The sequence below is a fragment of the Phasianus colchicus genome, chromosome 29, assembly GCF_987193195.1.
Source record: "Phasianus colchicus chromosome 29, bPhaCol1.hap1.1, whole genome shotgun sequence".
Lineage (NCBI taxonomy): Eukaryota > Metazoa > Chordata > Aves > Galliformes > Phasianidae > Phasianus > Phasianus colchicus.
Window position 1 is genome coordinate 45417 of NC_143464.1, and position 281584 is coordinate 327000.

Genomic DNA, 281584 nt, shown 5'->3' on the forward strand with positions numbered 1-281584 from the left:
AACCCTAACCCTAACCCTAACCCTAACCCTAACCCTAACCCTAACCCTAACCCTAACCCTAACCCTAACCCTAACCCTAACCCTAACCCTAACCCTAACCCTAACCCTAACCCTAACCCTAACCCTAACCCTAACCCTAACCCTAACCCTAACCCTAACCCTAACCCTAACCCTAACCCTAACCCTAACCCTAACCCTAACCCTAACCCTAACCCTAACCCTAACCCTAACCCTAACCCTAACCCTAACCCTAACCCTAACCCTAACCCTAACCCTAACCCTAACCCTAACCCTAACCCTAACCCTAACCCTAACCCTAACCCTAACCCTAACCCTAACCCTAACCCTAACCCTAACCCTAACCCTAACCCTAACCCTAACCCTAACCCTAACCCTAACCCTAACCCTAACCCTAACCCTAACCCTAACCCTAACCCTAACCCTAACCCTAACCCTAACCCTAACCCTAACCCTAACCCTAACCCTAACCCTAACCCTAACCCTAACCCTAACCCTAACCCTAACCCTAACCCTAACCCTAACCCTAACCCTAACCCTAACCCTAACCCTAACCCTAACCCTAACCCTAACCCTAACCCTAACCCTAACCCTAACCCTAACCCTAACCCTAACCCTAACCCTAACCCTAACCCTAACCCTAACCCTAACCCTAACCCTAACCCTAACCCTAACCCTAACCCTAACCCTAACCCTAACCCTAACCCTAACCCTAACCCTAACCCTAACCCTAACCCTAACCCTAACCCTAACCCTAACCCTAACCCTAACCCTAACCCTAACCCTAACCCTAACCCTAACCCTAACCCTAACCCTAACCCTAACCCTAACCCTAACCCTAACCCTAACCCTAACCCTAACCCTAACCCTAACCCTAACCCTAACCCTAACCCTAACCCTAACCCTAACCCTAACCCTAACCCTAACCCTAACCCTAACCCTAACCCTAACCCTAACCCTAACCCTAACCCTAACCCTAACCCTAACCCTAACCCTAACCCTAACCCTAACCCTAACCCTAACCCTAACCCTAACCCTAACCCTAACCCTAACCCTAACCCTAACCCTAACCCTAACCCTAACCCTAACCCTAACCCTAACCCTAACCCTAACCCTAACCCTAACCCTAACCCTAACCCTAACCCTAACCCTAACCCTAACCCTAACCCTAACCCTAACCCTAACCCTAACCCTAACCCTAACCCTAACCCTAACCCTAACCCTAACCCTAACCCTAACCCTAACCCTAACCCTAACCCTAACCCTAACCCTAACCCTAACCCTAACCCTAACCCTAACCCTAACCCTAACCCTAACCCTAACCCTAACCCTAACCCTAACCCTAACCCTAACCCTAACCCTAACCCTAACCCTAACCCTAACCCTAACCCTAACCCTAACCCTAACCCTAACCCTAACCCTAACCCTAACCCTAACCCTAACCCTAACCCTAACCCTAACCCTAACCCTAACCCTAACCCTAACCCTAACCCTAACCCTAACCCTAACCCTAACCCTAACCCTAACCCTAACCCTAACCCTAACCCTAACCCTAACCCTAACCCTAACCCTAACCCTAACCCTAACCCTAACCCTAACCCTAACCCTAACCCTAACCCTAACCCTAACCCTAACCCTAACCCTAACCCTAACCCTAACCCTAACCCTAACCCTAACCCTAACCCTAACCCTAACCCTAACCCTAACCCTAACCCTAACCCTAACCCTAACCCTAACCCTAACCCTAACCCTAACCCTAACCCTAACCCTAACCCTAACCCTAACCCTAACCCTAACCCTAACCCTAACCCTAACCCTAACCCTAACCCTAACCCTAACCCTAACCCTAACCCTAACCCTAACCCTAACCCTAACCCTAACCCTAACCCTAACCCTAACCCTAACCCTAACCCTAACCCTAACCCTAACCCTAACCCTAACCCTAACCCTAACCCTAACCCTAACCCTAACCCTAACCCTAACCCTAACCCTAACCCTAACCCTAACCCTAACCCTAACCCTAACCCTAACCCTAACCCTAACCCTAACCCTAACCCTAACCCTAACCCTAACCCTAACCCTAACCCTAACCCTAACCCTAACCCTAACCCTAACCCTAACCCTAACCCTAACCCTAACCCTAACCCTAACCCTAACCCTAACCCTAACCCTAACCCTAACCCTAACCCTAACCCTAACCCTAACCCTAACCCTAACCCTAACCCTAACCCTAACCCTAACCCTAACCCTAACCCTAACCCTAACCCTAACCCTAACCCTAACCCTAACCCTAACCCTAACCCTAACCCTAACCCTAACCCTAACCCTAACCCTAACCCTAACCCTAACCCTAACCCTAACCCTAACCCTAACCCTAACCCTAACCCTAACCCTAACCCTAACCCTAACCCTAACCCTAACCCTAACCCTAACCCTAACCCTAACCCTAACCCTAACCCTAACCCTAACCCTAACCCTAACCCTAACCCTAACCCTAACCCTAACCCTAACCCTAACCCTAACCCTAACCCTAACCCTAACCCTAACCCTAACCCTAACCCTAACCCTAACCCTAACCCTAACCCTAACCCTAACCCTAACCCTAACCCTAACCCTAACCCTAACCCTAACCCTAACCCTAACCCTAACCCTAACCCTAACCCTAACCCTAACCCTAACCCTAACCCTAACCCTAACCCTAACCCTAACCCTAACCCTAACCCTAACCCTAACCCTAACCCTAACCCTAACCCTAACCCTAACCCTAACCCTAACCCTAACCCTAACCCTAACCCTAACCCTAACCCTAACCCTAACCCTAACCCTAACCCTAACCCTAACCCTAACCCTAACCCTAACCCTAACCCTAACCCTAACCCTAACCCTAACCCTAACCCTAACCCTAACCCTAACCCTAACCCTAACCCTAACCCTAACCCTAACCCTAACCCTAACCCTAACCCTAACCCTAACCCTAACCCTAACCCTAACCCTAACCCTAACCCTAACCCTAACCCTAACCCTAACCCTAACCCTAACCCTAACCCTAACCCTAACCCTAACCCTAACCCTAACCCTAACCCTAACCCTAACCCTAACCCTAACCCTAACCCTAACCCTAACCCTAACCCTAACCCTAACCCTAACCCTAACCCTAACCCTAACCCTAACCCTAACCCTAACCCTAACCCTAACCCTAACCCTAACCCTAACCCTAACCCTAACCCTAACCCTAACCCTAACCCTAACCCTAACCCTAACCCTAACCCTAACCCTAACCCTAACCCTAACCCTAACCCTAACCCTAACCCTAACCCTAACCCTAACCCTAACCCTAACCCTAACCCTAACCCTAACCCTAACCCTAACCCTAACCCTAACCCTAACCCTAACCCTAACCCTAACCCTAACCCTAACCCTAACCCTAACCCTAACCCTAACCCTAACCCTAACCCTAACCCTAACCCTAACCCTAACCCTAACCCTAACCCTAACCCTAACCCTAACCCTAACCCTAACCCTAACCCTAACCCTAACCCTAACCCTAACCCTAACCCTAACCCTAACCCTAACCCTAACCCTAACCCTAACCCTAACCCTAACCCTAACCCTAACCCTAACCCTAACCCTAACCCTAACCCTAACCCTAACCCTAACCCTAACCCTAACCCTAACCCTAACCCTAACCCTAACCCTAACCCTAACCCTAACCCTAACCCTAACCCTAACCCTAACCCTAACCCTAACCCTAACCCTAACCCTAACCCTAACCCTAACCCTAACCCTAACCCTAACCCTAACCCTAACCCTAACCCTAACCCTAACCCTAACCCTAACCCTAACCCTAACCCTAACCCTAACCCTAACCCTAACCCTAACCCTAACCCTAACCCTAACCCTAACCCTAACCCTAACCCTAACCCTAACCCTAACCCTAACCCTAACCCTAACCCTAACCCTAACCCTAACCCTAACCCTAACCCTAACCCTAACCCTAACCCTAACCCTAACCCTAACCCTAACCCTAACCCTAACCCTAACCCTAACCCTAACCCTAACCCTAACCCTAACCCTAACCCTAACCCTAACCCTAACCCTAACCCTAACCCTAACCCTAACCCTAACCCTAACCCTAACCCTAACCCTAACCCTAACCCTAACCCTAACCCTAACCCTAACCCTAACCCTAACCCTAACCCTAACCCTAACCCTAACCCTAACCCTAACCCTAACCCTAACCCTAACCCTAACCCTAACCCTAACCCTAACCCTAACCCTAACCCTAACCCTAACCCTAACCCTAACCCTAACCCTAACCCTAACCCTAACCCTAACCCTAACCCTAACCCTAACCCTAACCCTAACCCTAACCCTAACCCTAACCCTAACCCTAACCCTAACCCTAACCCTAACCCTAACCCTAACCCTAACCCTAACCCTAACCCTAACCCTAACCCTAACCCTAACCCTAACCCTAACCCTAACCCTAACCCTAACCCTAACCCTAACCCTAACCCTAACCCTAACCCTAACCCTAACCCTAACCCTAACCCTAACCCTAACCCTAACCCTAACCCTAACCCTAACCCTAACCCTAACCCTAACCCTAACCCTAACCCTAACCCTAACCCTAACCCTAACCCTAACCCTAACCCTAACCCTAACCCTAACCCTAACCCTAACCCTAACCCTAACCCTAACCCTAACCCTAACCCTAACCCTAACCCTAACCCTAACCCTAACCCTAACCCTAACCCTAACCCTAACCCTAACCCTAACCCTAACCCTAACCCTAACCCTAACCCTAACCCTAACCCTAACCCTAACCCTAACCCTAACCCTAACCCTAACCCTAACCCTAACCCTAACCCTAACCCTAACCCTAACCCTAACCCTAACCCTAACCCTAACCCTAACCCTAACCCTAACCCTAACCCTAACCCTAACCCTAACCCTAACCCTAACCCTAACCCTAACCCTAACCCTAACCCTAACCCTAACCCTAACCCTAACCCTAACCCTAACCCTAACCCTAACCCTAACCCTAACCCTAACCCTAACCCTAACCCTAACCCTAACCCTAACCCTAACCCTAACCCTAACCCTAACCCTAACCCTAACCCTAACCCTAACCCTAACCCTAACCCTAACCCTAACCCTAACCCTAACCCTAACCCTAACCCTAACCCTAACCCTAACCCTAACCCTAACCCTAACCCTAACCCTAACCCTAACCCTAACCCTAACCCTAACCCTAACCCTAACCCTAACCCTAACCCTAACCCTAACCCTAACCCTAACCCTAACCCTAACCCTAACCCTAACCCTAACCCTAACCCTAACCCTAACCCTAACCCTAACCCTAACCCTAACCCTAACCCTAACCCTAACCCTAACCCTAACCCTAACCCTAACCCTAACCCTAACCCTAACCCTAACCCTAACCCTAACCCTAACCCTAACCCTAACCCTAACCCTAACCCTAACCCTAACCCTAACCCTAACCCTAACCCTAACCCTAACCCTAACCCTAACCCTAACCCTAACCCTAACCCTAACCCTAACCCTAACCCTAACCCTAACCCTAACCCTAACCCTAACCCTAACCCTAACCCTAACCCTAACCCTAACCCTAACCCTAACCCTAACCCTAACCCTAACCCTAACCCTAACCCTAACCCTAACCCTAACCCTAACCCTAACCCTAACCCTAACCCTAACCCTAACCCTAACCCTAACCCTAACCCTAACCCTAACCCTAACCCTAACCCTAACCCTAACCCTAACCCTAACCCTAACCCTAACCCTAACCCTAACCCTAACCCTAACCCTAACCCTAACCCTAACCCTAACCCTAACCCTAACCCTAACCCTAACCCTAACCCTAACCCTAACCCTAACCCTAACCCTAACCCTAACCCTAACCCTAACCCTAACCCTAACCCTAACCCTAACCCTAACCCTAACCCTAACCCTAACCCTAACCCTAACCCTAACCCTAACCCTAACCCTAACCCTAACCCTAACCCTAACCCTAACCCTAACCCTAACCCTAACCCTAACCCTAACCCTAACCCTAACCCTAACCCTAACCCTAACCCTAACCCTAACCCTAACCCTAACCCTAACCCTAACCCTAACCCTAACCCTAACCCTAACCCTAACCCTAACCCTAACCCTAACCCTAACCCTAACCCTAACCCTAACCCTAACCCTAACCCTAACCCTAACCCTAACCCTAACCCTAACCCTAACCCTAACCCTAACCCTAACCCTAACCCTAACCCTAACCCTAACCCTAACCCTAACCCTAACCCTAACCCTAACCCTAACCCTAACCCTAACCCTAACCCTAACCCTAACCCTAACCCTAACCCTAACCCTAACCCTAACCCTAACCCTAACCCTAACCCTAACCCTAACCCTAACCCTAACCCTAACCCTAACCCTAACCCTAACCCTAACCCTAACCCTAACCCTAACCCTAACCCTAACCCTAACCCTAACCCTAACCCTAACCCTAACCCTAACCCTAACCCTAACCCTAACCCTAACCCTAACCCTAACCCTAACCCTAACCCTAACCCTAACCCTAACCCTAACCCTAACCCTAACCCTAACCCTAACCCTAACCCTAACCCTAACCCTAACCCTAACCCTAACCCTAACCCTAACCCTAACCCTAACCCTAACCCTAACCCTAACCCTAACCCTAACCCTAACCCTAACCCTAACCCTAACCCTAACCCTAACCCTAACCCTAACCCTAACCCTAACCCTAACCCTAACCCTAACCCTAACCCTAACCCTAACCCTAACCCTAACCCTAACCCTAACCCTAACCCTAACCCTAACCCTAACCCTAACCCTAACCCTAACCCTAACCCTAACCCTAACCCTAACCCTAACCCTAACCCTAACCCTAACCCTAACCCTAACCCTAACCCTAACCCTAACCCTAACCCTAACCCTAACCCTAACCCTAACCCTAACCCTAACCCTAACCCTAACCCTAACCCTAACCCTAACCCTAACCCTAACCCTAACCCTAACCCTAACCCTAACCCTAACCCTAACCCTAACCCTAACCCTAACCCTAACCCTAACCCTAACCCTAACCCTAACCCTAACCCTAACCCTAACCCTAACCCTAACCCTAACCCTAACCCTAACCCTAACCCTAACCCTAACCCTAACCCTAACCCTAACCCTAACCCTAACCCTAACCCTAACCCTAACCCTAACCCTAACCCTAACCCTAACCCTAACCCTAACCCTAACCCTAACCCTAACCCTAACCCTAACCCTAACCCTAACCCTAACCCTAACCCTAACCCTAACCCTAACCCTAACCCTAACCCTAACCCTAACCCTAACCCTAACCCTAACCCTAACCCTAACCCTAACCCTAACCCTAACCCTAACCCTAACCCTAACCCTAACCCTAACCCTAACCCTAACCCTAACCCTAACCCTAACCCTAACCCTAACCCTAACCCTAACCCTAACCCTAACCCTAACCCTAACCCTAACCCTAACCCTAACCCTAACCCTAACCCTAACCCTAACCCTAACCCTAACCCTAACCCTAACCCTAACCCTAACCCTAACCCTAACCCTAACCCTAACCCTAACCCTAACCCTAACCCTAACCCTAACCCTAACCCTAACCCTAACCCTAACCCTAACCCTAACCCTAACCCTAACCCTAACCCTAACCCTAACCCTAACCCTAACCCTAACCCTAACCCTAACCCTAACCCTAACCCTAACCCTAACCCTAACCCTAACCCTAACCCTAACCCTAACCCTAACCCTAACCCTAACCCTAACCCTAACCCTAACCCTAACCCTAACCCTAACCCTAACCCTAACCCTAACCCTAACCCTAACCCTAACCCTAACCCTAACCCTAACCCTAACCCTAACCCTAACCCTAACCCTAACCCTAACCCTAACCCTAACCCTAACCCTAACCCTAACCCTAACCCTAACCCTAACCCTAACCCTAACCCTAACCCTAACCCTAACCCTAACCCTAACCCTAACCCTAACCCTAACCCTAACCCTAACCCTAACCCTAACCCTAACCCTAACCCTAACCCTAACCCTAACCCTAACCCTAACCCTAACCCTAACCCTAACCCTAACCCTAACCCTAACCCTAACCCTAACCCTAACCCTAACCCTAACCCTAACCCTAACCCTAACCCTAACCCTAACCCTAACCCTAACCCTAACCCTAACCCTAACCCTAACCCTAACCCTAACCCTAACCCTAACCCTAACCCTAACCCTAACCCTAACCCTAACCCTAACCCTAACCCTAACCCTAACCCTAACCCTAACCCTAACCCTAACCCTAACCCTAACCCTAACCCTAACCCTAACCCTAACCCTAACCCTAACCCTAACCCTAACCCTAACCCTAACCCTAACCCTAACCCTAACCCTAACCCTAACCCTAACCCTAACCCTAACCCTAACCCTAACCCTAACCCTAACCCTAACCCTAACCCTAACCCTAACCCTAACCCTAACCCTAACCCTAACCCTAACCCTAACCCTAACCCTAACCCTAACCCTAACCCTAACCCTAACCCTAACCCTAACCCTAACCCTAACCCTAACCCTAACCCTAACCCTAACCCTAACCCTAACCCTAACCCTAACCCTAACCCTAACCCTAACCCTAACCCTAACCCTAACCCTAACCCTAACCCTAACCCTAACCCTAACCCTAACCCTAACCCTAACCCTAACCCTAACCCTAACCCTAACCCTAACCCTAACCCTAACCCTAACCCTAACCCTAACCCTAACCCTAACCCTAACCCTAACCCTAACCCTAACCCTAACCCTAACCCTAACCCTAACCCTAACCCTAACCCTAACCCTAACCCTAACCCTAACCCTAACCCTAACCCTAACCCTAACCCTAACCCTAACCCTAACCCTAACCCTAACCCTAACCCTAACCCTAACCCTAACCCTAACCCTAACCCTAACCCTAACCCTAACCCTAACCCTAACCCTAACCCTAACCCTAACCCTAACCCTAACCCTAACCCTAACCCTAACCCTAACCCTAACCCTAACCCTAACCCTAACCCTAACCCTAACCCTAACCCTAACCCTAACCCTAACCCTAACCCTAACCCTAACCCTAACCCTAACCCTAACCCTAACCCTAACCCTAACCCTAACCCTAACCCTAACCCTAACCCTAACCCTAACCCTAACCCTAACCCTAACCCTAACCCTAACCCTAACCCTAACCCTAACCCTAACCCTAACCCTAACCCTAACCCTAACCCTAACCCTAACCCTAACCCTAACCCTAACCCTAACCCTAACCCTAACCCTAACCCTAACCCTAACCCTAACCCTAACCCTAACCCTAACCCTAACCCTAACCCTAACCCTAACCCTAACCCTAACCCTAACCCTAACCCTAACCCTAACCCTAACCCTAACCCTAACCCTAACCCTAACCCTAACCCTAACCCTAACCCTAACCCTAACCCTAACCCTAACCCTAACCCTAACCCTAACCCTAACCCTAACCCTAACCCTAACCCTAACCCTAACCCTAACCCTAACCCTAACCCTAACCCTAACCCTAACCCTAACCCTAACCCTAACCCTAACCCTAACCCTAACCCTAACCCTAACCCTAACCCTAACCCTAACCCTAACCCTAACCCTAACCCTAACCCTAACCCTAACCCTAACCCTAACCCTAACCCTAACCCTAACCCTAACCCTAACCCTAACCCTAACCCTAACCCTAACCCTAACCCTAACCCTAACCCTAACCCTAACCCTAACCCTAACCCTAACCCTAACCCTAACCCTAACCCTAACCCTAACCCTAACCCTAACCCTAACCCTAACCCTAACCCTAACCCTAACCCTAACCCTAACCCTAACCCTAACCCTAACCCTAACCCTAACCCTAACCCTAACCCTAACCCTAACCCTAACCCTAACCCTAACCCTAACCCTAACCCTAACCCTAACCCTAACCCTAACCCTAACCCTAACCCTAACCCTAACCCTAACCCTAACCCTAACCCTAACCCTAACCCTAACCCTAACCCTAACCCTAACCCTAACCCTAACCCTAACCCTAACCCTAACCCTAACCCTAACCCTAACCCTAACCCTAACCCTAACCCTAACCCTAACCCTAACCCTAACCCTAACCCTAACCCTAACCCTAACCCTAACCCTAACCCTAACCCTAACCCTAACCCTAACCCTAACCCTAACCCTAACCCTAACCCTAACCCTAACCCTAACCCTAACCCTAACCCTAACCCTAACCCTAACCCTAACCCTAACCCTAACCCTAACCCTAACCCTAACCCTAACCCTAACCCTAACCCTAACCCTAACCCTAACCCTAACCCTAACCCTAACCCTAACCCTAACCCTAACCCTAACCCTAACCCTAACCCTAACCCTAACCCTAACCCTAACCCTAACCCTAACCCTAACCCTAACCCTAACCCTAACCCTAACCCTAACCCTAACCCTAACCCTAACCCTAACCCTAACCCTAACCCTAACCCTAACCCTAACCCTAACCCTAACCCTAACCCTAACCCTAACCCTAACCCTAACCCTAACCCTAACCCTAACCCTAACCCTAACCCTAACCCTAACCCTAACCCTAACCCTAACCCTAACCCTAACCCTAACCCTAACCCTAACCCTAACCCTAACCCTAACCCTAACCCTAACCCTAACCCTAACCCTAACCCTAACCCTAACCCTAACCCTAACCCTAACCCTAACCCTAACCCTAACCCTAACCCTAACCCTAACCCTAACCCTAACCCTAACCCTAACCCTAACCCTAACCCTAACCCTAACCCTAACCCTAACCCTAACCCTAACCCTAACCCTAACCCTAACCCTAACCCTAACCCTAACCCTAACCCTAACCCTAACCCTAACCCTAACCCTAACCCTAACCCTAACCCTAACCCTAACCCTAACCCTAACCCTAACCCTAACCCTAACCCTAACCCTAACCCTAACCCTAACCCTAACCCTAACCCTAACCCTAACCCTAACCCTAACCCTAACCCTAACCCTAACCCTAACCCTAACCCTAACCCTAACCCTAACCCTAACCCTAACCCTAACCCTAACCCTAACCCTAACCCTAACCCTAACCCTAACCCTAACCCTAACCCTAACCCTAACCCTAACCCTAACCCTAACCCTAACCCTAACCCTAACCCTAACCCTAACCCTAACCCTAACCCTAACCCTAACCCTAACCCTAACCCTAACCCTAACCCTAACCCTAACCCTAACCCTAACCCTAACCCTAACCCTAACCCTAACCCTAACCCTAACCCTAACCCTAACCCTAACCCTAACCCTAACCCTAACCCTAACCCTAACCCTAACCCTAACCCTAACCCTAACCCTAACCCTAACCCTAACCCTAACCCTAACCCTAACCCTAACCCTAACCCTAACCCTAACCCTAACCCTAACCCTAACCCTAACCCTAACCCTAACCCTAACCCTAACCCTAACCCTAACCCTAACCCTAACCCTAACCCTAACCCTAACCCTAACCCTAACCCTAACCCTAACCCTAACCCTAACCCTAACCCTAACCCTAACCCTAACCCTAACCCTAACCCTAACCCTAACCCTAACCCTAACCCTAACCCTAACCCTAACCCTAACCCTAACCCTAACCCTAACCCTAACCCTAACCCTAACCCTAACCCTAACCCTAACCCTAACCCTAACCCTAACCCTAACCCTAACCCTAACCCTAACCCTAACCCTAACCCTAACCCTAACCCTAACCCTAACCCTAACCCTAACCCTAACCCTAACCCTAACCCTAACCCTAACCCTAACCCTAACCCTAACCCTAACCCTAACCCTAACCCTAACCCTAACCCTAACCCTAACCCTAACCCTAACCCTAACCCTAACCCTAACCCTAACCCTAACCCTAACCCTAACCCTAACCCTAACCCTAACCCTAACCCTAACCCTAACCCTAACCCTAACCCTAACCCTAACCCTAACCCTAACCCTAACCCTAACCCTAACCCTAACCCTAACCCTAACCCTAACCCTAACCCTAACCCTAACCCTAACCCTAACCCTAACCCTAACCCTAACCCTAACCCTAACCCTAACCCTAACCCTAACCCTAACCCTAACCCTAACCCTAACCCTAACCCTAACCCTAACCCTAACCCTAACCCTAACCCTAACCCTAACCCTAACCCTAACCCTAACCCTAACCCTAACCCTAACCCTAACCCTAACCCTAACCCTAACCCTAACCCTAACCCTAACCCTAACCCTAACCCTAACCCTAACCCTAACCCTAACCCTAACCCTAACCCTAACCCTAACCCTAACCCTAACCCTAACCCTAACCCTAACCCTAACCCTAACCCTAACCCTAACCCTAACCCTAACCCTAACCCTAACCCTAACCCTAACCCTAACCCTAACCCTAACCCTAACCCTAACCCTAACCCTAACCCTAACCCTAACCCTAACCCTAACCCTAACCCTAACCCTAACCCTAACCCTAACCCTAACCCTAACCCTAACCCTAACCCTAACCCTAACCCTAACCCTAACCCTAACCCTAACCCTAACCCTAACCCTAACCCTAACCCTAACCCTAACCCTAACCCTAACCCTAACCCTAACCCTAACCCTAACCCTAACCCTAACCCTAACCCTAACCCTAACCCTAACCCTAACCCTAACCCTAACCCTAACCCTAACCCTAACCCTAACCCTAACCCTAACCCTAACCCTAACCCTAACCCTAACCCTAACCCTAACCCTAACCCTAACCCTAACCCTAACCCTAACCCTAACCCTAACCCTAACCCTAACCCTAACCCTAACCCTAACCCTAACCCTAACCCTAACCCTAACCCTAACCCTAACCCTAACCCTAACCCTAACCCTAACCCTAACCCTAACCCTAACCCTAACCCTAACCCTAACCCTAACCCTAACCCTAACCCTAACCCTAACCCTAACCCTAACCCTAACCCTAACCCTAACCCTAACCCTAACCCTAACCCTAACCCTAACCCTAACCCTAACCCTAACCCTAACCCTAACCCTAACCCTAACCCTAACCCTAACCCTAACCCTAACCCTAACCCTAACCCTAACCCTAACCCTAACCCTAACCCTAACCCTAACCCTAACCCTAACCCTAACCCTAACCCTAACCCTAACCCTAACCCTAACCCTAACCCTAACCCTAACCCTAACCCTAACCCTAACCCTAACCCTAACCCTAACCCTAACCCTAACCCTAACCCTAACCCTAACCCTAACCCTAACCCTAACCCTAACCCTAACCCTAACCCTAACCCTAACCCTAACCCTAACCCTAACCCTAACCCTAACCCTAACCCTAACCCTAACCCTAACCCTAACCCTAACCCTAACCCTAACCCTAACCCTAACCCTAACCCTAACCCTAACCCTAACCCTAACCCTAACCCTAACCCTAACCCTAACCCTAACCCTAACCCTAACCCTAACCCTAACCCTAACCCTAACCCTAACCCTAACCCTAACCCTAACCCTAACCCTAACCCTAACCCTAACCCTAACCCTAACCCTAACCCTAACCCTAACCCTAACCCTAACCCTAACCCTAACCCTAACCCTAACCCTAACCCTAACCCTAACCCTAACCCTAACCCTAACCCTAACCCTAACCCTAACCCTAACCCTAACCCTAACCCTAACCCTAACCCTAACCCTAACCCTAACCCTAACCCTAACCCTAACCCTAACCCTAACCCTAACCCTAACCCTAACCCTAACCCTAACCCTAACCCTAACCCTAACCCTAACCCTAACCCTAACCCTAACCCTAACCCTAACCCTAACCCTAACCCTAACCCTAACCCTAACCCTAACCCTAACCCTAACCCTAACCCTAACCCTAACCCTAACCCTAACCCTAACCCTAACCCTAACCCTAACCCTAACCCTAACCCTAACCCTAACCCTAACCCTAACCCTAACCCTAACCCTAACCCTAACCCTAACCCTAACCCTAACCCTAACCCTAACCCTAACCCTAACCCTAACCCTAACCCTAACCCTAACCCTAACCCTAACCCTAACCCTAACCCTAACCCTAACCCTAACCCTAACCCTAACCCTAACCCTAACCCTAACCCTAACCCTAACCCTAACCCTAACCCTAACCCTAACCCTAACCCTAACCCTAACCCTAACCCTAACCCTAACCCTAACCCTAACCCTAACCCTAACCCTAACCCTAACCCTAACCCTAACCCTAACCCTAACCCTAACCCTAACCCTAACCCTAACCCTAACCCTAACCCTAACCCTAACCCTAACCCTAACCCTAACCCTAACCCTAACCCTAACCCTAACCCTAACCCTAACCCTAACCCTAACCCTAACCCTAACCCTAACCCTAACCCTAACCCTAACCCTAACCCTAACCCTAACCCTAACCCTAACCCTAACCCTAACCCTAACCCTAACCCTAACCCTAACCCTAACCCTAACCCTAACCCTAACCCTAACCCTAACCCTAACCCTAACCCTAACCCTAACCCTAACCCTAACCCTAACCCTAACCCTAACCCTAACCCTAACCCTAACCCTAACCCTAACCCTAACCCTAACCCTAACCCTAACCCTAACCCTAACCCTAACCCTAACCCTAACCCTAACCCTAACCCTAACCCTAACCCTAACCCTAACCCTAACCCTAACCCTAACCCTAACCCTAACCCTAACCCTAACCCTAACCCTAACCCTAACCCTAACCCTAACCCTAACCCTAACCCTAACCCTAACCCTAACCCTAACCCTAACCCTAACCCTAACCCTAACCCTAACCCTAACCCTAACCCTAACCCTAACCCTAACCCTAACCCTAACCCTAACCCTAACCCTAACCCTAACCCTAACCCTAACCCTAACCCTAACCCTAACCCTAACCCTAACCCTAACCCTAACCCTAACCCTAACCCTAACCCTAACCCTAACCCTAACCCTAACCCTAACCCTAACCCTAACCCTAACCCTAACCCTAACCCTAACCCTAACCCTAACCCTAACCCTAACCCTAACCCTAACCCTAACCCTAACCCTAACCCTAACCCTAACCCTAACCCTAACCCTAACCCTAACCCTAACCCTAACCCTAACCCTAACCCTAACCCTAACCCTAACCCTAACCCTAACCCTAACCCTAACCCTAACCCTAACCCTAACCCTAACCCTAACCCTAACCCTAACCCTAACCCTAACCCTAACCCTAACCCTAACCCTAACCCTAACCCTAACCCTAACCCTAACCCTAACCCTAACCCTAACCCTAACCCTAACCCTAACCCTAACCCTAACCCTAACCCTAACCCTAACCCTAACCCTAACCCTAACCCTAACCCTAACCCTAACCCTAACCCTAACCCTAACCCTAACCCTAACCCTAACCCTAACCCTAACCCTAACCCTAACCCTAACCCTAACCCTAACCCTAACCCTAACCCTAACCCTAACCCTAACCCTAACCCTAACCCTAACCCTAACCCTAACCCTAACCCTAACCCTAACCCTAACCCTAACCCTAACCCTAACCCTAACCCTAACCCTAACCCTAACCCTAACCCTAACCCTAACCCTAACCCTAACCCTAACCCTAACCCTAACCCTAACCCTAACCCTAACCCTAACCCTAACCCTAACCCTAACCCTAACCCTAACCCTAACCCTAACCCTAACCCTAACCCTAACCCTAACCCTAACCCTAACCCTAACCCTAACCCTAACCCTAACCCTAACCCTAACCCTAACCCTAACCCTAACCCTAACCCTAACCCTAACCCTAACCCTAACCCTAACCCTAACCCTAACCCTAACCCTAACCCTAACCCTAACCCTAACCCTAACCCTAACCCTAACCCTAACCCTAACCCTAACCCTAACCCTAACCCTAACCCTAACCCTAACCCTAACCCTAACCCTAACCCTAACCCTAACCCTAACCCTAACCCTAACCCTAACCCTAACCCTAACCCTAACCCTAACCCTAACCCTAACCCTAACCCTAACCCTAACCCTAACCCTAACCCTAACCCTAACCCTAACCCTAACCCTAACCCTAACCCTAACCCTAACCCTAACCCTAACCCTAACCCTAACCCTAACCCTAACCCTAACCCTAACCCTAACCCTAACCCTAACCCTAACCCTAACCCTAACCCTAACCCTAACCCTAACCCTAACCCTAACCCTAACCCTAACCCTAACCCTAACCCTAACCCTAACCCTAACCCTAACCCTAACCCTAACCCTAACCCTAACCCTAACCCTAACCCTAACCCTAACCCTAACCCTAACCCTAACCCTAACCCTAACCCTAACCCTAACCCTAACCCTAACCCTAACCCTAACCCTAACCCTAACCCTAACCCTAACCCTAACCCTAACCCTAACCCTAACCCTAACCCTAACCCTAACCCTAACCCTAACCCTAACCCTAACCCTAACCCTAACCCTAACCCTAACCCTAACCCTAACCCTAACCCTAACCCTAACCCTAACCCTAACCCTAACCCTAACCCTAACCCTAACCCTAACCCTAACCCTAACCCTAACCCTAACCCTAACCCTAACCCTAACCCTAACCCTAACCCTAACCCTAACCCTAACCCTAACCCTAACCCTAACCCTAACCCTAACCCTAACCCTAACCCTAACCCTAACCCTAACCCTAACCCTAACCCTAACCCTAACCCTAACCCTAACCCTAACCCTAACCCTAACCCTAACCCTAACCCTAACCCTAACCCTAACCCTAACCCTAACCCTAACCCTAACCCTAACCCTAACCCTAACCCTAACCCTAACCCTAACCCTAACCCTAACCCTAACCCTAACCCTAACCCTAACCCTAACCCTAACCCTAACCCTAACCCTAACCCTAACCCTAACCCTAACCCTAACCCTAACCCTAACCCTAACCCTAACCCTAACCCTAACCCTAACCCTAACCCTAACCCTAACCCTAACCCTAACCCTAACCCTAACCCTAACCCTAACCCTAACCCTAACCCTAACCCTAACCCTAACCCTAACCCTAACCCTAACCCTAACCCTAACCCTAACCCTAACCCTAACCCTAACCCTAACCCTAACCCTAACCCTAACCCTAACCCTAACCCTAACCCTAACCCTAACCCTAACCCTAACCCTAACCCTAACCCTAACCCTAACCCTAACCCTAACCCTAACCCTAACCCTAACCCTAACCCTAACCCTAACCCTAACCCTAACCCTAACCCTAACCCTAACCCTAACCCTAACCCTAACCCTAACCCTAACCCTAACCCTAACCCTAACCCTAACCCTAACCCTAACCCTAACCCTAACCCTAACCCTAACCCTAACCCTAACCCTAACCCTAACCCTAACCCTAACCCTAACCCTAACCCTAACCCTAACCCTAACCCTAACCCTAACCCTAACCCTAACCCTAACCCTAACCCTAACCCTAACCCTAACCCTAACCCTAACCCTAACCCTAACCCTAACCCTAACCCTAACCCTAACCCTAACCCTAACCCTAACCCTAACCCTAACCCTAACCCTAACCCTAACCCTAACCCTAACCCTAACCCTAACCCTAACCCTAACCCTAACCCTAACCCTAACCCTAACCCTAACCCTAACCCTAACCCTAACCCTAACCCTAACCCTAACCCTAACCCTAACCCTAACCCTAACCCTAACCCTAACCCTAACCCTAACCCTAACCCTAACCCTAACCCTAACCCTAACCCTAACCCTAACCCTAACCCTAACCCTAACCCTAACCCTAACCCTAACCCTAACCCTAACCCTAACCCTAACCCTAACCCTAACCCTAACCCTAACCCTAACCCTAACCCTAACCCTAACCCTAACCCTAACCCTAACCCTAACCCTAACCCTAACCCTAACCCTAACCCTAACCCTAACCCTAACCCTAACCCTAACCCTAACCCTAACCCTAACCCTAACCCTAACCCTAACCCTAACCCTAACCCTAACCCTAACCCTAACCCTAACCCTAACCCTAACCCTAACCCTAACCCTAACCCTAACCCTAACCCTAACCCTAACCCTAACCCTAACCCTAACCCTAACCCTAACCCTAACCCTAACCCTAACCCTAACCCTAACCCTAACCCTAACCCTAACCCTAACCCTAACCCTAACCCTAACCCTAACCCTAACCCTAACCCTAACCCTAACCCTAACCCTAACCCTAACCCTAACCCTAACCCTAACCCTAACCCTAACCCTAACCCTAACCCTAACCCTAACCCTAACCCTAACCCTAACCCTAACCCTAACCCTAACCCTAACCCTAACCCTAACCCTAACCCTAACCCTAACCCTAACCCTAACCCTAACCCTAACCCTAACCCTAACCCTAACCCTAACCCTAACCCTAACCCTAACCCTAACCCTAACCCTAACCCTAACCCTAACCCTAACCCTAACCCTAACCCTAACCCTAACCCTAACCCTAACCCTAACCCTAACCCTAACCCTAACCCTAACCCTAACCCTAACCCTAACCCTAACCCTAACCCTAACCCTAACCCTAACCCTAACCCTAACCCTAACCCTAACCCTAACCCTAACCCTAACCCTAACCCTAACCCTAACCCTAACCCTAACCCTAACCCTAACCCTAACCCTAACCCTAACCCTAACCCTAACCCTAACCCTAACCCAACCCCAACCCTAACCCTAACCCTAACCCCAACCCCAACCCTAACCCCAACCCCAACCCTAACCCCAACCCCAACCCTAACCCCAACCCCAACCCTAACCCCAACCCCAACCCTACCTCCAAGTGTGATCCAAGTCGTGATTGTGACAAAGCAAGACACTCCACAGCATTAAATGACTCAGCAATAATACTTATTAAAGCACTATTTTCACAGAATCATACGCACAGAAACTATACCACCAATTATACCTTGGGAAGTACATCAGGGTTACCCATATTCATTACAATTCCCAAACTTAGTTTATAGCCACAGCATTCATATATTCTGTACATGGCACAACACAGTTTACAGGTGCAGCATGACACAGATTGAATATGTGGCACAATGCAGTTTAGAATTGCAATACACGCTTCCTCCATACAGCTTAACACACGTGGTTTACATACGCCAGATTAACCAGAGAAAGGTCTCAGAGCCTCCATACCCCATTAGTGACATTACATTTTCAAAAACATTATGTATTGCAATCCACCTCAAAAGCAGTTTAGATCTCAGCCCATCCAAAACAGAATGCAAGTCACAGACTGGCCGGAAAGGAAGGCAAATGACCTCCAACGGCCCTTGGGTGTTGCTTAAGGGGTTGGGTTAGCCCTGCGGTACAAACAAACAAAGCAAAGCTAACCCAACCCCATAAGCAAAGCAAAGCTAAAGCCAATTTGGTTGATGCAAAATGACTGCAAAGCTACAGCCAGTTTGATTGAGATTAATTGACTGTACATGCTGAAATCAGCACAACTCTCAAAATGGCCACAATGGGGCACGAGTCTCAGACTGGCCGGGAAGGAACACGGATTGCCTCCAACAGGCCTTGAGCATTGGTTATGGGGTTGGGTTAGCCCTGCGCTAGAAACGAACAAAGCAAAGCTAACCCAACCCCATAAGCAAGGCAAAGCTGAAGCCAATTTGGTTTACATTAATTGAATGCAAAACTAAAGCCAATTTCGTTGATGCAAAATAACTGCAAAGCTAACACCAATTTGGTTGAGATAAATTGATTGCACACGCTCAAGTCAGCGCAACTCTCAAAATGGCCACAAAGGGGCACGAGTCTCAGACTGGCCGGGAAGGAACACGGATTGCCTCCAACAGGCCTTGAGCATTGGTTATGGGGTTGGGTTAGCCCTGCGCTAGAAACGAACAAAGCAAAGCTAACCCAACCCCATAAGCAAGGCAAAGCTGAAGCCAATTTGGTTTATATTAATTGAATGCAAAACTAAAGCCAATTTCGTTGATGCAAAATAACTGCAAAGCTAACACCAATTTGGTTGAGATAAATTGATTGCACACGCTCAAGTCAGCGCAACTCTCAAAATGGCCACAAAGGGGCACGAGTCTCAGACTGGCCGGGAAGGAACACGGATTGCCTCCAACAGGCCTTGAGCATTGGTTATGGGGTTGGGTTAGCCCTGCGCTAGAAACGAACAAAGCAAAGCTAACCCAACCCCATAAGCAAGGCAAAGCTGAAGCCAATTTGGTTTACATTAATTGAATGCAAAACTAAAGCCAATTTCGTTGATGCAAAATGACTGCAAAGCTAACACCAATTTGGTTGAGATAAATTGATTGCACACGCTCAAGTCAGCGCAACTCTCAAAATGGCCACAAAGGGGCACGAGTCTCAGACTGGCCGGGAAGGAACACGGATTGCCTCCAACAGGCCTTGAGCATTGGTTATGGGGTTGGGTTAGCCCTGCGCTAGAAACGAACAAAGCAAAGCTAACCCAACCCCATAAGCAAGGCAAAGCTGAAGCCAATTTGGTTTACATTAATTGAATGCAAAACTAAAGCCAATTTGGTTGAATTAAATTGAATGCAAAGCCAATTTTTGGTTGATGCAAAATGACTGCAAAGCTAACACCAATTTGGTTGAGATAAATTGATTGCACACGCTCAAGTCAGCGCAACTCTCAAAATGGCCACAAAGGGGCACGAGTCTCACAGTGGCTGGGAAGGAACACAAATCGCATCGGAAGGAAGCGTTGGTTGGCCTGGGAGTAGAAGGGGGCTAAGGAAGGGTGTGTTGGATCGCTGTGCTGAGGCCAATGGGATGAACTATAATGAGACTGAGTGCCGCGTCCCCACATTGCCTGCGATGATCTTGGGCGGTGGTAGGGGCTTGTGGCAGAGCGAAAGGAAGACTATGGAAAGGGAACGGACCGGGGGATGTGGGTAATGGCTCGACCGAACCGAGCTGGCGGTCAGTGTGGAAAGCCTGGAAAGTGCGGCAAGTCATCGACTGGGAGTACCGAAGGATCTTCACCTGTAATACAGAGAGACACGCTTTAGAAAGAGGAAGGCCGAGACGCAAACGACGCTCACCGTAAGCCCGCCCCCACAAAACATGGGAGCCAAACACTACTCTGACAAATTGAGTAATATTAGGGTTAGGAGTGTTTAACAGGGAAGCTGCAAGTGTTTTTGTTAGTATTACACAGAAGGTTACAGATGGGTTTAGTGCCCAATTCAAGGGTAGGTTCAGGGTTAGTTTGGACAGTTACTGCAGTTATCTACACAGTCATGGTTACAATTAGCACTGCATTTGGGGTTCAGAGCTCATTAGGATCAGGGTGAAGGTATTAGGGTTAGGTATATTGGGATTATGCTCAGAGTGACCGTTAGGGAAGGCCAAGGCAAAACCGAAAGGCAAGGAGAACACCCGAGAGAACACCAAAACAGAGGAGAAAGGCAAAGATGAAACACAATGGAAGGCAACAGCAAAGGCAAAGGGACGGCAAAGGCGTGGTAACGCCAAAGAGAAGGCCTCGGCAGAGGTCAGGCCCGAAGAGAAGGCTGCAGAGAACGCCAAAACAGAGAGCAAAGAGAACAACGCAGAGAAGGCCAAAATGGAGGGCGAGGTCCATGAGAACATTGCATGGAAGGCCAATGCAGAAGGTCAAGGGCGATGGCCAAAGAGAACACGGCAAGAAGGCCAAAACTGAAGGCCAAAGAGAACGCCGTAAGGGATGCCAAAACAAGAGGCCAAAGGGAACGTGGCAAAGAAGGCCAGGAGCAACGGCCAAAGAGAACGCAGCCAGGAACGCCAAAAATGAAGCCAATGAGAACGTCGCACGGAATGCCAGAGCAAGGGGCCAAAGAGGACGCTGTAGGGAATGCAAAAACAAGAGGCCAAAGAGAACGTGGCAAAGAAGGCCAAGGGCAATGGCCAAAGAGAACGCAGACGGGAACGCCAAAACTGAAGACCGAAGAGAACGTCGCAGGGAACGCCAGAACAGGAGGCCAAAGGGAACGTGGCAAAGAAGGCCGAGGACAATGGCCAAGAGAATGCCAGGGGGAACAACAAAATGGAAGGGCAAGAGAACACAACGGGGAAAGCCAGGACAAAGGGAAGGAGAACACCGCAGTGAAAGGCCAGAGGCAAGGAGAATGCGGGAAGAATAAGACAGGCAGCATTCGGGGCACCGTGAAATGTAGAAATGAGCTCTGGAAACCCTACCTTGGTCTCGCTAAGTAATGGGTGAACGCTGGTGGGCGTGCATTGCCCTTACCTGCTGGGCAGACGATTACCAGACGGCAAAGTAAAGTTCCGGGGCATCCCAGGAAATGCAGATTCTGGTCCCTTGCTGTTCCCATAAAGACCCGCTCATCTCTCCGTGCAGTTGTTACGGCACTCGGGAGGACCGCGGCTCTGCTGCCACCTGCTGAACACAATACAGTAATGAAGGCGCTGCCCCACATATATAGGGCTGCACCCGCCGCATGTTGCTCTAATGATGACACAAGGGAGCGTTAGGGATATAATTAATGCTATTTATACGTTTGAAGTTACAGTTAGTTTAACAACAGTATTCTGCTCTACAATTACAGTTAAGGTTACTTTGACAGAAAATATGGGGCATTATTTTTATGTCAGCATTTAGGGTAAGGGACGTTTTTAACTTTGGGTTAAGGGTTTGGTTTACAGATACACTGCAGGTTAACATAATTATTGTGAGAACTCCCATTCAGCTGTGGGTTCGGGTCAAGGTTAACATGAACGCTGCCTCCCAGCCATTCCCAGAGTGCCAAAGGCAAAGGGAAGCAGAACTCCCATGGAAAGCCAAGGTAAATGCAAAGCAAACAGCCAAGGTTAAGGCAAGGGCAAAAAGCCAAGAGAGCACCCAATGGAATGCCAAGGTGAGGGCAAGGAGAACGCAACAGGAATGGCCAAAATATACAGCCAAAGAGACCACAGCAGGAAAGGCCAAGGGCAAAGAGAACAAAGCAAGAAATACCGAAACGGAAGGCCAAGGGAACATGGCATGGAATGCCCAGGCGAGGGCTAAGAGAAAATGTGGCAGAAAGTGCCAAAATTGGAGGCCAAAGAGAACACGACAAAGAAGGCCAATGCAGAATGCGGCTGGAACGCCAAAACAGGAGGTCAAAGAGAATGCCGCAGGGAATGCCCAGGCGAGGGCCAAGAGAACATGGCAGGAAATGCCAAAACAGGAGGGCAAGAGAATGCTGTTGGGAACGCCAAAACCAAATGCTGAAGAGAATGTGGCATGGAACACAAAAACAGAAGGGCGAGGAAATGCCGAGGATGATGGCCACGAGAACACGGAAGGAAATGCCAAAACAGGAGGGCGAGAGAATGTGGCAGGGAATGCCAAAACTGAATGCTGAAGTGAATGCAGCAAAGAAAGCCAAGGGCAATAGCCAAGAGAATGTGGCATGGAACACAAAAACAGGAGGGCAAGAGAATGTAATAGGAACAGCCAAGGCAAAGGGAAGGAGAACAACGCAGTGAAAGGCCAGAGACAAGGAGAACACAGAAAGAAAAGGACAGGCAGCCTTTTGAGCACCATTAAGTGCAATAAGAGCTCTGGGAGCACCATGTTGTGCCATGCTATGGAATGGGTGAACACTGGTGGGTGTGCATTGCCCTTACCTGTTCAGCAGACAATTACCAGTCAGCAAAGTGAGGTCCCGAGGCATCCCAGGAAACGCAGACTTCAGTTCCTGGCTGTTCTCATGAAGACCCACGCACCTCCATGCAGTCGTTACAGCGCTCTGGAGCAGCTGCCACTCAGCTCTCCGCTGCCACTGTTGGATGCAACACAGTAATGAAGGCACTGCCCTGCATATGCGCCTCTTTCACAAACATGCGCTGTAGTGCTCCTTTCTCAGAGCAACGTGGCTACGCTCTCTGCACAGTGCTGCTTACCAGCAGCACTGCAGCTGGGAACAACAGACAAGGAGAAGGCTCAGGTACCCAACGTTTTTGCATTCGTCTTCACAGCCCTCACCTTTGGTTTTGTAGGTGGAGATTGAGGAAGCAATTCCAGTCCCACCAACCCCCCTCCCCATTCCACACTGTGATGGAAGATCAGGCTCTAAATCACCTGAGGACCCAAACATCCAGGAGTCCCTGCGTCCCGACGAGGTGGGTCCCAGAGTTCTGAGGGAATTTACCCCTGCAGTCACCGAGCCACTCTCAATGGTATTTGAGAAGTCATGGCAGTCAGGTGAAGTCCTTGGTGAGTAGAAAAAAGGCAACAGCGCACCTGTTATTACGGGTGTAATAGACAGATAGAAAGGATGACCCTAGGAACTACTAATATGTCAGTCTTGCCTCTTGCTGGGAACAAATCGCAGAACAGATCCTCCTGGAAGTCACTCTAAAGCACATGTTCCAGTGCATCACCACCTTCTGTGTGAAAAGCTTCCTCTTCATATCCAACCTAAACCTCCCCGTCTCAGTTTAAAACCATTTCCCCTTGTCCTATCACTATCCACCCTCACAAACAGCCGTTCCCCATCCTGCTTATGCCCTCCCTTTCAGTATTGGAAGGTTGTGATGAGGTCTCTCTGGAGCTCTCTCCTCCAACCTAAACAATCCCGGTTCCCTCAACTTTTCTTCATAGGAGAGGTGCTCCAGCCTTCTGATCATCTCAGTGCCCTCCTCTGGACCCCCTCCAAAAGCTCCACGTCCTTCCTGCACCGGGGGGCCCCAGGCCTGGACGCAGTGCTGTAGATGGGGCCTCACAAGAGCTGAGCAGAGGCGGACGATCACCTCCCTCTCCCTGCTGGCCACCCCTCTTTTAATGCATCCCAGGATACAGTTGGTCTTCTGAGCTGCAAGCATGCTCTGCTGGCTCATGTCCAGCTTCTCATCTACCAGGATCTCCATGTCCTCCACAGGGCTGCTCTCAAGGGGTTCTATGCCCGGTTTGTACAAACATCTGGGATTGCCCCTTCATCAGTGACATAAACAGTGGGGTTAAGTGCACCCTAATGATGCTGAGCTATGGGGTGCAGTGACACACCAGAGGGACAGGATGCCATCCAGAGGGACCTCAACAGGCTGAGTAGTGAGCACAAATCCAAGTGCAGGGTCAGCATCTGGAATGAAGGAACACCCACCACCAAAATGTGCTGGGGGATGAAAGGACTGAGCGTAGTCCTGCCCCATAAGGCCTGGGGTACTGGTGGGTGGGAGCTGGACACAAACCAGCAATGGGCCCTTCCAGCCCAGAAAGCCAACCGCATCCTGGGCTGCATCCAAAGATGTGCGGCCAGCGGGTGAAGGGAGGTGATCCCTGTTCCTCTGCTCTGCGCTGGTGAGGCCTCACCTGGAGAGCTGCGTCCAGATGCAGAGTCCTCAGTGCAGGGAGACATGGAGCTGTGGGAGCACATCCAGAGCACAGCCACAAATATGAACCGAGGGATGGAACAGCTCTCCTATAAGGAGAGAGAGCTGGGGCTGTTCAACCTGGAGAAGTGAAGGCTCCAAGGTAACCTGGTAACAGCCTTTCAATACCTAAAGGAAAGAAAAGGAAAATTGAGGTTAGATATAAGGAAAATGTCTTCCACAGTGAGGGTGGTGAGGCAGTGGAACAGGTTGCCAGAGACATGGTGGATGCACTGTCCCTTTCAAGGCAAGGCTGGGTCAGGCTCTGAGCAACCTGCTCCAGCTGTGGACATTCATTGTGGGGGAGTTAGACCACATGGCAAACCTACCTGCACACAAGCAGTGCACCAACATGGGGCTCATGATTTTCCATTACCTGCTGCACAGATCTCACACCACTGATAAGAAAAGCCCAGGAAATCCTTAAACTCCACCGAGCTGAGAAATGAAATCAGAAGAGACGCAGACCGTAATTTAATACACCATAATGATGCATAGAATGCCCTTAAACTCTGCATGGGTGAAATTAACACATAGCACTGTGAATTACAGCCATAAAGTGGGACAATGTGGGAGCAGGCAAACTATGTTTAGAGCCTCAGATTAGAGATTACAAGGTGAGAAGCGTTGAAGAGAAAGCAACGCACATAGCAGATACAGCTGCTCTAATCCAGCTTGAGATTCCCCCAGAACAGCAGAGCTCACAGCTCTGAAATAAAGCAGGAATCCCACACCCCAAAGGAAGCAGTCTCCAGGTTCAGATGCTGTCCTTACAGCTACCACCCTTAAATGACATTAGGATCCCCCAAAGAGGGGATCACAGCCCTGAAATAAAAACAGAGCCACTCACCCCATTCCAAGGACCAACACTCACCCACACACTAAAGGAAGCAGTTTCCATGTACAGATGGCTGCCAGCCCTCCAACGTAGTCAGGAGACCCTAGAAAAGGGAGAGATCACAGCCCTAAAATAGGGAAGGGATCACCCACCCCACTGAGTAAGACTCACCCCACACTCTAAAGGAAGCACTCTCCAGGTTCAGATGCTGCCCCTGTGCTTCCCAGCCCTTAAATGGAGTCAGGGAGGGGTGGAGACTGGTTCTGCCCCACCCCACAGCCAAACTGCCCCCAGCTGTGCTTGCAGGGCTGCACCCCTCCCCAGGCGCTCTATCACAGCTTCAGGCTGTGCTCTTAAAGTGCTGATACAGCCACAGAGCAAAGGAAATGAATAACGTGAATGTCTACCAAGGGAGGCTGATGGATGACCTGTGATAGTCCTCACACTTTGATCCCAGGCTGTCCTCGGTGCTGGTTGGTGACTCTTCTAACAGACTGGGGAGCACGGATCTCAGTGCTGACACAGCAGATGCTGAGATCTGTGTGAGCAGCCCGGACAGCGAAGGCTGAAATCACAGCTGGGTATGCAGAGTGCTGTTTGCACACCTACAACTCCCAGTGACACACATCTGTCATTTAATGGCCCTGTGAATGGGAACTGTTGAGTCATAGCTTGAACTGTTTATGCCACTTCTTCATATCTTCTCCATGGTCATGTAGGTAATGCCACAAGGCAAAATGTGACATAGTCTTACTGTTGTCACTTGCTCAAGCAGGAGGACGTCTTCTTTTGATAGAAGAGACATTGGATGACACCAGCTGGGAGGAAACCAAGTTGATCAGGCCCTCCAGTAGGCTGTTTTGGGAATTCTGGTTCCCATTCGATGCATCTGTTACCACCTTGGATCCATCAGCATTAGGCACAGTTGACAGTTTGTCTATTATATCTTCTTGTTTGCTTTCCATTCTGTTCAGCTTTTCAGCTACTTCTGCAATGGCTGAAACACAAACTTGTAGAGGGTGTAAATGTAACTCAAAGTCTTGAAGTTTATTAATCAGTTCACTTATAAGGGGTCTTCTTTCTCCTCTGCCATACATTGCTGCAAATGTACTGGCATACCTTTCTGGTGCAGTCTTTGTGAATGTACACCACATCTGGTGTACACCTGACTCTCTCAGGATCATGCTCTTGGTCTGGCTCATCAGGAATGAAATCGGGACTATGTAGCATTTCCACCACAGCATATTCTCTCAAATAACGGACGCCTTTTTCTATATCAGCCCATTTCTTTTTCTCAGGTATCAGATCGTCTTTGAAGGGGTATCTTTCTTTTACAGCTAACAGCATCCTCTTCCAGAGGGTGAAGGCCTGGTTCTGGCATGTACTAATGCCTCTATCAATGGCTGATTCCCTAGCAATGCCACCCAGTTGGCGAGCTTCTCTCTATCTTATCTAGCCACACACTGTTGGCCCCACTGTCCCAGCATTGAAGTAACCAGGTGGCAATAGGCTCATTTGGGTGACATGAAAAGTCTTTTCTCAGACTTCGAATTTCATTCATTTTCAGAGATCGATCAACAATGGTAACAATATCTTGCTACCTCTTACTCTTTCAGGACTTCTTGTTGCCCTCATAGGCGTTGATGACCGTGGTCTTACTGAGGGCCCCTCCCCTGGACTCAGGGGTGCTTCCCCTGGATCTCAGAGCCACTCCTCTGGACCTCTTTGCTCCTCTTTCTTCTCTTCTAACTGAGTTGAGATTCATCTTGTTTTCCGTCCTCTCACAGGGGCAACTGACATCAGTTGTGGTGCCTCCTGTGGTTGATCAGGTTGGTCAGTTCCAATGCTCTCACCCTCCAGCTCGGCTCGGAGTCTGTCTTGTTTAATTATGAGAGCATTTAGTTCAGATTGGAGGGTGTCTCGGTTAGGATTGGATGGTGTCCCGTTCAGACGGGAGGGTGTTGAGTTTGGATTGCAGGGAGTCTCTTTCGATTCGGAGGGCATCTCATTGAGATTGGAGACTCCTTCTCTCAGCTTGGAGATCTTCCCCTTCGGCTTGGAGACTTTCTTTCTCAGTGTGGAGACACTCTTGCCAGGTTTTGAGATTCTCTCTCCTGGCTAGGAGACTCTCTTTCTCAACCTGGAGATTCTCTCTTTGAGATTGCAGGGAGTCTCTCTCGATTCAGAGGGCATCCTGTTCAGACTTGAGAATATCCCTCTCAGACCGGAGGGCATCTCTCTCAGATTGGAGATTCTCCCTCTCTGCTCAGAGTGTCTCCTGGAAACTCTCCATTTCAGTTTGGAGACTCTCTTGCTCATTTTCTACTGTCTCCCTGAGACTGTCCCTTTCAGCTCTCAGACACTCATGCTGAGCTATCAGAAATAGAAGTAAACATCACAAGAAGCTAGTAGTAGAGACAATGGCAAGACTGAAATGTTCACCACTGCATGGAACTTCTGATAGCAACAGAAAACCAAGCCTTACAAATGTGCAGTTCCTGTGCCACTCTTAAATGGTGATATTTGAAAAGTTCTACCTTACTTTAAGATGTTCTGGGTATCATTAAGTGTATGGGAACTGCTGAATCATGGCCTGAACCTCTGATTGACCACCTGAGACAAGCAATGTGTCAGCCACGGGAGCACAGGTGAAGGTAATTCACCTGTACTACTGGAAGGGGTGGAGTCTGTCTGCACCTCTCCTAGATCCCATTTAAGTGCTGACTGCCACTGAGGAAGGATCTTTTCCTGGAGATCGTTCCTTGTGGAAAATAGTGTGAGCCTACAACATTGGTAAGCATTTTCCATTTATTATCCTCTTGTAGCAATGATCTTACTTAGCCTAACTTTCCTGGATATTTCTTAATTATAACATCTGTGTATTCATTGATAGTCTTTCCTAACGCTGGAAGTGAGGCACAGATCTTATGTTTCTCAGGGAGAATAAGGAGTTACAGCTGTATCCAAACCTACAATTGACTTTGGCTAATATAGGAAATATCCAAATAATTTTCTAGGACAGAATCTCTGATAAAGCAGGTTTTATTTGCAATTGCAATGGCAGGCCTCCTGCAAGCAGGAGAGCACATAGAAAACAGAGTTACATCTTTAATTCCCTATTCCCTGGCTTATCTCCTTCTCCCTAGTTCCTTATTGGCTGAGGTCTTTAGGTTCGCAATCTTCTTGATGCTTCACTAAACATTGGAAATACTAAACAAACATAAATTTTTGCTGCGTGAGTGTGAATCTGTAGTTAATTATTTCACACCTGATCATTATTCTGCAGATATCTGCTTGTCCTTCTTTCTACAAAGATAAGCTTGAAAGAAAGACAGGGGAGTATCTTGATGCCTGCCTGTCACATCCCAACTTCTCACAGAGTGAGACAGTCCGGCCTTGTGTAGAGGCCCTGGCTTCTTTGGTGTTTGCTAAATCTGTTTTTCTCTTGCTGGGAGTTTCTTATCCTAACAAAACAACTCTACAATATGTTTTCTAATCTCTAACACGCTCTAAGTCTCATTGTTTAGAACATTTAACAACTATTCCAGTTTTGCAAGAAAGAATTAATCACATAATTCAGTAAAAAATGTTTCTAAAACGTGCTGCTAACATACATAATATTTTACTTCTAATTTTACTTCTTCTTATTTCTAAGGATAAGTTACAGAATACAACATTCCATTCCCACAGCTAGTAAAATTCCTCCTACAATGTATGTATGAATTAATTCATTTCAGAGAGAGATTTCAAAGAAAAACAGTATATTTTATGGAATGATATTACTTCAAAGCTACATCAGTTACTTTAGTCACCTGTTGTGTAACACCGTAAATAAAAACAATACCCCATCTGCAGGGCAAAATTGGGATTAGGTGAAAATTGGACAGGTTTTGGAGCCGTTTCAACATTTTTTCCTTGATTTTTTCCAGCTCCGGGAATGAGAAGAAGCTCTAAAGGAGCTAGAAGCCTCTCTGGATAAACTAAAAGAGGTGCAGTAATTTAAGGATGCTTATTTCCTTAAGTGCCATTTAACTTCGTGTTTGTTAACTGAAGCCATCATATGTTTGCCAGCTTTAATGCTTTTTTCTTTGAAGTACTTGAAATATGGAATTGGAAGTTTATCAGATTGCTTTAATACTGAAGCTGACAGGAGCTGTCAGTGCTTCTGGAGCCCAGTTCTATGTAGCTGTCTGTGATGGGTGCACCGAGCAGCTGTTCAGACAGACACACAGCCATAACCTAGCCTTCTGCCTTGCTTCCTCAGGTTTTCTGTGTTATTTCATCTAGAATCCTGCTAGTTTTCTTTTGTTGTTTTTCTTTCATCTATTGCTTTGCTTTGCTATGCTGTATAAGAAGTGTTGAATCCCAGCCTGAACCACTGATTGAGCACCTGAGGAAAGGACCCGGTCAGCCCTGGGAGCACAGGTGAACGCAATGCAGCTCCGTGGCTGGAAGGGGTGGAGCCTGGCTGCCCCTCTCAGAGCTCGTTTAAGGGCTGATTGCCACGGGGGAAGGGTTTCTTTCTGGAAGTTTCTCCACTCCGGAGTCAGTTCTGTGGGTGTAAATCCTTGGAGATGGTGAGCAGTCCTTTTCTTACCTTTGTAATATACTCCCATTCCACTGGTGTTTCTGCCGTTACTTATGTTATGGCTTTCTTTCTTATTTGCTTTTTTGTGTGTGTGTGCGTTCTGTCACACACGGCCGGACCGGGCCGTGCTGCGCCGCTCCGGGGGGGGTGGGGGGGGCGCCGCGGCCGGGCGGCTCCGGGGGGGTGGGGGGGGCGCCGCGGCCGGGCTGGGCTTCTTTATGTACATTTCTTTATGTACTGATACGTTGCTGCAGCTGCCCTTCCGTATTGTCGTTGCTTTTTTTGTTAAAGAATATTAACACGTTATGGAGACGATAAGGGTCTGGAGCAGCTCCCCTACAAAGACAGGCTGAGGGAGTTGGGCTTGTTCAGCCTGGAGAAAAGAAGGCTGCGGGGTGAGCTCATTGCAGCCTTTCAGTACCTAAAGGGAGCCTACAAACAGGAGGGGAATCAACTCTTTGAAAGGGTAGATAACAGCAGCACAAGGGGAAATGGTTTGAAGTTGAGGGAGAGAAGATTCAGGTTGGATGTCAGGGGGAAGTTCTTTACAGAGAGAGCAGTGAGGTGCTGGAACAGCTGCCCAGAGAGGTTGTGGATGGCCGTCCATCCCTGGAGGTGTTGAAGGTCAGGTTGGATAGGGCCCTTGGCAACCTGGTCTGGTATTAAATGTGGAGGTTGGTGGCTCTGTATGTGACAGGGGGGTTGGAGCTCCATGATCCTTGAGGTCCCTTTCAACCCTGGCCATTCTGTGATTCTGTTATCTCTGTGTTTGTTGCCATCCCGTTTTCTTTTCTCTGTTTTGCAGGTCAGCTTGTGCTAGAAGTTGGTGTCACTGTATGAATGAAGGTCAATTTAGGAGTAGCTGCTGATGGAAAGAATGAAGTCCACGTTAGTAAACTGAAGCATCTCATGGTAAGGTGTCAGAGCCAGCAGTAGTGATGTCTGTCACTGAAAAACCCAGAGGGCTGGCTCCTCCAAGTGCTTGCTGGTTGATGTGTGAGAGCATCTGCCCTCTCCAACTGAATGATAAGAAAGCTAAATATGCTGAATCATTACAGCTTATGCAGAAGTTGTGAATATGCTCTCAAATGTTTCCTTTAGTGATAAATTGTGTTTTGGCACTGTGGTGGTCCTATCTCTGGCATGATCTGGAACACTTGCAGGCCTTGTGTGCCTGTTTCCATGAGCCTTCCTTTCTTTCTCTCTTCAGAATAAGTGCAGGGTGCTTTTGGGAGAATCATCCAGGAGACTGTCAGAAAGCCAACTGTGATTTTCATAACATGAAAGGACACATCAGCTTTCTACCTCACTCAGCAGTTTCTACCTGAGCAGAGGTTTGGTCACTTTCCAGTTCCTCTGTAGCACCCCCCTATGCCGTTAGTTCTCTTTTTCTATGTTGGTATCCTGTCTAATTGTCAGTTTGCCCCAGGATGCCAGGCCAGTTGAAAAGACTGTCATTACCATCAAGCAGAATTGAGCTTCTTATGTCATGAAAGATATAATTTTGATTGTTAATTATGAGCAGTTGCAGTGCAATAGGGCATCTCAAGTAACCATTTATTTGGGAGTTCAGGGAAGACTCATGAGAAGTGAAATGCTGGTTTCTGTTTTGGCTGTCAAAATGGTGGAGCTTTATTGGAAGTGAAAGGTGTGGGCTTTCTGTAGGTAGGCCCCAGGTTTACTTCTGTAAGCAGGCCCCCTCTCAGAGATTGGTCTTTGCTGCTTTGCTGTGCCTACCTGCCTGCTCCCTGTGCTTGCTGCATCTGATACCAGTGGTTGTGGAGCAGGCTCCCCAGGGCTGTGGGCCTGGTCCTGAGCTGCTGCAGCTTAAAGACCGTTTGTGTTTGGGTGGTCCTTCATGGAGCACGAGGTTGGACTTGATGATCCTTGTGGATGCCGTACAACTTGGGACATTCTGTGATTCTATGATCTTGGTGTTTGCCTGGAAAATACCAGATTTTTTTTTTTTCCCTCATTTTTTCCTGGCATTTAAAGTTGTAGTTTCACTTCTAAATGTGAGAGAGGAGTTGGATAAGGGGAGGGTAAATTGCTTCTTTATTTTCTATTCTCCCAGGTGGGTCTGTATATTTTCTGCCCAAGTTGTGGTAGCTCTGTAACTGGGAATGTTCCTAATGGTCATAAGAAAAGTCTGCTGCCAGCACAAAATTTGGTCACAGGACTGCCTGCTGGATTAAATTCTGTAGATTGATTATATGTTATTTGAGATGGCGTGTTCTGTTTATTTTTTCCAAGACAATCAGGTTTTGAGGTTGCTGAGATTTATTGATTAATCAGTCACTTGCAGCTTGTTTGAGCTTGAAGCAGTTGAATCGTCCCACACAACAGCATTGTTAAATAAAACCTTATAATCACTTTGGAATTGTAGCTCTGTGTTAGGCTATGCCACGTTGTGAATGTCTGTGCTGCAGATATCATCCATCCTCATCCTCCCACTGTGCTCCTCATTGGCAGAAGGTATCACCATCAGCTTTCTGCCTTACACAGCAGTTTCTATCTGAGCAAAGATTTGGTCACTTTCCGGTTTCTCTGTGGCACCCCCCTATGCTGTTGGTTCTCTTTCTCTGTACTGGTGTCCTGTCTAGTCTTCAGTTTGTCCCAGGATGCCAGGTCAGTTGAAAAGAATTTTCAAATTATATCCATCCTGATTTTTTTTAATGTATTATCTTTTTTCTTGATGAGGAACACACTAGAGTCTTCAGAAGAAATCACCATTTCAGGCGTGCGTACTGTTTATCTGTGTAACCAACTAGTCCTCTCAAGGCTCTTGTTGTCTAATGTGTTTGGTTCAGGATCAGTCCATGTCCTTCGTCCTCCTTGCTTTGCTGTCCTCTATGGATTTACCTGAGGTTTTTTCTTCAGCCTGCTTTGCTTTCAGTGCTGACAATCATGAGGAACTCTATGTTGTATGCTGCTGTGTTCATTTTCCTCAGCACGTTCCTTCTTGATGTATAGCAGGTACTGGTGATAGCAGAGCCACTGTTCTGTGTGAGTGACTTGTGCCAAGCCAATGTTTATTGAGCTCTGATCTGCAAGATTAAACATAGCTTCAGGCTACCTGTGTGGAATTGTGGTTTGCGCTGCTTTGAATTTAGTCCTGCTGGCCAGAGATGGACAAGGCAGGGATGTTGGGATACTGAGGAAAGTGTTGGCACTTGATATTCTCGCTGGATTTTATTTTTTTAAGCAAGCATTGGGAACCACTGAAGTTTAGCAAAGGAGCCTTAGTGGTGTGGTTGTATCAGGTGTACCTGATTTCATGATGATATGTGGCCTTTTAGTAGAGTTTAGGCTCTGACCCCTCAAAGCAGTGAATGGAATGAGTTCCGGGTGATACCAAGGCTAATACAATAAGGTTCCGATGAAGCTGTCACAGAAGAGTTACCTATCTTTACCAGCCTGGCTGGTGTGTGATGTATGTTACTGAGATGCTCCTTCCTCTGTGTTTGATGAAGTAGATGCTGTTACATAAGGGCATTAAGGCATTGGATCTTAGCTTCAAAGCACAGTGAAGGCAGTTGGAAAGCAGGAAGGTGACAAGTTGGAATCATATTGTGAGCCCAAATTCAGCAAGCCGTTACTGCTAAACAGGGGCCTCAGGCATACGTTTTAAGTCGTTCTGATTCCTATAAGACTTAAACATCTGTTTATAGGTTTGCAGTGTAGATGCCTAGGAGCCATGTTTTTCCTAGGGAGAACGGTGTGCTTGCGTATCTTGTGTGCTCTTCAGCAAGGACATGGTAAAAACCAGTCCTGGATGTTTGGTGAGGGAGCAGAGTGAGAGAGGTGAGCCCAGTTAGTGATGGGAGTCCTGATCCAACGGGTTTCTGTGCCTCTCTCTAGAGCGAAGACGTTTGGAAATTTTCAGATTAGCTTTGGATAAGCCTCTGAGTTTCGGGATGCTTTTCATGACCAGTTCAGACCTCTCAAAAGCTTGAGGTTTGTCCATTACTAATTTCCAAAGGAATTGCATGGAAAAAATATATATGTTTCTTATTTTAAAAATAGAAGCAATAATGAATATGCTAGTAGTGTCACAGTCATGGAGGAGCACAAAGTAGTAGTGAAGTGATAGGAGAAAGGAGGAAGAACGTCCTTTGTTTTTTTTCTCTAGGATCTCCAAGAAATCTTGATAAATGTGAAAATATGTAATGTGCACATAAAAAAAAAAAAAGGTAGTTCTAACAATTGGGTACCTCACATTTTTTTTTCCTAGTTTTACTCTGGGTCAGAAAGCTTTGGAACGCTCCCAGAGTAGAGAACAGTTTCTCTGATTTTTTTTTTTTTTTTTTTTTAAATTTTGCTGAGCAGTTGAAAGCATCTGTCATGGTTTTATGATTTTTGGTTATCTGTATTCCACATCATAACATCATGTAATGCACTGGAGGTTTGACTGTGGATGCTCAAGTTCCGGGTGCCTGTCTGGAGGAGAACAACAACTACATTCCCCAGGGGGCTTTGCGGTCAGTAAGGAGATGTAACTCCCGGCAAGGTCACTTGATGTTCTCTTCTTCGCCTGCACTTCTCCGTCTGCTCTTCTGTCTGCTTTTCTTCATCAGCTCAACTGGACTGCACTTCTCACCTCAGCGTTGTGGTGAGACCAATCCACCTTTCACACACACTCCCTCTCTCTCATTATATTTTGCTGATACTGTATTTAGTACATTAGTTTGTTTCTCCTGAGATCGTTGCTGCTGTTTTCAATTATTTTGGGTCCCCTGTTTCCCTTTTCCAAAGGTGCAGATCTGTGGATCCCTCCGCCCCGCTAGTCACAGAACCAGGCTGAACCAGCCCATAAACCGTTGACAGCATCCAAGAGGACTTGCTGGCCTCTGGATGAAGAGAGAGTATTGAGAGGAAGTGGAAACCAAGTTGTTAAGATCTGTGAAGAAGGAAGGAATTTATTACTGTTTGCATTGATATTTCATAGAATCATAGAATCGCAAGATTGGAAACGACCTACAAGATCATCTAGTCCAACCATCCTCCCATCACCATTGTCACCACAAGCACTAAATCTCATCTTGTAGCTCCTCATGCAGATGCCCCTTGAACACTGCCAGGGACGGCGACTCTACCACCTCCTTGGGCAGCCATTCCAGTGCCTGACCACTCTGAGAGAAAAACCTCAGAGAGGTCTAACCTAAACCTCCTCCAGTACAACTTGTGGCTGTTTCCTTAGGTCCTGTTTGTCACCTGGGAGAAGAGGCCAAACCCCTCCTCTTCATTACAACCTCCCTTCAGGAAATTGTAGAGTGCAGTAAGGTCTCCTCTGAGCCGCCTCTTCTCCAGACTAAACAATCCCAGCTCCCTGAGCCGCTCCACATAAGATTTGTGCTTCAGACCCCTCATCAGTTCTGTTGCCCTTCTTTGGACATTGGGGCCTCAGTGCCTTTTTTGTAGTGAAGAGCCCAAAACTGGACACAGTACTTGAGGTGTGGCCAGAGCTGAGTACAGGGGGATGATTCCCTCCCTGCTGCTGCTGGCCACACTATTTCTAATGCAGGCCAGGATGCTGTTGGCCCTCTTGGCCACCTGGGCACACTGTTGGTTCCTGTTCAGCCGAACATCAACCAGTACTCCCAGGTCCCTTCCTCTTCACAGTCATCCAGCTGCTCAGCCCCAAGCCTATAGCACTGCATGGGGTTGTTGTGGCCAAAGTGCAGGACCTGGCACTTGGCCTTGTTGAACCTCAGCCCAGCGATCCAGCTTTTCTAGATCCCTCTGAAGTGCCTCTCTGCCTTCAGGCAGGTCAGCACCACCTCCCAACTTGGAGTCATCTGCAAACATACTGAGAGTACACTCAATCCCTTCATCTAGGTCATCAGTAAAGATATCAAACAAGATGGGCCCCAGTACCGACCCCTGGGGTTGCCAGCTGGATTTAGCTCCATTAACCACTACCTGTTGGGTGCAGCCCTCTAGCAGTTCCTTAGCCAAAGAAGGCTATACCTGTCCAGGCCATGGGCAGCCAGTTTCCCCAGGAGAATACTGTGGGAGACCATGGAAAAGGCTTTGCTGAAGTCTAGGCAGATTACATCAATAAATAGCCTTTCCCTCATCTACCAGGCTGATCACCCAGTCATAGAAGGAGATGAGGTTTGACAAGTATGACCTGCCTTTCAGCCCGGTCCCTTGGGCTTGTGACAGTCCAGATGGAGGAGGAGCTCTCTGTCTCCACCTGAATCACCAGGGGTGTATTCTGTGTAGCATCCCAGACTTACAGATTGGGACACAAAGTGCCCTGATGATAACTGATCTGCCTTTTAAAGGCAGATGTAAAGAAGGCATTGAGGACCTCAGCCTTCTGCTTATCCTCAGTGGTTGCACTCCCCGCTGCATCAAGTAAAGGATGGAAATTCTCCTTGGTCCTTCTCTTACCATTGATATATTTATAAGAGGATTTCTTACTCTCTTACTGCGGTGGCCAGTCTGAGTTCAAGTTGGACTTTTGCCTTCCTAACTTCCTCCCTGCATACCTTAGCAACTTCTTTGTAATCTCCCCAAGTAGCCTATCCCTTCAATTTTGTCACCTTACTGCCCTTCTTGTCTCCCTAGAGCCCATCTGACTTGCTGGGATTGCTGAATAGCTGTGTTTTGCTACCTCCTGCTTGTAACATCCAAAACCAGTGGTATAAAAATCAATGGGAATTTGTTGGAGTAAGTTTTTGAGTATTCTTTATTTTAGTAAAATGCACTGAATGTCTTTGGATGAAAGTCCAAATACCTACCCAAGTGTATTACAGTAATCATGGAATTTCTATTTCAAAGAGTTTTTCAAAGCCCTTCAAATGGAAAGACAAAAGGAAATGCAACTTCGGAGAAGTAAATGGTGCATATTAAGCAAACAAGCATCTAGGAATTTTAAAGAGGACTAACTTATGAAAACTGACTCCAGTAATGTTAGCATATAGCTTTCTTTATGAGGGTACTCAGGAATTCTTTTGGTAGTGAATGATACAATCCCAACTCCAGGTACACACTCAGCTTGGAAATGCGTGCACATTGTGTTTGGTTGGCCAGCTGCTTTGACTCCATCACATTGCATCATCTTGTCTTGATTTCTTTGCTCCCTCTGTTGAAAGCTTTGCTCAATCTAGACTCATTGCAGGTGCTGAATCTGTTATTTTGATCCACGTGAGATTGATACAGAGATTAAACAGAAAATAAGGTAGGGTTCTGCCACACTAATTTGAGTGTCTTAGGAGCACAATCTTGCTTAGGATAGGGTATCTGCCACAGTGCCAATTGTCATCGCCCCACAGCCTTTGTGGGAATCAGACTTGTAGAATTAGCTCCTTGAAGAGAGGGGCTCACAAGGTGTTAATCCATGTAAACTTCAGAGTGCCAGGTTGTGTGATGGCATTTATAGGGCAGAACCCATAGAGAATATGCCTCTGTCGCCACTCTGTCTTGTGATGACACAGCACCTGCTGTAGCATGGGGTTAGCGGGACTGCAGGCACAGCGGGATGGGAGCTGAGCCAGCCACAGCCTGGCAGATGCCATGCAGGGTGCCCTGCCTGGTGCTGGGCTTAGGCTGCCCTGTGCTGGTGAGGCTGCTTGGGGTGGGTGTAGGGCAGCTTCCTGCCAAGCAGGACCACAACCAGCAGCAGGTTACTTGTGTGAGCAGGGGCGTGGGGGGAGAGCGTACTGCACTTGCTGTTACTGCCTCAGAGGAATGTTGTTATCTTTAAAATGTTTTTAACTGCTGTAGGACTCATGTCATTCTTACCTCCACTCTAGAGTACTCTGTCACTACATTTGAGAGTACAGGCTAAGAGCACAAGCTGTTGTTGGATTTCATTTTATTTTTACTATCCACAGGAAACAGTGGGTTGTTTCAAAAATAGAATCGTCTTTGCTAAGATGAAGTTTCACTCCATGTAACACAGAACCCTGAACTCTTGGTATTTTATAGCTGATACAACCAGTCTTTCCAATCTACTGAAGAAGTAGGCTTAGGAACACAGAGAATAAGTCCCAGCTGCAGTAGATGATTGTGTAGCTTGAGAAAGGCTGACCCTGGGGGCTCAGGTAGTTCAGATCTAACCTTTTGGTATTCTAAAGCGTGAATAATTCAGCTGATGTACTTTTCCTTGTATTGTTGCCTCTTCATTGTTGATGGATAATTTCAGTAGTTTTTGCTGGGCTGGTTGCTGGTTAGCAGATAGGCTTTTGTACTTACCTTCATAAGGCAGTGATTTTAGAAATCGTGAATGTTCTGCTTCCGAGTGATTTTCTCCCATTTTTTGATTCAAACAAGAACAACTTATGATTATTTTTATTTTTTTTTAATGCCAGGCATTGTGTTCAAGTTAAAAAATTAACACATCTGTATAATCAATGACAATTATATAAAGGAATATTATATAATCAAATAATATTAAGATGTTATAATAGCAAAATAAGCAAGAGAGTTAGGCACAGCGAGACAAAGAGAGTAAATAGGATGCTTACCCGTGTTGTGGGCTCGCTCAGGAAACTCCAGTGGAGTGGATCTTCAGAGCATGTTGGTAACTGCTGAGGCTTTGGCTGACAACAGCTTTCAGCTATGTCTGAACTATACTGGATTTGTCTCATGCTTTTAGTATGTCAGTATTTCTCTTCCAGACCTCTGAATCAATTATTCCTCTGCTATTTATCTTTTTTGGTTGCTAGAGAGAAGAGTTACTATGTTACATCCTGATTTGTAAAATCAAGCGTGGTGATTTTCAGTAATTTAGGATTATCTTGCTTTTCTTTATGTGAAATAAATGGTAACCTATCCTTTTCCTTTGTGTAATGCAGAGGGATGGGGTTGGAGGTCTGGCTGGTTCATGTGGCATCCCAGATTTTCCTACGCAGCTTAAGTTAATTCCTACATAACCTACATAACCAGAAATTCTCAAATATGGTAAAACTTGATTTCTAGTTTTTTGGTATGTATGTTAAAGTCACTTGTTTCCAGTTCAGACAGCATTGCCTCACATATGTTTGTTGTCTCATAGTAAAAAATTCTTTTAATAATTTGGCTACATACATACTCCACCCATAGTTTGCATATTGTCTTCTTATGATGAGGTTTGCCTGTTAAGTAGAAAGACAGTGAGCTTAGATTACAGAAGCAGAGGAGCAAAGACAGCTTAGAGGCTCAACACAGTATAGATGAGTTAGACTTTTACTTTAAAGTTGTAATGTTCTGGGTCTTATGTGGGATGAGATACAGGTGTGAGTGTTACAGACAAGTGTTTTTCCTGGGTACATTGTTTACCTGCTGCCATGCAAGCCAGCTCTTTTTTTCTCTGCCTCCGCTTTTATTGCCCGTATCTATCTGCATCACAAAATCTCTAACAGATTTCGTTTCTAAAATTGTATGTCCAGAAGAAGGGCTTATCGCAGTCTTTATATCATCCTTGGATGGAAATTGGTAGTGTATGGGGGAGTTTGCATAAATTATTAGCATCTTACCAAAACCAAGGAACAGGAAAAAAAAAAAACCCAAAGAAATGATTATAGCTGAGCCAGGAGGAAACATTATCTTCAGTTTGTGGAGTCTACCCTTTGTCCCCATTCTGCTCAGCACTGACTGGATGGGGTTAACATTGACCACTAACAAAAGCGCTCTGCTACCTGTCTCACAGTGCTCCGGTCTTTGTTGCTGCATTATGAGTGTACTGCTCCTACTGACATGTTTTCTCACACCCTCGCTTGTTATCTGAGCAGTGTTATCCCTCACAAGCTGTACAGTACCTGCTTGCTCCAGGTGCTACATAAGCACAGCAGAAGGATGCCAGGGGGCTTGCAGTAGTGTCTGCACACTGTTGTTCTTTCAAAGAAGCCCCTATTCTGGCTAACTAGAAGAAACCATTTTTTTCCTTCATAAGATCCTTGCAAACACAGTCAAAGTGAATGGAAGTTTGTGTCTAAATGTCTTTTTGCAGTAGGGGCAATGAGGTTATCTATTTTTCAGGAAGATAAGTGAGACAGTAAGGAAAACTGCTGGCTCAGGCTTCACCTCCGTTGTTGTGTTACCCACTCACAGGTATCATGTCTTTGGTAACGGGGTATAACACAATGAATCCTGTACCAAGACTGCTGTCATAGGTCAACAAGGGCCTGTGATGCCAGGGTGAAGGCTGATATTGCAGATTACTTCCAGTCACTGGAATACATGGAGTTTACACAGTCTTGGACATGGGGCTGTGCTCCTTTATTTTTTTTGTTTGTTTGTTTGTTTCCTTCTTGTTGCAGGGAGACAGCTGTTCGTTCTGCCCCTGTGAGGTCACTATGTGGAATGAAAGGGTCTGCAGCTGTGGAAGGAGGATCACTGCGTCGGGGTGGCTGCACGTTCAGACACATGGAAATTGGTGTGTTTGCCTAAAGATGTGTTCTCAAACTCAATCCCCAAAACCACTGCATTGCTGTAGGAGGCTAAATGTGCTTTTACAGGCTAGATTCACTTGCTTTGAAATACCGGTTTTGATGACAGGGAAGACAATTGAATGCTGCCAAAGATCTGTGTTGATGAGACAGGAAATAGTGGGCGTTGGCCTCCTGTGAGATGGGCTTGATACTGATCCACCAGGACTCTTCTGTCCTGGATTTCTACAGAGAACGTTGTTCTAGCTGCTTGTAGTTTTGAAGTGTGGGGAAGGAAAGAATGGTAAGGAACTAAGAACCTGCAAGATAATTTTGGATAGATTTAACTGAGGCAGCTGAAGACAGTGTTTCCCTCTGAAGAATCCAACTGTTTTGCACTGTGTATTAGTTCAACAGGCATCTGGATTGGATGCAGGGCTTTTCTGTTCAGGTTTCTGTTTGTTCTTTCATGGGACTGTTCTCTATGCATGTTGATTCAGGTCGAAAACCCTGGGATTTACAGTTACAGTAAAAGATAGTTGTATTATTGCATTTCTACTATTTTACCACTAAGTAAAGCAAGTGTTTTGCCTTCCTGCAGAGAGATGCTTTGTTCTAACTGGCAGCCACAGACTCCTTCTGGGCTGGCGACCCTGAAGGCTCATCTCTGGTGGAGGTAGCAGCATGCCCAGCAGCTACCCCTTCCTCCTCCCAGGCATGGATGCAAAGATTTTGGCCTCCTGCAGACTCGGTGGTCATCTCTGCTTTGCCATGACCATGTATTCATTTCCTTTGCTTTTTCGTGTTGCTGCTGCTGCTTCTGGATGGGTTGATGTTGGTTTACTCTGTTTGTTTTCCTGGTTGTTCTTCTGTTGTTTCTGCCTTGGTGTCCTGCTCCTTCTGCACTGCAGTGCATTGGTTTCTTTTCAGTTTTGTTGATTTTCGTTCCCCGTCTGTTTCTGTTCTTTGAACTAACTTTTTCTGTCCTAAGCGTATTCCCCTGTGTTTGTGAGGGTTTCAAGGGATTTAGCTTTGCTTTCCTTGGCTTCCCAGTCCTTCGTCTTTCTTTTATTTTTCCTGGTTTTGCTTGGCTTTGGTTTGCTCTTTGTTTTTTTGTTAGTATCGTGGCCCTGCATTGCTTTTCAGTTTTCATTCTTTCTTTCCATGGCTAAGCATTGGTGAGCTTTTTTATCTGTTTCCTTTGTTTGGATTGTTTGCTTCATCTTGGTTTGCTTTGGTTTGTTTTCCTTCTTTGTTTTGATTTGCCTTTTGCTTTTTCTGCGGTGAGCCTTTTTGCTTTTTCTGCAGTGAGCCTTTTTGCTGTGCTTTCCATTGTCTTTGTTTCATATCTGATGGTCCTTTGTCTTTCCTGCTCATTTCTTTGCATGATGTTGTTTTTTGCTGAAAGCATTCCTTTCCTTCTCAGAGTATGTTTCTTGGCTTTGCTTTGTTTGTTATTGTTATTCATTTTCTTAATTCTTTTCTTTCCTGTTCTTTTCTTTGGTTTATTTTCCTTTTTCCCAAGAGGATGGCTTGCCTCTAAACCAAATGTTGAGCCCTTTGGTCTTAACACTATCCCCTATGTGAAGCTCTTAACCCCAAACTTAAAGAAGAAAGGCTTAGCGTGTAATCGTGTCTAATAATGTTAACACTTTGCCCTCCTGCTTAATGGGTTTTCTTTAAGCCTGCTAGGAAAATGTAACCCTTAACCAGCAGGTTAACTGTCTGCCTGTTAACTGTCTTATGCCTACCACTTACTCTGTAGTGTAACTCATATCACTAACTCAAATGCATAAACCTGAAATCTTTCACTCTAAAGCAAACAGGTAATATGTAACCCTCACCAAATGGATAGCACGTAACCGTTTACTGTTAATGCAACTGGGAAAGCCTTAACCCGAATCAAAAAAGGGCAGCCCTTAATACTAACACAAGAGGGTAGCCCTTAACCATACCCCCATGTGGGAATCCTTTACTCTAATCCAATATCAGAAGCGTTAAACCACAAAAGGGAAGCCTTTCATCCTAATTTAATATGGTACCTCTTCATCCTAAACACTGGCCCCGAACACTCACCTGTAACCTAAAGGGTTTTCCTTAAACCTTAGCACTAGAAGAAATTGGTAACATTTCACCTTTAAACGTAATCCAAAATAGTGACCCTAAAACCTAATGCAGAAGGGTAACCCTTCACAATTAGCAGTAATGCTGAATAGTAGCACTTCAGCATAATCCAGAGCGGGATGAGGCTGAGTTTGTCTGCTTCCAGGGCTGCTGTGAGGCGCAGGGCTGGTGAGCGGCTGCGGGGCCCGTCGTCATCATGGAAACGCACTGTGACAGCACACAGGTTGTGGGAGCCCGGGTGATGGCTGCTGTGACATCCTGTGGCAGGCCTGGAGCTGCAGCCTCCAAGCTTTTTTGGCCTTGCACCCTAAGGAGTTAAGCCTGCTGTCCTGCACATGGTCCCACTGCAGAAGCTCTTTGGACGTAAGAAGTTTCTGGGGAGAGGGTAGATGCCTGAAGGCATTATTTTCTTCCTTCCAGAGAGTTTTCTTTTTCTTTGTTCTTTCCAATTGGATTTTCTTTGCTTTTCCTTTTGCTATTTAATATTTTTTTCTTTCTTTCATGCTTATTTCTCTGTTGCTTTGCAATGCTTTTTCTTACTTTTTTTTTTCTTTTCCTTTTTTCCTTTTCTTCCTTTCAGGCAGAGCCCTGGGGGCTGCTTGGTCAATGCCCTTACTTGGAGCAGGAGGCTGGGTTTTCCTTCTGAGGGCTTCATGCACAAATAGCAAGGAGAACTGGGACACAGAGCAGTCCTCAGGAAAAGCACTACTTTCCTGAGACGCTGTCTCAAGCTGCCTGTGCTCACCCTCCTCTCTTTTCTTGGAAGGTAACTCCCCTGCTTTTTCCATCTCTTTGTCTGATTGCTTGCATTTTTGTACAGCTAGGGCTTAGGAGATGTGTCCCAGGAAGGAACAAAGAGAAAACCTAGGTAGAAAGACAGTGCATCAAGTCCAGGTGGCTGTTGTGTATCTGTACCTCTCGTCGGTGCCTTCTAAAGCTCTGTCTTCTTCCGCTGCCCTTCCGCATGGCTGAGCTTCAGGGGAAGGCCACTTGCATCAGCTGGTGTCAGAAACAAAGCAGTACTTGAGGAGCGCAAGCTTCCTATGTTCGATCATAGTTCCTTACGTTTGCCACTCCAGTTCTACATGGTGTCCCGTTTCTACAGCTGACTCAGCTGTAGATGTCTCTCCTACATCAAACACATCCTTTCATTCAAAATGTGGGTTCTTACCCACAGAAACTTTCCATTTCCCACTTTCTCAAAAAGATTGAATCGACTCCTAAGGCTGCTTCCCTAAAACAAAGTGTAATTTTTCTATTTCGCTGAAACCAGTCACCAATAGAAGTTGTCCTCTCCTTTATTACTGTCTCGTCTGTGTGTGCTCTTCCCCTGTTCTGCTCTTCTAGTGCTCTTGTCAGCATCCAATCTCTGCGCCGCAGCTCTATGTCGGACTTTCTTTTGGGGTGGAGGAAGGTACGTAGGGCCTAGATTTGTACAAGAAAAGCTATTGTGCTGTGCCCAGAAGGTGATGAAGAAGAGCCCTGGGGAACCAGGAGCACAAAGGCAGCGTGTTTCTCCGAAGGCCACAGCGTGAGCACGTGTTCCCTTTGGCGGACTCCTTTGTACCTCTGCAGGAAGTGCTTTGGAATGGAGAATTTTCTGGAGTTGTTTCCAGTTGTTGCTTGGATGAGCTGAGGCTTTTCTCCTTGTATCTTGGCAGGAAAGCAGAGCGGAGGGAACGTCTGTGGTGAGATGCTCAGGTGAAGTTGCCTTCCCTGCACCAACAGCCTGTTTGTGTCCACGTGATGCACGGTGAAGGGAAGCCTGCTGTTCTGTCAGTAAGCCTGCCTAGTGGAATGATGTTTTTGGCCTTTTTGGCAAGTGTGTGAGGAGAGGTCCTTGGACAGGCTTTTCTTTTCTGGTTTTATTTTTGGTTGCTTTTTTTTGTTGTTGTTTGTTTGTTTTTTTCCAGGGGACCAGGGCTGTTCAATTGTTAGTTACAATGGTTGATTGGTGCTTGTTTGAAAAATATTTGTCATCTCGAGAAACAGTGTTCTCGCACCAGAGAAGGAGAAAGTCTCCCCCGATGGAAAAAAGTGGTGCCCATCACACCCCAACAGTGGCCGGAGCGGGAGTGTGCCAAGAAACCAGCCTGAGTGCTCCTGCTGGCCGCCGTGCTGCCACAGCCAGCTTTGCCTAGCGCCGATGTTTGTGGCCTGGAACATCCTGGCAGCGCGGCAGCTTCCTCTTTGCGGCTGGGATGCTGCCAGCGTGCTGCTTGTGCCCGGTGCTCTTGCGTTTGGTGGTGGTGCAGGCGGGCGTTGGGCACCTGGGTGGCTCGGTGCTGTCCCCGCGGTGCTTGTCTGCCAGCCGGCAGGAGATGCATCCGGGTGGCAGTGCGAGGCGCGTGAGAACCACGCGGGGCTGTTCCTGCTGCGCCTCTTCCAGGAGCTGTCCAGTTTGCGGCAAAGGAGGCACGGGGCGCTTGGCTGTCTCAATGCTGTCCCCCTGGTGTTTGTCTGCCACCTGGCAGGAGATGCATCCGGGTGGCAGTGCCAGGCGGGTGAGAATCACCCGGGGCTGCCTCCGCTGCACCTCTGCCATCAGGTGTGCAGTGAGGGGCGCCGGAGGTGCTGGGGCAGCCAGTGGGTTTGGCAGTGCCAGGCGGGTGAGAATCACCCGGGGCTCCCTCCGCTGCACCTCTGCCATCAGGTGTGCAGTGAGGGGCGCCAGAGGTGCTGGGGCAGCCAGGGGGGTCGGCACAGGCAACTCCGGGGATGCTGTCTTCTGCGGGAGCGAGTTGGTGCGGAGCCCAGATTCAGCATCTGTCTCGTTGCTGAGCTCCCTGCTGGCCCTGGGGGAGTCAGGCAGCTCTGCGATGGAAGAGCAGGAGTCGAAGCTGCTGGAGACATCTGGGCTCAGTCGCTCCGTGGCAGTGATGCACTGCATCAGGTCTTTGCTTTTGCAGCTGTCCGGAGCGCTGGCTGCTTCTGGAAAAGCGGAACATCCCCAGAACAATGATGGCAGCCTTCCCACGCCAGCTCGGTGTGGACACGGACCCGCCATCTCTGCAGACCACAAACTCACCATCAATCCAGTTGAGGAAATGGTCAATTTCCGCATCGTCAGCAAGAGTGTTGGTGCTGGGTCTCTCTTCTGGAAAAGGGAAGAAATCCCCAGTGGGGCAATGCCAGCTTTCCCACGGCCACTCGGCGCAGACAGCCGCCCAGCAGCTGTGCTGCTCCCAGACTCACCGTTGTTGATCCACGTGAGCAGGTCATCCATGTCTGCGGTGTCGTCCAGGATGCCTGTGTTGGCCGTCACTTCTGGAAAAGGAAAAAATCCCCAGTGGGGCAATGCCAGCTTTCCCGCGCCCACTCGGTGCGAACACCCCCCCGCCAGCTGTGCTGCCCCCAAACTCACCCTCGTTGATCCACATGAGGAGCTCCTCGATGTCGTCCGCGATGTCCTCCGGGGTGTCTGCGCTCGTTGTCACTGCTGGAAAAGCAAGAACATCCCCGGTGGAGCAATGCCAGCTTTCCCACAGCCAGCCGGTGCGGAGAGCGTGCCGCCCGCTCCGCAGCCCCTGAACTCACCGCCTGGTTCCAGCGTGGCAGCGCTGCAGGTGAGCGGAGCCGTGGCGGGATGGGGGCACACGTCGGTGGGCGCAGGGTGCCCCCGGTCCTCCGAGAGCACCACGGCGTCTTGGAAGGGCTCCATCGGCGCCTCCCAGGTGTCAGGCAGGGTGCAGGGCACGGGGAGCACCTGCTGCTGCAGGGAGGGTACCTGCAAAAGAACGGGTGGGGGGCCGGGGCGGGCGGGGGCCTGCGGCAGGCAGGTGCCTGCGGGCTGCGGGGGCTCCCCGTGGAGGAGCACGGCCCCAGGCCACAGCCCCATGGGCTGCTGGGGCAGCAGCGTCCCTGCCAGCAGGGGATATCCCGAGCAGGGAGCAGGGGCGGTGGGGGAAGCCATAGCTGGGTGCAGCCCCCCAGGTAGGAGCAGCAGCACCAGTAAGTGCAGCCCCGCAGCTGGGGTCAGGCCCCCAGGTGGCAGCTGAGCCGGGGTTGGGGGCAGCCCCCCAGGTGGGAGCTGCGCTGCCTGTCCCCAGACACCTGGTCCCCCAGGCCAGACAGAGGCCTGAGGTGCCAGGTAGGTGGCAGTGGGGACAGGGGAGGGTTGGGGTGGTACCGGCATCGGTCCGCGGACGGTGGGCTGCATCCAGGCGGGGTCCGGTGGCGGCACAGTCGCTTCAACGAAAATGGCGTCGGGTGTCAGAGGCACCGTCAGCGCTCGTCGAGGGAATCTCTCTGTGGGGAAATGCCAGAAGGGGCGCTGGGCTGAGAGCCGGGGCACTGGGGTGAGATCCGGGTGAGAGGAGAGGGATCTGGGGCGCTGGGGTGCGATCTGTGGTCACAGGGATGAGATCAGGTGTGCTGGGGTGAGATCTGGGGCCCTGGGCTGAGATCTGGTGCGCTGGGCTGAGATCTGGGGTCACAGGGATGAGATCTGGGGCCCTGGGCTGAGATCTGGAGTCACAGGGGTGAGAGAGATCTGGTGCACTGGGCTGAGATCTGGAGTCACAGGGGTGAGATCTGGGGCCCTGGGCTGAGATCTGGAGTCACAGGGGTGAGAGAGAGCTGGTGCGCTGGGGTGAGATCTGGAGTCACAGGGGTGAGATCTGGGGCCCTGGGCTGAGATCTGGGGTCACAGGGGTGAGGTCTGGGGTGCTGGGGTGCGATCGAGGGTCACAGGGATGAGATCAGGTGTGCTGGGGTGAGATCTGGGGCCCTGGGCTGAGATCTGGTGCACTGGGCTGAGATCTGGGGTCACAGGGATGAGATCTGGGGCCCTGGGCTGAGATCTGGAGTCACAGGGGTGAGAGAGACCTGGTGCGCTGGGGTGAGATCGAGGGTCACAGGGGTGAGAGAGATCTGGTGTGCTGGGGTGAGATCTGGGGTCACAGGGGTGAGAGAGATCTGGTGTGCTGGGGTGAGATCTGGGGTCACAGGGGTGAGAGAGATCTGGGGCCCTGGGCTGAGATCTGGAGTCACAGGGGTGAGAGAGATCTGGGGCCCTGGGCTGAGATCTGGAGTCACAGGGGTGAGAGAGATCTGGGGCCCTGGGCTGAGATCTGGAGTCACAGGGGTGAGAGAGATCTGGGGCCCTGGGCTGAGATCTGGAGTCACAGGGGTGAGGTCTGGGGCGCTGGGGTGCGATCGAGGGTCACAGGGGTGAGATCTGGTGCGCTGGGGTGAGATCTGGGGCACTGGGGTCAGCTGGAGCATCAGAGCAGGGGGAGCCCGCTGCCTTACCTGCCATGACAGCTGGAGAGTGGCAGTTGGGGGAGCCCCTCCCCCCAGGGGGGTTCCGTGACCGTTGGGGTCAGCCCCTTTCCCCCAGGCTTGCGATGATTTGACTTTTCGTACCCAAACATCCTTCCCATGCCAGTTGTTTCCCATCCCGATGATCAGTGACCATCCCGATGGGCATTTGGCAGCCCAGTGCTCTTCCTTGCCAAGGGTCTGCCCGTCCCAGTGGGGATTTGCCATCCCTGCAGTGAGTTCTCACCCCAGGGATGGTTTCCCCTCCCGTCCAAGCGATTTCCAGTCGTCACCGCCCAAAATTGTGTTTATCCAGGCCATGGCTAAGAACTTAAAGTGCCAGCATTAGTTACGAGTTCTTGAAAGTGGTAGCGGCCGTGGTAGGCCAGTTAGACCTATGGTAACAAGGGACAGTAACAACATGTGGGACAGCCCTGGTTTAGCTGAGAACAGTGCAGGAATGAGTCAGTGCCCGTGCAGCGTATGCCGAGCTTGTTACTGTGAACTGGTCCTTTGTGCCTCGGAGAACATCACTAACTTTAAACCGTGGACTTTTTCTCCTGGCTTTGGCTGTCTCTTGGGGGCATTGCTAGCGAGGACAGAAGAGACAGCATTGTCTTTTCTGCTCTTCCCTCTTCCGTGCTTCCCCTTTCTGCTCTCTTCCTCATCTACTCTTCAGCTCTTCTCCCTGAGTGTTATCCTCTTTTTTTCTGCTCATCTGCTGTTCTTTCTTCCTTGTATCCTGAGTCCTCTCCTGCATCTGTACTCCTCTTCTGCTTTTCTTTTTTCTTACCCGTATCCTCTCTTCTCCTCTTGTTCTCCTCATCCGCTCTTCTGACTTAACTGTATCCTCTTTGCACATCTTGCGCTCTACGGTTCTTCTGTTCTGGCCACTCTCTGCTCTTCTACTTCACAGCTCTTTTCCTTCTCTGCTCTTCTGTGCTCTCTTCCTCCCTTCTGTTCTTTTTCGTTTCTGCGCTTCTCACGGACCCGTGTCCTGTCTTCCCATCTTCTGTACTTCTGCCATACCCGTATTCTCTCTTCTTCTCTTCAGCTCCTCTCCACTTCTGCTTTTCTGCCTTAGCTGTCTTGGCTCATCTCCCTTTCTGCTCTTCTCCCCGTCTGCACGTCTTTCTTACCTTCATCCTCTCTTTTATTCTCCTGCTCTCCTCCTCTTCTGCTCATCTCCTCATTGCTCTGCTGTCTTGCCTGGATCCAACCGTTTTCTCTCTTGCGCTTTTCATCTTCTGCACTTCTTTCTTACCTGCATCCTTTCTTCTTTTTCTTCTCTGCTGCTCTTCTTTATTTCTGCCTTGTCTGTATGTGCTCTTTCCCTGTTCTGCTCTTCTAGTGCTCTTGTCAGCATCCAATCTCTGCGCCGCAGCTCTATGTCGGACTTTATTTTGGGGTGGAGGAAGATACGTAGGGCCTAGATTTGTACAAGAAAAGCTATTGTGCTGTGCCCAGAAGGTGATGAAGAAGAGCCCTGGGGAACCAGGAGCACAAAGGCAGTGTGTTTCTCCGAAGGCCACAGCGTGAGCACGTGTTCCCTTTGGCGGACTCCTTTGTACCTCTGCAGGAAGTGCTTTGGAATGGAGAATTTTCTGGAGTTGTTTCCAGTTGTTGCTTGGATGAGCTGAGGCTTTTCTCCTTGTATCTTGGCAGGAAAGCAGAGCGGAGGGAACGTCTGTGGTGAGATGCTCAGGTGAAGTTGCCTTCCCTGCACCAACAGCCTGTTTGTGTCCACGTGATGCACGGTGAAGGGAAGCCTGCTGTTCTGTCAGTAAGCCTGCCTAGTGGAACGATGTTTTTGGCCTTTTTGGCAAGTGTGTGAGGAGAGGTCCTTGGACAGGCTTTTTTTTTTTTTTTTTTTTTTTTTCAGGGGAAATGCTATTTCAGTTGTTAGTTACAATGGTTGATTGGTGCTTGTTTGAAAAATATTTCTCATCTCGAGAAGCAGTGTTCTCGCACCAGAGAAGTGAGAAATCTCCTGTACATCCTGTCTTCTCCGTGAGACCTTTGCACAATGTCTCTAGATGCCTGTAGAAATGGTGGGGGGATAAATGGGGAAGAGCTGAGGTGCAGTTTCTGTGCGTGCTCTGTACACGGAGCAGGCGTCGCCTAGTGAGAGCTAGGAGCCCTTTGCAGCGTGGTGGATTTGTTTTCCTTGCTTGTTGGAGCGTGATGCTTTTGTAGGTGCAGTGTGCATTGTAAGTAACTGTGAACTGTGCTGAGACAACAGGTGTGCTGGAGAGAGCCCCGCTGCAGCCTTTTTGTTTGGGCAGTTTTATTCCCTCTGGGGATTAAAGGGGTCTTGAAAAACTCACAAGTGCAACGTGCTACTGCTCCAGCCTGTCAAGTGGAGATGATGCCTTTCCTCCCATTGGGGCAGGGAGGAAAGTAGGTGAGAAATTCATCTGCCAGTGTGAAGTGGCAGGTTCGGAAGATGGTAACAGGCACGGTAGGCCAGGTAGCAAGATCTCAGAATCCTAGTATCGCCAAGGTTGGAAGAGACCTACGAGATCAGCAGTCCAACCATCCACCTATCATCAATAGTTCTCACTCATCCATGTCCCTCGACACAGCGTCTAACCGTTCCTCGAACACCTCCAGGGTCAGTGACTCCACCAACTCCCTGGGCAGCCCTTTGCAGCGCCCAGCCACTCTTTTGGAAAAGCAGTATTTCCTACCATCCAGCCTGAATCTCCCCCGGCTCAAATGGAGGCCGTTCCCTCCAGTCCTATTGCTAGTTAACAATGTGAGTTAACAGTGAGAGAGTGTTAACAGTGAAAGTGAATGTGTGTGGGGCATCCCTGACTTGGCTGACAGGAGTGGAACAGTGTTCACGTGGACGGCGGGGGGCTTGTTCCTGTGAAACGGTCCCTTGTGCTCCAGGAATCTCTGTGACTTTCTATCATGGCCTCTTCCTCCTGGTTTTCAGTGTGTACAGAGGCACTGGTAATGAAGAGAGAACAGACCTCTTCCTGGGCCACAGAATGGAATGTGCTTGAGAAGCAAAGGCAGGCAGGTGTGTGCAAAGCAAAGGCGTGTGTGTGCTTGCAGAGGGAAGCAGAGGGAAGCATGTGCACGCATCGAAAGCAAAGGCGGGCAGGTGCTTGTGAGGCAAAGGCAGGTAGGGGTGTGCTTGCTTGCTTAGCAAAGGCATGCAGGTGCATGCTTGCATAGCAAAGGCAGGCAGGTGCATATGAAGGAACGGCAGGTAGATGGATGCATGCTTGCTTCGAAAAGGCAGGCAGGTGCATGGCTGTGAAGCAAAGGCAGGGAGACGTGTGCTTGCTTAGCAAAGGCAGGCAGATGGGTTCTTGCAAAGCAGTGGCAGGCAGGCAGGTGATTGCTTGTGAAGCGAAGGCCGGGAGGTGGTTGCTTGGTTAGCAGTGGCAGGCAGGTGTGTGCTTGCAAAGCAATCTCTAGCCAACTGAGGGGATGATGTTCTCAGGTTTTGTTGCTCTTTAATGACTTTCCTTTTTTTTTTTTTTTTTTTTCCTTTTCTTCTTTACTGCCTTCAGTGTCCCCGTCTCTTCCAGAAGCTGCTCTTTTGGCAGCCGCCGCGTGGGCTCGTTAGATGCCCTGAGTGTTTGGAAGAGAGCAGTTTTGTTGAGGGCTGTTGGTGGAATTTCTGTTGCCAGGAGCGCGCGGACAGAGAAAGAAGCGTTGTGCAGGCGGGGCAAAAGGAGTGCTGGGGGTCCTGGGAGCAGCAGTGAGGGAAGGTGTTTGAGCTAGTGCCATTCCACTGGAACATCCCTTTGGTTTTCTACTTCTGAGAGTACTGGAACTGGTTGAAAAAGATGTGACTTTAAGCGAGGGTGCAGAGCAGATTTAAGCTTTACAGGCGGCTGTGCCAGAGTGTGAAGCATCATCAGCAGGCATGGGTAGCACCAGCTTGAAACATCAGGGGAAGCAGTTAGCTTCCTCAGAGCCCCAGAGTGGAGTGCCAAGGTGATGAGATGAAGCAGCACTGAGGGTGGTTTTCCAGGATCTGTGTCTTCTAGGGCTCGGGACCAGGGCTGTCACTGGGGTCGCTTTCACTGGACACCCGCCACCCCTCCTCAGGACCCATGGTGAGCGTGTGGGTGACAAACATGTCACTGAGTGAGAGCATCAGGGTGGGAATGCATGGAACATAGCGGCCAGGGGAGAGACAGGCAGCACGGGGGGGGTGCGTGGGGGGGGAAGGTCAGCCCCAAGGAGAAAGTCTCCCCGCATGGAAAGAAGGGCTTGTTGAATGCCTTGGGTGAGATGTTGCAGAAGAGGAAATGAGTGAGGTTAGTTAAAATGTGCCACCTGGGTTCTGTTTGAGCCCCCTCCAACCCCACAAGTGCCGTCCAAAGCTCTCCGGTGCCCCCTGGTGCTCTTTGCAGTTCCCCACTAAGGTCCCATTGCCTCTCGGCGTTGTCTGGACTCTCCTTGTGCAAACTCAGTGCCCCCCAGTGCTGCCTGGAGCCACCCCAGTGCTGTGTGCGGCCCTCGCTAGCCTCCCAGTGCCCCGCAGTGGACCTCCCAGTGCCACCAGTACTGCCCAGTGCCCCCAGTTCAACACCCCCATTGCTCAGTACGTGACCATCTCCTTCCCCAGGAACAAAACAAGGCAGCAGAGATGATGACAGCAGCGATTGTGCTAGAGATGTTCAGTGTGGAGGAGCTGCAGCTCTTGGCTCCCTGCAGCCACCCCAACATCCCCAGAGGTGGGCACGGAGGCCTGGGGGGGCTTTGGTGCTGCATGAACGACTGCAGGCAGAGGTGTAGCAAAGCGAACGCAAACCATTTAATAGTTAAACGTACAAAAGAGTAAATAAATGACAATATTCCCAACCATTTCCCACCCTAACAATAGTTGCTGATCCCACCCCCTAAAATTCCCACCCTCTAATCAGTTTCCCACCCCCCGATCAAGTTCTCACCCCCCCGCTCCCTCCCACCAACAGTTTCCTCCCCGTCCAAAAAACTTCCCAGCCCCCAACATTCCCACCCCAGTAATTCTTTCCTCCCAGTTCCAACGATTTTGGAGTATAACATTGTATCAGAGTACAATTTCTCACTCAGAATTGCCACCCCACAAAAGTCCCTCCCCCTCCCCACATCCCCAGTGCCAGCAGTTACGGAGTACAAGAATTTTTGATGCCAGCCATCTGCCACCGCAGCCAGTTCTCACCCCAGTCATTTCCCACCCCAACAATATCACAGTACAGCCATTTCATTTCCCACTCCAAAAAGATCCCACCGCCCCAAAATGCCCACCCACAGCCATTCCCCACCCCAAGAATTCCCACCCGCAATTCCCACCCGCAGCCATTCCCTCCCCCCAGCCATTCCCACCCGCAATTCCCACCCGCAATCATCCCTCCCCCCACCCCCATTCCCACTCGCGATTCCCACCCCCAACCCTTCCCCACCCCAGCCATTCCCACCCCCCAACCATTTCCCACCCCCCAAGCAACATTTCCCAGCCCAAAGCTTTGACAGTCCAAGACTTTTGCAGTCCATCAGCTTCAGAGTCCCACATTGCCCCAGTCCAAGACGCCGCTTGTGGACAGCGCAGTTTTGGAAGGGTAGGGCTGGGGCCGGTGCTGGTGCCCCTGGAACGCTGCCGCTGCTCTCTGGGTGTCGTGGGGGCTAGCGAGGAGCCCAGGGCTACAGGGAGCCATATTCATCGGCTACGGCCACGTCTCCTGCTGCACCAAGTGGTGCCCATCACACCCCAACAGTGGCCGGAGCGGGAGTGTGCCAAGAAACCAGCCTGAGTGCTCCTGCTGGCCGCCGTGCTGCCACAGCCAGCTTTGCCTAGCGCCGATGTTTGTGGCCTGGAACATCCTGGCAGCGCGGCAGCTTCCTCTTTGCGGCTGGGATGCTGCCAGCGTGCTGCTTGTGCCCGGTGCTCTTGCGTTTGGTGGTGGTGCAGGCGGGCGTTGGGCACCTGGGTGGCTCGGTGCTGTCCCCGTGGTGCTTGTCTGCCAGCCGGCAGGAGATGCATCCGGGTGGCAGTGCGAGGCGCGTGAGAACCACGCGGGGCTGTTCCTGCTGCGCCTCTTCCAGGAGCTGTCCAGTTTGCGGCAAAGGAGGCACGGGGCGCTTGGCTGTCTCAATGCTGTCCCCCTGGTGTTTGTCTGCCACCCGGCAGGAGATGCATCCGGGTGGCAGTGCCAGGCGGGTGAGAATCACCCGGGGCTGCCTCCGCTGCACCTCTGCCATCAGGTGTGCCGCGGTGGGCGACGGTGGTGCGGAGGCAGCCAGTGCGTTTGGCAGTGGCAGACGGGTGAGAATCACCCGGGGCTGCCTCCGCTGCACCTCTGCCATCAGGTGTGCAGTGAGGGGCGCCGGAGGTGCTGGGGCAGCCAGTGGGTTTGGCAGTGCCAGGCGGGTGAGAATCACCCGGGGCTGCCTCCGCTGCACCTCTGCCATCAGGTGTGCAGTGAGGGGCGCCAGAGGTGCTGGGGCAGCCAGGGGGGTCGGCACAGGCAACTCCGGGGATGCTGTCTTCTGCGGGAGCGAGTTGGTGCGGAGCCCAGATTCAGCATCTGTCTCGTTGCTGAGCTCCCTGCTGGCCCTGGGGGAGTCAGGCAGCTCTGCGATGGAAGAGCAGGAGTCGAAGCTGCTGGAGACATCTGGGCTCAGTTGCTCCGTGGCAGTGATGCACTGCATCAGGTCTTTGCTTTTGCAGCTGTCCGGAGCGCTGGCTGCTTCTGGAAAAGCGGAACATCCCCAGAACAATGATGGCAGCCTTCCCACGCCAGCTCGGTGTGGACACGGACCCGTCATCTCTGCAGACCACAAACTCACCATCAATCCAGTTGAGGAAATGGTCAATTTCCGCATCGTCAGCAAGAGTGTTGGTGCTGGGTCTCTCTTCTGGAAAAGGGAAGAAATCCCCAGTGGGGCAATGCCAGCTTTCCCACGGCCACTCGGCGCAGACAGCCGCCCAGCAGCTGTGCTGCTCCCAGACTCACCGTTGTTGATCCACGTGAGCAGGTCATCCATGTCTGCGGTGTCGTCCAGGATGCCTGTGTTGGCCGTCACTTCTGGAAAAGGAAAAAATCCCCAGTGGGGCAATGCCAGCTTTCCCGCGCCCACTCGGTGCGAACACCCCCCCGCCAGCTGTGCTGCCCCCAAACTCACCCTCGTTGATCCACATGAGGAGCTCCTCGATGTCGTCCGCGATGTCCTCCGGGGTGTCTGCGCTCGTTGTCACTGCTGGAAAAGCAAGAACATCCCCGGTGGAGCAATGCCAGCTTTCCCACAGCCAGCCGGTGCGGAGAGCGTGCCGCCCGCTCCGCAGCCCCTGAACTCACCGCCTGGTTCCAGCGTGGCAGCGCTGCAGGTGAGCGGAGCCGTGGCGGGATGGGGGCACACGTCGGTGGGCGCAGGGTGCCCCCGGTCCTCCGAGAGCACCACGGCGTCTTGGAAGGGCTCCATCGGCGCCTCCCAGGTGTCAGGCAGGGTGCAGGGCACGGGGAGCACCTGCTGCTGCAGGGAGGGTACCTGCAAAAGAACGGGTGGGGGGCCGGGGCGGGCGGGGGCCTGCGGCAGGCAGGTGCCTGCGGGCTGCGGGGGCTCCCCGTGGAGGAGCACGGCCCCAGGCCACAGCCCCATGGGCTGCTGGGGCAGCAGCGTCCCTGCCAGCAGGGGATATCCCGAGCAAGGAGCAGGGGCGGTGGGGGAAGCCATAGCTGGGTGCAGCCCCCCAGGTAGGAGCAGCAGCACCGGTAAGTGCAGCCCCGCAGCTGGGGTCAGGCCCCCAGGTTGCAGCTGAGCCGGGGTTGGGGGCAGCCCCCCAGGTGGGAGCTGCGCTGCCTGTCCCCAGACACCTGGTCCCCCAGGCCAGACAGAGGCCTGAGGTGCCAGGTAGGTGGCAGTGGGGACAGGGGAGGGTTGGGGTGGTACCGGCATCGGTCCGCGGACGGTGGGCTGCATCCAGGCGGGGTCCGGTGGCGGCACAGTCGCTTCAACGAAAATGGCGTCGGGTGTCAGAGGCACCGTCAGCGCTCGTCGAGGGAATCTCTCTGTGGGGAAATGCCAGAAGGGGCGCTGGGCTGAGAGCCGGGGCACTGGGGTGAGATCCGGGTGAGAGGAGAGGGATCTGGGGCGCTGGGGTGCGATCTGTGGTCACAGGGGTGAGATCAGGTGTGCTGGGGTGAGATCTGGGGCCCTGGGCTGAGATCTGGTGCGCTGGGCTGAGATCTGGGGTCACAGGGATGAGATCTGGGGCCCTGGGCTGAGATCTGGAGTCACAGGGGTGAGAGAGATCTGGGCCCTGGGCTGAGATCTGGAGTCACAGGGGTGAGAGAGATCTGGGCCCTGGGCTGAGATCTGGAGTCACAGGGGTGAGAGAGATCTGGGCCCTGGGCTGAGATCTGGGGTCACAGGGGTGAGAGAGATCTGGGGCCCTGGGCTGAGATCTGGAGTCACAGGGGTGAGAGAGATCTGGGGCCCTGGGCTGAGATCTGGAGTCACAGGGGTGAGAGAGATCTGGGGCCCTGGGCTGAGATCTGGAGTCACAGGGGTGAGGTCTGGGGTGCTGGGGTGCGATCGAGGGTCACAGGGATGAGATCAGGTGTGCTGGGGTGCGATCTGGGGCCCTGGGCTGAGATCTGGTGCACTGGGCTGAGATCTGGGGTCACAGGGATGAGATCTGGGGCCCTGGGCTGAGATCTGGAGTCACAGGGGTGAGAGAGACCTGGTGCGCTGGGGTGCGATCGAGGGTCACAGGGGTGAGAGAGATCTGGTGTGCTGGGGTGAGATCTGGGGTCACAGGGGTGAGAGAGATCTGGGGCCCTGGGCTGAGATCTGGGGTCACAGGGGTGAGAGAGATCTGGGGCCCTGGGCTGAGATCTGGAGTCACAGGGGTGAGAGAGATCTGGGGCCCTGGGCTGAGATCTGGAGTCACAGGGGTGAGAGAGATCTGGGGCCCTGGGCTGAGATCTGGAGTCACAGGGGTGAGGTCTGGGGCGCTGGGGTGCGATCGAGGGTCACAGGGGTGAGATCTGGTGCGCTGGGGTGAGATCTGGGGCACTGGGGTCAGCTGGAGCATCAGAGCAGGGGGAGCCCGCTGCCTTACCTGCCATGACAGCTGGAGAGTGGCAGTTGGGGGAGCCCCTCCCCCCAGGGGGGTTCCGTGACCGTTGGGGTCAGCCCCTTTCCCCCAGGCTTGCGATGATTTGACTTTTCGTACCCAAACATCCTTCCCATGCCAGTTGTTTCCCATCCCGATGATCAGTGACCATCCCGATGGGCATTTGGCAGCCCAGTGCTCTTCCTTGCCAAGGGTCTGCCCGTCCCAGTGGGGATTTGCCATCCCTGCAGTGAGTTCTCACCCCAGGGATGGTTTCCCCTCCCGTCCAAGCGATTTCCAGTCGTCACCGCCCAAAATTGTGTTTATCCAGGCCATGGCTAAGAACTTAAAGTGCCAGCATTAGTTACGAGTTCTTGAAAGTGGTAGCGGCCGTGGTAGGCCAGTTAGACCTATGGTAACAAGGGACAGTAACAACATGTGGGACAGCCCTGGTTTAGCTGAGAACAGTGCAGGAATGAGTCAGTGCCCGTGCAGCGTATGCCGAGCTTGTTACTGTGAACTGGTCCTTTGTGCCTCGGAGAACATCACTAACTTTAAACCGTGGACTTTTTCTCCTGGCTTTGGCTGTCTCTTGGGGGCATTGCTAGCGAGGACAGAAGAGACAGCATTGTCTTTTCTGCTCTTCCCTCTTCCGTGCTTCCCCTTTCTGCTCTCTTCCTCATCTACTCTTCAGCTCTTCTCCCTGAGTGTTATCCTCTTTTTTTCTGCTCATCTGCTGTTCTTTCTTCCTTGTATCCTGAGTCCTCTCCTGCATCTGTACTCCTCTTCTGCTTTTCTTTTTTCTTACCCGTATCCTCTCTTCTCCTCTTGTTCTCCTCATCCGCTCTTCTGACTTAACTGTATCCTCTTTGCACATCTTGCGCTCTACGGTTCTTCTGTTCTGACCACTCTCTGCTCTTCTACTTCACAGCTCTTTTCCTTCTCTGCTCTTCTGTGCTCTCTTCCTCCCTTCTGTTCTTTTTCGTTTCTGCGCTTCTCACGGACCCGTGTCCTGTCTTCCCATCTTCTGTACTTCTGCCATACCCGTATTCTCTCTTCTTCTCTTCAGCTCCTCTCCACTTCTGCTTTTCTGCCTTAGCTGTCTTGGCTCATCTCCCTTTCTGCTCTTCTCCCCGTCTGCACGTCTTTCTTACCTTCATCCTCTCTTTTATTCTCCTGCTCTCCTCCTCTTCTGCTCATCTCCTCATTGCTCTGCTGTCTTGCCTGGATCCAACCGTTTTCTCTCTTGCGCTTTTCATCTTCTGCACTTCTTTCTTACCTGCATCCTTTCTTCTTTTTCTTCTCTGCTGCTCTTCTTTATTTCTGCCTTGTCTGTGTGTGCTCTTCCCCTGTTCTGCTCTTCTAGTGCTCTTGTCAGCATCCAATCTCTGCGCCGCAGCTCTATGTCGGACTTTATTTTGGGGTGGAGGAAGATACGTAGGGCCTAGATTTGTACAAGAAAAGCTATTGTGCTGTGCCCAGAAGGTGATGAAGAAGAGCCCTGGGGAACCAGGAGCACAAAGGCAGCGTGTTTCTCCGAAGGCCACAGCGTGAGCACGTGTTCCCTTTGGCGGATTCCTTTGTACCTCTGCAGGAAGTGCTTTGGAATGGAGAATTTTCTGGAGTTGTTTCCAGTTGTTGCTTGGATGAGCTGAGGCTTTTCTCCTTGTATCTTGGCAGGAAAGCAGAGCGGAGGGACCGTCTGTGGTGAGATGCTCAGGTGAAGTTGCCTTCCATGCACCAACAGCCTGTTTGTGTCCACGTGATGCACGGTGAAGGGAAGCCTGCTGTTCTGTCAGTAAGCCTGCCTAGTGAAATGATGTTTTTGGCCTTTTTGGCAAGTGTGTGAGGAGAGGTCCTTGGACAGGCTTTTCTTTTGTTGTTTTTTTTTTTTTCAGGGGAAATGCTATTTCAGTTGTTAGTTACAATGGTTGATTGGTGCTTGTTTGAAAAATATTTCTCATCTCGAGAAGCAGTGTTCTCGCACCAGAGAAGTGAGAAATCTCCTGTACATCCTGTCTTCTCCGTGAGACCTTTGCACAATGTCTCTAGATGCCTGTAGAAATGGTGGGGGGATAAATGGGGAAGAGCTGAGGTGCAGTTTCTGTGCGTGCTCTGTACACGGAGCAGGCGTCGCCTAGTGAGAGCTAGGAGCCCTTTGCAGCGTGGTGGATTTGTTTTCCTTGCTTGTTGGAGCGTGATGCTTTTGTAGGTGCTGTGTGCATTGTAAGTAACTGTGAACTGTGCTGAGACAACAGGTGTGCTGGAGAGAGCCCCGCTGCAGCCTTTTTGTTTGGGCAGTTTTATTCCCTCTGGGGATTAAAGGGGTCTTGAAAAACTCACAAGTGCAACGTGCTACTGCTCCAGCCTGTCAAGTGGAGATGATGCCTTTCCTCCCATTGGGGCAGGGAGGAAAGTAGGTGAGAAATTCATCTGCCAGTGTGAAGTGGCAGGTTCGGAAGATGGTAACAGGCACGGTAGGCCAGGTAGCAAGATCTCAGAATCCTAGTATCGCCAAGGTTGGAAGAGACCTACGAGATCAGCAGTCCAACCATCCACCTATCATCAATAGTTCTCACTCATCCATGTCCCTCGACACAGCGTCTAACCGTTCCTCGAACACCTCCAGGGTCAGTGACTCCACCAACTCCCTGGGCAGCCCTTTGCAGCGCCCAGCCACTCTTTTGGAAAAGCAGTATTTCCTACCATCCAGCCTGAATCTCCCCCGGCTCAAATGGAGGCCGTTCCCTCCAGTCCTATTGCTAGTTAACAATGTGAGTTAACAGTGAGAGAGTGTTAACAGTGAAAGTGAATGTGTGTGGGGCATCCCTGACTTGGCTGACAGGAGTGGAACAGTGTTCACGTGGACGGCGGGGGGCTTGTTCCTGTGAAACGGTCCCTTGTGCTCCAGGAATCTCTCTGACTTTCTATCATGGCCTCTTCCTCCTGGTTTTCAGTGTGTACAGAGGCACTGGTAATGAAGAGAGAACAGACCTCTTCCTGGGCCACAGAATGGAATGTGCTTGAGAAGCAAAGGCAGGCAGGTGTGTGCAAAGCAAAGGCGTGTGTGTGCTTGCAGAGGGAAGCAGAGGGAAGCATGTGCACGCATCGAAAGCAAAGGCGGGCAGGTGCTTGTGAGGCAAAGGCAGGTAGGGGTACGTTTGTGAGGCAAAGGCAGGTATGGGTGTGCTTGCTTGCTTAGCAAAGGCATGCAGGTGCATGCTTGCATAGCAAAGGCAGGCAGGTGCATATGAAGGAACGGCAGGTAGATGGATGCATGCTTGCTTCGAAAAGGCAGGCAGGTGCATGGCTGTGAAGCAAAGGCAGGGAGACGTGTGCTTGCTTAGCAAAGGCAGGCAGATGGGTTCTTGCAAAGCAGTGGCAGGCAGGCAGGTGATTGCTTGTGAAGCGAAGGCCGGGAGGTGGTTGCTTGGTTAGCAGTGGCAGGCAGGTGTGTGCTTGCAAAGCAATCTCTAGCCAACTGAGGGGATGATGTTCTCAGGTTTTGTTGCTCTTTAATGACTTTCCTTTTTTTTTTTTTTTTTTCCTTTTCTTCTTTACTGCCTTCAGTGTCCCCGTCTCTTCCAGAAGCTGCTCTTTTGGCAGCCGCCGCGTGGGCTCGTTAGATGCCCTGAGTGTTTGGAAGAGAGCAGTTTTGTTGAGGGCTGTTGGTGGAATTTCTGTTGCCAGGAGCGCGCGGACAGAGAAAGAAGCGTTGTGCAGGCGGGGCAAAAGGAGTGCTGGGGGTCCTGGGAGCAGCAGCGAGGGAAGGTGTTTGAGCTAGTGCCGTTCCACTGGAACATCCCTTTGGTTTTCTACTTCTGAGAGTACTGGAACTGGTTGAAAAAGATGTGACTTTAAGCGAGGGTGCAGAGCAGATTTAAGCTTTACAGGCGGCTGTGCCAGAGCGTGAAGCATCATCAGCAGGCATGGGTAGCACCAGCTTGAAACATCAGGGGAAGCAGAAGAAGAAGAAGTAGAAGAGCTGAGGTGCAGTTTCTGTGCATGCTCTGTACACGGAGCGGGCGTCACCTAGTGAGAGCTAGGAGCCCTTTGCAGCATGGTGGATTTGTTTTCCTTGCTTGTTGGAGCGTGATGCTTTTGTAGGTGCTGTGTGCATTGTAAGTAACTGTGAACTGTGCTGAGATAACAGGTGTGCTAGAGGGAGCCCCAAAGTCCTTAGTTGAGTGAGGGCCTTTTTTCTCCCTCTCTCAGTTTTTTTTCTTCTTCTTTTCTTTCTGTTAGTGTGATATAGCTGGCCCATCAGATAATTCACTGGGAGTTGTGCCTTCTTGCGAAGCTGTGGCAGGTGGGTGCATGCACTTCACTGCTAGTATGACCAAGCTGAAGATGCCTGAGCTGTGTGAGAGCTTTGAGAATTGGATGGATAGTTCTTGACCAAGGAAGAGCCCTGTGGTCCTAGCCCCCTGGGGAGAGGCTGGGATTGCTGAAGGGAGCGAGGATTCTTTGAGTGATCTGAATGGTCTAGGAAGGGAGGTGACAGGTTTAGGGTTCCTTTGCAGTGCTCTGCCCAGGCTGTGACACTGCCGGGGTTTGATTTTGAGTCACTCTGAATACAAAAGGAGACAAATGGTATTTTGTGCAGCCTGAAACCCTGCAACTCTGCTGTAGGGGCTCCAGCCCAGAGTAGGTGCCCTGTCTCCATGACTGCTGACCACGCTCTTCCCTTCTCCACAGTGACCACGGCCAGCCCCTGAAGCCCCAGTCATGAAGACCCTGTACGTCATGCCCAATGGCCATCTGTCTGTGCTGCCCATGTCTGTGATGGGTGATGGAAAGAGGTTGGGAAAATTGTCATTTTTCTTTTTCAATGCTCTCTACGTTAAATGATGAAATGTTTAGTGTTCACTTTGCTACACCTCTGCCTGCAGTCATTCATGCAGCACCAATGCCCCTGTACAGTGCATTCCTTAAACCCAGAGTAGAAAATGTGTTATTTGTGGGCAAATTGTATGATGTACATTTTTTATTGCTAAATCTGTCTATGATGTACTTAAAAAATGATTATTTTTTTGATAGAATTGGCTTCAGTTTTTAATTTATTTTTCCAGTCGATCCTTTCTTTTGTGTCCTGACTTGATCTGTCTGGTAGCTGCTGTGATAGTCTTACCATTGCCCTTTGGACTAAGGGTCTGTGTCTGCTGTGGAATTGCCTAGCAGGGATAATGGTAACCTAGTTGCAACTGGAAAACTCCACCAAAGGTGTTTTTCAGTGACACTGTTTGTTTGTTACTGGTGGTGTTCTTGTTACAGAGGTAGACAGGGGCAGAGCAAATGAAGTGCTGAGTAGGCAAGTGAATGAATGTGAACTTCTCAGACAAAATTCCTTCGATCAGGCTTTGGGCAGGGGGAGGATGTGTTGAAAAATCCTGTTGCCAACAGAGTGAAGCGCTCTTGCCCTTGATGACATCTTTTTTCCCATAAGTCTCCATATTGAGTTAGACAAGTAGTCATAGTCCAGCTGCCTACATATAGCAGTAAGCAGCCGTAGGGGAAGAGGATCTGATTTTGGCATTCTTTCTTTTACTCTCTTCTGAATTCCAGCAGTTATCTGAGTGCTATAATCTAGTGGTGGCCTTTTCACAGTGAATTCAAAAAGTATTTACTGAGAGTTGTAGTTGGAATATCTGGGTCTGTTGAATGGCCATCATTTTCTTTCCTGTTTTATATGGATTGCAAGATCAAGTTACCAGTAGTATACAATTATAATACAAGTTACCAGTAACCTTTTTTTGTCTTGCTTGTGCATGGGGAAAACTAGTGTTCTGTGGATCTGAACCTAGTATAGAAAGATCTGGTGCTGAAGATTGTGGAGCTATTCTGCAATAAAGACATCAGTGATGGAAGAGCAAAATACTGGGTTGAGAAAGCTGCCAGGCTGCTCCCTGGGAATGCTGCTGCTCTCTTGAAGGTTGAAGGTAAATTCCAGCTTCTCATGTCATCTAGTCATCTCAATATTTCCTTGGCTAGATTATTTTAGAATCAGGAATCTTAAATCAATTACATATTAATTTCTTTGCTGCCTGCTGTTTTTTTCTAGCTTGCATGAAAATTACAGCTCTGGACTTTCACATGCATTTTAAGGTTTATCTGTTCAAAAATGTGGGGAAATTGTTAGTAATAATATCTAAGAAGTTGAGCTTAGATAGGCAATACCTGATGTGTCTCTTGTGACTAAACTCCTTTTTAGTTTTTTGAGTTTAAAAATGAAGTGTGTGGGAAGTGCTGTCATTCTCAACTACTGTGTAAATGCTTTCAGTTATACAGTGTCACTTTGGCACTTAGTTTTATGTAGCACAGCAGCAATGACATTGAGGTTCTTAGGGGCTTCTGTTGGTTTTCTTTTGTTTTACTTGGACTAGTGTATGGTCAATAAGTATACAGATGCTATGTAGTATATAGAAAAGTTAGGCTGGTAAGGTTATCACGTTGAGAAAGATAATCAGAGATAAATGAAAAAATGCTCACTGATGTTGTGGGCTCACAAGAAACTCCATGAGGAGCGATCTCCAGAGAGAGATCCTTCCTCAGTGGCAGTCAGCCCTTAAATGGGGTCTAGGAGAGGTGCAGCCGGGCTCCATCCCTTGTGGTCACACAACTGAATTGCCTTCACCTGCAGTCCCAGGGCTGACTCAGTGCTCACCTGCGGTGATCAATCAGAGGTTCAAACTGTGATTCAATAGTTCTCATACGGACTAGCTATTCTGTAACAAGGTGTGCTGTCTCTGAATCAAACTGTCTGACAGTCTTAACTTAGCATCTACAAGAGGCACCCTCTGAAGTTTTTTCCCCTGTTATCTTGTTTCTAAGATGTTGGAGTAATTTCATCAAGTCTGTAGTCCGTGTAGTGGAGGTGAGCAAACAGTGGTGATGTGGTTGTTGAAAAGACTGATGCAGAAAAAAAATTAATTATGTTGCCTTCATGTTTCATAGGAGAAGTTACAAGAATATAAAGTTGAAGATGGCTGAAATGAGCTCTTTTATGTGACTCAAGCTGAATTCCATGCAAGACCTGATGACGTCTCTCTTAACATCAAACTTGGTTGCACTGTACCACTCATGCAGTAAATTACGAGATGCTGTGCTCCATGTTCAGGAGGCAGAGAAGAAAATACCTCTGGAGACGAGCTTGGAATATGGTGTTTCTGTGTCGTAAAGACACTTGAGGTATTTAATCATCTTTTGATTCTGTCATAATCTTCCATATCCTCAAAACTGGTCACAGTCTCTTAGTTTCGTTCCACTGACAGCTATTGCTCAAATAATGTAACTCCTCCAAATGAAAGTCAACTGAAGCCAATTGTTTAATGGGGATTTTCTTCCTAAAGTTAAACCTTGTATATTTTCTAACTTCAAGTCTAAGCTAGATATAGTAGCTTCATCAAGGAGAGAACTGTTTGAAGAGTTCCTGGAACTTCACTGCTGAAAGATACATTAATGCCTCACCTGTGAAAGTGAGTTAGGTAGCAGTGTGTCCTGGAGAAGTAATATCCTTGCCTTCACAGAAAGATGGTTATTCCTCTTCCTCTGATGAACTTTATTCTTTAGGAATACCTTCAATCAGCCCAGGACTTGGAATCTAATACAAAGAATTGGAGAGCTATCAAAAGCAGTCATCTACTGGCTCATTCTAGCTTTATTAAAATGAAATTTGCTTTGGGAGATGTCTGTCAGTGCAGAGAGGTGCTTGAAAGGTATTGTTTTATCATTTTTGTATTTAAAAGTCCAGAACGGAATACTTTTTTCTTAGTCAGAGAACATCTAGCAGGTGTCAATTTCCCTGCGTAACCAGTTTGTGGACAGGAGAGGAGTTTCTCTGTACTAAGGTTCTTAGTAGGCTTGAAGCCCAAGCTATGTATTTGTCCAGGCTACAAGCCTTGGAGAAGACTTGGTGATATCCTGGGTCGGTTGCCTTCTGTCTCTTCAGTAAGAGAACGTTGTTCTATACTTCAGCATCTAATTCAGATTTCACAGATATTTGTGGACCAGTTTTGTCCTGGTCAGCTTAACACAACCCGCATATGATATGATATGATGAAGAATTGTAGATATAAATGGGAAGCAGAAGGCCACCCCCAGTAAGAGCATTCTTCTTCAGGGAAAACTGGTCAGGCCAGCTAAGCCAACTGACTTCAAGGTATATCACCTGCGGCACGGCCAGAATAGTGCAAAACAATGTTTGTAGCCCATTTCTTGGTGAAGTTCTGTGTTCCATTCTTCCTGTTATGTTTTCTTTCATACTGACTTCTACTGACTTCAGTTGATTTCACTTCCATAAGTGAAGGTCAGTGCTTTGGGAACTTGAGGCTGTTGTCCTGCTTTCTTGTGCAACTCAGGTTTAAACAACTGAGGTGGTAGTAGCAGTTGAATCACCGAGTTGCTCGGTCCACAGTTAAATAACACGGCCCCAAAGCATGCGATGGCTTTCACCAGGACTTTGTTGAAAATGAGTCTTTTCTGCCTTCTAGCTTTGATCGTCTCCTTCACTCTGTGAAACAGTATGTGAGAGAAGCTGAGGAGCTGTCTCACACCGTCCTGGAAATGAAAGGACAGCTATACATGCATGCTGGGATGTTTCTGCTCAAACTGGCCCAGAACAGTGAGGTGCAGTGGAGCGATGCGTGTCAACTGGCAGCACTGTGTTATTTGAAAAGTTTCAACATAAGTCACTTTTCACTTTCTGCCTGTAGTTAATGCAGTTCTTGACCACTCTTGCTGTACATGTGCGGAACACCCATATTCCAAAGATTAATTAGTGTTTGTAAGGCTCTCCCCTCACTAAGTCTTACTCTTCCACATGCCTTTAAAGGACGTGGACAGGAGCTAACTGAGTATCTCCCACATTCTTGTTCACAGACAGTCAGTAGAGCTTAGTCAGTCTTAATTCTTTGCCTTATGAAATACTACTAATTTTCCATTTTGTGCAACTGCTGGTGTTCAGAACTTTACTTTCTCTTGTGTGTGCTTACAGCTATTGGCAGTAGCTAAAATTACTCACTGTGTCTTCTTCATTGATATGTTGCAGAGTGCCTTCAGAATGAGTGTATATTTCTAAAGTTCTCTTGTGCTAGAAATAAGAATATGTTTCCTAATGTTCAAGACTAAACTAAGTGATCTGCTTTTTGTTGTAAAGAAGCTGTGACAAATCCTCTCCTTTCTTCTCCAGGTTCTTAAACCAAAGTCAAAACTAATAAAAGGGGATCCTGCTGGAGAAGACAAGCTGGAAATGTTGGCTTGTGATCGCAAAAGCCAGTCTGGTAATAAGAATTAATCCTTAAGAAAGTTCCATAGATCTCTTTTAATTTTATGAATAGTTACTTGAAGAGTTAAGTGGCTCGATTCCCAACCTTAAGTAGCAAGAGCAGCCCACTGTTGGGGTTGTCCTTCAGTGTTTTTATGTGAAATCCCATTTTTGTTTTCTAGGTCATATGTTGCTGCGCTTAAGCCGTGGCAAGGACAATTTCTTGAAAAAGACTGGAATCTTTTGCCAACACAAGGGGTTTACTGACGTTATTTGAAAGCCTCTTTGGGAGGGGGGCTTCTCTTTCCTTGGCATAGATGAGACAAGCAATGTCAGTACACGAGCACCAATGTAAGAAGAACTTAATAAATATGATAATGGTAAGAGGTGTTTCTTAAATTCAACTGAAGCACGACTGTTTCAGAGGAGCTTTTTTAGCTCCTTCCTTTTGCAACAAAAGAGGTGGGGCTGTGACAGCTGTTCAGTGTATCAATGCAAGGGGGTGATGTGCACGAAGCTTCCATTGATGCTTGTTGCTGAGAGGTGGTACTGTCACGCCTGCTTCTGAAGAATTTCTCATGCACTTCCTGCTTCCACGGTGCTGTCTTCTTGTCTGCTTTGATTCATTTTCACTTCAGCTGTCTGCTTAGCCTTTTGTGTCTGAACACTAGGAAGTGTTAATAGGAAGGCACATCTTGTAATGCAAGAATGCAGTTTCCAAGCATAAAAATGAAGTAACTCTAGGATGAATTGCTGAGACTTGATGATGAAGTCTGGCTTTGAAATTGAGTGAGAGAAGATTAGAATACTGGTAGTTTTCTACCTAGCTGTTAGTTTTCAGAAATGTTTAGATTATTAAATCTAAAATGATCTAGCAGGATACAAAACAATAACTACAGCAACAACTATGGCCTTTTTTCTTGATAGATATAGCTAAAGAGAGATACGTGTAGGTATAAAGGAAAAAAGTTTATAGTTTTACAGTCTCTCCTAAGAGGTTTGTTTCTTTATATTATTTTGTAATGTGTATTTAAAAACAAACTAACAAAAATGAAAACAAAAAAAAAAAAAAAAAAAAAACCAAAACAACAGCACTCAAAGGCTTGTGCTTATTATACATGGGATAAAGATTTCCCCTATTAGAGGAAAAGCCGTGTAAGCATATTTGCAGGAGTAAAAAACAAAACTGAATTCAAAACAGAAATTAAGCATTCAGGTTGTTTTCTTTGCTGAAAATGGTAGATCTCTTGAGCTTTACAGACTTAGAAAAACGGGAAGGATGTCTGTATAATACATCAGCTTAACCTGATACCTCAAAATGGAGAGGTTAATGTTTAAATTTTTTATGTGCTTCCTTGGAGATGTTCTCTCCATTTTTCGCCTTGACAGAAAGAGCAAATGTACCAATATGTTTGCCTTGTGCACTTCTGTGAAGTTGGTATTTCTCCTTTAAAAGTTACTTGTGTAATCAAAACAGATGGAGAAATCACTTGAAGAGTGTTACATCTGCTTTTCAAAATGCTTAGTTCCAGCTTGTTAGACAAAGGCAGACAGGTGGGAAGAGGTTGCTAGGAAGCTCCTAGGATGGGAGAAATCTTCAGAGCTCCTTACTTCTCTTGGAATGAAACCCAGCTTTGATCAGACGCTAGCCTTCCTCCCTAGGACGTAGATACTAACTTGCTACTGCTTTGTTTTTGCACAGGTGCTGTTCAAATGCACAATGTAGTGTGCTGGTAGTCTCCAGCACCCTGTGTGGCTTGGTTTGCAGTGGTGCTACCCCCAATGTGACAATTTTAAAAACAACTTTTTCACTTGCTGCAAGAAACATCAAGACTTGAGACAGATACTCCTGAATCCATTTGCCTGTTGGACCTTGAAGTCAGTGCACTTTCGTACATCTTAAATGCATTTAAGTGCTATTTTATCTTTTCTTATTTATTTTCTTCTCCTTTATTTTCCTTTATTTCTTTTGGTATCTAATTTTTTGGTTGTTGTTGTTTATTTATTTTCACAAAAACAGGTATTTCTACTCGGGATGGTATTCACTAGCAACTTAGAATTGCAAGAGAAATTTAATATTCGTAATGAAACACATCAGCCTCCTTTCTTACTGTTGCTGCTGTGCAAACAGTGCTGTACTGAGAAGCAAACATCCTGGTGGGATGCTGTTCATATTCTTATGCAGAAAAAAAACAATGTAAGAATTCTTCAGTTCAGAAATATTTGAAACAAGCCTTTAGACAGCTTCTGAATTGATTCCCATAGTTTGTGTAAAACTAGTTTGCTTTGTTGGGCTGTTTTGGACATGAATGTTTTGTTGCAGTAGGGGTTTGAGACCTACTGCATACGAGCTTTCTGTAAATGGGCTTAATGTTTCATGTACAGCATTTCTAAACTAGAGCTAGTTTAGAACCTACTAGCTATTTGTTTTCGTCAAACAAGTCACGTGAATAGAAGAAAAAGAGAAAATACTAACTGAGGACTGTTTCCTTTGATACTCAGACCAGAATCAGAGACAAAACTGAAGTTGCTTGCACAGCATGGATTAAGTACTCTGCAAACACTGGAGAAGCATGGCCTTCGGCCTGCCTTAGTTATACACTGGGCAAGAAGCCTGCAAAATATAGCAAGCTAAGATTATTTTTAAAGGTGTACAATCCGTTTTTTCTCTCCTTGTGTAAACTGAACACACAAAGTAAACAAAATCAGATGAGAAGGTACTATTGAGAACTGCTGTTAACTTTGTCGGGTAAGTTACTCTATCTAGTCAACCTATCAGGTACACTCTCCCTCACTACCTCTTCACATTACAGTGAACTGTAGTGTTGTTTTCTGTCTTTATGTTACTTCAGATAACTCTAGAGAGAGACCTCCTGAAATTTATCACAAGTGTCAGAGAACAATTCTTGAATTTTTCAAGAAAACAACTACACCAGGAAAGAATAAGTGTTAGTAAGACTTGATTTGAATTTGTTGAGGTAGTTTCTATTTCTTTTCAACAGGGCACCAGCCTGAAAATTTTCTGTGATCAGAAGGAATACATTGGAAGAAGTGTCTACTACTGGAAGAAAATCCTGATTAGTTTGGAAACAATAAAAAGAACAAAAATATTCCTGAACCAACTGATCCTCTCTTCAAATGTTTCCATAATGTGGACATTCAGGTGCAGATTGACCAATCTAAGATTGGAGTAAGGTTATATGTCTTTATACAAGCTTATGGTTGTGATTTAACCTGGAAGATGGCTAAACATGATGTCATCCTGCACGGAACACCCCTTTGGCCAGTTTAAGTCAGCTGTCCTAATTCTGTTCCCTCCCAGCTGCTTGGATTATTTGCTGAGAATGGCTTGGTTCTGTACAACATGCTTAGCAGGAACTATAAGCATTGGTGTGTTCTCAACATTGCTTTTCTCCTAGAACCAAAACATCGCATCATACCAGACACGCTGAAGGAAACAGTTCCATCCCAGCTGCAAATAAGACACTTACATTTACATTGGAGCTTTTTTGTTTGTTTGTTATGTACTCGTTGTTGGTGGGTTTTTTTTGTTTTTTTTTTTTTGCATTGTGCTAACGATGAGATTTGGTAGTATCAGAATGTATCTGATGAAGGGGGAAAAATATTTTCTGAGAACTTTTCTTAGATGTGAACCTGTATCTGCTTGGACGACACTGAACTCCCTTAGCACCAACTTTGTTGAAAAAGTATTTTCTTGTCTTAGAGGAAGATGAGTAATACCTGATTACTTCCTGGATGTTGGCATGCACTAGCTGTTCCAAGTATTCACGCATATGTTAGGTATGACTTGTCTTTGGCTTTGGTTGTAGGTCTTTCAGGTTGCAGCCTATGAAGAAGAGGCACGAATAGCATTTGCAGTGCTGGATGCGGTTGAAGGCAAAACTGATGATGCCTTCCTAGCATTTGAAGCTATCAAGAATGTGATTTCATACTGGAATCTTGCCAAGGTTGGTCCCTAACCTGCATTACCCCAAATGCTCTTTCGTTACTTGCATTCCAACTGATTCTTATTAATCCAAATGCTGTTGCTTAGCTTTGCCAAAGAAAGGCAGAGGAGATTGTGAATGGTGATGTTTTGCCAGAAGAACAAGGAGAACACAAAACCTATCTTCTTAAAAGAAAGCACTACCTAACGAAGATCATTGATGAGTTCTCCTCAGATCTGTCAGTAGCTGACAAAGTAAGTAATTCTTGCCCAACATCTTGTTTGGAGAGATGCAGTGGTGTCGCTTACAGTTTCAAATTGAAACCATTTGCAGCCTTTGCTTTAAGGCAAGTGAAAACTTACTTGTTCCCCCAGACAAATAACTTGCCTTACTCCAGTGGGTTGATATATTCTGGGAAACTTCTCTAACAACACGAGAACATGCAATGTTTTGACTCCTGCAAATGGCAGTTTTTATGTAAACAAACAGCTTTTTCCCACTATCTTCTCAGTGTGGTTGATAGTTTCCAAGTAGAATTCAGGCTTGTGTGAATTGTCCTCTTACATTAATTTTAACAGAGGTTGGGCTTTGCTGGGAAGGAAAAACAAAACAAAACAATACAAAACCAAGGAACAAAACTTAACAACATTTCTGTCTTTTTGTAATGAAAGCCTTGTGAGCTGTTCTACCAGAGTTCAGAATGTAGCCTCTTGCTCTGAGGAAGGATTGCAATCATGACTTGCATTTCAATTAATTTTCCAGCTGCCAGTGTCTATTGAAACTGTAACAGAAATGCTGAACGCAGTGATCCAGGAGCTTGGAGAATTTGAAGAGAAGGAAGTGGGGAATCTTTCCTCCAGAAAGATCTCTCAAGCTGCAGGTTCAGGAGTAAAACATTCAATTTCCTAAGAAGTTATTGTTCTCACCAACTGACAGCTACAAGGTACATGAGACATATGATTTCAGGGAAGCGTTACGTTTGAATAACAACTCAAAGTTCAGTACATTCTTTTTTTTTTTCCAGTTTTCTCCTAAAACTCTCCCTCAGTGGGCAGAAGATGCCCAGTCTTTACTTCAGATGCTCTGTCAGCAAGTGGAGGCTTTAAAGGTAAATAACTTTGTCACTATATTCAATGCAGAACAGTTGATCTTTTTGTTACGGTAGGTACTTGGTGATCCAAGCATTGGACAGACATTCTTTCTGGACTAGTGCATGACTCATGAAAACATCTGCTCTGAACATCTGCTGAAATTGAGTGCGAGAGTAAAACTTGTTGCCTATAAACTCTGACTGGGGACTCAGAGATGCGGAGGGAGCCTTTCTAAGGACTGTGTGAACAAGAAAGAGTCCTGCTTTCATCAGCTTGGCTATCGTCCTCTTGGTTCTGGGCTTTTTCTAGCTTTGGAGAACAGTCTCAGAGTTCTGTACAGGACGGGCAGATCTTGAATTATTCCAGCAGTTAACTCTTGATTTTTTTCTCAGACCTTAAACATGCTTTTAAACAGCAAGAGAGTAGGGATTATTCCTTAGGTTTTCTTCAAATACCGATGGAATACCTTTACATTCTCTTAATTGAAACACTGTCTTTAACAGAATGAAATTCAGGAAATGAAATGTAATAACTCCAGTGTGAGTGTATCATCTCATTGGTGGTCTGCTAAAAGCTATGGAACAGATGCTATGTCAGATAGTTCTCAGCACAAAATCTTCGTGAAGCTCCCTTAACAGGTAAGTTGTTGCTCTTCCAAAGAAAACAACTGCAAAGAATTATGTTTCATGCCAGAGCCCAAATCCAGCTATGTGGGAAACACGTGGCTCCCCATTCACTGAATGTACTGCAAGTTTCAAAGCCAAACATAATACTGCACGAGGGAAATTTGGATCTGGCTTTGCTAAAAAGGAAGGTCAGTGGGACTGTAACATCTGTTCGGTGAGAAACGAACCCACTGCCTCCTAGCATGTTGCCTTTCAGAATCCAAGCAAAACTAATACAAAAGCATCTCTTCAACGATTTTCCTTTAAACTTGAAGAAGCGGATGCTCCAAGCGTCAGAATTACTTGAGAACTGCTTTTTCTTTAGCTGTTCTGTATGCCAAAACGAAGGAAGTGATGAAAACTGTTGTTCCTGTAAGAATCCTAACTCGCAAAGTCAACCTAGTGTGCTACTATCTGTTGTTCAGGATTATTATATACATAATAAATATATAATATTTATAATATTTATATAACTGTCTGTTAAATTTCAAAGACTGAGAGCAGTATTCCGGTGATCTCAGGAGCATGGAACTAAAAGATGACTTCTTGAACAGAAGTTGTTTCAGTAACAGCTACCATGGTAATAGGTTGAGATTAGTTAGTAAAAAGCACAGATCTCCCATGACTGACTTGAAACAAGTCCTCTTCAGTTGCTATTCAACGTCTTCTGTAATTTCAAACACTCAAAGTTATTCAGTAGTACGCGTTGCTGCAAACAGCTTTTTTTTTCTCAGTCCTGCCTGAATTTTACTTCTCCGCTTCTGTAGACGACACCTCTTTGGCTCTTCTCCGTAATCCTGTATTGTTTGATGTGAGGATATAGCTGACCCTTGTGACAGTATGAAGATGCAGGCTTGTTCCTGATCTGAGCCTTGAATTTCAAAGGCAATAGTATAAGACGTAACTGTGCATGGAGATTGGAGCTTGTTACATTGCAACACAGTCTATAATTTCTGCCCCGCCATTCTGTAACTTGGACTATTTTTTTTTCTGTGGGCAAGGAGAAAGTGCGTAGACTCCAAATCTATTTCTAACTACCTGGGAATTAATTAGCTCAGTAATAAGGGCATTGTGGGGTTAATGTTGCTGTTGTTCTCGAGTAATTCAGTCTTCATGTTTTGCTCAATTTCTGTCCAAAGCTGTGACTGCGCCATCAGACGATCCACCATCTGATGATGTTATTATTGCTGATGAGCTAACAGCTATCCCAAAGCCTTTCTGGGTCTTCCAGAGGGCTTTCTGTAGGTAGGCCCCAGGTTTACTTCTGTAAGCAGGCCCCCTCTCAGAGATTGGTCTTTGCTGCTTTGCTGTGCCTACCTGCCTGCTCCCTGTGCTTGCTGCATCTGATACCAGTGGTTGTGGAGCAGGCTCCCCAGGGCTGTGGGCCTGGTCCTGAGCTGCTGCAGCTTAAAGACCGTTTGCGTTTGGGTGGTCCTTCTTGGAACATGAGGTTGGACTTGATGATCCTTGTGGATGCCGTACAACTTGGGACATTCTGTGATTCTATGATCTTGGTGTTTGCCTGGAAAATACCGGATGATTTTTTTTTTCCCTCATTTTTTCCTGGCATTTAAAGTTGTAGTTTCACTTCTAAATGTGAGAGTGGAGTTGGATAAGGGGAGGGTAAGTTGCTTCTTTATTTTCTATTCTCCCAGGTGGGTCTGTATATTTTCTGCCCAAGTTATGGTAGCTCTGTAACTGGGAATGTTCCTAATGGTCATAAGAAGAGTCTGCTGCCAGCACAAAATTTGGCCACAGGACTGCCTGCTGGATTAAATTCTGTAGATTGATTATATGTTATTTGAGATGGCATGTTCTGTTTATTTTTTCCAAGACAATCAGGTTTTGAGGTCACTGAGATGCATTGATTAATCAGTCACTTGCAGCTTGTTTGAGCTCATCCCACACAACAGCATTGTTAAATAAAACCTTACAATCACTTTGAAATTGTAGCTCTGCGCTACGCTATGCCACTGGTGTGAATGTCTGTGCTACAGATGGCATCCTTCCTCATCCTCATCCTCCCACTGTGCTCCTCATTGGCAAAAGCTGTCTACTTCACACAATGGTTTCTACCTGAGCAGAGATTTGGTCACTTTCCAGTTTCTCTGTGGCACCCCCCTATGCTGTTAGTTCTTTTTTTTTCTGTATTGGTGTCCTGTCTTGTCTTCAGTTTGCCCCAGGATGCCAGGTCAGTTGAAAAAAAATTTCAAATTATATCCATCCTGATTTTTTTAATGTATTATCTTTTTTCTTGATGAGGAACACACTAGAGTCTTCAGAAGAAATCACCATTTCAGGTGTGCGTACTGTTTATCTGTGTAACCAACTAGTCCTCTCAAGGCTCTTGTTGTCTAATGTGTTTGGTTCAGGATCAGTCCATGTCCTTCGTCCTCCTTGCTTTGCTGTCCTCTATGGATTTACCTGAGGTTTTTTCTTCAGCCTGCTTTGCTTTCAGTGCTGACAATCATGAGGAACTCTATGTTGTATGCTGCTGTGTTCATTTTCCTCAGCACGTTCCTTCTTGATGTATAGCAGGTACTGGTGATAGCAGAGCCACTGTTCTGTGTGAGTGACTTGTGCCAAGCCAATGTTTATTGAGCTCTGATCTGCAAGATTAAACATAGCTTCAGGCTACCTGTGTGGAATTGTGGTTTGCGCTGCTTTGAATTTAGTCCTGCTGGCCAGAGATGGACAAGGCAGGGATGTTGGGATACTGAGGAAAGTGTTGGCGCTTGATATTCTCGCTGGATTTTATTTTTTAAGCAAGCATTGGGAACCACTGAAGTTTAGCAAAGGAGCCTTAGTGGTGTGGTCGTATCAGGTGTACCTGATTTCATGATGATATGTGGCCTTTTAGTAGAGTTTAGGCTCTGACCCCTCAAAGCAGTGAATGGAATGAGTTCCGGGTGATACCAAGGCTAATACAATAAGGTTTCGATGAAGCTGTCACAGAAGAGTTACCTATCTTTACCAGCCTGGCTGGTGTGTGATGTATGTTACTGAGACGCTCCTTCCTCTGTGTTTGATGAAGTAGATGCTGTTACATAAGGGCATTAAGGCATTGGATCTTAGCTTCAAAGCACAGTGAAGGCAGTTGGAAGGCAGGAAGGTGACAAGTTGGAATCATATTGTGAGCCCAAATTCAGCAAGCCATTACTGCTAGACAGGGGCCTCAGGCATACATTTTAAGTTGTTCTGATTCCTATAAGATTTAAACATCTGTTTATAGGTTTGCAGTGTAGATGCCTAGGAGCCATGTTTTTCCTAGGGAGAACGGTGTGCTTGCGTATCTTGTGTGCTCTTCAGCAAGGACATGGTAAAAACCAGTCCTGGATGTTTGGTGAGGGAGCAGAGTGAGAGAGGTGAGCCCAGTTAGTGATGGGAGTCCTGATCCAACGGGTTTCTGTGCCTCTCTCTAGAGCGAAGACGTTTGGAAATTTTCAGATTAGCTTTGGATAAGCCTCTGAGCTTCTGGATGCTTTTCATGACCAGTTCAGACCTCTCAAAAGCTTGAGGTTTGTCCGTTACTAATTTTCAAGGAATTGCATGGGAAAAAAAATGCATATTCCTTATTTTAAAAATAGAAGCAATAATGAATAAGCTAGTAGTGTCACTGTCATGGAGGAACACAAAGTAGTAGCCAAGCAATAGGAGAAATAAGGAAGAATGTCCTTTGGTTTTTTTCTCTAGGATCTCCAAGAACTGTTGATAAATGTGAAAATATGTAATGTGCACATAAAAAAAGATAGTTCCTACAGTTAGAAAAAAATAATGTGAGGTACTCAAGTTTTACCCCTGGTCAAAAAGCTTTGGAACTCTCCCAGAGTAGAGAACAATTTCCCTGATTTTTCATTTTGCTGAGCAGTTGAAAGCATCCAAGAGGACTTGCTAGGATCTGGATGAAGAAAGAGTGTTGAGAGGAAGAGGAAACCAAGTTGTTAAGATCTGTGAAGAAGGAAGGAATTAATTATTGTTTGAATTGGTAGATGCATAGAATTATAGATCACAAGGTTGGAAATGACCTACAAGGTCATCTAGTCCAACCATCCTCCCATCACCATTGCCAGCACAAGCACTAAATCTCATCTTGTAGCTCCTCATGCAGATGCCCCTTGAACACTGCCAGGGACGGCGACTCCACCACCTCCCTGGGCAGCCATTCCAGTGCCTGACCACTCTGAGAGAAAAACCTCAGAGAGGTCTAACCTAAACCTCCTCCAGTACAACTTGTGGCCGTTTCCTTGGGTCCTGTTTGTTACCTGGGAGAAGAGGCCAAACCCCTCCTCATCATCACAACCTCCCTTCAGGAAATTGTAGAGTGCAGTAAGGTCTCCTCTGAGCCGCCTCTTCTCCAGACTAAACAATCCCAGCTCCCTGAGCCGCTCCACATAAGATTTGTGCTCCAGACCCCTCATCAGTTCTGTTGCCCTTCTTTGGACATTGAGGCCTCAGTGCCTTTTTTGTAGTGAAGGGCCCAAAACTGGACACAGTACTTGAGGTGCAGCCTCACCAGAGCTGAGTACAGGGGGATGATTCCCTCCCTGCTGCTGCTGGCCACACTATTTCTAATGCAGGCCAGGATGCTGTTGGCCCTCTTGGCCACCTGGGCACACTGTTGGCTCCTGTTCAGCCGAACATCAACCAGTACTCCCAGGTCCCTTCCTCTTCACAGTCATCCAGCTGCTCAGCCCCAAGCCTATAGCACTGCATGGGGTTGTTGTGGCCAAAGTGCAGGACCTGGCACTTGGCCTTGTTGAACCTCAGCCCAGCGATCCAGCTTTTCTAGATCCCTCTGAAGTGCCTCTCTGCCTTCAGGCAGGTCAGCACCACCTCCCAACTTGGAGTCATCTGCAAACATACTGAGAGTACACTCAATCCCTTCATCTAGGTCATCAGTAAAGATATCAAACAAGATGGGCCCCAGTACCGACCCCTGGGGTTGCCAGCTGGATTTAGCTCCATTAACCACTACCTGTTGGGTGCAGCCCTCTAGCAGTTCCTTAGCCAAAGAAGGCTATACCTGTCCAGGCCATGGGCAGCCAGTTTCCCCAGGAGAATACTGTGGGAGACCATGGAAAAGGCTTTGCTGAAGTCTAGGCAGACTACATCAATAAATAGCCTTTCCCTCATCTACCAGGCTGATCACCCAGTCATAGAAGGAGATGAGGTTTGACAAGGACGACCTGCCTTTCATGAGCCTGTGCTGGTTGGGCCTGATCCCATGGATGCCACGCACATACCATGAGATCTCACCCAAGATGATTTGCTCCATAACTTTCCCCTGACTGGGGACTGGCTTGTAGTTCCCCAGATCCTCCTTACAGCCCTTCTTGTAGATGGGAATCACAAGTAGTACTGGTACCTCTCCAGTTAACCAGGTGCGCTGGTAGATAGTGGAGAGTGGCTCAGCAATCACCCTCACCAGCTCCCTCAGCGCCCTAGGATGGAGCCCATCCGGTCCCATGGGCTTGTGACAGTCCAGATGGAGGAGGAGCTCTCTGACTGTCTCCACCTGAATCACCAGGGGTGTATTCTGCGTAGCATCCCAGACTTCGGGATCGGGGCACAAAGTGCCCTGATGATAACTGATCTGCCTTTTAAAGGCAGGTGTAAAGAAGGCGTTGAGGACCTCAGCCTTCTGCTTATCCTCAGTGGTCACATTCCCCGCTGCATCAAGTAAAGGATGGAAATTCTCCTTGGTCCTTCTCTTACCATTGATATATTTATAAGAGGATTTCTTACTCTCTTACTGCGGTGGCCAGTCTGAGTTCAAGTTGGACTTTTGCCGTCCTAACTTCCTCCCTGCATACCTTAGCAACTTCCTTGCAATCTCCCCAAGTAGCCTGTCCCTTCAACTTTGTCACCTTACTGCCCTTCTTGTCTCCCTAGAGCCCATCTGACAGAAAAACATTATTTGAAGACTCATTTCAACAGGTATTGTACTAAAACATATTAGTAGTGGGCATGAGAAGTTGAATTGAAGAAATCTGTTATCTGTATGTCATTCTTAATGCCCTGACACCTTAATAATGTTATTTGAACAGAGACTAACAAAAACTAACAGTTAGCACACAGGCATGCTTGTATATCTAAAGATCATGCAAAAATGTGAAATTCTGTCTCCAAGTGTCACTGTGTCCATGAAACAAATATAAATATATATATATACGTTTGGGGTTTTTTTGCACAAAGACGAGAACTGTGTTGGAAACATCATAAAAATACTACTTAGAAATAATTTTAAACAGCATCTAGTTTTAAAGCATTGTAGTTCGGTACTAATTTTGTAAGAGCAAGTTTCCAGGGTTGTTATGCACCATTTGTTCTAATAACAGTGGTGATTTTTTTTTTTTTTTCCTGACACTTAAAAGCAGGAATTGGAGGCTGAGGAATAGAAGGGATAAATAGTTAAAACTTCTACTGCTATAATGATAAATAATAATTCTTTAAAAATCTGAAAACTTAGGCTGGTTTAAGGGTCTAGAGAGGTAAAACGTATTTCACTCAAGAATGATCAAGCATTTTTTAAAAAGCTTAGGAGATGAATGCATTTTTAAGAAGCAGAAATGTGAAAGACGAAAAGTAGTGCATCTCTGGTGATGAATCTTGGGATTGTTATTGTAAGCAAGGAAGAAAGGGTGAAAGAGCTTTTGAGATATTTACAAGTTGAAATAGGAGTTTTGGATCAGTTTTGAAAAGGTAGCATGTTCTGAGCTGGGTAATGTGCTGCTAGAAGGTGCAGTAAGAGAACATTTCATTAGGAAACTTCAGTAGTGGGCATTTGAGTAAAGATGACGTGAAATTGAGACCTGAAAGGGAAAAAAAGATCGAAGGCTTGATTCTTGAGATTAAAGAATCTCAAGCAGGTGTGTATTTTTTTCTTTATCCTTGTTATCCTGTGACTTACTGGATTTTAGAAATCAAGCAAATACAACAGTGAGAGAAAGCTACAGGAAAGAAATTTACACTAATTGGTCTTTAATCGAGGGGCAAGGAATTTGTGAATAAATTCTAATAAGTACCATCTGTAACAAAATTTACCTTAAGAACAATGTCACTCCATTAACGTTCTGTGGAGAGTCTAAGAGTGAAAGAGCAGTATAACCTTTTGTAAACATAGTCACCTCTTTGCATTTGTCTATTAGTAAAGGTGAGCTGGACACTTGTTCAGCACTATCATTTGCACATTTCAAAACAGTGTTTTGGTTTTTTTAAATAACATCTGATAACCTGAAGGTCTTTTGGTGCAGAAGTGTGTTGTATTTATTCTCTGTATAGTTCTTTTGATGCATGTGTTGCTAAAATGGATCAAAAGAGAGCACAGAGCCTTCTGAATACCAGTACTAAGCTGCTTGTTAGTGGCATGGAAGAGAACTTGTAGACATTACAGATTACTTTTTCTTCCTCCTCACCTTTACTTCAAAGTGTGCAGCATTGCCAGACAGCATTCAGGTGATAGTTTGTGAGCTTTCCAAGTACAAAAAGTTTGAGTAGGTTTCCAAGTAGGACCAGCAGTCCTACCAGGAGAAGCTTACATAGGAAGTAGGGAAATAAAAAACTCAGAACTTGTCAAAAACAACTTTTGCATTTCACTCTAAGTGTTATTTTCAAATTTCTCCACTCTGCTGGCTACCTATGCTTTTATTAATTTACACTTAGTATTTTGAGGGGGTTTTTTTTTGGCTAGTTTGGCTGTTCGAAGTTTTTTTTTAATTTCTAGCTTATTGCCTCAGAAAAAAAAGCAATGAGGAAACTTAGGGCTGTAGCAAGAACTTTTCTGAAAGCTGTCTCTAGAGAAAATACGAACTACATGTCAATTACAGTATCTGTACTGATACAGAAGTCTTCTAATCTGGAGTCCATGAAAGGCTTTGCCCCTTTTGAGTAAACACGGAAGTACCTGAGCATTTCAGAGAAGAACCTTCAGACCTCTAAGCAGTGTGCACTGAGCTCTAAATGCAGAGGTCAGTAGCTGGACCTGCTTACCAGCACTGCTGAAGGAAATCACTGTAAATGTGCGGTAAAAAAATCACACCTGGCAGGGAGGATACCTTTTTATTAATCACCAAAAAAGCAAATGATGCAAATTCCCAGGAAGCTTTGCAATAAACACTTTCTGGTCCCACTTTTTCAGAAAATCTGCAGAATTACTTTGTTTGGAAAGACCTGGAGAGTTCGTCTAGTGAGGCCCCTCTGCTCAAGCTGAGTCAGTTAGAGCAGGTGTCTCATTTGAAAGGAAGAAGTAATTTTATTTTGCCATCCATCAGCTCTCCTGAGGTTTTGTATTGTATTTTGGAGAGATCAAATTGAGAAGCACTGTTGCATCACAGCACTAAATACATCACGGTGATGTTTTCAGTAATGATGTTTCTATGTTTATAGTTAAGGGCATTTACATTTTATGTTGGGGAAATGTTCATCAAGTGGTGGTTTCACACCAGTTATCAACAGAACACCACCACACCATGCTGTTACTGCCCCTCAAAGGAAGAGGGGGGAGAGAAAATGTGGTTGGAAAATAAATGAACGAAATGCTCATAGGTTGAGATAAGGACAATTTAAAGGAAAAGGAGGAAAAAGAAAAACACCAAGCAAAGGCCATACAAGGAGAGAAAACAATTATCCTCTGCTCATCATAGAGTGGCCTGGGTTGGAAGGGACCTCAGAGTCCACCTGGTTCCAGCTCCACTGCTGCCAGCAGGGTTGCCAGCCACTAGATCAGCTTGCCCAGGGTGCCATCCAGCCTGGCCTTGGAGACCCCCAGGGATGGGAAATCCGCAGCTTCTCTCAGTAGTAAGCAGTGTTTGGCCACCCCTTGGAAAGCAAGGCCTCAGTACATGTTGTAGCCCTTCCCCAGCTCCTCATGCTGTGTGTGGCATCGTATGGTATGCGATATCCCTTCAATCAGTTTAGATCAGTGCCCTGCTGATGTCCTTCCCCCTCCTCTTGCCCACGCCCAGCCTGCTGGCTCAGGGGCTGCAGAGTTGATGCTGTGCCAGCACTGCTTGGCAGGAGCCAAAACATGGCTGTGATACCAGTGCTGCTCTGGCAGCAAGTGCAAAGCACAGCACCGTGTGGCTGCCGTAGGAACAGCAACCTTGTCCCTGCCTGCCCCAGTACAGCACCCCTGCATATGTGCATCACTGCTATAGAGAAGCACATACCAACATAGAAATTGCAATGTTGCACCTGTTATTCTGGCTATTAAACCACATAAACAGAACAGAGATCTGAGCAATGTTTGTTGAATTAAGGTTCTTCTTATTTTGAAGTTTCTAATGAGAAAATTCCTCTTTCTCAGGAACATATTATTTTGTTAACTTAGGAGCTTGGAATATTTTGATTTACAAGATAGTCCCATAAATATACTGGAGTTGAAGATAATTCATTAAGCATTCTAAATCTTTTCCTTCTTATCTGCTATTACTTCACAAGGCAGCAGGTAATGAAACATACAACAATGTCATTACTTCAAAGGTTTTTGTATTCCATAGGCATTCCACTTAGAGGCGGTGGGTAATTTGTCAGCCCAGTGACAGATGAATTTAAGGATACAACTGTACCTAGTGCACAGTTTGCTTATGCACATCAGTGAGGTGTAGTCTGTAAATCTTACAAAACCACAGTTATTGTGTAACGTTTCCTTAACTTGATTCGTGAGCTCTAAAGAGTTAAGAAAAGTCCTTATATTCTTCGTACCCATCTCTTCTACTGCGTGCACAGTCTGGACCTGGTTATTAATAATTACATTTTCATCCTTGCAGAGAGAATGATATTTAAGAATGTTGCTTGGAAGTGTTTTTCTCAGTTGCTAAAGAAATTCTAGGTGAAATCCAAAGCCATGATTTGAAGCCAAATGGTAGCAACATTCTTGTGACGGAAGAAAACAAAGAAGAATATATTAAGTAAGATTAAATGAAGATTTTAAAATACTTTTATCTCTCCCATTTCTTTTAGCTCAATCAAGAAAATACTGTCACACTATGTAATCTGAAGCATTATTGAAATTCTGTCTATAAATAAGTACTGATGGCAAAATGTGGCAAAATGTGGCAATTGTTCAGATTCCGTATTTGAAAGGAAAATATTGATGGAAATATTTAAAATAGATATATATTACATTTCCAAAAGGTAATATATATATATATTACTTTTCCCAAAAGATTCAGTTTAGTAGAAGCTCCACTTGTTGTGTTTTTTTCCCAGAGATAATTAAGTTTAGCAGAACATCGTGACGACAAATGTGAACGTCAGGTACTTCACCGTACCATTGCACACATTTATTATTCACATTTTGGCTTTGTAGACTGCTGATATTCTATCCAGCCATTTATGGTGTTGCTTGTTTTTAACCAAAGAACAGTTTTGGATGCTTTTGTGGTAAACTTGAGTTTTTAAAAATGCATAGTTTTGATACTAGTTTCCATGTGAACTGCCCTGATAGAGCTGTTATGTCTAGGCATTTGTAACAAGGCAGCATTATGAACAGTGTAATGTGTTGTACTGTTGTAAATGAGGAATTATGATATAGCAGTAGCAGAATGTTTTAAAGCAAGGACAGGAGCCTATGAGTGATTACAGAAGAAAAACATGAGCGATGAGGTGCTTTGTCTCAAAATATCCCCTTCTTGTCTTGTAATATCCCCAGCGAGCAGCAGTATATAAGCTCTGCTTTAAGGTGTGAACTTCAACATCATCTTACATAGAGGATTTGCTCAGAACAAAAAGAAACAAATAGGAAACCACTACACACGTGGCAGGCATGAGATAAATTGAATGAGTAGAATTTTCCTCTTATGATATATTCTGTGAAGGCTTTTTTGTGGGAAAGGTTTGAGGGATGAGGGAGTAGGAATTGCTTTCATCATGAGTCGTCCAAAAACATTTCACAGAAATTGTAACATTTGCAGAAGGAACATATTGGCATTTTGCAGTTGTGCAAGATATTAATTGGGATGAAGAGTAAGGAGTATCTGCAGAAGACCATTCTCCTCTAGTTTTGAGGAACCCAGGCAGAGCTCAGATTGCAGCCTAAGTAATATTCTTTTGCCATAATAGGTCCTGTGTTATGCTCCCCAGAGTTTCATCTCTTCTTTAGATTCCAGTTCTCCTGACAGGTTAGGTTTGAATTCAGCATATCTGCTTCTCCCTGGGTTCAGGTTCTTTGGGTCTCCTGCCTGCTTTTCACCTTTTTATTAATGGAGAGTGGAGTTTCTACCACAAAGCAAAGTTTCATGATTAACAGAAACAAACATGGAACTTTCCAAATGGACATAATCGTTTCTTGATAAGCTAGCAGTCCTACTTATCTTCACTAGTACCACCTGACCTAGATTTTACCTTGTTGTGGATAATGACTGAGATTTCTGGGGACAACATTAGATGAATCTAGCTCTGCCTTTTTTTTCCTTTTCCAAATACTTAGGGATTGCTGTGCTCTCATTAATATCATCAGCTGCCTCCTGTTTGAGCCTAAAATGCTTTCCATAGCGGAGTGGTTGGAAACATAGGGTTTTAACTTAAAACTGTTTGCACAGACTGAAGATTGAGTTATCTAGCCATAATTATTACATTCTCCTTTCTTTTATAAAACTTGTTGTCATCCATACACTCTTAGTATAGTTCTCCTTTCTGTCTTTTCCTACAAAGGAATCACTCAGATGGCCTTGAAAGCTCTGAAGATGCCGCTTCAAATAAAAACAAGACTGTTAATGGCAGTGATTCCCCACTACTCACCAATGGAAGCTGCAAACCTTCTCGACCTCCCAGGCCTTTTTGACCACCTCCACCCACACCCCGCAGACCCACATCAGTAGCTGGTGCATATTCTAGGGCCAGACATCCACTTCAAAGCTGTGGATTCTCTGTACAGTCTTAAAATGAACGTAACGTTTTCCAATGCGTGTTTTTAACTACAGTTTTTTTCAGGGTAAATTCTTGGATATATAACTTCTATTTTAACAGCTTGCATTCAGCATCGTTGTTCCTCTTATAAGTAATTTCTGTTTCCACGACAGGTAAGTGATGATTGCAGCGATACTGCTAAATATGTTGGAGCTGGTGCCAAAAGAACATGAGTGAGTGCTACTGTTGCATTCAGTTAACTTTAATGAGACCCGTGAACAAATCTGCTGAAGGACTTACAGAACTGCCTCAAGTAGATAATACTGGAGCTTGAAAGACTAGTGATTTGTTTCTACAGTCCTGGTTAAATTATTTGAAACAGCAGCACTTCAAACACTGATTGCGTGAAAATAAATATGTTTTTTAGTACATCTTATAATTTAGAAACTACAAAGCTTTAAGACAGTGGTAGGTGTTTTCAGGTTAACTCCTCCACATGCATACACTACCATGTGTTTTGGTGATCTTATTGTCACAATTGATAAATACTGAGGCTGGACGGAAAACTGGGCTGCAGTAATTATTTTAAAAGATAAAGGCAGTGTAGTTTAGTAATAAGACTTGTGTATAGTTCTTAACACTGCCTACCAAATGGCCTGCATGGGAAAAAAAATCTGAAAGCGTTTAAAGAATGCATGTATTCTCCCTTCCACAGCCTTAATTTTTCTCTTCTTGAAAATGTTATGCACGCTGCCTCTTAAATTGTTGCAAATATTAAATGGGAAATCCATCAACGCAAGCAAGTAGCTTTTTCTTTATAATCATCTAATGTTTAGAAAATGCAGACAAGTTGCTTTAGTGAATAACTTTTCTTTGTCATATCAAAGCTGTGCAGCTGAATAGCTGATAGTTCTTGGATTGAAGCATTTTTACAGAGTGCAGCTAAAGTTGCCTTTTGTGTGTGTCTGTGTGTGTGTGTGAAATAGAAAATGTGGCTATATGTGCATACTACTTCAAACCACCACCTTTTGCACATCTACTTTTGTGACTTACAAATTCTGAAATAGATTACCAATACAGAGAGAAATGCAATGACATGTCTGGCGTCGTAGGAAGTGTAAATGGTTCTCCATCCACATCCACAGAGAATGATGGGGCCAGTGCAGGTTCACTGGCAGGTGCAGCTGCAAATACATCTTCAGAACCAAGCCCTGAGGGGGGAACAGAAGCAACTACAGCTCCTGCAACTGCTGCACTCACCACACCTCCAGTATCAAGACAAGTCCAGCCAGTAACTCCTGCAACTCAGGCACTAACTACAGTCAGTCAAGGTCCTCTTCCACCTGGGTATGAGTTTAGTGAATTTTTCTGCTGCCTTTTCTGTTTTCTTATTTTAAGCATACCAAAATACACATAACATCTGTCTTTTGCTGCATAACAAAAATTCCCATAATCTGCTATATGGCTTTAAATTTCATAGTTCATACATTGCACCTCCTGAGAGCAATGTGGGCGCAGCGAGATACTTCATACCCATGTGGAATTTGTCAGATGATTGGTCTCTTGTCTCAGAGATATTATTTAGATTCTTAACTTTTTCTTAAAAAAATAGAAATGTTTCTGTACTCTGAGTAAGAAAGGGAAAGCAAAAGCTTCTTAATGCGAGTGGTATAATAGATAAGAGTGCTGGGCAGGTGGCAGCCATGTCCAGCATGAAGAGAGCGAGAGAAGAGGATAGCGTGGTTTTAAATGGGAAGAGGGAGCTGGGGGCCCCAGAACCAAAGAGGAGGAGGGGGCCCGCCGTGACCATCAAGTGGAGGAGGGAGAGGAGGAAGAGAGCCCGGTTCCATTGCGCCCGGACCTCCGCTGTGACTGATCATGGGGAGCCCATGGAGGTGGATCCACCTGCAGAGGAGCCCATGGAGGTGGATCCACCTCCAGAGGAGGCCATGGAAGTGGATCCGCCTGCGGCACAGCTGGCCTGGCACCACACCACCGTGCCAGGCCCCGCATCGGCGCGGTCACAGCTCCGCCATCGCTGGTCCGGGCGCTGGGCTCCTTACCCGCCGCGCGGCCCCACCCCCAGCATTAGCTGGGTGGCATTGTTTAACATCTGCTCCTCCTCCACCTTGTTGCTCCTCCGCGGTTCTGCAGGCCTCCAGTTCCATCTTCCCCTTTTAGGAGTTAGGTCCCCCTTCTGGGTTTTGTTGTTGATGTTAGTGTTAGCGTAGTTTTAGTGTTAAGTTTAGTTTTAGTGTTAGGCATAGGTTACTGTTAGTAGTTTAGAGTTAGGCATAGATTGCTGCTAGCAATTGGCAGTAAATGCCGCTCACTCAGTAAGCACTCCCCTGATTTACCATGCAGAGAAATGAGTGCGAGTGCACTGAGACGGGAGGTTTGATGACGTCTGCGATGAATTGAATTTCTGTCTTGTGACTTTTCTTCTGTTGCAGAACATTGAGGAAGGAGAGCGTGAGTGGCTGAGAAATGGAGTTGGGACTCAGGGGAGCAATAGGTGCCTGTGTGACCCTTGCCAGGTAGGTGTGCCTTACTGTAAGCGTGCGCTAAGGCAGTGCTGTTCAAACACAGCTTGTGGCACTGTCTGCAACAGATCTGCTTGCTGTTAAGCTTTTCCCTTATTTCATGTCCACCTATCCTCTTCAGCTCCTGCTCCCCTCACCTGCAAGTGGAGCAATGCTCAAGTTGGAGGAATCTTTTCCTCGGCAGGTGGTAAAAGATGATGCAACTGCGTTTCATGCCCTTCTTTGTTATTGGGTCAGTAGGCCAAGGATATCTTCAGAACAGCTAAGTCAGTCTGTAACACCAATGTGCATGAGAGAATGATGACTCTTTTTCCCCTCTTGTAGAAAGCAGCCTCCTTGAGAGCAGGAGAGCAGCAGGCTGTCTGCTCTGTGGCTCCTGAAGGGCATTTCTCCCCAGCTGAGATCCCTGAGCCCACACTGGCGGAGAATGTGCTGCACCACGATCTCTTCTGCGGAGCCACTTTGCAGCTCACAGAGAGTGCGTCAGTTGTAATCGTGCCAGTTTCCATGTGCCATAAGCCAGTAAGTCATGCTCTCTGAGGCTGATAGAAAGGCACAGACAATAGGCAGGGAGGGAACAATTTGTAGCTGTTGCCTACGGTAGTGTGTCCCAGCACTGCTGAAAGAGGCGTAGTTTGTTCTGTCTGTCCTTCGGTGTGTGTGCTGTACCTGATGCACGCAAGAAGCCTTGAGGTGCAGACTCATCTTACTGCTGTGCTCTGTGCACTGCCAGGCAGAGTGTCCAACCCTGTGCAGGCGCTGCCTTGCAGGAGATGGCTTTGGATTCTAGTTTGTGTGGGTCTTTTGGGATTAAGATAGAGGTGGAGTTTCTAGCGTGCCCTAATGTCGGAAAGGTGGTTTCTAGTACTGGCAGCCAAAGCTGCCCAGGAGGGTGACTTGAGCTCCCAAAGCGAGCTGTCAGCCAGTTGTTAGCTGTGAAGGTTCCCTGACCGTTTCTGAATTGATTCTTGTAGGACTCACACAGTCCTGGAACTAAGACTTGGGAGACAGTGAAGAAACCCAAGGCAAGTGCTGCTCAGCTGAGGAAGAAAGCCAAGAAGGAAAGCAAAAAGAACCAATAAGGGCTTGACCAAGAAGGCCCACAGGACACTAGAGTCATCTGGAATGGTTCCTCAGAGGTGGCACCAAAGGCAGCTGACTGAGTCGTCCGGTTTTCTGGCATGGCCGTGCTTTCCCTGTCACGGACAGTGCAGAGGAACTAAGGCAACTGGGAGGGAAGGGCTTGTGCTGCGTTCCAAGCAAAGAGGACTTGCCAGAGGCAGGACTTCATCTATGGCAAGAGATGGAGACACTGTCTTCCTTCAGGATGCATCTCTTCAGGGCCAGAGCCGGTCTAGTATGAGATTGAAATACAGCTAGCCGGGCCTGGAGAGAGAGAAGGTGACGTAGCCACAGGGTCAGGCTTCTCCTTGTGTCTGACGGGAGGCTGAATGACTCACTGCTAAGCAGAGATCCTGGACACTGGGGTTTCATTTTGGGCTGTGTTGATAAATACAACCCAAATCCTTTTGTATTGAATAAAAGCGAAATCAACTTTTTAAAAACGGTGCTGCCTGTTTCTGTAGCTGGTCAAAAGGTCCCTTGCTTGGGCTGGCAATTGCGGGGCGATGAACTGGTCGGCTCTCCCCTGAAATTCTGCTGGTTTTCCCTCATTTCCTTGTTGGTGTTCCCAATGGGTGGCTTTTCAGCCCAACTGTAACTGCTAGCAATAGGCTGTGAGCATCCCCTTGCTCTCCATGGACTGCTAACAAAAGCACAAAGGAGGGGAAGCAGCCCAGGAGGAAGAAAGGTGTCCCTGCACTCAGCCCCTTGAGCTCGCCTCTCTTTCCTGATGGCTTTTTCAGCCTTGGGCTGTACTGAGGGTTGCTGTTTGCCCTGGGAAACCCAGCTGCACGCAGGCAGCGATGGCCTGCACATCAGCCTCCCGTTTAGGCACGAAGAGTTGAGGTGTGGGTGGGATGGTGTGAAGAGCAGAGCTGGGAGTGGGGAGGAGGAGAGGGCAGCAGGAGAACGTGCCTCGGGCCCAGAGCTCAGCCCCGAGGAAAGGAGATGGTTGTAAAGAGAAAACCAGCTTCCACTATTTTTAAGTGGTCATTGCATCTTAGGTCTGGGTCTGGATCCAGCAGGGGGGCCCACGTGCAGCCGTTCGGGAGGAAAGTCCGAGAACAATTCCACAGCAAAGAAGGCAGTTTCAGTGCTAAGGCCTGTCTTCCAGCTGGACATCGGGGTGCTGTGGCTGCAGGACCTCCAGTCTCCCAACGACATCATCCCTGGTGAGAAGGCAGCAGCCACCTTCCCCTTCCCACCACACGTCCGGCCAGGTGTGTTATCCCTGCTCTTTGGAAATGGCAGAGAGCAGCAGAGAATTGTTTGCAAAGCTTGGGGTACAGCGTGAGTTCCTCCAAGAGGAACCACAGACCAAGAGCTGTTTCTCTGAAGGACCTTTCCTATGGGATTTGGTCACGATCATGTTGCATGGGAATGTGGCTTGCTGTGGCAGTGAGGCTGTGCCTTCTCCTGGCAGACGATGTCAAGACTGAGTCGCTGAACTACCATCAGCTCTTGCGAGCCTCTGGCATCCCACTGCACATGGTACAGTGCTGCATGCAAGAGTGCATGCTCCTGTACTGTCATCTCCTGAGGAACAAGGAGCCCGTCTCAGCATTATGACGTGCCAAGATGACTTCCTCCTCACGAGGTTCTTCTAAAGCTGCATTGCAGCACTGGAGGGCAATACCAGAGTCATTGCACTGTCCCACACTAAGTTGAGGTTTTGAGGGTGTGCAATCAAATCACCACTGGCCAGCCTGGATGTGGCAGGCTAGCCAAATGTCTTTCCCCGTGCTTGCCTCCCGGAGTGATGGGGAGCCGAATGCTGATCCCTATTCATGGCAGAAATTCTTCTCTTCACCCTTCAGGAGTCTCTCCACACTGCACCGGAGCCCGTCATTACATCTGTGGGAGCACAAGGGGAGACCGAGGTGCACGGGGTCCTGCAGACTCCACGTGTCTGTTTGCAGCACGCTCCCAGCATGAGCAGGCAGCTCCCGCAGGACGAAGAAAGCGGGACAGAAGAAAGCACCTACTTCTGCTCAGACCAGCACAGCACTCCATGCAACAGAGGAACGTGAGTGCTGCAGGTAACGGCGCCGCACGGTGCGACAGCAGAGGCTCGATCAAAGCTGCCAGTCGTTCCGCGGCTCAGAGTCCCGTGCGGAGGAAGTCGTCTTGGCCCGGTGGTTCCGCCGCAGGCGCCGGCTCTCGCCGCGGCTCGCTCTCCCTCGCCTTCTCCCACGCGACAGCGGAGGCTCGCTCAGAGCTGCTCGCTCTCCACGCCGCTGCGGAGCGGCCGAGCCGCTCGGAGCCGGACAGACCGTGCGCAGTACGGCCGCTGCCACGGCGCGACCGTGTGGGCCGGTGCCCGCCGGGGCCGGGCCGTCCTTCCGTCCTACCCGAGCCGCCGCCGCCGCCGTGGAGCGACCGAGTCGGTCGGTGCTGGGCGGACCCGGCCCGTTCCGGGCGTACTCGGGCTGCGTGGATCGGCGGCAGGCGCGGCTGACTGCCCCCGCTGTGAGGGGTGTCCGGCCTCTGTGGGTGCCTGTGCCAGTGCTGCAGCACTTACAGTGCGGGAGTGCTCCTGATGTTTGGTGGCAACCTCTGGTCCTGGCACTGGGCTCCACTGGATGCAGCCTGGCTCCGTCCTCTCTGCCCCTCCCTGCAGGGATTGATGGCCGTGGGTGGGATCCCCCTGAGCTGCCCTTCTCCAGGCTGGGCAGCCCCCTCTCTCTCAGCCTCTTGTCATAGAAGAGGTGTTCCAGTCCTTTCACCATCCTGGTAGCCCTCCATTGGACTCTTTCCAGCATGTCCATCTGTCTCTTGTACTGGGAGCCCAGACCTGGACACTGTTCTCCAGGTGCAGCCTCACCAGTGCCGAGCAGAGCAAAGGTAATGGTGCAGAATAATGGTCCTTACTGCTACAGGTCAGGACTAGGGCTATGATGGGAGCACGCTGCTTTATGATTGACATGGAGAACTGCTAGGAAGAAGGCCTGGTGGGCCTGAACACAGGTGCCAGGTGGCCCAGCTTTTATTTCACTGGAAACCAGAGACTCCATGGGCAGCAATGTGGAGATATGTTCTCCATGTAGTTGTGCCCCTGTGGCTTCTTTCTGATATGCTTGGGAAGTCCCACTAGAGCAGACTGCTGCGTGAGACAGAAGCCTGATACAACATCACTCGTGTGATGTTGGAGTGGAGTTTTACTATCTCTGTGTTCACCTCTTTTATGTTTGTTTGTTTCTTTGTTTGTTTGTTTTCAGTTCAACTCTTATGTGTGCAAGTCTGCCTTTACTAAATCCTTTCCTTGTGACCTTAGGCAACAATCAAGCGGGCCTCAGTTTTCAGCGCTGAGCAAGAAGCGCAGGCGCTCAGGAAGGTCATGAAGGGCTTTGGTAAGTTGATCTCCCTCCACAGGTCAACTTTTATTTTTTCCCCAGTGCTGGGAATGGCTGCTCTGATGGTTTGTTAGAGGGAAGCATAGCTGCTTGCATTGCTCCACTGTCCTAAACACACTGCACAACTGTCCTAAAAATCGTTGAAAGGTGGAAACAGAACTGCCCTTCATGTCCCAAAATGCAGCTGCTCTGGTGGTGTGGGTCCTGGCAGCTTTGTGCGCATAGCTGTAGTCCTGGGGCTGTTGAGAACCGGCTGTGTAGGGGACTGGAGGTGGCACAAGAGCAGAGGTCTCTTCTGATTCTTGTGCAAGCAGCCTGACTGGCTTCCATTTGTTGGTTTCAGGCACAGATGAAGACCAAACAGGGACACGAGAACCCTTTGAAACATGGAAGATGTGTCAGATGCCATCCTCAAGGGAGCAGCCAGATTCTAGCAAGAACACACACACAGCATCCTGTGTCTTGACCAAACTAAACGTTTCCCAATGTCAGCAAGTTCTGAGCACTATTGGCAGGGTAGGTGGTCTTCAGAGATGTGTGAACGTGGTTGTGTCACTTGGGTGAAAAGTGAGAAACGACCTAATCTCCGTAAGAGAAAGGTCAGCAGAGACTTTACCTGACCAGGGTTGTTTTGTTCTTGTTCAGTTCAGAGCAGTTGTTGATGCAAGGAGGGTTGGAGCCTGAAGAGAAGTGGTGAACAGCTCAGTTCCTTCTGTTCTCTTGGCCTTCTAGGGTTTGATTGATGACTTGAAGACGGAGCTGAGTGGGAATTTTGAGAGGGTGATCATTGGGATGACTCCCACCACCATGTATGATGTGCACAAACTAAGGAGTGCTGTGAGGGTTTGGAAATCTTCCTTCTGTATTGCTTAAGTTCTGTCCAAGGACTTACTGCTTTGTTATGTATGTTTTCTTATTTATTACTAACTCTTAAAGAAACCTGGTTGCACGTCACAAGCAGTTGCTGGTATCTTAAATCTTGCTGTGGCAATTCCCTAGGGAGCAGGAAAGATGAAGGTTGCCTGATTGAAATTCTGGCTTCTCGCACCAATGAAGAGATTCATCACATTAATGAGAACTACAAGCTTCATAAGTAGTGTGAAAGGCCAGGCCTTGTCCTGCTAATGATGATGGCTGGAGTGCTGCAGTGATGCTGAGAGCCGTGGGCATGGTTCTGTACTTAGCTACGTTATGGCTAGAAAATGTGGGCAGCACCCAGGTGGTGGCCCTGCTCCTAACGGATGCTGTGTGTGTGTTCTTGCTAGAATCTGGCTGCTCCCTTGAGGATGGCATCTGACACATCTTCCATGTTTCAAAGGGTCCTTGTGTCCCTGGCAGAGTGAAGTGTGACTGCCACTGGGGCAGGAGGGAGAGGAGCTAAGAAATTTGATTGGCAGCACAAAGTAGCAGGTCTTGAAAATGGTAATAGCTGTGGTAGGCCAATTAGAAGACTGCTAGCAATGAAAATGAAATATTTCTGAGGGACGGTCCGGATTTAGCTGAGAGTGCTGCAGGAATGATAGAACGTTCGTGCAGCATATAAGGAGCTTGTTGTTGCAAAGCAGTCTTTTGAATCTGTCATGGTTTTATGTTTTTTGGTTTTCAGTATTCTGCATCGAAACATCATGTAGTGTACTGGAATTAAAGTGTTAATGCTCCAATTCCAGGTACCTGTCCCTATACATTACGGAAGTCGTGGATCTGACCCTTCCGGGTGGGGCGGGCTCTTATTGCCTGGCAGTGGGTGCTGGAGGTGCTTTCCCAGCCGTTCCAAGCTTTCCAGGTTTGATTCGGTCTCAGGAACTCTCTCTCATATCTTATTTGATTTATTAGTCTCAGTTTCAATTAGATTGTGTTATATTGTGTTATCTTGCATTCCGATATCATAGTTAGTAAAATAAGTTTTCCTCCTTGCCGCTGTTTTTTTCAATCTCCCTTCCTTCCTTCGCATTTTGTGGGGCCGGGGGGGTGTGGGGGGGCAGGGGCCTACTGCCCCCTGTCACAGGCATAGATTGATCTAGTAAACTCCGTGTTAACTCTCTGACTTTCTGCCATGGACTCTTCCCCTTAGTTTTTGATGGTAGTGAGGCATTGCTGACAAGGACATAACAGACAGCATTAAATCTGCGGTGTCAGGAGACCTGGAAGATGCGTTGCTGGTGGTGGGTGAGTGCTCTGCTTTAAAACGTTGTCTACAAAGTGATGTAATGATGAAAGGTGCTGTGTCTTCCCTCGAGTGGCTGTTAACGTAGTTTCAGGAGGCAGACATGGTTTGTCTTTGTTTATGGGCACAAAGCCAGGCTGGGTGGGACTTGGAGCACTCTGGTGTAGAGGGAGGTGTCCCTGCCTATTGCAGGGGGTTGGAACTAGATGATGTTAGGGGTCCCCTCCAACCCAAACCATTCTATGATTCTATGCTTTACAGACCCAGTCAGGCGAGAAAGCTATCTTGTGCTTTATGGTACAGTGTGCTTGGTCATGGGGTGCTTTGGCAGCAGAGGTTTGCTGCCAGGAGGCATGAAGACCTTCATGCAAATACTGCTGTGCGCCAGGCACAGAGATGTCAGCTCACAGCTCATCACTGACTGGATGCCTGCACTGCAGCTGCTGTTTGTTAACCTGGAGGTGCATCTTGACAGAAGAAACACCTGCACCAAGAAAGTGCTGCAGCATTGTGGAAAACCTCCTGCTTTTACTGACTTTAATTCTCTTGTTCTTGTCTCTCCTTAGTGTAAAGTGCATGTGAAATAAGCCTGCGTGCTTTTCTGAAATACTGTGTGATTCCATGAAGGTAAACAGATCATGGAGTAAGATTGCTTGCTTCCTTCTTGCATTTTCATGCTCAAGTCAGCAGCATCATGGCAATCGTGAGATGGAAGCTGCAGCCAGTCAGGAAACTGGCTTTTCTAGGAAACATCAGGCTTTTCTGCACATCAGGGTAGTAGTCTTACTCAGGAGCAAGCTGCTGCTAATGGATCGCTCCATTAATGCAAAATTGCTGTAATTAAGAGCAGCTCCTGCACAAGACTGGGCACTGAGACCTTTGTGTCTGTCGGTGATTCTCCAGCAAGTTCTGTATTAGCTGCATGGGGCTGCTTTCCTTTCTAGGGCCTGGGAACAGCCAACAGCACTCTGATCAGAGTGATGGTGTCCAGCTCCGAAAAAGGATCTTTTTAGATCTGCTCTTCTTACCTGTATCCTCTCTTCTGTTCTGCCCTCTTTCTTCTCCCCTCTTGTTCATCACATTTCTCCCCCTTACAAGCTCCTCTCTTCCCTTTTTCCTTTGTTCTGCTCAATCTTTTCTCTCCTCTCCTTCTCTTCTCTCCTCTCCTCTCCTCTTTGTTGGCAAGAGGGCTCCGAGCTCCCTTGCTGGTGCGGAGAGAGAGGCTCAGACTCCCTTGCTGGTGCAGAAGGAACGATGAAGGACCTTTACTGAAGATGCTTACAACCTTTTATACCCGTGCAACAGCAACTTACATGTAGGAAGCAGGAGCCTCGTGTGTGTTTACGTCTGGCACAAGTTACTGCTAAGCTTCTTTACTCATTAGCAAGATAATGACTTTATCCCACATCTCCCCCTTCTCTATTAAGAAAAAAAGAAGCACGGTTCAAAAACAATCCTAAAAGTAGCTAAACTAAAATTAATACACTGAACAAGGATGGGTTCTGTAGAGTACAAACAGCAGTCCATATTAACCAGTCCCAACGATTCCAATTCTTATGATTCCTTGGTGACACAGTTGACAAAGTGCGTCTTGTCGCTGTGAGTCCAAACCACTGATGAAAGTGCTGTGGTCATGTTACAGCAGATGATGAGACGGATGGCCAGACCCCCCAGATTCGCATGAGCACCCACTGGACACCCCAGGACTCCTCTGGGATATCCCCAGACCCTTCTGGATGACTCCAGGACCACTCAGACCCACATGAGAACTCCCTGGACCCTACCAGACCCTGCTGGGACATTTTCAGATCAGCCCAGGGACTCCTCAGAGCTCTTGGGCCCATAGTGGGAACTTCCAGATCCTTCCATGGTGCCACAGGACCAACATGGGGACTCCCTGGACACCCCAAGGTCCCGCTGGGATATCTCCAGACTCTTCTGGTTGAGTCCAGAAGAGCCCCCTGGAGCCCCCAAACCTCTCTAGGATGTCTCATGCAGATCCTTCTGCATGATTTCAAGGGGGGATAAGGGGGGATAAAGGAGGGTGTGGGTGGGGCGAGAAAGGGGTCAGTGGGGCTTTTTTGGGCTGGAAAGGGGGGTTGTGTGGAATCTAAGGGGGGAAGGGACTGTGAGTGAGTGGGACTGCTGTGGGGTGGAAAGAGGATCTGGTGATGGAGGGAGGGGTGGAAGGGGAAAACTGGGGAGTTGTGGAGAGCTTCTATAGGGTGTAAAAGAAATAATTTTAAAAAATAAAATATAAAAAAAATAGGAGGACCCTGGGAACTACAGGCCAGTGATTCTCACCTTTGTGCTTGGGAAGATCATGGAACAGATCATCCTGGATGACATGCTTGATCAAATGAGGAATGAGCGTGTGATCCGTGACAGCCAGCACAGCTTCACCAGAGGAAGGTCATGCTTGACCAATCTGGTGGCCTTTTATGATGGAGTGACGGCATCGTTGGACAGGGGAAAGGCAAACAATGTCATTTACCTGGACTTGAGCAAGGCCTTTGACATGGTCCCCCACCACATCCTTATCTCCAAGTTGGAGGGATGTGGATTTGATGGGTGGACCACTTGATGGATAAGAAACTGGTTCAAAGGCCACAGACAGAAGGTGGTCATCAATGGCTCCAAGTCCAGGTGAGACTGGTAATGAGTGGCATCCCCCAGGGGTCTGTCTTGGCACCGGTGCTCTTTAACATCTTTATCAATGACATCGATGATGGAATTGAGAGCACCCTCAGCAAGTTTGCTGACGACACCAAGCTGAGTGGTGCGGTTGACACGGTTGAAGGAAGGGATGCCATTCAGAGGGACCTCGAGAGGCTAGAAAGGTGGGCCCGGGTGAACCTGATGAGGTTCAACACGGCAAAGTGCAGAGTTTTGCACTTGGGCCGGAGGAATCCCAGGCATCCATACAGACTGGAAGGAGCGGTCCTTGAGAGCAGCCCTGTGGAGAAGGACCTGGGGGTCTTGATGGATGAAAAACTTAACATGAGCCAGCAGTGTGCTCTTGTGGCTCGGAAGGCAAATGGTATCCTGGGCTCCATCAAAAGAGGGGTGGCCAGTAGGGACAGGGAGGTGATTGTTCTTGGTTGTTCCCCTCTTGTGAGGCCCCATCTGGAATACTGCGTCCAAGTGTGGAGCCCCCAGTACAAAAAAGACAGGGAGCTGTTGGAGAGGGTCCAGAGGAGAGCCACGAAGATGATCAGGGGCTGGAGCACCTCCCCTGTGAAGATAGGCTGAGGGAGTTGGGCTTGTTCAACCTGGAGAGAAAAGAAGGCTGTGGAGTGACCTCATTGCAGCCTTTCAGTACCTAAAGGGAGCCTACAAACAGGAGGGGAATCAAGTCTTTGAAAGGGTTGATGACTGCAGGATGAGGGGAAATAGTTTGAAGTTGAGGGAGGGGAGATTTAGGTTGGACGTTGGGGAAATTCTTTACGGAGAGAGTGGTGAGGTGCTGGAACAGCTGCCCAGAGAGGTTGTGGATGCCCCGTCCATCCCTGGAGGTGTTCAAGGCCAGATTGGATGGGGCCCAGGGCAGCCTGGCCTAGCATTAAACAGGGAGATTGGTGGCCCTGCATGTGGCAGGGGGGTTGGAGATTCGTGATCCTTGAAGTCCCTTCCAACCCTGGCCATTCTGTGATTCTGTGATTCTGTAAAGGGGGTCTGGGGCAGAGAGTGGGGATTGTGGGGGGACGACTGGGGGGAGGAGAATGAAGCTTCCATGAGTGGAAAGGGGGCCTCGGGGAAGGAGGGAGGGGAGAGCTGGTGGTTGTGGGGGGCTACTATGGGACATAAGGGGGGTCCTGTTAGGGAATATTGGGGCTCAAAATGGGGGAATGGACTCCAGAGGTCAGGAAGGAGGGCATGGGGGGTACAGGGGACTCTATGGATCAGAAAATGGGGTCAGGAAGGAGGGGGGCAAACTGAGGGGACTGGGGGATGGTAGGAGACTACGGTTCAGAATAGGGGAATTAGAGTGGGGGTACTTGGGAGGACAGGGAATTCTGGAGGTCAGATAGAGGGGACTGGGGGGGTATGAATCTGCGGGACAAAATGGGAAGACGTACGGGGGGGCGGGAAAGGGGACACAAGGGATCAGAGTGGGGGACCGAGGAAGGAACAGGATGGGAGGGGGCCAGGCATGGGACCCTGGGGGTCAGAATGGGGAACAGGGGCAGACACTGGTGGAAGAACAACTGGGAAGGGGTGGATGAGGACTCCATCGATGAGAATGGGGGAATTGGAGGTGGGGACAGGGGAGAGAGTGGAACCCCAGGGGTCAGACTGAGGGACTCCAGGGGTTGTAGGCAACCAGTGGTGGAGGTGGGGGGAAGGCAGTGAAATACCCTGGGTGGGGGACGGGTGGCACGGGGCCTGAAGCCTGAGTGGGGCTCGAAGGGCAGTGGGGGGCGAAGAAGACCGGGTGAGTGGGGGGACGGAGAGCCCTCAGGGATCTCCTGGGGAGGTGGGAGAGCGACTCAGGGGAGGGCAGAGCTCCAAGGATGGGATGCAACAGGCAGGCATCAAGATACTCCCCTCAATTCTCCTTCCAAGCTTCTCTCTATGCAATTATCTGGATATTTCCAACCATACAAACACCATAATCCTCAAAGGAAGAGGAGGGATTGATGTGGGGTGCTCTGTTCAGCAGCAGGGATTAGCACATCAGTTTAAGAACCAACGTGTGAGTTTAGCAAAAGGAACCCATGAGCGATAGTTCCGAAACTCCGTTTCAGCTTCAGGGGGAGAACAGCCTCGTTTCTCCTCCGGAACTTCGCACGGGGACACAAATGAACGCTTCTCCCTTCTGCCTCGATGACTGTGCCTCGCAAGAAGCCTCGATCGCCGAGGTTCGCTGCTTCGGAGCTGTTCCAGCCAGAACCGCAGCGACCGACCGCGAGGTACGGGGGTTTTCGCTCGGTCCCCTCACCCAGGGATCCCCGAGACAACAGAGCGGCCGGGCAGCTCTGGCGAGAGCGGCTGACGCGGCGGGGACGTCGCCAGGGCAACGGCTCTGCATCCGCGCCCCCGCCGAGAAGAAGCCTCTGGGAGGGCAGCCTCGCGTCGCTGCCCACCACAGACGGAGAGGAGGAGTCGGGCTGTGAGGATCAGGCGGGCTGTTTCAGCGAGGAGAAACCGTAAGCCGCCCGTACGCGGGACTACACCGCAAGGAGGGTTGCGATCGCTGTCGGTGAGCGGTAAGTGCGGGGGCTCCCGTTAACGAGCCGGCAACGGGGCGAGGGCAGAGCCAGCAGTACCGGCAGCGGGGCGGGGCTGATCAGTCACACCCCATTAGGCTATCGAGTAGTGTTAGTGTGCCCCCAGATGGACCCCTGGGGGACAGCGCTGGTGACCGGCCTCCGCCGGGATGTGGAGCCACTGACAACAACCCTCTGGCTTCCACCATCCAGCCAATTCTCTATCCACTCGAGAGGCTGCTCCTCAAATCCATCTCTCTCCAATTAGAGATAAGGATATGGGGCGGGACCATGTCAAAGGCATCACACAAGCCCAGGTGCATGACATCAGTTGCCCCTCCTTGGACCACCAGTGCCGGCACTCCCAATGTAGAAGGCCACCAGATGGCTCAGGCACGATCTGCCCTTGGTGAAGCTGTGCTGGCTGTCTTGGATCGCGTCCTCATCTCGCATGTGTCTGAGCATCTCTTCCAGGAGCATCCACTCCAAGATCTCCTTGTGCTCAGAGCTCTGCCTGGCAACCATCTGCCTTCCTTTCCCCTGTTCTGGATTTCCCTTCCAGCTGTGTTCCCCGTGAAAAGGCAAATGGTTTCTCACTGTACAGCTGTTCCAGTCAAGCTTAATGTGGCCTTCAGACTGCCAGCTCAAATCTTTGTCTCAGTGCTGTCAGAGAGAGAATGTAAATGTTCCCCTTGTGGACGGCAGTGTTGGTTTGAAACTCCCTGCCTACAGTTACAAGCAAATCCACCTTTGCAGAGCTCCTGGCAATACAGTTCCCAGCTGCAGGCAGGAGTGCTCACAAGCCCTCTGGGGAAAGGAGAGGCCTTTCAGAAGCCCTCATGTTCCCTGTGCCCCTGCCTGCTCCTCGTCCCCACAGAGCTCCCCTGCGGTTCTCCCACGGAATTTCTGTTGCTGGGAGGGAGCTATGGGGATACGAGGGGACACATCAATTCTTCTGCACAGGAAGTGTGCACGGCCAGCAGAGATGGCTGCCGTCCTGGGAATCCGCTCTTGGAGAGCATGGGCCTACCGGGCCTTGGGAGCAGCTCTTGTTGCCACCCAAACTCCTCTCTCAAAGCACGGCTCCATCACATTAGTTGATGGCAACAGACACGACACCAGCAGAAAGACTGGAAATAAGGCCAATTTATTTTTTTGGGGAGTACTGCGTCCAGGGCTGGGGCCCCAGTACAAGAAAGACGCAGAGCTTTGGATCGAATCCAGAGGAGGGCCACTAAGATGATCAGAGGGCTGGAGCACCTCTCCTATTGAGAAAGGTGGAGGGAACTGGGCTTGCTTAGTTTGGTGAGGAGAAGGCTCCGGGGAGACCTCATTGTGGCCAATTCTTGAAGGGAGGATATAAAGTGGAGGGGGAACGGCCGTTGACGAGGCTGGATAGTGACAGGACAAGGGGGAATGGTTTTAAACTGTGGAAGGGGGGGCAGAATTTGGTTAGATGTTAGCAGTTCTTCCCGCGGAGGGTGGTGACGTGCTGGAACAGCTTGCCGAGAGGTGGGGGATGCCCCATCCCTGGAGGCGTTCAAGGCCAGGCTGGATATGGCTCTGGGCAGCCCGGTCTGGTGGTCGGCGACCCCGCACATAGCAGGTGGGTTGAAACTAGACGACCTTCAATGCCCTTTTCAACCTAGGCCATTCAATGAGTCTTTGATTCTAAGATCTTCCATTCACAGGTGGAAATCTGGACAGCTTCCCAGCCCCCTTGCCGAGAGCTCCACCGCGGTCACCACCGTTGGCTGCACCTTCCCCTCTGGAGCGACGCGAGCATCGAGCACTACGGAGGTGAAAAGAACAGCGCATGGAGCGTTACGGGCTGAGCGCAGGCAAGTAGTGCAGGCTGGGCTCCAGCCCGGCTCTCAGGATCTGCTGCCTATGGAGCTCACCAGGGGAGCTGCCGCTTCAGCTCCAGCTTCTGCCGGTTTCTTTCCGCTGTGCTGGCAAAAGCCTCTTGCTGATGGAGGTGCGGCTCCAACCTTTGGAGCACCTGAGCCACTCGTGGGGAAAGGAGGCTGCAGCAGGAGGAGAAAGTCATCCCTTGGGCTCTGCTGAGCCCCCCTGCCTCTCCCCTCACCCAGCCCAGCATCCCCATGCTGCCGCGTGTCCCCACCCTTGCACCCCGCCAGAGTTTTTGGCCGGGCCGTGCCTGTCCCCGAGCTGCAGGGTCACAGCTGCCCGAGTGCCTCAGGCAGCCAGCAGAGCCCGCACACACTTACTCAGCATGCAGTGCCAGCTTGGTCGCTGTTCCCATTTTACTTCCCGGCAGAGGATCCACATCCTTCCTCCACCTCCTCTCCACTTGCTGTCCCCTGGGCTGGGCTGGAGGATGCGGAGCACGCATGCTCTGCCTGGCCATCAGCTGCCAAAGAGGAGACGCTGTCAGCAAAGTGGCTGGGAGCACGGGGCTGTTTCTCAGAAGCCCTCTGTCAAGGGCCCTGCAGCTTGCCCCGGCAAGCAGGAGACTTGGCCCTGCCAGCCCACGGCTGCCCGCCGCCCTTCCCTTCTCCCTGCAGGGCTCTCCCTGCGAGGTGCCAAGCTCTCCTCCCCAGGAGGAGCAGGCCAGCCCCTGCCATGCTGCACGGCGCCTGTCCCACTCCCCACCCCCTCAGTCCTGCTGAGCTCGCAGCCTGGCTCTGAGGATGGCGGCTGTTGCCAGCAGGCTCGATCCCTGACAGTACCTGGGGTGGACGCTGGTCCGCCCCTATGCTCCAGCCTTCCCACGCCGCCCTTTCTGCCCGTGCTTGCTCTACTTGCTGCTGGTGCATGGGCCACGTGCGGTCTACTTCTTTCCACAATGCGGACACTTCCCGGAGCTCCTGCAGAGACACAGCAGCATACAGGATCAGCCTCAGCCCCTGGGACTTTCCTTCAGCTCCACGCTCCTGCTCCTCGCCTCTGGCAGCCGGTCAGCACTGTTTTGTCCCTGAAAGACCAGGGGCCCTAAAGGCAGGACGGGATCCGCAACTTGTAGCAAACGTGGCTCAGAGGTCGTATTCCACTCTCATGGCCCCTGCTCAAAATCAGAGTGCTGTGGCAGGTGGCAGGCCAGGAGGCGAGAAAAGATAGGGAAGGTGTGCAGCACCCTCCATCTACTGAAGAGGAGCTGAAGGAGCGGGTAGAAATGTGAAATGATGGCACCCCAAGGGCTGTGCTCCAGGTCACTGCACACACAGAGGCTTTTGCTTCCCTCCCTGTGGAAGCACTCAAGGCCAGGCTGGGTCAGGCTTAGAGCAACCTGGTCTAGAGACAGGTGTCCCTGCCTACAGCAGGGGATTGGAACTAGGTGGTCTGAGTGGCCCCTTCCAACCCAAACTTCTCTATGATTCTACCATTCTGTCATTTGTGCAGTCTCAAGCAGCACAGTCCCCGTAGCAAGGCAGGGCCGGTACCTGCAGCACCCTCTTAGACTCCTCTGTGGCAGGGGGTGCAGTGCTGGTCTGGGCAGGAGTAGATGCTTCCTTCTGTCCCGCTTTCTTTGTCCCGCGGGAGCTGCCTGCACATGGCGGGAGCGCGCTGCAAACAGACACAAGAGGAGTCTGCAGGAGCCCAGGGCACCTCGGTCTCCCCCCGTGCTCCCACAGCCGTAAAGATGGGCTCCGGTGCAGTGCGGAGAGACCCCTGAAGGGAGAAGAGCTTCTGCCATCAATGGGGATCAGCATTCAGCTCCCCCAGGGATCGGGGGCCAGGGTGGAACATGAAGCTGGTGTGTCTGCCTCGAGCAATTGTGCTGCGTGCTTGCCATCCCTGGAGAGAACGGCTCACACTGGGACACGTGTGTCAGGAGCCTCTCTGGGTGCTGAGAGCTGGCAGCTCCAAAGGGGAGGCTACTCCTACACGAGCACACGCATCTCCTTCTTCTTTTCGCCCAAGGCTCTCACCTGGCAGAAGGCTCCTTCGCCACGTCTTTCTGCCTTGAGCTTGGCTTGCGCTGCAGCAGCATGGAGGGGGGAAGTGTCTTCCGCCTCTGCAGCAGCCTGCTGGCAGAGCCCCCTGAAACCAAGACAGAAAGAAGTTCTTCAGAGCAGCCCCACGGACACAGCACGTGAACCTGGATCCGGTCACCCGGCACGGGACAGGGCCCACCTCCCTACAGCTGGGACCCGTTCCCTCACCTGTACTCATCTTCCGCTCTACTGCAGCTTTCTTTTCCGCAGCAACCTCTGCTCTGCTCTTTTCCACAGTGAGCTGAAACCTGGAAACAAAGAGTGACAACCCTTGAAGAAGGATGACCTCCTACCCATGCAGCTGTTGGCGGTATTTATCTATGTGCTATGCAAAGCGTGGCATCCTTTTCCTTCCTGGCCATGCCAAACCAGCACACGTAGCCCAAATTCCTCTGCACGTGCAGTCCATTCTCTCTGATGAGAATCGGGACAGCTTGGGCACCAGTAACACAACCATGATTCCCAGGAGCCAGACTTTCCAGGATTTCTACCCGACTGGATGCCGAGCACGGAGACCCAGCAGGGCACGTCTCAGAGGAGGAGGTGGGAAATAAGCCTGTCTCCTGGCCAGCTAAGTGCTGCAGAGGAAATGCGCTCACCTCGGGAACACCCGGATCCCATGGGCGGTGGTCTCTGGCCCGAAGTCAGCAGAATCTTCTGTCCAAAATCTCTGCAAAGGGACACAGACCTGCTGGAGGCTTGCCAAGGCCATTTTTTCATGGCTCTTCTTGACAGGAAGCAAGCCTGGCTCCCATGCCAAGAGAAAGCTGCTCTCCACCAAAGCCTCTTCCGTGAACATCAGAGCTTTGTTCTGCTCTGAAGGAGCAGGATGGCCAAATAGAGAGGCTGTGCAAGAGCACTGCCAGGCTTTCTGCAGGGGCAGAGATCCAGGAAATCTCTTTGCCAGTGGAGAAAGCCGTGGGGACAAGCATTGGACTGGCCTGCCACATCCAGGCTGGCCAGCAGTGATCTGATGGCGCACCCTCAAAACCTCCTCAACTTACAGTGCGGAACAGAGAAAGGACGGTGGCATTGCTTTCCAGCGTTGCAATGCAGCTGCAGAAGAACCTCATGAGGAGGAAGTCGTCTTGGCACGTCATAACGCCGATGTTCTTAAAGACAAATGAGACGGGCTCCCTGTTCCTCAGGAGGTGACAGTATAAGAGCACGCTCTCTCGCACGCAGCGCAGCACCACGTTCAGCGGGACGCCGGAGGCTCGCGAGAGCTGCCGGTAGTTGAGCGACTCAATCTTGACATCGTCTGCAAGGAGAAGGCACAGCCTCACTGCCACAGCAAGCCACATTCCCATGCAACATGATCGTGACCAAATCCCATAGAAAAGGTCATTCGGAGAAACAGCTCTTGAGCTGTGGTTCCTTCGGGACGAACTCACGCTGTACCCCGAGCTTTGCAGACAATTCTCTGCTGCTCCCGGCCATTTCCAGAGAGCAGGGATAACACACCCAGCCAGACGTGGGACAGGAAGGGGAAGGTGGCTGCTGCCTTCTCACCAGGGATGATGTCGTTGGGAGACTGGAGGTCCTGCAGCCACAGCACCCCGATGTCCAGCTGGAAGACAGGCCTTAGCACCGAAACTGCCTCTACTTTGCTGTGGAATTGCTCTCGGACCCCAGCAAAGACCCCGAGCCCCGGAACCAGGACTCCCTGCACGGGGAAAAGACAGAAAGGCTGACGAGTGTGTACTTTAGGGGCGGCAAAAGCCACAAACATCAAGAGCATGGGGTCACTGCTCTCCGCCCTCCCCACTCCTGATGGACAGCAGGGTGAGATGGGGCTCTCCGGAAAGCTTTGGAAAAATCTGTGATCCCTGCAAGACAGTCACCTTCGCATAGTATTTCCCAACATCCTTTGGCTAGAGAAGAGCCCGGGCATTTACAGCACAGGGCTTAAGCCTGGGACTTATTCCCAAGGACATCCTTGGCATAGGGCCAGAAAAAATCCCCCACCCATTTCTCCCTTGGCTCTCCCCGTTCTGATCACAGGGCAGAGCAAAGCCCCTGCGTGTGCCGAACGTTTGCTCAGAGCAGCTCTGGCCTTGGGTTTCCCTCCCAGTTGGCCAACAGGCTGCTCTGGGCACCCGGCTTGGGCTCAGCGTGCTGCTCAGTGTGGTGCTCAGGGAGGGACTGCTCTGTGAGGCCCACACTCTTGGCGGGACTGAACCTCTCTCCAGGGCGAGGGCCACCAGCATACCAGCCCACCTTGTCCAGCTTCATCTGTTCCAGGATGTAATCAGACACGGCATCCCAGACCGCCACAATCTCTGCAAAGGAAAGAAAAGACATGTCATGCTCCAGGACAGCCTCTTCACAACTGCTTGGCAAGCTCCTCACACAGACAGTGATCGATACAGGCACACGCACACACCCCAGAAAAGCACCGCCATGGCTAGCGGAGCTGGCCTTTGCTCTGATTTCAGCCTTATTCAGGGCCCCGAGGGGAAACGGGGACATAGGAAGCCTGTGGGACACAGGATGCCTTTCCTCCCAGAGCTGGAACCTACGGAAACATCTGTAGGTGTGTTCTCCCAGGGAAACCTGGTCTTGGACTGCCCTATCACAGGGGACTGAGCATGCCTAAAGGAACCTGGGGGCTCTGGGCAGCTCTACTATTGGGACCTGGCTGCCACGTGGTCCCCAGAAGAGCTGGACCCTTGGGCAGGGCTCTTGCAGCAGCCCCCAGCCATGCCCAGCCAAGCACAGAGAGCAGGAGCTGAGGCTTTGGACAGCTAACAGCCCCGTGCGATGCCTTGGGAAGGGAGTCCGGAAAGCCTTACCTTTGGTAGAGAGTTCCAGCAGTGTTGGGAACGTGTAGACCAGCTCGGAGCTGAGGCTCACAGTCCAGCAGCCTTCCATGTCGCTGGCCGACAGCCCTCAGCTCAGAACTAAGGATGCCCTCCACCAACAAGGCTCCTCAACCAACCAACAATTCTCCACAAAGTGCCCCTGCTCCTCCACGTGTCAACAAAGGTCACCCAGTGCAGCCTTGCTGCCCCTGAGCCGACTCCTGACCGCAGAAGGACAGAGCCCCTGAGCAGTGCTGCAGCAGCGCCCAGGCCTTGCAGGGAAGTGCTGGCACTGATGCTGCCCTGTGGAAGATCTCCTTGTGATGCAGCGCATCGCACTGTGACATCAGCCCGGGTCACCTGGAGCTCTGTTGGGTCACTGGCATGGAGAGGAGATCTCCTCTTCCAGGAGGAGTTCCAGTTAACTTACTGAATTCTGTTATGAAAGAACGCAAGCCTAACTTTAATGGCTTAGTAAGAGAAGTTGTTTCACGTCTGCTTAATAAACAAAAACCTGTGCGTTCACAGGCACACACACACCTCACGAGGTTGAAATATCATTATTGACAGTCACCGTGGTTTACTCGGCAAATGGCACGAGAACTTGCCACGTGTCATACAGGCTGAAGCTGGTGAGCTGCTGGCGACGCACAACGATGATGACACTGCATCACGGCTGTGCCACGCTGATGTCACATGTGGTCTCCTCTGGTGGTGGCACAGAGTTCACCACCGTGTGTGTCCCCGTCCTCGTGGCAGACAATGATGGGCACCAGAGGGCTCCAGTGTCACTGAGTCCGGCTGTAGGCAGGCCTGGAGGGGTGACAAAGGACAGCAAGAGGCTCAGAGACAGCACGGTGACAACGCGGGGCCACCAGTGCCTACCTCTGTGTGGTGATCACAGCACAGGGAATAATGTCATCCAAGGGATGGTGACACACGAGCGATGGCGACACCGGATGATGGTAACAACAGTGACAGCCAGGGATGGGGACACTGCATCACGGCTGTTCCACATCGAGGTCACCCTGTGTCACGGTGTTACCTGAAGACAGTGACACTCGATGACACCCAATGGCATTCAGTGAAGGTGATACCCAACGATGGTGACACCACCAACCCCATGTCACACCCCACGTGTCCCCCAACTGCCCCCAGCCCCCCTCCCTGTACCCCTCCTCGTCACCTCTTCAATGAGGATGGCACCGCGCTGCAGTTGTGCCACCATGGCAGGGGGGACAGCTTGGGACAGTCATGGACAGCCAGGGTGACAGCGTCCAGGAGCTGTAGGACGCTGATGGGGCTCTCGAGGTAGACGGGTTGGTACGGCCCCAGATTCCATGGTTACAGTGACAGTGTGGACTTCGGGACAGGCGGTTGTCCCGGTGCTGGCATCCGGTGCTGGGATCGGGGGGGGGGGGGGCAGACAGGTGGACCCTGGGGGTCAAAACGGGGGAGGCACAGAGGGGAGGGGTGGGCACCTTCGGCCCACGGAGCCGAGCGCGTTCCACCGCCGCCTCCTCCTCTCCCTCCCTCCCTCCGCCGCTCGGGCGCGTAGCGCTTCCCCACGCCGCTCTTCCTTCCCTCCACCCCCTGCCGCTCCTCCCTTTTCTCCCCCCGGCCCCCTCCGGGCCCCGTCCTCCCTCCCCACCGGCTCCGCTCCCTCCCCCGGCTCCCGGGGGTCTAGCCGAGCTGCCCTCCCCCTTCACCGCCCCTACTCGGCACCGCGCCCCTTTCCCCGGGCCGTGCCGGGGATTACGCGCAAATCGCCTCGGCCTTAACCCTGTTTGCGGCCGCTCGGGCTGTCGGGGAGCTCCCGGGGTGTGCGGACGGCCCTTCTCCGTTGCCCCGGACCGGACCGGACCGGCGACCCCCGGCCCTCATCGAGCGACCTTCGAGCTCGGCGCCCCCTAGACTCGCAGGAGGGGCCCGAGGGGGTGAGAGCATAAAGGGCAGCCCTACTGAGCAGCCCCTTGCCCCCGCTGTGGCATCTGGGCTCAGCAGCTGGTCCCGCGTATAGGGCGAGCACTGCGATGCAGTCCTTCGAGGCATGGGTCGGGACGCGATCCGTGGCTGGGACGTGGGCTGGGACATGGGCCCTGCGTTAAATGCAGAGCAGAGATGGACACCGTGTGCATCCGTTCATGGGGGCACCACGCCTTAAGGAGCAGCACATTTCTCTGCCCTCCACCAAGGCTTTTATTGACACACTGAGTGTTTACTTGGAGGCTTCTCAGTTTACGAGTTACCAGCATACCCTTGAACCAGCATACCAGCCAACGTCTCATGGCTCTTCAAGTGGAGCTCATGTCTCCTACAAACTCAACCCTTTCACTGATTGTTTTTTTCCTCTTGCTGTACAACAGCAGGGTATGTGAAAGAGCAGAATTTCAGAGGAGATAGGAAACAAAGCTCCATCACCACGTGAAGCCACGCTGTTCTCTTCTCCAGCATTTCTGTGTTGCTTTCGTTCCAGCCTGCCCTTTTGAGTTCACAGCTGCCAGGTTTGATCACAGAAAGTAATCACTGGGTTGTCTACTTGGTAAGTGCAAACATCAGGAAAGCAGTTGGAATTCACAAGAATAGAAGAAAGGAAATTGCATTGCTAATATTTAAAGATATAGTCATTTTCTTTGTGGTTTTAGGCTTTCATACAGAGCATTGGGATACTGCAAACTGAGGGTAGTTTGCAAGAAGTAGCAATTTTTGCCTCTCCTGCCCTCCCTCTCAGTAAAAAGGTGAAGTACCTTCTGTATTTTACTAAGCCTACTAAGTTAAAGTGGTGCACCACTAACTCAAGCCCAAAGAAGTGCTGCAGTGGTATAGCTCATCGGGAGACTGAAACTGCTGCAGCTCTTCCAGCAATAGAAAAAAAGAACTATTTTTGTTGACCGTGAGTTTATGAGTGGTCTGTTGTTGAATTGCTTTTGTTGAAGGGTTGTAACCTCAGAAGGGAGCAAGCCAGATGACTGACAGCAGGTTACTTTTTTGATGATGGTGAGAAATTGCATGTGGTTGTCCGAGGATGTTTGGTCTCCCTCCCTTTACCCCCAGGTGAAAGATACTGCTAATGAATACCATCCTACAAAAGCCTGTAGACTAAGAATTGGTGTCAGAGTCATATTAGCTCCCCTACTTACCACGTGATGCACTGGATAATCACACGACTGCTGTTCTGTATCCTTTGACATCATCCAGCCTCTGTAGCCATGGCCATGCTTTGTGGCAGAAGTGGTCTGCTATTAAATATTTGTCATCCTTGCACCCTGCTGAACCACAAAAGCCAAAAACAAGAAACAAGACTCTTATTTAAGCTACTTCTTCAGCTCCAGCTCTATACATATTCTACTACCTTAAAGTTCAAACTGGTTCTTGGTGTCCCTTTTGCCCCATTTTTTATTTCATATGCCTTAAATCTTACAGCTGTGACTAGATAGATAGACAATTTTGTTCACCTCATTTCATCCCCTGGAGTTCAAAACTTAGTTTCCATTAGTGGAAAGCTAGTATAGGCCCCTGAAGACTACAACAACCTACTTAAGCTTAAGGTATGTTTCAAGGTCGTGTTGGATAAGGAGGAAAGAAATCAGCTCCTACTAGCTAATGAAAACTGCAATGTCATTTCAGATCAGGCCTGCCAGTTTGGGCTCCAAGATGCCAAATTTGTTTTTTCACTTCTTTTTGTTCAGGGGATAGATTCAAACCTGCTGACAAGCCTGCCCTTAGTGATTTCCCCTCATGTGAGCTTTGCTCACCCTATCTGAGAGCCCCATTTTACAGAGACCAAGGTCTGTGCACTGCTTGACAGAACTAACTGAAAATCACAGGCCAAGTACTCCTCTAAAAAAATGTAATTCCGTCAAAGCAGACATGGAATTTGAGGACAGGTGTCAAAACCACAGGATTATTTATTTATTTGTTTGTTTGTTTGTTTGTTTGTTTTTAGGGGCATGCTGCTGTGTTTGCAGAGGGGCAAGAGAACTGAAGGCAAGGGAACTTAAGTTGAGGAGGTGCTGCCCACTAAAATAAACCATGGCACCTGTCCCCTGAAGGAAGAGGGTGGTGGTTTGGGAGGAAACCTTCTAGAGGTCTACGGTTGAACCAGATGATATTAATGGCCTTTTCCTACCTTAACGATTCTGTGAGTCCATAATTCAGAGAGCAATCTTCACAGCTGGCCTGGGAGCAGGAAGTGAGCATATAGCTGGTCTGCCAAACTGCATCAAAACATCTCCAACACAGCCTGGGGGTTTGTTTCATTTCATCCTGTTTTTTTGACTTCGTTCCAAGTTGTGTTTTTGTGTGTTGTTTTTATTTTCTTTTCCTTCAAGTTTTTCCACTTAGTCTAGACGTTTGGGTTTGAATTTCTCAGTAGTCCGCTGTATACGCTGCGTTCAAAGATGTCTCATATCCTTCTGTCTCTTCTGTTCCCTGCCCTTAATGACTCAGTGAGAACTGGATCAACAGAGTGAATGCTTCATTATTGACTTTTTTTTTTTTTTTTTTTAAACATGAAACGCATTGAAAATAGTAACACATGCCTGCCTTCTCTAAGCAAAATATTTTGGCTGTGTTGGACACGCTGAAACATACAGATTTTGAATTCAATGCAAATGTTTTGTTTAGACATTGACAACAAAACCCCCATCTCTTGAAGTACTTCCATTCTTCATGGAAAACAAACAAACAAACAAAACAACAACAAAAAAGCCTTCCATTGAAGAACTTGCCATTTTCTTTCCCTAAATTGAGGCAGGAAGACCTTAAAACAATGATTTTTCTTAATATTTTTTTTTCCAGCATTGCCTTCAGCATGTACCATATAAAGAATATATGCTAATGTTCATCAACTGATGCTAGCATCAAATTTCCTTCTTTTCTTGGCACATAATACGCACGCCTACTTTGAGTAAATTCTTCAAGGAAATGTTGCTCATTCTCCTCATAGTAGATATGCCAGTTGGATTCTTTTCTGTTAAGTAATTTTGGATGACATCCAAAGGTAAGGTTTGATCAACGGGGTAACTGGGTAGTTCCTGCCAGACAGATAGGTGGTAACAACCCACAGGAAATGGATTACAAGCAGATAAAAAAGCACTTAGTTTTCAACCCTTCAGATAGAGCCAAAGTAACACAATGGGTTAAGGAACACATTTAAAACTAAAGGTATGTTTTATAATTGGCCAAATCCTGATACCTGTCTTGAAGCCCACTCCTTTCTCTTTTTGAGGGCATTCAGACAAAATGCTGTAGAAGTTCTGGATTTCTCCCACTTCACAGTGTCTGTTGCTTGGGAATATTTCGTGCAAGGAACCTGAAAAAATGCTTTTACCCACACTTTCTTCATAGACTTTTTCCACCTTGTGCTTTTTCTTGTCGTTATTATTCCTCTTGTTACTGTAATTCCTGCTTCTGTATGTATCTGTACAAGACAGGACGCTTTTAAACAGTTCCCCAGTGTTTTCAGTGTCACAAGGTGGAAGTTATTAATGCAGCTGGCAGGAATGTGTCTGTTGCCTTAGGGAAGGGCTGCAGGAAGCAAGAAATTGCAGTGAGAAGAAAGCCCTGCCCTCAGAAAAGAATTTTAGTGAAGGACCAGCAGAGGTATGGAGGGACAACCCACCTGCCACTTCATTGCCTTCTTCTTGTTTTACTTCCCCTTCTCAGTATTTTTTCTCAGATGTTAGCATCTCCTACTTTCTTTGTTGTTCTACTGACTTGATTCGGAGATATCTAGCAGGAGGTTGATGTGTTTCTCATTCAGTATTGTCAGGGCATTAGGAAAAGTATTAACAGCAGGTTGTGTGTTTATGGCCTCAACTTGTGCCAGGAAGATTCAGATTGGACATTAGGAAAAATTTCTTCTTCAAAGGTGTGGTTAGATGCTGAAATGGGCTGCCCAAAGAGATGGTGGAGTCACCTTCCCAGGAGGTGTTCAGAAAACATTTAGATGTCATACTGAGGGACATGGTTTAGTGGGGAAATATTGGTGGTAGGTGGATGGTTGGACTGGATGATCTTGAAGGTCTTTTCCAACCTTGGTGATTTAATGATTTGATGATGATGAAGAGGACTACAGTGATCAGAATGGGGGAACTGGAAGGGGGAAAAGGGGGAGGGGAGGCGCAACCCCGGGGGTCACACAGAGCGACGGGGGAGATTGTGGGCGACCAGTGGCGGGGGGAGGGGAGGAGGGCAGTGAAATACACGGGGCGGGGGAGGCGGGGAGACACAGGGCAGCTGCCCCCGCCGAGCGGAAGCCCCGAGCGCCACAGAGACCCCGCGGGGCCAACGCAGAGCGGCACGCGGCCCCCAGCCCCCTTAACCCCGGCCCCGCCCCGGTGCCCCCCCCCCGAACACCCACCTGTAGAAGCTGAGGGGGCGTTCTGAGCCCCGGGGTGCGCCGCCCAACTTCCGCACGGCCACCTCCTCCTCGGGTCGCGGGGCTGGTGACGTCACCCAGGGGGGACGGCGCGGCGCCACAGCGACGGAGCGGCGCAGGGGCGCTGAGGCGCTGTCGCCATGGCGACGACATCACGCATGCGCTGTCGCCGGGGGGGCAGCTTCACGCGCTGCAATGAGGGAGGGCGCGCCGTCGCTACGGCATCAGATGGAAAACGGCGCTTGGAGACTGCAGCTGCGGGGCAGCAGCTCAGCACAGCGCTGCCGATGACTGGAGCCGAGCGAGAAGCGGACTCCGCTGGGCCGGACTCCGTGCCGGGCTCGAACGCGCCTCGATCCGCGCGATCGCTCCCTCTCTTCCGGGGCTGCCCGGCTCAGCCAGGAGCCGCTCCCGGACACCGGGCGGGTCCCGCCTCTCGCGGTCAGCCGCCGCTTCTCGCAGCCCGGCAGCGCCTCGCCGCAACGACGGAGGACGGCTCGGTTCCCCCTCCGAGGACAGCCGGATTCTGACGGGGGACGGACGGGGCCGGCGGCGGTGCCCCCGCGCCGCCTTCCCCCGACCGCGCGGCGTCCCCGAGGGCGGCGGCGGGGCGGCGGAGCGCCGCTTTCCCCGCACGGAGCCCCGCGGCTCCTCCATCCCGCCGGCGCCATCGGCATCACCATGGCGGCGGCCCCCCGTCCGCAGCCGCCAGTGGCGGAGAGCCCGCGCTCGGCCCCGCCTCCTCCGCTCTGCCATTGGTCGGTGCGCCGAACGGGGCGGGCGCTCCGCGCGGGGTCCTTTCTGTCCGCGGGCGCGCCGTCATTGCGACATCACCGCGCGCGTTCCCATGGCCCCGGCCCGGCTGCCCTCGGCGATGCCTGCCGTTGTGCGCCCGCTCCGCTTCCGGGGCCCCGGCTGCGGCTGCGGGAGGAGGGCGGGGACGTGGGGGGCCTCAGCGAGGCCGGGCCCGCACCGCCCCGCCCCGCTCCGCTCCGTGCGGGCCTTGCTGGAGAGCGGCGAGCGCGGGCTGGCGGCCGCCGGCAGGTGGGGGAGCGGGGCGTCCGGGCGGGCGGCGCGGCCCGGCGGTGGCGCTGGGGAACCCGCTGGAGACGAGCGGCTCCGCGGGCACCTTGACGTTCCGCTCCAGGCGGTCGCGGTGCCGGCCCGAGGCCGGCGCTGTGCGGGGTGGGGCTGAGCGCGGGGCGATCAGCTGCTGCTGCAGCTCGGCCGGCTTCTCGGCCGCCTGCGCAAGGCGCTGCTGGCTCGCGTTCAGCCGAGCGTCGGCCCGTAGCTCCAGAGCCTTTTCCTTCACGCGGCCTTCCGGCCGCTCTGCCCCAAGCCCGCAGCGATGCCTGGGGTCGTTGTGACCAAAGTGTGGGACCCGGCGTGTGGTGGTGTCGAACCTCGTGCCGTTGGCATCAGCCGTCGATCGGCCTGACCGGAGCCCCCTGCAGGGTCTTTAGGCAGATTATAGGCGGATGCCGTAGCTGAGGGGCGATGGGAGACAGGGAGGGGAGCATCCTGCCGTGCCACCGGCAGCCCGGGGACCACGTGCTGTGGGTGCCGGCATGAAGCTCCTCCATCCGTCAGCACGGGAGCTGCGGTTCTGGCTGCAGCGGCAGGAACTCAGCGCAGCCCTGCAGAGAGCGGTCCGGCAGCACGAGAAGAAGATGACGGCCGTGGAGTGCGAGAGCCTCAGCAGCGTCTGCAGCCCGCAAGGAGCTGAGCGGGGCTGGGAAGAGGAAGCTGTGGGAGTCCTGGGGAGGGACTCCCAGAATAGCAGCGTGAGTGGCAGGATCAGCTGCTTCCTCCTGACACCGTTTCCTTTGAGAAGCCAGTGCAGAAGCCAGACCCCATTGTCACATCTGTGGGGTTGCACAGAACGCACAGGCATGGGGTAAGTTTAGGTTGGATATAAGGACAAATTTCTATACAGTAAGGGTTGTTGAGCACTGGAATGGGCTCCCTGGGGAGGTGGTTGAGTCACCATCACCGAACATGTTTAAAAACTGTTTGGATGTGGTGCTCCAGTACATGATTTAGAGGAGGGTTGTTAGAGTTGGGGTACTTTGGTCAGGTCGTGGTTGGACTCGATGCTCTTGAAGTTCTTTTCCAACGTGAGCGATTCTGTGATTCTGCAGGGACACAGTGTGTTGGACTGCTGTTTGTTGCAGAGCACCAGCACAGGGCAGGACTGGGGACTGGGAAGATCACAGAAGATCACAGAAACACCAAGGTTAGAGAAGACCTGTAAGATCATCCAGTCCAACCGTCCACCTATCACCAGTAGTTCTCATTAAACCATATCCCTCAACATGAAATCCAAACGTTCCTTGAACACCTCCAGGGTTGGTGACTCCACCACCTCCGTAGGCAGCCCATTCCACTGCCTGACCACTCTTTGAGAGAAGTAGTATTTCCTAACGTCCAGCGTAAATCTCCCCTGCTGCAGCTTGAAGCCATTCCCTCTAGTTCTGTCACCAGTTACATGAGAGAAGAGGCTAACCCCCAGCTCACTACAACCTCACTTCAGGTAGTTATAGAGAGCAATAAGGTCTGCCCTGGGCCTCCTCTTCTCCACACTAGCTGCTAATGGATCGCTCCATTAATGCAAAATTGCTGTAATTAAGAGCAGGTAAATGCTCCTGCACAAGACTGGGCACTGAGACCTTTGTGTCTGTCAGTGATTCTCCAGCACGTTCTGTGCACGTGGCTGCTTTGCTTTCTAGGGCCTGGGAACAGCCAACAGCACTCTGATCAGAGTGATGGTGTCCTGCTCCGAAAAAGGATCTTTTTAGATCTGCTCTTCTTACCTGTATCCTCTCTTCTGTTCTGCCCTCTTTCTTCTCCCCTCTTGTTCATCACTCTTCTCCCCCTTACAAGCTCCTCTCTTCCCTTTTTCCTTTGTTCTGCTCAATCTTTTCTCTCCTCTCCTTCTCTCCTCTCCTCTCCTCTTTGTTGGCAAGAGGGCTTCGAGCTCCCTTGCTGGTGCGGAGAGAGAGGCTCAGACTCCCTTGCTGGTGCAGAAGGAAGGATGAAGGACTTTTACTGAAGATGCTTACAACCTTTTATACCCGTGAAACAGCAACTTACATGTAGGAAGCAGGAGCCTCGTGTGTGTTTACGTCTGGCTCAAGTTACTGCTAAGCTTTTTTACTCATTAGCGTAGGGTAATAGGTGGGGTTGAGGGTGGAACAAGGGGTGGTACAAGGAGAGTGGGGATTGGTTCATGGGTTTCCTGGGTGGGTTCGTGGGTTTCCTGGGCGGTCGCGTGTCACGGTATATAAGTGCTTGTTACGCAGCAATAAATTGGCTTTCGGCATAGGAACGCTGGTCGTTCGGTCCGTCCGACTGTCCCCTCGCCAGAGGTCGATGTTGCGCAGCAACAATTAGCAAGATAATGACTTTATCCCACATCTCCCCCTTTTCTATTAAGAGAAAAAGAAGCACGGTTCAAAAACAATCCTAAAAGTAGCTAAACTAAAATTAATACACTGAACAAGGATGGGTTCTGTAGAGTACAAACAGCAGTCCATATTAACCAGTCCCAACGATTCCAATTCTTATGATTCCTTGGTGACACAGTTGACAAAGTGCGTCTTGTCGCTGTGAGTCCAAACCACTGATGAAAGTGCTGTGGTCACGTTACAGCAGATGATGAGACGGATGGCCAGACCCCCCAGATTTGCATGAGCACCCCCTGGGCACCCCAGGACTCCTCTGGGACATCCCCAGACCCTTCTGGATGACTCCAGGACCACTCAGACCCACATGAGAACTCCCTGGACCCTACCAGACCCTACTGGGCCATTTCCAGATCAGCCCAGGGACTCCTCAGAGCTCTTGGGCCCATAGTGGGAACTTCCAGATCCTTCCATGGTGCCACAGGACCAACCCGGGGACTCCCTGGACACCCCAAGGTCCCTCTGGGATATCTCCAGACTCTTCTGGTTGAGTCCAGAAGAGCCCCCTGGAGCCCCCAAACCTCTCTAGGATGTCTCATGCAGATCCTTCTGCATGATTCCAAGGGGGGATAAGGGGAGATAAAGGGGGGTGTGGGTGAGGAGAGAAAGGGGTCAGTGGGGCTTTTTTGGGCTGGAAAGGGGGGTTGTGTGGAATCTAGGGGGGGAAGGTGTGAGCGAGTGGAACTGCTGTGGGGTGTAAAGAGGATCTGGTGATGGAGGGAGAGGTGGAATGGGGAAACTGGGGAGTTGTGGGGAGCTTCTATAGTAAAGGAAGTCTAGGGGCAGAGTGTGGGGGATGGGGGGGAAAGCAGAGGTTCTGACACAGTGCCTGTTCAACAGCTCCCCTTTGTGTCCCTTCCCAGGGAGAATCCACACTGCCTGAATGACACTGGGCACACAGCTTCCTTCTTAGCTGGACGTCAAGACACCTTGCTGACACAGATCTTCTGTAAGAGACGCAAGGTTAGTTTGGAAATCCATGAGCTTCTCTAAGGTCATGCGTTACATCGAAGATCTAAAGGTAATCACAGAATCATAGCATAGCGTGGGTTGAAAAGGACCACAATGACCATCTAGTTTCAACCCCCTGCCATGTGCAGGGACACCGTCCACCAGACCAGGCTGCCCTGAGCCACGTCCAGCCTGGCCTCGAATGTCCCAAAGGATGGGGCATCCACGTCCTCTATGGGCTACCTTTTAAAATGCCTCACCACCGTCTGAATGCAAAACGTCCCCCTGATATCTAAACTAAATCTCCCCTGTCTCAATTTAAAACCATTCCCCATTATCCTGTCATTATCCACCCTCGTAAACATCTGTTCCCCCTCCAGTTTAAACGTTTCCTTCAAGTCCTGGGAGGTCTCCCGGAGCCTTCTCTTCTCCAAGCTGAACAAGCCCCGGTCCCTCGTTGCACCAAGAATGCCTCGGCGGCTGCATTTCCCTCGTCCCCCACCAGGGGGCGCTGCTCCCCATCCAGCTCAGCACGCACCCTGCGCTCACTTCCAGGGGGCGTTCTCAGCAGCGTGCGCCCTTTGCACCGGGCAGCCCGGGCTGCGCTTTACTGACGTGCTGCTCGGCCGCGTTCACAACGTGTGCTCCAGTCAGCCCGCAGGCTGTCGGCTTTTCAGCGTCTATTACAGAGCCCAGTGCCGGAGCTGGTGTGCGCTAAAGGCACCTGCAGCTGCCGGGACAGCCTGAAGAAAAGCCTCGGGAGGGGTTTGCACGACCCCAGGTGAGCCGTCAGCCCGGCGCTAAGCGCACAGAAGGGAACGCTGGAAGGGCCGCTAGAGGCAGATGTTGCCTGCTGGGTCCCCGAAGGGAAACTGCGGGCTGCCGGGGAGAGAGAGGGGAGTGGAAATTCCCCCGTTGGAGGCTTCACATTCAGACACTCCAAAGGAGGAGTTGAAAGCTGCCATCAATCCATGCGTGCAGAGCTGTGGAGCGGGATCATCTCGTGTCTGCCGTGGCCCAGAGGGAGAAACGCACTCCCGGCTGGGCTGCGTTACACAGAGCCAACCGGGCAGCAGAGCACGCTGAGCTCCTCTGCTCACTTCCTCACTGTCCCAGCTCCAACCCCTTCCTGTGCCTCTCGGAGCCCAAGCCGGGCTGCAACACGCCTGGGAACCGCTGCTCCCCTCGTTGCAGCCCGTCTGGCCCAGCAAACCTGCCGTGCTGGGCAGGAGCTGGAGCCGGGACCGGGCTCCCGCCTGGGCTACAGCAGCGCCGGTTCCGCCCCGCCCGGTGCCGCTCCCCGCTGCCCTCCCACCGCTGCTGGCAGGGGGCAGGAAGCGTGCGCTCCTCTGCACGAGGCACGAAGGGCTCCTACCTTGGGTGCGGAGCAGGCTGCTCCCACCTCTGGTGCAGGCAACCGGGCTCCTGGGAGTCGCTCCTGGGAGAGCAGGGGATGCCGAGTGCCCGCAGCCCGGAGCTGGCCGCAGGACGGCCTTGCTGCACCTCCTGCCGCCGCGGTGCTGCCCGGATGGCTTCCAGCCAGGCTCTGGCCGCTTCGGCACAGCCTCAGGTGCCGGGCAGCAATTCCCACAGCGAGCACGCCCCGAGCCGGCTGCCAGGCCGTGGGCAGTTTCACAGCTCGTTCTCGTGGCACATCTGCACCCGTGGGAGAGAGGGGAGGATGGGGGCTGTGTTTTGTCACGCTAATGAAGCGTCGCTCTCTGCTCCGTCCCTTTGCTTCCTTTGCTGGGGACATTCGCACATCCTTGCGGTCGCACATCCCCACGTTGCTGTCCTGGCGCTCCTTTAACTCCTCTCACCCGTGAGCAGGTCCCAGAAGAGGCAATCTCCGGCTGCCCTGCTCTCGAGGGCAGCATCTCCCTGCAGCTGGCGCACTTCCTCACTGAGCGCTGCCCATGGCACTCATGGCACGTTTCTCCTCACTGAGCGAGTGACTTCTATTGCTAATAACTTCCTATCCTGCTTTCTCAATTCGGTCTTCTCTGCAAGGCATGAGCATGGTTAAGCTCTCTGTTGTATGAGGGCTGGCTATGCTATAACTCTCGAGGCCCACACATCTACTGTGGGGCAGAGAAAGAGCCCTGGTATGGACCAGGTACATTACAGGTACAGGGACCCGTATGTCTTAAGGAGATGTCCTCCATTTGGGTGAAGGAGCGAGGGTGCTCCCCCAGAGGGTGGATCCACAGCTATAGGCTGTGTGATGCAGATCGGTGTGGGAGCACAACCCTTGAGAGCAGGGTCCCACTTGGGGAGGTATCTCTGAGGTGAAATCTTGCAAGGCACCCTGAGATTGAGGCTATAATGCGCTCGGGAATGTAAGCTTTGTAATACTTTGGAGAAATCATTGCAACAAAAATGCGCTGGGGGGCATTTGCAGTTAGCTGCCAGGAAGGGGCCTGGTAGGATCATGTAACGAGTAAATGTCCAAACTGGTTTTTCATTGTTGTTATCTTTGTGATTGTTAAGTGTTTCTGTTATAAAATTATTGCTTGTGGAATTCCATTTACAATACAAGTGCTCTTGTTGCTGGGAGACATTGGTTATAGCTCGTGCCCAGGGAATTTGGTGTTCCTGTGCCCTGGGGAAGTAGGCAGACTCCATTACCCAGCAACGAGACTTTATAAGCGGCTGCTATCTAGTGTGAATGCTAACCTTTGGATCCAAGGTGTGAGTGGTGTGAACGTGGGAATCGAGTTTAATTGGATATTTGTTTAACCCTGTATTTGTTATCAGAGCCTTGACCTGTAGTACTGCCCAGGAATTACAGTGGAATAGAGGAAACTGGCATTTTGGTTGGCGTTGTGGACTGGGGTTTAAAGAGGAGTATGTATTTGGTCACAGTAACTTACTAGCTATAAGGTGTGGACTTTGGGGAACAATAAAGAATCAATGAAATTTAGTATGGAGGAACACAGGGAAAGGAAGTTCCCAGGCAAATTCCACCTGAGATATTGCTGGAGAGCCTGGGGGCCCCGTGAGCAAGAAAACTTTAATTAAAAATTGTAATCAGTGGTGGTTGGAAGGCGATGACCATTTAGCAGTTAATATTGTTTTTGCGAAGGCAGGAGATGAGATGCTGGGAGCGAATAGCCTTCATCTGCAGAGACCTGGGAAACTTGATATCCCAGTGTTAGCACGGGAAGCCTTAGGAAGGGAGGAGCTGAGAGCAGGGCTCTAGGACCCAGAGATCTCCTCAGGAAGAGCTGAAGGGGGAGAGCTGGAAGGGCCCAAGAGGGTTCTGCCCCCGTTGAACGGGAAAGCAGTTGGTGCAAAAAGAGGCGCTGGATTTGGTAACAGATGCAGTAACAGTCAAGGGTAGAGAAGATTAAGCTGAGGAAGGAATTGCAGCAAAGTGTGGAATTTGTAGTAACTGGAGCATCTAATTGGGTGTTAAATACTCCAGTGAGTGGTGAATTTGTAATTTGTGATTTGAATTTGTAACCGTAAGGGAAGACACTGGCAAAAGTGAGCCTTAACTTAGTGTAGGTAAACAGGTAGGGATACACAAATGTTTGTAGGTGCCAAATTCACCAAAGCCTTTTCTAGGGCAAGATTTATTAGAACAACTGGAATCTTGAAATCAAGTTGAAAGGAAAATTGGAATGTAAGGTACAAGAAGAACAGTTAATGGAGGTGCTTAGTTTAGCATTGATCACTACCCCTGCTGGGACCAGGATCCCAGACAAAGGAAGTGATCAAGTCTATCCTGGGGTGTGGGTAGTAGAGACCCCAGGAAGAGCTAAGAATGCAGCACCACTAGCAATCGGAATAAAGCAGGGAGCTCGGCCGGTTCGGATTAAACTGTACCCCCTCAGATTCGGAGATGGGAAAGGAATCCAGCCAATAATTGACAGTTTTCAGAAATTCGGGTTGTTACTGGAGTGTGAGCACAAGATTTAAGGGCCATCAATAGAATAGTGTAGGATTTATACCCATTGGTAGCATACCCATACACGCTGCTTCCAAAATTATCAGGTGAATTGGCATGGTTTACCGTTCTGGACCTAGAAGATGCCATTTTTTGTCCACCATTGAGTCCAGAGAATCAGCTCATGTTTACCTTTGAGTGGGAGAATCCTGATTCAGGAAGAACAACACAACTTACATGCACAGCACTTTTCCAGAGGTTAAAACAAACAAACAAACAAAAGTCCCACTCTTTTCAGGAGCCAACTTGCCAAAGACTGGAGCAATGGGTACGGCCCCAGGACAAGGAACCCTGTCACAGCACATGGATGACCTTCTGATAGCTACCACAACAAAGGAGATATGCATAGCAAGGACAATTAGTCTACTAAACTTTCTCGGACTTGATGGCTATTGAGTTTCTCCACAGAAAGCCCAGATGGCGTGGCCACAAGTAACCTATTTGGGTTACGAAATTGCTGCTGGATTCCAAACCCTAGAGAACTACAAGGAAGGAAGCGATTTGCCAGACTGTGGAACCTCAAGCAGCAAAGGCGCTCCTGACTTTCCTAGGGATGACAAGGTGGTGTTGCATATGGATATACAACTATGGAATACTGGTAAAAACTCTCTATGCCCTTTTTAAATCCTATCCAGAGGTCCTCATTCAGGTTGAGGAGGGCAAAGCAGACTAAGGTTTACCTGTGGCAATTAGACACAGACTCTGTTGTTTGTGCAGAACAAAAACTTTTATTGTGTACAGTGAACTTGAACAATATGCTCTTGGTCAAGTGTCTTATGAATTGTGACCCTTTTGCTGCATGCGGCAGTGCTGGATCTTCCATCCTGCCCTGAAGGAGATGGCACTAGAGCTGGGCTCGTCCCTCTTGTGCCATCCCGTGGCACACAGGCCACTCACCTCTGTCAGCCACCTCAGGTTTGCCACTGGTCAGCTTGACCTTGATAGCATCTGCTCACTCCCGTGCCAGGTGCACAAGCTGGACGCCTCGTGATCACGTCGAGAGGTTCGGTCTGGCACAGATAGTTACAATCTTTCGGTTTTCTCCCTTCATTCTGCTGAACTTGTTTACATCTCCCAAGGTCTTTTGCTAATCAGAGCAAGAATGTCCTTCTTTTCTCCCGGCGATACACAGAGTAAAGGAAGCAAAATACAGGACCTGGATAAACTAATCGAGGGGGCTTGGAGAGCATTCAGAAACAGAGGACACAGAGGTGCAGGCTTCAAAACAAGATAATAGTTCCCACCTCCCTATTATGGGCCATAATCATGGCTGAGCACAGGAAAACTCACTGGGGAACTGAGACCCTGTATAAACACTTGAGCCAACGGGTTGTGGCTTGGAATTTATACACCACCACTAAGCAGGTAACACAGCAATGTGAGATCTGTTTACAGAGTAATCCTAGAACAGGCCCCAGGGTGCCCTGGGACAAATAGGGAAGGGAATTTATCCTGGGCAACAATGGTGAATTGATTTCCCTGAACTCCCAAGAAAAGGGGGGTATAGGTATATGCTGGTATTAACAGACACCTCTTCAGGTTGGCCAGAGGCTTTTCCCTTGCAGGACCAACAGGGTGCAGGGAGTAACTAAAGTACTGTTACAAGAGATAATTCCAGGATTTGGGGTTCCAGAACATATCATATCATATCATATCATATACAGCGATCAATGTGAAAGAGCAAGCTTGTGGAGCTACACGTGAGTTAAGAAGACATCTCAACCCCAGTGGAATATTAAGAAGACTGGACCATTGGAGCTAAGGATTAAGAGACAGTAAGTTTAGAATGTGTTTATAGATTGCACTTGCTTTAGCCTGGCGTGAAATCACCTATTCAAATATCACTAGTGGTTAGCCTAAAGCTCACTGATTGTTGGATATGTACAGCCTTACCAAGAGATGGAGGAATGGAAATCCTTCAGTGTGGGATTCCCTCCACCAATTGGACACTATGGGTGGCGCAGGAAGTAGGCGTAGGTGTGCAAATAAAATCACGACAATAGGAAAAAGGACCTAAATTCAGTATACAACTATAGACAGGCCTCAATGTGAGACCCTTCCTGAGAACTAGAAAGGACATTATGAGGAGGATACTTAGTGCTTCAATGGAACAGCGCCTCCTCCAGGGATACTGAGAACCTCTTGGAAAAGGGTGAAGCAGGTAATAACCCCCATATAGACAGGCCCTCTGGGTTCCGTAGTTTTATTGGATGGTTTATTCCTAGACTAGGAGTAAGTGAATCAGAAAAGGCAATTATCAGTATAGCAGCAACATTAGGGAAATCAAGAACTCAACTATGGATGCTATTCTTGGATTGCAGACAGAGGCATCCTCTCTTAGTCAAGTAGTATTGCAGAAAGGAATGGCTCTTGATCTCCTGACGGCCAAAGAAGGAGGGGTGTACGCTATAATCAATCAAAACTGACGAAACTCAAAGAAAAGAAACAGATGTGCACACTAAACTATGGGAATAAATTCAGGTGATCCACCTTTTTTGGATAACACCTCATTTGGATTTACAGAACTGTGGAGCAGATTAACCAGTTGGTTACCAGGCTTTGCCTGGCTAAAGCAACTCTTCAAGGCTTGTGTAATCTTACTCTTTCTTGGAATATTCGTATGTGTTGTTACATTGTTTCTTGAGTATGTTTAATGGAAACAGCATAAGATACACTAAAAGATGGAAAGCGGGGCGTTCTTCATAAATCCTGAGGTGAGAATGGTGTCATCTAGCGACGTGACAATTGCTAGATTGTAGAAAAGGGGGGAATTGATGTGGGACTATTTCTTTAGAATTGTTTCGGAATTATGTACTAGGTAAGGAGGTGTAGAGCAGAAAAAGGTGACGCAGACGCTTTGGGGGGGACGTCAGAGGGGGGTTGACTCACCCTTCCTAGCAGCAGCCTGGAGAAGGGGGAGGTGAGCCGAGGAATGCATCTCTCGCACCGCTCCAGGCACTCGTGCTCACTTACTGGTTCCTTGCTGTGCCACTACAGCAAGGAATAAGAGCTGCAAGCCACAGTAACTCAGCAGTTGGGGTGGAGAATATTATAACTTCTTGGAACCAGTGAATATCTCCTCCTATACTAAGGGTAATATCAGAATAATCTACTCCTCCTTCCTTAGAATCAATCGTAATATCCTCTCCTATTCTTGCATATGTGTAACTTGTCTCTATAAATATCCTTAAACTGTCCTTTTACGGTATGCATGTTAGGAGAGGCTACTCCCTCAGTACCCAGCGTGTGTGTGCAGTGCTGTAACTCAAAATATACCTGCTTTATAACCACTTTGTGGTTATGGAGTTTGATTTTCCACAAGTCATCCTGTTCAGGCCATGATCTGTGTTCTTCCACGCATATGGAAGTTCTGTTTAGCCTTGAGTGAGACAGAAGTGAGAACACTTGGAAGAATCTGGTGAACCATGTCCCAGACTAGACTAGGGTGGGCTTCTTTGTTAGCTTCCTTGTTTGTTTTCTTTTTCTTTTTCTTTTTTTTTTTTTCTTCTCAAGAGCAGAGTCAGAAGAGGATGTGTTAACCTCCTCTACCATAGGGATACTGGACCTTTTGTTACAAAACCATTGCTTTCTAGAAGACTTTGATGTGAGCGGAGGAAATAATTTTGCTCATGTGTGCAGCTGGGTTACCAGCACAAAGGAAAGAGATGCGGCTGTGATCATGGCAAAGTTCAGAGGAACATCCCCTGCAGAAAGATGTGTAGAGTTTAAACATTGCCAAGTGAAACTTGGAGCCCACTTTTGCCCCACAGAAAATGCAATAGAAAAGGAAGCAGTCTTCTCCGGACACAAACCCCCGGTTACCTCGAGGGCGGTTCCTTCTGGATGATCTTAAAGTCAGTAGATCTACATAAGTGAACAGCAGAGCTGGCCCTCGTAAAGTAGAGAGCTTAACCATGCTCATGCCTTGCAGAGAAGACCGAATTGAGAAAGCAGGATAGGAAGTTATTAGCAATAGAAGTCACTCGCTCAGTGAGGAGAAACGTGCCATGAGTGCCATGGGCAGCGCTCAGTGAGGAAGTGCGCCAGCTGCAGGGAGATGCTGCCCTCGAGAGCAGGGCAGCCGGAGATTGCCTCTTCTGGGACCTGCTCACGGGTGAGAGGAGTTAAAGGAGCGCCAGGACAGCAACGTGGGGATGTGCGACCGCAAGGATGTGCGAATGTCCCCAGCAAAGGAAGCAAAGGGACGGAGCAGAGAGCGACGCTTCATAGCGTGACAAAACACAGCCCCCATCCTCCCCTCTCTCCCACGGGTGCAGATGTGCCACGAGAACGAGCTGTGAAACTGCCCACGGCCTGGCAGCCGGCTCGGGGCGTGCTCGCTGTGGGAATTGCTGCCCGGCACCTGAGGCTGTGCCGAAGCGGCCAGAGCCTGGCTGGAAGCCATCCGGGCAGCACCGCGGCGGCAGGAGGTGCAGCAAGGCCGTCCTGCGGCCAGCTCCGGGCTGCGGGCACTCGGCATCCCCTGCTCTCCCAGGAGCGACTCCCAGGAGCCCGGTTGCCTGCACCAGAGGTGGGAGCAGCCTGCTCCGCACCCAAGGTAGGAGCCCTTCGTGCCTCGTGCAGAGGAGCGCACGCTTCCTGCCCCCTGCCAGCAGCGGTGGGAGGGCAGCGGGGAGCGGCACCGGGCGGGGCGGAACCGGCGCTGCTGTAGCCCAGGCGGGAGCCCGGTCCCGGCTCCAGCTCCTGCCCAGCACGGCAGGTTTGCTGGGCCAGACGGGCTGCAACGAGGGGAGCAGCGGTTCCCAGGCGTGTTGCAGCCCGGCTTGGGCTCCGAGAGGCACAGGAAGGGGTTGCAGCTGGGACAGTGAGGAAGTGAGCAGAGGAGCTCAGCGTGCTCTGCTGCCCGGTTGGCTCTGTGTAACGCAGCCCAGCCGGGAGTGCGTTTCTCCCTCTGGGCCACGGCAGACACGAGATGATCCCGCTCCACAGCTCTGCACGCATGGATTGATGGCAGCTTTCAACTCCTCCTTTGGAGTGTCTGAATGTGAAGCCTCCAGCGGGGGAATTTCCACTCCCCTCTCTCTCCCCGGCAGCCCGCAGTTTCCCTTCGGGGACCCAGCAGGCAACATCTGCCTCTAGCGGCCCTTCCAGCGTTCCCTTCTGTGCGCTTAGCGCCGGGCTGACGGCTCACCTGGGGTCGTGCAAACCCCTCCCGAGGCTTTTCTTCAGGCTGTCCCGGCAGCTGCAGGTGCCTTTAGCGCACACCAGCTCCGGCACTGGGCTGTGTAATAGACGCTGAAAAGCCGACAGCCTGCGGGCTGACTGGAGCACACGTTGTGAACGCGGCCGAGCAGCACGTCAGTAAAGCGCAGCCCGGGCTGCCCGGTGCAAAGGGCGCACGCTGCTGAGAACGCCCCCTGGAAGTGAGCGCAGGGTGCGTGCTGAGCTGGATGGGGAGCAGCGCGCCCTGGTGGGGGACGAGGGAAATGCAGCCGCCGAGGTCCAGCCCAGTCCCCAAGTGTGGCGAAAGCGCATTTCTGGAACGTAGGTCTCACCCTATATGACTACATGACCCACATGACTATGAGCTACTTTATGGCTCCTTTTGTATACCAGAGGCTTCCTCCCGCTTTGAGAATGGATTTGGCCTAGGTGAGGCTAAGATGTGTATTACAGTGTTAGGTGAGGGAGCTGTAGAGCTAGGGACAAAATAATGTGGCATGATGCACGTGAAATGATTTGCCTTAGGGCATTTCATCATTGATGATAGTCCAAAAAGTCCACCAAACAATCTCTCCTCCTCAAAATTAAGACACTTGCACTTATGCCTTTGCAGGACAGATCTTTCCAGGTACAATCCCTTCCTGGTTTTGTGCAATTATCACCAGCCTCTGTTTTCAAAAGACAGGTGCCTGTGACAGATAGGTGAATATCTCCAGGAACCAAACTGAAACAATAGAAGCTAGGCACTTAATAAAAAATAATCCCTCACAAAGCCCACCTAAATTGTTCAGTATCTAAATATTTTACAAATCTGGGTCATGGATCCCTAAGTTCATTTGGGGAGATGCCTATGTGGTCACCCTCACAGCGGTATGTGTCCCTTTTTAAAGCCGGTGGGGCAGGAAGCCTCCTCTGCATCTCCCAGCATCCCTGGCCTTTGGTTATTACTAAAAGGTTTCTCTTTAGCTCCTGTTTGATCTTCCATCATCACAAAACAGCTGCTGTAAGGTCTTCTTCCCATTTGGCCTCTGACTAATCACATCTATCCTGATGTCTGATAGAGAGAATGCCTCTTTGCGGTCTAATGGGAGCAGTGAGGGATTCAACAAAGGACCTTCCTTCCACTTTTAGAAAGAACTTTCATCAAAACGTAACTAAGCTAAGAAAACGGCTAGAGAACTGCTTACCATCTCCTTCAATCACATGACTGCAGTGGAAACAAAACAGCTGAAGAGGAAGGAGAAACAACAAAGTTTTCAAGCAATGATTTTATTGACGGTAATTTCTCAAATGTATCTCAATAGCTTTCCTGTTTTATTTAAACTGAAATAAAAGGAGAAGGATGGCAAGTCTGATTTGGGTTTCCAATTGAATCTTGCGTCATCTAATTACAAATGTCTTCATGATATTAAAAATGAGAATATTTCTTTACATCTGCTCCACGCTCTACAAATATGGTTTTGTTTTGCTGCTTCCCTAATCCTGAACATCTGAGCATTTGAAATCCAGCAATGAAGAGTCACATACCCATTTTTAGTAAACATCCAGCTGAACATCTGTACATCCACTCAACACACAACTCTTGCCTGGTGTATGTTCTTGCTCTATCCTGACTGCAATACTGTTGCTAATCATGTCATGGCATTTATTGTCTGCAGGGATGCCAGCATATTTCAATCACCTGCCCTTCATCGCTGACAAATTTAGGATCCACCTGCAAATTTGCAGAACTCCCAAATGTAATCCTCCTTTATTTATCCAAGCAGAGATGTGTACACAACACCTTGCACCTGGCTTCCAAAGAATAAAGGTCTATCCATTATGGTGCTGGACTGCACAGTCAAGGGAGTCTGGAGGGAAACGGTACAACTACATATACCTCTTCTTTAAATGCTAGGTGCTGTCCTCTGACAAATTTAGTCTTTGTTAGTCTTCAGCAACCGGATGAAAGAGCTGCTTGATGCAGCTTATCTTAACACACAGTCATCTTAGAATTGCAGCTGTAAGGAAGACCACGCCATTCAAAAGCTGTGTGTTAAACCACTACTCCTGAGTGGCAAGTCGTCTTTATGTTCTTGGGGAAAACTGGGTGTCATTAGCTGCTCTCATTTAAACATCTGTAAAAGCTTGAAACAGCTCAACATAAGTAACACTAAGCTTGAAGAGCAACTAGATTCTGATTAGCCCAGCTATCCTGAAAATAAGAATTACAACTATTGTTTTGTACTTTTAGATCACTAAAATAACATTCCTTTTACTGTCTTTAACCCAAAAGTTACAAAAAAAAAAAAGCACTGAAGTGATTCTGATACGTTATTAATGACAAAGATTACATTTTCAGCACCACTGCATCTTGTGAAGGAAGTACATGCTACAGGATATTTTCACAACAAAAGGACTAGACTGCTTATCTTTATAACTTAAATGGAAGATAAAGAAGTAAATCTTGTACAGAGACTTGAAATATGAACTGTCACCTAAACTGCTTTAGAGATACTTACGTGGCAAGTAACTGGAAGCCATAGAAATGTTATAATGCCCACTAGCACTACGTTTGTCACAGAACTTTACTGCCTTTCCATATATCCTGCTTCTCACTTGGTGACATTTTCTTCTGCAAGGACCTCGCAATGCTTCCTGGGACATCTCCTGATTTTAGCTCCGCAGGCAGAGGTCTTTTCTCAGTGGAAGATCAGGCACATCAAGGTTGAAAATGGGATTAGGAGATGCATTTGCTGATCACTGCTGCACACTTTTCTAACCCTTTCTTGGAAGCTGATCAGCAATATTCCAGGTAAGTACGTTAACCTTTACACTTGTGAAAGACAACGTGTCAGCTGATGCTTACCTCCACGTGCCACTGTTTGCCCATAGCGTTCACCACATGTCCTTCAACTGGTCTTCTGTGTGCTCCACAGATGGGGACGCCCATTTCGTTACGGCAGGTAAACCATATAATTATTCTCCTTTCAGTTCATGAGCATCAGCAGTGAGTTCCTTCCTGTTCAAAAATTCATTAATTGAGAGCATGAATAGAACAATTTCAACTTCAGAGCTTCCGTAGAGATCATTTAATTTTTAGCACTTGCTTCAGTAACAGGATTTATACTATAATAATGTCTTTAGCAGCATCAAATACGACAGTTCAATATGATTATTTTTTTAAACAAGCTTGATTGATTCTGAGAAAAGCCTGCTAAGTAGGATGCATCAAATCTCTATGAAAATAGCTACGGAGCTTGTCTCAAACAGGTTAGAAAGCTGTAGTCATGCCTGGCTTACATTCTGGCTCTCTTAGCACAGGTTTCTTTTAGATTTACTTAAATGTAATTGAAGGAAAGAAAAATGCACTCCTCTGCATTTTCCCCGTGATATCAAACATCAGAGAAAGAAAAATATAAGCTGACACAACACTACAGGTTGTTCTTCAAATCGGCCTCTGCCATGATAATGAAATGATAGCTTCCTTTGTACTAAAAAGCAAACAACTAGTAACGTGTGTTGTATCCTACAATGCCCCCTCATCCATGCATCACTGGGGGATGTAAAAACATGCAGCTATGTATTCTGCAGCTGCAGAAGCTGATGAAATGAGATGAAGGAAATCTGAAAAGAAAAACACACTTTGTGCAACTCAACTAAAAGCAAAGAACATAGGCAAGATAATGACTGAAGCAGCCGAAGACAACCAATTTTCTGCCCTTTGTATTAGAAAAATAATGTCAATCATTTTGCTGCTATAAGCAAGTTTGCACCCAGATTTCCTATTCCCTATGGTACCACCCTGTGCTGCAAATTGCAGTCTTTCATCCCGCCCCACTCCCATGTTTACCCTCAGACTCTTCAGAAATTTAGATTGGAAGCTGGATGGCAAAACGGGCCCTAACTCTCTACATAACCACGTGTATTGCATTAAAAGCATGAAATCAATGGCTACACAGTTTACTTAAAAAAAAAAAAAACCATGAAGGATCCCACTGAAATGAGCGCATTTATTAGTGAAAAAGGTGATAAACTGGACTCAAATTGGGGAACCCCTGTTGGGAAAACAAAAACCTATTTAAAAATGACAAAACTTCTGCATCTGATTTGTTTTTAAGTGTCTGCCACAGTGTATCCTACTGATCTTGAAACATCACCAGGTACAAAACACACTTGACAGGAAATCCGGTGTCGAAGTAGACAAGTAGTTAATATTTTATGCACACATTTTAAGATATCCACTCTCAGTTTTGTGATGCATTCTTAGACCTTTTTCTCATAAAAGACACTTTGGTTACTCCATCTCAGCAGGAAAGCCTTAGGAACCATAACCTCTACATCCCTCCCAACTGTCATTCCATTTTCATCATTATCAGTGATAGAAGGAAGGGTGAAGACCCACCTGCCGTTATTCTTGACAAATCCAACTCCTGCCAATACTTGTTGGCAGATATCACAGCAGAAGCACTTCCAGTGGTTGTTCACAGCTTTAGTAATGCAACCAATAATGAACTCACCTGTAGGAAACATAGTAACAGGATGTAAAATGCCATGCTACACAAAGTTAAAAGAAGCCTGCAACTGAATCGCTAGAATTACATCACCATTTTTGCCTTGCTCCTCTTCTAGAAAAGGACACTTTTCAACTGTTGTTCACACAGTGTTGGCTTCTACTCCACTAGGCCTAGAATCAAGGCTTGAAAGAGCTCCATACTCAAAGCACAACAGAACTGAGTTTGGATGGCCCTGACCCTCCTGCGAGAAAACTCCTGCAGTCAAAGTACAGCAGAATACAAAGACACACAAAGATACAGCAGGAGAATGCACTTGCTAAACAGCAAATCCAACACGCACAGCAATTTCTGATCTACCACAGAGTCCTGTGCTGGGAGGCACTGAGGAAGTGAGAAAACTACCATTTCATATTCTCTGCTGCACAGCCATGCCAAACACTCACGCTGTTCTCTGCACGCACGCTGCAGCCAAGGCCCTGAGCAGCGCAAACGCTGCCTGCAATACGTCGGGAGCTCCGCCTCCTGCTGCTGCCAAAGGCTGACACCCGGCTCTGAAGAGCCTACAGATCAAACAGCTGCCAAAGAGAAGTGATCAGGCAGATAACAGGTATGAACGAAACAAAGTCTAACATGCAAGTCTGTGGCATTCCCCTGAAGTCATAGCTTTCCAAGAATAAAATGCGATGGTCTCTAGAAGTGTCAGGAAAGCTTGAGGCATCGCTGCTGACTGCAGCCCTGCTGATTTCGGCTACTCTCACCACATTCAAGAACTGGAAAAGCCCACTTTCAGGCAGGATTCATGGAGTGCTGCAGCCCAGATGGGTTTTTCTCTCAATGAAAAGCCTTCACATTAAGCTTACCTGACATCGAAGTCACTAACTATTCTGTGAAATGTGGTATTCTTGAACCCACAAGCCTTTCTCCCCTGTGCACAGGGCCCTGAAATTTTCAGCTGTTCGAGGGACAATATTTGAAAGCAGCTCCGTGGTTGTGTGTCCTACAGGTTCGTCACTGGCAGAAACAAAACACACAACAACAGGGTTGGTGTCCTTTGACAGCTCTGCTGCCAGAGAGAGGTGGCCCTTCTGCAGCTCTGACAAGCTTTGCTGGCATTCTTCAAATCTCCTCTCAAAAGAATTAGCCAGTTCTTGAACTTTAGCTCTGACCCCAAATTGCTCTACTTTCACTTCACCATCTGAAGACAAATCCAAGAAGAGATTTCCTTAGCTCTAGTCACTGCAGCCAGAGATCAGCAGCTTTTGTTCTGTATAATCTCCAGGGTAAAACAAAGCCAAACAAACTACAGAAGATACTGAAAAGAACTGTAAAAACCACTCAACCGACTAACCAGCATCACCTGTAGCTGTCCAAATTAAAACACTGTTTGATGTTTCAGAGGGCACTAAGTTCATTTCTTTAGCGATGACATGCTTTGCACACACCTCAAGAACTTGGTCCCTTCTCATAAGGATCCTGTAACACTTCTTCTGTGTATGGAAGAGGACCCTGAGCTCTCCAACACCGCGCTCCTTCCACTGAGCAGCATCTCTGGCCCAACTGTAAAATTTCGCCCTCTCTTTGAAGGGAATTCCTTCATCTTCTTCTCCAGACTACCTCCACCTAAAACACAGCACAGTAATGTGTGATTCCCCCAGAAGTTGTTGTCACCAACAACACTGTTACAATTCTGACATCATAATCCAAAATTATTCGATGTTTTCCTTTCTTCAGTGGCTTTGTACCCACAGCTCTATACTCATCATGCACTGAAGTGACCGAACAGCCCTGCCTTCTCAAAAGGAGAGAGCCCAACAGATTTCAGCCTTTGAAATTCATTTTTAAGCTATCAAGTGTGCCGGCATATTTCCCAGTGAAATTTCAGGTCTGCTGAATGATGTGCTGAGTGATAACCCAGCACTGTTAGCATTCCAGGTGTTCCCCTTATGAAGGCTGCTAAGTAACTTAATACTGGCATTTGATCAGAATAAGAATCAACTGAAAATAATAAATGGAGGCCTCACAGCTGCGTATCCTCCTCACTTTATATGTGCACATTACTGCCTTTTAACATCCTTCAATTAACACATCTTCCACAGTTAAAGAAAAGCTTGAAAGAACTGGAGAAACATGTGACAGACAAGCATTTCTGAAGGAGAAAAAGAGCAGGCAAGGCAAGAAAGAAAACAACAGACGTCGTAATATGATTAATGGATGAGGAAAGGCAGACAAGATATTGCAGAAAGAGGAAGACAACATTTTGCAGACTTCATCAGATTAACTGTTCCAATTAAAGGACACTACATACTGTTTTTTTGTGCTCTATCAGTCTTGCTTAGTCATTATACTAACCTGCAATTAAGTTCTATTCTTTACAGGAAGCCAAACTAGAAGACTACAGTCATTGCAAGCTTCTCCTCTTATTAGGCATACTAAGGTTAAACACGAAATCCAGACATGAACAACTGAGTTAAGCCTTACAAAGCTACATCAGGCTTCTTCAAGCAAGTTGTTCTACTTCCTAAAAAGCTGTATCACCACCTCCTGGTAAATTCTCTGACACGCGAGCAGTTTCTGTGGATTCTGCTTCTCTGCTGCTGGCAGCTGACTGCACAAATACTGTTGCTGTTGCTTCACTGGTTGATGGAGTATGTAATTCTTCCTTACTTGTAGAGACTAAGTCAGTACGATTAATAAAACAGTAAGCAAATAAGCCATAAGAGCCTAAAATACAAACTTCAAACTACATTAAGTCTGGACACTAAGAATAACGACTCCCTCCAAAAAAGCCACATTTTCTCTCTCCCCTCCCTCCCTTCCAGAAATTGATAAATTTCTTCATTTAATTACAACAGCAGTACAGTAAAAACATGATAGTAAGTTCTCAGTCTCCAACTTTCCTATAGTGCTACTAATGTTTCAGAACAGCTAACTAACAGGGATTAAGGGAAGTGAACAACTGGGGAAAAACAAAAAAACAAACAAGAATTGTTGTTGGAAGCTTTCAGACATTCTTCATCACACTTAAAACACACGCAGCTTTGACTCAACAAGAGACTGAAGTACCTTTGAAGCAGTACAATTCCAAAACAAGCACCATTTCCCTTGGAAACTGCTCTGAAATCACTTAACTCTTACATACCTGCTAGGAGGAATTCTACTACCCAAAGCTGTTTCTACTTTAGGAGGCAAAGCTGTTTCCTTTCTCTCCCGGAGAAACTTAAGTTCTTAGTAGTACCATAGTTCCAGTGCCAGAACAGACTTGAGACACAGTCAAACAAGTCAAGTAGTTTCTAATCTGCCGGACGCTTTATTTCTCACTAAGTGAAAATAGTCTAAGAATAATACTGCAAATTTATTGCCTAAACTTTCGTAAAGACTTGACTCATACTTTTTCTTTGAGTTTTTACTTCTTTCTGAGAGCCTTCTGGACTGGCATCCTCCACACTGTGGTAGTGAGGGTCTGGCGCCCGGAAGATATCGCGTTGTACGGGAAGACAGGGTCCCCCCCCGATAGCCAATAGCGTTCAGTGCCCAGGTTATATAAGGCTGTTTCTCCCGCTAATAAACGCCATTTGCCGTCCACCACATTGGTGTCAGCGAGCCGATGGACCGAGCGGCCTGGGATTGGTCGCCGTGCCGTTCCCGAACCAGGTCACCACGCCTACGATAGGCAACAGCACTGCTACTAAAGCCACAGACAGACGTAGAAGGGACCTGTGGAGTTTCTCCGTTAGCCTTCTGCTCAGAAGATTTAGTTTCCCAAGCAGTAACACATTCACGTTTGACTAGGGGGCTTGCTGCGAAGCACAAAAATTAGTGGAAAACAGCTGATAAGACAGCTAAATACCGTGATCATTTTTGGCACATACATTATAAAGTAACCTAACGATACTCAGAACATCTTAAATGTAGAGCTTTTGAAATAACATCATTATGTAAAAAGACACTCATTCAGGATAACCAAGGAACTGTAAATCCATCACACTTGGGTTTTCTGCTGCTATCAAAGAACCTCCATGCAGTAATGAAGACTTCAATCTTGCAACTGCCACTACAAATACTAGCTTCCTTTGACATTTACTTATATTTCTGGAAGCTCAATACGTGCCACCTTTTATTAGTACACAGACACTCACAGCCTCAGAAAGAGTGACTGGCCAAATGGAAGATGACAGTTTTTCTCAATTTAAATATTGTAAACATATTGTAAATGTTGTCTGTTTGTTCTAGTAGCACTATACACTTTCCTTTTGAAATTCAAGTCTCAGACCAAGAACAGGTCAGCATTTTCATATTGTTACAAGAATTATTGATGGCCATACGCCAAACAAAATACAGCTACAGAGAAGAGCCATATGGGTATCATCTACAGAGGAAAAGCAAAACCAAGGACTGAAAAAGAAAGTAAGAAACAGAAAGCAGTCAGCAGCAGCGTGTGCTACCGATGAACTTTGAGCATTTGGAACTCCAGATGATATTAACCAGAGACTGAATAGAGCTTATTTCACAACACTTCTGGGAAGTACAAGAAGAAAATCCACGACAAACAAAGGCTCAAGCGACAGATGTGAAGTTACTGGAAAGGAATGGAAGCAGACAAGGAGGATGCCTCCTAGTTGAAGGGATAATTCGAGTTGAAGCTTAAGCACAACTGCTGTTCTTGTAGGTTACCAGTCAGAGCGAGGCCTTGAACACAATAACTGCCAGCTCAACACAAAAAATGCACTGTCAGCACTTCACCCTGACATTTTAAACAACGCCTCATTGTTTAAACAATATTAGCATCTCCTGGTTCTAGCAGTACCAAACTCCTTCCCTACAAAAAAAAGCAACACTAAGATCAACTCTGACGCCTTGGACAGATTCAAAAATCCTACCTGCAACTCCCTTTCTCACTACAGAGTTGCACTGAGTCCTGCATAAGGCACGCTTCTGTTCTTACGTGCAAAGAACTACAACTTCATATTTACTCAAGTTGAAAGTCTAGGATTTGAAGATTCACAGACGTGCATTAGAACTGAAAGAAACGACATACTATTAAGACAGAAGAAGTAATACACAATGACCAGCATTAACAAGTGACTGACTAATGAGCTGCACACTTGAATAAATTACTGGTTCAATTAACACTCACCTTTCTCCAGGATTTTAAACGAGAAGTTGGAGGGCCCACCCTGTGCCGAAGGAGCCGGCTGGGATGCCTCGCTCTCCCAAGGTTTCTGAGCAGCACTACAGCTTTTGGGGGGTTCAGCTACTCCCGCTTTTTCCTGCTCTGCTTTCCGAGATGCTGAAGTTCCTTCATCGCTCTTTCTTGGACGATTCAAGCTGAATCCAAAGAGGGAGCCGGGGGCTGAAGTATTCCCAAATGGGAATGTCCCTTTGTTACTGAAAACGCTCCTGACAGATTCAGATCTAAATACAAACTTTGGAGCAGAAACCTCCATTTTTGCTGGCATTTCAGAGGTGCTTGATACCTCTAAAGCTTCTACGGTGGCATCAGAAGCATCACCACCATGGCAGAGGTCGCTTCTCTCCCTGGTAGCTTCCTCCAGCACAGCCACAGCGTTGTTACCACAAGGAGATGCTTTGGCTGCATTCGTACGAGAAACATGAGATGTTACCAACGTGCCTTTCTCACGGGTGTGCTCACTCTTGTCCCTGTCTGCTGTTTCTTCAGACTGGAGTGTAACTCCACTACTTGAAGGCAGTTCATTTTTCTCTTTTTCATCCATGTTTGTCAAGTCAGTTGTACACTCTTTGGATGGATCATCTTTCTTAGTGGTATTTTTACTGGACTCCTGTATACCAAATTTAAATCCACCAAGAGGCATCCACATTGAAAAATTACATCCTTCCTCTGCAGGCTTTGCTTCACCATCTGCAAGATTCTGAGAGGTACATGCTGATGTTTTCCCTTCAAATTTCAAGGAAAATTCTTGTAGAGATACTTCTGAATTAGTTTTGCTTGTATTCTGGCAAGTAACACATTTTGGGGCAGTGGGTTCATTTCTTACTAAACAGATGTCACAGTTCCACTGGCCTCCCTTTTTAGCAAAGGCAGATCCCAATTTGTCCTGTGCGGCACTAACACTGGATTCTAGAGGTTTTAAAACCACACGTTTTGTGAAATAGCCTGGTTCAGGCAGTGGTGGATTTGTGGTTGCCTGTGGAAGGCTGTAGTTGTAGCGATCATCACCACCACGAGGTGAAATGATTCCAGCAGATGGAGCATCAAAATGCAAAGGTGCGCCATACGTGTCTTGAGGAAACACGGCAGCACAAGTGTTTCGCAGAGGTGGCGTGCGGATTGCTTGTTGATGAGCGTATCTACGCTGCTGAGGTGCAAGTCCGTGCATGCCACAGACAGGTGCCTAAAGAAAAAGCGCCGTTACTTCCTTGTGGAAAAGGAGGAAAAGGGATTAGGGTGCTAAAGCCCACGCAACATGTACTCTTAATAGCAAGGCGTACCGTAAAATTACATTTCAACTCTAATCAGTTTAAACTAAAATCATACGTTCAAAACTTGAGTGGTATCTGAAAACACAGACTGGGGAGAAGCGTAAGCTGAATAGATTCATTTTTCTTTAGTATTAAAAAAAAAAAAAAAAAAATCAAGCCCCCATACTATTTTGGGGAAAAGAACATTGCAGACAACGAGCAGAGGACATATGTTAGCAGGTTAAAAACATGCTTTGCTGGCTGTTTCTCCCAAACCCAATATCCCAAAGCTTAGCTGATTACGGAACTTTCTGCCTGTCTCCAGCAGACCTCAAGTTTAGTAAACGCTCTCTAGGGAACCGCAGTTATATCCTGCTACACACAGAATCAAAACCAGTTCAACACCTCAGTAGAAATGGCTTGAGCGGATTCATACGCCCTCACCTTTGTTGGTGTTACACTGGTTGCAGCAGTTCTTTGAAGAGACTGTGAGTTACAAGCAGGTGACTGGCTACAGTGAACAGATGGGCCAGAGGTAGCAACTGAAAAGGAACACCAAGAAAAGAGTTTATATCCAGTTTTTGTGATTACTGACTTGAGTGAACTTTCCCAGCGGACCAGTTTTACTCATTCATCTCCGAACACTGCAGAAACATTTTAAGAAGTCTTACTCCGTTTAGCTAAGTGTTCAATTAAAAATTCAGCATCAACTTACCCCTTAAAGGAGCTTCATGAAGATTTTGTGCTCTCTGATAACCATCTGACACTGTATCTGTTTCATAGCTTCCAGCAGGCCAGCAGTGAGATGATACATTTACACTGGAACTATTACGTTTCATTTCCCGTATTTCATTCTATTAAAGACAGTGTTTCAATTAAGAGCATGTAAACGTATTACATCGGTATTTGGAGGAAACCTAAGGAACGATCCCTACGCTCCTCTGCTATTTAAAAGCATGTTCAAGGTCTGAGACACACACACAAAAAAGATGAGTTAAGTGCTGCAATAACCTATGATCTTCCTATGCTTTACGAAACTGAGACTGTTCCCTGAGGCTAGAAATAAACCCAGAACAAAGACGACAGTAGCTAAGCTGAAGAAAGCACAACTTTCTTCACACACAATCCTCTGGATTACTTCCCATACCTGAGTACCAAATCAGAGTTTGTAGGCAACAAAGTTTTACTCTTGAACTCACTTTAAGCAGATGTTTATAGCAGTTCTCTTCACTGAGTTTTAAGAGGTAGCCTGGTAAGGGAAGTTCAATGCTTGGGTCACAAAGTACTTACCAGAACAAAAAGATCAACTGTTCTGCATCGAATATAGTGACTCAAGTTGCTTACCGTTAAAGCTTCCACTTGCTGACACAGCTTTTGAAGTAAGGACTTGTGATCTTCTGCCCACTGAGAGTCAGTCTTAGGAGAAAACTGGAAAGAAAAGAAAAAAACTAATTGAACTTGGATTTTTTTATACAAACGTAACACTTCCCTAGAAGAGTAACCAGCTAATATACCTGGTAGGTATTTGTTGGCAAGAAAGATAACTTCTTGGGTGATGGAATTGAATATTTTACTTCCACATGTGCAGCTGGTGAGATATTTCCGGAGGCAAGACTTCCCTCTTCACCATTCTCTCCAAGCTCCTGGATCACTGCATTCAGCATTTCCATTACAGCTTTAACAGATACCGGCAGCTAGAAATGTATTTGAAATGCAAGTCATGATCGCAATTCTTCCTCAGAGCAAGAGGCTGTGCTCTGATCTACAGCTGAACAGTTTGCAAGGCTTTCTGCACAGAAATTCTGGGTGTTTTTTGTTGTTTTTGTTCCCCCAGGAAAGCCCTACATCTGTTAACATTAACGTAAGACGACAACTCACACAAGCATTAATTCTTTTACTTACTTTGTCAGCTACTGACGGGTCAGAGGAGCTTTCATCAATGATCTTCATCAGGTAATGCTTTCTTTTAACAAGATAGGCTTTGCGTTCTTCTGGTAACGTATCATCACTCTCAACCTCTTCTGCCTTTCTTTGATAAAGCTAAGTAACAGCATATGGATTAGGAATAATCAGTCAGAATGTAAGTAATAGAAAAGCATTTTGAGGTAATGCAATTTACAAACTTACAAAGGCAAGATTCCAGTACGAAACCACATTCTTAATAGCTTCAAACGCTAGTAAAGCATCATCCATTTTGCCTTCAGCTGCATCCAGCATTGCAAAAACTACACGTGCCTCTTCTTCATAGGCTGCAACCTGGAAGACCTACAACCAAAGCAAAAGACACGTCACACATGACACAGTGTGGACACTTGGAACAGTCAGTGACTGTAAGCATCTAGTAAGTAGTTGTATAATCAATGAAAATTATATAAAGGAATATTATATAATCAAATAATATTAAGATGTTATAACAATGAAATAAGCAAGAGAGTTAGACACAGCGAGACAAAGAGAATAAATAGGAGGCTTACCCATATCGTGGGCTCACTCAGGAAACTCCAGTGGAGTGGATCTTCCGAAGAGAGAGAGAGAGATCCTTCCCCCCTGGTAGTCAGCTCTTAAATGGGTCTAGGAGAGGTGGAGCCAGGCTCCACCCCTTCCTGCAGCACAGCTGAATTGCTTTCACCTGTGCTCCCAGGGCTGACTCATTGCTCACCTCAGGTGATTAATCAGAGGTTCAGGCCGTGACTCAGCAGTTCCCATACAGTAGTCAAATAGGAGGAGGTACTAAGGCAGTTCAGTATCTTCCAATCAGAGTTTTAAAACTCAGAAGTTCAACAGAAAGATACTACCAAATCTCAGTAGTAGCAGTACAATGACAAAAACAAACAAAAAAAAAAAAACCAACCACAACCCATCAACACACAAAGCCAACTGAAACAAAAAACAAACCAACCAGCTAACAATTCATATGTAAGCCTCTGACATACAACCCCTCTTACTCTCATCTTTGAATAATCCATCAGTACCTGGATGTCCACACTATGGAAATGTCTGAAGAGAGGATACGCAGGTTCGGGAATACTTCTGTGCTTTTTGATAGTTCTCAAGCTAAGCAAAGTTGTCTTCCAGTAGTAGACGCTTCTTCCAGTATATTCTTTCTGGTCGTGGGAGTTAAGGCTAACGCCCTGTTGAAGAAGAGAAATTCAAACTATCGCAGAATATTTAAGTAGAGTGTTATTCATACTTATTCTTCTCTGATGCAGTTGAGAGTAGTGAGGTAAGAGTATTTGACTAGAGCAACTGCCTTGCATGACATCCCATCAAAATTAGTAGCAGCAGTTCTCAATACTACATTCTCATCTGATTTTATTTAGTCTATTAAGTTTGCAAAATTAGAGAAAAACAGATGATACTTATTTACAGATAATCTTAACGTACTGTTTTCTGCAGACTTCTTGCCCAACGTATAATTAAGGCAGGCTGAAGGCCGTGTTTCTCCAGGGCTCACACAGTACTTACTCCGTGCTGTACAAGAAGCTTCAGTTTGGTTGCCGAGTCTGGTCTGAATATCAAAAGAAATATTCCTCAATTAGTATTCCCTCTTTTTCATCTGTTCACACGTCATTTGTTTGATGAACATAACAAGCAGCTTCAGTCCTAAGCTAGCTCTTCTTTACAAATGCACTGTCAGAAATGTAAAGCCCATTTTTATAAAGTTCTTCAGCATCTCACACCCCTACAGCAAAAAACATTTAACATTTAAAGGACGTCAAACAAAAGGAACTAGTTTTACGCAACCTATGGGAATCAATTCAGAAGCCATCCAGAAGGTTGGTTCCAATATTTCCAAACTGAAGAAGCCTTACATTGTTTTTTTCTGCATAAGAGCACAAACAGCATCCCACCAGGATCTTTGCTTCTCAGTACAGAACTGTTTGCACAGCAGCAACGGTAAGAACAGAGGTTGATGTGTGCCACGCTGAGTATTAAACTTCTCTTGCAGTTCTAAGTTGCTAGTGAACACCATCCCGAGTAAAAAAACCTGTTTTGGTGAAAATAAACAAACAGAAGGTATTAGGTAACAAAAAACAGGCATTTAAATGCATTTAAGAACTTAGGAAGCTTGCTTACTTCAAGGTCCAACAGGCAAATAGACTCAGGAGCATCTGTTTCCAGTCTTGATGTCTCTTGGGGCAAGTGAAAGAGTTGTTGTAATGATCTGCGCAGTGGGAATAACACTGACATGGAATTCCACTGCAAGCCAAGCCATGCAAGGTGCTGGAGACTACCACTGTGCATCCAAACAGCACCTATGCAAAAACAAGGGTTGTAAGAAGCTAGGATCTGCATCCTAGTTAGGAAAGGTATCATTCTATTCCTGTTATGCTCAAATTCAAAGCCTAAAAAATGGGAAGATATCATTAGTTCACAATTCATCCTGGAATTATTTCATTTTTATGCCTGTCACCTGTGTTCATAGATTACACATAAATAATGTGGGCCTTCCTATCAGCACTCACCAGCGTACAAGCACTTTCCAGCTTCAATTGGAAATGAGTCAGAGCAGACCAGAAGACAACAGTGTGGAAGCAGGAAGTATGTGAGAAATTCTTCAGAACCTGGCATGATGATACTGCCCCTCAGCTACAGCTGAAAGTGAAACTTCTTGCAAAGCACCCTCTGAGTAGGGCAACCACGAGCAGCTATTACAGATACTTGTCTTTTGTTGCAGATGAAGCACTTGTAGAAGAACCTCTAATACAGAGTCATGCTTACGTTGAGTTTAAGTAGCATCTCTTATCAATATCGTATTTACTCAGTTCTCCCTGCTCTGGTGCTTGGGGACTGACATCTCCCATATCATCTGTGCTGAGAAAAGACCTCTCTTTAGAAGCTCCACTCCCAAACAGGCTTTCAAACAATGTAAATAAACCACTTCTGTTTGCAAAAGGTTCCACAATCTCTCAAGAAGTCTTCCTTGCCGTGGCTTAAGTTCAGCAACATATGACCTAGAAAAACGTAATGTCACATAAGAACACTCAACTTAAACAAGGACAACAATATTTAATGCAGTGGGCTGTTCCTGCTGCTTTAGGCTGGGAATCTAGATTTCCCCTTATGATATTTACAAATCAAATTTACAAATACAAATTTCTAACTTACACTCTCCCTATAATTAAGTCACCCTTTTAGCATATGGGCTGACAGCAGTCCCAAGGCATTTTCAAATCCAGTTCTCCAGAATTACTGTGTATTTTTATTATAATGACACTGCAATTGTCTTCAAAATAAGTAGCTGTCAGTCTCATCTATTCAGGAACAATTCAGCCTGATGCCAGGTGTTTTCTTTGTTTTCATCTAGAGCCCACAGGATAGTGAAGACTGAAAACAACTACCTCGGCTTCACCAAAAAAATTTTTAAAAAAATGCACCAAACCAAACCTGTTGGAACAAAGAAGGGAACAAAAGTGACAGGAAAGGAGCAATATTTTCTTTTATACTTGGGACTAGCAATGCTTACAAATAGTATATTAGTAGGCAGAAACCAGCAGACTAGGAGACACTGAAAGTTAAATTCTATCTTAATGTCCTGGAAATAAAAAGAAAAAGCCCATTACGTGTCAGGATCAAACCGCTCTTTTGTATTTCATATGTAGCCAAAATACAGAACGTTTGATAGCATGTTCTAAGACGCCAAGTGTGCTCTTTAACAAGCCATTAACTCTGACATTAACTGCTCATAAAATGGAACTACGGAACATTTATAATTCTTAGTTTTTATTACCAGACTGGCTTTTTCGGTCACAGGCCAACATTTCCAGCGCATCTTGCCCAGCACGATCTCCTCTTATTAGTTTTGACTTTGGTTTAGGAATCTGGCAAAGAAAGAAAAGAACTGCTACAGCTTCTTCTCAACAAAAAACAACTCACCCTCATTTAGTCTTAAAAGTTAGGAAACAAGCTTGTTTCTTTCCTGAAAAGGACACAAGGTGAGTAACTGAACAATTGCAAATAGCTGTAAGAGCGCACAAGAGAAAGCGATGTTTTGAATGCAAGCACTTGTGCAAAAGGGAAAACTGATTTTATTCCATAAAGCAAAGAATTAAGCTTGATCAAGCTCTGCTGCTTACGCAATTAGTATGTGAGAGCTACTCAGGTCATTCCCCTCCCCCCCATACCACTAACCTTAATATTAGTTATTTTAGCTGCACTACAGAGAAGGGAATAGCCTATAGGAAACACACTCATTAGCCCTTAGTCACTTTACTTCTGACAAGTGAAACAGATGAGATTTTCTTCACACTACTTGAAATCTTTTAAACAAGTATGGAAGGGTAAGATTTGGCCAGGAGACAGCCTCAAAAACAGTAGTTAGTTTTTGGAATGCAGGCGTTCAGTGCGCGTACAGTGAGAGCATTCAAGAACTGCAACAATTACAGGCACAAACTGAAGAGTGACTTACGTGGAAACTTTTCAGATAACACAATGCTGCGAGTTCACATGCATCTCTCCATTGTGCCTCGTTGTTCTGGGCCGTTTTCAGCAGGAAAGTTCCAGCGTGCATGTAGAAGTGTCCTTTCATTTCAAGGAAGGTACGAGACAGCTCATCAGGTCCATTCGCACACGGCTTCACAGAGTGAAGCACACGATCAAAACTGGAACATAGAAAAGATTCATTTTCAACCAAGTCCTGGTCTCCCAGGATTTATACTAGACCCCTATCGCTGAGTCTTCTCTGAGGCCTTTAGCTCAGACACAGCTTGCGGATCAAGCCTAGCAACATTTGCCCTTTGCAGTTAGTACAGAGGAACTCCTCTTCCATCCATAAAGCAGCTACTCACTGAAAATGACGCTTGCTAGAAGTTCGGTGACCCAGAAAAAATATTCAATTTTTTTCTTTTTTTTTTTTCTTTTTTTAAATAAGCAGAACAGTTAAAAGAGTACCTTTCAAGGGCCCCTCTGCTTTCTCAAACATCTCTAGAAGCAAGCGTCATTTTAACCAAGCTAGAATAGGCCAGCAGATGATCCTTCTTGACAGCTCTCCAATTATTTTTATCAGCCTCCAAGTCTCGTACTGATTCAAGATATTCCTAAAGAATAAAGTTCATCACAGAATGAGGAACCGACATCCTTCTATGAAGGCAAGAGTTTCTCCAGAACATCTTGCTACATAATCCAGTTTCCCAGGTGAGATGTTAACGTATTCTTCAGCAGCAAAATTCCAGGAACTATTTGCCTCAGCAATTCCCTCCCTGATGGAGCTGCTGTATCTAACTTAGTACCTCAGCTAGAAACTAAACAACTCTTTAAGGCTTAAGAAAATCCTAAATAAATCATTGTTTCCGCAGACATTACATTTAAAGGAGTTAAGCCACTTGAGAATTAGCTGCCATCGTAACGATACTAAGAGAATAACACCGGTTTCAAGGACATGGGAGATTATGACAGGATCAAAACATGATTAAATACCTCAAATGTCTTTACGACGCACAAACACCACTCCAAGCTGGAGTCTACAGGTATTTTCTTCTCCGCCTCCTGACAATGAAGCACAGCATCTCTTAATCTATTATTTGAACGGTAGAGAGCAACCAGTCTGACGTTAAGGTAGGGATCGTCTGGTCTCGCATAGAGCTCGGTTTGAGTCATATCAAAGAGCTGATTCCAGCCATCTTCGCCTTTACGCTCCAGTAACTGCTCCTATCACATACGAAGGCAACACGTTAAAATTTCATTCTCTACGAGAGCCTCTTCAGCAACTATGTTACCTGACTGTTTTCTCATTGCCATTACAGACTACATTACTCAAACTGCTCTGGAAAGCTGGTAGGTGCTACAGAGAGTTTGACAAACATTTTAGAAGTGAGGGAAAAAAAAAAAAAAACCAAAACCCATAGCTTTAGAGTTTGCATCTTGTAGATGCTAAGTTAGATGCTAAGTTAAGACTGTCAAACCATCTGGTTCAAAGATGCCACATGTCAATACAGAACAGCTTGTCTAAAAAAATAAAATAAAATAACATAACCACACAAAAAATCCCAAAGCACAAGCCTCTCAAGACTTCAATTTCATTGCAGTTGCGCTCCAGAAAACTAACACCTGTACAAAAGTGAGATTGTATGACTGAAAGCATTTATACAGTATTAGGGAATAACAGCATCTCCTACACTTGACAGTTTTCAACTCAAATTAAAAAAAACTAGAAAGCAGTGTAGTCATGTAATAGAGACAATACTTAACCTATCTAATCTTGACCTCTTGGATAATATTACTACCATGGTTTTCCCATCGCTTGACGCAACTAAGGTTTCTTCTAGGCACAGAACAGAGATCAGAAGCTGGAATTTACCTTCAATCTGTAAGCAGCAGGATTCCCAGGGAAGAGCCTGGCAGCTTTCTCAACCCAGTACTCTGCTCTTCCATCAGCGATGTTGTTACTGCATAGTAACTCTGCAATCTTCAGTACAAGATCTTTCTGCATTGGATTCAGCTCCACAGAACGCTGGTTTTCCCCATGCATACACATAAGAAAAAAGGTTACTAGTAACTTGATCTTGCAGTCAACATAGAACAAGAAATAAAACATGTCAAACATGTCCCCCATTAAACAGACCCAGCAAGTCAAATTAGAACTATCAATAAATACTTTCTCACTGCTTTAAGAAAAGCCTCCCTTTTGAAAGGCCACCATTGGTTTGTAACACCCAGACAACTGCTGGAATTCAGAACACCGTAAGAGAAACAATGTCAAAAACAGCTCCTCTACCACCCGCTGCTGCTCTACTCAGACAGCCAGACCAGGGGTATCTCTAGCCTAACCTAATACGGAGGCTTCCGGAAAACAGAATTAAGTCACAAAGGCTGATGGCACTCAGTCACTGTGCTGGCAACAAGACTTTTGTGTGTATCCTCTCCCTCCCCGGTGCCCGAATAATGAAACACAGACTGTGAAGTTCACATTTATATGCTTACCTAATCGGAACTGTATTTGCCCCGTTCCCTCTACCTCTGAGGAAACAAACAAACAAAAAGCCCACCGCTAACAAGAAAACAAACAATGCAACTGAAAAACACTCTCAGTCCAGTCTTTCAGTAGCAGGTGGATTACTGCTGTCACCATAATCCCTACTGCAGAATTCTACAGGGCTCACATATTCTTAGTCCAAAGGGCAGCAGGAAGAAGACTATCAGAGCAGGAAGCACAAAGATCAAGTCCATTTACAAAGGAATAAAGCAGGACATCAGGGAGGTGAGTGAGGTGCTTACCTTGTAACACCCAAAAGCTTTTTCCGTGTTATCCTGAGCCTCACAGATCTGTGAGCTTTGGGATCTCTCTCTCAGACACTGAGATAAATAGATGTATATCTACAGAGTAAATAAATAAAGAAAGAAAAACCAGAAGGATCAGTATTCCTCAGTATTACAAGTCCCCCCACACCTTGCAGCTAACGTGGGACTTTAATCTGTCATACAGGACAGTTAGCCGTATTTAGTTCAAGGGGCTTGATCTAGATCTTCAAGTAAGGCACAACATTATTGCTACACGTACAGATGTTGCATATTTGCCTGCAAGCACTGGCCTTCATTAAATAAAGCAGTAGCTCACAGAAACTGTAGGAAGGACGTAACACGATGGCATAAAAGACATTTCTACCGGATGGGTTTTTACAGCACCACGTAACTACCCATGCTTTAAGTTGCTGTTTTAGGAAGATTTAAATGGCACCACATTCTGCCATTTGCTGCTACCTTAAAACAGCATGACAACGGTCTTCATTTCTCCACTCTACTTCATTTAGCTTTCCCATCACACTTTAAAGAACAGAACAACATACGTAACGTTTATTACCTCTTAGCAAGTTCGTATTCTTTTATCTCAAAGTACAGCTTAGCAAAAAAGAATCCTTTTAACGATCTCTGGAGAAAAAAAAAACCAAAAGGTACATTTTAAATATACAGTACTTTTGAAGTAATTGAGTAGGGAGACCCTTCTTTCCAGGGGTGCATAATACTTCCTAAAGTGTCTTCACAGTTATCAGTTCCAGTTCACTCCTTGTACTCTGGGCTTTGTTTTTGAAAGACACAGGAGTAAGAAAATAACATTTCTTCCCAGTAACTGGCAAAGGCTACCAAAGCGAAACTGAGGTTAGTAGCAAAGCAAGTCCTCACACTTGTTACTTTTCACAAGCACACTTCCGACTAAAGAGAGGAGAATGGGGTCAGCTACATACAAGCTGTTTCTCTTGCAACCTATCTACGTTGCAGAAGAAAACAAATGCCACAAATCAAGCTCCTCCTGTCCATGCTTCTGTCACCTTCCTCTCTCGCCTGCCCCGCCTCCTCGTAAACGGGGCTGGAAAGGAATTTCAAAAGAAACGCCGGCAGCCTCGCACAACCCTCCTCTCCAAAATCAACGCAACAGGAAGACCAGCAGCTACTTCCATCACCGACCGCGCTCCACAGCCAGTCGTTCCAGAGAGCAGGGGATCACCCGGCTGCCCAGCCACCAACGCAGGCAGCAGAGCTATTTCCCCCCGCCTCTCCCTCTCTTCCTGCCGGCGTTTCACAACGCCGTCGCACCCACGGCAACAGCAGCCGCACAGCGGCCAAACGAGCCCAAAGCCGAACGGCACGCGTTCCCTATGCCGGCTCCTCGAGAGAGGGAAGGCCGGAAGCCCGGGGACCGTGCGCACGGAACGGGAGGGAGCCGAACTCCGCCCCGCCGCCGGGCTCCTTCCGAAGCCGCCGAGGGCTCAGCGGCTTTCCGAGGCGCGCAGCTGCGGCGAACCGCGTTTCCGAGGAGGCGACTCCGCGCCCGCCCGCCGGCAGCCTCCCTCGGCTTCGACTCCCCGCCGGAGGAGCCCGCCCTCGGGCCCGGCACCCGCGGGAGGGGCGGAGGGACGGGGCGGGCGGGGAGCGGCCCCCACCGCGGCCCGGGGAAGGCCGAGGGAGCGCCGCCGGCGGCGCCGGCCGGGCCGCAGCACTCACCGCTCTGGGAGAGGAGGCGGCGGCCTGCACGGAGGCGACGTACCGCTCCACCTCGGGCTTCGTGCGCCGTGCCATGGCCGGGAGAGGGAGGGAGCGAGAGGGAGCGGCGGAAGGCTGGCGCTCGCGCGCCGCTAAGGGAGCTCCCCGCCGCACGCGGCGGAACGCCCTCCCTGCCGACCGCGGCGACGCGCGACGTCGCGGGGCGGGGCGGCGCATGCGCGGCGCCGAGCGGCCGGTTCGCGCTTCGCGCGGCGGCGCTTTGAGCCGCGGGACGTCGGGCCGCTCGGCGCGGGCTGCCGGGCGCCGCGAGGGGCTGCGCGCGCCGCCGGTCCCGTCCTCGGTCCCGTCCTCGGTCCCGTCCTCGGCCGGCCTGCCCTCGCGCGTCTTACGGAGCTCGGCGCGGTGAGGCGTACCGAGCCGCTCTGCTCACCCGTAGCGACGCGCCGCGGAGAGCGGAAGCGTCGTTTCTGCGTCGGGTATTGGAAAGGGCGGTTGATCTGAAGAAGCGCGCTGTGGCGCATCCTTAGAAACAGCTGATGTGAAAAGTGGAAGTTCCGTGCGCACATTAGTAACGTGTTTTAGAAACGCAGTTACCGAATTACGTGAGAAATCCTTTCTCACAAAGCTGCGGTAGGCTCTAGATGTCCTAAGCGATGTGGGTGTAGTGTTCTGAGCTGGGAAACCCGCTGTGAGGTGGTTCGTTAGGCCAGCAGAAGTGAAACACATTGAACACGCTTTCAAGGATCCAGGGCCTTTGCACGAAGCAGAGCTGTCCCACTCTGTGGGAACCTCAGGGTGCCGCAGGCGGGCTCCAAGACACTCCCCTCTGTCCTCCTTCCCAGCTTATCTCTGTGCGAGGACAGAGGGATGACCAGAACAGTGACCAGTGTAAAGGGCACAAATGCTAGGGGTAATTAAACAACTAAGAGCTTATGTTTCTGTGCTATCTTGGTGCCTGCCTGTCACGTCCCAACTTCTCACGGAGTGAGACAGTCCGGCCTTGTGTAGAGGCCCTGGCTTCTCTGATGTTTGCTACATCTGTTTTTCTCTTGCTGGCAGTTTCTTATCTAACAGAACAACTCTACAGTATGTTTTCTAATCCCTAACACACTATACTCGCATTGTTTGGACCATTTAACAACTATTCCAGTTTTGCAAGAAAGAATTAATCACATAATTCAGTAATAATGTTTTAAAACATACCGCTAACATATACAGAATTTTACTTCTTAGATCACTATTTCTAAGGATAAGTTACAGAATACAAATGCATGATGTTCTACTTCTTCAAACCAGTTGCTCTTTGTAATGTCAAATGCAGAAACAACATTCCATTCCTACACAAGCGTCAGTTATTTTATGCAAAATCTTGTTCAGGAGCAATAAGGAGATGTTCGAATTGCTTCAACTCCACGAACCGATCCGAGCACAACAGAAGAACACGGACCCGGTTCTTCCATCCGTACAGACGGCACTCGTGCCGCCCTGCAGACGCGGGTCAGTGCAGCACGTGTCAGCGCGACAGCTGCTGTGCATCACTGCCCGAATCGCCGCAGCGCTGCTGGCAGTTACCGGCAGACACAAGCCGTTCCACTCCTCAGTACCAGCACAGACTTTATCGTAACGTGACCGTGCACATAACAGACGGCGGTGAGAGCCAATGAGAGGGCCGGATGGGGCAGGGCTGGCCAATAGGAGAGCCGGAGGGGTGGGGTGTGCGGGCCGCGATGCCGGGTTGGAGCCGGGGCCCGCCTGGTACCGCGGTGCCGCCCGGTGAGCGCAGCTCCCCGAGGCCCGTGCACTCGCACGCATCCCTGTGTGCGTGTAAATGTGAGCAGTACCACGCGGCCGCATGCAAAGACCTCAGTGCACACGGCCGTGTTCAGGGCTACCCGTGTAAAGCTCACAGAGTGACGTCAGGCTGCAGCTCAGCAGCTGTCACCTACATCAATGCTCTCAGCTCCCTGGGGTCACCCGAGCTGAGATCTGACACTGCCCTGATGGTGCAGACTCCCAAAACCCTGGATTGCAACCGCTCTTCCTCTCCTAACCCCAGAGCTGTGCAGTCACCACCGTCTGTGACACCAAAATGCATCCTCAGACACACTGTGGATCTTGCCCCTCAGTCCCCAGCCCTCAGAATGCCTTGCATGCTGACCTCTACCTCTGTGTGCTCCAGCACCCAATAGAAGAGACTCCAGGACTAAACACTGCTCACCTCTGCATGTCTCCAGGTCAGGACAACCCTATTGAGCCAGCTTTTCAATTAACTTGGCCCTTCGCACATCCTTCTGCCACCAACCACCCCAAGGCTATCCCTCTCCTTGCCCTTGTTGGAAATATACGAATAATTTATCAGGACAGTATCTCTGATAAAGCAGATTTTATTTGCAATTGCAATGGCGGGCTTCTTGCAAGCAGGAGAGTGCCCAGAAAAACAGCGTTACATCCTTTATGCCCTATTATTCAATGCTTATCTCTTTCTCCCCTCGTTCCTCATTGGCTGAGTACTTCAGGTTCACAATTTTCCTAATGCTCAACTAAACATATGGATACTGGATAAACATAAATTGCTGCTAGCTAAGCATATATCGCTAATTAGTTAACTTCTCACACTTGCTCACTCAACACTTGGTCACTGTTTCTGCACATCTGCTCGTCCTTGCATAGAGATAAGCTTGGAAGGAGGACAGGGGGGAGTATCTTGATGCCTGCCTGTTGCATCCCAACCTACCCACAGAGCAAGGCAAGCCAGTCTTGTGTGGAGGCCCTGCCTGCTTTGATGTTTGTTAAGTTTGTTTTTCTTTTGCTGAGGGTCTCTTATCCAAACAGAACAGCCCTACAATATGCTTTCTAGTCCATAATACTATATCTATACTATTTGGAACATTTAAAAACTATTGCAGTTTTGCAAGCAAAAATTAATCACACAATTCAGCAATTATATTTCCAAAGCATGTTACTAACAATACGGTATTTCTACTTTTTTACATCAGCTATTTCTAAGGACAAGTTGCAAAATACAAATACATTGTGCTCTACTTCTTCAGATCAATTCCCCCTTTTTCACATCTAATGCAGAAACAACATTCCATTCCTACACACCCACAAACACACAGCTACCCCAGCTCTGTACCCTGTTCCTGCAGCAGGACAAGTCTTCAAACCCCGCAGCTGCTCCGAGGCTTCAGGAGCTCGGCATGTGCCCGGTGCCCAGAGACACCGCCCAGCTCCGAGGAGCTGCAGCCCCGCACCCCTGCAGTGAGCCGAGTAACCACGGCTCCGAGAGCTGCTGCCACCTACAGCTGCTGCCACGGCACGGCCACGGTGTCTCGAAGCTGGGCCGCCACCTGCTCCATGCTCCCTGCTCCCTGCCCGGTGGGTGTGCTTCCTTCGTGCGACTGAAGCAAACCGCAGCGAGTCCAATCTGTTTAACTCCAAAAAGAGCAATTCCAATATCCCTCCAAAGCCACAGGAGAGCTTTGATCCCGCTGGGGGACAGGGCAAGGGCTTTTGCCCTGGGCCAGCTGCTAAATCATAGGTATTATTTCACATCGTTATTACTGTTTCGCGTTGAGGACCAGCGGAGCTCCCAGCGCCAGCATCCATACATGCATCCACCCATCCCTTTATAAAAAGAAAACGAATCACAGCACTCACCGGGCACCTCCGGAGGCTGGGACCAGGACGGGAGTGTCGGTGCCGGGGCCGCTCTCCCGGGACACCCAGGGACAGCCGGAGCCCAGCGTCAGACACGGCCCCTCGCAGGGAGAGAGCAGCGCGGCGGCAGCGAGGACCGGGGCTGCAGCTCCGCGCTTTCCGTGCCTTCGCGGAGGCTCCCAGAGCTCAGCCTAATATTACACAGTGGGCAGACATCGCGGCGGACGGGCCGGAGAAGTGCAAGCGGGGCGCGGCGGGGGGGAGCGCTGCCATCCCCGGCACCGACCGAAGACGAGCGGGGGCACAAAGTCAACCCCGCACACGTCGTGCGGAGCGGGATCCTCGCTACGAGGAGAGGGGAGAAACAAAACGGCACACTGCCAACATACGCGAAGAGCGGATCGGCTGCGGGATGCGAAAGCCCTGGGAAAGGAGAGAAGCGGGAGAAAGGGGAGAACGCAGGGAGCGATGGGGAAAGGGGCGACCGGGGCAGGGGCGCGCAGCACCCCTCCCGCCGGGGCTGCCCCGCTCGGCGCAGTGGGGAAGGGAACCCGGGGGGACGGCGGAGCGGAGCGGCTCTTCGTCTGCCGCTGCCGGGGACGGGAAGAAGCGCGGCGCGCAGCGCGGGACGGGCTGAGCCGCTCCGCCGCTCCCGGCTCCGCCGCCGTTACGTAAAGCCCCGAGAGGCGCCCGGCGACGGGCACGGCGCGCCGTCGCTCTCCCGAACGCCGCCAAATCTCCGCACCGCGGCACCCCGCAACTTCCTCGCGGCTCCCCGCAGCTCCGGAGCCGCCCTCCCCTCGCGCCACCGCGGCTCCCGCTCCAACTTCCCGGCCCGCCCAGCCGCGCACCCACCCGCCGCATCGCGCTGCCGCCGCGCGGCCCAATGGGGCGGCCGCAGGGAGCGGAGCGCAGCGCCGAGCTCCAGCGGCGTCGGCCGGAGGAGCGGCGGGAGGTGGGCCCACCCCCCCGTCCTACCTCTGCTGAGAGGGGGAGGGAAAAAGCACAGCAGAAGGGGCCGCGCCGGCTTCGGAAAGTCCGCGTGGGACCGCGCGTGCGTCCGCCGTGCTGGCAGGAAGCGGCTCGTCGGGGGCGGGCGTGTGGGGCGCGCGTGGCTGCGTGCCGAGAGCAAACTTTCCCCGCACGGACGCCTCCGAGTGCTGGAGGGGCGCCTCCTGGGGGTGAGGGCGGCGCAAAGGCACCGACGTCGCCTCACGCGGTGCGAGGCCCCGAAGTCAGAGCGGAAAGCGGCGGAGCGCCGCGGGGCTGCGGCGCGCTGAGAGCCCGGCGCGGCGGGAGGGCCCGCGCAGCGCATCTCGCTGGGAGCGGAGCGCTGCGGGGATCTGCCCGGCACCGCTGCCCTCCCGGCCCCCCAGCGCTCGCGGTGCGATGTGACACTGAGCAACGGTGACAGCCGGCGGCTGGTGGGTGCGTGTCGAGCACCGCTCCTGCGCTTTTAGGACCTTGCCGTCCCCCAGACTCGCACGTTCCTGCCTGGAACATCTCTCTCCCCCCGCCTCCCTCCCTAAATACATCCCCCTTATGGCACAGCTGTCGCTTTTACTAATTGTTTGTGGGATTCAATTTTTTCCCGAAGTCTTATTTCCCCTGAGAAGATGAATTAGAAAGAGGCCATAAACGATTTCCAAGACGAATTAATAAAAACAGAAGCGCTAATTGGGCAATACATTTCAATACATGTGCCTGTCCAGCCCCGTATTTCTCTGAGAGCAGCCAGCTTCTCTATTCCCCAGAAAAGCAGCAGGGTGGTAGGCAAAGAACGGGATGGGGAAACTTCAGCACGTGCACAAAGGTGTGGTGGGAGGGCAGAGCTCACTGCTGCCCACGCTGTTCTCAGCTCTGGGGGCAGGCGGGCACCTCGCTCCTTCATGCCCACAGAACACCCTTGAGCCCTAACCCAATTAGTGCCCAGCTAATTGCCTCTGTGTCAGGCAGCTGTTGAGGGACAAAGCACGGCTTTCCCTCGCTCCTGCCCCAGTGCTTTGCCGGTGAGCACTCACGCAGGATGCTGCCTTTAGACAGTATTGTATTTTCTACCTATTATTTTTGAAATTTCACGTGTATAGCCTAATTTTAAGCAGTTATTAAATAACTGTATTAAAGGCCGCAGTATTAAATAAGCAGTTATTGCTTGGGGGGGGAAGAAAAATTCCCCTAGAACATGAAGTGTGTTATGGGAACCTGAATGAGTCCAGCCTCTTAGGCTGTTTTAAAAATTAGGCTATACATGTGAAATTTCAGAAATAATAGGTAGAAAATACAATAACCGTATAAATTCATAACCGAATAAATTCATAACCGTATTTTCTGGAACTAAGGGCTCAGCTCAGGAAAGCCTTTTAGGCCATGCTTGATTTTCAGTGCGGTTTGTGTCTCACTCATAACAAAAACATTGAAGTGCTCTCACCTTAAGAAGACCCGGCGTGGGGCTGTGAGGTCCTCTCCAATTTAGGCACCTTTAGTGCCCCTGCATTTACTGACCCCTCGGGCACCCTGCCTTTCCAAGGGCCTCACCCACATCCCACAGCTCTCTCCTGGGTCTCCCTGCTCCTCACCTCCATATAAGATGCAGCAATATTTTTCCTTGTCTTAGTACAGAAAGGCAGGTGTGTAGGTGTTTCTTTGCACCAGAGTCTAATGCAGCATCCACACACAATGTCTGCTCAGCCAGACCTCTCACTTATCCTTCTCTCCCTCCTCAACCCTTCCGTGTTTGTTATCTTGATGGTGGGTCTCTGTGCTCCTCTCATGCCTGCGGGCTCCTTGCTGCTCAAGCACTTCCTGCCATATTTCATGTCTTCCCCGAGCCTCTTCCCAACTGGCATTGAATAGAGTGCAGCAAAGACAATACAGAGGTCACCTGCTTGACACAGAAGTGTTCCTTCTCCCTCACAAGTTGGACTGTACTTCAGTCTAGTCTCAATATGTCACTTTTCAAGAGATGCATCCCAAACACATCAACATACCAGCACATCGTATTTGATCAAAGGCAGCTGAATTTTGCAAGACAACTGAAGTCAACACAAGCTGTGGTTCAGTGTTTTACAATCCTGCTGCTGTCCATAACAGCTGAGATTTCTCCCCAGGGTCAAAGCACCATTGTTTTCAGTGCATGCAGGGTTCCATCTGGATAACTTTAAGGGGAAAGGACTGAAAGGATATTCACCCATTCCCCAAATTATATTTGAAGTTCCCAGTTACTATTATTTATGAAGCAGTCTCCAATGCCTTTTTTTTTTTTTTTTTTGTACAAAGTTTTCCTATGAAAAATTCATTTATACAGCACAGAATGTGTCTACAAATAATAGACACTCCAGTTCACCTGCCTCATTTCTACAGATGAGGCAAGCTCTACTTACGGCACCGTGGAGAAAATTAACAACACAGCATTATTGGTGCACATCACCCCTATGGCACAACATGCTGGATAGCACCACTTGCCCAATCATTCGTCTGTAGCAGTGTCATAGAGGAGAGTTTCCCGTTGTGCTAGAGGACAAAGAGTGCACCTCTGGACCTCAATAGGTGCATTGGCTCAGCGTATCTCCAGATGAATCCTCAGTGTCAAAAAGCAGCTGCCAAAATCACCATTATTTCAAGTTTGGTCATCAAGGTGTCCAGGATGAGATATTGGGCTGCTTCAAGGCGACCAAGGAATTTGCTTAGAGCAAAGCTGAATTTATGTGCAGGAAGGAAATGCTTACTTGACCACCTCCATCCTTTTGGGCTGTTGCTAAGCTGTTCTACTAAGTCTTCATTTTACATAGCATTGAAAAAGTCCTGAAGTTCAGCGTTGGCATTGTCATCGCTCATCCTCATAAAGGTGGCAAACTCAGAGGCATCAGAGCCAGAGGCAGTGAAAGCCAGATTGCCTTATGCTAAGGCTTATGCTAAGGCAACCTCCATCGAGGACCAAAGGCAGCCTCGAGGTGCTCAGCAGGCGGCTCACACTCAGCTGCTTTGCCATGCAGAGCTCCTCCAGCCTGTGTTCCCAGCCCAGCGGGAAGTGCAGCACAAAGCGGGCAGCATTTGGGCACAGTGCTGCCAAGTCCATGGCAGAGCTTCTGCTGAAAGCCCAGGAGCAGGCCAGCAGGGCTTCTTGTCTGCAGGCAGCCAGGGAAAGCTGCTCCTGAATTTTCCCTTTTTTTCCGCTGGAATCCAGCCACATGAGAGGTGAATGCTCTCTTCTTGCACTGCTTTTTCCTTTCTTTATTTTTTGAATACAATGCAATGTATAATGCAATTCAGGCCAGAAGAGACAGCTGCCTCTTACGTGGCGCTTGGGGTAGCTCAGTGAGGAAGTGCTGATGGAGTCCAGCTGTGAGGTCCTCAGCTTGGAGTCACGTCCTGCCAGGAGGGGCCACGGCACACATGGCTTACTCTCAACAGCTCAGAAATTAAGAGCAGCTCAGTGGCAGCTTCTGGCCCTACATCAAATCTCTAAGAGGAGGAAATACTGCATCCATTGCTGACACTTAGCAGAGGGCTTTTGATTAAGAAGCTTTGGACACAACAAAGAAGTCTCTCCATAGAGGAGCACCCCCAGAAGCACACGGTATGGATGTGCTGGGAGCCCGTCCTCCTGCTCTTGCAGCAGGCAGCTGGGGATTGCACCCGGATGGCTTTTGCTCTGTGGCTTTAACAGCGGCTCAAAGGGTCCCCAGTAGTTCAGGTTTGAAGGAATGGCAATATGAATTGACATTTTGACTTGCTTGTTGTACGGAAGTTGTATGGAAATAAAGTGACCCATCATAAATCTGCTTTAGATTGCAGGACAAAATATCAATTTGCCTTGGTGAAATCTATTCTCCTTAAAAAGTCAAGTCAGCTCACCGAGAGAGAAAAAAGGGCCAGAAGACAAATGCTGCAGGACTTCAACGATCCACAGGGAGTTTGTTTTCACACTGTGCTGGGAATGCTTGCCAGCACCTTGCCACTGCGTTGTTGCGGCCACAAATCCCACCAGCGACAAAAACACAAAATCTGAACAAAGCAGCACTGAAAGAAAGCTGTGGCCACGACAGATTTTTTAAAACAAAGCACTCAAGCCTCTGAAATTTTATGAATGAACCATCAGCTGTGCATGTTAATTGTGCAGGCAATGCAGAGTTAATCCGCAGATTGCTTGCTTGACATAAGCTTTTCCTTACAGGCAGATTAACTTGGACTGGATCAAATTGACTGAGAGCCCTCGGCCACCCCATCACTGCATAAAGACGTTGTTCATAGAAACATCTCCCAGTCTGGAGACCACCAAAGCATAGAAGAAACACAAGCTAGTAAGCTCTCTGCATAGGGTAGAAGATGGAAATCAGCATTGCTCTGCGCAATTCTGATTGTTCTGGTGTAAACAGGATCCCCAGGGATCCCCAGGATTCCAATCTCCTCCTTTTTGAGAGATGTTTAAGATTCAATTCAAACCTGTGGCTCATGTCCAGTCCCTGGGAAAACAGTGATGATTTTGTCATTGATGTCAATTAGAGAACAATTACTGCAAGACTCAATGGGCTGGGTAAGCAACAGGTTCTTCAATCATTTTGTACATGCCATTAACAGCTGTAATTTCTGCACTTTTGCCTGTGTTTTATGTCTATGTTTTTGCTCATAAGTCTCTCCCCCTCTCTATCAAACTCAACTGCATCTCTATTTCACTACTGCAGGAAAGGGCCGCTTTCCACATAGCCATAGCTAATTAGCAGTGGATGAGCAATCAATTTTCCTTCCACACAGTAGTAAAGCAATACATTCTCATGTCATTCTATATTTCTGCTGGAGAAGCCTTACTGACACCACAGGTAGGACCACAGGGGTAGAGGAAGCTGAGTCAGGAGAGATTGATGGGGGCTTAAAATGGGGTGGGAATTGCAGCACGTAACGTTGAACTAAAAACCAGTGCTCTGAAAACAGCTCAGAAGCGCTGATATTCAGATGGCCCTCTGACTTGTTTGCCCTCACCCGCTGTAGTGATTTCAGTGCCTTCGCTTGTTGTTAGTTCTTTGGGACCCTGGGACAAGGGATCTCACATGAAGTCTCCAGCAGAGAAGCCTGAAGAGGACTGCCTCATTTGCATCAGCTCTTGAAGAGTTTCAGTTCCCCAGTTTCAAACCCTCCTTTTGAGGGGTCACTTTTCCATACTTACATACACACCTCCTGGAAGGATACGTATACACTGCTGCCTCCATTGGGCTGTGATACACTTTCCCATTAGTTATCAGACCCCTGCAAATACAGAATCACAGAATCATAGGGGTTGGAAGGGACCTCCAGAGATCATCGAGTCCAACCCCCCTGCCAAAGCAGGATCCCTACACCAGGTCGCACAGGTAGGCGTCCAGGCGGGTCTTGAATATCTCCAGAGAAGGAGACTCCACCACCTCCCTGGGCAGCCTGTTCCAGTGCTCCGTCACCTCACCGTAAAGAAGTTCTTGCGCACATTGGTGCGGAACTTCCTATGCTCCAGTTTTCGGCCGTTTCCCCTTGTCCTGTCTCCACATACTGCTGAAAAGAGTCCGGCCTCGCCACTCTGCCCCCCACACCTTAGATATTTATAGACCTGGATCAGGTCCCCTCTCAGTCTTCTCTTCTCAAGGCTAAACAGGCCCAGCTCACTCAGCCTTTCCTCATAGGAGAGACGCTCCAGGCCCTTCACCATCTTTGTGGCCCTCTGATGGACTCTTTCCAAGAGATCCCTGTCTTTTTTGTACTGGGGAGCCCAGAACTGGACACAGTACTTCAGATGAGGCCTTACCAGGGCAGAGTAGAGGGGGAGGATCACCTCCCTCGACCTGCTGGCCACGCTCTTTTTAATGCACCCCAGAATGCCATTGGCCTTTTTGGCCACAAGGGCACACTGCTGGCTCATGGCCAACCTGTTGTCCACCAGGACACCCAGGTCCCTCTCCGCAGAGCTCCTCTCCAGCAGCTCATCCCCCAACCTGTACCGGTGCATGCAATTATTCCTCCCCAGATGCAAGACTCTACACTTGCTTTTGTTAAACCTCATCCGGTTTCTTTCTGCCCAGCTCTCCAGCCTGTCCAGTTCTCGCTGAATGGCAGCACAGCCTTCAGGTGTGTCAGCCAATCCTCCCAACTCCGTATCATCAGCAAACTTGCTGAGGGTGGCCACTACCCCCTCATCAAGGTCATTGATGAAGATGTTGAACAAGACTGGACCCAGCACCGACCCCCGGGGAACACTGCTGGTTACAGGCCTCCAACCAGACTCTGCACCGCCAACGACGACCCTCTGTGCTCTGCCAGTCAGCCAGTTCTCAACCCACCTCACTGTCCACTCATCTATCCACACTTCCTCAGCTTTGTTATAAGTATGTCATGGGAGACAGTATCAAATGCCTTGCTGAAATCAAGGTAGACCACATCCACTGCTCTCCCCCATCCACCCAGCCAGAGACAACATCATAGAAGGCTACCAGGTTGGTCAAGCACGACCTCGCCCTGGTGAACCCATGCTGACTACTCCTGATAACCTCCTTTTCTTCCAGTTGTCTGGAATGGCATCCAGCACAAGCTGCTCCATCACCTTTCCAGGGACAGAGGTGAGGCTGACTGGCCTATAATTGCCTGGATCTTCCTTCTTGCCCTTTTTGAAGACCGGAGTGACGTTGGCTATCCTCCAGTCCTCAGGCACCTCCCCCGTTCTCCAAGACCTCTCAAAGATGACAGAGAGCGGTTCAGCAATCACCTCTGGCAGCTCCCTCAGCACCCGTGGATGCATCCCATCGGGTCCCATGGATTTGTGAACATTGGTGTTGCCCAGGCGCTCTCGGACCACCTCTTCCCTGACTAAAGGGAAGTCTTCCATTACCCAGACCCTTTCACTAACCTCCAGGGTCTCGGATTCCCGAGGGGGAGCTTTTTCACTGAAGACAGAAGCAAAGAAGGCATTCAGTACCTCCGCCTTCTCAGCATCCCCCGTTACCAGAACACCCCCATCACTAATCAGGGGAGCCACATTCTCCCTAGTCTTCCTTTTACTGTTAACGTACTTAAAAAAGCCTTTCTTATTATCCTTTATCACCTTTGCCAGGTTCAGTTCCAGGCGGGCTTTAGCCTTCCTCGTCGCATCCCTGAAGGCCCTGTTTTCTTGCAAATGCATGTGGAGATGTCACTCTGAAAAGCTACTCTTTGTGCATTAAGCAACTCCTTTGTTCTTACTCTGGCAACCACCATACACTGTAGCTTATTCTAGAACTGGAGCAAGTATGCTTGCTTGGCTGTTGCTCATTTCACCTATGGTATGGAACTTCTAGGCAATGGCATAATGTACAGACAGTACTTGCAGAGCCCAGAGAGACCTGACTTCGTGCTGGAGCCCAAAGGGAGGCTTTGCAGCACAGATCGCTCTCAGCTGGTTCCATCCTGTACTGCATTCCTAGGGCTGGCAATGGAAAAGTGCAAACCCCAAGGATGCATATTCCAAAATGCAACCAAGTTAAGTTACCAGTTCACCAAAGTAAGCTTTTCCCCCCTTTTCCCATTTAATTCTCCAGTCTCCTGTATACCTATCACTTTCGCATGTGTGATCTGGGTGTGGAATTATGCTGTGAATGGTTTCTCTGAATACATGTTCACTTCATGTTCAGTTGCAAACTGACTGCACTTGCGCCCAATTTTTGATTTGAACAAATTGATTGCACCTCAAGTTCGCTGGGTCACAAACCCATGCAGGAGGGAGCGAGCTCCTCTTGGCCACCAACCACAGCTCTCCCGTATCATCACCCAGACGGGTTTCTCCTTGCTCCATTCCGACAACTGGGGTGGCACTGGCATCATGATCACGTTCCAACGCTGAGTCGGTCGTGACCAGCCCCATGGACCAGCTCCAGCTGCACTGGATGCACCTGGCCAGGTGACTGCAGCCTTTCCCACTCCTACAGCCTCTTCCTGCAAACCTCACAGCTAAACACCAGCACAGCTCCCTGCCGGCCCAGCTGCTAAAAGGACGTGGGGGCTCACATATATCTTCAAAGATCTTCAGCAAGTCCCGACATCATTTCTGCCACTGTTGTGTCCTGTATCAAACAGTGTGCACGTTGAGTGTAAACATGAAAACACATGAAGCTCCCATCTACTCTGTTCCCCTAGGGATTACGTGTGAAATAGCAAATGGTTCGATCGTGCATCACAACAGAACCTGCTTGCGTTACAAAATCAACAGAACGCCATTAGCACAGGGCCTTATCAACACCAACTGCACAAAGAGACCGAGGAGAGAGGGCCCATGATATGCTGATGTTATTTGAGCTGCCTCTGGTTGCAGAGGAAACCCCGGTTCAATCAGTGCTACCTGTGCTGTCCTGTGCAGGTGCCTGAAGTCACAAGCTGCAAGAGCATTCACAGATCTAAACGTGAACGTTAAGAACTCCATTCGGGTAAGGCACAGTAATTCAAATTGTCATCGTAATCTGTGCAGAAATATTATTTCAGAATCAAACTTTCCAGTGTGATCATTTAAAACAGCTTCTCCTTGTCAAGAGAAACAACAGGGAGTTCAGAGGGACATTCAGCAGAGAACAAAGCCAAAGTCCCCATGCTGCTTTGCCGCATTTTGTCATCAATTTCAGTCAATCTAGCACAGAAAGTAAACAAAAATGTATTTCCTTTCCTAACGCCCAAGTCTGCTAAGCACATTTATAAAAATGTATTTCCTGAGATGCTTGGACACTATTGCAACAGCAATTGCCTGTATGTATGTAAAATATGTATGTAAAATATGTATGTAAAATATGTTTTGATACACAGTACAAAAATCAATAAAATGATCTCAAAAAGTTCAGTTTATGAGAAGTGGGTTTTTTTTGCTGTACTTTTCCATTTCTCTGTTACAAATTGATGTTTAGCAAAGACAGCCAGGTTTCTGTCATACATACACCCTGAAAATATCCACTTTCTATGTGTATTAAAAATACCCGAATATCTGCAGAGAATTTACCTTAATATCATTCTCTAGCTGTCTTACACACCAGTATATCAGCCTAATCAGGGGCATGTGTAGTTTAGGATTCACAAACGGCATCCACTGCAGCTGCTCCGCAGCCATAGGCAGCAGCTGTAAAAACACACAAAGGCAAACTTACATGCAGAATGTCAGCTTAGCGTGTGAGCAGGCTACAAGTGACAGCAAGCCTCCAAAAACCAAACCCCAGCAAACCAAACCAAAACCTCAAATTACTCCCGGAGTCTGTCAGATTGCACGTGCAAGCACTCACTGGTCACGGCCTGTAGAGGTAAAGAATTCCCTCCTTAGACAGATTTTAAATTACACAGGTTTGCATGCAAAGCAGAGATATGGCGTGTGAGCTCAACTATCAAGGCCAATACCAGTGCTACAAACCCTTCACAGAACAAAGGAAAGCAGTAAAAGCAGAACTCCAGAATACCACATTGATTTCCAAGCCTTGTTATCTCCAGAGAGGTTCTTTCGCTAGACTGAGGTTTCTGACCGTCCTTTCTTTCTTGTCTCTGGAGTTTGCTAAGGTGCTCATCTGAGATCCAATCCATAAGAACAGTCAGGAGCCCATAAACTTCAGAGTTCGGTGGTAGCTGTAACACATTCACATCATCAGCTATTTCAGCTTTCAACTTGACGACCTTCTAAACCAAACAGTAGCAGACGGACATGCCTGCCAGCGTTAGTTCTGACAAATTATGCATCATTTAACGGAAAAGGAGACAAAGCTCAGGACAGAAGTTACCGGCAGCCCGTGGAAGACATTATCTCTGAGGAAGCAGTAATCTGGAACAGGCCGTGCCTGCTCTGTTGGGCCTTGTATCTAGGGCTTGAGAAGTCCCCGCTGGCTGCGGGAGAAATACGGGCAGCTCCTTGTTAAAAAGGAGTCTGCAGACAGCTCCCACTTGGTACAGGTGACCACGCCATCACCTGCACGGACTTGTCTTTGTGTCAAGGGCCAGCAGGGAGTTCTCATGTGAACTTGTTTAGTTAGTAGAGATCTTCTCTTGTAAGCAAACTAGACCGCAGCTTGGATGACCACAAAGGAGGAGGATGAGCAGAATCTGATTTTGACAGATGAGAGAGAAGGTGAGAGGAAAACACAGCAAACAAATAAAAAGTAGATACATACACAACATAAAATTCAGAAGACAATTTTAGCAGCAAGCTTTACTCTTTCCATTTACTGCCTGCTTCCCCCAAATAGACTCTATTCTTTCTGTAACCTAATACCTATTAGAATGTAAAAAAGTAGCAGCTACGTTTTCGTATTTCAACAGGTATACAGAGCATGTTCCAATGCCAAAAGGCTTTTGAGTGAATTTTTCACCTTCCCAGTTCTTACCTTATCCCCTTTTGATGCTGCCCTCACTTCTTCCTGCACAAAAGGTGTCGTCTGTTGTGCCACTTCACGGGTATCCATATACATCTCTGCCATTATAAACTGATGTTTCCACTACAACAAAAAAGAACCATGAATTCTATTTTACTTCTTACCTACGAAGGAAGCATGCACAGATAAGAAAAAACCTTACTTCCAGATAGCTGAAATGAGCTTCTCCTGTCCTTATTTGTTCATTCAAGTACTTCTTCTGAACAATCTCATCATTTAACTGAAAGAATTGAAAAAGACTCAAACATCAGTGAATGGAAAACACTTTTTTTTTTTGTAAACAACACTCTGAAATCCTTTGACAGAGCTCCTGAGCAGCAAAGTGATTTAATAAACAACAGTTCTATTCTTTCTCTTCTTTTCATAAAGAAGAAACATAAAAGAACACACTCCAAAAAATGCCTAAAGAATTCAGAAACAGAGAGGGTGAGAATAATTTTATGCAATCACACCATTCCTGTCTCGGACAAACCAAATCATCAATTTTGAAAACATCCTGTTCAGACAAGTAGCGGCGCTAACTCAAACTTGGAAAGTTACTGATGGTAGGAAATAATTCCTCTTGCCTGTTTTCTCAAGGATTCATTTGCTTCTTTGAGGTCGTCCCGACATTTGGAGATCTCCCTCAGTGACGTTTCTAGTGTTTTCACTCCTGCATCCTTCTGCTGTGGAAATATCACATTTCAAACATGATTAACCAGAGTATTCTAGAAACAACTACAATTTTAGTATTAAAACAATCCAACAAACTTCCATTTCCACATCTCAAGTACTTTAAAGAGAGAAGCATAAAAGCTGGCAAACACATAGTGGCTTCAAATAGCAAACACCAAGCGAAATGGCACGTAAGGCAATAAGCATCCTTAAATTACCGCACCTCTTTTAGTTTATCCAGGCAGGCCTCTCGCTCCCTTAGAACATCTTCTCGTTCTTGGAGCTGGAAAAATCAAGGGAAAAAAGATGAAGTAGCTCCAAAACCTATTCCATTTTCACTTCATCCTGACTTTGCCTGCATATGGGGTTTCGTTTTTATTTATGACTTTACACAACAGCTGACTAGTTGGAAATGTGCTAATGGCCATCTATGCTCAGCTCCCTCTCACACTAACACAAATGACTTTGACTTGTGGCAGCACTGCCTGGCATTCTGAAACACAGGAAGCAACTCCAACTGGCTGTTCATGTAGAAACAAAAGACCTTTAAAAGTCAGCATTTACTTCCAGAACTACTGGTTAATGCAAATACCTGCCAGGAGAAACAGAATCTGATGCCCTGAACTCTAGATTGCTATTTGGTTTCTTCAGTTAGTGCGAAGAATCCCTGGTAAAGATCCATTTCCCTGTCAGCATTTAGGTCAGCTTCAGCAGTCGAGTGAGTGGAAAGTTTTAACTCTGTGTTAATGTGAACTGCTGCCTCAGCTTGACATTAAGAACAGAGACAGTACTGCTTTCATCAGCAGTCCTGAAAACAACTGAAGCTACTGAGTAACCATGGGAGCAGATGCACCCAAAAAAGGGTCAGAAAGTAATTTCATGCATTCATGCAATTCCTGTCTTGGAAAACCATCAATTTTGCAAACATCCTATTCAGACAATTAACACTGTTTACTCAGACTGATACAGTTACTGATGGTAGGAAATAATTCCTCTTGCCTGTTTTCTCAAGGATTCATTTGCTTCTCTGAGATCATCCCGACATTTGGAGATCTCCCTCAGTGACGTTTCTAGCGCTTGCACTTCTGCATCCTTCTGCTGTGGAAATATCACATTTCAAACATGATTAACCGGAGTATTCTAGAAACAACTACAAGCTAAGTGGCATTTCAGTATTCAAATAACTTCCAATGAATTTCCATTTCCACGTTTCAAGTACTTTAAAGAGAGAAGCATTAAGGCTGTCAAGCTCATCATGGCTTCAGATAGCAAACACCAAGCGAAATGGCACGTAAGGCAATAAGCATCCTTAAACTACCACACCTCTTTTAGTTTATCCAGGCAGGCTTCTCGCTCCCTTAGAGCTGCTTCTCTTTCCAGGAGCTGGAAAAATCAAGGGAAAAAGTTGAAATGGCTCCCAAAGCTGTTTGATTTTCACTTAATCCCGATTTTGTCCTGCAGATGGGGTTTTGCTTTCATTTATGGTGTTACACTATGGGTGACTAAAGTGACTGCTATTCCCTTGAAGTAGTATCATTCCATAAAACAAACCGTTTCTCTTTAAAATCTCTCCCTGAAATCTATTAATCCTTACCTACATGGTAGGAGGAATTTTACTAGCCAAACCTGTTTCCAGGTTTGGATACAGCTGTAACTCCTTACTCTCCCTGAGAAACCTAAGATCTGTGCCTCACTTCCAGTGTTAGAAAAGACCTGAGGCACAGTGAAAGGAGTCAGATGGTGTTTCCCCCTGCATGTTTTATTTGTTACAAAGTGAAAATAGTCATGTAGTAGAGGTTTGAGAATAATTCTCTGCATTTAGTGACAAAAACTTTTGTAAAGACTTCATTCTTACTTTCATGTTTTGAATTTTAACTTCTGTCTGAGTGCCTTCAGCACTGCTGCCAGTGCCCTGGGGAGATGCAGAAAGATCCTGCAGAAGTTGTCCTGTATTTTTCTCACCAGGAGTTGGTTGAGGTTTCATAGCAGTAGCACTTTCACTTTCCAATTCAGTCCCGCCTGTGACACCTACCGCAAAGAACAAAAATTTGTGGAAAACAGATGATGAGGTAGCTTAATATGGAGACAATTTTTGGCACCTACATTGTAAATTTTCCTAATGATATCCAGAACATCTTAAAGTAAGGCTAGAACTTTTCAAATAGCACCATTATTTAAGAGTGGCATGGGAACTGCAAATCTGTAAGGCTTGGTTTCCCCGCAAAAAAAAGCAACACAAAAATCAACTTGGACTACTGAATAACTTCGAGTGTTTGAAATTCCAGAAGACAGTAATAAACAGCAACTAAAGAGGACTTGTTTCAAATTACTCATGGGAAATCTGTGCTTTTTACTAACTAATCTCAACCTATTACCAGGGTAGCTGCTACTGAAACTTTCACTGTTCAAGAAGTCATCTTTTAGTTCCATGCTCCTGAGACAACCAGAACACTGCTCAGTCTTTGAAATGTAACAGACAGATATATAATATAAATATCATATATATTAATATATTTACAGGGTATATAATAATCCACCTGAACGACGGATAGTAGGCTGACTTTAGGTTGACTTTGCAAGTTAGGATTCTTACTGGAACAAGAGTTTTCATCACTTGCTTTATTTTGGACTAGGCATACAGAACAGCTATAGAAAAAGCAGTTTTCAAGTAATTCTGAGTGGTCTTTGGAGCATCTACTTGTTCAAGTTTAAAGGAAAATTGTTGAAGAGATGCTTTTGTATTAGCTTTGCTTGGATTCTGGCAGGCAACACGCTAGGAGGCAGTGGGTTCGTTTCTCACCATTCCAGTCCCACTGACCTTCCATTGTAGCAAAGCCAGATCCAAAATTCTCTTGTGCAGTATTAAGGCTGGCTTTGAAACTTGCAGCACATTCAGTTAATGGGGGGCCACATGTTTCCCATGGAGCTGGATTTGGGCTTTGGCACAAAACACAGTTTTTTGCAGTTGCTTTCTCTGGAATAACAACTTACCTGTTAAGGGAGCTTCCTGAAGATTTTGTGCTCGCTGAGAACCATCAGAACCATCTGTTCCACGGCTTTTAGCAGGCCATCGATGAGATGACACACTCACACTGGAGTTATTACATTTAATTTCCTGAATTTCATTTTGTTAAAGACAGTGTTTCAATTAAGAGAACATAAAGGTATTCCATAGGTATTTGAAGAAAACCTAAGGAATGATCCCTACGCTCTTGCTTTTAAACCTCAAGTGTCTTTACGACACAGGAGCACCATTCCAAGCTTGTCTCCAGAGGTATTTTCTTCTCTGCCTCCTGAACATGGAGCACAGCATCTTGCAATTTATTGCATGAGCGGTACAGTGCAACAAGTCTGATGTTAAGTTAGATGTCATCAGGTCTTGCACAGAGTTCAGCTTGAGTCACATAAAAGAGCTCATTCCAGCCATCTTCAACTTTATATTCTTGTAACTTCTCCTATTAAACATGAAGGCAACACAATTAATTTTTTTCCTGCATCAGTCTTTTCAACATCCACATTACCTGACAGTTTGCTCACCTCCACTACACAGACTACAGACTTGCTGGAATTACTCCAACATCTTAGAAACGAGATAACAGGGGAAAAAACTTCAGAGTGTGCCTCTTGTAGATGCTAAGTTAAGACTGTCAGGCTGTTTGAGACAGAGACAGCACACCTTGTTACAGAATAGCTGCTCCAAATAGGACAACAGAAAACCAACAGAAGCCTCTAAGAACCTCCGTGTCCCTGCAGCTGTGCTACATAAAACTAAGTGCCAAAGTGACACTGCATAACTGAAAGCATTTACACAGTCGTTGAGAATAACAGCACTTCCTACATTCTGCATTTTTAAACTCAAAAAAACAAAAAGCAGCTTAGTCGCAACAGACACATCAAGTACTGCCTATCTAAACTCAACTTCTTGGATATTATTGCTGACACAGTTTCCCCATATTTTTGAACGCGTCAACCTTCAAACGCGTGGGAAAGCCCAGAGCTGCAATTTTCATGCAAGCTAAACCAAAACATCAGACAGCAAAGAAATTAACATGTAATAGATTTAAGATTCCTGATGCTAAACTAATTTAGCCAAGGAAATACGCTGAGAGATGACTAGATGACATGCCAGAAGCACCCAGTCAGATACGGAAAGTTTCTTCAAGGCACAGAGCAGAGATGAGAAGCTGGAATTTACCTTCAATCTGAGAGCAGCAGCATTCCCAAGGAGCAGCCTGGCAGCTTTCTCCACCCAGTATTTTGCTCTTCCATCACTGATGTCTTTATTACAGAATAGCTCCGCAATTTCAGCACCAGATCTTTCTGTATATTGGGTTCAGCTCCAGAGAACGCTAGTTTTCCCCATGCACAAGCAAGACAAAAAAGGTTACTGGGACCTTGATCTTGCAATCCGTATAGAACGAAAATGGGAAAAGAAAATAGGAAAGAAAATGATGGCCATTCTACGGACCCAAATATTCCAACTACAACTCTCAGTAAATACTTTCTGAATTCACTCTGAAAAGGCCACCACTAGATTATAGCACTCAGATAACTGCTGGAATTCAGAAGAGACTGAGGAAGAATGCCAAAACCAGATCCTCTTCCTCTACAGCTGCTTACTGCTGTATGTAGGCAGCTGGACTATGACTTCTCGTCTAACTCAATATTGTGACTTATGGAAAAAAAGAAGAAGTACATCATCAAGGGCAAGAGCGCTTCACTCTGTTGGCAACAGGACTTTCCAGCACACCCTCCCCCTGCCCAAAGCCTGAACAAAGGAATTTTGATCGAGACGTTCATATGTATGCACTTGCCTAATCAGCACTTTATTTGCCCTGCACCTCTCTACCTCTGAAACAAAACCACCACCAGCAACAAACAAACAGTGCCACTGAAAAACACCCTCGGTCGAGTCTTCCAGTTGCAACTAGATTACCATCATCCCTGCGAGGCAATTCCACTGCAGGCACAGACCCTTAGTCCAAAGGGCAACAGTAAGACTATCACAGCAGCTACCACAAGGATCAAGTCAGGACACAAAAGAAAAAATCAACTGGAAAAAAAAATAAATTAAAAACTGATGCCAATTCTACCAAAAAAAGAATCCTTTCTTAAGTACGTCATAGACAGATGTGGCAATAAAAAATGTACATCATACAATTTAATTTGTCCACAAACAACACATTTTCTCTCTGAGCTTAAGGAATGCACAGCACAGATGCATTTTAAAAGTCCATTTACAAAGGAAGAAAGCTGGACGTGACTGGGGGTCACTGGAGCACTTACCTTGTAACACCCAACAGCTTTTTCTGCCTCGTCCTGATTTGTCCAAGAAACCTGTGTGCTCTGGGATCTCTCTCTTGGACACTGAGATAAGTAGATATATATCTACAGAGCAAGAAAACCCAGAAAGATCAATACTCTCAATAATACAAGTCCCCCCACACCGTGTAGCTAAAGCTAAAGGGAATTTAATCTGTCAAATGGAGAGCAGGGCTACATTTCTTTCTAGATACTTGACCTAGACCCTAATGTGAGAAACATTATTTTTACACGTACCAGTGCTACTTATTTGCCAGCAAGTACTGACGTTCATTAAAAAAGCAGCAGCTCACAGAACGAGATGCATCATATGATGAAATAAAAGCCATGAATTCTTTGGTGCCACATAACTAATGCAGTTGCTCTTTTAGAAGGATTTCGGTGGCACCCAATCCTTCCATTTACTGCTACCTTAAGAAATGGCATGATCGTGATCTTGATTTCTCTACTTCAACTAGCTTTTCTATTACACTTTCGAGAACAGATCAACCACATACATCAACACGTATTACCTTTTAGCAAGTTCATATTCTTTTATTTCAAAATACAGCTTAGCACAGATGAATCCTTTCAATGATTTCTGAATGGAAAAAGAAAACAAACATGACAGGCACATTTCAGACGTACACTACTTTTAAAGTAACTGAACAGGGAGAGCACTCTTCTTAGCAACGCATAACACTGCTAACAGTTAATTACCATTACTTCTTGTATTCAAGCCTCTGTTTCTGAAAGAGACGGGATTAAGAAAGGAATCTTGTTTCCAATCACGGGCAGAGGCTACCGAAGGAAAACTGAGGCGACTAGCAAAGCAAGCGACCGATCTTTATACTTGGTACATTTCACAAACACTTCTGACCAAAGAAATTAGGAGAATGGGTCCGCTACAGTTGAGCTTTTTGTTATTGCTGCTGTTGCAACGTAACAGTGTTGCAGGAGAAAACAAATCCTACAAACTGAGTGAAGATGTTACCCCAGCTCCTCCTGCTCATGCTTCTGCCATCTTCCCCTCCTGCCGGCTCTGCCATCTGCTTTGCTTTTTGTACTTTCACTTTTGTTTCCTCCTTCTACCCCTCCATAGATACCTTTGGAGACTTACGTTTCACCTTTCACTCACGCAGTGTGTGTTGTGAAGGGGCTGAAAACATCAGAAATAGACTACTGCATCCAAAAAGCAGATTCTACCTGCATGAAGGAGCTAGAGAACTAGTAAGTCACAAGCAAAAACTTCACGTCAGACGTAAACTAAGTAACGTGAAACAAGTCTCTGTAGTCTAGATACGCCTGAATTTCATCTCCAACCCTCTTCCCACCCCCAAATAGGGAGGGGGGGGGGGGGAAGTTATTCACGCAAGTCTCCTAAGCTTCAGTCTGTATTCTGAAGTAAAACAAGGACACTCTGACATACGCCAGAGCATATCATGCTTGATGCATGACCATGCTTGACATCTCCTTGTAAACAGGGTTAAAAAGAAACTTCATCAGGCATGTTGGCAGCCTTGAAAGGCTCTCCCTTCCAAAATCAACACAAGAAAACCAGTAACTATTTCCACCACTGACTGTGCTAGACATGAGTTGTAAGCATCACTGCAAGGATGAAACCAAACCGCAGAACTTGACCTCGAGCACAACAAGAAGAGAGGCGATGGTTTTTGTTGAGCCCAACAGGAATCTCAGAACGGTTAAAGAGCATCTCTGAATTTGGCAGCGGTACGCTCCACACTGCGTAGTCTAAACAGCACCCAAGTCAGCTCAACAAAGCCACAGGAGAACTTTGTTGCTGTTGGAAAAGCTCAACATGAAGATGCACGCTGCCTCGCACTAAGACCCTGCTGCAGAACGGCAGCCCGCGTGCATTCACGCTCTGCAACACACTGCCAAATCTGCTGCCTCTGCAATAAAACCCACTCACAGCAGCAGGGCAGCACTTTTGGGGATTAAATAGCTCCCACTAACTGCATTGGTTGGCTCTCTACGATCTGTGCACCGTTTCCAGATCGCAGGGAATCATCTGGCTGCCAGGGATAGCAGCAAAACTCTACTGGCCCAGCTCTCCCTCTCTTTTTCCTGACCTTCCACAGCGCTGCCACACAGACAGGAATATCAACCACGCAGCACGTGAAAGAAAACCAGAAGTTAGGAACACCTGTCCCCTATTTGGGCTCTTCAGTTCCACAAAACCGGAGGGATCCGTACGGACTCACAGCGCTGGGCTCCTCGTAAATCTGCCGAGGGCTCACCGGTTTCAAGAGCGCACAGCCCTGGCAAACCATCTTCCCAGCAAGTCAGCTCCGTGCCCTCCCACACAGCCGCTTCCCTCAGCTTCCACTCCCCCTGCCATCCGGCCTCCCACGCACCGGGCCAGGCCACGGCCACCCCTCAGGCCCGGCACCCGCGGGAGGAGCAAGGGGGCAGGACGGGCAGGGAGCAGCCCCCATCGCGACCCGGGGGAGGCCGCAGGAGCTCCACTGGCGGTCCCGGCCGGGCCCACGGCACTCACCTCTCTAGGAGAAGAGGCGGCGGACCGCACAAAGGCAACGTACCGCTCCACCTCGGGCTTCGTGCGCCATGCCATGGCACCGAACCCGGCCCTCCGGCCAGCACTTGTCGTCGGTAGAGCGCTGGCCTCGCCACGGGAAAGAGGAAGCGGCGGGAAGCCAGCAGTCGTGCGTCGTGCACGTTCCTGCTCAGCACTCGGCCAAACACCTCTGCCGAGTGCTCTGTGGGTTCTGAGCACTGCGCCGCGTGACCTCACAGTCAGGTGGGGAGCCTTGCTCACAAGGGAACTCGGCTGCAATGTCTGTCACCCGACTAAGCCTGTTGCCGGGGGTCTGGGCGCTCAGTCTTGCCAAAGAGGCCCGTGCTACACCAAAACAGATGGCACAGCTCTTTCTGCTCCTCCTTGAACCCCGGACAGGGTTTTCAGGGAGAAAACCAGAACGAGAAAGAGGAAACCGGACGTTCCACCTGACTGCTGCCTACCCCAGATTATTCAAGGGCATCAAGGCTGGACGTGCTTGCAGTGGCTCTGCAGACCTCACCTCCGGGGTGGACACATCGCCGTATGAGTTCCCAACTGCTGGGACGGGTTCTCCAGATCCTTCCTGCAACCGGGGCTCCCCAGCAACTGTGAATCTGGATGATGATAAAGGAGCAGGGCAACTGGTGATGCATCTTTCTTAATCACTATCACTGCGCTACATGTCGTTATATTATGACGCGGTAACGATTAGACCCACTGCACTGCTTATTTCCTTTCCTGCTAAGCTTATCTTTTCACTACAGGGCACTGCTTTCTTTTCGTATTGCTTTGAAATAGGCAATAAAATAAGCTTATGCTTTCCTTGGTGTCTACGTCCTTCCTGTTGACCCAGTCAGTAGTCAAAAAAAAGGTAAAAAATAAAACGCAAGTGAAGGTAAGGTCGGGCAAGGGAAGTTAAGGAAACGGGGAAGGGGAGGGAAGAGGGACAGGGAGGGAACAGAGTGAAGGGGAGTGAGGGGAAAAAATAATAAAAATCTCTCTGGAGGAAGACCAACATCTTAAAAGCATGCCCAGAGGGATGCAAGGGAATTTGCAAATGAGATCAAAGTTCTCGAGTCCTTACCCTGGAGTTCTCTAAGGCTCCTATCCACCAATAAAAGTCATCAACACGAAATATCTCCACAAACAAACAAACAACAAATAAACAAACAAACAAAAAACCCATATCATGTATTTTGGGGTGGTGCCATTCAGAACGGCAGTTTGGGATTTTCCATATTGACTATTTACAAAAAAGGTAAGGTGAACTACATTGGAGTATCTCCCTTACATTTCAGACACTCAATGAGAAAGTCTGCACAACATGAGAAAGAAAAGGGAAAGGGAAAAGGAAAGGGAAAGGGAAGGGGAAAGGGAAAAGGAAAGGGAAAGGGAAAGGGGAAGGGGAAGGGGAAGGGGAAGGGGAAGGGGAAGGGGAAGGGGAAGGGGAAGGGGAAGGGAAAGGGAAAGGGAAAGGGAAAGGGAAAGGGAAAGGGAAAGGGAAAGGGAAAGGGAAAGGGAAAGGGAAAGGGAAAGGGAAAGGGAAAGGGAAAAAAAACCTTGCTCTTAGTGCCTAGAGAGGATGTTCCACCATACATCTGCAGACTTTCTGGACAGCAGGTTTTATCTTGAAATGACTAATTTCCCTCTGCTGAACAGAAATGTCAGTTTGTTTCAGAAGTTCTTCAGTTCTACAGAGTTCCCGGAAATCACTGATTGTAGCCCTCCTTTTACTTTGGGCATTTTACCTCAACCTTTATAGACGTCACAGAGACCAAAGCACGGCTGAACAGATTTCACAGTTGGGCTGTGGTTGGATTTTATGATCTTGAAGCTCTTTCCAACCTGAGCAATTCTATGGTTCTGTGATCCCATATCCATTCCAAGTCCATCCCATATCCAGAGCCCATCCCATCCATATCCCATTTCCCAATATCCCATCCCATATCCATCCCATATCCATATCCCCACATCCCAATCCCAAATCTCACATTCCAATCCCACATTCAACATCCTACCCCACGTGCCAATCCCACATCCTATATCCCACATCCCAATTCCAAATCTCATTTCCAGTCCCTCCTCCCAAGCCCATCACCCACCTGTCCATCTCAATCCCTCATCCCAGTCGCAATCCCTCGTCCCCAATCCCAATTCCGATCCCAATCCCACCCCCGATGGCAATAGAGACCACCCCGAGCCCCCACCAACAGCCGATCCGCCCCGCGCCCGGCCTCTCATTGGTCAGCGGCAGTTCCGGCCCGCCTCTGATCTCTGTCTGATTGGTCGGCGGCAGCGCCGCCAGCTCCGATTGGCTGAGGCACAGAGCGCGGGAGCGGCCGTTGCTTCCGGCTCGGAGCCGACCGCCTTTCCTCTCAGACACCGACGGCCCCGCAGCCGCATCCGCAGCCGCAGCGCGCCGGAGCTGTCCGGGCAGCACCGAGACGGAACCGCGGCACGACGGGAGCGGTGCTGAGGAAAGCGGCGCCGGAGGTGTGCGGGAGAACGGCTCCGGGCCGGGGAGAGGAGAGGAACCGCGCGCCCCGCCCTTCCCTCTGCCGTGGGATGCGGGGATTTGGGACGGCTGAAGGACTCGGGGCCCCAACCGCCTTAGCGCTGCTGCCCGCATCCGGCAGCACGACCCTAATGCCTCCGAGCCCTCCAGCGCTGCTCCCGGTGCCCCCCGGGGCTGAGGTGGGCTGTGGGTACGGGGGTGGTGGGGGAGATACGGGGGGATGTGGGAGTTTAGGGGCTGTGGGGGCTGCAGAGGGGCTGTGGGGTAATATGGGTATGGGAGGGGGGTATAGGGTAATGTGGGGTGTAGGGGGATGTGGGGAGATATCGGGGGATGTGGGGTGTAGGTAGCTGTGAGGGGAATGTTGGGGAATATGGGGTTGGGGGGGCTATTGGGTGCTCTAGGGGGCTTTAGGGGGGCTGGAGAGGGATATAGGGCTGCGTGGGTTATAGGAGGGTATGGGGCTATAGGGCTCTGGGGGGCCTTCAGGGGTGGATATAGGGGTATGTGGGGCTATAGGGTGCTTTATTGTGGCTACAGGGGAAATTTGGGGCTATAGAAAGCTGTGGGGACTATAGAAGAGGTATAGGGGATATACGGGAGAAGAGGGGACTATGCGGGGGATATAAGGGGATATGGGGCTATAAGGCACTGGGGGGCTTTAGGGAGGGTTTTGGGGCTCTAGGGGGATATAGGGTGCTATGAGGCTATAGGGAGCTGGGGGGACATGGGACTGTAGAGGGCTATTTGGGGAGCTACACAGTTCTGCGGGGAGATCATAAGGGGCTCTGGATGGGCTATAAAAGTGTTATAGGGGGATATGGGAGTATAGGGGGCTTTATTGTGGCTATAGGGAGATATGGGGCTATAGGAAAATGGGGGGACTATAGATGGATTATAAGGGGATATGGGGGGATATAGAAGACTGGGGGACTCTGGAGGGGGGATATAGTTCCGATGTTGGGGGGCTATATGGAGCTATTGGGGAAGTTATACAGTTCTGTGGGGAGCCTATAAGGGGTAGTGGGAAGGCTGTAGGAGAGTTCTAGTGGGATATGGGACTATAAGGGGCAGTGGATGGGCTTTAGGAGGACTATAGGGTGATATGTCGCTCTAGGGGGTGCATGGGGGATATGGTTCTATAAGGGGCTGTGTGGGGTCATAGGGTGATAGGGGGCTATAGGGTGGGCTATAAGGGTTGTGGGGCTAGAAGGCTCCCCCCTCCCTTTAAAGGGTTAATGGAACTATAGGGGGTTGTGGTGGGCTGTGGGAGGGTCTGTAGGATAATAGTGGTCTGGGGAGGGTCTATAGTGAGGGTTGTTATACAATAAGGGGTTGTGGGGGGGACGTAGAGGGGCTGAGAGGGGCAATGGGGGAATATAGGGAGATGTGGGCCTATAGGGGGTGAATGGAAGACGTGGTTCCAGAAGTGACTGTGTGGGACCCTAGGGTGATGGAGGGCTATAGGGTGGGCTATAAGGGGATGTTGGGCTAGAAGGCTCCCCTGCCCCCCCTCTCCCTCCCTTCCCTTTGGCTTTAACCTATCCATAACAGGGTGGCTGAAATGCCAGTCATGAAACTTAAATCAGAATTGGAGTTGTATTGGAATAGAGTAGGATTGTTTTGTGGTCTTAAATCTGAAACGTGTTTTCTCCTTGGGCTTCAGGTACAGATATTGTTTAATAATGACTTTGAAGAAGGTTTCGCTATCCAGTCTCCTGATCAAGAAGGTTTTTGGAGGACTTAATTATGAGTAGAGTTGCTGCTGAACGTCCACTTCCAACAAGCAAGCAGTGAGGTGCATCTCAGCCTTTGCTCACTGCAAGGTACCAGCCATTCAGTCTGTGCTTTGCGGTGATTTTCCATCAGCACTTCTGCTTGTATGTGAGCTATGTTGGGGGTATAGGGGGATATGGGACAGAGGGAGCTGTGGTGGGGATATAGGGGACTGTGAGAGGCTATGGAGGGGCTATAGAGCTGATCTTGGGCTGTGTGGGGCCATAAGGTGATAGGGTGGGCTATAAGGGGATGTTGGGCTAGAAGGCTCCCCTGCCCCCCTCCCCCTTCCCCTTGGCTTTAACCTATCCATAACAGGGTGGCTGAAATGCCAGTCATGAAACTTAAATCAGAATTGGAGTTGTATTGGAATAGAGTAGGGTTGTTTTGTGGCCTTAAATCTGAAACATGTTTTCTCCTTGGGCTTCAGGTACGGAAATTGTTTAATAATGACTTTGGAGAAGGTTTCACTATCCAGTCTCCTGATCAGGAAGAAAGAAGAAGGTTTTTGGAGGACTTAATCACAAGAGGAGCTGCTGTTGATCCTCCACTTCCAAGAAGCAAGCAGGTGAGGACATTGTGCATCTCAGCCTTTGCTCACTGCAGGGTACCAGCCACTCCATCTGTGCTTTGCGGTGATTTTCCACCAGCACTTGTGCTTGTATGTGAGCACCAGGCATCCGCTAACGCTGTCTGATAGCTTTAGGCTGGGCAGACACGGGAAGCACTGCCTGCAGCAGCAGCAGCTGAGCTCTGTGTGGCAGAGGAAGGAATGCGGCGTCTGGAGGAGCAGGAGGAGGAGACCCCGCGTGACTCTGCGTGTTCTGCAGGGCCGTTCCTCACAGACTGCCACTGACAGACGTTTGGGGCACTGCAGAGCCTGTTGGTGCGGACGAGGTAAAGCAGTGTTGATCTGTAATGCCATTTGATCTGCGTGCATGCAGGATTTCCCTGTGTTTGTATGTCTCAGTGTCTGTGGCCCTGGTTTTGTTCAAAGATGTCAGACCTCTGTGTTCCCCCTCCAGCTGGTTCTGAAGAGCCCTTCCATTTTTGAGAAGGCTGCGGATTTAGTTCAGCATCTCCTGATGTGTCACACAGATTCAGGGCTTTCAAGAAGTCGCTTCTTTGAAGTGTTTAAGATGGTGAATTCTGCCAGACAGAGTGCTTGTCTAATCAAACCTTTTAACCCCAAGGTTTGTTCTGCAGGTCCCGATGATGGCACAGGCATTAAACAGCCTGGAGCTCGTCGCTGGGGAGAGGCTGTGCATTGTGTTTTGAAGGGAGAGATAGAGGAAGGGTTTGAACAGTGTTGTGCAGGAATGGAAAGCTGGTAAGAGAAGAGGTGTGCGTTCAGAGAGCGAGGGCTGTATGGCTCATCTCTGTGTTCCAGCAGGAAATGCAAGGCAGAACTCTCTGCTCTCTGTTCTTTCTTGCAAGGTTGCTGCCCCTCAAAGTGCACTGTGGATGGGCAGCGCGATGACAGCTCAAGGATGGCAGCAGAAGATGCAGCACAGCCCTCTCCAGCAGCAAGGTGCACTGATTTGTCTAGCTAATTCTTGAAGTAGAGGGTGTGTTTAGCTTCCAAAGTCAGTGGCTTGATAGCCTTAGGATGGCTTTGGGGCTCTTCCTCTGTAACTCACGTCCTAAGGCAGTGAAGGTGTTCCCTTGGTCTGTACAAGTGGTTCCTGTACAAAGCCATGGTTGTCTGCCTGTAACAGATAGTGAAGGTGATGGTTTTGTGACTGCAATTATGGAGTCAGCATTTTAATGGCAGTTGCACCCCACTAACATGCAGCTTTTTCTGACACAGGCAGGAGATGGGCAGCAGGACTGCAGCTCCTCTGGCAGCTTTGCAGCTACGTCAGGAAGCAGAAGACGTGGATTTAACAGAAGAACTCAGTTACTGGGACGTTCCCCTGTTCTTCCCCTACCTGTCCCCTTGCCTCAGCCCGGATTCCTCTTGCATTCTCGTAGGTGTCCCTTCCATCCCCCAGGCTGCTCCTTGCTTCCCCCAAGCTAATCCTTTACCTTCCCATAACAGACCACCCGCAATTTCCTCAGAGCCCCAATAGCTCCCTCAGTATTTCCCCAGCAAGACCCCGTAGGCACCCCACAACCCCCCAGAGAGCCCAGAGCCCCTTACTGACCTCCTCAGACCTGGTACTCCTCCCTCATTGCTGGCCAAAAACCTCACAAACCTCCATAGTCCCCAGCAGCACCCCATATCGCCCACTGAACTACCACTGAACCCCCTTATTTCCTCCCTCAGACCTCCCTTAACACCTCCAGGGCTCTTTACCGAACTCACAGAAAACCACACTCCCTGACAGCACCCTTGACACCAATACCAGGCCCCTCCTCTCCCCCTGCACCTGCAGGCTCTGTTGTCATATCCATCCCATGGGCGTATATCCCCCACACCCCGCCACAGAGCCCCATAACTGCTCCAGGAGCTCCTCAGACCTGGTGCACCTCCCCCACAGCCAGCCTGGGACCTCACAGAGCCCCATAGTCCCCAGCAGCACCCCTTATCCCTGCTCTGGGCTCCCCTAGATCCCCCCTATTTCCTCCTTCGGACCTCCCTAACCCCCTTGGGTCATCCCTTGGATCTCACAGACCCCCACAGTCCCTGGCAGGACCTCCGTCACAAGTCCAGGACCCCAATAGCCCACCTGGGGTCGCTCCTCACCCCCTTTTCCTTTCAGGTCCCATACAACCATACGGTGCTGGGGCTGGGGTGACTGCTGCGGAGCTGAAGCAGGTGTAGGGCACAGATGTGGGTGAAAGTGATGTGGGGGGCATTGAGGATATGGAGGCACAGGAACATGGGAGGACATGAGGGGATGTGGGGATATGGGCCACAGGCTGCAGGAGCGGAATGCTGCGCAGGAGAAGGTAACGCGTGAGGTAAAGGTGGGACTTGTGGCTGTGGGGACGTGGGGTGGCATGGGGACGTAGGGGGGCTGGGGGCACGTGGGGAGGGGTTTGGGGTGAGAATGGGGGATGAGGGGCGGTGTTGGAGTGCATTTCTTGATTTCTTCCTGAGAGGGGGTTGGGGTTCCCTGTGGCCCAAAGGTGGAGCCCTGATCCATAACCCCCCATAACCCCTTATCACTTGGCGTGACCCCAAGGCTCCACATGACCTATAACCCTGTGAGCACCATAACCGCAGATGAGGCTGTGGACAGTGATGGGTCTGTTCTTGGGTTGTTCAGGGGGTACTATAGGGTGGCTCTGGGGCCGCTGTGGATCAGCTGCCTGTAACGTCCCCTGACCCTCACCTTGCCCACGTCTTGCTGGGCAAGATGGGGTTCAAAAGGGCAGTGGGGGGCTCTGGGAGAGGTTTCATGATTGGAGCAGATTCACCGCCAGCTCCGTGTGGGGCTACGTCAGCCCCACTGAGCTGTGGGTGTGTCCCATAGCTGCCCCGTAGCAGCCCCAGAGCCATCCTAGAGCACCCCAGAACAGACCCATCGCTGCCCACAGCCCGTGGCCAGCAGCAGTTCCACCACCAGCTGTGTGTTGGGTAAAGGCAGCTCCTTGGTGTGGCTCTGCCCCGTAGCTGCCCCAAAGTGCCCCTTTGGGGTCCTCCCATAGGTGTTCTTTAGCCGTCCCACAACTTTGCAGGGCTTCCCCACATCCCAGCAGATCCCCCCGGTGCCTGCGGGGTGTGCGAGAAACGCTCTCATCACTGCCGTTCCGTCAGGCACAGCTCTCGGTGCAGCAGCAAAGCTCGTCCGTTATTGCTATGGCATTACTGCACTCTCCCTCCTCGTGGTGAGGGACAAAAGGCGCAGCTGCTGCGTGAGTTCCTTCTGCTCCTGCAGCTCTCCTCCCGTGGCAGTCCCTGCTTGCCTGTTCCCTCTTGGCTGGGGACTGCAGGCTCACAGTCTACGCCACGCATCTGCTCTGCTGTTTTTCCAGATGAGGTCTACGGCCAACCTGTTCCTTTTGGGTTATTGTGTGCTTTTCTATGCAGACAGGCAGGCAGGATTTCTTACAGCTGTTGCATTTGCTGTGTCTCAGGCTCCGTCCTGCACCTGTGCCTTATCTCGTGTGCAGTCTTCACCTGACCCTGGTCAGAATGTCCTGGCCCTGCTGTGCTCTGCTCAGCATCTGTCTGCTGAGCAACAGCACTCTGTCACTCTGATCCTACCTTGTGCTATCCCTGCAGACGGTAGAATACTTTCTCTGCCACTCTTGAAACCGTAAGAGGTCAGATGATTTCCAGCAGCACACAGCTGCCACACACAGCCATGCTGACCACGGCAGGCTGCAGCTTCTTCTTGCAGAGTCCCGTAGCAGCGGGTGACCGCTACGGAAAAGGGGAATTCCACCGCTGATGTTCTCCATCCTTCTTCTGCACCACCATGCAATCCTTCCTCCCCGTGCTGCGCTGCTGTCAGAGTTCTTTGTCCATTTCTCGGGGTCGTTGCAGCAACTGTTCCAAATTTCTTTACCACTGTCCCTACTGCTCCAACTGACCCAATCTGGGACGCCTTTTTGTAAGGAATTCTGTGTTCATTCTGCAGCTGACTTGGACTTCTTCTCCCATGTCCCCATTCAGGAGTTGATCTGCTTCAGTCCATCCCAGCTCCATTCCTGGTTCAAGCATCCCTCCTTGCCATCAGCCTGGCTCCAGTCCCTTCCCCAGTCGCAGTGGGATCGGTTTGTTCTGTTCCCGTCCACTTAGAGAAACAGAAGCTTCCTGCCCACCAAACCTTGCGACAGGCATTTCCCTACAGAAGCATTCACGTCCTTCTTCTGGCCCCTTCGGCCAGTTCCCAGCTCTCCAAACCGAGACGTAGGGCTGCAGCCCAGCCCATGTCTTCTTCGGGGCAGCTCTGGGGCAGCGCCACCCCGAGGTGGAGATGCCTTTTCCCCACACACAGCTGGTTCTATGGCCACATGGGGTGAGGACACGGGGTAGTGGGTCACGTGGGGGTCCTGCAGGGTCACAGAGTTGTGGGGTGACGTTGGGTCAGATGGGGTTCCGGCTCACAGTGATGGGGCCAGATGGGATGGTAGGGTTAGATGGGGTGTCATGGAGTTACGGGTCACATGGAGTTAGATGGTGGGGGTGAGGTGGGGGCAGGGATCCCAGAGTTCTGGGGCCACATGGCAGCGGGTCGCAGCGTGATGGGGGCAGGCAGGGTCAGGGAGTCACAGGGTGGTGTGGGGCTATGGTTCACACAGGGCCGTGGGTCAGGTGCAGCCATGGGGTCACGCACGTACAGGGTTATGTAGTCATTTTGGGTTATGGCTCGTGTGGGGTAATGGCTCATGGCCCCACCTTTGGGCCACAGGGACCCCCAGTCCCCTCTCAGGAAGAAGTAAATCCACTCCAACACTGCCCCACAACCCCCTTTTTACCTCAAACCACTCCTCACATCCCCACCTTCCTTCTGTGTCCCCCTATCCCAGTGTCCCACCTGCAGCGCACATCCTGCCTTCTCCTGGACAGCACTGTGCTCCTGCAGGCTCTGTTGTCATATCCATCCCATGGGCGTATATCCCCCACACCCCGCCACAGAGCCCCATAACTGCTCCAGGAGCTCCTCAGACCTGGTGCACCTCCCCCACAGCCAGCCTGGGACCTCACAGAGCCCCATAGTCCCCAGCAGCACCCCTTATCCCTGCTCTGGGCTCCCCTAGATCCCCCCTATTTCCTCCTTCGGACCTCCCTAACCCCCTTGGGTCATCCCTTGGATCTCACAGACCCCCACAGTCCCTGGCAGGACCTCCGTCACAAGTCCAGGACCCCAATAGCCCACCTGGGGTCGCTCCTCACCCCCTTTTCCTTTCAGGTCCCATACAACCATACGGTGCTGGGGCTGGGGTGACTGCTGCGGAGCTGAAGCAGGTGTAGGGCACAGATGTGGGTGAAAGTGATGTGGGGGGCATTGAGGATATGGAGGCACAGGAACATGGGAGGACATGAGGGGATGTGGGGATATGGGCCACAGGCTGCAGGAGCGGAATGCTGCGCAGGAGAAGGTAACGCGTGAGGTAAAGGTGGGACTTGTGGCTGTGGGGACGTGGGGTGGCATGGGGACGTAGGGGGGCTGGGGGCACGTGGGGAGGGGTTTGGGGTGAGAATGGGGGATGAGGGGCGGTGTTGGAGTGCATTTCTTGATTTCTTCCTGAGAGGGGGTTGGGGTTCCCTGTGGCCCAAAGGTGGAGCCCTGATCCATAACCCCCCATAACCCCTTATCACTTGGCGTGACCCCAAGGCTCCACATGACCTATAACCCTGTGAGCACCATAACCGCAGATGAGGCTGTGGACAGTGATGGGTCTGTTCTTGGGTTGTTCAGGGGGTACTATAGGGTGGCTCTGGGGCCGCTGTGGATCAGCTGCCTGTAACGTCCCCTGACCCTCACCTTGCCCACGTCTTGCTGGGCAAGATGGGGTTCAAAAGGGCAGTGGGGGGCTCTGGGAGAGGTTTCATGATTGGAGCAGATTCACCGCCAGCTCCGTGTGGGGCTACGTCAGCCCCACTGAGCTGTGGGTGTGTCCCATAGCTGCCCCGTAGCAGCCCCAGAGCCGTCCTAGAGCACCCCAGAACAGCCCCATCGCTGCCCACAGCCCGTGGCCAGCAGCAGTTCCACCACCAGCTGTGTGTTGGGTAAAGGCAGCTCCTTGGTGTGGCTCTGCCCCGTAGCTGCCCCAAAGTGCCCCTTTGGGGTCCTCCCATAGGTGTTCTTTAGCCGTCCCACAACTTTGCAGGGCTTCCCCACATCCCAGCAGATCCCCCCGGTGCCTGCGGGGTGTGCGAGAAACGCTCTCATCACTGCCGTTCCGTCAGGCACAGCTCTCGGTGCAGCAGCAAAGCTCGTCCGTTATTGCTATGGCATTACTGCACTCTCCCTCCTCGTGGTGAGGGACAAAAGGCGCAGCTGCTGCGTGAGTTCCTTCTGCTCCTGCAGCTCTCCTCCCGTGGCAGTCCCTGCTTGCCTGTTCCCTCTTGGCTGGGGACTGCAGGCTCACAGTCTACGCCACGCATCTGCTCTGCTGTTTTTCCAGATGAGGTCTACGGCCAACCTGTTCCTTTTGGGTTATTGTGTGCTTTTCTATGCAGACAGGCAGGCAGGATTTCTTACAGCTGTTGCATTTGCTGTGTCTCAGGCTCCGTCCTGCACCTGTGCCTTATCTCGTGTGCAGTCTTCACCTGACCCTGGTCAGAATGTCCTGGCCCTGCTGTGCTCTGCTCAGCATCTGTCTGCTGAGCAACAGCACTCTGTCACTCTGATCCTACCTTGTGCTATCCCTGCAGACGGTAGAATACTTTCTCTGCCACTCTTGAAACCGTAAGAGGTCAGATGATTTCCAGCAGCACACAGCTGCCACACACAGCCATGCTGACCACGGCAGGCTGCAGCTTCTTCTTGCAGAGTCCCGTAGCAGCGGGTGACCGCTACGGAAAAGGGGAATTCCACCGCTGATGTTCTCCATCCTTCTTCTGCACCACCATGCAATCCTTCCTCCCCGTGCTGCGCTGCTGTCAGAGTTCTTTGTCCATTTCTCGGGGTCGTTGCAGCAACTGTTCCAAATTTCTTTACCACTGTCCCTACTGCTCCAACTGACCCAATCTGGGACGCCTTTTTGTAAGGAATTCTGTGTTCATTCTGCAGCTGACTTGGACTTCTTCTCCCATGTCCCCATTCAGGAGTTGATCTGCTTCAGTCCATCCCAGCTCCATTCCTGGTTCAAGCATCCCTCCTTGCCATCAGCCTGGCTCCAGTCCCTTCCCCAGTCGCAGTGGGATCGGTTTGTTCTGTTCCCGTCCACTTAGAGAAACAGAAGCTTCCTGCCCACCAAACCTTGCGACAGGCATTTCCCTACAGAAGCATTCACGTCCTTCTTCTGGCCCCTTCGGCCAGTTCCCAGCTCTCCAAACCGAGACGTAGGGCTGCAGCCCAGCCCATGTCTTCTTCGGGGCAGCTCTGGGGCAGCGCCACCCCGAGGTGGAGATGCCTTTTCCCCACACACAGCTGGTTCTATGGCCACATGGGGTGAGGACACGGGGTAGTGGGTCACGTGGGGGTCCTGCAGGGTCACAGAGTTGTGGGGTGACGTTGGGTCAGATGGGGTTCCGGCTCACAGTGATGGGGCCAGATGGGATGGTAGGGTTAGATGGGGTGTCATGGAGTTACGGGTCACATGGAGTTAGATGGTGGGGGTGAGGTGGGGGCAGGGATCCCAGAGTTCTGGGGCCACATGGCAGCGGGTCGCAGCGTGATGGGGGCAGGCAGGGTCAGGGAGTCACAGGGTGGTGTGGGGCTATGGTTCACACAGGGCCGTGGGTCAGGTGCAGCCATGGGGTCACGCACGTACAGGGTTATGTAGTCATTTTGGGTTATGGCTCGTGTGGGGTAATGGCTCATGGCCCCACCTTTGGGCCACAGGGACCCCCAGTCCCCTCTCAGGAAGAAGTAAATCCACTCCAACACTGCCCCACAACCCCCTTTTTACCTCAAACCACTCCTCACATCCCCACCTTCCTTCTGTGTCCCCCTATCCCAGTGTCCCACCTGCAGCGCACATCCTGCCTTCTCCTGGACAGCACTGTGCTCCTGCAGGCTCTGTTGTCATATCCATCCCATGGGCGTATATCCCCCACACCCCGCCACAGAGCCCCATAACTCCTCCAGGAGCTCCTCAGACCTGGTGCACCTCTCCCACAGCCAGCCTGGGACCTCACAGAGCCCCATAGTCCCCAGCAGCACCCCTTATCCCTGCTCTGGGCTCCCCTAGATCCCCCCTATTTCCTCCTTCTGACCTCCCTAACCCCCTTGGGTCATCCCTTGGATCTCGCAGACCCCCACAGTCCCTGGCAGGACTTCCATCACAAGTCCAGGACCCCAATAGCCCACCTGGTGTTGCTGAACCCAGTGTCCTCAGTGAGCTGTGCCACAGTGCAGCACCCTGAGCCCTTCTGCATTGCTGCGGAACGGGACACACGCAGATCCCAGGGCAGTGGACACTGCTCTGCATGTCACTGCCTGGCCCAGGAACTCCTCCCCTGTGCTGTCTGTGAAAGTCTTTTCTTTGCTCCTGGCATAACTTCCATCTCCAGAGCACATGAGGAGTGTCCCTCAGACTGTGGCTCCTGGTTAACCCCGCTGCGTCCAAACGAGGAATCCTGTAGCAACCCACATCTCAAGATGAGGCTACAGCTGTGCCCCAGTGCCCTCATTAAAGAGAGGAGATTGAATTAGCATAACAGGACATCTTTCCTTCTGACATTTCCCACCGTCTGCATGTTGGCTGTGCCATGCAATCGGCATTTGGTCATAGAGCTGTGAGTGCAGGTATGTGTGCATACGGGGTGTGCAGAGATGGTGTTGAACATCAGAGTGTGCACAGCACGTGTCTGTGTGCAAGGCTGGAGCTGCGCTCGTGTCTTCATGCATGTGGGTGTGCAATGGGGTGGGTTTGCACATGTGTGTACATGAACGTGGGTGTGTGCATCAAGGTCTTTGCACGTGGCTGTGTGGTTCTGCTCACATTTGCACGCACATGGATGGAGCGTGCACACAGGGCTGTGTAAGGATGTGCTTGCAGGTGTGTGAATGCACGGGGAAGTCTTTGCATGTCGGTGTGTGGTTCTGCACACATATGCGCACACAGAGCAAGGGAGCAGTGGAGGTTCCTTGGAACAGGAGATTCCTGGGAGAGGCGGAACTCACATGAGAGTGCTGGAGAGCACAGAGCTTGGAAGCACAGCTCCACAGCACTGCGCTCTGCACAACAGCCTGCAGGATGGCATGGAGCACTGATAGAACCAGGACAGAATCACAGAATCACACAGAATGACCCAGGTTGAAATGGATCTCAAGGATCATCTCTGTCACCTTCCCACCACAGGCAGGGCCTCCACCTCCACATTTAATACCAGCTCAGGCTGCCCAGGGCCCCATCCAGCCTGGCCTTGAACAGCTGCAGGGATGGACAGGGCATCCACAGCCTCTCTGGGCAGCTGTTCCAGCACCTCACCACTCTCACAGCAAACAACTTCCCCCTGACATCCAACCTCAATCTTCCCTGCCTCAACTTCAAACCATTTCCCCTTGTGCTGCTGTTATCTACCCTTTCAAAGAGCTGTCTCCCCTCCTGTTTCTAGGCTCCCTTTAGGTCCTGAAAGGCTGCAATGAATTCATCCCGCAGCCTTCTTTTCTCCAAACTGAACAAACCCAGCTCCCTCAGCCTGTCTTTGTAGGGGAGGTGCTCCAGCCCTCTGATGATCTTTGAGGGTCTCCTCTGGACCCTCTCCAACAGCTCTCTGCCTTCCTTGTACTGAGGGCCCTAGACCTGGAGGCAGTACTCCAGATGGGGAGTATGCGCCGCCTCAGCTTCTACAGGTGGGTGTTTGGGGGGGGCACCGAGGAGCGGACTGGGCTTAAGGGAGCCGGGGGCCGCATGCAGCTCTGCTTTGGCCCCGTGGGGCTTCTGTGTCGCTCAGAACCTCTGCTTGGTGGCAGGAGGTGCTGTGTCCCCCCCCAGTGGTTCAGACACAACCTCCCCAGTCCCTCTTTGTGACCCCAGGGTCACACCCTCCTCTGTGGTCCCCCTCCCATCTGACTATTGGAGCCCCCTCCTCCCTACAGTTCCCCATTCTGATCCCTGCAGTCCTCCTCCACCCCCCACCTCACTGCCCCCCTCAGTTCCCCCCTCATCCCCATTCTGACCCCCAGGGTCCCTTTCCTCCTTCCCTTCCCCCGTCCCACCCCTCCTATTCCGCCATTCTGATCCTCATCCCCCCCCAACGTCCCCTCTCAATCCCCCATCCAGAATCACAGAATCACACAGTCACTGAGGTTGAAATCACCAATAGCTCTCACTAATCCATGTCCCTCAACACAACGTCTCAATGTTCCTTGAACACCTCCAGGGTCGGTGACTCCACCACTGCCAGAGCAGCCCATTGCAGTGCCCAACCACTCTGTTGGAGCAGTAATATTTCCTAACATCCAGCCTGAATCTCCCATGGTGCAACTTGAGGCCATTCCCTCTCATCCTATCACTGTTACAGGAGAGAAGAGACCAACCCCCAGCTCACCACAGCCTCCCTCAGGAGTTACGGAGGGCAGTGAAGTCTCCCTGAGACCCTTCTTGCAGTGAGGGGCCCAGAACTGAGCACAGCACTCGAGCTGCAGCCTCACCAGAGCTGAGTGCAGAGGGACAATCACTTCCCTGCACTGCTGGCAGCACCGTTTCTGATACAGGCCAGGATGCCGTTGGTCTTCTTGTCCACCTGGGCACACTGCTGGCTCGTGTTCAGCAGAGTGTCAACCAATAACCCCAGGTCCGTTTCCTCTACACTGACTTCCAGCTGCTCTGCCCCACACCCATGGCGGTGCCTGGGGTTGTTGTGGCCAAAGTGCATCTCCAGTTGACCAGGAAGGCTGACAGATGATGGAAAGCAGCTTGGCTTTTCACCTCCACCAGCTCTCCCAGCACTCTTGGATGAATCTCATCTGGCCCCACGGACTTGTGGCAGTCCAGGTGGAACAGTAGGACTCTGTTTCCTCCTGAATTGTGGGGGGGTTATTCCGCTCCCCATCCGAGACTTCCAGGTCAGAGAGCAGAGAACCTGAGAGCTTTTTTTTCACCCTTGGCACTTCACATCCCTTGTGCACTGCAGTCTTCCCTTCCCTGAAGCTGCTCTCCCCATAAATTGTTGGCAGGGGTCTAAAGCCACCAGTCCTGCGGTTAGGATTTTGTGAAAGGGGTGCGCCATTTGGTGTTGGGGTGCAATTTTCTGTTAAAGGAGTTAAATCTTCGGGCCTTGGGTTCAGGCATTTGCTAAAGGGGTGCAGCCTTTTGTTCTTGGGGTTATGCTGCTTGGCAGCATTTGGCCTTGGGCTTCTGCTTTTAGTTTTCATTTCTCCTGTTTTGCATCTCTATGCCTCTCCAGGACTCCCTAGCAGAGACACTTTTTCTTTGCTGCAGCCTTCATGGACAAACTCCACTGAGCACAAGAGATCTGTGCAGACGCAGCAGCAGACATCTGTGCGCAGAGGGACACTGCTCATCCCATTTCTCCTCCTAGCTACGTCTCGTCCCACTCAGTGTGTCTTGAGGGGGTGAATCTCTGTCCACCTCCTGAGTCGCGCCTCCCCTGGTCAGCAAAGGGTCACTACTGCAATGGAGTCATCCAAACTCAGAGGAATAATACACATCCATTTATTGAGAGCTTTCTTAACAGCCAGCAACAACCAATTGGAGGTAACACTGGCCAATGGGCTAATTGCAATGAATAAGCGGTAGAGGTAAACAAAGAGTCAAATAAGAGATGGCAAAGAGAAAAGGCAGAAAATGGGGAAAGAGGGACAGACAGCAAAGCACTCGTAGATCCAGCCACGTGCCGGTGTCAGGTGTGGATCTTCAGTCTGATGGGTCATCGCAGGTGGTGCTGTTCAGCTGGCAACGACGATCCCTGCATTCCAAAAAACAGAGACTTAAAGTGGCAGACAGAAGAGTGCCTAACAAAGATGTAAAGACAATTTCAGCTGTGGTTGGTACTGATGGGTACAACCAACCACACAAGGCTGAGCACGCTCTCCTGTCTCTATTCCAATTCTAGAAATACCCAGCACAGCCCCGTATTCTCTTGCTTTCATTTACTTCCATGAGCCATTTTAAAATGCACGTCGCTATAGGCTGGCTCAAGCTCTAGGGCCTAAAGTCACAGCCTGAGAGGCTTACACCAGCCCAGGGCCTAAAGCCACAGCCCGAGAGGCCAGCACCAGCCTAGGGCTTAAAGCCACAGCTTGAAAGGTAGAGAGGCTGGCATTGTCCCCGAGGCCTAAAGCCACAGCTGGAAAGGCTCGGACCAGCCACAACCCCAGTCCCGAAGCCACAAACCCCAGCCCAAGAGGCTGGCTGACATCAGATCCAGTGTCAAAACATCCCACGCAGTGTTAGCTGGGAGGGGAATTGCCCTCTGCGCTAGGAAGCAGACTGAATGCCAAGAGCTGTGTCTGAGGAACAGCCACGATCAGGTCGAGAGCTTGTGGGTCAAATCAAGGATCGGTCCGGTAAAGGGCACCGAGTGGTTGGGGTCTGCTACAGCCCACCTGATCAGGAGGAGGCTGTTGACGAGACTTTCTTGCTTCAGCTGCAGGAGGTGTTGTGCTTACAGGCTCTTGTCCTGATGGGGGATTTCAGCCACCCAGATACCTGCTGGGAGAGCGGCACAGCGGGTGGCAGACAATCCAGGAGATTCCTGGAGTCTGTCAAGGATAACCTCCTGGTCCAGGAAATAGATGGACCAACCCGAGGTGAAGCCTTACCAGACCTGGTGCTCACCAATGCAGAGGAGAGTGTTAGAGAGGCTAAGACTGGAGGCAGCCTGGGCTGTGCTGACATGCCTTGGTGGAGTTTGTGATCTTGAAGAATGCAGGCCTGGCAAAAAGTGGAGCAGGACTCTCAACTTCATGAGAGCAAACTTCTGGCTGCATGGTTTCCTCTTGTGCTTTACTGTCACCTTCCTTTGTGCCCACCACTGATCTGCAATGGTAAGTAAGTAAGTAAGTAAGTAAGGCCTGAGTGGCCAAATGTTGGTCCGTGCAGTCCATGATGGTGCTGCACATGGCCTGGTGAGTATTTTGCAACCTGCCCCTGCGTCTTCCTGCCCACTCTGTAGCTGTGGAACTGACAACCTCGATCTTTCTCCCACCTCATTACCTGACCCAACTCTGGTCTCTGATGGAAAAAGAGATCACAGCATTTAACGGGAGCTTCTCTTATCTGTTTGTGATTCTAGATGACTACACCGGTTCTTTTAAGCCAGTGTTCTGGTCAGACACAGCTTTTGTTCCTGAGGTGGAACGCAGAGGTAAATCACTGCCAGGACAGAACCTTTCAGGCTCCCCCTACCGTTCTCTTTTCCTCCCCTCTCCGTCTCCTTTCAGTTCTCTTCCCCTCCCCGTCCCCAGACAGTTCCACACACAGATTGCTGTGTATCAGCACAGTGCCACTGCAGGACCAGCACCTATGGGTGAGACGCTGCTGTGTGGAAGGGAGAGGAGGGTGCCGTGGAGCGATCCCTCGTTGTTCCCATCTGGAGATGGATATGGATGTGTCTGACACGAGCTGCTCTGTCCTGTTTGTTTACAGATGCGAGTGGAGATGAATGGGATGCAGAATCCCAGCCGGCTCCCCGGACGGAAGCTCTAGCAGATGGCATGGGTATGTCATGGCTTTTTACTTCCTTTGCGAGCTTTCACCTCACAGCCCTAATGTGAGCCAGCCACACCTGCAGGAGTGAGAGCACAGAGCTGCACGTGCGTGCCCTGTCCCTGCACCATCCCTGGTACCATCTGTTCCTCAGATGGCACTGTGCCATCACGCAGTGACACAGACTGTGGTGTATGATGGAAAGCTCTCATGGTTCTTTGCTTGCAGAAGTGCCTCCAGAGCAGAGCTGCTTCCTGTGCCGGACTCCCGCTGGTATCCCAGGGGTGGGTAGTCTGTCTGGGTGGACTTCACCAAACAGAGTGCTATGTTCAGTAGCTGGCTCATCCTGTTCAGGTCCTGTGGGACAGAGAGGGAAGTTGGTAAGACAAAGATATTTTCAGAGGTTTTCTCACATTCTACAGACAGTCACGATGGAGAATGCAGCTCCTGGTGGGTATATTTCTGTCTGTTTACCAGAGGGCTCGGAAACCAACATTCTACACATGTGGAAAACACTGATGTCTTCTGAGAAGTAGTGCCTCCTGAAGATAACATCTTCCTGATGAGAGCAGATATTTACAGTCCCACTCTGCTTCCTTCTTTCTAAAGAGATCAACTGAGAGCCTGTGGATGAGCCTGAGTGTGTCAGGAGGACAGCAGCTGCATGCTGCTCTTCTCCCATGAGGACACAGAGGACGTTCAAGTGGCTGGTGCTCCACTTCAAGGTAAAGGCCATGCACAGAGTTCTGTGGCTGGCGGTTAGAGGTTGCTCCCCTCCCACCGGCTTCCCAGGGACTTAGGAACTTTGTCCTTTGGGAACAAAGCCGCCTGAACCACACTCAGCAGACAGCAAGAAGCAGCAGCAATCTTCCTCCCACAGTCCCTGCATCCCAGGGAAGCGTTGTTCCAGGAGGCCACAGAAATGAAACACAACATTTCATGGCAGTGTCAGAGCTCTGATGAGATTGCCAGTCAGGCACAAGGCACAGCAGTGACCACCATTGTTCCTTCAGGTTGCGGGTGCTGAAGAACACGCAGCTCATGAAGAACATGCAGAAGCGCACAGCGTCCCTGTGGAAGATGTCTCCATGTTCTCCTCCAAAGGCACTCTGCTTTGTTTGCTTTGTTTGTTGCTGTGCTCCTTGTAAGGATTCTGTACTGCATTTGTATCCAGCAGCAGAGGCAGAAACACCAGTGAGCTGCTCCACCACCTCCATCCCACCACGCTCTTTATTCCAGCACCACTCTGTGTGGTGCTGGGAGGAAGGAGAGTGGGAGGCTCTCCCGTGCCCTCAGCAGTTCCTCTCTCTGCAGGCACCTCATGGAATCTGCCAAAGCCCAGTGTGCTGCCTGCAAGGGTTCATGGCATCTGGACAACGAGCCGGCCCCAGACAAAGCAGAGAACAGGTGGGCTCGGCCCCAGCGGCCTCCACATGTGTTAAGACATCCAGCCTAGGTGCTGTGGAGCCCCAGCACATCCTCCCCCTCAGACCAGAGAGCACCCCAGCTCCGCTGTCCCCAGCGCAGCCCCTGTGGCCCCCCAGCCCAGCCTACATCCCCCTGGCCACGCAGAAGAGATCGAGTCGCCCCAAGCCCCGCTGGGCACTGTGACCATCCCTGCTCCCATCCTCCAGCAGATGGCAGCCGTCCCCCTGGCGTAGGGTGCGGGGACCACATCCCACACCTGGACAACCACTGCTGCCGCCAGCTGAGGCTTTCCAGATTGCTCGTGCAATAGTGAACAAAAGAGCTATTTCTTAACTCTGCTGGCTGTGCCACATTCTGCTTAATTCTCCCAGAATACATTTACACTGGCTTCTCTTCAGAGCAAGAAGTTTCCACACTACACCTGCGCAGTGCACAAGTCATAGCGACCTCGTAGGTATTTGAGATCATGGAGCAGATCTTCCCAGATGATGTGTTAAGGCAGCTGAGAGATGAAGAAGTGATCCAGGACAGCCAGCATGGCTGCACCAAGGGCAGATTGTGCCTGATCCACCTGGTGCCTTCTGTGATGCAGTGTCGGCACTGATGGACAACAGGAGGGCAACTGATGTCATCTCCCTGGACTTGTGCAAGGCCCTTGCTGTGGTCCCACACCACTTCCCTCTCTCTAAGTTGCAGTGCTTAACCACCCCCTCTCTGTATAGACGTTTTTCCTGATACCCAACCTGGCACAACTTGAGGCCATTCCCCTCGTCCTGTCACTGGTGAGAAGAGACCAGCCCCCAGGACCCGACACTCAGCCCTATTGAATCTCATAGTTTGCCTCAGCCCACTGACCAATCTGTCCAGGTCCCTCTGCAGTGCCTTTCTCCCCTCCAGCAGATCAACACTCCCTCCCAGCTTGGTGTCATCTGCAAACTTACTGAGGATGAACTCAATCCCCTCATCAAGATTATTGATAAAGACGTTAAATACAAGTGGTCCCAGCACTGAGCCATGGGGGACACCACTCGTGACTGGCCGCCAGCTGAGTTCAGCTCCATTGACCACAACTCTTTGGGCCCGGCCATCCAGACAGTGTTTCACCCAGCAGAGCGTACGCCCATCCAAACCATGGGCACCCAGCTTCTCCACGAGGATGTTGTGGGGGACAGTGTCAAAGGATTTACTGAAGTCCAGGTAGACCAAATCAACAGCCTCACCTTCATCCACTAAGCGGGTCACCTTGTCAGAGAATGACATCACGTTTGTCAAGCGGGATTTACCATTCGTATGATCTCAGGAGGCTTTAAACCAACTGCTGAAAGGATATGGAAAGGACACATGAGTATGTCATCCCCGTGTCACGGTACGTCATAAGCCCCGTGCATGTTCTACGTTTCTTATGCCCTCCATCATTCTCACAGCCATACACGGGGCTTTGGGGAGCCGACGTTTCCGTTGTTGTTGGGGGTCCTGCTGCCACCTTGAGGTACTGAGCCGAACTGCCACCGTCTGTGTGAAACGAGGAAAAAATACAATTCTGAACCCACAGCACCTCAAAGTCCCTTCGAGACACCCCGACCACAGCCCCCGCTGCCCCTTACAAACCTCAGGAGTGCCAGCAGCACCTCGTGCCTTAGGATGGGGTGCATTTTCGGTGCCTGGTGCATTTCGCGAGGATGCGCTCATCTCCTGCATCGTGATCATTGGCAAAAATGTCCAACGGCACTGACCAGAGCTGGGGGCTCAGCGCTGGCACGCAGGGAAACCTGCTGTGCTGCAGCGTGAGCCTCCGGCACTGCTGCTGGGCACCGCCGGGCACAGCCTGGCTCCGTCCTCTCCGCACCTCCCTGCGGGGACTGATGGCCGTGCCCGGGATCCCCCGAGCCTCCTCTTCTGCAGGCTGAGCCGCCCCAGCTCTGCCAGAATCCCACCCCAGCCATTTCCCACGCGGTGCTGAGGAGGGGAGGGGATGCGGGGGAAGGAAAGGCGCTGGTGGGTGCAGTCCTACGACACGGCCATTTGAGCTGCCCTGTCCTCACCCAGCGGTGGGCACAGGGATGGGGGGGTCTTTGGAGCTGCAGATACGACTGCACACAGAAGCGCTGAAAAACGAACGCTAAACATTTAATCGTTGAACACACAGAGCAGTAAACAGAGGAATGACCGCGTTCCCAACCAGCTCCCACCCTGACAATCATCCCCCCTCGCGGCTTCCCTCCTCGGGGCCAACTCGAAGCGGCTCCACGTCGGCTTCACGCAGCTCCGGGAGCTGCGCGCGGGGACAGACAGACGGGCAGATGGAAAACGGCACCTGGGGACTGCAGCTGCGGGGCAGCAGCCGAAGGCTCTCGCTGACTCCGTGCCGGGCTCGAACGCGCCTCGATCCGCGCGATCTCTCCCTCTCTTTCGGGGCTGCCCGGCTCAGCCAGGAGCCGCTCCCGGACGCCGGCGGGTCCCGCCGCTCGCGGTCAGCCGCCGCTTCTCGCAGCCCGGCGGCGCAACGACGGCGGACGGCTCGGTTCCGACGGGGGACGGATGGGGCCGGCGGCGGTGCCCCGCGCCGCCTTCCCCCGACCGCCCGGCGTCCCCGAGGCACGGGGCAGGCGGCGGCGGGGACCCGGGGCGGCGGGGACCCGGGGCGGTGGAGCGGGCGGTCGGGGGAAGGCGGCGCGGAGGCACCGCCACGTTCCCCGCACGGAGCCCCGCGGCCGCGGCCGCCATTGGCGGAGAGCCAGCGCTCGGCCCCGCCTCCTTCGCTCTCCCATTGGTCAGTCCGCCGGATGGGGCGGGCGCTCCGCGCGGGGTCCTTTCCGTCGCGCCGTCGCGCCGTCATTGCGTCATCCTCGCGCGCGTCCCGCCCGGCCCCGGCTCAGCTGCCCGCGGCGCCGCTCCGCTTCCAGGGCTCCGGGGCGGCCGGGCCCCGGCTGCGGTTGCGGGAGGAGGAGGGCGGGAACGTGGGGGACCGCAGCGAGCCCGCGCCCGCGCCGCCACGCCCTGCCCCGCTCCGTGCGGGCCTTGCTGGAGAGCGGCAAGCGCGGGCTGGCGGCTGCCCGGGCGCAGGGGGGGGAGCGGGGCGTCCGGGCGGGCGGCGGGGCCCGGCGATGGCGTGGGGAACCCGCTGGATACGGGCGGCTCCGGGGCACCTTGGCGTCCCGCTGCAGGCGGCGGTCGCGGCAGTTCGGTTAGTTCAGCCCCACGCGGATCGCCTTCTCGGGCTCCTCGCTGGGCGCCGACGGCCGCGCTCCCGCCCGGGGCAAGCGGTGCCGGCCCGAGGCCGGCGCTGTGCGGGGCGGGGCTGAGCGCGGGGCGATCAGCTGCTGCTGCTGCTGCTGCTGCTCGGCCGGCTTCTCGGCCGCCTGCGCAAGGCGCGCTGCTGGCTCGCGTTCAGCCGAGCGTCGGCCCGCAGCTCCGGATCCTTTTCCTCCACGCGGCCTTCCGGCCGCTCTGCCCCAAGCCCGCAGCGATGCCTGGGGTCGTTGTGACCAACGTGCGGGACCCGGCGTGTGGTGGTGTTGAACCTCGTGCTGTTGGCATCAGCCGTCAATCGGCCTGACCGGAGCCCTCTGCAGGGTCTTGGAATCCTTAGGCAGATTATAGGAGGATGCCAGAGCCGAGGGGCGATGGGAGGCAGGGAGGGGAGCATCCTGCCGTGCCACCAGCAGCCCGGGGACCACGTGCTGTGGGTGCCGGCATGAAGCTCCTCCATCCGTCAGCACAGGAGCAGCAGTTCTGGCTGCAGCGGCAGGAACTCAGCGCAGCCCTGCAGAGAGCGGTCCGGCAGCACGAGAAGAAGATGACGGCCGTGGAGTGTGAGAGCCTCAGCAGCGTCTGCAGCCTGCGAGGAGCTGAGCGGGGCTGGGAAGAGGAAGTTTGGATGTGGTGCTCCAGGACATGATTTAGAGGAGGGTTGTTAGAGTTGGGGTACTTTGGTCAGGTCGTGGTTGGACGCGATGCTCTTGAAGGTCTTTTCCAACGTGAGCGATTCTGTGATTCTGCAGGGACACAGTGTGTTGGACTGCTGTTTGTTGCAGAGCACCAGCACAGGGCAGGACTGGGGACTGGGAAGATCACAGAAACACCAAGGTTAGAGAAGACCTGTAAGATCATCCAGTCCAACCGTCCACCTATTACCAATAGTTCTCACTAAACCATATCCCTCAACACGAAATCCAAAAGTTCCTTGAATACCTCCAGGGTCGGTGACTCCACCACCTCCGTGGGCAGCCCATTCCACTGCCTGACCACTCTTTGAGAGAAGTAGTATTTCCTAATGTCCAGCATAAATCTCCCCTGGTGCAGCTTGAAGCCATTCCCTCTAGTTCTGTCACCAGTTACATGAGAGAAGAGGCTAACCCCCAGCTCACTACAACCTCACTTCAGGTAGTTATAGAGAGCAATAAGGTCTGCCCTGAGCCTCCTCTTCTCCACACTAGCTGCTAATGGATCGCTCCATTAATGCAAAATTGCTGTAATTAAGAGCAGCTCCTGCACAAGACTGGGCACTGAGACCTTTGTGTCTGTGGGTGATTCTCCAGCAGGTTCTGTGTTAGCTGCACGGGGCTGCTTTCCTTTCTAAGGCTTGGGAACAGATGACAGCACTCTGATCAGAGTGATGGTGTCCTGCTCCGAAAAAGGATCTTTTTAGATCTGCTCTTCTTACCTGTATCCTCTCTTCTGTTCTGCCCTCTTTCTTCTCCCCTCTCATTAATCACTGTTCTTCCCCCTTACAAGCTCCTCTCTTCCCTTTTTCCTTTGTTCTGCTCAATCTTTTCTCTCCTCTCCTTCTCTCCTCTCCTCTTTGTTGGCAAGAGGGCTCCGAGCTCCCTTGCTGGTGCGGAGAGGCTCAGACTCCCTTGCTGGTGCAGAAGGAACGATGAAGGACCTTTACTGAAGATGCTTACAACCTTTTATACCCGTGCAACAGCAACTTACATGTAGGAAGCAGGAGCCTCGTGTGTGTTTACATCTGGCTCAAGTTACTGCTAAGCTTCTTTACTCATTAGCAAGATAATGACTTTCTTTATCCCACATCTCCCCCTTTTCTATTAAGAGAAAAAGAAGCACGGTTCAAAAACAATCCTAAAAGTAGCTAAACTAAAATTAATACACTGAACAAGGATGGGTTCTTTAGAGTACAAACAGCAGTCCATATTAACCAGTCCCAACGATTCCAATTCTTATGATTCCTTGGTGACACAGTTGACAAAGTGCATCTTGTCGCTGTGAGTCCAAACCACTGATGAAAGTGCTGTGGTCACGTTACAGCAGATGATGAGACGGATGGCCAGACCCCCCAGATTCACATGAGCACCCACTGGACACCCCAGGACTCCTCTGGGACATCCCCAGACCCTTCTGGATGACTCCAGGACCACTCAGACCCACATGAGAACTCCCTGGACCCTACCAGACCCTGCTGGGCCATTTCCCAATCAGCCCAGGGACTCCTCAGAGCTCTTGGGCCCATAGTGGGAACTTCCAGATCCTTCCATGGTGCCACAGGACCAACCCGGGGACTCCCTGGACACCCCAAGGTCCCTCTGGGATATCTCCAGACTCTTCTGATTGAGTCCAGAAGAGCCCCCTGGAGCCCCCAAACCTCTCTAGGATGTCTCATGCAGATCCTTCTGCATGATTCCAAGGGGGGGGGTAAGAGGGGATAAAGGAGGGTGTGGGTGGGGCGAGAAAGGGGTCAGTGTGGCTTTTTTGGGCTGGAAAGGGAGGTTGTGTGGAATCTAGGGGGGGAAGGTGTGAGTGAGTGGGACTGCTGTGGGGTGTAAAGAGGATCTGGTGATGGAGGGAGAGGTGGAATGGGGAAACTGGGGAGTTGTGGGGAGCTTCTATAGTAAAGGAAGTCTAGGGGCAGAGTGTGGGGGATGGGGGGGAAAGCAGAGGTTCTGACACAGTGCCTGTTCAACAGCTCCCCTTTGTGTCCCTTCCCAGGGAGAAACCACAATTTGGGCCTGAATGACACTGGGCACACAGCTTCCTTCTTAGCTTGACGTCAAGACACCTTGCTGACACAGATCTTCTGTAAGAGATGCAAGGTTAGTTTGGAAATCCATGAGCTTCTCTAAGGTCATGCGTTACATCGAAGATCTAAAGGTAATCACAGAATCATAGCATAGCCTGGGTTGAAAAGGACCACAATGACCATCTAGTTTCAACCCCCTGCCATGTGCAGGGACACCGTCCACCAGACCAGGCTGCCCTGAGCCACGTCCAGCCTGGCCTCGAATGTCCCAAAGGATGGGGCATCCACGTCCTCTATGGGCTACCTTTTAAAATGCCTCACCACCGTCTGAATGCAAAACGTCCCCCTGATATCTAAACTAAATCTCCCCTGTCTCAATTTAAAACCATTCCCCATTATCCTGTCATTATCCACCCTCGTAAACATCTGTTCCCCCTCCAGTTTAAACGTTTCCTTCAAGTCCTGGGAGGTCTCCCGGAGCCTTCTCTTCTCCAAGCTGAACAAGCCCCGGTCCCTCGTTGCACCAAGAATGCCTCGGCGGCTGCATTTCCCTCGTCCCCCACCAGGGGGCGCTGCTCCCCATCCAGCTCAGCACGCACCCTGCGCTCACTTCCAGGGGGCGTTCTCAGCAGCGTGCGCCCTTTGCACCGGGCAGCCCGGGCTGCGCTTTACTGACGTGCTGCTCGGCCGCGTTCACAACGTGTGCTCCAGTCAGCCCGCAGGCTGTCGGCTTTTCAGCGTCTATTACAGAGCCCAGTGCCGGAGCTGGTGTGCGCTAAAGGCACCTGCAGCTGCCGGGACAGCCTGAAGAAAAGCCTCGGGAGGGGTTTGCACGACCCCAGGTGAGCCGTCAGCCCGGCGCTAAGCGCACAGAAGGGAACGCTGGAAGGGCCGCTAGAGGCAGATGTTGCCTGCTGGGTCCCCGAAGGGAAACTGCGGGCTGCCGGGGAGAGAGAGGGGAGTGGAAATTCCCCCGTTGGAGGCTTCACATTCAGACACTCCAAAGGAGGAGTTGAAAGCTGCCATCAATCCATGCTGAAGTGTAGCATCGGATAAATACACAGAAACAAAGTGTCGCTGGGAATAAAAGGAAAGGCATAAGAATGAGGGAGAAGCGTAGTGCAGAATGCATGGACACAAGGAGAAGTCAGAACCGCTCCTTTGCGATGTGCGCAGAAGAAGCCGCTTCTTGATGAAAAGCATCCGGCTGAAGTCGCCCTTTCTCGGCATGCGAGAGAGACGAGACCGCTGCTGAAGACAGAAAGCGGCATTCGGGGAGAACCGCGATTTCTTGGCCAGCAACTGCAAACTCTCCGTAGTGGTTCAGCGACAGTGCTGCTTTCGACCCAGGAGAGCGAAATATCGAAATTGCTATGCAGAGAACGTGCGATTTCAGAATACTGCATTTCCTGAAAACCGGGGTTTTTTTCTCCGTAGGAAAGAATCCACATCTCTCAACTTTCTGTAACGTCCTCCCTGAAAGCACCACGTGTGTCTCTCCTGGAACTTCTAGCTGCCTTATTAGAGGGGCTTTTCCCTTCTACTCTGTTCGTCACAGAATGCTGAAGTGTAGCATCGGAAAAACCGAGAAAAACGAAATGTTGCTAGGAATCAAGGGACAGACATAAGAATGATGGAGAAAAGCGTAGTGCAGAATGCATGGACACAAGAAGTCAGAACCGCTCCTTTGCGATGTGCGCAGAAGAAGCCGCTCGTCCAAGAAAAGCATCCGGCTGATGTCTGTCTTTCTCGGCATCCGAGAAAGACGAGATCGCTGTTGAAGTCTGAAAGTGGTATTCGGGGAGAAAACCGATTTAACGGGCAGCAACTGCAAACTCTCCGTAGAGATAATGTCATTGGATTGGAGAAATGTGGTATTTCGGGGAGATAATGTCCTAATTTGGGGAGAAGATGCCGTTCAGTGAGGGGGAAGCATGCATTTCTGAGCGAAAATCTCCTATTTAGGGTGAAAGTGTCATCTTGCTAACCAACTTCATGGAGAAATTATGAGGTATTTTTATGAAACCTGGTATTCCCTGGAAAGAGTATATCTGTGATCAAATGCCATATTTCTGGGAGAGAACATCTGATGTGGGGGGGAGAAGGTCACGTATGTGTGAGAAAGCTGGTGTTTCTTGGAGAAAATGCCAGGTATTGGTGAGGAAACAGATGCTAAAGAGGGAAAAGGCCATCCCTTTGGGAGAGAAGTGGTATTTCTGGGAGAAAATGCCCCAAATCGGGGAGTAAGTGTCATCCTGAGGCGTGTCATGGAGTAGATTTGGGAGGAAATGGAGGTGTTTCTAAGAGTAGCGGTACTTCTGGGAGAAAATGTCCTGAGTGGGAAAGACAATGTCCTCTTGAGGGAAGAAAACAGGTCTTTCTTACAGCAAATGTCATCCAATTGGGAGAAAATCTCCTCTCTTGGGGAGAAAAGTGGTCTTTCTGAGAGAAGGTGTCCTCTTCTTGGCTGCAAGTGTCCCATTTGGCATTGTCATGGAGGCTTTTTGGGGAGAAAGCGTGTGGCAGTTGTAAGAGAAGGGGTATTTCTGGGAGCAAATCTCCTCTTTTTGGAAGAGAAGGTGAAATTTCCAAGGGAAAAGTGGCATTTCTGGGAGGAAATGACATCGTTGAGGGAGAAAAGTGGGAACCGGTGGGAAAGAATATCTTGTATTGGAGAGCAACGGTGGTCTTTTTGGTGTGCCAAGTGGTCTCTTGAGGAGAAAACGTGGTAAATAGGGGAGACAATGTCCTCTGGAGGAGTGTCAAGTAGTATTTGGGAGAGCAAACGTCAGGTATTTCTCGGAAACCGGCTGTTTCTGGGAGATAGTAGCAGACTTGGTTGGAAAATGACATGTGTTTGTCAGAAAGCTGTTTTTTTTTGGGAAAAGGCCGTATTTTGAAGAATAGGCAGGAATTTCTGGGTGAATGTATGCCATCTTTGGGAGAAACCTGGTCTATGTAGGAGTAAATGTGGTGTATTTTGGAGAAACCTGGTGTATGTGGGAGAAAAGGCCATTGTGATGGGATAAAGTGTGATCTTGAGGAGTGTCAAGTAGTATTCCTGGGATGAAATGGGAGGTATTTCTAAGAGAAGTGGTATATTCTTTTTGGTTTTGGGGAGAAAATGTCCTATTTTGGGGGGCAGAAGCTGGTATTTCTGTGACACTGCCATCTTGATGGGGGTAAGTGTGATCTTGAGGAGAGTAAAGCAGCATTTTTGGTAGAGAATGGGAGCTATTTCTTGGAGTAGTGGTATTTGTGGGGGAAAATGAGTTCTATTGGGGATAAAAATGGTCTAGGTGTGATAAAATGCCACATTTCTGGAAGAAACTGTCCTCTTGAGGAGTGTAATGTTGTATATTCGGGAGGAAATTGAAATATTCATACGAGTCCTGGTATTTCTGAGAGAAAATGTCCTCTGTTTGGAGAAAATGTCATCTTGAGGATTGTATAAGAAGAAAGCTTCATATATTTAAGAGACAACTGGTATTTCTGGCAGAAACACATTTGGGAGATGAAACGGCCGTAGGATTGTTAGGAGTGTGAAGTAGTGTAAATGGGAGGAAATGTGAAGTATTTGTAAGAAAGCTGGTATTTCTGGGAGAAAAGATGGTATGATGGTATTTCCGGGGGAAAATGTCCTCTGTTTCGGGGAATGCTGGTATGTCTGGAAGGAAATCTAATTTGGGAGGAAACTGTGATATGAAGTCTAGAAAAGTATGATGGTAAGTCTCATCCTGTGGAGTGTGAAGTAGTACTTGTGGTAGAAAATGTCATCTGTTTGGGAGAATGGTGATATTTGTGGGAGAAAAGATCGTATTTTTGTTGGAAAAAGTCACCTTTGGCATTGTCATATAGTATTTTGTGGATGAAGCGTGAAGCATATCTAAGAAAAGCTGTTTTTCTGGTAGAAAACTTCATCTGTTTGGGGAGAAGGCTGTTTTTTCAGGGAGCAAGTCTCCTTCTTTGGGGAGGAAATGTCCTCTTTTGGATGGCCGAGTAGTACTTGTGGGAGGAAATGCCACGTATTTGGGAGAAGGGTGGTATTTGTGGGGGGAAATGGCATAGGTCTGGTAGAGAATGTATTCTTGAGGATTAAAACATGATAGTTGTGGTGGAATAGATCATGTGTTTGGGCAAAAAGCAGTATTTCTGGGAGCTAATCTCATTGGATTGGAGAAAGCTGGTATTTCTGGGAGCTAAGGTGTTCTTTTTGGAAGAAGATGCCATCCTCTGGGTGAAAAACGGGAATTTCTGGGAGAAAATGTCATCGAATGAGGAGAAAGCTGGAACTTCAGGGAGCAAATGAGATAAATGAGGGAGAAAAGTGGGAAACGGTGGGAAAGACTGTCTTGTAGAGGAGAGCAACTGCGGTATTTTTGGTGTGCCAAGTGGTCTCGGGGAGAAAATATGGTAAACACGGGAGAAAATGTCCACTGGAGGAGTGTCAAGTAGTATTTTGCAGAGAAAATGTCAGGTATTTCTCAGAAAAGTGCTTTTTCGGGGAGACTTGATCTCTGTGCTCAAATGACATATTTCTGGGAGAAAATGTCTGATGTGGGGGGGAGAAGGTCATGTATCCGTGAGAAAGCTGGTATTTCTGGGAGAAAATGCCAGGTATTGGTGAGAAAACAGATGCTTGAGAGGGAAAAGGCCATATTTTTATTTTTTCTATACATATATAAATGTAAGAAAAGGCCATCTCTTTGGGATCTGGTAAGAAGTGTATATATATAAAAAAAAATAAAAATAGGTATGTTGCTTCCAGACAGTGTTCTTCTACTTTTGAATTAGTTTTGGCTCAAAAACTTCCTGAGTCATGTGGTTCTACTGCATATTTATTGAACTTTAAATGGCTCTTACATATTATTTCCCAGTTTACATTCTTAACCCCACAAAAGCCTTCAGTATTGATAGCATTCTAGTAATAAGCTTAACAGATTGTCATCCCTTTTCCATGCATAATCTCTGTTTTTCTTTGAATCTATCATAATTTGAAGCATAATATATCTTTGCTGAGACTGTGAAAAGTTGATCTCTCCATACTCCATGTCACATGCTGCCAAGAGGTCACCCCGTAGCCTTCTTTTAACCAGGCTGAACAAGTCCATGTCCCTTAGCCTGTCTTTGTAGGGGAGGTGCTCCATCCCTCTATCATCTCTGTGGCTCTCCTCTGGACCTTAACAACTCCCTTTCCTTCTTGTATTGGGGGCCCCAGACCTGAACATAATACTCCAGATAACGCTTAATGCTTGAATCTTTCTACAAATCTGCTCATTTATGATTAGCTGCTATGATTAGCTGTGTCAATGCACACAATGGTAAAATATTCTTACATTCTAAGAAAACATGTCTATTTAAAATTCAGAGTTTAGATAGAAATATAGTGTCTAACTTGTAGATGTCTGAACTGATGAACATTCCTCTGATTATTAATGCAGTAATGCAGCATCTCATTTGAGCCTAAAGAGTTCTGGTCACTCACTCAAATATTTCAAGCACTCGGATGTTTGATGTAGCTGTCAATAGGAATTGCAAAGTCAGAGCTCCACACAACAGATGTCCAGGGTAGCCCTATGGATTTAATTCTGCTTTCTGCAATATAGCTTCACAAGGCTGTGATTAGAATCAACCACTTACATATTCTTATCATTTACTGCATTAGTGCATTAGCAAATATGCAAGTCAGCCTTCAGCTTTTCAGTTTACAGATGATGCGCAATGAAAGCAGAGCGGATTTACTGATTAACTTGTTGGAATAAAAGATACTACAACGTTGCTTCCTTTTACAAGCACTTCTCAGATGTGATCAACCAGCTCCTAAACACATGCAGTGACTTAAGATGTCTTAAGATGATTTAAGACATGTGAGACACAAAAGGATTTTATTTTTTTTTTTTTTTGAAGTAGAGCCAAAGAAAATGAGCTACAGTTGCAAAATAGACTTTCAAGTTGTAAAATAAATATTCAAACAATTTATTTAATACTGGCTACTTTATAAATATCTTACACTGAAACCTGACTTGGGTATATTTTGATTTAGAAATCAAATTTAATGTATGAAAAGTTAGTATAAAAGCATTTTATTTAAAGCATAGGTTTTGCTAGCAACGATTAAATGAGGGACAATAAGAATATAATATGTGGTTGTTCTGGATTCCCTGAACACAGTACTCCAGTAGCAGTCATAACCATTTTTTCTTTAACAATCTTTCTTTATTATTTGCTTTCATTTTTTTTTCATGTTTTTTTTTTTCTTCTATTTTTCTGTTTATTGTTCATATATCCAGATTAAGTCTTTAAAATAAAGTCCTTTGTGCTAGATTTTGAAATTATTAGTGGAGTACTAAGTGTTTTGAGTTGTGTTATTTGACTTTGGTGATTGTTTGCTATTCTAGACCAAATGGGTGTAGTTTTTGGTATGTTTGTTCCCAAGAACTAGTATTCTGTCATCAAAATTACTAATTGTTATAAATTATGAGTGGATATGAATTTGTATATGCACCATCTACTCTTTATGACCCTATGGTCCATTATACCTGAATTCAAATATAAAAATAACCATTATCAGAACATTTGATTAGACTTTTATACAAACTTGTCTAATCTAAGTACATATTGCTAGAAGATAAATGGATAGCGTTAGGACAGTATACATCTCATACTGAAGTGTTTTAGGAACCTAGGACAAATTATGTTTCTGAATTCAGGTATCTTTCACCAGCTGAGGCACACTCAGGCATTTTGTCTGTCCAGCAGTTGTTGTCTCATCTCATACCTCCTTCACATCTACAGAGCTATAGGGATGTCTTTGTTACTTAAGCATCTCTGGCACTAAGTACCCTAATTCAGCTTTTCTAACTAAACATAGTTTTTACCTCAGCTCAGAAATGCATCTCATTTCTGAAATGAAATGCATGCCATTTGCATTTCAGTTATATCTAACTATATGTGTATTATGTTGAATATGTGTTCAGAAACATATGTAATGAATTCAGACTTCTGTGTCTCCTTTTCTCTCTATCTACTGTGTTTAGGATTGAACCTCTAATGGTAGATGCAGTATGTCAATGGTTTACAGGCCAGTTCAGCCTGGTTCCATGACTAATGGGTCAGGGGGACCCACAGACCCACACCTTGGGAAAGGGGGAAGGGGAAAAGGGGTAGAGAGGGTAAAGGGTAGAGAGATGGGCCTAAAAATGAAACAACAATGATCTGAGGAGAAAAGTTGATTTACTAAATGAGATATTGAAATGCAAGATAACACAATATAATATAATATAATCGAAATGGAAGCTAAGAAATCAAATAAAATGAAAGTGTCCAAAAAACAAAGGCCTTACTCTAACGCTGAAGGTGAGATGGCTAGGGAGCACACACGCTGTAGAGATGAGCGGAAAGGAAAAAGGAGATGTCTCATGATTTGCAAACAGTTTTGTTTTCCCATCCAAACAGAAAATAAAAACGTAAAGTCCTCTGGGCTATATAGTTGTCTTCTGAGACAGCTATACCTAGAAATATCAACAATCCACAGAACTGGAGCATTAACTCTTTAACTCCCAGTGCACTACTTGATGTTAAGATGTGAAATACCAATTACAAAAATCCTGAAACTGTGATACAGTTGAAATGCCCCATCCCTTGCAGTGGTTGTATGATGTGACAACCTGTATCGGAATGTTTAATTTTGCAAGCTACAGCATCTGACTTACAGGGAGAGATTTCTTCTGCTTCTGATTGCTCAGAACAAACCCATCAGGGAGAGATACATTAATCTTCTGTGATGCAGACCCAAACACGAAAAGTTAGCTAGCCTATTTGCTGTCATTAAGGAAATAAATAAGATTGACTGTCCCATTGCATCCACAGGAGGGGACTTCAGCTCTTCTGTGAGATGCTCAGTAGTGCTCCTTCTCAATGTTTAACACCATCTGCCTCTCCAGTGTGGCATTAAACACAAATCACACCAGGACTACAGCAAGCTATTGGGAGAAAGACTCTACTGGGATTCCTGTTCTTCCTATAGCCCTCCTGGATGCCACAGGAGTGGCTGTTGTCTTATGTGTTGCCTCAAGTGTTCTAATTTCAGTAACAACAGTAACACTTGAGATAGACAAAGTAAACCTCTTAAAAAGCCCAGAGAAGTCATCTGCTGCTTGAGATAGCTTGCAAAAGAAAATTCAGTTGTCTATAAACATGTTCTTTTTCACTCTCTACATTTCTTGGACATGGAGGTTGCTAATGATTTTGCATACATCAGTGCAAGTGCAATTCACCGTAGTTCTGACATACAGTCTGATTGGCTTTAATATATAATTTTATTTTTTGAATGCTAACGTTTATGTAATGACTTTCTAATTGATTTTTTCTTTATAAAGGACCATTGATTCATTCCCTTCAGTGAAACTCAGTTAACTTTCTAAGAGAATTTATGAAAAGAAGGATGTGCTACTGCTACTTTCTTTCTACCTTTCTTTCTCTCTTCTATAAAATGTGTTATTTCTATTCATAAGCAAGCTTCTGCAAAGATAAACAAAGCTAAACAACTGTGCTTTATGTATGAGTATGAAATAGGTTCCTTATAAAAAATGTGTCTCTTCAAAGATGGATTGAGCTCTTGTGGCACTCTTCCTAAAAACTACATATTCATCATGTCTTATGATGTATTAGCATGACAGCTATTTAACATTTGTAACAAGTTATTCTAAGCAATCAGACTGAATTGTACACAGATTATACGAACTGATGTTATTTTACAAAAACAGAAATGATAAATTTTAAATGGAAGCATAAGCTATGGTGTTATCACATTGTTTATGTCATTGTGAATTAAGTTACAGCTGATTTTATATGAAGTACAAAGACTGTGAGGAAGTTTTCTGTTATTGTACAATATACAATCCCAGCTAGATAATAATAAGTAATGAGACTGATAATTGGAAACAAAAACAGAATAGAAACCCACGCTGTTATTTAAGTCTGATTTTTTACACCAGTGACAGAGGAAGAAGATCTAATTAAAAAATATGCCAGCACGTTTAAAACCAAACCTATACAGATATTGCAAATTAGATCACATTGTCATTTTGCAAGCTGTTCCAGACAAACCACCAGTTTGGCTTAATTACGTGATTACTTTGATGTTCTGCAAGTGTATCCGTTTCATCATAATTTGCCAGGAACTTGCAAAGGAGATGACATGCATAACATTGAACTATTCCTTAATACAAAGCAAAAGGCACAATGAGATCCAATTCCTAGAGGATCAAAACAGATATAGCCTAGGTGAAAATAAAGCCTATTTTAAAGAGTAAACATTATTAACTATTGGATGATCTTCTGTAGGGTGTTTGTCAATTCTGTCTTCCATTACTATAAGTTTTGAAATTAAGAGTGAATAACCTTCTAAATGTTTCACTATGACCCTGACTGAGAACTCATTAACTGAACTGTTTCATAGGAGTCTGTCCTGTGTCTACTAAACTTCTTACTAGATTATCATAATGCTCTCATTTGGACAGTGAGTCTCTCTTTTAATAAATAAATAAATAGTAATTATTTATATTTTATATTTTAAGAGAGATGTAAAAACAGTGCATCTATTGTTTTTATTTTTAAAGGATCAGTACAAAAATTTGTACTGAGAACAGACTTCTGAGGGTATAATGGATATTATCTCCTTTTTACAGACAGAATGAGTTTCATAGACATTGAGTTGTTAGGTCTAAATTCAAACAGTATGCGAGCAACAAAATGAAAACTTCCAACCACCATTCCTGGCTCCGGTGCTTGTACCATTGCATTACATGTATTTGCAAAGTTTTATCAAACCGCTGTAAAGATGTTTCCTGCAGGTATTCTGAACATTTGTAAACATGGTTTCAAAGTACTCTCAAGCTCTATTTTAGTTTTTCTTACACTAATTCTAACAGAATGGATAAACTTCACTGAAGAATAGCTATGTATTAATAGTGAAGATCATATTACTAAGCTAGTTATAATATTAAGCTAGTTATAATAAGAATAGCTGTTCTTACTGGAAAAGGGAAATATTCATTTTATATATATGGAAAAATATACACAAGATTCACCATTTTTTACCAATCCTTTCCTGGGGAATTTGGGTCTTTGAATAGCAAGAAAACCACACTCCTCTGTGCTGTTATAGATCCTTTTAACTAGCAAGTAGGTGATGTAAAACAAACATTGGGCCTTTAACTTTGTATATTAAAATTTCCGTTGCCTGCTTCTACACCAGTAAGAAAACATGAAACCATTAATAGCAGAGATGCACTCTGTTGGTATCTAAATTTTCCTTTATTCAGTCCATAAAGGCTATCATCTCAACTCATTGATACAACTAGCAGCCTGATACAAAGCAAAGCTAGACTCAAAATATCACCACTTCCTTTTTTAAAAAATCCTGACTGCCGAAATTAATAATAAGAAGAAAGACATACCAGAATCAGATAAATCAGATACCTCATGCTGCATAAATTAACAAATGACTTGTAAATAACTAGTTACCAATTGACTAAATGTTAAATATTTTAAGATTTGTAATACAGTGTAAAATTAAGTTTAGGAAAATTCTGTTGCAAATAAATAAACTTGAATCTTTTAGGAATTGTTTTCCATCTATTAGTTTTTGTTTTTTTTAAAAAAGAGAGAGAGAGAGCTGGAGTGGGGGAGAAGCTAGCAACAACATAACAACATAGTACAGTCATTTCTTAGATTTTAGGTGAGGGAATAATGTACGCCCTAGAAAAGCAAGTATACTTTTGAGTGAGTGTACCAAATTCAGGTGCTGAGGAAGCAGCAAGCACAGATTGCCACAGTGCTGTGAGAAGTGAGGTGTAGCTGCTTTGTGCCAGACACAGCTGTTTCAGCTGGCTCCATTGACCCCACCACAGGGTGCAGTCAGGCCCCTCAACCATGGGCAAGTGCCTTGGGATGAAGAAAGCTTGGAAATCCAAAATGCTGCCTGGCATTAAGAGGAAAAGAGTGAGAAACAACCCTGCAAGTAGCTCGGGGAGGAGGTGCATCCAGCAGAGTTCATTGTGCTGTTCTGGAGAGCCTGTGCTGAAGCAGGGAAAGGTGTGAGGAGGAAAGGTCAGCAGAGACGATCAGCTCTGAGACAGTTAGAAGGGTCAGAAATGGAGGGGTGGCGTAGGCCTGAAAAGCAGGCAGTAACATAGGCTCTGTGCTCTCTGTGTTTGTTTCTCTCCATCTCATGTTATTTGTTTGGAAACAAATTACTTTTCCCCAAGCTAAATCCGTTTTGACCACGATCACAATCTGTAAGTAATCTCTATGCCATCAGGTTTTCACTTAATTTGCAAATTTAGGAAACTATGAGCTACAGTGTTATGACAGAATATATTCCCCACATAACCTGCAGTGCTTTAAATAAGCCAGTCTAAAAATTCTGCAAATTAAGTGAATAGTTTACTTAAAACATTTTAGTTTTAGTTAAAACATTTTAAAAAAGAGAATGTTGTTTTGTAATATCTTTTTTTCCCTCAGTTCTGTTTCTGTGCATCTAGATAGCCATGTTATCATTGTATGTATTTCCAAAGCCTGAGACAAAGTTCTATTTGGCTTTTATTGATTATTTGAAATCAATTTTTAGGGATCAGATCCATCATATAAACTATATTTTAAATATTGATTATTTTAACATTTGAAATGCAAAGCAAGAAAATGTAAAGCTTGAAGTGGCAAAAGAGAGAGGTTCTGTGGCTAAGACAAGTTTAGAAGTGAGGATGTCCAGACTCCACGCCCAGTGCTGAGGTTTTTTATTAACTAAATATTTGGCAAAAATTTGTATTCTAAATTTTTAAAGTGCCTAGTCTCACATCTCTTCAGTGTGCTCCCCTGCTTTAATCAGACTGTTTCCTCACCTACAAGTGGTATTGCTGATTAGTTCTCTCAAATTTTACATGTACATCTAAGTGGTTTTTCTTCATTTGAAAAGAAAGCACAATTCTCAGAATGTTTGGCTTTACATGAAATCATTGGATGGCCTTGCTAAATCTGAATAAATGCCATGGAGCAATAAATTTAATAAATAAATCACAAAAAATAAAAATAAAATAAAAATAAAAATATGTATTTGAAATGAATCTTCTACGGGTATCTCAACCAGAAAAGGTGAGTCCAAGAGGGTGTACCCCCCCGAAAGAGTGACACAGGCAAGATGGTAAGAGCAGATAAGGAGAAGGCTGAGGTACTCAAAAAATTTTTACCTCAGCCTGTTCTGATGAGTGCACAGCACAGCACACAGCCCTCAAAATACTGGTTCACAGTGAGGGGATTGGAGAAGAAACATCCTTCCCACTGTAAACAAAGATCAGGTTCAGGATCACCTGAGGAATCTGAACATCCACAAGACTATGAGTCCTGATGAGATGCATCCCAGAGTCCTGACGGAATTGGCTGATGTAGTTGCCAAGCATCAAACATATTAGAAAAGCCATGACAGTCAACTGAATGCCCTGATGACTGGGAAAGATTTGGAAATGTTTCTGGAAAGGTTTCTAAAAATCTATATAAAATTTCTGACTATTGCTTTTCTTCTTTATTTTATTTTATTTTATTTTATTTTATTTTATTTTATTTTATTTTATTTTATTTTATTTACTTATTTTTTATGGTGCTGAGTAGTGATATTTAGAGAAGGAAAAAAATATATATAATTAAACAAGTCAGGAATTAGCAGGTAAAGCTTAGCAAAAAAGAAGGAAAATTACTACTGTTGCTATTTAATATTAATAAATGCCTAACTTTCTAGCTGTAGCTGCAGTACTCTCTGAACATGTCACAAGGGAAGAGAACAAATATAACTATTCCAAACTATTTTAGAGTCACTGAAGTCAAGAGTTCATAAGGTTGATGAAGTTACCAATGATGGTTTTGACGTAGGAAACCTCTAGTCAATTTGCCTTTCATTACTCCTAGTTGTACTAGGAAAAGTCCATGCTCCAAAAATAACTTCCTTAAGAACTTCTCAATAGAAGATCATGGGTTAGGAATCTTCTACTGTAGGGTTCAGGATATGAGCAAAAGGATCTAAACGTAGTATAGCAATGGGAAACATCAATGAAATGCATGTGGATCCTTTCTAGAACTCAGAGATTAAAAGAGCTCTGAATGCAAAAAGTTATATTAAAACCCACAAGCAGATGGAAAATTCATATCAGAAAGAGTGCCTTGAATATATTTATTTCAAATATTCCTTTCATACGCATCAAAAAAGTACTACTGATTGATCCTCAGAGGCAGAATTACAATCTGTGACTGTCTTCAAACATGCTTATATGTCCTTCCACTTGAATATGAAAGCTGTTCTCCTTCCTAGGAAAATGAAGACAGTTCTAAACACCTGGTCTTAAGTAGCTTAAGAAAAAGAAAGAAAACAATATAATGAACATAAGATAATGGAAGGTAGGTTTATTTGTTTGTTTGTTTTAAAGTAAATAATCTGATTTCATGCTTCTGTTTCTTTTGAAGCTTTATTATTTCAGGAGGTTTTTGTTCCTTTGGAAGAGATACTATTCCTCTGTGATTTCCCTCTAGTTCTATTCATGTTTATATGAAACAAAGTACTCCAAAATTCAGAAAGTCTTTTAGGTCAAATGCCCCTGAATAGATCTTAGCATCTGAAATAGGAGGACTTCTGTATCTTAGCAGAATAGATTAAGATGTAAATATCATTTAATAACCAGAAAAAGAAAAGAGCAATAGAGAAGAATGACAAGATTTTGATAGAGTGATTTAAATACATCTTTTCCTTACAAAGAAAATGATTTAATCATTTACTGTTATATCATTGAAGCGAAGTGAGAGATTTCTAAAGACTGTTAGATGTTCTGGAACTAGAATCAGAATGAGCTACGTTCATTCCAGTAAAGATAATCTCTTCTTTGATATGTATTTTGTGGATGTTTCAAAGCATTCCTCTTTCCCTGTTCATAATGAAGTTGTTGTCCATGAAGTGCCTTCCTTTCATAAGCAATTCACTCTGCTTCTTTTTGATGTTCCTGTTCAATAAGAACTTGCTCTCTTTCAAAATGCTCTCATTCCATCCTTTCCCTCTAGATTTTACCTTTCTATTTCTAATTGTTCCCTTTCTCTTTGCAAGCATTCTTCTTGCTCATACATTATTTGTACACATTCTCTCTCATGACACTCCCTTTCAGCAATTTCTGTATTCTTTCAGAGTTCAAGAGCTCACTGTATTCTCTCCAGCAGAACCATGTGTTCTTGCAATCTCTTTTCCTTCATCTTTCCAAAAGACAAGATATCCTCTCTACTCATGTATTCTCTAAACTACACTTTATCTTGAATAATACACTCTTTGTTCCTCTACATCTGTGGTTTATTAAACCTTTCCCTTCTAACTGTCCTAGTGTGGCCTTGATTTCCTTTTGTTTTTTTGTAGTCCTTGGAAATTTCACATACAAATGAAAACCAGTCGTAACTGAGGATAATTGATCCTAAAAAGCTTACCGTCAGTATTTTCCCATCAGAAAGGAAAGAATATGAAAAGAGCAAGGATTGCAATTTTGATTCATAGTTATAAATTGAAGATTTTCTATCAAGGACAAATAAAATTCTTTACATTAATATATACCTAAATAAAATATCAAATGTGTGCACTTTTTTACTTCCTATGTCCCTACTGACCATTGCATAATCTCAGAATCAGAGAATTAGATAAACTAAATTGAAGAGATGTGGAATGGCAGTGCTCAGTTTCCATTTAACTCTCACTAGTGTGCTTGCTAGTAACATAATCAAATTCTTGGGTTTCATGAGAGTAAACCAATAGAGTAGTGGAGTCAGCTGGAAGACACTAGACTTTGAGACCAGACTGGTGTACAAAGAATACATGCTGTTCTGAAAAAATTTTAATGGTTATTTAAAAAGTATGCAAGTGAGTGAAAATAGCTAAGTATATCAGTTCCAGAGAGGAAAGGAAACCATGGCTCTTACTGTGCTTACCCTTCACAAGGCTAGAGTTCCTGATACTGTTGAGCTCTGTAGCCCAGCAGCAGTGAGAGGAGAGCTTCTGATGTGATGATTTCAGCTATTGCTAGTTTTCTTCCCATCTCTTTCATTTGAGATCTAGCATTTTTGGTGTATTAACGAATAAAATCGCACAACTCCTTGGGAGACAAACAGTTTTTATTCTCTTGTAACCATTTCAGACTTTCTTTATTCTTATTTAATTTAATGTGGATGAGTCATTTGGTAACTCTCAGAACTAAGGTGATTTTCACAGAATCACAGAATCACAGAATCACTAAGGTTGGAAAAGACCTATAAGATCATCCAGTCCAACCATCCACCTGTCACCAATGGTTCTCATTAAACCATATCCCTCAACACAACATCCAAACGTTCTTTGAACACCTCCAGGGTCGGTGACTCCACCACCTCCCTGGGCAGCCCATTCCAGTGCCTGACCACCCTTTCAGAGAAGTAGTATTTCCTAATATCCAGCCTGAATCTTCCCTGGCGAAGCTTGAAACCATTCCCTCTAGTCCTATCACCAGTTACACGAGAGAAGAGGCCGACCCCCAGCTCGCTACAACCTCCCTTCAGGTAGTTATAGAGAGCAATAAGGTCTCCCCTGAGCCTCCTCTTCTCCAGACTGAACAATCCCAGCTCCCTCAGCCGCTCCTCATAAGGCCTGTGCTCCAGACCCCTCACCAGCTTTGTTGCCCTTCTTTGAACACGCTCCAGGGCCTCAATGTCTTTCTTGCAGTGAGGGGCCCAGAACTGGACACAATACTCAAGGTGCGGCCTCACCAGAGCTGAGTACAGGGGAACAATTACTTCCCTACTCCTGCTGGTCACACTGCTTCTGATACAAGCCAGAATGCCATTGGCCTTCTTGGCCACCCGGGCACACTGCTGGCTCATGTTTAGCCGAGCGTCAACCAACACCCCCAGGTCCATTTCCTCTACACAGTCTTCAAGCCATTCCACCCCAAGCCTGTAGCGTTGCTTGGGGTTGCTGTGGCCAAAGTGTAGGACCCGGCATTTGGTCTTATTAAACCTCATCCCATTGGCTTCAGCCCAGCTCTCCAGCCTGTCCAGATCTCTCTGTAGGGCCTTGCTACCCCCAGGCAGATCGACACTTCCAGCCAACTTGGTGTCATCTGCAAACTTACTGAGGGTGCACTCAATGCCCTCATCCAGGTCATCAATAAAAATATTGAAAAGGACAGGCCCCAGCACCGACCCCTGGGGAACACCACTCGTGACCGGTCGCCAGCTGGATTTAGCTCCATTGACCACCACTCTCTGGGCTCGACCCTCCAGCCAGTTCCTTACCCAGCCAAGAGTGTACCTGTCCAAGCCACGGGCTGCCAGCTTCTGCAGGAGAATACTGTGGGAGACAGTGTCAAAGGCCTTGCTGAAGTCTAGGTAGACTACATCAACAGCCTTTCCCTCATCCACCAGGCGGGTCACTAGATCATAGAAGGAGATCAGGTTGGTCAAGCAGGACCTACCCTTCGTGAACCCATGCTGGCTAGACCTGATGCTCCAGTTGTCCCGCACTTGCCGCATGATCTCCCTCAAGACAATCTGCTCCATAACCTTCCCTGGCACCGAGGTCAGGCTAACAGGCCTGTAGTTCCCCGGGTCCTCCTTACAGCCCTTCTTGTAGATGGGAGTCACATTGGCAAGCCTCCAGTCTTCTGGTACCTCACCAGTCAACAAGGAGCGCTGATAGATGATGGAAAGCGGCTCGGCTATCACCTCCGCCAGTTCCCTCAGCACTCTCGGGTGAATCTCATCCGGCCCCATGGACTTGTGACAGTCCAGTTGGAGTAGAAGGTCTCTGACCGTTTCCTTCTGAATCATGGGTGGTTTAGTCTGGTCTCCAGCCGAGACCACCTGGTCGAAAAGTGGAATATCCTGAGGATAACTGGTCTGACCTTTAAAGACAGACGTAAAGAAGGCATTCAGGACCTCTGCCTTTTCTTTATCCTCAGTAGTCACATTCCCGGCTTCATCCAGTAAAGAATGGAGATTCTCCTTAGTCCTCCTCTTACTGTTGATATATTTGTAAAAGGATTTCTTGTTTCTTTTTATTCCAGTGGCCAGGTCGAGCTCGAGCTGGGCTTTCGCCTTTCTGATTTTCTCCCTGCATATCTTAACAACTTCTCTGTATTCTTTCTGAGTTGCCCGTCCCTTCTTCCACAGGAGGTAGATTCTCTTTTTCTCCCGGAGCTTCAAGAATAGTTGCTTATTCATCCACGCCGGTCTCCTTCCCCGCCGGCTCATTTTGCAGCTCAGGGGGACAGCCCGCTCCTGCGCCTGTAAGACTACCTTCTTGAAGAGCAACCAGTTGTCTTGGACCCCTTTACCCTCTAAGACTGAATCCCAGGGGACTCCCCCTACTAGTCTTCTAAACAGTTCAAAGTCCGCCCTCCGGAAGTCCAAGGTAACAGTTTTGCTGTTCTTCCTCCTGGCTCCACCAAGAATCGAGAACTCTACCATCTCATGGTCACTCTGTCCAAGACAGCCCCCAACCTCCACATCTTCCACCAGACCTTCTCTGTTTGTGAACAGCAGGTCTAGCGGGGCAGCTCCTCTCGTAGGCTCTCTCACCAGCTGCATCAGAAAGTTATCCTCTATACACTCCAGAAACCTCCTAGACTGCTTCTTCTGCGCTGCGTTGAATTCCCAGCATATGTCAGGGAAGTTGAAGTCCCCCATGAGGACAAGGGCTGGTGACCTCGCAGCTTCTGCCAGCTGCTCATAGAACACCTCATCTGTCTCCTCATCCTGGTTCGGCGGTCTATAGCAGACACCCACCAATACATCTGCCTTGTCAGCCCTTCCCCTGATCTTTACCCATAGGGATTCAACCTTATCATCCCCAGCCACAAGCTCAGTAACATCAAAACACTCCCTAACATACAGAGCCACACCACCACCCCTTCTTTCTTGCCTATCCTTCCTGAAGAGCTTGTAGCCATCCATTGCAGCACTCCAGTCATGGGAGCAGTCCCACCATGTTTCCGTAATGGCGACTAGGTCATAGTTTGCCTGCCGCACCATGGCTTCCAACTCTTCTTGTTTGTTGCCCATGCTGCGTGCATTGGTGTAGATGCACTTCAGCCGAGCCCCTCGCCTCATCCCTAATCCCATTGCCGCTCCCCCAGGCTCATCTCTAGCAGGCCTGGTTTTATCCCCTACCCCCTTCATATCTAGTTTAAAGCCCTCTCTACAAGTCCTGCCAGCTCTTGGGCAAGGATCCGTTTCCCCCTTCGAGACAGGTGAGACCCATCAGCAGACCCCAGGCCAGGAGCCGAGTAGACCGCCCCATGATCAAAGAACCCAAAATTCTTACTTTTGCACCATCCTTTCAGCCATGTGTTTATAAGGTGTGTTCTTCTGGTCGTCTCAGCGTCCTTCCCTGCCACTGTAGGAATACAGGCAAATACTACCTGTACGCCTGTTCCTTCAACTAACCTCCCCAGTCTCCTGAAGTCATTTTTCATAGTTCTCAGGCTTCCGTCAGTGACCTCATCACTGCCAGCCTGGACTATCAATAAGGGATAATAATCGGAGTTGCGAATCAAACTAGGAAGTTTCCTGGAAATATCCCTGACTCGGGCCCCAGGGAGGCAGCACACTTCCCTGCGGGTGGGGGCAGGCCGACATATTGGGCCTTCTGTTCCTTCTAGAAGGGAGTCTCCTATGACTATTACCCTCCTTTCTTTTCTGGAGGAGGCAGTCATTAAGCGTGGAGCTGGATGCCTCTTCTTGGGAACACTTGGAGGCAGTTCTCCCACTTCACCCTCAACCACCGCACCCTCCAGTTTCAGGGCTTCAAACCTATTACATAGAGGCACCTGGGGAACCGAGGTAGGTCGGGATGGGGGTCGCCCGCATCGCCGAGCTGGGACCTGATGCCATTCCTCCTCTGCCCTCAAATTAGCTCTCTCATTTCGATCGTGGCAAGGGAGAGGGTCCACTGCTGTTTGGGGGGTGCAATCTCTCTGTCTTTCACGCAGAGAGTCACACCACCAGTCTATCTCCCGCTCGCACTCTCTGATGGCTCTTAATCTCCCTACCTCCTCCCTAAGCTCCACCACCAGGCTGAGAAGCTCGTCCACCTGCTCGCACCTTGCACAAGTGGCATCCTTCCCATTCTCCCCTGGCAGCAGCAGGCTCAGGCACTCCCTACAGCCAGAGACCTGAACTGCTACATTTCTTGGCAGGCCCTCTGTCTGGGTCGCCACAGTCCCCTTGGGGGAAGCCCGCCGCCTGGTAGAGACCATGTTTGAACCTGCGGTCTCGAGGTCTGTCAGTAGGAGAGCTGATCACCTGAACAAAGACAAGGACAAAGCACTGATGTGTCCTGCCACAAGTCACAACTCCCACACCAGCTACTGCAGTAATGTATGAGCAGTGTGGGCTGCGTTCACACTCTGACCACCCTCTCCGGTGTCAAAGGCGGGTAACACCTCGTTCTCACCTGGAGCGATATGTGGGCAGGAGCCGGCTCCTGCCCTCCCAAGAGCTGCTTTTAAATTCCCAATGAGCAGTCAAGGTCAGGTACAAGAGATAAGGGCCAGCTGTTTAAATTATACCGCGATTTGGGCCAGCTCCACCCCTGCTACCTCAGCAGCCCGCCCACAAGCTGCCAGCTCCCGGCGCCGACCACGTGCTTTTTGCTGCCTTCAAAACCAGCCCTAAAAAGAGCTTTTTCGTCGGCTTCTTTGCTATAGATCCCTTCCCCAGCGCAGTCTTACCTGCTCTGAAGCTGGTCTCCTCAGCTTATTCTCCCTTTTTTAATTCCCAGTTACATTGCAATCTGGAAAAAAAAATGATGTTTTGCTGCATAAGAAGTAAAGTGTTTTAGTTTAGTTAGTGTCTCCCACTTTGCTTCACTGACTATAAAAGCATAGATTTCTAATTGACCGATGTGAATACATGAGTAAGTGCTTAAAAAGTTTTTTTTAAAATTAATTTTATTTTTGCAACCCTATAAAATCCTATAATAGATTCTTAGTCCCTATTTCATATGTTTAACTGGGGCACTGAAAGATTGAGTCAAAACTGTCTAACAGTACCAAAGATATAGGATATAGGAAATTAAATGCCAATAAATATGTATTTGCAGCTTATTTGTTGAGCATCAAATGGGAGATGTGAAGCAGTTGCAAAGAGAATTCAGTAGTTGTACTGTATGGCATATCCTATATGTTACCATTTGGCAGCATGCAGGGTTGGGTAATATGCATGTTTCAGATTGTCATGCAAATAAAGGAACTATTTTAATGTTATCAGTCTTACTCATTTTGAAGCTCGAAGTTATCTCTGGGTCTGCCCTCTGACCTGAATTGTCTGAGTTAAAATTTGCTTAGTTAAAGAGCACATTAATGACTACTCCCAAATATGTTAATAAAAATGTTACTAATTATGCTATTGTTTTATCATGGCAGCAAAGAAGTAACTTTATTCAAGGTCTGCAAAGGCTGAAAGGTTGTATTTTCACAAACTCAGTGCTAGTGTGAATACTGGTTCTTTAATCCTAAAAAAAATTACAAAAGACAAGGATAGTTTCTCATCAACAAATGCTTTCAAATCAATCTCATTCATTTTTATTATTGAATGTGTTTCAAAATGGAAAGCAAAGAAACAAACAAAAAGCATCTCAAGGTACTGCAGCCTCAGTTGTTTAGGATACTAAGACAAATAATTATCATTTCGCTATAGTATGACTTTCTAGGGAATAAACAGTGTGTGTTTATGGAAGTAAATCAGTGCCATAATGTTATCTAGGAATTCATAAAGACTGCAGGAAACATTATTTCTAACCTTTCAGTGTTGACTTCACAATCTAATGTTATTTTAATATACTTGGTGTATATTTTATGTTTTAAAAATCTGACATTTTTCCTAATTTGGTGTCATCTTGACAAAATCTGCATGATTCAGCACAAAGGTTGAAATCTATTCATTATTCAGTTCTGTAAAAGTATCTGCTATCTTTGCGAATAATTGAAAGTTTCTTATCTTTCACATTTCGTATGTACACCAGAAAGGAGTGGGATACTTGCTTGTGAGATATTTTGAACATTTATGGAATATTATGTTCAATTTCAGAATCTGGAGAAACATGAGTTCTTTGCTACCTTTTCTGAGCTGCCATCTTTAGGAAACTGTGATACCCTCTAGAGTAAAACTAAAATATCCATCCCTATGTCCACTTAATGAGTATGAAGTTTAGGGGTAGAGAGAGGTTTGTGGTGGAACAAATTAACAGCTTATACACACGTGCATTCTCAGATGTCCTACTTCAAATAGTTGTTTTGTAAATTTAGCCAAGGATTAACTGACTGGAAGTAGTTAATTTCCCTAGCAAATGTACAAATAAATTGATAACTTTTCTGTGCATAAAATGGTATGAACAACAATTTTGCAGAAGGATAACAAAGGCAATTCATTCTTGGACTTGAAATGTACAAGGAGGGAGATTGGATGTTAACTTAATGCTTCATTACTGCAACTATATTAACAAAGATAATTGACTGTGATACTCCTAGAGGAGGAAAAAAAAAAGTGCTTTTTTTCAACTTGCATTCAGTTAAATTTAAGTTTTTACTAGAAAGAGTGGTCATGTTTGTATTGTTGCTTTTCTTTGTTTTGCGTCTTAAGAAAACCACAAACATCAATACACAAGGTTGAAACACTGTTTGAACATGTAATCCTGATATCAGGATATCATTTTGTACAGTTCTTCAAATTCTGTCTTCGAACTGATTTTTTTTTTCCGTGCATCAGTGTGAAGAACTGAGATATATAAGAGCCATTTTTGAACAGAAGTCAGATTTATCTCTTAAAGTTATTGAGACTACTATTGAAGTAATAAAAACTTGATCTCCTGCAAATGAGATCAAGGTCCTTTGAAGTGTAGCATAGGTAACACACATTATAAAGAGTTAGCATATTATGTTCTAAAAGTAAAAAGTGTTACAGTGGTGAATCATGGTTTCGATTTAAAATGTTTTAGGGTGAAAGGCTACAAGTACAGCTTTCATCGTTATTTTTTTGAATGTAGTGGATGAAATAGGTGAAATAGATCTAATTATGTACACGTGGTTACGGTATGTTTTAAGTAGACAAAAACAGATGTGGGACCTAAAGAAAGCCCCCAGGGAATCAATAGAGAACAATGTGACCCAAGTTTCTATTTCAAAATGCTTGGAAATATTTTAGCATAGAAAGGAGCTGTATTTAGTCATATCAGAAACCTGTTAGTAGAATGTAGTAAGATGCATATTTTTTCCTAATAATGAATTTTTCTTTTTTGAAACTTTACGAAAACATGGAATATTTATATCTCCTTTTTCATCAAATGCAATTGAAATTGGCCCAGTAAGCTCCAAAGAGTTGAGAAGACTAACATGCAGAAAGATACAAAGATATCCAATCATATTTTCCACACAAGACTGTGCAGGAGACTTGTTACTAATAAACCATTTTTAAAAAGAAAATAGAATAATTATTTGTTGATGGAAATTGAAATAGAAAATTGATGTAAATGCAGTGATCATTCTTTGCATTTTGGATTTAAATGCTTTTGAGCTGATACAATGAGAGCAGAAGTGTCTCAGAAGCTTTTCTTAACTTATTAAATTACTTTTCTTCTTTCTATCTGGCCTAGTCAGTTCTGTGTTTAACTCACCTTGGAATTCTCAAAGAAGATGTAATTGTGTTTTCCACAGACATTTTCTGTCTATGGTCATTTCCATATTTCATAATAATGCACTTTTATGTACATGTGTTTTTACATGCAAGCTCTGTTTGAAATAACAAGAGTCATTTATAGAGCTGTAAAGCCATGGAACAGAATCTTTGTAGTGTTTTCACTATTACTGTATCAAAATAAAGGTAGAATCCTAGATTAGACTCATAAATTATCGCCATCTTGTGTCTACCCTTGCTACAGTGTCACTGGCAAAATGTAGCATTCAAGAAACATAAATGGATAAGTAATGAAAAAAGCAGTCCTTCTTTGTTGAACTGGATAATAAATGTCATGCTGCTATTCCCTGCATTGCACCAGGTGTACATCACCGTAGATAAAGCATACATCAAAACAATTTTTACGATTGTGCATGAATAAACTGTTAATCTGTACAGAGACTAATCCACCTGGATAAATTAATTTTGGTTGAAGAGGATTTTTCTTCACTTAATAACATTACTTTTCAGTTTTGAAATTTCTTATTTCAAAGATAATTTTGAAATTATGACAATTTCTTTTTATTTATTTTTTTGTTGTTGTAAAAGATGATCAAAGCCTCAAAATAAGGTTTTATGATTTATTTGTTTTATTCATAGAATGGTATTGCAAATCTATTCTACAGAAAACCAAAGCTATTTTTGTCAGCTTTACTTAATTAATATTCTTTAGCTGAATGTTAATGAAATTCAGTTTTGAATTTATAATTCAGTTTTGCATTTGTTTTTTGTTGATTTCATTATATTATAAATATAGATTTTAAAACTGAATTTGAATATTAAGTTTCCCTAACTTTGTCTCCAAATTTAAAACAACTTCAATTCTCACTTCATTTTTTTCTTTCTTTTTTTTTTCTTAACGCAAATAAAATTCTACTGGATATATTTAAAGTATTTATATGTGTAGTAATGTAGCTGAAGAATATTGGTAAAAACAAAATCACTTTCAAAGACCTTTCAAAGACCTAAATTCAGCTTTAATTGCTGATGCTTTTCCTGAAGAAAGATCCTGTGCTGCAAGCTTACCTATTTTTGTGGTGTAATTAGTTGGCCCATTAAAATACATATTATCTGTTCTATAAATCTGCTCTAGTAACTTCTGAAAAATACATGACACTAATCATAATTGTACTCTTTGGAAAGCGAGTTACAAACCTCGAACTGAGTACTTTTGAAAACTCCACTGAACATGTGTTCAAAACAAGTATTTAGAAAGGAATTGCAGGCATATTTTCTTACCTTCCTTCATTCTTACTACATACATTACTGTCCTATGGAGTACTGTATTTGAGAGAAGTTATTGTGACTCACAACATCCCCAAAGTTATTCTTCTAATATGAGATGAAAACATAAAGCAGCTTAAAGAACTTACTATATAAATGGAAGCGGCCTGTAAAAAAGGCAGTTTACTGAACTGATGAGGCAGTGGTACCTGTTTTACAAACAGGTGAGCTGTCGTGGTCTTATTCTCAGTTTGGCTTAAAGAAAAACTACATTACCCACAGAAAGAACCTTTCTGGCAATAATTATAATAAAGAGTTAATGAGATCAGTAAGCTAGCTGTCTTGTTTAGTTTACACAAATATTTCCAGCTTTTCCTGAAAAGTAGTTTTGCATGAAGAAGGTAGAGGGAGGAAGGAAAGAAGAGAGGTTCTTACTGTGTGTTTCTGTGATTTGTTGTTGTTTGTTTGTTTTATTTAGAAATCACTCTCTGTGTAGAATAAAAACAAAAATATATATATTATTATCTTTTAAATCTTGTTAAACTTTTTATTAACCTTGACAAATGTAGCTTTGCAAATTTTGTTAATTCATTTTTTAATGAGAATCTGACTTTCTCAGTCAGAAAAGGAGATTTTACAGTAATAATACATAGTTCACAAGCTCCTGGAAATTGATTATTCAGCCTTATAACAATAGAATTTGGTCTGATATTATCCACAGAACATATATTACTTTATAAAATCTATCTAAATGAAGGCTGAATTTAAAATATATTTTTCTGCTGGAGAAAAAATGGAATGCTTTTTAATTATCTAGGAAGCTGATGACAAAGTACTCTATTCTCTCTTGACGACGTTTCTGCATTCAGCAAATATTATTTGATCACGGATCAATGTGAACCTTCAAACTATCAAATACCTCCTGGTTCTAAGTCTTTCTGACATAGTATTCATAAAATTCAAGTTTAAGGATCAGCTTTTTTATTCATGACATAATGTCCTGTGATTCCTTGAACAGGACTCAGAAAATAGGCAGTTATTCAATAGATTGTTTAGTTCTTGTTCGGCCTGTGCTTTTTGTTGTTGTCTGTCTGCTATTCAGCTCAGAATACAGAACTATTGTATTTCTCATAAATGCTTAGCACTCAAATATGGAAGTGCTTCACAGGCATTAATTTTTGTACCTAACAAGTTTTACTATGAAGCCACGAGTGTCTTCATCATTATTTAGCACAATAATTGCAGCAGTACAAACAACCAACCTTATAAAAAATATTACATGCATTATTTTTTTTAGCTCATCAAGGAAAGGGTTCTGTGAATCTTTACCTACACCTAGATCTACTGTGCAGTATACAAGATGGATACTCATCTGAAATATCTAGTGCTGTATCTATATGCAAAGTGTCAACCTAAATTTTTGGCTTTACAAAATTTTGATGACTATATTTTGCAGTAGATATATTTACAGCCTAGTTGTTTCTTCATTTCTTTTTATTTCCAGTACTTGAATGTATTATAGGATTCTATATGGGTTTATTTGTGTGGCAAAGATCACCTTTCTTTGTTTACTGCTCCAAGATACTCGTTTTATTGAAAATTACTCATGAAGACTTATGATGTTTCTCTGAAAATGCTGAAAATAACTAAAAGGCAATCTTTAACATTTACCATTAGAAAACAAATGGTTTGTGCATGAGATGAAAAGACAATAAAATCTGTTATGTTAACAGATAGATATCATGTACTTTTAAGCAGAGTACTATGAAATCTTTTACCAAGAGGTACAAAATTACAAAAGAAGCACTGAATTTACTTCAGTCATTTTTAAATTTTACTTGAGAGTCTGTCACGGAGTTATCTAGATCAACGTGTGCCCTCGACAGGGGGCAGCAAGCCCATAGGCCCCCTGGCCCAAAAACAGGACGGAAAATGGGGAAGGGAAGGGAGATGGGAGCTGGGCCCAGAAACCAGAACAGCAGCAACAATCTAAGGAGGAAAACTTAATTTTACTAAACATGATATCGGAATGCAAGATAACACAATATAATATAATATAATTGAAATTGAGGCTAATAAATCAAATAAGAGAGAGAGAGTGTCCGAAACTAAAAGGCCTACTTTGAACTGAAGGCACACGGTTGGGGAGCAGACCCACACGCTGCTAGGCAGTGAGCAAGAGAGCCAGAGAGCAAGATCCCATGACTCCCTCCCATGGCTTATCTTCCTCTCTGAACATGAAGTCCCCTGGGATGTGTAGTTCTTCCTTTCTTCTGAGAACCAGGCATCCAGAAAGTTGTCAGTCCACGGAACTGGAGTATTAACTCTTTAATTACCCGTGCTTTACATGATGTTTGGTGTGGAATACCGATAACAAAATTATAAAACCATGACAGAGTACTGTGTTTTGTACTTTTTTGACTTCCAAAGTCAAAAAAGAGCTGATTTTGCTGTGGGAGGTAACTATGGTTAGGAGAGAAACTGTGTGCTCATTTTCCAGAAGGTAGTACATAAAAAATAAAGAAAGATCTTTGTATTCCTGGAAATTTGAGAAATTGGAGGGTCTGCTGTAGGAAATAGGATATATCAGTGTTTCTGTTTACAAGACAGTGACTGCTGTTTGTAATCTGTTAGACGATGGGTATCTTGTCACAGAACAACCCTTTTGGACATCTTTATAAATGTTTTAGTAACTGAGCAATGGATCAGTGATGCAAAATACTTTCTTATCTAGGAGCAGCTCTTACCTGAATTTACTGTATCTATTGTGGAGAAAGCACGAGGTTCCAGTGCTACAGTGTTTGTGTTGTGAGCACTACAAAACTTTTTAAAACCACTGTTCATTTGCTCAGTATCAAAGAAAACATTTTAACCAAACTTAAGTGCTAACTAGTCACTCCGAGGTCTTCACTACCTAAAATTTTCCTTCATAACAGAATCTTTACAGTGTATGAGATAGAAATAATAAAATAATTTTCTTATTCTTTCCCTTAGGCATTTCCTGGAAACACAAACTCTGATAGTGTGGTCCGACATGATTTGCAACACCCAGTCATTGCTCGCTATGTACGTATAGTTCCTTTAGATTGGAATGGAGAAGGCCAAATTGGGTTAAGAATTGAGGTCTACGGCTGCTCCTACTGTAAGTTTTTCCATTATATTCCTTAAAAAAAAAAAAAAAAATCTAAATAGAAACTGTCTTTGAATTTCAGATTAAATCTGAATCTCAAGTGCTTTTTGCTAAAATGCATGAAGATATTCCAGGATTACTAATTGTAATAACTGGAGCTTAATTTAATATTTACTGTATCCTTTATTCTGAGTTTCTAGTTAGCTCTTCTATAGGAAATACAGCATTAGAATTAGTAAGAGTGCTTTGAAATCACTACTTTTGATCTTCAAAATTGTTTTTGCAGAAGACTTGAATAGACCAGTTGAGGAAAAGATAGCATTCAGATACATTTCATGCTGGGTCTTGAGAGGGAAACAAGACATAATTCATTGCCTGATGACAAAGATAAAAATAAAACAAGTAAAAATTCAATTGAAGAAGCTCACCTTGTCTAAATATGACATGTTTTTCGGAGATTTTTCCTTTAATATTTGAGTATAACTTTAGAATCTCTTCTAAAAAAAAAAAAACGAGATGAGCAATGGTGCAAGTGGTTAAGAGCACAACAGATCAAGTTTTAAGAAAAGCAAGTGTAGTTTCTAAATACCATTCCTTGAATTTGATCCTGTGGGTGCTTACGTGAAGTCCACATGCCTGCAAACTGTAAATGTCTGATGTCCTATTTCTATGCAAATTTAGTACAGTATTCTTGTAGGTGTTTTAGGGGAAATAAATACTTGAGATTTATCTTAAAAAAAAAAATAAAAAATGTTAGAACAAGTTAAGAAGCACCTATCTTGAAGACTCTTCCATTGACATCAAGTGATTTAAGACCTATTGAAACACTTTGTCATGGTAACTAGCAATTATGTTAATTAACTAGCAAAAATATCTTGTGATTTCTGTTGCTTTGACTTGGCTATGTGCTTTCACTCTACTAAAATATTTTATATGCTGTTTTAAGTGTAGCCAACACTATAACATGGTTGATTTCACATCATGATTACATTTTTTTACATTTAAGTATATCTACTATACAAATACAAGTATATGGAGACAGAAACCAACTTTTTTTTTTTTTTAATCCAACACTTTTTTAAACAACAACAAAAAAAAGAAAATATTTTTAAGTTGTAGGTTTTTTTGTTTGTTTTTTTGTTTTTTTTTTTTTAGCCAAAAATATTTACAAGCAAAAGGTTTTAGGTTTTTGTTTTGTTTCCTTTTTTTTTTTTTTTTTAATTAAATTGATATCTTATGCTCTGTAAGCACGTTACAAGATGAATTTGGAGTCTGAAACTAAATGTGAGGAAAAGCATAGTTGGCTAACAAAATTATTTCTGTCACTGGATGAAAAGTTGTCTGCTTGAAAGACTGCATATTTCTGGAGAAAAATAAAACACATCTATCAAGGAAATAATGAATCAACTAAAAAAATACTGATAAAATTTGTCTTCACAGACAACTGAAGTAAGAAACCTAACCTTTTGTTTTCCTCGAAGAGAAGCATTGAACTGCTAGTATTATAAGTTATTTCAGTATTTTGTTAATGACATTAATAATAATGTTTTACATTTATATGTCTATAGGAACTTTTTTTTTTTTCTCCTCCCAAACAAACAAAACAAACAAAACAAAGAAACAAAAAAAACCTCTCCTAAAATACTGTGTAGATTTTAGAAGCAGGAATCAGGCTGTCCTTGAGTCAGTATGCTGAAACCAGTAGACAGCAGCAGCGCAGTTGAGAAGAAAAGTTCACTGTCTTATGACTTCTTGGAAAAACAGAATAATGTTTGAGAGTTCCAAACTTGTTTTCAGATGCATTATTTGGAGCAACTTATGTAAAGTTACATTGTTCCATAGATACAGAATTCAGCAGGAGCAAAGTTTTTAGCCCTATAATTAGTATTGTATATTGAAGCATTGTCATTAACCAGTGAGATTTGCAGATTAATCCTGCTGTCAGTGAAGAAACTGACTGTATAGATAAGTAGCAATTTTTTAAGCCTGATTAAAACATGGGCATCTAATCCAATTTGTGAAACTTTTTGAAACAGTACCTAAAGCAAAAGGTTGCTTAATACCTTACAATCATATATTTTTCTTCAAGTTTGTAGGTTTATATTGAATGCAGTCTTTTATTTAGAGAATATTTGAGAACATATTTCAGATGTAGAACTTGCACATTTTCTCATAGTAAAGGTTTAATTGGAAAGTCATAAACTTAGTGCTTAAAAAAATATTTCATTGCACAATACAGCAATCTGGTTATTAGTCTCAGAGTATTAAGAACTCTCATTAAACCACATATTGAAATACGTGGTCATTAATTGCCATATTGATTTGTTCTTATTTTTCTTGAGTATGCTGATAAAATACACATTATTTTTTGTGTGTCAGAAATGGAAACCACATTCTTCCTTGCACAGCAATGTGAATTAAAAAAAAGGTTCAACTTTAAAAGAGAATTAGAGATGACATCTATTCCCTAGAGAAGTTTGTAAAATTACAAAATATTTCCTTTCAAGGTGCTCTTATTCATTTAATTATTTGCTTGCCTTCTTGCTTTGAGATTTTTCTATGTTTGAAACTGCAGATGAGATCTGTGACGTTACTTTCTAATAGATCTCTTGGAAGTCACAAAAATAAATAAATAAATAAATAAATAAATAAATAAATTAAAGGCTCCCTCTACAGTAAGATTGAAAATGTTCTTTACATTTCTCTCTGTGAATAAGTGCTGATGTCAAATTTAGAAAAGATTTTAACTGTGTGGGAAGAGAAGCAAACAAAATATTTAACATTAAAAAAATATATACTGTAGTCAACGGGAGTTGTAGCTTTCATTTTAAAATCATAGAATGACTTATGTTGGAAGGGATTTTAAATATCATGTGGTTCCAATGCCCTCACATGAACATAGTTATCAACCACTAGATCAGGTTGCCCAGGGCCTGATCCAGACTGGCACTGAATGCCTCTAGGGAAAAAGCATCTGCATCTTCTCTGGGCAACCTTTTCCAGTCCTTTACCACAGTGAATAAAAAATTTCCTCCTATCATCTAACCTAAATCTCCTTTCTTTTAATTTAAAACCATTCTTGCCCGTTCTCATTAATAGACCATGAAAAAAGTTGGTTTTCTGCCAGTTCATAAACTCCTCTGAAGTATTGGAAGGTCACAATGAGGTCTCCCCAGAAAAACAATCCTCCTCTCCAGTATAAACAAGCCCAACTTCCTGAACCTCACGGGAGAGGTGCTCCAGCCCTCTGATCATCTTTGTGGCTGCCCTCTGGACTGATTCCAACAGCTCCACATCTTCATTGTCTTCAGGGCCTAAGACCTGGGCACAGTATTTCAGGTGTGACTTCACAAAAACAGAACTGAGGGGGACAACTTCTTCCTGTTACCCAGTTGGCTGCCCTTCTTTTGAGGCAGTCCAGTATACTGTTGGCCTTCCAAATTGCAAGTGCACAATGCTGGCTCACATCCAGCTCTTTATCCACTAGGACCCCCAAGTTCTACTTGACAGAGCTGCTCTCATTGAGTACTTCTCCCAGTCTGTTCACATATCTGAGATTGCTCCAACCCAAGTGGCAACACCTTACATTTTGGTTTGATGAATCTCATTTGATTTTACATGAGCCCGCTATTCAAGCTCTTCCAGGCGATTACAGATATGTAGTGAAGCTGTGCAGAGAAAAAATTAGAAAAACCAAAGCCCAGTTAGAACTGAGCTTGGTCATTAAGATAAAAGACAACAATAAATATTTCTATAAATATATCAACAGCAAGAGGAGGGCTAGAGAGAACCTCCATGACTTGTTGGACACCAAGGGCAACATGGTGACCAAGGATCAGGATAAAGCTGAGGTATTAAGTGCTTTCTTTGCCTCAGTCTTTAATAGTAAGACTTGTTACTCCCTGGGAACACAGCCTCCTGCACTGGTAGATAGGGATGGGGAACAGAATAGGCCCTGCATAGTCCATGATGAGATGGTTTTGGACTTGCTCCAGAAGCTGAATGCTCAAAAGTCCATGGAGTCAGATGGATTGCATCTAGAGTGCTGAAGGAGTTAGTGGATGTGGTTTCCAAGCCACTCTTCATCATCCTTCAGCAGTCCTGGCTAACCGGGGATGTCACAGTGGACTGGAGACTGGCAAATGTGACACCCATCTTCAAAAAGGACGGAAAGATGATCCTGGTAGCTCCAGGTCTATCAGTCTCGCCTCAGTACCAGGGAAGATTATGGAACAGATAATCTCAGGAGACATAATGGACCAATTAAAAGTCAACCAAGGGATCAGGCCTAGTAAGTATGGGTTTACAAATGGTAGATCATGTTTGGCAAACCTGATTTCATTCTATGACAAGGTGAGCCATTTAGTGGATGAAGGTAAGGCTGTCGATGTGATCTACCCGGACTTCAGTAAAGACTTTGACACTGTCCCTCACAACATTCTCATGGAGAAGGTGGCTGCCCATAGCTTGAATAGATGTATGCTCTGCTGGGTGAAACACTGGCTGGATGGCCAAGCCCAAAGAATTGTGATCAATGGAGTTGAATGTAGTTGGCGGCTGGTCATGAGCAGTGTCCCCCAGGGTTCAGTACAGGGGCCGCTTCTATTTAACATCTTTATTAACAATCTTGATGAGGGGATTGAGTGCACCCTCAGTAAGTTTGCAGTCGACACCAAATTGAGAGGGAGTGTTGATCTGCCAGAGGGGAGAAAGGTGCTACAGAAGGTCCTGGATAGACTGGATTGATGGGCCAAGGTGAACCGTGTGAGATTCAATAGCGTCAAGTGTCAGGTCCTGCATTTTGGTCACAACAACCCCAGGCAACCCTATAGGCTTGGGAAGGAGTGGCTGAAAAGTTGCCTGTCAGAAAGGGACCCTGGTATATTGATGGACAGTCAGCTGAATACGAGCCAGCAGTGTGCCCAGGTGGCCAAGAAGGCCAGTGGCATCCTGGCTTGGATCAGGAATGGTGTGGTGAGCAGGACTAAGGAAGTAATTTGGCCCCTGTACTCAGCACTGGTGAGGCCTCACCTCGAGTACTGTGTTCAGTTTTGGGCACCTCAATACAGAAAGGACATGGGGTGCGAGCAGGTCCAAAGAAGGGCTGCAAGGCTTGTGAAGGGCTTGGAAAATATGCCGTATGAGGAGCGACTGAAGGAATTGGGCTGTTTAGTCTGGGGAAAAGGAGTCTGAAGAGAGACCTTATTACTCTCTTCCAGTACCTGACAGGTGCTTTCAGCAAGTGCAGGGTTGGTTTCTTCTCACTGGTGACAGGATGACGGAAAATGATCTCAAGTTGTGCCAGAGTAAGTTTAAGCTGGATATCAGGAAAAGCTTCTTTACAGAAAGGGTTGTTAAGCACTGGAATAGGCTCCCCAGAGGCAGGGTTGAGTCACCTTTCCTGAATGTGTTTAAAAACCATTTGTTTACTGTGCTCAGAGACATTATTTAGCAGAGGGTTGTTAGAATTAGGGTAAGTTTGGTTAGGTTGTGGTTGGACTTGATGGTCTCTGAGGTCTTTTCCAACCTGAGCACTTCTATGGTCAGGCATAGCCTATCCTTGATGAAGCTGTGTTGGCATTCTTGAATCACCCCCCTCCCCTTTCTTGCACATGCCTTAGAGTAGATTCATGGAGGTTCTGCTCTGTGATCTTCCCTGGCACAGGTAAGGCTCACTGGTCGATAGTCTCCCAGATTTTCCTTTCTCCCTTTATTAAAAATGGGAGTGATGATTCCTTTTTCCACTTGCCAGGACCTTCACCTGACAGCCATGAATATTCAGAAATGATTTAGAGTAGCTTGGCAACCACATCAGTCAGTTAGTTCAGGACTCTGAGATACATGTTGTCCAGCTCCAGAGACTTGTCATAAGGCAGTGTCAGACTTGCTCTTTTCTGACAGTATAGGAGGCATTTTGCCCCCCATCCCCTTTGTAGAGTTTCAGGTACATATAATATATTTAATACACTCAAAAGAGGAGAAAGGATCTTTACATTTGCAGTGACATAATTTATCAGAAAGCAAGCCATAGGAAAAATTTATCAAAAAGCAAGTCATAGGAAAGAAAGTAATGTTACAGAAGGCAAAGTATCCACTGAATTCATTAATGCAAAGCTGATGGAATATTTATATTCAAGCTCTTTTTGAGACAGAGAGTAAAGAGACATGATAGATAGATGTCTCTCGTCATGTTCCCATTTATGAATTTTTTAGACAATCAGCAAATTCAAGGCATCTGGAGCCTATGACAACTACAATATATATTGTATTTTATCACTGATTTTTGAAGTTCATAATAAGCTCCTGCAGAATCATTGCCATACGAATAGTTCCTTCAATCACAATACTGCAGCAGATTAATGCATACAAAACAAACAAACAAACAAACAAACAAACAACAACAAAAAAAAACAGTAGCATTCCTATTGAACAGTCTTCGACAGCACTTTTTAAGATAATCTTCTGAGGACTTCTGGGTGCTGAAATCTTATGGCATGAGTGGAATGGAGTCACTGATACCTTTGCTCATGGACTAGTTCTATCTTGCTATGTCAAATGTTACTGTTAGAGTATTCTGATGTATGACTGATTTCTTTTTAAGGAAGGAGAGAAAAGAAGAAAAATAAACAAGTCAGACCTTATCATTTTATGAAGAAATGAACATTTTTTTATGGAGATTATTTACTCCTTAGATAGTACAGTGAACAAAATCTTGGTCATGTGAATATTTACAAGAGAAAAAAAATTAGACTTGGAGATGCTGTTAAGGCTTAAGCCATAAGTATTTGAAAGGAATATTTACAATAACTGTTTTGAAAATATTGAAGTGCTAAAAATTAGAGCTTGAACAGATTTTGACAAGTTAATCCTATTTGCCTGTAGTGACTTTAAGTGAAACCATTGTTCCTCTTCACTATTAATTCCACATTCATCAGCTGTATTCATCATTAGAAAAATTTCTGTGATACTTGTAATTTCCTTTGCCATTGTCATGCTATTGCTACCAACTATTCATATCTCCATCACTCTCTCCTATGGTTGCCATATGTACTTCACAGAAACTCCATTCTCTCCAAAACTATATATTACATCAAAATATCACAGGGAATATTTAAAGTAGATAAGAAAGCCACTATTTAACTTGTGTGGAACCTAACCAATTTTCTTTTGTCCAGTGCCACTAGATAGATATACTGGACATTTTGTTTCATCAGCCTATGCTCACAAACAAACAAACCTTCACGATCAAAAAACTGATGAAGTGTCTTGATGGCCACTGGAACTCCCTATGCTGAATGAACTATATGTCCATATGTATGTAAACATATGAATACATATTTATTCTTTTACACTTTTTTTTTCCACCTAAATTGTGAAGATACTTATGTGGTCTCATAATCCATGTAAATGGTTCTTTGCCAACCTCTCATAATATTTTATTACTCATAATAATAATGTTCACTAAACTGTCTTAATGAAAAGATGGACTTCTATGACCATAGAAGTGATGGAACTGCATAAAAATATTAAATGATAGATAGGAAGAAACATTTTGAAGCATATGTTTTGTCTAATCATGTTCTCATATTTGTAGCAACTGTATTAAATCATTGTAATTAAAATTGTTTTTCATTTTGGAGAAAAAAAGAATCACAGATGTGAGAAAATTATCAGCAGTCACTGTAAACTTAGTAGCTTTGTTTGTGACAGTGAATAGAACACTTAAGAGTTATCCGAAGCATCCAACCCTCTTTTTCTCTGTTTCTCTTTAGATATTTTTATTCTGGATATTTCTACAATTTCTATGTAATTGATCTTCAGCCAGCATAGTCACAGTTCAACATCTGCAAGCATAGCTTGGTATTTACTTTTTCTGATATTACAGGTGCATGTCTCAGTACTTGTATTAAAACAATGGAGAGTGAGGGAAATGAACTGTGAAAGCATTTGAAGATCTCTTTGAAAACATGCTCTGTTTGAAAGCTTAATTATTTTCTACTGTACTCTCTAGCATGTTTTTTTTTTTTCTTTTTTTTTTTCTTATTTGTTTTTACATAGAGGGGACTTCTTATCTTGAAGATCATAATAATTGGTGATTTTCCTCATTTGCTCCATGGTACTCCTCAAACAGTAGAGTTTTGCAGATTTAGGATCAAAAATAACTTAAAGGCACGACGCCTTTTGTTCCCCTTGAGCCCTGGCCAGGCTTCGGGGCGAAAACCAAGAGGAGAAAGAGGGCAGCGGCTGTTCCCTCGGACTGCTCCGTACATTGGTTTACTGTGTGCTAGAAAGGCTGGAGCTGCTTGCAGCGGCTCTGGACGCCTCACTCGTGGGATGGATGCATTGCTGTGCAACTTCCCCATGGCTGGGAGAGGTTCTTCAGATCCTCCCTGCAAACGGGGCTCCCCAGTGACTGCAGATCTGGCTGATGGTAAAGTGCTGGGGCAATTGGTCGTGGATCTTTCTTCACCACTGTGCTCACGTGGCAATGAGTAGGCCCACTGCCTTGCTTATTCCCTTTACTGCTAAGCTTCTCTTTTGGCTATAGACGCTGCCAATATTACTGTTGGTTTTATTTTGTCATAGGCAGTAAAATAAGCCTATCCCAAAGACGTTGGTGTCTTTGTTGCAGCTGTTGAGCCCACCGATTGGCACAACAGCATTAACACATGATGGGCACGTAACTTGGACATCAGGAACGTGACTTCAAAGGCTTCAAAGCATCGGGAATGTCTCCTTTGGAGAGAGACTGAGAGGTTTGGGCTTGTTGAGCCCGGAGAACAGAAGGCTCATGGGAGACCGTGTGGCTGCCTTTCAGTACACGGGGCCTCACAGATCACCCTTGCTGAGGGTGAGCACTATTCCCTCATTGAGGACATTGATGAAGATGTTGAACAAGACCGGACCCAGCACCGACCCCTGAGGAACACCGCTGGTTACAGGTCTCCAACCGGACTCTGCACCGCCAACGACGACCCTCTGCGCTCTGCCAGTCAGCCAGTTCTCAACCCACCTCACTGTCCACTCATCTGTCCACACTTCCTCAGCTTTGTCATAAGGATGTTGTGGGAGACGGTATCAAACGCCTTGCTGAAAGCAAGGTAGACTACATGCACTACATCCACCCAGCCAGTGACAACATCGTAGAAGGCTACCAGGTTGGTCAAGCATGCCCTCCCCCTGGTGAACCCTTGCTGATTACTCCTGATAACCTCCTTTTCTTCCAGTTGTCTGGAGATGGCATCCAGCACAAGCTGTTCCATCACCTTTCCAGGGACAGAGGTGTGCCCAGGTGGCCAAGAGGGCCAACAGCATCTTGCATTAGAAATAGCGTGGCCAGCAGGAGCAGGGAGGGAATCATCCCCCTGTACTCAGCCCTGGTGAGGCCACACATTGAGCACTGTGTTCAGTTTTGGGCCACTCACTACAAAAAAAGACATTGAGGCCCTGGAACGTGTCCAGAGAAGGGCAACAAAGCTGGTATGGGGTCTGGAACACAGGCCTTACGAGGAGCGGCTGAAGGAGTTGGGGTTGTTCAGTCTGGAGAAGAGGAGGCTCAGAGGAGACCTCATTGCAATCTACAACTTCCTGAATGGAGGCTGTGATGAGGAGGGGTTTGGCCTCGTCTCCCAGGCAACAAACAGGACCCGAGGAAATGGCCATAAGTTGTACCAGAGGAGGTTTAGGTTAGACATAAGGAAGAACTTGTTCTCTCAGAGAGCAGCCAGGCACTGGAATGGCTGCCCAAGGAGATGGTGGAGTCACCGTCCCTAGCAGTGTTCAAGAGGCATCTGGATTAGGAGTTACAGGATATGGTTTAGTGCTTGTGGTAGCAGTGGTGATGGAAGGATGGTTTTTTCTCCTTTCCTTTTTCTTCTTTTCTTCCCTTCCTTTCCTTTTTTTCCTTTTTACATTTTGTTTTCTGTTTTCCATCTTTTCTTTCCCTCTCCCCTTTTCTTTCCCTCTCCCCTTTTCTTTCCCTCTCCCCTTTTCTTTCCCTCTCCCCTTTTCTTTCCCTCTCTCCTTTTCTTTCCCTCTCCCCTTTTCTTTCCGTCTCTTTTCATCTCTTCCCCTTTCTTACTTTTCATCTTTTAGATTCCTTTCTAAAAGAAAAGATAGAATGGGAGACAATAATTAAAGAAACAAAACCTGCTTTGAAAGCCATGGGGCCGGATGGATTGAACCTTGGGGTGCTGAGGGGGTTGGCAGACGTGGCTGCCAAGCCGCTCTCCATCATCCTTCAGCAGTCCTGGCTAATTGGGGATGTGTCCTGGCTGTTCCTGAACATGTTTAAAGAGCTCTGGATGTGGTGCTCAGGGACATGATTGAGTGGTGGGTTGTTAGAGTTAGGGGAGTATGGTCAGGTTGCGGTTGGACTCCATGATCTTTCAGGTCTTTTCCAACCTGATCCATTCTATGATTCTATGGATTTAACAGCAGCGTTCTTGTGGGAGCTGCATTGAAACTTGCAGTGTCTCTGGGTCCCCAGAATTACTTTCTCCAAGCTGATTCGTAGGTGCTGGCACTTCTTTAAAGCAAGAGCAGCTGCTGATGGGAGGAAGGTAGTTCAGGGTCATGAGCTCTGCAGCATCTCCCAGGATGGTACCAGAGGAGGCAGGAATGATATTGCAGAAGATGAGAAGCTCCCCAGCAGGAAGCCAGAAACTCTGCGGGAGAGTCGGAGCACGTGTGGATGCCCAGGAGGTAATGCAGCCCCAGTATTTGAGAAGCGCGTGGCCAAGGAGCTGCGGCCCAAGAACAGAGCTATTCCGCCTTTGCAGAATAGCTGGCATCCCAAGAAGGACTCGTCTGTCCTTGTAAAAAGCAGGGGGAGGGCACGTCCAAATGCTTGCTGGTTGCTTGGGAGCTCAAATCCTCCAAGCTGGAGGCAGCCTGGGGGTAACATCTCCTTGGTCCGATTGTGCAGCACCTGAGCAAGAACTGGCTGCATGAGGGTCATCTTAATTTCTCTGTTCTTTTACTTAAATAAACCTGTTGGGAGACCGTGGTGTTGGTTTCCTAAAATTTGGATCTGGGAGGTGAGCACGCCCTTTGCTTATGATGGAAGCACAGAAGTGATGCGGGCACTCGCTGAGGTCACAGTCATCGCCGAGGTGGGAGCGTTTGTGGCACAGCCGGTGAGCAGAGCTGGTGCTCTGGTGAGTGTGCTGCACGCAGAGACTGAGCTGTGAGCTTTCCTTGAGAGATCACCCTGCGAGAGCCCGTCGGAAGCACCGCTGCGGCGTGTGCGTGAGCTGGGCACAGCTCAGGCTGAGCAGGCCGAGCAGGTGAGCTGGGTTTGGTGCTGGGTGGTTGCCGGGAGGTGTCACCAGGTCCAGCTCTAGGCGGGCCTGGAGGGGTGACAAACAACAGTGAGAGGCTCAGTAACAGCATGGTGACAACGCAGAGCTGCCTGTGCCTGGCCCCATGCGGTGGTCAGAGTACAGGGAATGGTGTCACCCGATAGATGGTGGCACACAAGTGATGGTGACACCAGATGACGGTAACAACAGTGACAGCCAGGGATGGGGACACTGCGTCACGGCTGTTCCACATCGAGGTCACCCTGTGTCACGGCGTCACCTGAAGACAGTGACACTCAACGACTCCCAGTGGCATCCAGTGAAGGGAAGCACCAACAATGGTGACACCACCGACCCCATGTCATACCCACAGCAGACCCCACATGTCCCCCGACTGTCCCCAGCTCCCCTCCCTGTACACTCCTCGTCACCTCTTCAATGAGGATGGCACCGCTCTGCAGTTGTGCCAGTCCTCTTCTTGGTTGCAAGTGTCCCATTTGGTTTTGTCATCCAGTATTTTTGGGAGAAAATGTGTGGTAGTTCTAAGAGAAGGGGTATTTCTGGGAGAAAATATCCTCTTTTTGGAAGAGAAGGTGAAATTTACCACTGAAATGTGGTATTTCTGGGAGAAAATGACATACTTGAGGGAGAGAACTCGGAAATGGTGGGAGAGAATGTCTTCTATTCGAGAGCAACTGTGGTATTTTTGGTGTGACGACTGGTCCTTTGGGGAGAAAATACGGTAAATATGGGAGAAAATGTCCTCTTGAGGAGTGTCAAGTAGTACTTTTGAGAGAAAATGTCAGGTATTTCTCAGAAAACTGCTGTTTCTGGGAGATAGTAGCATCCTTGGTTGGAAAATGACAGGTGTTTGTGAGAAAGCTGGTATTTTGGGAAAAAAGGCCGTATTTTTAAGACGAAGCTGGTATTTCTGGGGGAATATGTCCCGTCTTTGGGAGAAAAGTGGTCTATCTTGGAGAAAATGTCATGTATTTGGGAGAAAACTGGTTTATCTGGAAGAAACTGCCATTTTTCTGGGAGTAAGTGTGATCCTGAGGAGCGTCAAGTAGTATTCTTGGGATGAAACGTGAGGTATTTCTAAGCGTAGTGGTATTTCTGGGAGAAAATGTCTTGTTTTGGGGGGAAAAGATCACATGTATGTGAGAAAGCTGGTATTTCTGGGAGTAAACGCCATATTTTTAGGAAAAAATGGGTATTTCCCGGATAATCGGTCACATAGTTAGGAGAAAAGTGGTCTATCTGGGACAAAATGTCCTTGTTTTTTGGTGGAAGAGATCATGTGTAGGGGACTAAAATAGTGTTCCCGGATGAAAATGTCACGTATCTGTGAGAAAAGTGGTATCTGTGGGTCACAGTGCTGTTCCCCAGGGGTCGGTGCTGGGGCCTGTCCTCCTCAAGATCTTTCTTGATGAGCTGAGGGCACTGAGTGCACCCTCGGGAAGTTTGCGGATGACACCAGGCTGGCTGGAAGTGTGGATCTGCCTGGGGGTAGCGAGGCCCCACAGAGGGATCTGGACAGGCTGAAGAGCTGGGCTGAAGCCAATGGGATGAGTTCCAACAAGGCCAAAGGCCAGGTCCACGTTCTGTGGGAACGTTTGTGGAAAAGTGACTTTAGGTAGCTTAAATCTCTGCCTTCTGACACAAGAGCAAAATGGAGCCAGGAATGTATTCTTACTTCCATAACAAGAGTGTCAGAAGGAAACACCCTGAGACTTCTTGTAGGGGTGTCCATTTGCTGTCTCCCAAAAACCAGTCGGGGGAAGGGCACAAGAGGGGTGTGCCCTGCCAGCTCCAGGTCTTAAGACCTTAGAAACCCGGTCTCTTTCAAAAGTTGAGGGAGTTTCCATTCTTAGAGCTCAGCCCTGAAGCCTTGCTGGTTCAATTCCTCTCAATGATGCATCTAAAAGATGCAGTGCAGGTGGGCAAAGGTCCAGGTGGGCCAGCGGGTGAGTTTTACCACAGCCCGACACAGATGGATAAGCTGCTTCATTAACAAGTCCAGCTTTTACTGCGGGGCTGGCAGCATCTGTGCTGTTGTTCCATCTGCAGTCAGGAATGTCACACTGCCTTTTTTTCAACCCACATTTACTCTTTCACAAAAGAGCATCAACTTCTGATACTCGTTCTGCAAACTGGGGAAGAGTAACCCGCAGAATGCTAACTGCTGCAGAGGACAGGTTGGAAGACAGCCGCTCCACGCGCCCACGTGCCACAGCAGCTCCTTGCTGGATGTGCCTGGCATAACTGGTTGGCTCCTGACAGCAATCCCTCACAGTGGGGAGGAAAGCAGCACTTGCACAGCTGGTTTTAAGAGCGCTAACCAAGCTCAGCTAAAATGCTCAAGGGAGACTGTCTTCAAGCACGGTCACAGGATGCGTTTCTTATACTGAGGACTAAAGGAGATCACTTCAGTTTGACATCAGGGAGGAGACGGGGTAAAACTCCCCGCTGGCCCACACTTCAGGATCTGTGGCATGTTTTTCTGCACAGCTGCCGTTTCTAAATTTGGAAAGAGACAGTAAAACATACCTGGAAAGGGTTGAGAAGTCAGGGTCTCCATAGCTACAGAGAGATGTTGGATGCTTCTTTCTGTGGGAACGTTTGTGGAAAAGTGACTTTAGGTAGCTTAAATCTCTGCCTTCTGACACAAGAGCAAAATGGAGCCAGGAATGTATTCTTACTTCCATAATAAGAGTGTCAGAAGGAAACACCCTGAGACTTCTTGTAGGGGTGTCCATTTGCTGTCTCCCAAAAACCAGTCGGGGGAAAGGCACAAGAGGGGTGTGCCCTGCCAGCTCCAGGTCTTAAGACCTTAGAAACCCGGTCTCTTTCAAAAGTTGAGGGAGTTTCCATTCTTAGAGCTCAGCCCTGAAGCCTTGCTGGTTCAATTCCTCTCAATGATACATCTAAAAGATGCAGTGCAGGTGGGCAAAGGCTCCACAGCTGTACAGCATCTACGGGACAGCTCTTATTGAGCCGGCAGGTGTAACTGCTTCCTGAGGAGCTGTGCAGCCATAAAGGCATTCCAAAGCACCTCTTGCTCTTACATGAACGCATCATTGGCTTCATCTCACTGCCGTGCTTAATTCCCAGTGCTGACAGGTCTGTCCGGCAGCTCTGCCTAGAGAACCAGCATATGTTTCAGGCACGTGTCCTGAACGAGTCACTTCATTTCAGCGAGTTTAGCGTCAGTGAGAGCTCCCTGCCCCAGCAAGTCTACCGAGCACCTGTGTTCTCTTACATCCCCGCACCACGCCGTGCTGCTCAGCGAGTCCAGCGCAGCTCTGCAGGACCCGGGGGACTACAGAACACGTGCCAGCGGTGAGCTGAGCTCGTTCTTCAGGTCCTGCTCCGGCCTGTGCCCTTCTCACATCCCACGCACCGAGCCCGGCCGGGCCACCGCTCGGTTCTTCCTTGGAGGAGAAAGTGGCCAGAGATGCCGCCGCAGGAGCCGTGAGAAAACCGGGCAGAGATGCGCGCTCGGCTTTCAAGAAGCGCCAGCAGCTCGGAATCGGCCTGGAGAAAGCGATTCTGGGGAAGCCGGAGACGCCGCACGTCTCAGCGCGGCTCCCGCAGGAGCGGTACCGTTCGACGGCGTCGCCACGGCGACGGCGCCTCAGCGCCTCAGCGCCGGTCCGTCGCTACGGCGCCGCGCCGTCCCCGCCGAGTGACGTCATCACGCCGCGACCCGAGGAGGCGGCCGTGCGGAAGCGGTGCGGGGCGCCTCGGGGCTCCGGGCGCCGCCTCGGCTCCTACAGGTGGGTGTTCGGGGGGCGCCGGGGCGGGGGCCGGGGTGAAGGCGGCGGGGGGGCCGCGTGCCGCTCTGTCTCGGCCCCGCGGGGTCTCCGTGGTGCTCGGGGCTTCCCTCGGCGGGGGCGGCTGCCCTGCGTCTCGCCGCCTCCCCCACCCCGTGTCTTTCGCTGCCCTCCCCCCCTCTCCCCCTGCCGCTGATCGCCCGCACCCCCCAGTCCCTCTGTGTGCCCCCCGGGGTTACACCCTCCCCCCGGTCTCCCTCCCCTCCAGTCCCCCCGTTCTGATCGCCGTAGTCCTCTTCCACCCCTCCCCTCTGTGCCTCCCCCATTCTGATCCCCAGGGTCCCCCCCCGATCCCTCATCCCTCCCCAGTCCCCCGTTCTGATCCCTGGTGTCCCCCACCCCCCCACCGCTCTCCCCATTCTGTCCCCTAGAGTCCCCCCCTTTCCCAGTCTCCTCTATCTGACCCCCGAACCCCCTCTCCTCCCCCCGAGTGCCCCCACTCCAATTCCCCCATTCTGATCCCCAGAGTCTCCTACCACCCCCCATTCCCCTCTATTTGACCCCCAGGGTCCCGTGTCCTCCCTTCTCCTCCCACCTCCTGGCCCCTTTTTTCTGACCCCTAGAGGTCCCTGTAACCCCCTGTGCGCTCCTCCCTGACCCCTGGAGTCAGTTCCTCATTTTGACCTCCAATTTCCCTCAGCCAGACCCCATAGAAGCCTCGCACAACCCCTGGCTCTTCCCTCCCACCCCTCCCTCCACCCCCAGATGCTCTTCCTGCCTTGTAGAAACTCTGTTCACCCCTTTCCCCCACACAAGCCACTAAGTTTCCCCCCAGACTCTTTTTCCACCCCATAGACATCCCACTCTCCTCTTCTCCCCCCCCAATACTTCCCTAAGGTGTCCCCCAGACTCCCCTTCCACCCCATAGAAGCCCCCCACAACCCTCCAGATTTCCTCTGCCACCCCTTCTCCATTCCTAGACCCCTTTTCCTCCCAGCAGAGACCCAACTCACCCCTTTTTTCCCCCACACAACCCCCCGTCCACTCCCAGACCCCCCTTTCTGCCCTACAGAAGCCCCCTTTCCACCCCTCAAGTTCCCCTCCACAATGTACCCCTCCATCCCCAGGCCCCCTTTTCACTCACAGAAGCCTCGTTCTGCTCTTTTCCCCCTCACAACCCCCTCTCTCCATCTTCAGAGCCCCTTTCCATGCCACAGAAGCCCTCCACAATCCCTCAGTTTCCCCTTCCAACCTTTCTCCACCTCCAGACCCTCTTTCCACCTCACAGAAGCCCCACTCACACCTTTCCGCCCATAGATTCCCCACAAGCCCCCCCCTATATACCCCTGGAGGCATGCAGAAGAATCTGGAGATGTTGTAGAGGGGTTTGGGGCATCCAGTTGGTCCCCAGGTGGATCCAAGGTGTCCTTGGATTCATACAGAAGGATCTGGAGATGTCCCAGAGGGATCCTGGGGTGTCCAGGGGGTCCCAAGAATGGTCCTGGGGGTTCCTGGAAGGATCTGTAAGCTCCCAGGATGGGTCCAGGAGCTCCGAGGAGCCACTGGGATGATTTGGAGATGTCCCAGTAGAGTCTGGTAGGGCCCAGAGAGTTCTCATGTGTGTCTGAGTGGTCCTGGAGTCATCCCGTCATCAGAGACATCTCTGGGGATGTCCCAGAGAGGACTTGGAGGGTGCAGGGGGTTTTCAAATTGATCCAGGGGGTCCTTGGATTCATCCAGAAGGGTCTGCAGACGTCCCAGAATGATCCTGTGGAATGTGGGGTGGTCCTCAGGTGGCTTCAGAGGGTCCTATTGTCTTCTGGAAGGGTCTGGAGATGTCCCATGGGTGTCTTGGGGTCCCCAGGCGTTCCTGGAGTCCTCCAGAGGTCTCTAATGGGGATTTTGAGAACAACCTCACATAGTGACACATTCTCGCTCTTCTTTGTCCCCGTGGGATCGCCCCCAATAATGTCTGTTTCCATTAAAATCAATACTATGTCACTTTTCTTGTATATTTTTTGCCACTTCCTTTCAGAAATGGATGGTTCCCACCAATCCCTGTGCAAAGCCCCACGGAAACAATCCCCCCAGGGCCACCGGGTGACACCGGACAACCACTTGTCCACAAAGTTCTCACTGTCACCGTAACCGTGGAACCTGGGGCCGTACCAACGTACCTTGAGAGCCCCATCCGCGTCCTACAGCTCCTGGACGCTGTCACCCTGGCTGTCCATGACTGTCCCATGCTGTCCCCCCTGCCATGGTGGCACAACTTCAGCACGGTGCCATCCTCATTGAAGAGGTGACGAGGAGGGGTACAGGGAGGGGGGCAGGGGACAGTCAGGGGACACGTGGGGTCTGCTGTGGGTCTGACATGGGGTCGGTGGTGTCACCATTGTTGGGTGTCACCTTCACTGGATGCCATTGGGTGTCACTGAATGTCACTGTCTTCAGGTGGCGCCGTGACACAGGGTGACCTCGATGTGGAACAGCCGTGACGCAGCGTCCCCATCCCTGGCTGTCACTGTTGTTACCGTCATCTGGTGTCACCATCACTTGTGTGCCACCATCTATCGGGTGACACCATTCCCTGTACTCTGACCATCACATGGGGGCAGGCACAGGCGGCACCACGTTGTCACCATGCTGTCACTGAGCCTCTCACTGTTGTTTGTCACCCCTCCAGACCTGCCTACCGCAGGACCCGGTGACACCGGAAACCTCTGGTGCTGTCACCATCGTCTGTCATGAGGACGGGGACATGCACGGTGGTGAACTCTGTGCCACCACCAGAGGGGACTGTGTGACACCAGCGTGGCACAGCCGTGATGCGGTGTCATCACCGTTGGGCGTCACTCCTGGCAGCTGGCGCCGGGTGTCACCGTCATGCAGAGGGGACAAAAAAAACCCTGGGGACATTGAGCCGAAGCTGGGGACACCGTGACCACCTGGAGGACTTCCCAGGGAAGTGGGAACACCACATGACAATGTCACACCACCAAAATTGGGGACATCCCTGTGTCACACCCCAAAGCTTGGGACACCTTCATGGCACCCTGGTGGTGTCATATCCTAGAGTTGTGAACACCCCCCAGAGTTTGGGACAGCCCTCTGGAGACGCCATCTGTGCCCTCCCCCACAGAAAACATTGTTCCCATGGGGCGGGGTTGACACCCCTCACTTTTCTAATTAAGGTTTATTTTTGATAATGGAGGTTGGGGGATGTCCTCCCCATGTAAGTGATAAAGGGCAGAGGAGCGGCTGTGGGGCTCCATGTGTCACACTGGGGATGAACTCTGGGGACAGAGGTGACTGCAGCATCCTGGCCCCATCGCCCCTATGGCCCTATAACCAGTACAGCTCCATCTCGTAGCCATCCCTCGTCCGTATCCCACAACGTTATCCCATCCCATATCCATCATATCCACCCCACAGCCATCTCAAACCCATCCCATATCCATACCCCCACATCCTATCCCCATCCTTAACCCTATATCCATAGCCATTCCGAATCCTTATCCCCACATGCATCCCATGTCCATTCCATCTACTTATCCCATGCCACTATCATCCCAATCCCATCCCGTGTCCATATTTCATCCCCAATCCATCCCACATTCTTCAGTGTTGGTCCCATGTCCATCCCAAGCCCATCCCATATATATTCCATTTTCCTATCTCCCATTCCATATCCACCCCATATCCATATCCCCACACCCCAACCCTACATTTCACATCCCAATGCACATCCAACATCCCAAGCCCAGTTCCAAACCTCATATCCCAACCCCACATCCAAGCCCCACCTCCCACCTGTCAATCCCATTCCCATCTCGCACCCCCTATAGCAGTAGGGCGCACCCCGAGGCCCCACCCACGGCCCGCCCCCTGCCGCGCTCCTCCCACCAATAGCGCAGCGCAACGCCGCACCGCCCCCGGGCTCTCATTGGGCAGGTGCCGGACCGTCCCAGCCCCGGGCTCTCATTGGTCAGGTGCCGGTCCGTCCCGCCCCCGGGCTCTCGTTGGGCACGTGCCGATCCGTTCCGCCCCCGGGCTCTCGTTGGTCAGCGGCAGCGGCGCCGGCTCCGATTGGCTGAGGCGCGGCGCGCGGGAACGGCCGTTGGCAGCCGGCCTAGAGCTCTTCTCCCCTCAGGCGGCGGCGCTCCCGCAGCCCTGGCCGCCCCGCACCGCCGCTGCGCGCCGGAGCTGTCCGGGCAGCACCGAGACGGAACCGCGGCACGACGGGAGCGGTGCTGAGCACAGCAGAGCCGGAGCCGGGAGGGACGGAGAGCGGCGCCGGGACAGGGGAGGAAGCCTGGTGGGGTGAGGGGCTGGGAAGGCGGGGGGGGGATAGGGAGGCAGGCGGGGCTGCAGCGGCTGTGGTATCGGGGTACATGGGGCGATAGGGGTGGGTACAAAGGGACAGCAGAGGGCTGTGAGGGGGAAACGGGGGGACACGGTGCTATAGGGAGCATTGGGGGGTGGGAGGGGCTGGGGAGAGCTACGGGGAGGGATATAGGGGGCTGGGGGAGGACCTAAGAAACTGTGGCTCTATGAGTGGCTGTAGGGGGAATGGAGGTGGGATAGAAGGGGATGTGGGGCTACAGGGAGCAGTGGGAGGGCTGTAGGCGTGGTATAGAGAAACAGGCATGACAGGGGTCTGTGGGTGGGATTGGGGGGGAAGTAGAGAGGTGTAAGGTTATAAAAGGCTGCAGAGAGACAATAGGGGGTTTGCGTGGGCACAGGGAAATAGAGGGTAATGTGGGGTGACACCGGGCACAAGACGGGAATGTGAGAGAGAAGACCCAGTTGGAGGCACAGATAGAGGCAAGCTGAGGGGGATAAAGAGGGAGAATCTCAACGGGGCGGGGAAAAAAAAAAAAACAAAAGGAAAAATGAGAATGAAAAGTAAGAAAAAAAAAGATGGAAAAAGAAAAAAAAATGGAAGTGCTGAAAACAGAAAAAAAGAGGCACAGAGGATGAAAAAAAGTAAAAAGCAATCCATGTATATCAAGAGAAAGCAAGTAGGAAAGCTAACTGCAGCAGAGCAAAGGAAAGCAACCTTGCAGGAATGGAGGAGTGTGGGAAGAGCTGAGCCCCGGCCTGGCACAGGAGCTGCGTGGCAGGAGAAGAAGCTGAGCCCAAAGGTAAGAGGAGCTCCTTGGGGCATTTTGTGGGCTTGAAGCAAAGCTGAGAAGCCGTGCCCGGGAGGAGGTGTGGGTAGCTCCAGGCCACCTTGCTGTCTCCCCAAGAGAAAGGCAAAGGGCGGACGAGGTTGAAGGGGAGCTACCGGGCATGGGCTTGCTCAGCAAGGGGAGCAGAAGCCTGAAGGGCACGAGAAGGGAATAGAGAAGGGCATGCAGAAGGGGAGAAGCTGCGAGCAGAGTTAAGAGGCACTTGTCAGAGCAGCAAGCAGAGCAGGCAAGTGTTGAGATTGGGAGTGAGTAGCAGGAAAAGGCAAGAGCACCAAGAAAAAGGAGGCGAGGGGCAAGCAGCTCAGGTAGGGAAAAGGAAGGGCATGTAGCTCAGCTAGGGAAGGGAGGGGACAGCAGCTCAGGTAGGGAAAAGGAAGGGCATGCAGCTCAGGTAGGGAAGGGAGGGAACAGCAGTTAAGCTAGGAAAGTGAGTGGATAGCAGGTGAGGTAGGAAAGTGAGGGGACAACCAGTAAGGAAGCCAAGTGAGCAAACATCTGCTCAAGTACGTAGCGAGGGGCAAGGAGCTCAGCTCGGTAAGTTAGGGGGAAGCAGCTCAGGTAGGGAATGAGAGGGGCCAGCAGCTCAGCTAGGAAAGCGAGGGGCAAGCAGGTCAGCTAGGTAATTTTTGGAACAAGCAGCTCAGGTAGGTAAAGGAAGGGACAGCAGCTCAGGTAAGAAGAGCAGGCAAGGGAATGGTAGGATAGGGCAAGGGGGGAGGTGAGGGTGAAAAGAAAGAATGGGGAGGGTAGGGAGGGCTTAAAGGGGGTTTCAGGAGTACCTATGATTATATAAAAAAAAAAAAAAAAAAGAAAAATGAAAAACAAGAAAAAAAGGTGAAAGAAAAAAGAGAAAGGGAAAAAAAAAGAGTAATAAAGGAAAAAAATAAAAAAGGAAAAAAGAAAAAAAAATGGAAAACAAAAAGAGAAAACCAAGATGAAAAAGAAAAAATGAAAATAGAAAAAAATGAGAAAAGAGAGAGAAAAATGAAATAAAAAAGAAAAGTGCAATGAAAAAAAAAAAAGAATAAAAAAAAAAGAAAAAAAGTGAAAATGAAAAAAGAAAACCAAGATGAAAATGAGAAAAAATAGATGAAAACAAAAAAAAAAAGGAAAAGAGAAAAAAAAAAAAAAGAACAAGTGCAATGAAATGAAAAAAGAAACGAAAGCATAAAAAAAGAAGAAAAAGAAAAAAGCCCAAAAAGGTCAGAAAAAAAAGAAATGAGAAAAGAAGAAAAAAGCCAAGTAAACAGTCAAGAATAACAGCTGAGAAAAGACTGGATGGCCAAAATGTAGAGAAAGCAAAGCAGAGCACAGCAAGGGAAAGCAAGGCGACAGTAGCAGCAAAAGGCAGGAGAATGAAGAAGGAGGGAGTGAAGAGCAGGAAAGGTGAGTTTGCCATAAGGCAAGGGGGAAGGGGAGGGGAAAGGGAGAAAAGGGGGGGTACGGGAGGGGAAGGGAAGGGAAGGAGGGGGGGAGAGGAGAGAGGGGAGGGGAGGAAGGGAAAAATGGGAGGGAGGGTTGAGGGGAGGGGGAGGGGAGGGTTGAAGGGAAAATAGAGGAAGAAGAGGCAAAGAAGAGACTCAAAAGTACAAAGCGGTGCACGTAAATGTAGAGGAAGCAAGTAGGGAAGCTAAGGGTAGCAGGGCAAAGGAAAGCAAAGGAAGGCAGTGAATGAGAGAAAGCAATCTTGCAGGAATGGTGGAGTGTGGGAAGAGCTGAGCCCCGGCCTGGCACAGGAGCTGCACGGCAGGAGAAGAAGCTGAGCCCAAAGGTAAGAGGAGCTCCTTGGGGCTTTTTGTGGGCTTGAAGCAAAGCTGAGAAGCCGTGCCCGGGAGGAGGTGTGGGTAGCTCCAGGCCACCTTGCTGTCTCCCCAAGAGATGCGGGCTGTGGGCTAGGCAGCGGGCAGGAGTGCTGGCCAGAAGCAAGCATCTGTGTGGAGAAAGGCAAAGGGCGGAGGAGGTTGAAGGGGAGCTACCGGGCATGGGCTTGCTCAGCAAGGGGAGCAGAAGCCTGAAGGGCACGAGAAGGGAATAGAGAAGGGCATGCAGAAGGAGAGAAGCTGCGAGCAGAGTTAAGAGGCACTTGTCAGAGCAGCAAGCAGAGCAGGCAAGTGTTGAGATTGGGAGTGAGTAGCAGGAAAAGGCAAGAGCACCAAGAAAAAGGAGGCGAGGGGCATGCAGCTCAGGTAGGGAAAAGGAAGGGCATGCAGCTCAGGTAGGGAAAAGGAAGGGCATGCAGCTCAGGTAGGGAAAAGGAAGGGCATGCAGCTCAGGTAGGGAAAAGGAAGGGCATGCAGCTCAGGTAGGGAAAAGGAAGGGCATGCAGCTCAGGTAGGGAAAAGGAAGGGCATGCAGCTCAGGTAGGGAAAAGGAAGGGCATGCAGCTCAGGTAGGGAAAAGGAAGGGCATGCAGCTCAGGTAGGGAAAAGGAAGGGCATGCAGCTCAGGTAGGGAAAAGGAAGGGCATGCAGCTCAGGTAGGGAAAAGGAAGGGCATGCAGCTCAGGTAGGGAAAAGGAAGGGCATGCAGCTCAGGTAGGGAAAAGGAAGGGCATGCAGCTCAGGTAGGGAAAAGGAAGGGCATGCAGCTCAGGTAGGGAAAAGGAAGGGCATGCAGCTCAGGTAGGGAAAAGGAAGGGCATGCAGCTCAGGTAGGGAAAAGGAAGGGCATGCAGCTCAGGTAGGGAAAAGGAAGGGCATGCAGCTCAGGTAGGGAAAAGGAAGGGCATGCAGCTCAGGTAGGGAAAAGGAAGGGCATGCAGCTCAGGTAGGGAAAAGGAAGGGCATGCAGCTCAGGTAGGGAAAAGGAAGGGCATGCAGCTCAGGTAGGGAAAAGGAAGGGCATGCAGCTCAGGTAGGGAAAAGGAAGGGCATGCAGCTCAGGTAGGGAAGGGAGGGGACAGCACCTAAGCTAGGAAAGTGAGTGGATAGCAGGTGAGGTAGGTAAGTGAGGGGACAACCAGTAAGGAAGCCAAGTGAGCAAACATCTGCTCAAGTACGTAGCGAGGTGCAAGGAGCTCAGCTCGGTAAGTTAGGGGGAAGCAGCTCAGGTAGGGAATGAGAGGGGCCAGCAGCTCAGCTAGGAAAGCGAGGGGCAAGCAGGTCAGCTAGGTAATTTTTGGAACAAGCAGCTCAGGTAGGTAAAGGAAGGGACAGCAGCTCAGGTAAGAAGAGCAGGCAAGGGAATGGTAGGATAGGGCAAGGGGGGAGGTGAGGGTGAAAAGAAAGAATGGGGAGGGTAGGGAGGGCTTAAAGGGGGTTTCAGGAGTACCTATGATTATAAAAAAAAAAAAAAAAAGAAAAATGAAAAACAAGAAAAAAAGGTGAAAGAAAAAAGAGAAAGGGAAAAAAAAGAGTAATAAAGGAAAAAAATAAAAAAGGAAAAAAGAAAAAATAATGCAAAACAAAGAGAGTAAACCAAGATGGAAAAAAAAAATGAAAATAGAAAAAAATGAGAAAAGAGAGAGAAAAATGAAATAAAAAAGAAAAGTGCAATGAAAAAAAAAAGAAAAAAGAATAAAAAAAAAAGAAAAAAAGAGTGAAAATGAAAAAAGAAAACCAAGATGAAAATGAGAAAAAATAGATGAAAACAAAAAAAAAAAAGGAAAAGAGAAAAAAAAAAAGAACAAGTGCAATGAAATGAAAAAAGAAACGAAAGCATAAAAAAAGAAGAAAAAGAAAAAAGCCCAAAAAGGTCAGAAAAAAAAGAAATGAGAAAAGAAGAAAAAAGCCAAGTAAACAGTCAAGAATAACAGCTGAGAAAAGACTGGATGGCCAAAATGTAGAGAAAGCAAAGCAGAGCACAGCAAGGGAAAGCAAGGCGAGAGTAGCAGCAAAAGGCAGGAGAATGAAGAAGGAGGGAGTGAAGAGCAGGAAAGGTGAGTTTGCCATAAGGCAAGGGGGAAGGGGAGGGGAAAGGGAGAAAAGGGGGGGTACGGGAGGGGAGGGGAAGGGAAGGAGGGGGGGAGAGGAGAGAGGGGAGGGGAGGAAGGGAAAAATGGGAGGGAGGGGGGAGGGGAGGGTTGAAGGGAAAATAGAGAAAGAAGAGGCAAAGAAGAGACTCAAAAGTACAAAGCGGTGCACGTAAATGTAGAGGAAGCAAGTAGGGAAGCTAAGGGTAGCAGGGCAAAGGAAAGCAAAGGAAGGCAGTGAATGAGAGAAAGCAATCTTGCAGGAATGGTGGAGTGTGGGAAGAGCTGAGCCCCGGCCTGGCACAGGAGCTGCACGGCAGGAGAAGAAGCTGAGCCCAAAGGTAAGAGGAGCTCCTTGGGGCTTTTTGTGGGCTTGAAGCAAAGCTGAGAAGCCGTGCCCGGGAGGAGGTGTGGGTAGCTCCAGGCCACCTTGCTGTCTCCCCAAGAGATGCGGGCTGTGGGCTAGGCAGCGGGCAGGAGTGCTGGCCAGAAGCAAGCATCTGTGTGGAGAAAGGCAAAGGGCGGAGGAGGTTGAAGGGGAGCTACCGGGCATGGGCTTGCTCAGCAAGGGGAGCAGAAGCCTGAAGGGCACGAGAAGGGAATAGAGAAGGGCATGCAGAAGGAGAGAAGCTGCGAGCAGAGTTAAGAGGCACTTGTCAGAGCAGCAAGCAGAGCAGGCAAGTGTTGAGATTGGGAGTGAGTAGCAGGAAAAGGCAAGAGCACCAAGAAAAAGGAGGCGAGGGGCAAGCAGCTCAGGTAGGGAAGGGAGGGGACAGCAGCTCAGGTAGGGAAAAGGAAGGGCATGCAGCTCAGGTAGGGAAAAGGAAGGGCATGCAGCTCAGGTAGGGAAAAGGAAGGGCATGCAGCTCAGGTAGGGAAAAGGAAGGGCATGCAGCTCAGGTAGGGAAAAGGAAGGGCATGCAGCTCAGGTAGGGAAAAGGAAGGGCATGCAGCTCAGGTAGGGAAAAGGAAGGGCATGCAGCTCAGGTAGGGAAAAGGAAGGGCATGCAGCTCAGGTAGGGAAAAGGAAGGGCATGCAGCTCAGGTAGGGAAAAGGAAGGGCATGCAGCTCAGGTAGGGAAAAGGAAGGGCATGCAGCTCAGGTAGGGAAAAGGAAGGGCATGCAGCTCAGGTAGGGAAAAGGAAGGGCATGCAGCTCAGGTAGGGAAAAGGAAGGGCATGCAGCTCAGGTAGGGAAAAGGAAGGGCATGCAGCTCAGGTAGGGAAAAGGAAGGGCATGCAGCTCAGGTAGGGAAGGGAGGGAACAGCACCTAAGCTAGGAAAGTGAGTGGATAGCAGGTGAGGTAGGTAAGTGAGGGGACAACCAGTAAGGAAGCCAAGTGAGCAAACATCTGCTCAAGTACGTAGCGAGGGGCAAGGAGCTCAGCTCGGTAAGTTAGGGGGAAGCAGCTCAGGTAGGGAATGAGAGGGGCCAGCAGCTCAGCTAGGAAAGCGAGGGGCAAGCAGGTCAGCTAGGTAATTTTTGGAACAAGCAGCTCAGGTAGGTAAAGGAAGGGACAGCAGCTCAGGTAAGAAGAGCAGGCAAGGGAATGGTAGGATAGGGCAAGGGGGGAGGTGAGGGTGAAAAGAAAGAATGGGGAGGGTAGGGAGGGCTTAAAGGGGGTTTCAGGAGTACCTATGATTATAAAAAAAAAAAAAAAAAGAAAAATGAAAAACAAGAAAAAAAGGTGAAAGAAAAAAGAGAAAGGGAAAAAAAAGAGTAATAAAGGAAAAAAATAAAAAAGGAAAAAAGAAAAAATAATGGAAAACAAAGAGAGTAAACCAAGATGGAAAAAAAAAATGAAAATAGAAAAAAATGAGAAAAGAGAGAGAAAAATGAAATAAAAAAGAAAAGTGCAATGAAAAAAAAAAGAAAAAAGAATAAAAAAAAAAGAAAAAAAGAGTGAAAATGAAAAAAGAAAACCAAGATGAAAATGAGAAAAAATAGATGAAAACAAAAAAAAAAAAGGAAAAGAGAAAAAAAAAAAGAACAAGTGCAATGAAATGAAAAAAGAAACGAAAGCATAAAAAAAGAAGAAAAAGAAAAAAGCCCAAAAAGGTCAGAAAAAAAAGAAATGAGAAAAGAAGAAAAAAGCCAAGTAAACAGTCAAGAATAACAGCTGAGAAAAGACTGGATGGCCAAAATGTAGAGAAAGCAAAGCAGAGCACAGCAAGGGAAAGCAAGGCGAGAGTAGCAGCAAAAGGCAGGAGAATGAAGAAGGAGGGAGTGAAGAGCAGGAAAGGTGAGTTTGCCATAAGGCAAGGGGGAAGGGGAGGGGAAAGGGAGAAAAGGGGGGGTACGGGAGGGGAGGGGAAGGGAAGGAGGGGGGGAGAGGAGAGAGGGGAGGGGAGGAAGGGAAAAATGGGAGGGAGGGGGGAGGGGAGGGTTGAAGGGAAAATAGAGAAAGAAGAGGCAAAGAAGAGACTCAAAAGTACAAAGCGGTGCACGTAAATGTAGAGGAAGCAAGTAGGGAAGCTAAGGGTAGCAGGGCAAAGGAAAGCAAAGGAAGGCAGTGAATGAGAGAAAGCAATCTTGCAGGAATGGTGGAGTGTGGGAAGAGCTGAGCCCCGGCCTGGCACAGGAGCTGCACGGCAGGAGAAGAAGCTGAGCCCAAAGGTAAGAGGAGCTCCTTGGGGCTTTTTGTGGGCTTGAAGCAAAGCTGAGAAGCCGTGCCCGGGAGGAGGTGTGGGTAGCTCCAGGCCACCTTGCTGTCTCCCCAAGAGATGCGGGCTGTGGGCTAGGCAGCGGGCAGGAGTGCTGGCCAGAAGCAAGCATCTGTGTGGAGAAAGGCAAAGGGCGGAGGAGGTTGAAGGGGAGCTACCGGGCATGGGCTTGCTCAGCAAGGGGAGCAGAAGCCTGAAGGGCACGAGAAGGGAATAGAGAAGGGCATGCAGAAGGAGAGAAGCTGCGAGCAGAGTTAAGAGGCACTTGTCAGAGCAGCAAGCAGAGCAGGCAAGTGTTGAGATTGGGAGTGAGTAGCAGGAAAAGGCAAGAGCACCAAGAAAAAGGAGGCGAGGGGCAAGCAGCTCAGCTAGGGAAGGGAGGGGACAGCAGCTCAGGTAGGGAAAAGGAAGGGCATGCAGCTCAGGTAGGGAAAAGGAAGGGCATGCAGCTCAGGTAGGGAAGGGAGGGAACAGCACCTAAGCTAGGAAAGTGAGTGGATAGCAGGTGAGGTAGGTAAGTGAGGGGACAACCAGTAAGGAAGCCAAGTGAGCAAACATCTGCTCAAGTACGTAGCGAGGGGCAAGGAGCTCAGCTCGGTAAGTTAGGGGGAAGCAGCTCAGGTAGGGAATGAGAGGGGCCAGCAGCTCAGCTAGGAAAGCGAGGGGCAAGCAGGTCAGCTAGGTAATTTTTGGAACAAGCAGCTCAGGTAGGTAAAGGAAGGGACAGCAGCTCAGGTAAGAAGAGCAGGCAAGGGAATGGTAGGATAGGGCAAGGGGGGAGGTGAGGGTGAAAAGAAAGAATGGGGAGGGTAGGGAGGGCTTAAAGGGGGTTTCAGGAGTACCTATGATTATAAAAAAAAAAAAAAAAAGAAAAATGAAAAACAAGAAAAAAAGGTGAAAGAAAAAAGAGAAAGGGAAAAAAAAGAGTAATAAAGGAAAAAAATAAAAAAGGAAAAAAGAAAAAATAATGGAAAACAAAGAGAGTAAACCAAGATGGAAAAAAAAAATGAAAATAGAAAAAAATGAGAAAAGAGAGAGAAAAATGAAATAAAAAAGAAAAGTGCAATGAAAAAAAAAAGAAAAAAGAATAAAAAAAAAAGAAAAAAAGAGTGAAAATGAAAAAAGAAAACCAAGATGAAAATGAGAAAAAATAGATGAAAACAAAAAAAAAAAAGGAAAAGAGAAAAAAAAAAAGAACAAGTGCAATGAAATGAAAAAAGAAACGAAAGCATAAAAAAAGAAGAAAAAGAAAAAAGCCCAAAAAGGTCAGAAAAAAAAGAAATGAGAAAAGAAGAAAAAAGCCAAGTAAACAGTCAAGAATAACAGCTGAGAAAAGACTGGATGGCCAAAATGTAGAGAAAGCAAAGCAGAGCACAGCAAGGGAAAGCAAGGCGAGAGTAGCAGCAAAAGGCAGGAGAATGAAGAAGGAGGGAGTGAAGAGCAGGAAAGGTGAGTTTGCCATAAGGCAAGGGGGAAGGGGAGGGGAAAGGGAGAAAAGGGGGGGTACGGGAGGGGAGGGGAAGGGAAGGAGGGGGGAGAGGAGAGAGGGGAGGGGAGGAAGGGAAAAATGGGAGGGAGGGGGGAGGGGAGGGTTGAAGGGAAAATAGAGAAAGAAGAGGCAAAGAAGAGACTCAAAAGTACAAAGCGGTGCACGTAAATGTAGAGGAAGCAAGTAGGGAAGCTAAGGGTAGCAGGGCAAAGGAAAGCAAAGGAAGGCAGTGAATGAGAGAAAGCAATCTTGCAGGAATGGTGGAGTGTGGGAAGAGCTGAGCCCCGGCCTGGCACAGGAGCTGCACGGCAGGAGAAGAAGCTGAGCCCAAAGGTAAGAGGAGCTCCTTGGGGCTTTTTGTGGGCTTGAAGCAAAGCTGAGAAGCCGTGCCCGGGAGGAGGTGTGGGTAGCTCCAGGCCACCTTGCTGTCTCCCCAAGAGATGCGGGCTGTGGGCTAGGCAGCGGGCAGGAGTGCTGGCCAGAAGCAAGCATCTGTGTGGAGAAAGGCAAAGGGCGGAGGAGGTTGAAGGGGAGCTACCGGGCATGGGCTTGCTCAGCAAGGGGAGCAGAAGCCTGAAGGGCACGAGAAGGGAATAGAGAAGGGCATGCAGAAGGAGAGAAGCTGCGAGCAGAGTTAAGAGGCACTTGTCAGAGCAGCAAGCAGAGCAGGCAAGTGTTGAGATTGGGAGTGAGTAGCAGGAAAAGGCAAGAGCACCAAGAAAAAGGAGGCGAGGGGCAAGCAGCTCAGCTAGGGAAGGGAGGGGACAGCAGCTCAGGTAGGGAAAAGGAAGGGCATGCAGCTCAGGTAGGGAAAAGGAAGGGCATGCAGCTCAGGTAGGGAAGGGAGGGAACAGCACCTAAGCTAGGAAAGTGAGTGGATAGCAGGTGAGGTAGGTAAGTGAGGGGACAACCAGTAAGGAAGCCAAGTGAGCAAACATCTGCTCAAGTACGTAGCGAGGGGCAAGGAGCTCAGCTCGGTAAGTTAGGGGGAAGCAGCTCAGGTAGGGAATGAGAGGGGCCAGCAGCTCAGCTAGGAAAGCGAGGGGCAAGCAGGTCAGCTAGGTAATTTTTGGAACAAGCAGCTCAGGTAGGTAAAGGAAGGGACAGCAGCTCAGGTAAGAAGAGCAGGCAAGGGAATGGTAGGATAGGGCAAGGGGGGAGGTGAGGGTGAAAAGAAAGAATGGGGAGGGTAGGGAGGGCTTAAAGGGGGTTTCAGGAGTACCTATGATTATAAAAAAATAAAAAAAAAAATGGAAAACAAGAAAAAAAGGTGAAAGAAAAAAGAGAAAGGGAAAAAAAAGAGTAATAAAGGAAAAAAATAAAAAAGGAAAAAAGAAAAAAAAAAGGAAAACAAAAAGAGAAAACCAAGATGAAAAAGAAAAAATGAAAATAGAAAAAAATGAGAAAAGAGAGAGAAAAATGAAATAAAAAAGAAAAGTGCAATGAAAAAAAAAGAAAAAAGAATAAAAAAAAAAGAAAAAAAGAGTGAAAATGAAAAAAGAAAACCAAGATGAAAATGAGAAAAAATAGATGAAAACAAAAAAAAAAGGAAAAGAGGAAAAAAAAAAAAAGAACAAGTGCAATGAAATGAAAAAAGAAACGAAAGCATAAAAAAAGAAGAAAAAGAAAAAAGCCCAAAAAGGTCAGAAAAAAAAGAAATGAGAAAAGAAGAAAAAAGCCAAGTAAACAGTCAAGAATAACAGCTGAGAAAAGACTGGATGGCCAAAATGTAGAGAAAGCAAAGCAGAGCACAGCAAGGGAAAGCAAGGCGAGAGTAGCAGCAAAAGGCAGGAGAATGAAGAAGGAGGGAGTGAAGAGCAGGAAAGGTGAGTTTGCCATAAGGCAAGGGGGAAGGGGAGGGGAAAGGGAGAAAAGGGGGGGTACGGGAGGGGAGGGGAAGGGAAGGAGGGGGGGAGAGGAGAGAGGGGAGGGGAGGAAGGGAAAAATGGGAGGGAGGGGGGAGGGGAGGGTTGAAGGGAAAATAGAGAAAGAAGAGGCAAAGAAGAGACTCAAAAGTACAAAGCGGTGCACGTAAATGTAGAGGAAGCAAGTAGGGAAGCTAAGGGTAGCAGGGCAAAGGAAAGCAAAGGAAGGCAGTGAATGAGAGAAAGCAATCTTGCAGGAATGGTGGAGTGTGGGAAGAGCTGAGCCCCGGCCTGGCACAGGAGCTGCACGGCAGGAGAAGAAGCTGAGCCCAAAGGTAAGAGGAGCTCCTTGGGGCTTTTTGTGGGCTTGAAGCAAAGCTGAGAAGCCGTGCCCGGGAGGAGGTGTGGGTAGCTCTAGGCCACCTTGCTGTCTCCCCAAGAGATGCGGGCTGTGGGCTAGGCAGCGGGCAGGAGTGCTGGCCAGAAGCAAGCATCTGTGTGGAGAAAGGCAAAGGGCGGAGGAGGTTGAAGGGGAGCTACCGGGCATGGGCTTGCTCAGCAAGGGGAGCAGAAGCCTGAAGGGCACGAGAAGGGAATAGAGAAGGGCATGCAGAAGGAGAGAAGCTGCGAGCAGAGTTAAGAGGCACTTGTCAGAGCAGCAAGCAGAGCAGGCAAGTGTTGAGATTGGGAGTGAGTAGCAGGAAAAGGCAAGAGCACCAAGAAAAAGGAGGCGAGGGGCAAGCAGCTCAGGTAGGGAAAAGGAAGGGCAAGCAGCTCAGGTAGGGAAAAGGATGGGCATGCAGCTCAGGTAGGGAAAAGGATGGGCATGCAGCTCAGTTAGGGAAAAGGAAGGGCATGCAGCTCAGGTAGGGAAGGGAGGGGACAGCAGCTCAGGTAGGGAAAAGGAAGGGCATGCAGCTCAGCTAGGGAAAAAGGAGGGCACAGCAGCTAAGCTGTGTGTTATGGGAAGTAATGTCAGTGATCTGAATGGCAGTAACCTGCTGTTCTGCATGGGGCTGTTGTGGAAGTTTACTGTTCAGACTTTCTTAGTGAGCTCTCCCTAGATTGTTTCTGTCCTATTTCTACACTTGCTTTGTTTTTTTCCAGTCCTCTCTAATGAACAGCCCTGTGGCAATGATGCGGAATCTGCACCTGAAGGACTGAGAGGAAGAACATCAGAAGGCAGCAGCTGCAGTGTGTGGTGTTACAGGGCAGCGCTGCGTGTGCCGCCCAACTTGGCACTCCATGTCTTATCTGGTTGTACTCAATCAATAAACGATCACAATTACGGACTCAAAAAGAATAAGGCTGTCTTTTTCACCTTAGAGGAAAAAGGGGGCGATGGCAAGGAATGAGAGGCAGGTGAGGTCAGCTGTACAAAATCCCAACACAGATGGATAAGCTGCTTCATTAACAAGTCCAGCTTTTTCTGCGGCGGTGACCAGCATCTGTGCTGTTGTTTATCTGCAGTCAGGAATGTCATATTGCCTCTTTTTTCAACCCCCATTTACTCTTTCACAAAAGAGTATCAACTTTTGATACTGGTTCTGCAAACTGGGGAAGAGTAGCTTACAGAATGCCAACTGCTGCAGTGGACAGGTTGGAAGACAGCTGCTCCACCCGCCCATCTGCCACGGCAGCTCCTTGCTGGATGTGCCTGTGATAACTGCTTAGCTCCTGCCAGCAATCCCCTCACAATGGGGAGGAGAGCAGCACTTGCACAGTTGGTTTTACAAGCACTAAACAAGCACAACTAAAACGCTCAAGGGAGACTGTCTTAAAGCACAGTCACAGAATGTCTGTTATACTGAAGACTAAAGGAGATCACTTCCAATTGGCATCAGGGAGAAGACACAGAATAGGAGAATCACAGAATTGCCGGGGTTGGAAGGGACCTCAAGGATCATGAATCTCCAACCCCCCTGCTACATGCAGGGCCACCAACCTCCACATTTCACACTAGACCAGGCTGCCCAGGTTCCCATCCAATCTGGCCTTGAACACCTCCAGGGATGGATGGGGCATCCACAATCTCTCTGGGCAGCTGTTCCAGCACCTGACCACTCTCTGTAAAGAACTTCCCCCTGACATCCACCCTAAATCTTCCCTCCCTCAACTTCAAACCATTTCCCCTCGTCCTGCAGTTTTCTACCCTTTCCAAGAGTTGACTTCCCTCCTGCTTGTAGGCTCCCTTTAGGTGCTGAAATGCTGCAATGAGGTCACCCTGCAGCCTTCTTTTCTCCAGGCTGAACAAGCCCAGCTCCCTCAGCCTGTCCTCATAAGGGAGGTGCTCCAGTCCCCTGATCATCTTTGTGGCCCTCCTCTGGATCCTCTCCAACAGCTCCCTGTCTTTCTTGTACTGGGGGCTCCAGATGTGGTTGCAGTACTGCAGATGGGGCCTCACAAGAGCGGAGTAGAGGGGGACAATCACCTCCCTGTCCCTGCTGGCCACCCCTCTTCTGATGGAGCCCAGGATTCCATTTGCTTTCCCACCTGCAAGGGCACACTGCTGGCTCATGCTAAGCTTTTCATCTATCAGGACCCCCAGGTCCTTCTCCACGGGGCTGCTCTCAAGGACCGCTCCTTCCAGTCTGTATGGATGCCTGGGATTCCTCCAGCCCAAGTGCAAAACCTTGCACTGTGCTGTGTAGGACCTGATCAGGTTCACCCGGGTCCGCCTTTCCAACCTGTCGAGGTCCCTCCGAATGGCATCCCTTCCTTCAGCCGTGTCAACCGCACCGCTCAGCTTGGTGTTGTCAGCAAACTTGCTGAGGGTGCACTCGATTCCACCATTCATGTCATTGATGAAGGTGCTAAAGAGCATCGGTCCCAAGACAGAGCCCTGTGGGATGCTGCTCGTTACTGGCCTCACCTGGACATAGGGCCATTAATAACCACTCTTTGTCTGAGGCCTTACAACAAATTCCTTATCCATCGAGTGGTCCACCCATCAAATCCACATCCCTCCGGTTTGGAGATAAGGATGTGGTGGGGGACCGTGTCAAAGGCCGTGCTCAAGTCCAGGGAAATGACATCGGTCACCCTCCCCTTGTCCACCGATCCCGTCACTCCATCACAGAAGGCCACCAGATTGGTTAAGCATGACTTCCCCTGCTGAAGCCGTGCTGGCTGTCTCGGATCACACGCTCACTCCTCATGTGATCAAGCATGTCATCCAGGAGGATCTGTCCCATCATCTTCCCAGGCACAGAGGTGAGACTCACCGGCCTGTAGTTCCCGTGTCCTCCTTGCTCCCTTTCTTGCCAACGGCAGTGACGTGACCCTTCCTCCAGGCATCTGGGACCTCACCTGACAGCCACGACTTCTCAAATATGATGGAGAGCGGCTCGGCAGCCAGCTTCTTCAGAGCCCTGAGATGCACGCCATCCTGCCCATAGACTTGTACACGTTCAGTCTCACATCTCACCATCTATCTGCTCCATAGACTTGCACACGTTCAATCTCATCAGGCAGTCTCTCTGCTCTGCCCTCACAGCAGGGGGTATTTACCACCCCGGTCCCCACCTGGAGGTTTATGGATGCAGGGCTCAGGGACGTGACAAACTCTGGAATCCTGGCTGCCAGTGAAGACCGAGGCACAGAACTCATCCTGTACCTCAGACTTCTCTCCATCTGTTGCAGGCAGTTCTCCTTTTACATTTACAAAGGAGGCACACTTGCTTTGACCTGTCTCTTCTGGCCAATGCACGTGTAGAAAGTCTTCCTGTTGTTTTTCACGTCCCTCTCCAAGTTCAGTTCTGCGCCTTGTGTTTCCTGATCCCACGTCTGCAGGTCCAGACATCCCTGTATTCTTCCCAGGTGACACGGCCTGTTAGCCCTGTATTGCTCCAGGTGACACGGCCTGTTTGTTAGCCCTGTATTGCTCCAGGTGACACGGCCTGTTAGCAGAGCTCGCTGCTCCTTGCTTTGCCCCCAGCTGCCCAGCAGGTCTGCGCCGAGCCGATGGGCTTCCTGCGTCCTCTGCTTTCTATTCAGAGGGACGGAGAGCTCTTGTGCTCTCAGAAGGGAAGGCAGCCTTGAAGAGCAGCCAGCTTTGCTCACCATCTTTGTTTTTACAGACAGATCCCCAGAGATCTGGGCCACCAGCCCGTGAAAGCTTAAAGCTCGCCATCCCAAAGCTCAGGTCCTGCCCCACTCCTTGCCATGCCCACATCCCTCGGATCACCAACCCCACAAGCCGTGCTCACTGCAGCCAGGCTGCCCCAACCTGAACGCCTTTCACTCATCATCTCCTCCGCACTGCTGAGCAGCAGATCCAGCCACGCTTCACCTCTGGTCGGTCTGCCCAACGCCCGGAGCACAAAGTGACCATGGCTGCATTCCAGGAGCCTCCTGGAGCTCCTGGAGCTGGCCGTCTGTCCTTCCAGCAGATCTCCGATGGCTGCAGTCCTATTTTTGTAAAGATAACTGGTATTTCTGGGAGGAAATGTCCTATTTTTGGGAGAAAATGTCATACTGAGGACTGTAATGTCATATTGTTTGGAGAAAACATGAGGTATTTCTAAGAAAACTGTGACTCCCTGGAGAAAGTATCACATTATGGGGAAGGGGGGGTATTGTAATGTTGTATTTTTTGGAGGAAACGTGAAGTATTTCTAAGGAAACTGATATTTCTGGGAGGAAATATCATAATTTTGGAAGAAAATTTCATATATCTCTGATAAAGCTGGCATTCTGGGAGAAAATATCATGGATTTTGGAGAATGCTTGTATTTCCGGGAGAAAATATCGCATTTTTGGAACAAATTGTCATATTTAGGATTGAAAAGTGATCTTTCCGGAAGAAAACATCGTGTATTTGGGAGAACACTGATATTTGTGGGTTATAACGTCGTTTTTCGGCACTAGTGACACGAGAGAAGAGGCTGAAGCCCAGCTCTCTACAAGCTCCCTTCAGGTAGTTCTAGAGAGCAGTAAGGTCTTCCTGAGCCTCCTCTTCTCCAACTGAACAACCCCAGCTCCTTCAGCCGCTCCTCATGAGCTCTGTGCTCCAGACCCCTCGCCAGCCTTGGCGCCCTTCTTTGAACCCGCTCCAGGGCCTCGATGTCTTTCTGGCAGTGAGGGGCCCAAAAGTGGACACAGCACTCGAGGTGCGGCCTCACCAGAGCTGAGGACAGGGGGACAATCACTGCCCTGTTCCTGCTGGCCACACCGTTCCCGATGCAGGCCAGGATGCCATTGGCCTTCTTGGCCACCCGGGCACACTGCTGGCTCATTTCAGCCCAGCATCCATCAACACCCCCAGGTCCACTTCCTCTACGCATCTTCCAGCCGCTCCGCCCCCAGCCTGTAGCGTCGCCTGGGGTTGTTGCAGCCAAAGCACAGGACCTGGCCTTTGGCCTTGTTGGAACTCATCCCATTGGCTTCAGCCCAGCTCTCCAGCCTGTCCAGATCCCTCTGTGGGGCCTCGCTACCCCCAGGCAGATCCACACTTCCAGCCAGCCTGGTGTCATCCGCAAACTTCCCGAGGGTGCACTCAGTGCCCTCAGCTCATCAAGAAAGATCTTGAGGAGGACAGGCCCCAGCACCGACCCCTGGGGAACAGCACTGTGACCCACAGATACCACTTTTCTCACAGATACGTGACATTTTCATCCGGGAACACTATTTTAGTCCCCTACACATGATCTCTTCCACCAAAAAACAAGGACATTTTCTCCCAGATAGACCACTTTTCTCCTAACTATGTGACCGATTATCCGGGAAATACCCATTTTTTCCTAAAAATATGGCGTTTACTCCCAGAAATACCAGCTTTCTCACATACATGTGATCTCTTCCCCCCAAAACAAGACATTTTCTCCCAGAAATACCACTACGCTTAGAAATACCTCACGTTTCATCCCAAGAATACTACTTGACGCTCCTCAGGATCACACTTACTCCCAGAAAAATGGCAGTTTCTTCCAGATAAACCAGTTTTCTCCCAAATACATGACATTTTCTCCAAGATAGACCACTTTTCTCCCAAAGACGGGACATATTCCCCCAGAAATACCAGCTTCGTCATAAAAATACGGCCTTTTTTCCCAAAATACCAGCTTTCTCACAAACACCTGTCATTTTCCAACCAAGGATGCTACTATCTCCCAGAAACAGCAGTTTTCTGAGAAATACCTGACATTTTCTCTCAAAAGTACTACTTGACACTCCTCAAGAGGACATTTTCTCCCATATTTACCGTATTTTCTCCCCAAAGGACCAGTCGTCACACCAAAAATACCACAGTTGCTCTCGAATAGAAGACATTCTCTCCCACCATTTCCGAGTTCTCTCCCTCAAGTATGTCATTTTCTCCCAGAAATACCACATTTCAGTGGTAAATTTCACCTTCTCTTCCAAAAAGAGGATATTTTCTCCCAGAAATACCCCTTCTCTTAGAACTACCACACGTTTTCTCCCAAAAATACTGGATGACAAAACCAAATGGGACACTTGCAACCAAGAAGAGGACTGGCACAACTGCAGAGCGGTGCCATCCTCATTGAAGAGGTGACGAGGAGTGTACAGGGAGGGGAGCTGGGGACAGTCGGGGGACATGTGGGGTCTGCTGTGGGTGTGACATGGGGTCGGTGGTGTCACCATTGTTGGTTCTTCCCTTCACTGGATGCCACTGGGAGTCGTTGAGTGTCACTGTCTTCAGGTGACACCGTGACACAGGGTGACCTCGATGTGGAACAGCCGTGACGCAGTGTCCCCATCCCTGGCTGTCACTGTTGTTACCGTCATCTGGTGTCACCATCACTTGTGTGCCACCATCTATCGGGTGACACCATTCCCTGTACTCTGACCACCGCATGGGGCCAGGCACAGGCAGCTCTGCGTTGTCACCATGCTGTCACTGAGCCTCTCACTGTTCTTTGTCACACCTCCAGGCCCACCTAGAGCTGGACCTGGTGACACTGGAGTCCTCTGGCGCTGTCACCATCGTCTGACATGAGGATGTGGACACGCACGGTGGTGAACTCTGTGCCACCACCAGAGGGGACTGTGTGACACCAGCGTGGCACAGCCGTGACGCGGTGTCATCGTCATCGGGTGTCGCGTTCGGCAGCCAGCATCGGGTGTCACCGTCATGCAGAGGGGACAAAAGGACCCCCTGGGGACGTTGAGCCGAAGCTGGGGACACTGTAACCAGCTGGAGGACTTCCTGGAGAAGTGGGGACACAGCATCGTGCTGTCACACCACCAAAGTTGGGGACACCTTCATGGCACCCTGGTGGTGTCACGTACTGGAGATGGGGACACCCCCACAGTGTCACCCCCACGGACCACTTTGTTCCCATTGGTCGGCGGTTGACACCCCTCACTTTTGCAATTAAGGTTTATTTTTCGATAATGGGGGTTAGGGGATGTCCCCCCCCATGTCCCCATGTAAACTAAGCATGCACGCTGCAGTTTTCAGCCTAAGCTTTTAAGAGCAAAGCCAGAAAATTCCACACCGCTCAGTACAAAGCTGTGCGATGATGAGAGTGACTCAAGCTCTGCCCAAAGGATGAAAAGTAGCATCAAAACGGCTGAAGAGAGGGGGGACAATGAGGCAAGGTAGCACTGCAGAGAAGTCAGGAGAACACCTCTGCCTTCCGGGATCAGGCAGCCGGCGGAGCCTCTCTTCCCCCAACAGAGACGCCTGCAGGGTGAGGGGCACACGCTCACTTCTGCTCAGTGCTGCCCCGAGAAACTCAGACAGCTCGAGACAGCTGTTCTCTAACTCAGCGCGCCTGTGCTCAGGCCGTGCTACTCGCAGCTCTGTGCACGTGCTTTGCAGGCAGTGCGTTTATGGGCAGGGCCAAGGACTGGTGCATCCATTGCTTCTATAACCTGCAGCATCCCCTGATGGAGATGTGGGAGTTCTGACCCAGCGCCGCGAGTGGAATAACGAGGAGGTGGTGCAGCAGCTCACTGAGTGCCACTGGACAAATCAGGCCGTGCGCTCTTTGTGAATACAAAGCTCCAATTGTTTATTGATGGACTGCAACCAGAGTGCCAAGTTGGGCTGCTGCCACGAAGCCGCTGCCTTCTGATGCTCCTCCACTCAGTCCTTCAGCTGCAGCTTCTCCATCATCTCCACAAGGCTGTTCATTGTGGAGGACTGGAAAGAAAGAAAGCGAGCGTCAAAGTAGGACACCGCTTCCCCCAGCATTCTACAATCCCCTTCACGTCTGACAGAGAACAACAAGAGCCGTGTCTGTGCTCACCGAGGACTCACCTCTGCACGTGCAGCGGCAGCTCTCAGAGCAGCCTTCTTCATTTCTGCTCTCCTCTCTTTTTGTCGTTGTCGTCTTGCTATAGAGAAAGAGGAGAGAAATTCAGTTTGTCAACAGCAAAACCGCGGAAACATGGGTACATGAAAACAGGCTAGGAAGCCTCTCAGGGAAGGGTATTTCCAGTGGGACAAGCAGAAGGCAGTCATGGATTTCATGGGAAAAGAGAGGGTTACACTTTCTGGCACTTCCTTGCCATTGGACTCGGCAGCCTTCTACTCTTTTCCCCCCTCCGCAGAGAGAAGGAGAAAGCAAAGCAAATCCTAAGCAAACTCCATGCACCTGATAAGGGAAGCACCTCACCAGGGCAGCTGCAGCACCTTCCTACCTCTTCGCTTTGAGGTCCGGAACCGCTCAGTCGGCGCTGGGGCAGGCCCAGGGTGTGTTGCTGGAGCTGGCACACCGCCTCTGCTCTGATGTGGGCTCTGAGCCTTCTCCCCATCGCGCTCCACCTTCACTTGTTTCTTGGCAGGCCACAGCTCTGCTTTTTGCTCCTCTTCCTCCACTCCCTTGCGCTTTCTTGCAGCCATGGTCTTGGAGAGGGAGTGGTTGTCAACTGCAGGGGAAGGTCTTTCCCCTCTGCTGGGACCTGCTGTTCCAGGAAGCCCTCCTGGAGCCTGGAGAGGAGTTTTCGCGTACATCTTGCCGTTTGGCTCAGCACCTCTCCCTGTTCAAATCAAGCAAGGGGAAGCAGCAAGATTAAAAGAGAGTCACACACTGCCTTCGGTCTGCAAAATGGGCCACAATGCTAGGAACTCTCGAGTGTTCACAGCAATGGACCTTGGGATCTTGGCTGAACTGTGGGCCATTTCCAATTGGGACAGGAAAGGCAACTGTAATCCCCAGGGATTAAGATCTCAAGCAACACGCAACGACAGCAGTCCCAGGAAAGGACAGACAGAAAGCCTAACTAGAAAGACAGTGCACCAAACCCAGATGCTGCTGTGTGTCTGTACCTCTCTTGGGGGCTGTGCCACACTCCATGCTCCTCCCCTGGCTTCCTGCAAGGCTGCGCTTCACTGCAAGCCTGCTTGCATCAGCTTCTGTCAGAAAGGAAACAAGAAAGACATGAAGAGCATCTCTTTGGAGGAGCATTTTAGCACAGCCAACCACAAACTTCTGCTCCTCAAGCGTAGTTTCTTCAATTGGCCTTTCTGCTGCTACAACGCTGTGCCATTTCTGCAGTCAGCACAGATCTGCAGTGCCCCTTCTTTTCTCCTCCATCCCACACAGCCCTTCATGCAGCCCTATTTAGAGGCAGGTACCCACACCACAGCTCACAAGAGCTTCTTACCTGGGGAGGCTTTCCGTTTCCCCCCAAGCCCAGCACCATTCCATGGACGTGCAGGCTCCGTCCCTACAACAACAGATTGTGTGTTGATTTCACAGACACCAGGAGCAGCACTGTCCTGTTAGCCCACGTCCACCACAAAAACCAAAAGACACTCTTCTACAGCCAGAACAGAAACTGATCTTTAAACTGCAGTGCGCTTGCACAAAGCACTACTGCTCTCATTCCCGCTCAGGTGGCAGCAGAGGAACCCCAGTCTGCCTGACAGCTCTGCATGCTGCAGAGCAAAGCTGCGTCAGCACACAAAACGCTATCAGCTGCAAAAGTCGAGGCACGGATTTTTTGTCCCTACAGGGAATGCACTCAGCTCTGAGCACCACCACTTACACACACACTTCTGTCTCACTGCTGCCATCTGTTGCTGTCGGCCTCTCTAATGCTTCCACCATGGTTACCGGACATCCCTGCAGTGCTGCACCGCTCAGAAGTAATACTTAAAATGCATTCTTCCATACTTCATGACAGAGGACTGCAGAGACTCACTTTTGCGTGGTGCTAAGGATGGTCCATCCCCATCGCGTCCCTCTGTGCGCTGCAAGGCGCTGTTGGATCTCTGGCAGCCTGCTGGGTGCTGCTCCCTAGCACAGGGAACTGCGCCGCGCTGCTTCTGAGGAGAGAAATAAAGGAAGGGCCATGGAAAGAGCCACCCAACGTTTGCAAAGAGATGCAGCGTTCCAGATGGTGCCAGAGGTGGGTATCAGAGTGCTGAGACGTTAGTTATCACTAACGGAAACATTTGGGAGCGCATTCACAACATCTGCACGCGCTGCAATTTCTGGGCATATCCAGCTTTCTCATCGTTCAGGTGGAGAAGACGGGCGCTCTCAGACATCACTTCGGGGGGTTAAACCAACACACCTGCAAACACCAGCATTATTCCGAGGGAAACAGTGACTTCAGGTGCCACAGTTCAACCCATGCAAAATTACCGTACACAGCCTTAGCTCTTCACCACTATTTCTTCCCCACCCTTTACTACTGCAGGCAGCTAGAACTAACTTCTCAGCAGAAACCCAGGGCAGCTGGCAAACCATAACCAGGTGCAGCTGGCAGGAGGGCAGTGCCCGCTCTCTGCTCCCACCCTGCCCCAGCAGGTTAAGGAGCCTGGCAATGCTGTCCTGTTGCTGCAAGTGCACAACCCAGCCGCTTACTGAGCTAACAAAGGACCAGCAGGGCTCCCCCTGCTCCACCCCTTCCCCTCCAAAACCAGAGAAAGGAGAAACCCAAGCGAAAGAAACCCAGCCATACCTTTCCACGCGCAAAGCAGCGATGGCAACTGCGTCCGTCTCCCTGCTGAGACATGCTGGGGAACGTCTCAGGGGAAGCTCAAGTTCCCGGGGTCCTCTCCACAGGGACTGCCCGCACTGTTGGAAAGAGCTGGCTTCACTCTCTCTTCAAGTGCCTTGATCCCCAAAATCTCCTTTTGGAAAGGAAAAAGGAACCCTAAGGAAAGAACCTGCAAGTGAAAAACAGTGAGGAAGAAGCATTTTCCCAGCATTCTTCTGCTGTGCAGTTTAAACTCTCGGGCAGGGCAATGTCTCGAAACCAGCTGGTTACAAGGACTGTCCCCAAAATACACCCAGCTCCTGTACAGCTGCCATGATTTCTGACAGCAAGCGTTCTCCATCTCCTCAATAGTTACGCGCCTTGAAGCACATGGCTGGTGTTGCTGTCCTGAAGAAAACTCCCTCTGTCTCACTGCCAGCCGGGACGAGGGCTGATGCAGCGTGCCCACCCCAGCCCAGCTTTCCTGCTGAGACACCTCCCGGCAACCACCCAGCACCAAACCCAGCTCACCTGCTCGGCCTGCTCAGCCTGAGCTGTGCCCAGCTCACGCACACGCTGCAGCGGTGCTTCCGACGGGCTCTCGCAGGGTGATCTCTCAAGGAAAGCTCACAGCTCAGTCTCTGCGTGCAGCACACTCACCAGAGCACCAGCTCTGCTCACCGGCTGTGCCACAAACGCTCCCACCTCGGCGATGACTGTGACCTCAGCGAGTGCCCGCATCACTTCTGTGCTTCCATCATAAGCAAAGGGCGTGCTCACCTCCCAGATCCAAATTTTAGGAAACCAACACCACGGTCTCCCAATGGGTTTATTTAAGTAAAAGAACAGAGAAATTAAGATGACCCTCATGCAGCCAGTTCTTGCTCAGGTGCTGCACAATCGGACCAAGGAGATGTTACCCCCAGGCTGCCTCCAGCTTGGAGGATTTGAGCTCCCAAGCAACCAGCAAGCATTTGGACGTGCCCTCTCCCTGCTTTTTACAAGGACAGACGAGTCCTTCTTGGGATGCCAGCTATTCTGCAAAGGCGGAATAGCTCTGTTCTTGGGCCGCAGCTCCTTGGCCACGCGCTTCTCAAATACTGGGGCTGCATTACCTCCTGGGCATCCACACGTGCTCCGACTCTCCCGCAGAGTTTCTGGCTTCCTGCTGGGGAGCTTCTCATCTTCTGCAATATCATTCCTGCCTCCTCTGGTACCATCCTGGGAGATGCTGCAGAGCTCATGACCCTGAACTACCTTCCTCCCATCAGCAGCTGCTCTTGCTTTAAAGAAGTGCCAGCACCTACAAATCAGCTTGGAGAAAGTAATTCTGGGGACCCAGAGACACTGCAAGTTTCAATGCAGCTCCCACAAGAACGCTGCTGTTAAATCCATAGAATCATAGAATGGATCAGGTTGGAAAAGACCCGAAAGATCATCGAGTCCAACCACAACCTGACCATACTCCCCTAACTCTAACAACCCACCACTCAATCATGTCCCTGAGCACCACATCCAGAGCTCTTTAAACACGTTCAGGGACAGCCAGGACACATCCCCAATTAGCCAGGACTGCTGAAGGATGATGGAGAGCGGCTTGGCAGCCACGTCTGCCAACCCCCTCAGCACCCCAAGGTTCAATCCATCCGGCCCCATGGCTTTCAAAGCAGGTTTTGTTTCTTTAATTATTGTCTCCCATTCTATCTTTTCTTTTAGAAAGGAATCTAAAAGATGAAAAGTAAGAAAGGGGAAGAGATGAAAAGAGACGGAAAGAAAAGGGGAGAGGGAAAGAAAAGGAGAGAGGGAAAGAAAAGGGGAGAGGGAAAGAAAAGGGGAGAGGGAAAGAAAAGGGGAGAGGGAAAGAAAAGGGGAGAGGGAAAGAAAAGGGGAGAGGGAAAGAAAAGGGGAGAGGGAAAGAAAAGGGGAGAGGGAAAGAAAAGGGGAGAGGGAAAGAAAAGGGGAGAGGGAAAGAAAAGGGGAGAGGGAAAGAAAAGGGGAGAGGGAAAGAAAAGGGGAGAGGGAAAGAAAAGGGGAGAGGGAAAGAAAAGGGGAGAGGGAAAGAAAAGGGGAGAGGGAAAGAAAAGGGGAGAGGGAAAGAAAAGGGGAGAGGGAAAGAAAAGATGGAAAACAGAAAACAAAATGAAAAAAGGAAAAAAAGGAAAGGAAGGGAAGAAAAGAAGAAAAAGGAAAGGAGAAAAAACCATCCTTCCATCACCATTGCTACCACAAGCACTAAACCATATCCTGTAACTCCTAATCCAGATGCCTCTTGAACACTGCCAGGGACGGCGACTCCACCACCTCCCTGGGCAGCCATTCCAGTGCCTGGCTGCTCTCTGAGAGAACAAGTTCTTCCTTATGTCTAACCTAAACCTCCTCTGGTACAACTTATGGCCATTTCCTCGGGTCCTGTTTGTTGCCTGGGAGACGAGGCCAAACCCCTCCTCATCACAGCCTCCATTCAGGAAGTTGTAGATTACAATGAGGTCTCCTCTGAGCCTCCTCTTCTCCAGACTGAACAACCCCAACTCCTTCAGCCGCTCCTCGTAAGGCCTGTGCTCCGGACCCCATACCAGCTTTGTTGCCCTTCTCTGGACACGTTCCAGGGCCTCAATGTCTTTTTTTGTAGTGAGCGGCCCAAAACTGAACACAGTGCTCAATGCGTGGCCTCACCAGGGCTGAGTACAGGGGGATGATTCCCTCCCTGCTCCTGCTGGCCACGCTATTTCTAATGCAAGATGCTGTTGGCCCTCTTGGCCACCTGGGCACACCTCTGTCCCTGGAAAGGTGATGGAACAGCTTGTGCTGGATGCCATCTCCAGACAACTGGAAGAAAAGGAGGTTATCAGGAGTAATCAGCAAGGGTTCACCAGGGGGAGGGCATGCTTGACCAACCTGGTAGCCTTCTACGATGTTGTCACTGGCTGGGTGGATGTAGTGCATGTAGTCTACCTTGCTTTCAGCAAGGCGTTTGATACCGTCTCCCACAACATCCTTATGACAAAGCTGAGGAAGTGTGGACAGATGAGTGGACAGTGAGGTGGGTTGAGAACTGGCTGACTGGCAGAGCGCAGAGGGTCGTCGTTGGCGGTGCAGAGTCCGGTTGGAGACCTGTAACCAGCGGTGTTCCTCAGGGGTCGGTGCTGGGTCCGGTCTTGTTCAACATCTTCATCAATGTCCTCAATGAGGGAATAGTGCTCACCCTCAGCAAGGGTGATCTGTGAGGCCCCGTGTACTGAAAGGCAGCCACACGGTCTCCCATGAGCCTTCTGTTCTCCGGGCTCAACAAGCCCAAACCTCTCAGTCTCTCTCCAAAGGAGACATTCCCGATGCTTTGAAGCCTTTGAAGTCACGTTCCTGATGTCCAAGTTACGTGCCCATCATGTGTTAATGCTGTTGTGCCAATCGGTGGGCTCAACAGCTGCAACAAAGACACCAACGTCTTTGGGATAGGCTTATTTTACTGCCTATGACAAAATAAAACCAACAGTAATATTGGCAGCGTCTATAGCCAAAAGAGAAGCTTAGCAGTAAAGGGAATAAGCAAGGCAGTGGGCCTACTCATTGCCACGTGAGCACAGTGGTGAAGAAAGATCCACGACCAATTGCCCCAGCACTTTACCATCAGCCAGATCTGCAGTCACTGGGGAGCCCCGTTTGCAGGGAGGATCTGAAGAACCTCTCCCAGCCATGGGGAAGTTGCACAGCAATGCATCCATCCCACGAGTGAGGCGTCCAGAGCCGCTGCAAGCAGCTCCAGCCTTTCTAGCACACAGTAAACCAATGTACGGAGCAGTCCGAGGGAACAGCCGCTGCCCTCTTTCTCCTCTTGGTTTTCGCCCCGAAGCCTGGCCAGGGCTCAAGGGGAACAAAAGGCGTCGTGCTGTCAATCTTGCTGTAGCACGGGCCTCTTTGGCAAGACTGTCTGCCCAGCCCCCCCGCGTCGGGCTTCGTCGGGTAACGAACTCAGCAGCAAAGCTGCCCTCGGCTCCTCGGGGAGAGCCCGCCGTCGTCACGGAAACGCAGCGTGACAGCACGCAGGTCCCAGCAGCCCGGCTGATGTCACCGGCGCCGTGACTTCCTCTGCCTGCCCTGGAGCCGCAGCCCGAGAGCTTTCCGGCCCCCGGCCTCCCTCTCCCTGGTCAGCGCCAGCGCCGCCAGCTTTCTTCTCGGACAGACGTGAATACAGAAAACGGCAGTCGAGTCCTCCGCCTGCGGGGCAGCGGCTCAGCACGGCGCTGCTGACCGTTCGAGCCGAGCCGAGCCGGAACCGAAGGCGGCCGCCCGACTCTGCCGGGCTCCGACGCGTCTCGATCGGCGGGGTCGGTCCCTCTCTTTCGGGGCTGCCCGGCTCGGCCAGGAGCCGCTCCCGGACACCGGGCGTCCCGCCGCTCGCAGTCAGCCGCCGGTTCTCAGCCGGCGGCGCCCCGCCGCGACGCCGACTCCGGAGGACGGCTCCGTTCTGACGCGGGACGGACGGGGCCCCGAGGCGCGGGGCGGGCGGCGGCGGGGACGCGGGGCGGCGGAGCGCCGCTTTCCCGGCACGGAATCCCGCGGCCGCCATTGGCGGAGAGCCCGCGCTCGGCCCCGCCTCTCCCGCTCTCCTATTGGTCGGCCCGCGGAACGGGGCGGGCGCTCCCGGCGGGGTCGTTTGCGCCCGCGGTCGCGCCGTCATTGCGTCATCATCGCGCGCGTCCCGCGTGGCCCCGGCCCGGCTGCCCGCGGCGCTGCCTCGCTCCGCGCGCCCGCTCCGCTTCCGGGGCCCCGGGGCCCGCGCCCCCGGATCCTTTTCCTCCGCGCGGCCTTCCAGCCGCTCTGCCCCCGGCCTGCAGAGATGCCTCGGGTCGTCGTGACCGAAGTGCGGGACCGGCGCGTGGCGGTGTTGAACGTCGTTCCGTTGGCATCAGCCGTCGGTCAGCCCGTCCAGAGCCCTGTGCGGGGCCTTCGTTTCCTCAGGCGGATAACGGGAGGATGCCGGAGCCGAGGGGCGGTGGGAGGGAGGCGGGGACGGGAGCATCCTGCCGTGCCGCCAGCAGCCCGGGGGCCGCGTGCTGTGGGTGCCGGCACGAAGCTCCGCCGTCCGTCAGCACGGGAGCTGCGGTTCTGGTGCAGCAGCAGGAGCTCAGCGCAGCCCTGCAGAGAGCGGTCCGGCGGCACGGGAAGAAGATGACGGCCTGGAGCGCGAGTGCCTCAGCAGTGTCTGCAGCCTGCGAGGAGCCGAGCCGGGCTGGGGAGAGGAAGGTGTGGGAGTCCCGGGGAGGGACGCGCGATGGCAGCGTTATTGGCAGGATCAGCTGCTTCCTCCACCGCTCCCGACGCCGAGCACTGGTTTCCTTTGAGAAGCAGCCCACTGTCACATCTGTGGGGTTCCGCAGGACACACAGGCATGGGGTAAGTTTAGGTTGGATATCAGGACAAACTTCTGTGCAGAACTTCTACAGCCGTGGGTGGGATCCCCCTGAGCTCCCCTTCTCCAGGCTGAGCAGCCCCCTCTCTCTCAGCCTCTTGTCATGGCAGAGGTGTTCCAGTCCCTTCACCATCTTGGTAGCCCTGCGTTGGACTCTTTCCAGCATGTCCAGCTGTCTCCTGTACTGGGAGCCCAGAGCTGGACGCTGTTCTCCAGCTGCAGCCTTCCCAGTGCCGAGCAGAGCAAAAGGAATGGTGCAGAATACTGGTCCTTACCTGCTACAAGAGAAGTCAGGACTAGGGCTATGATGGGAGTGCATTGCTTTATGATTGACGTGGAGAACTGCTAGGAAGAAGGCCTGGTGGGCCTGAACACAGATGCCGGGTGGTCCAGCTTTTGTTTCACTGGAAACCCGGTACTCCGTGGGCAGCAGTATGGAGATATGTTCTCCATGCAGTTGTGCCCCCGTGGCTTCTTTCTGATATGCTTGGGAAGTCCCACTAGAACAGGCTGCCGTGTGAGACAGAAGTGAGAGAGAAGCATCAGTTGTGTGGGTGGAGTTTTACTATCTCTGTGTTCACATCTTTTATGTTTGTCTTCTTTTTTTTTTCCAGTTCAACTCTGCGTGCGTCGGTCTGCCTTTGCTAAATCCTTTTCTTGTGGCCTTAGGCAACAATCGAGGGGGTCTCAAGTTTCAGCGCTGAGCAAGAAGCGCAGGCTCTCAGGAAGGCCATGAAGGGCTTTGCTAAGTTGATCTCCCTCCATGGTCAACTTTTATTTTTTCCCCAGCACTGCGAATGGCTGCTCTGGTGGTTTGATAGAGGGAAGCATAGCTGCTTGCACTGCTCTGCTGCACAACTGCCCTAAAAATTGTTGGAAAGTGGAAACAGAACTGCCCTTCGTGTCCCAAAATGCAGCTGCTCTGGTGGCGTGGGTCCTGGCAGCTTTGTGTGCATCGATGTAGTCCTGGAGCTGTTGAGAGCCGGCTGTGTGAGGGACTGGAGGTGGCACAAGACCAGAGGGCACTTCTGATCCTTGTGCAAGCATCCTGACTAGCTTCCATTTGTTTCTTGCAGGCACGGATGAAGATGCCATCACTGACGTCTTGACCAAACTAAATGTTTCCCAGCGTCAGCTGGGTTCTGATCACCTCTAAGAGCACTACTGGCAGGGTGGGTGGTCTGCAGAGATGCATGAACGTGGTTGTGTCACTTGGGCGCAAAGTGAAAAACGACCCAATCTCTACAAGAGAAAGGTCGGCAGAGACTTCACCTGACCAAGGTTGTTTTGTTCTTGTTCAGTTCAGAGCAGTTGTTGATGCAAGGAGGGTTGGAGCCTGAAGAGGAGTGCTGAGCAGCTCAGTTCCTCTGTCTTCAAAGGCCGACCCTTCTGCCAACTCCTTTCTCCTCTTTGCCTTCTAGGATTTGATTGATGACTTGAAGTCGGAGCTGAGTGGGAATTTTGAGAGGGTGATCATTGGGGTGATGACTCCCACCACCATGTATGACGTGCACGAACTAAGGAGGGCTGTGAAGGTTTGGAAATCTTCCTTTTGTATTGCTTAAGTTCTGGCCAAGGACTTACTGCTTTGTTATGCATGTCTTCTCTCTCTTAAAGAAACCTGGTTGCACGTCACAAGCAGGTGCTGGTATCTTAAGTCTTGCCTTGGTGATTCCCTAGGGAGCAGGAGCAGATGAAGGTTGCCCAATGGAAATTCTGGCTTCTCGCACCAATGGAGAGATTTGTGGCATTAATGAGAACTACAAGCTTCGTAAGGAGTGCGAAAGGCTCTCTTGTCAGTTTCCTTCTGTCTGCGCTTCTTAATTGGAGGCTGTAGCACTAATGATGATGGCTGGAGTGCTGCAGTGCTGCTGGGAGCCCTGGGCACAGTTCTGTACTTAGCTAGGTTACAGCTGGCAAATGTTGTGGGCAGCACCCAGGTGGTGGCCCTGCTCCTAACGGGTGCTGTGTGTGTGTTCTTGCTGGAATATGGCTGCTCCCTTGAGGATGGCATCGTATCTGACACATCTCCCATGTTTCGAAGGGTCCTCGTGTCCCTCGCAACGGTGAGCCAAGCTGAGGGGAGAAGGGGGTGAATGTTCAGAGCTGCGGGCACAGCTCTGCACTCAGTGGTGAGGAGCTCCAGGCTGGCTTTTTCTCACCGTGTGTCCCATGACCTGCTCCTCAAACCCAGCCTCTCCGGGGAGGGAACTCTGACTCTGGGTGTGCATGAGTGCTGTGGGCTCTTCTTTAAATGTCCCAGTAAAGTGGGTTGCTGCTCGTTTCAGAAGGAAGCCCAAAGTACATCTGAGCTGCACTTCATTTGTAAGCTAGTGTTCCCTTTGAAGGACTCCATTATCCATCCCCAGCAGCTTTTCATGAATGGGGAATTCTCAGGAGTTGCTTCCAGTAGATGCTCTGGTGAACTGAGTCTTCTATCCTTGTGTCTTTGCAGGGAAACAGAGATGAAGGAATGTATGTGGATGATGCCCATGCTCAGCAAGATGCTCAGGTGCGTAGTAATGTGCTTCCCAATCTATTCTTGTGCAGGTGATGCGTGGTGAAGAGAAGCCAGCCTGTGAAATGGAAATAATGCTTTTAGCCTTGTTTGCAAGTCTCTAATGAGAGGTCTCTCGACAGGCTGGCTACTTGGCAGGGGCAATGAGATTTTGGCTGTGGGTTGCCGTGCCTGGTAGGTGCTTGTTGGAAAATATCCGTGATCTAGACAAGTACGCGCCAGCAGTGCTCTAGCTGCAAGGGATTTAAGATCTCCTGTACGCCCAGTCTTCTCCATGAGCCTTACTTTGTCACCCCTAATGTCTTGAAGTGCCTGTACGAAGCGGGGGAGAAGAAGTGGGGAACAGATGAGGTGCAGTTTATGTCCATCCTCTGTACACGGAACAGGTATCACCTAGTGAGAGGTAGGACCCCTGCACAGTGTCCTGGGTTTTTCTTTCCTTCCTTGTTTGTGTGTGATGCTTTTGTAGGAGCTCTGTAGCTGTCCAGTAGATGTGAACTCTTCTGAGGCAGCAGGTGTCCTAGAGAGAGCCGCATTGCATCCATTCCATTCTGGCTGTTTTATTCCCTCCTGAGACTGAAAGGGACTTGAGAAACCTAAGTCCAACTGGCTGCAGCTCCAGCATGGAAAGCAGAGATCATGAAGTGTGACTGCCATTGGGGCAGGGGGGAGAGGAGCTAAGAAACTTGATTGGCAGCACAAAGCAGCAGGTCTTGAAAATGGTACTAGCTGTGGTAGGCCAATTCGCAAGACTGTTAGCAGTGAAAATGAATTATTTCTGTGGGGCGATCCTGATTTAGCTGAGAGTGCTGCAGGGATGAAAGAATGTTCATGCAGTATACGAGGAGCTTGTTGCAAAGCGGTCCTTTGAATCTCTGTGACTTTCTGCCATAGTTTTTGATGGTACAGAGGCATTGCTAACAAGGACATAACAGCATTAAATCTGAGATGGTAGGCAGTTATTCAATAGATTGTTTAGTTCTTGTTCGGCCTGTGCTTTTTGTTGTTGTCTGTCTGCTATTCAGCTCAGAATACAGAACTATTGTATTTCTCATAAATGCTTAGCACTCAAATATGGAAGTGCTTCACAGGCATTAATTTTTGTACCTAACAAGTTTTACTATGAAGCCACGAGTGTCTTCATCATTATTTAGCACAATAATTGCAGCAGTACAAACAACCAACCTTATAAAAAATATTACATGCATTATTTTTTTTTAGCTCATCAAGGAAAGGGTTCTGTGAATCTTTACCTACACCTAGATCTACTGTGCAGTATACAAGATGGATACTCATCTGAAATATCTAGTGCTGTATCTATATGCAAAGTGTCAACCTAAATTTTTGGCTTTACAAAATTTTGATGACTATATTTTGCAGTAGATATATTTACAGCCTAGTTGTTTCTTCATTTCTTTTTATTTCCAGTACTTGAATGTATTATAGGATTCTATATGGGTTTATTTGTGTGGAAAAGATCACCTTTCTTTGTTTACTGCTCCAAGATACTCGTTTTATTGAAAATTACTCATGAAGACTTATGATGTTTCTCTGAAAATGCTGAAAATAACTAAAAGGCAATCTTTAACATTTACCATTAGAAAACAAATGGTTTGTGCATGAGATGAAAAGACAATAAAATCTGTTATGTTAACAGATAGATATCATGTACTTTTAAGCAGAGTACTATGAAATCTTTTACCAAGAGGTACAAAATTACAAAAGAAGCACTGAATTTACTTCATTCATTTTTAAATTTTACTTGAGAGTCTGTCACGGAGTTATCTAGATCAACGTGTGCCCTCGACAGGGGGCAGCAAGCCCATAGGCCCCCTGGCCCAAAAACAGGACGGAAAAGGGGGAAGGGAAGGGAGATGGGAGCTGGACCCAGAAACCAGAACAGCAGCAACAATCTAAGGAGGAAAACTTAATTTTACTAAACATGATATCGGAATGCAAGATAACACAATATAATATAATATAATTGAAATTGAGGCTAATAAATCAAATAAGAGAGAGAGAGTGTCCGAAACTAAAAGGCCTACTTTGAACTGAAGGCACACGGTTGGGGAGCAGACCCACACGCTGCTAGGCAGTGAGCAAGAGAGCCAGAGAGCAAGATCCCATGACTCCCTCCCATGGCTTATCTTCCTCTCTGAACATGAAGTCCCCTGGGATGTGTAGTTCTTCCTTTCTTCTGAGAACCAGGCATCCAGAAAGTTGTCAGTCCATGGAACTGGAGTATTAACTCTTTAATTACCCGTGCTTTACATGATGTTTGGTGTGGAATACCGATAACAAAATTATAAAACCATGACAGAGTACTGTGTTTTGTACTTTTTTGACTTCCAAAGTCAAAAAAGAGCTGATTTTGCTGTGGGAGGTAACTATGGTTAGGAGAGAAACTGTGTGCTCATTTTCCAGAAGGTAGTACATAAAAAATAAAGAAAGATCTTTGTATTCCTGGAAATTTGAGAAATTGGAGGGTCTGCTGTAGGAAATAGGATATATCAGTGTTTCTGTTTACAAGACAGTGACTGCTGTTTGTAATCTGTTAGACGATGGGTATCTTGTCACAGAACAACCCTTTTGGACATCTTTATAAATGTTTTAGTAACTGAGCAATGGATCAGTGATGCAAAATACTTTCTTATCTAGGAGCAGCTCTTACCTGAATTTACTGTATCTATTGTGGAGAAAGCACGAGGTTCCAGTGCTACAGTGTTTGTGTTGTGAGCACTACAAAACTTTTTAAAACCACTGTTCATTTGCTCAGTATCAAAGAAAACATTTTAACCAAACTTAAGTGCTAACTAGTCACTCCGAGGTCTTCACTACCTAAAATTTTCCTTCATAACAGAATCTTTACAGTGTATGAGATAGAAATAATAAAATAATTTTCTTATTCTTTCCCTTAGGCATTTCCTGGAAACACAAACTCTGATAGTGTGGTCCGACATGATTTGCAACACCCAGTCATTGCTCGCTATGTACGTATAGTTCCTTTAGATTGGAATGGAGAAGGCCAAATTGGGTTAAGAATTGAGGTCTACGGCTGCTCCTACTGTAAGTTTTTCCATTATATTCCTTAAAAAAAAAAAAAAAAATCTAAATAGAAACTGTCTTTGAATTTCAGATTAAATCTGAATCTCAAGTGCTTTTTGCTAAAATGCATGAAGATATTCCAGGATTACTAATTGTAATAACTGGAGCTTAATTTAATATTTACTGTATCCTTTATTCTGAGTTTCTAGTTAGCTCTTCTATAGGAAATACAGCATTAGAATTAGTAAGAGTGCTTTGAAATCACTACTTTTGATCTTCAAAATTGTTTTTGCAGAAGACTTGAATAGACCAGTTGAGGAAAAGATAGCATTCAGATACATTTCATGCTGGGTCTTGAGAGGGAAACAAGACATAATTCATTGCCTGATGACAAAGATAAAAATAAAACAAGTAAAAATTCAATTGAAGAAGCTCACCTTGTCTAAATATGACATGTTTTTCGGAGATTTTTCCTTTAATATTTGAGTATAACTTTAGAATCTCTTCTAAAAAAAAAAAAACGAGATGAGCAATGGTGCAAGTGGTTAAGAGCACAACAGATCAAGTTTTAAGAAAAGCAAGTGTAGTTTCTAAATACCATTCCTTGAATTTGATCCTGTGGGTGCTTACGTGAAGTCCACATGCCTGCAAACTGTAAATGTCTGATGTCCTATTTCTATGCAAATTTAGTACAGTATTCTTGTAGGTGTTTTAGGGGAAATAAATACTTGAGATTTATCTTAAAAAAAAAAATAAAAAATGTTAGAACAAGTTAAGAAGCACCTATCTTGAAGACTCTTCCATTGACATCAAGTGATTTAAGACCTATTGAAACACTTTGTCATGGTAACTAGCAATTATGTTAATTAACTAGCAAAAATATCTTGTGATTTCTGTTGCTTTGACTTGGCTATGTGCTTTCACTCTACTAAAATATTTTATATGCTGTTTTAAGTGTAGCCAACACTATAACATGGTTGATTTCACATCATGATTACATTTTTTTACATTTAAGTATATCTACTATACAAATACAAGTATATGGAGACAGAAACCAACTTTTTTTTTTTTTAATCCAACACTTTTTTAAACAACAACAAAAAAAAGAAAATATTTTTAAGTTGTAGGTTTTTTTGTTTGTTTTTTTGTTTTTTTTTTTTAGCCAAAAATATTTACAAGCAAAAGGTTTTAGGTTTTTGTTTTGTTTCCTTTTTTTTTTTTTTTTTAATTAAATTGATATCTTATGCTCTGTAAGCACGTTACAAGATGAATTTGGAGTCTGAAACTAAATGTGAGGAAAAGCATAGTTGGCTAACAAAATTATTTCTGTCACTGGATGAAAAGTTGTCTGCTTGAAAGACTGCATATTTCTGGAGAAAAATAAAACACATCTATCAAGGAAATAATGAATCAACTAAAAAAATACTGATAAAATTTGTCTTCACAGACAACTGAAGTAAGAAACCTAACCTTTTGTTTTCCTCGAAGAGAAGCATTGAACTGCTAGTATTATAAGTTATTTCAGTATTTTGTTAATGACATTAATAATAATGTTTTACATTTATATGTCTATAGGAACTTTTTTTTTTTTCTCCTCCCAAACAAACAAAACAAAGAAACAAAAAAAACCTCTCCTAAAATACTGTGTAGATTTTAGAAGCAGGAATCAGGCTGTCCTTGAGTCAGTATGCTGAAACCAGTAGACAGCAGCAGCGCAGTTGAGAAGAAAAGTTCACTGTCTTATGACTTCTTGGAAAAACAGAATAATGTTTGAGAGTTCCAAACTTGTTTTCAGATGCATTATTTGGAGCAACTTATGTAAAGTTACATTGTTCCATAGATACAGAATTCAGCAGGAGCAAAGTTTTTAGCCCTATAATTAGTATTGTATATTGAAGCATTGTCATTAACCAGTGAGATTTGCAGATTAATCCTGCTGTCAGTGAAGAAACTGACTGTATAGATAAGTAGCAATTTTTTAAGCCTGATTAAAACATGGGCATCTAATCCAATTTGTGAAACTTTTTGAAACAGTACCTAAAGCAAAAGGTTGCTTAATACCTTACAATCATATATTTTTCTTCAAGTTTGTAGGTTTATATTGAATGCAGTCTTTTATTTAGAGAATATTTGAGAACATATTTCAGATGTAGAACTTGCACATTTTCTCATAGTAAAGGTTTAATTGGAAAGTCATAAACTTAGTGCTTAAAAAAATATTTCATTGCACAATACAGCAATCTGGTTATTAGTCTCAGAGTATTAAGAACTCTCATTAAACCACATATTGAAATACGTGGTCATTAATTGCCATATTGATTTGTTCTTATTTTTCTTGAGTATGCTGATAAAATACACATTATTTTTTGTGTGTCAGAAATGGAAACCACATTCTTCCTTGCACAGCAATGTGAATTAAAAAAAAGGTTCAACTTTAAAAGAGAATTAGAGATGACATCTATTCCCTAGAGAAGTTTGTAAAATTACAAAATATTTCCTTTCAAGGTGCTCTTATTCATTTAATTATTTGCTTGCCTTCTTGCTTTGAGATTTTTCTATGTTTGAAACTGCAGATGAGATCTGTGACGTTACTTTCTAATAGATCTCTTGGAAGTCACAAAAATAAATAAATAAATAAATAAATAAATAAATAAATTAAAGGCTCCCTCTACAGTAAGATTGAAAATGTTCTTTACATTTCTCTCTGTGAATAAGTGCTGATGTCAAATTTAGAAAAGATTTTAACTGTGTGGGAAGAGAAGCAAACAAAATATTTAACATTAAAAAAATATATACTGTAGTCAACGGGAGTTGTAGCTTTCATTTTAAAATCATAGAATGACTTATGTTGGAAGGGATTTTAAATATCATGTGGTTCCAATGCCCTCACATGAACATAGTTATCAACCACTAGATCAGGTTGCCCAGGGCCTGATCCAGACTGGCACTGAATGCCTCTAGGGAAAAAGCATCTGCATCTTCTCTGGGCAACCTTTTCCAGTCCTTTACCACAGTGAATAAAAAATTTCCTCCTATCATCTAACCTAAATCTCCTTTCTTTTAATTTAAAACCATTCTTGCCCGTTCTCACTAATAGACCATGAAAAAAGTTGGTTTTCTGCCAGTTCATAAACTCCTCTGAAGTATTGGAAGGTCACAATGAGGTCTCCCCAGAAAAACAATCCTCCTCTCCAGTATAAACAAGCCCAACTTCCTGAACCTCACGGGAGAGGTGCTCCAGCCCTCTGATCATCTTTGTGGCTGCCCTCTGGACTGATTCCAACAGCTCCACATCTTTATTGTCTTCAGGGCCTAAGACCTGGGCACATTATTTCAGGTGTGACTTCACAAAAACAGAACTGAGGGGGACAACTTCTTCCTGTTACCCAGTTGGCTGCCCTTCTTTTGAGGCAGTCCAGTATACTGTTGGCCTTCCAAATTGCAAGTGCACAATGCTGGCTCACATCCAGCTCTTTATCCACTGGGACCCCCAAGTTCTACTTGACAGAGCTGCTCTCATTGAGTACTTCTCCCAGTCTGTTCACATATCTGAGATTGCTCCAACCCAAGTGGCAACACCTTACATTTTGGTTTGATGAATCTCATTTGATTTTACATGAGCCCGCTTTTCAAGCTGTTCCAGGCGATTACAGATATGTAGTGAAGCTGTGCAGAGAGAAAATTAGAAAAACCAAAGCCCAGTTAGAATTGAGCTTGGTCATTAAGATAAAAGACAACAATAAATATTTCTATAAATATATCAACAGCAAGAGGAGGGCTAGAGAGAACCTCCATGACTTGTTGGACACCAAGGGCAACATGGTGACCAAGGATCAGGATAAAGCTGAGGTATTAAGTGCTTTCTTTGCCTCAGTCTTTAATAGTAAGACTTGTTACTCCCTGGGAACACAGCCTCCTGCACTGGTAGATAGGGATGGGGAACAGAATAGGCCCTGCATAGTCCATGATGAGATGGTTTTGGACTTGCTCCAGAAGCTGAATGCTCAAAAGTCCATGGAGTCAGATGGATTGCATCTAGAGTGCTGAAGGAGTTAGTGGATGTGGTTTCCAAGCCACTCTTCATCATCCTTCAGCAGTCCTGGCTAACCGGGGATGTCTCAGTGGACTGGAGACTGGCAAATGTGACACCCATCTTCAAAAAGGACGGAAAGATGATCCTGGTAGCTCCAGGTCTATCAGTCTCGCCTCAGTACCAGGGAAGATTATGGAACAGATAATCTCAGGAGACATAATGGACCAATTAAAAGTCAACCAAGGGATCAGGCCTAGTAAGTATGGGTTTACAAATGGTAGATCATGTTTGGCAAACCTGATTTCATTCTATGACAAGGTGAGCCATTTAGTGGATGAAGGTAAGGCTGTCGATGTGATCTACCCGGACTTCAGTAAAGACTTTGACACTGTCCCTCACAACATTCTCATGGAGAAGGTGGCTGCCCATAGCTTGAATAGATGTATGCTCTGCTGGGTGAAACACTGGCTGGATGGCCAAGCCCAAAGAATTGTGATCAATGGAGTTGAATGTAGTTGGCGGCTGGTCATGAGCAGTGTCCCCCAGGGTTCAGTACAGGGGCCGCTTCTATTTAACATCTTTATTAACAATCTTGATGAGGGGATTGAGTGCACCCTCAGTAAGTTTGCAGTCGACACCAAATTGAGAGGGAGTGTTGATCTGCCAGAGGGGAGAAAGGTGCTACAGAAGGTCCTGGATAGACTGGATTGATGGGCCAAGGTGAACCGTGTGAGATTCAATAGCGTCAAGTGTCAGGTCCTGCATTTTGGTCACAACAACCCCAGGCAACCCTATAGGCTTGGGAAGGAGTGGCTGAAAAGTTGCCTGTCAGAAAGGGACCCTGGTATATTGATGGACAGTCAGCTGAATACGAGCCAGCAGTGTGCCCAGGTGGCCAAGAAGGCCAGTGGCATCCTGGCTTGGATCAGGAATGGTGTGGTGAGCAGGACTAGGGAAGTAATTTGGCCCCTGTACTCAGCACTGGTGAGGCCTCACCTCGAGTACTGTGTTCAGTTTTGGGCACCTCAATACAGAAAGGACATGGGGTGCGAGCAGGTCCAAAGAAGGGCTGCAAGGCTTGTGAAGGGCTTGGAAAATATGCCGTATGAGGAGCGACTGAAGGAATTGGGCTGTTTAGTCTGGGGAAAAGGAGTCTGAAGAGAGACCTTATTACTCTCTTCCAGTACCTGACAGGTGCTTACAGCAAGTGCAGGGTTGGTTTCTTCTCACTGGTGACAGGATGACGGAAAATGATCTCAAGTTGTGCCAGAGTAAGTTTAAGCTGGATATCAGGAAAAGCTTCTTTACAGAAAGGGTTGTTAAGCACTGGAATAGGCTCCCCAGAGGCAGGGTTGAGTCACCTTTCCTGAATGTGTTTAAAAACCATTTGTTTACTGTGCTCAGAGAC

The 281584-nt window shown here is 48.3% G+C and overlaps 7 protein-coding genes, 4 long non-coding RNA genes and 2 pseudogenes across 79 annotated transcripts; 7 read left to right on the top strand and 6 right to left on the bottom strand.

The window, feature by feature from the left end:
- Positions 1–18946: 18946 nt before the first annotated feature.
- LOC149914401 (uncharacterized) lies at positions 18947–31035 on the bottom strand. Of its 8 annotated transcripts, XR_016460428.1 has the most exons (8): positions 26522–30937; positions 26387–26453; positions 25842–25950; positions 25454–25641; positions 24224–24354; positions 23770–23924; positions 22388–22537; positions 18947–21141 (listed from the first exon to the last, which is right to left on the bottom strand). It is a non-coding gene; the product is annotated as an uncharacterized LOC149914401 (long non-coding RNA). The 8 variants fall into 8 exon arrangements; XR_016460427.1 differs by lacking the exon at positions 26522–30937 and adding an exon at positions 30948–31035 and having other exon boundaries at positions 24224–25641; XR_016460429.1 differs by having other exon boundaries at positions 24224–25641; positions 26779–30937.
- An 18702-nt stretch (positions 31036–49737) lies between these two features.
- LOC116241261 (RANBP2-like and GRIP domain-containing protein 1) lies at positions 49738–88666 on the top strand. Of its 22 annotated transcripts, none has more exons than XM_090126760.1 (22): positions 49738–56015; positions 59427–59544; positions 62445–62548; positions 63529–63685; positions 64701–64934; positions 65316–65461; positions 66236–66371; positions 66934–67024; positions 67191–67388; positions 68711–68886; positions 69029–69205; positions 70011–70976; positions 71063–71209; positions 71718–71898; positions 71980–72063; positions 72550–72684; positions 82016–82619; positions 83363–84533; positions 85704–85905; positions 87012–87095; positions 87426–87623; positions 88076–88666. In XM_090126760.1, the coding sequence occupies exons 1-2, from the start codon at positions 54546–54548 to the stop codon at positions 59520–59522; spliced, it is 1566 nt and encodes a 521-aa protein (XP_089982886.1). In that variant the 5' UTR covers positions 49738–54545; the 3' UTR covers positions 59523–59544; positions 62445–62548; positions 63529–63685; positions 64701–64934; positions 65316–65461; positions 66236–66371; positions 66934–67024; positions 67191–67388; positions 68711–68886; positions 69029–69205; positions 70011–70976; positions 71063–71209; positions 71718–71898; positions 71980–72063; positions 72550–72684; positions 82016–82619; positions 83363–84533; positions 85704–85905; positions 87012–87095; positions 87426–87623; positions 88076–88666. The 22 variants fall into 22 exon arrangements, with proteins under 22 accessions (XP_089982886.1, XP_089982880.1, XP_089982892.1 ...); XM_090126754.1 differs by lacking the exon at positions 65316–65461 and adding an exon at positions 69511–69757; XM_090126766.1 differs by lacking the exon at positions 65316–65461 and adding an exon at positions 87223–87333.
- A 1432-nt stretch (positions 88667–90098) lies between these two features.
- Positions 90099–97460, top strand: LOC149914402 (annexin A4-like). Of its 4 annotated transcripts, XM_090126663.1 has the most exons (6): positions 90099–91067; positions 91498–91573; positions 91920–92092; positions 92309–93359; positions 93648–94367; positions 95383–97460. In XM_090126663.1, exons 1-4 carry the CDS (start codon positions 90984–90986, stop codon positions 92447–92449), a joined length of 474 nt encoding a protein of 157 aa, XP_089982789.1. In that variant the 5' UTR covers positions 90099–90983; the 3' UTR covers positions 92450–93359; positions 93648–94367; positions 95383–97460. The 4 variants fall into 4 exon arrangements, 1 of the variants encoding a protein (XP_089982789.1); XR_016460401.1 differs by having other exon boundaries at positions 91920–93359; positions 95386–97460; XR_016460402.1 differs by lacking the exon at positions 91920–92092 and having other exon boundaries at positions 93244–93359.
- Positions 97461–99449: 1989 nt separating this feature from the next.
- LOC149914403 (uncharacterized) lies at positions 99450–112699 on the bottom strand. Of its 15 annotated transcripts, none has more exons than XM_090126526.1 (17): positions 112078–112699; positions 109843–111242; positions 108854–108982; positions 106900–107114; positions 106254–106758; positions 105705–106170; positions 105130–105191; positions 104422–104575; positions 103914–104170; positions 103509–103579; positions 103078–103157; positions 102844–102955; positions 102355–102478; positions 101644–101781; positions 101182–101324; positions 100852–100977; positions 99450–100742 (listed from the first exon to the last, which is right to left on the bottom strand). In XM_090126526.1, exons 6-17 carry the CDS (start codon positions 105781–105783, stop codon positions 100622–100624), a joined length of 1467 nt encoding a protein of 488 aa, XP_089982652.1. In that variant the 5' UTR covers positions 105784–106170; positions 106254–106758; positions 106900–107114; positions 108854–108982; positions 109843–111242; positions 112078–112699; the 3' UTR covers positions 99450–100621. The 15 variants fall into 15 exon arrangements, with proteins under 15 accessions (XP_089982652.1, XP_089982650.1, XP_089982648.1 ...); XM_090126524.1 differs by having other exon boundaries at positions 109843–111446; XM_090126522.1 differs by having other exon boundaries at positions 109843–111608.
- Positions 112700–113140: 441 nt separating this feature from the next.
- LOC149914404 (uncharacterized) lies at positions 113141–126849 on the top strand. Of its 8 annotated transcripts, none has more exons than XR_016460419.1 (4): positions 113141–113992; positions 116423–116522; positions 120701–122237; positions 123976–124697. XR_016460419.1 is itself a non-coding variant. In XM_090126750.1 (3 exons), exons 1-3 carry the CDS (start codon positions 113664–113666, stop codon positions 126802–126804), a joined length of 456 nt encoding a protein of 151 aa, XP_089982876.1. In that variant the 5' UTR covers positions 113141–113663; the 3' UTR covers positions 126805–126849. The 8 variants fall into 8 exon arrangements, 4 of the variants coding, with proteins under 4 accessions (XP_089982876.1, XP_089982877.1, XP_089982875.1 ...); XR_016460418.1 differs by lacking the exon at positions 123976–124697 and adding an exon at positions 122503–123947; XR_016460420.1 differs by lacking the exon at positions 123976–124697 and having other exon boundaries at positions 114237–116522; positions 120701–123947.
- Positions 126850–126899: 50 nt separating this feature from the next.
- LOC149914405 (E3 SUMO-protein ligase RanBP2-like) lies at positions 126900–147623 on the bottom strand. The gene is made up of 23 exons (XM_090126738.1): positions 147516–147623; positions 146377–146444; positions 145794–145892; positions 144877–145029; positions 143997–144227; positions 143472–143617; positions 142990–143182; positions 142312–142402; positions 140658–140836; positions 140393–140568; positions 140046–140088; positions 139553–139711; positions 138708–138845; positions 138483–138620; positions 138095–138274; positions 137871–138008; positions 137296–137434; positions 137025–137122; positions 135277–136513; positions 132681–132815; positions 131585–131762; positions 130031–130145; positions 126900–128647 (listed from the first exon to the last, which is right to left on the bottom strand). Exons 7-21 carry the CDS (start codon positions 143107–143109, stop codon positions 131605–131607), a joined length of 3129 nt encoding a protein of 1042 aa, XP_089982864.1. The 5' UTR covers positions 143110–143182; positions 143472–143617; positions 143997–144227; positions 144877–145029; positions 145794–145892; positions 146377–146444; positions 147516–147623; the 3' UTR covers positions 126900–128647; positions 130031–130145; positions 131585–131604.
- Positions 147624–153443: 5820 nt separating this feature from the next.
- On the bottom strand, positions 153444–172454 carry LOC149914406 (uncharacterized). 12 transcript variants are annotated; one of them, XR_016460416.1, is made up of 16 exons: positions 171036–171461; positions 169048–169115; positions 168150–168601; positions 167409–167562; positions 166205–166668; positions 165069–165241; positions 164537–164596; positions 164213–164311; positions 163437–163496; positions 163126–163224; positions 162702–162779; positions 162512–162622; positions 161597–161759; positions 161149–161265; positions 157336–157415; positions 153444–156637 (listed from the first exon to the last, which is right to left on the bottom strand). XR_016460416.1 is itself a non-coding variant. In XM_090126740.1 (14 exons), the coding sequence occupies exons 7-14, from the start codon at positions 165195–165197 to the stop codon at positions 161460–161462; spliced, it is 936 nt and encodes a 311-aa protein (XP_089982866.1). In that variant the 5' UTR covers positions 165198–165241; positions 166205–166668; positions 167409–167562; positions 168150–168266; positions 168500–168601; positions 169048–169115; positions 171036–171461; the 3' UTR covers positions 160917–161459. The 12 variants fall into 12 exon arrangements, 9 of the variants coding, with proteins under 9 accessions (XP_089982871.1, XP_089982870.1, XP_089982866.1 ...); XR_016460415.1 differs by having other exon boundaries at positions 153444–157415; XR_016460417.1 differs by lacking the exons at positions 153444–156637; positions 157336–157415 and adding an exon at positions 158220–160228.
- Positions 172455–173658: 1204 nt separating this feature from the next.
- Positions 173659–184573, top strand: LOC149914407 (uncharacterized; annotated as a pseudogene).
- A 2947-nt stretch (positions 184574–187520) lies between these two features.
- On the bottom strand, positions 187521–192271 carry LOC149914408 (uncharacterized). Of its 6 annotated transcripts, XR_016460359.1 has the most exons (5): positions 192180–192271; positions 189347–189888; positions 188662–188862; positions 188430–188535; positions 187521–187789 (listed from the first exon to the last, which is right to left on the bottom strand). It is a non-coding gene; the product is annotated as an uncharacterized LOC149914408 (long non-coding RNA). The 6 variants fall into 6 exon arrangements; XR_016460361.1 differs by having other exon boundaries at positions 188430–188532; positions 188662–189888; XR_016460357.1 differs by having other exon boundaries at positions 188662–189888.
- Positions 192272–193317: 1046 nt separating this feature from the next.
- Positions 193318–201787, top strand: LOC149914409 (uncharacterized; annotated as a pseudogene).
- Positions 201788–214874: 13087 nt separating this feature from the next.
- Positions 214875–216243, bottom strand: LOC149914410 (uncharacterized). Its single transcript, XM_090126340.1, has one exon. The coding sequence runs from the start codon at positions 216241–216243 to the stop codon at positions 215167–215169; it is 1077 nt and encodes a 358-aa protein (XP_089982466.1). The 3' UTR covers positions 214875–215166.
- A 35475-nt stretch (positions 216244–251718) lies between these two features.
- On the top strand, positions 251719–253374 carry LOC149914411 (uncharacterized). The gene is made up of 2 exons (XR_016460438.1): positions 251719–252366; positions 252662–253374. It is a non-coding gene; the product is annotated as an uncharacterized LOC149914411 (long non-coding RNA).
- Positions 253375–254347: 973 nt separating this feature from the next.
- On the top strand, positions 254348–255563 carry LOC149914412 (uncharacterized). Its single transcript, XR_016460439.1, has 2 exons — positions 254348–254606; positions 255379–255563. It is a non-coding gene; the product is annotated as an uncharacterized LOC149914412 (long non-coding RNA).
- The last annotated feature ends 26021 nt before the right edge of the window (positions 255564–281584 follow it).

What these genes read in the sequence shown, in the direction of transcription:
- LOC149914404 (XM_090126748.1), top strand. Translation starts at nt 113,664, where the DNA reads ATGAAGCTCCTCCATCCGTCAGCACGGGAGCTGCGGTTCTGGCTGCAG. An exon ending in ACAGAACGCACAGGCATGGG is followed by an intron (nt 113,993 to 116,422) that starts GTAAGTTTAGGT and finishes GTCCCTTCCCAG; the next exon opens with GGAGAATCCACACTGCCTGA. An exon ending in TCTTCTGTAAGAGACGCAAG is followed by an intron (nt 116,523 to 116,890) that starts GTTAGTTTGGAA and finishes TTCCCCCTCCAG; the next exon opens with TTTAAACGTTTCCTTCAAGT.
- LOC149914410 (XM_090126340.1), bottom strand. Translation starts at nt 216,243, where the DNA reads ATGGTCTCTACCAGGCGGCGGGCTTCCCCCAAGGGGACTGTGGCGACC.
- LOC149914406 (XM_090126742.1), bottom strand. Translation starts at nt 165,197, where the DNA reads ATGAAACCTCAACCAACTCCTGGTGAGAAAAATACAGGACAACTTCTG. An exon ending in GCCTGGATAAACTAAAAGAG is followed by an intron (nt 164,312 to 164,536) that starts GTGTGGTAGTTT and finishes ATATTTCCACAG; the next exon opens with CAGAAGGATGCAGAAGTGCA. An exon ending in GCCTGGATAAACTAAAAGAG is followed by an intron (nt 163,225 to 163,436) that starts GTGCGGTAATTT and finishes ATATTTCCACAG; the next exon opens with CAGAAGGATGCAGGAGTGAA.
- LOC149914405 (XM_090126738.1), bottom strand. Translation starts at nt 143,109, where the DNA reads ATGAAAGGACACTTCTACATGCACGCTGGAACTTTCCTGCTGAAAACG. An exon ending in AGCTTCTTGTACAGCACGGA is followed by an intron (nt 139,712 to 140,045) that starts GTAAGTACTGTG and finishes CTTCTTCAACAG; the next exon opens with GGCGTTAGCCTTAACTCCCA. An exon ending in GTTTAAAATCCTGGAGAAAG is followed by an intron (nt 132,816 to 135,276) that starts GTGAGTGTTAAT and finishes GTACTGACTTAG; the next exon opens with TCTCTACAAGTAAGGAAGAA.
- LOC149914403 (XM_090126519.1), bottom strand. Translation starts at nt 105,381, where the DNA reads ATGTCCCCGTTTCCCCTCGGGGCCCTGAATAAGGCTGAAATCAGAGCA. An exon ending in GCGAAGGAGCCTTCTGCCAG is followed by an intron (nt 102,479 to 102,843) that starts GTGAGAGCCTTG and finishes GTCTGTTTGCAG; the next exon opens with CGCGCTCCCGCCATGTGCAG. An exon ending in AGTCTAAGAGGGTGCTGCAG is followed by an intron (nt 101,782 to 102,354) that starts GTACCGGCCCTG and finishes GTGTCTCTGCAG; the next exon opens with GAGCTCCGGGAAGTGTCCGC.
- LOC116241261 (XM_090126760.1), top strand. Translation starts at nt 54,546, where the DNA reads ATGCTGCCAGCGTGCTGCTTGTGCCCGGTGCTCTTGCGTTTGGTGGTG. An exon ending in CCAGCGTGGCAGCGCTGCAG is followed by an intron (nt 56,016 to 59,426) that starts GTGAGCGGAGCC and finishes GTATCTTGGCAG; the next exon opens with GAAAGCAGAGCGGAGGGACC.
- LOC149914402 (XM_090126663.1), top strand. Translation starts at nt 90,984, where the DNA reads ATGTCCATCTGTCTCTTGTACTGGGAGCCCAGACCTGGACACTGTTCT. An exon ending in GAAGGTCATGAAGGGCTTTG is followed by an intron (nt 91,574 to 91,919) that starts GTAAGTTGATCT and finishes TGTTGGTTTCAG; the next exon opens with GCACAGATGAAGACCAAACA. An exon ending in TTCTGAGCACTATTGGCAGG is followed by an intron (nt 92,093 to 92,308) that starts GTAGGTGGTCTT and finishes TTGGCCTTCTAG; the next exon opens with GGTTTGATTGATGACTTGAA.